This window comes from Sabethes cyaneus, chromosome 2, assembly GCF_943734655.1.
Source record: "Sabethes cyaneus chromosome 2, idSabCyanKW18_F2, whole genome shotgun sequence".
NCBI classification, from domain to species: domain Eukaryota; kingdom Metazoa; phylum Arthropoda; class Insecta; order Diptera; family Culicidae; genus Sabethes; species Sabethes cyaneus.
The window spans coordinates 237,807,620-238,030,275 of NC_071354.1; the positions used below are offsets into that span (position 1 = coordinate 237,807,620).

Sequence of the window (222,656 nt, forward strand, 5' to 3'; positions counted from 1 at the left end):
CACCATAATAACACCGGGTGGATGTTTTCGTAAGCGCAGTCAAAACTCATCTGTTTTCTCCCGGTTTGGAACGGCGACATGAAAAACTGGGCAACGCGGATTCCTCGCGCCTACCCCTGGAGTTAGGTTTGTTATGTTGTTGTTGTGGGGTCGTTGTTGGTGGGGGAGGAGGAGGTGAACGAGAGAAAATTCGCACACGCGAGAGTGCAGCACACGGTGTTGGGTGAAATGGAGTAAAATTGGATAACACTGTAAAAGTTTTCCGACGCTCCAAAACACACACCCATTTTACCTCAGCAGTCCCTTTTCCTAACCGGAGACTGCACCTACACAACCGCGCACGTGTTGCTGCGACTATAGGGAGCAGGAAATATACCGCCTGCCAGCCAGCTTTTGAGCCTGCTCCGTACCGCGTCGTTATTATCGGGAAAATGGTTTGTTTGTTTACATTACCTCCCGTGTGGTGGTGCGATGCGAAAAGCAGCGCTCACTAAATATTTGGGAAATTTATGTTCTCTTCAACATCGTTGAGTTGAGAGGCCGAGACCGAGCGAGAGAAAACAAGGACGCCGTTCACATGGCGACCACAGTGTGGGTGTGTTTGGTATAAATGTCAAAGCCGGGGGTGCCAGAGCTGCTGAATTTGATACTGTGTTCTTGTTTATGAAGTAGGTCTTTACGAGGAGTCGATTTTTTATATAGGTTACGGCAGGGGGAGAAATTTGTCATCACAAGGTTATAACATTGAATCATGTAACAGAAAAGATTGCAGATTGGAAGCCGCCAATCAAAAGCAAACTTTTCGTGTTGTATGAAATTTTAAATATACTAAGTAAATCTCAAGATTTTTGATCAAAAATGCAGATTCCGTAAAACATCAAGCAGCAAAGTACAAGACAATCGAAACAAGAGTTTTAAACATTAAAGGCCATCATCGCCTATAGAAGTTGCTGCTTTGAATTATTTATAACCTTCATTACTTGGGTTGAATTGATATGGGTATGTCCAAATTATCACCACACATTTTGTTGATCGTGTACCCGCGAGAATCGGATTGGTTTCCGCGTGCATATGGTGGCTGATGATTCGGAGTTGATTCGATTTTAAAAACTACGGTGCGCTTCCTTCTTATTTGAATTCGATGGAGGCGCTTTGTTTGTTACGGTTACAGCGGTGAGTGTAACTGTGTCCTCAGATATGAACTATTTCGAGAGGCCCATTGATCTAAATTCAATTAAACATGACAATGATTACCTTGCTTATACTCACTTTATTCTTGGTTATGGTTGAATCCATAGTTGATCAAACGATCAAGTGGTTTGAATGCTCGAAATCGTGAACTTCTTCAAAAACTCTTTTCATTGTGATTTTATTGATATAGTATATTTGGAGAGGTTTTGTATATCAATAGACGTACCGTATCAAACGTCATTAGTTTTAGCTAGGAACTCAACCACTCTTTTATTTTATGATACAGAGCTTTGGCTTCTTCGGATAAGTTGTAGATAATCTTATTGCAAAAATATTTAGAGAAGATACTATTTTTCTAATTATCATACTTTTTGTGATATAATTCATCATTTATGACAGACCCCTACAAATCAATTTTATCAGTATATATTTAATAGAGATGGCAAAACGTCTTAAAATGTAGCAGAAAAACGGTGTTTTTTCTCTTCTACCAACGTTTCGAATAATATATATTCTTTTGGTAAAGAAATAGTCCATTCGTGAGCCTTGATAAAGAATATATATTTTCGAAACGTTGGTAGAAGAGAAAAAACATCCTTTTTTCAGCGATAACCAGTAAGTGAATTACCAGTCGATAAAAGATTTTAGTGTACATATTTAAAACTATGCAATTAAGACAACAACGATGTTTTATAGATATGTCAATATCATAAGAATGGGCTGGTACCGAACGGCCGAATCATGAATGGCCGAAATCCAAATGGCCGAATTCCAACAGCAGTCACAGAAGGCCGAATCACGTCCCCCGCAGAAACCACTACTATTTGGATGCATGCATTTTGCATGCATGCTCTTAAATGATTCTACCCGTAAATAAGTCAGATTAAATTAAAGCTAGGTTGAAACTACTCAAAATGCCCTTGAAGTGTACAGAAAAACCCGATTTAATCCACCTAGTGGTGAAAGGAACCTTTGTTATACGGTCTTACTTGCTATTTGAGATACACGGAGCGAAAAAGCTCCAGTTTGTTTCAAACAAAACGATTGTTGTTTTAAGCCTCAATAAAATATTTTTATAACAACCTGAAAATATTGTTGTTTCCAAACGAGATTCTGTTTGAATCAAGTAAATAACAATTTTGAATTAAAAGTAAAGTATTTTCAAATTTGAAGTTGACATTGATGTAACAATAAATATTTTCATTTCAATCATACATTTCAGTTTGAAACAAAACGAAATTTTTGTTTGTGCGTAAAACAACCATAAATATGGTTGAAACTACATTTTTATTCTCCGTGTAGAAACCGACACGTCTTCGGAGTATAATCCATCTATTGGTTAACGTTGCGTAGTGCGTTGGTTTACATAAAATTTTTGAAAATTGAATACGTTTACAAAATTTGAACAAAATATGACCACTTATAAATTTTGATAGATCCTTTTTTCATGAAATTGCTGAATAAGGATAAGTACGCTGTTAATAATTTGAGTAAGTGCAAGTAAAAGTAGGTTGTAAGAGCAAATATTATTCTTTAACATATACATTGCGTAGTAAAGGTCTAATTTATAGATTTTTGAACTATGCATAATTTCCTGTAATGCCTATTTGATTCACACCAATAAAGTTTTCTAGAATAAATTTCATCAATTTTTATTAACCTTTGGTTACTCACGCTGTTGTATTTTGTACAACACGTGTAGGTTTTTGAACGCCATATTGTTATAAAGTTACAAATTGTTGTGTAACTAACGTATATTCTTCGATAAACTTGTTATGAGCAAAATGTCATAATTATTCAATGCATTAATACTTTAAATTGTTGGGAAAATTGATCAGCATAAACTGACATCACAGAAATTAAGCAATCAGTATATGAGGTGTACCGGAATTGGCCTGGGATTTTCTCTCGTTTCTTCATATGGAAAAATGGTGTCTGTATGCATCAAAACAATCAGCAATAATGTAAAATGTTTAAAATGTATCCGTCTGTTGGTAGTCGAGTAATTCGGGGTCAAAATTAGGGTATTTTTTATAATCAAAGTTCTACAGTTCCTAAACAAGCAAACATAGAGGTATACTATATTCAGCAAAGTTGTGTATTTTTACTATTTGTGCAACTTTGTAATACATGAAAAAGTCATACAATAATTACGAAAAGAGCTAAAATAAAAAACTGATTTCACTAATTCATATACAATAAATAATATTTTTCTAGCTTCGCTGAAGAGATAGGGGGTTACTGTCTTCAGCAAAATTTCTTGTAATAATATACTCTAAAACTTTGCAGAATACATCAATGTGTTATATTGAAACTGAAGAAAAATAATTTTTTTATTCCACTTTTAGGGAATCAAAATTTAAATTGCACCAGACGATAGGACTTTCAATTTCAAGAAATTCTTCCAAAGGTTCCATAAACCTAAAACCAAGTTTTCCCAGTCTCTAGTGCGCATGTCTTTTTGGCTTTGGGCCATTGTGCGCGCGAATAACCCGTATTACAAAAGTTGGCGCGAGTGTTGGAGGGTTAATATCTTTTATTTAATCTACTGAAATTTTGCAGATATATTTGCAGCATTAAAATCTCTAATTTGATGTCAAAATAATTCAAACTAGATAAATCATCTTAGATGAAATGGTTATAAATTATTATAAATTTTAATGTGTTGTATTCAATTGCTCGTAACTTTCAAATTGAACGTCCAATCAAAAAACAAATCAATAGTGATATATTAGGCTATGTTACCTTTCAAATGAGACTAATAGCGCCTAAGTCGGTTTTGCCATGTCTAAGAAACAGGCGATAATTATTACCTTCTTAAAACAGGTTTTTTTAGGATAACTTTTAAACTACTTGTTTGTTTTCAATAAAATTTACTTGAAAAATTTAGCGTTAACAAGAGCTTTCATTCGATACCAAGATCGTTGAAATCGGTCACTTGGTTCCGGAGAAAATCGTGTCACGTAATTTTCACGTTTTTACTTATAACTTTTAAACGAAATGTCGGACCTCGAACTAATTCAATAGTAATATACTAGGCAATAATACCTTTCAAACAAAAGTAATAGCGAACAAATCGGTTCAGCCATCTCCGAGAAACAGGCGATAGAAAAGTTGCGCCCCGCACACACACACACACACACACACACACACACACACACACACACACACACACACACACACACACACACACACACACACACACACACACACACACACACACACACACACACACACACACACACACACACACACACACACACACACACACACACACACACACACACACACACACACACACACACACACACACACACACACACACACACACACACACACACACACACACACACACACACACACACACACACACACACACACACACACACACACACACACACACACACACACACACACACACACACACACACACACACACACACACACACACACACACACACACACACACACACACACACACACACACACACACACACACACACACACACACACACACACACACACACACACACACACACACACACACACACACACACACACACACACACACACACACACACACACACACACACACACACACACACACACACACACACACACACACACACACACACACACACACACACACACACACACACACACACACACACACACACACACACACACACACACACACACACACACACACACACACACACACACACACACACACACACACACACACACACACACACACACACACACACACACACACACACACACACACACACACACACACACACACACACACACACACACACACACACACAGACATTGCTCAAATCGTCGAACCCTATCGATTGGTATATGTGACTTGGATCAATTTCGTGTTTTTCGACCAATTTTTAAACCTTTGTTATAGTATAACAAAGGTAAAAACATACAAAACTGGACGGTCACGCACAAAGTGGATGTGGTCGTGGAAAATGATCGGCAGAATCTACAACAAAGTAATGGCCTCGAGAATGCAATGGATTGTTCTTGGTTTAGCTTCAATCTTCGCGGAAGCGATCATTACCTTATTGTTCTATCTCCTCCGGAATTTTCACCCTTGTCAAAAATATGGCTCAGTTGGAAATTCGTTATCTTCTAGGTTGGAAATTCTTTAGAAAGCAATTTCAAGAATCGATTCGAAAAGGTTAACTCTCCCGAAAGTTTCAAGGTAAGAGAAGCTGCGAGAAACAACCTTCCACGAACAAATGATACCAGGCACTCCTATCTTGTTCCTCGATGAAATGATGATGTAGAAAAGACTTGAAAACCAGAAGAAAAGCATTGTGAAAACTGCGCGAATAAAACAAGGATGACACAATGAAATTTATCTTGCTTCAATCTTACCTTCGGACAAATGCTGAATCGAAGAAAATAATTCATTCCGTAAAACAGTCATCAACCAATCAATCAACCAATGATGGAGAAAAATGGAATAGTCTGAGTGACGATCCAGAAATAGTTGCTGAATCGTGCATCACCCTAGGCGACAAAACTAGGACGACGAGAGAATACTCGGTACTTGCAACTGCAAATCGCAAAATTCCGCAGCTGGCGACCGGCTGCTGCTCGAACAGCTTAAGCCCCAGAAATTCGGCACCGTATCTTTGGAGAAGATCTAGGGTATGTTGCTGCTTTGTCGTAATTGCTTATTCCCGTCCTATCCAACACAAATTATTAAAAATATCAGCATTTTTATGATACACAGAGCAAAACTAGTTATTCCCTAATATTTTAGTTTGTTGTCTATCATACGCGATCAATCAAAGTAAGCTGAGATCTGTTTAAATGCTTTTTATCATTAAAGATGTCCTACCAGTCAAATTTCCTACGTTTTTTCGTGCGACGAAGAAGAAAATGTCGACGTTTTAATTTACGTCATCCATAAATGAATTCTACAGCTAGAAAAACTTGCCTGACCTGCAGAAATTTTGCAGAATAACATTTGTCATGCCGTCCTACACAAATCCACGCGCGTTGGCTTCGTAAACATTGTTGTGATTTTAGTTCGAACGATGAAAAATTTTGATGGACGGATTTTAAAACGGTATGACGAATTTAAGAAATAAAGTCAGTTGCGTAATTTCACCTGAGCAGGAGCCAATACCTCAGCCATACCAAATGAATATCAAATTCAGCTATTACATCTAAATTTGATATTCATTAGATATCGCATTTTTTAAAGAATAACTTATGAATATCTCGATAAGATATGATACCTCGATATGCTATTAATAAGTTATTCTACATTTTTGTACTACACCAAATGAATTACTGAATTAGCTATGAAGCTACAAAGAATGATTTGTAAATGCTTCATTGAGGTATTATTTAGATATTGGTATAACAAAACCAGTTATTATTTAAGTGTTTGTAGAACATTTTAAGCTATTATTTTAGCTATTTTACCTCTGTTGTGACAAACTTCGACAAACTTTATTTGAATATTAAAGAGAACTTATGAAGATAACTTTATTATTACGTCTGCTCGAGTTAGCAATCAGTAATGGAATGACTTACATGCTACAACTTATCTAAATCTAACCGCACCTAACCACTCAGTCACACTGAGTGTGAACCTGCCTCATCGACCAAAATTATATTGTAGCAAAATTATCATATTCACCACTGTTACAACGTAACATCACCGCCTCCTTGAAATGTCAATTTCAACCAAAACTAGCAAAACATATTCAGCAGTTATTTTCAGCAACTGGATACAGCGATGCAGTAGGGATTTACTCGTCTTCATCTTCTTCAGCAGTAGCAGCAGGTCTGTCAGCAGCAGCAATATCGGGAAGCAGGCATATTTTGGTGATTGGACGTGTAATAATTCCTCTGGCAGTGCGAAGAGAAACCACTCTAGTGATCCCATCTGGACCCGGCCATGTGGTTAAAATACGTGCTAGCGGCCAGCGCAGCGACGGGAGTAGTTCATCGACGACGATTACCATTTGTCCCGGTAAGAAATTCCGATTCCGTGGATTTAGTGTTGTGTCTCTTTGCATCTCCTGGAGATATTCAGTACGCCAATGACGCCATATTTGTTGTACATATAATTGCAGCTTTTGGTAGTGATCTAGCCGGTTTACAGGAATGTTGCGATGATCTGGGTCGGGTAAGGACAGCATACTGGTTCCGATGAGAAAATGTCCGGGCGTGAGTGCCGCCAAATCGTTTGGGTCTTCTGACATCGGCAGCAGCGGGCGTGAATTCATCAGTGATTCGACTTGAGTTAAGATTGTGCATAAGTCTTCAAATGACATACGAGACGGTCCGAGCTGGCGGAAGATGTGTTTCTTAGCAACCTTTATGGCCGCCTCCCAGAGGCCCCCGAAGTGAGGCGCTTTCGGTGGTGTTAGGTGCCAAAGGATTTCTTCTTCAGTACATGTGATAGCGATTTCATTTTCCTGGCTGCTCTGCAACATGGCAAATAATTCGGACAACACATTTTTGGCCCCTTCAAAGTTTTTGCCGTTATCGGAGTGGATATGAGCTGGTCGACCTCGTCTGGAAATAAATCTACGTAGTGCCGAAAGAAATCCCTGGGTGGATAAATCGCTAACGAGTTCCAGGTGGACGGCTTTCGTCGAGAAGCAAACGAATAGACAAAGATACGCCTTTGCGGGGGGTGCTCGTTTGTGTATAGGTTTTAGGTAGAACGGGCCAGCATAATCAATACCCGTGACAGTGAACGGGCGGCTGGGAATGATTCGATTGGCGGGCAGTTGTCCAAGTTGCTGTTGCGCAGGTACCGGATTAAGGCGGGTGCATCGAAAGCATTTGCGAACTATGCTGCGTGCTAGTCGGCGGCCGTGTAACGGCCAATATTGTTCACGAATGGCGTTTAATAACAGTCTTCCTCCGGCATGCATCATTTTACGATGATAATGTTCGGCAATTAGTAAAGATAGTGGGTGAGAGCTAGGAATTAGGGCGGGATGCTTCGCTTGGTATGGTAACTGTGCCAGCTTCAGTCGACCTCCGACCCTCAAAATCCCCTCTCTATCTAAGAATGGACTCATTTGACGTAATTTCGAATGTTTGGATACTGGCTTTCCTTTCGCTAGTTCGTTTATTTCTGGGGCAAAGGCATCGCTTTGAGCAAGGCGTATGAGTTTACTTTTGGCTTGAAGGAGTTGATCCACGGTAAGTGTTCCCAAGGTTGATTTGAATTCGGGGGAGGGCTGTGTTCTGGCCTTGGCTCGAATATTGGTAATAAATCGAAAGCAGTACGCAATCACGTGTAGCAAGCGGGTGAATGATGACCAACGAAGAAAGATAGGGTTGACCGTGGGGGACATCTGCGCGGCTACTACTACATGTCGCAGTTCTAATGATTCCTCTGAAATTCCAGGTAGCTTGGTAATTGACCATTCTAAGGGAGAGGAAGCTAGCCAGGTTGGACCATTCCTCCAGAGTGTGCTGGCCAAAAAATCTTCTACGGACATTCCGCGGGACACTAGGTCAGCTGGATTTTCAGTTCCTTTTATATGCCTCCATTGGCAGCCGTGGGTGAAATGCTGCACTTCAGAGACCCGATTACCAACATAAGTCTGCTAAGTGTGCGGTGGTGATTGCAGCCAATGTAGTGTCACAGCAGAATCGGACCAAAAGTAGGACGCAGCGACGTCAATTTGCAAGGCCTGTTTTACTTTGTAGTGCAAATGCGAAGCCAGGACTGCGGCACATAGCTCCAGACGAGCGAGAGTCAGCCGCTTAAGCGGAGCCACACGTGATTTAGAGGCCATAAGCTGGACTTGGACGGTTCCTTCCGGATCTTCACAACGGATGTACACGCAGGCGCCATACGCAGACTCGGAGGCGTCAGAAAAAGTATGGAGCTGTACTGTAGAGTGTCGAAGCAGAGCGTACCGAGCAACTCGATAGGCTGAAATTTTCGGTAAACTTTGATGGTATTTTTCCCATTTGGAGCGAACATTGTCGGGGACCGGCTCATCCCAATCGCAGGACAGCAACCAAAGTTCTTGCATTATTATTTTCACCCTAACTATAACCGGAGCTATGAGACCTAACGGGTCAAAAAGTTTTGCGATGTCAGACAAAATAGATCTTTTTGTAGGGGGCGAATCGCTTAACTTTACATTTGAGTCAAAGCGCAAAAGATCTTGCTCTGGTTCCCAATTAATCCCGAGAGCTTTCACTGTTTCATGCGGGCTGAACTCTATTGTCGATAGCGTGCCAATTTGATCATCTGCCAAACCTTGCAGTACTTCGAGACGATTTGATGACCACTTTCGTAAAACGAGTCCTCCTTTTGTCAGTAGTTCACTTAACTCGGTGCGAAGTTCGATTGCTTCTTGAACTGTCTGCGCGCCACCGATGAAATCGTCTACATAAAAATTGTTTGTCAATGCATGTTTTCCGAGCGGATGTGAGTCACCTTCGTCATCTGCTAATTGTTTCAAAGTGCGTGTTGCTAGAAAGGACGACGGTGCCAATCCATACGTTACGGTAAGTAATTCGTAAGTCTGAACAGGTTCATCTGAGGAAAATCGCCAAAAAATACGTTGTAAAGGTGTATCGTCCGGGTGTACCAAAACTTGGCGATACATTTTCGCAATATCACCGACCAGGGCAACAGGGTAAGTACGAAACCGTAAAATTATTGATATTAGTTCATCTTGAACTACTGGGCCAACACAGAGAGCTTCGTTAAGTGAGAGTCCAGTAGACGTTTTAGCCGAACCGTCAAATACTACACGCACCTTCGTCGTTGTACTTGAATCTTTGATGACAGGATGATGCGGAAGATAATAGGCGCGTGATTCACTTTCACCTTTCGATTGAGCCAGTCGCATGTGACCGAGTTCCAGGTATTCGGTCATAAATTTGTGGTATTCAGCCTTGAGTTTTGAATCGCGTTGAAGACGTCGCTCGAGAAGATCAAATCGCCGTCGTGCCATAGCTTTTGACTCACCCAACATTATGTCGAAATCTGCTTTACGCGGTAGCCGAACCATATATCGTCCTTCCGAGTTTCTTGTTATTGTATTTTGGTACAACGTTTCGCATTGTCGTTCTTCTATGGAGTAATTGTCGCTAGTAGTTAACTCCTCCGTTTTCCAAAAACGCTCTACGCTTTCCTCAAGAGTCATCATTGAAACGATGTTGAAATGGCGTGAATCGGATGCGGGCTGCGACATCTCAGCCTTCGAGTTTGGATCCGCCGAGCCCGCTACAATCCACCCGAAGACGCTGTCCACCAGTAGCGGTAAGTCACTACGGAGCTGTATGCGCGCAGCCGTTGGAAAAAGACTGTAAAAGTGTTTTACTCCAATGACCAAATCAACCGGCTGGCTTTTATTGAAGAATGGGTCAGCGAGGAAAATATCTTTCGGGATCTTCCATTCCACCGTTGAAACGTTTCGTGCTGGGAGATCGGCGGTTACTTTATCCATCACAAGGAAATTCATGCCACACGAAAAGTTTTCACTTCGCGAAGCAATTGTAGCAAACAGGGACTCATGAATAACTTTTGATAACTGCCCTGCTCCTTGAACAGTTACATTGACGGGGTTTCGTTTCAAACCGAGAGATCGTGCCATTCGTTCTGTTATTAAATTCGGTTGCGACGCGCTGTCCAAAAGTGCGCGTGCCGGATGCGCATGCCCAAACGCATCAATGAGGTTGACGACGGCGGTCAGAAGGAATACGTTTTCAGTAGTTTGATGGAGTGAAGCACTGGTTTCGACAGTTGAAATAATTTCGGTAGCATGAGCAGACGCTTGTTCTACAACATTACATGATGTAGGCCGAGAATCCGGCGAAGCAGAAACTGTAGTATGGCATGCAAAATCGTTGTTGGGTGTTCGGTAGTTATGAGATTGCTCCAAATGCAAGAGAGTATGGTGACGCTGGTTGCACCTTCTGCAATTGTCTTCGTCAGTACAGTCGCGGGCAAAATGACCACCCCTTAAACACTTATTGCACAGTCGCTTACTGGTCACAAATTGTAAGCGTTCATAAGCGGAACGTTGCAGAAATTTAGCGCATCTAGTTATAGAATGGGAATTACCGCAAACTAGACACTTGTACGACGAAGTAGCAGTAGATGCATTGGATAAGAGCCGAAAATCGGAATGTCTTCTGTACCCGTTGGCAGCCGAATGGTTGTTCGATGCGGACTGGTTTGGTCCCTGATGATTATTTACTGAAATGGATTCAAGCACTCTCGTTCGCCGCTGAAGAAACTCTACTAGGCAAGTAACATTCGGGTCCTCCACAGTGGAAGCGTGTTCCTCCCAAGCTCTTAAGGTGTCCCCATGTAAACGTGTGCAAAGCAAATGCTCGAGAATGCTGCTCCATTTATCCGTTGGCTCCCCAAGATGTTGCAAAATCTTCGTATGCCGCTCAAATTCATCAACCAATGTGTGCAAAGCGGCGGCCGAATCCTTCTGCATGCGCGGAATATCGAAGAGTGCTTGCAAATGTCGCTTTTTTATCAAATAGTCGTTTGAGTACCTGCTTTCTAATGTCCGCCAAGCCAATTGGTAGTTAGCGGAACTAATCGGAATAGATTCGATCAGCTGAGCAGCCTCCCCCTTGACAGCTGCCCTTAAATAGTGAAACTTCTGAATAGGCGGAACGTCAACATTATCGTGAATCAAAGCCAAAAAAGTATCATGGAAAGTCAGCCATTGCTGATAATCCCCGTCGAACTCAGGAAGCGAAATAGTTGGCAGTTTTATACCAGATAGAGCAGAAGCATGCGGGGTTTGAGGGAGTGCAGCGTTATCAGGAAGAGGAGATAGTTTGGTTACCAGCGAAGCTTTTATTGCAAAGAGGCGCGATTCAAAGTTAGCGCGTACCGTTTCATGCACAGCTTTACCTTCTTCTGTCGTTTCACTGTCCTCTAGTTCCCCTTGAATTTGGTCCAAATTCTGCCACATGTTAGTCAGGTACTCGAGCCTCACCGGTACCTGCGAAGCGTCTCGTTGTTGATCGTAGTCCGAAAGAAATGCCTCCACCCGACCCAGAGCTGCGATCATCGACGATCTCCGGGACGTCAGCTGGCTAATGCGTTGCTCCTCAGCCATTTCGATTGGCAGCAGGCAGAATACAATTCAGTAGTACAATTAGCTGTGGAGACAAAGGAGACCACGGTAGACCCGGAGGCAAGAGAGTGAGCGGCTTGGAAAGGTACTCACCTTTTCCAAGGCAAGCAATGCCTTGAATCAATCAAAAAATCCCAGGAACAGGAGGTACACTCGATGCCGGTTGAGTTGTTCGAATTACAGCGTAGGCCCGAATTCGTCGAAGCAGTTGACTCGAATAGGTCGCGTGGCAGCAAAAACGTAGCGATGACACCACCGGAAAACAAAATGGAGCGAGTAGCCGGATCGTTGCACTTGGACCCTACGTCCCTTCAAATGGCGCACTGGTTGCAGATCAGTTAGACGACCAACTGGATTACCGTCGCTGTACAAAATCGTCGAAAAGAACTCGAAGCCAAACCGAAAAAAAATGCAATTCACAAAAATCTAGAGCGCACCAGGCGACACGCGAAACAGTTTTGGACAGAATCTCACCTTCTGCCCAAAGGTATCAGGCCTTGTATAATTTATAATCAAAAAGCCCAGCTGGCTTTGTCTTCCGAATAGCGATGGCGATTTCCATCCACTAAAGCCACTAACTATGATGGCGGTCTTCAGGAACAATAAAGTGTCGATGGCGCGTCACCGATAATAGCTTCCGAAACAATGACCAAGATCCTGGTCACGGCACCAGTTTATGTTGTGACAAACTTCGACAAACTTTATTTGAATATTAAAGAGAACTTATGAAGATAACTTTATTATTACGTCTGCTCGAGTTAGCAATCAGTAATGGAATGACTTACATGCTACAACTTATCTAAATCTAACCGCACCTAACCACTCAGTCACACTGAGTGTGAACCTGCCTCATCGACCAAAATTATATTGTAGCAAAATTATCATATTCACCACTGTTACAACGTAACAACCTCTTATGTCAAGCTCGTCAATACCAAATCCAGATATGCAGTTATTCACCAAACAAATATCTGGATCAGGTATTTTCATGTAAAAGTTCATGGATCGGAAGGTAAGTGTGTTTTAGTCAAATCAGCGCAAGAACTTTTGAAGTATTCATTAAATCCATCCAAGAACTGATGAAAATTAGAATGGCTTTACTTACTACGACGGGAATTAGAAATAAACCCTATTTTGAAGGAGAGAAGGTTTGGCAGATTCGCACTATCAACGAATTGGGAAAGGACTTTGTAGTGTTGGGTAGAATACAGGATCGTGTAATATACTGGAAGGCGACGAATCTATTGAGGATGAAGCACCGTTTCTTCAATTACAGCATCATCAATGTACACTGCTCGCATGAAGGTAGTCCCGACGATGAGAAGGAAGCATTCTGCACGAGCCTGGAGGCAACGTACCGTAACGGGATATAACTGCCCAGGTCGGTAGGGAAGAAATTATAATCCGATGATAGGACCCCATGGCCTGCGCACCGACACGAACGATAACCTGAGGCCTGGTGATCCGAAGCACTTTTCTGCAAGCACAGATATACACAAAGCCATGAGATAATCTGACTAACGTCCAATAAACCAAATTGACCACGTTCTTATAGAAGCTCTAATCTTCTATAACATTGCGAATATGCGTTGTCTACGGGGTGCGGATGTCTCTAACTCTAACCATCACGCAGTATATGTGCGCTCAAAATTGACAAATCTTATTGGCAGCTAGATAAGCCGCAATTTGCCGAGAATTACGCGCGAATATTGGATGAGGCACTGCCTTCTTCCGAGGAGTTCGGTACTTCAAACCTCGAAGATGGTTGGAGCTGAATACCGATAAAAGGGGATTTTTTGGCCTAATCAGTCAACGAAATGATCATGAATGGAACTCTATTCAGCTTAATTTTTAAGTAATTAACCGTACTTTTAAGTTCGTATTTGAGGATTAAACTTCGAAGGGAATACAAATACAAATCGGCTAGTTACAGGTAAAGCTGCTTAGCAAGCTATAGATCCAAAGACAGAAAGCTTATTAACCTTCCTTAGACACCATTATCCGAACTCTTAGTTACTTTCAAGTGTATGTTGAACTTTCAAGTTGTTACAGATATTAACGATACTTTATTGAGAATGAAGTTTGGTTTACAAACATAGTGTCTGGTTGTTCAGCAAGAAAGTTCTGTGGAGCTAAATTTGAACCAAATATGCACTTCCAAGTTCGTTCCTTAACCTTCTGTCTGTACAAAAAAATACTTACGTTGTCTGTATATTGGGGTCAATTTGACCCCAAAATTCAAACCGCTATATCTCAGCGAAAAATAGACGGATTTCCGAATTTTCAAATGTTTTAGAAAAGTAATTTAATGCACTAAATAATAAAATTATGAATTGTGACTTGCGGAGTGGTCCTTTAACAAGGAGGGGTTTTAGTAAAGAAAAGTCGGAAAAATCGGATTTTTTTCAGATTTCTGACGTTTATATCACGAAATCCTTACCACCTAGAACGATGCTTTTTCCTACAAAAATATACGCGAACACGAGATCTTCAAAGTTGTTTGTGGCATTTTACAAGATTTGCTCGCTAGGTGGTGTTTATCTAGAAAAATAGATCTTTTTGGACGCAAATTTTTTGGGTTCTACTAGTGTGAATCGTTCTTGTTCTCGCTAATGTTGATTATATAGACAAGATATGAAGTGAACATAGTCCGGTGGTAGATAAAACCATGGTGATCAGTTCAGAATTCGTCCCCCAGGTGGTGTACGTGTACAATTTTGAAGTAGGACTACTTCTTTGATTTCTATATTGGGGTGCACTTTAGAAAAACGAAAAGGGAACATGTAACGAAAAGTGGTTATGGTTTGCACGCTTATAACTCAGTCATCCGTCAACAGATTCTAGAGATATTGGTATCAATCGATTGGAAATTTTATAAATATTGGTCGCAGTTAAACAAGTTGATTACATGCAAGTTTCTTGCCTTCGGCAAGATTGGTTAAATGGAATAGAGTCATTCTATGATAGACAGTTTAGCACAGTATTTAATCACCAGGTAATACTAGTGTGCTTTTTGTTTTGTTTTATTTATTCTATATGAACATATTGTTTCGTCAAAAGTCATCGTCTTTGACATTAATTCGCAAAATAAAATTAGTAACAATTATTCGCAATACTATATAGCCACCGATTCAGCCAGGATGCATGTTAAAACGATCGGCAAAAATTGAACATAATACTGGAAAAAAATGAATACATCACTAGCGTCATCTGGTGACTGAATTTTGAACCAAAAATTTTCAGAATAGAGTGGTCTCGAATATTTGAATAATTATGCCGTAGACACAAATTTTACATCTAGTCAGTATCCTAAGCTGTGATAAAAAAGAAATGGACCTAGCGATCAAATTCTTAGCCATAGGTTTTATCTGTCACAAGACCATGTTTACTGCAAAGCTTGTTTTTCTGTCCAAATTTTCCGCGAGCAAGAACGATTTACACGAGTAGAATTCATAAATTTAAGACAAAAAAGTTGATTATTCTCACATTAACGCCACCTAGCGAGTAAATTCTGTAAAATGCCATATGTAACTTTGAAGATCTCGTGTACTCGCATATTTTTGTAGAAGGAACTGTCACTCTAGGTGGTAAGGATTTCGCGATCTGAAAAAATCCGATTTTTCCGACTTTTCTTCACTAAAACCCCTACTTGTGAAAAGTCCCCAAAAAAGGGCCAAGTCGTCATTTAAAATTTTATCATTTAGTCCATTAAATTACCTTCCTGAAACATCTAAAAATTCGAAAATCTGTCAAGTTTTCGCTGAGATATAGCAGTTTGAATTTTGGGGTCAATAACTGTCAGAGCAAAGTCTTTTATCATATCAACTTGAGCAAATACTTTTCGCGACTACTCGACTGCTCGAATTTAACAAATTTGAGTAAATACTCATTTTTATTCATACGGCTTAATGACACGGGCAAGTTATACGAGAAGTTGTACCAATCTCGTAAGCGCTATACACTGAAACCTGACATGTGTAGGGACGAGGGAGCGAAACTAATCACAAACGAGCGCGAGGTAATCGATATGTGGAAGCAGCACTTCGATGATCACCGCAATGGCGAAGTTGCACAAGACGGCAAAACGGAAGACGTAGCAGTGCCCATGAAAGATACTATCTTCAAGATAGTAATGTCCCAGCACTTGATCTCCAAAAAGTCAAACGAAAAATCGAGTTACTGAAGACCAACAAAGCCGCTGGTAAGGATCGTCTACCGACAGAGCTTCATAAACATGGCCTGGCAACGGCTCTACACTGGGTAATTTCCAAGATTTGAGAGGTGACGCTACTAGAGGAATAGATGGAAGGAGTGGTTTGGCCCATCTACAAAAAGTAGATACAACTATGGCGGCATAACACTGGTAACAGCCGCCTAAAAGGTACTCTCCCAGATCCTGTTATGCCAGCTGTCACCGATAGCACAAGGTTTCGTGGGGAATTATCAGGCTGGCTCGTTCCATCACAGATCAAATTTTACCCATCCGACAGATCTAGCAGAAATGTCGGGAGTGTGACGTGCCAACGCATCACACCTTTATTGACTTCAAAGCAGTGTACGATATAGTCGATCGAGACCAGCTATGGCAGATAATGCACAACACGGTTTTCCGAATAAACTGACGCGACTGATCAGTGCGACATTGGGTCGAGTGAGGTGTTTCGTGCGCATCTCGGGGACACTTTCGAGTCCCTTTGAGACACAGCGAGGTTTGAGACAAGGTGATGGCTAATGCAGGATGCTGTTCAACATCACTATTGAGGCGAGAGGCACGGTTTTCATCAGGGGTTGGCAACTCCTAGGCTAGGTAGATTACGTTGATAGCATTGCCATGAACTTTGCTTCGGCGGAAGGGATCTATGCCAGACTGAAAGTCTGGAGTCTAGGAGGATTGGGCTAAAAAAATGCTTCTAAAGAACAAATAGATGAAAGCAAGAGGCTCAAAGGTAACAAACGCGTGCCTCCCATGGACGGTAACCGTTCGTTGATGGCTACGAACTAGAAGTGGTGGATGAGTTCGTGTGTTTAGGATCGCTTTTACTGCGGACAACAACACTAGTAAGGAGATCATCTGGCGAAAATCGATAGGCTACAGTGCAAGATGGCCAAGTCGAAAGTGATTTGCGACTTCTGAGACGACTGGGAAATTGGCGACGAGTGGTCCAAGATTGAATTGAATGGAGAAGAGTCCTTGAAACAGGCAGCAAGAGCAATCCCGTTGCCGTTCCGTATAAAAAACTAGTGACACGGCTGTTGAATGTGAGCAATTTAGGTCTTTCCGATGGCGGTTCGACGGTTAGAAACGTTAGGAAAAGAAAACTCCAAATGAACTCTAGCTTAGCTCTAAGGACCTAACTCTTCTGTCTCACGCCGCAAGTGGATATCCCGACTGAAACTTCCTGGTGGACGAAACTTCAGCGAACGGTTGCACTCATGTTCCGTTACCTGGGCAGAAAAATCTAGTTAGAAGCTGGGAGTCCTGGTTTAAGGCGAGCTGCAGAGAGCCGAAAAACTTCTATGGAGGGTCACTTGAAAGGAGCCATTCGTATAGAAGAAGTAGCACTCCTCAATGAATTGCAGAAACCATTCGAAAAACATCTGCCCCGTCTACAAGACATGGCAGGACAGGATACGCAGCATATTCGGTGCCGTTCTTTTCTGAGCTTTGGCTTTGTTGGCTGTCAGCTGACAACTGTAGAACAATCGAAAATAAATACGGAAAGTTTAGCGTACGATTTAATCCTTAGAGCTTAATTTCTCAATAGGTTTTCTTTTCGCAGGAAGCTTTGAATTTGATTTGATGCAATCCTGTAGTTTCAGTATAAATGTGGTTCAACGAAATTAGGGAGTGTAATCAACGCAAGAGGAAGCAATTCGGATAAATAGACAGCTGCGACTTTTGTTTTAAGTGTTTGTGTGTGGTACATTCTTAACAATTCATAAATATATATATTTGCTCTTTCAGGTGATGATGCTTTTTGATACGTTCAACATGTACTTAACCTAGATACATACTACCGGATGACAGAGTTCCACTTGAATCAGTTTGCAATTCTTTTTTGGCATCTTAATTTCAATCAATTGTAGTAAGTATAGATACTAAGTTGTAATCTGTTTTTCGTTCAATGTTATTTCGATGATGGTGTTTGATAGTCGAAGACAGGAATCGACTACTACCGCAGTGATAAAAACGAAGGTTTGCCTTTCGATAGTTTTTTTTGCTATTGTTTGTCGTTTTGAAGGAGGGATAACAGTAAATAGTATCTCATCATTCGTATACAATCATCAGATCATTTCGTTTTAACTTTCGTTTTGATTCCCTTATTTTTTGTACCGTTACTGCATAATCTCACTTTTTTTGTCGTTAAACCTCACATTCTTGCCTCACATTTTTCTGTGTTAATTATTATTTGTTTTGTTCTAGTTGGGAAGTTTAATGTGGTTTAATGTTGTTAAGCTCGTTTGGTTGGTTTGTATCTAAAGAACTGGAAAATGGAATGCGAACTAGGTAGTTGATTAGTTTTGTTGTTTTGTTGCTTTTTAACATCTCTTCTGTCGTTGAAAACGTTATCGCATCAAAGCTTCTTGTAGTATCCGGGGAAGGAATCTGTTTTCAACGAGAGAAGAGATTCCCTAGATGTGAAATAAACTTCCAACGTGTGTGACAGCCAATGTTAGAACTAATTCATCTAGGCAATTGGCGTAAATTGAATGAAATTTCTAAAAATGCTATCCATGTCGAAGTGCAAATTCAAAAGAGTTGTTCATACCAGGTGGGTTTGTGTCCTAGCTAGTTTGGGGCTGGATGCAGTTGATGTGGTGAATATACCTAGCGCGGTATGGTGTGGTGGCTAACTATTTCGCCCGATTGCTCTTGGACACAAGTTTATGTGTTGTTGTTGTTGTTGCCGTTGTTGTTCTTGTTTTCGGTGTGACTTTTGGGGGTTAATCTTATTTTGAATTTCGTTACGCTTTACCATTTATTGTTACGGTTTAAATCAGAACAAGTTTTTTTTTATGGCTGCATTTAGTGGTATACACTGGTGTACGGTCAATCTAGATTATTTTAATCTAGTTTTTATTTTAACAGCTATACGTACGCCTAGATTCAATGGAGAATGTTTTCGGTTTGTTGAGCTTCGCGCTCAGGCTAGATTTTTGTCATTGATTTGAACATTTTTCATTGTTCTGAACAATTCCTGTCAAATGAATCTGCTTTTGAAACCGATTTTCTCTCACAATTCTTAATATAAATATTTTCTAACAAAATAAATTTCTGTGATAGTTGTTTTGCAGTTTTGAAATTACAATTACGGTAACAAACTAACAACAAATATGTTATGTTATGCTTTAGTAGTGAGAAGGCGCATATTGTTTACTATAACAAAAAGTGTTAAATTTCTATCTTAACTATTGCATTTGAGTTTGCATAAGAAGAGAATAGAATTACAGAAAATAGAGAAGGTGCATGGTGTTTTGTAGAGTGAAATGTTAAAGTAGATAAAATTTCGCAAAACAGCACTCGAAAGTCACAAAAAAGTCACGGTAGGCCATGATCGCAGTGCTTTTTTCTGCATGCATCATGACGTTTCCTTTTGCTAATCATGTTTTAGTGTCATGTAAATGAAACAAAGAAATTCAGATCGGCTTTAGTTTCACCTGTTTTGTGAACCGTGTAAATGAATATTGTCCGGAAAAACGTTCCATGGTTTCTTCTTCGAGCGATCCAACAACCGGGTGAGTAAACAATTGATAATGTCCTTCTTTATTTAAGACAATTTTCATTGATTTCTAACCTAACCTGAAACTGAACTGTAACGCATTTTAATTAATGAAATTTAATGTGTCATTCCATACAAATTGGGGCACATTGTGGAAATTTCTCTAAACGGGCGGAAGGAAAAGAGAATCTCACCATCTGATGGTGTACTCAATTTTCCAGCCCTGCTTCTATAATCAAGCTAATCGTTTGTTCTGAAATTATCGGACAAGCTAAAACATTCCAATTGCTAATGTCATTGTTTAAATTGGCAATTTAAAATCATTATTTCAAATTCATTCGGGAGCTCGTGCTACAGTTGAATTAATCGGCGATGAAGTGTTCCTGCCACGGCCACGAACGGAACGGGGGAGGAGCATTAGATTAAAGTTTCCATTTTGTTTGATGTTCCTGCGCTTCGCTTGTGGGTTGTTCGACCACAGGATCAACTGGTCAGCTCGATTTAGTTTCGTTTCTGTTGGCAAACAATCGCGCAGAAGAGAAAGTTTTGGCTGAAAATGTTCAACTGGTGTGTTGAAAACGAGAGCAGTAAAGTTATCTTCCTTTAGTTCGATTCACGCTGACTGCTTGCTGCTGGTATTGATAGATGAATAATTGAATTGGCAAAAATTATGCATTCTGGATGGGTAAATTCCTTTCGAGTGACTTTGTAATGCGATTCAAACTAATGGATGGTGACTGTCAACTGTTGGTGACGGTGCGGCTCAGTTGATATGAATAAATTGTGTTTTTTGACCATTTCATTCGAACAGAATACCACCGCAGCCAGTTGGTCAATATATTTCTTTAAAAATATCATTTATAGATATGTTAGTTTTATATAATATTAAATATAAGTAACTTTGGTTAAGCTTCACTGGATGTAAAACTAGTAAAGCTAGATACTCACTCACTGGGTGGTTGAGCATTAATGCTGGTACGGGAAGAGGTTTTTGGGATAAATTGAACACTAGGACGTCCTCGTGGGAGTAAAACCGTTCGGAAGTGCTTAAACACTATTAGAAAAAAGAAAATCTTACTGTCCCTAACCTAAGCAGTAATAGTTCGACATCTTCGAAATGGATTGTTTGTCTCTCTTTGTCTCTCACCCCATTCCCTGGAGGTGAAATATTCACCTCCCGGTAGTCGGTAGTAGAGTATATTATCACAAGAAGGCACTGGTGCACTGACGAGTATTCTCCCCCACTGTTCGCTCACAACTCGAAAGTTTCGTCGTCGTCGTCGTCGTCGCCGCCGTTCCCGGACGTCCTGCCGTCGTGGTTCGCCGCCAGCCGTGGCTACCGGGAGTGGCGTCGACCCTAGTGGGCCCCGTTGTTCGGCCGGCTTTCGGTCAGATCGACCGAGACGGACAGCGTGGTTTCGTCGGCTGCTGAAATGGAAGATTGAGCCCGTTGAAGAGCACCCCTACGAGTGGCAACACCGCCGGCAGCCGGTTCTTCGTCGACCTTACCTGCTTGCGGCCCGAGCGTAACGCGTTCGTCGGGAGCAGCTTCCGAATTGCCACCACGGGTGTACCGGGACGTTTGATACTGTGAGTTGGCAACATCCTGCTGGCCTTTGCCGAACATGCGTCGCAGTTCCTGTCGGTAACGGGGATGGTTCATGGCGTAGAAGTAGGGATCGATGCAGCAGGCAATTTTAGCGAATATTGCCGGTACCATCGACCCGAGCGGTGTCAACAAACGCTCATAACCAAACACACCCATCATAGAAATCACCGCATAAGGCGTCCACGCCAAGAACCACAAACCGATGATTCCAAACACGACGGCAGCGAGCTTGATTTCGGTTTTATTCTTATTCTTACTCGACTGTATGCTGCCAGCTCCGATAACCACTCGCAGGATCGACACGTAACAGTAGGAGATCGTCAGGAAGGGAACGCACCAGGCGAAGAAAAAGTACAAAAACATGTAAACTCGTGCATAATAGTCCTTGTCCAGATAGTCGAAACTGCAAGCCGTCAGGAATCCCTCGGGGGTGTATCGGCTCAGACCGATTCCCAGTATCGGGATGACGGCGAAAATGGCGGAGAAGATCCAGCAGAAGATGATCATCAGCATCACCTTTAGCCGGGTGGTCGATCGGTTCGGGTTCAGTGGATACACGACCACGTTATACCGATCGATGGAGATCATCGTCAGCGTTAGGATGGCACAGTTGCCGCCGATTCCTCCCAGCATGGCGTACACCGTGCACACTGTTGGTGGGTGGAAAAAACAGGGATTTAATTCAGTGAGGTTCTACGCAGTGTCAATGTTTCTACTTACTTAGATTACCACTAGCCGGCCCTAGGTAGTAGCTGTTGTAGACAAAGATCGGACACTCCAGCATGATTATGAAATCCGAAACCGCTAGGTTGATGATCAGATAATTGGCTGGCGTTCGTAGAGTTTTGAACCTGGAATGAGATTTCAATAGTAGATGAATACACTACTGAATACTTGTGTTTTTTCCCTATTGTTTTTAATTTTTTTATTGGTTACAAACACGCATAGAGAGGTTTCCTGCCCAGAAGTCCAGGATGTTGAAGAGAAGATCTCTTCTTCTAGGATTCGATCGACACGTTACGGACTACCAACCCAACATTACCCAGGATTAAAGGACAACCCAAAATACACTCAAACCAGGAACTAAAATGCGAGAAATCATCACGACAAATGAATTACTCATGAATGTTCCGAAATAACGAAATAACATTGCGTTTGGAGACACTGATTTTTTTTGTTAACAAGTTTATTAGCACACTACGCCTCAAATAGCTCAACCAGCTGCTGCAATCTTAAGCAGTCAAGTGTGGTTTTTATGGAAAAGGATGTCTGAGCATCGTCCGCGTAAAACAGACGACATCCAGCTGGTAGCATTATGGAGAGCTCGTTGATGAATAGTGTGAATAGCGAAGGGTCTACATTGCTTCCTTGAGGAACTAACTCCCGTTAGATTACAAAACAGTTCCGATTTTTCAGGATCGATCTTGACACATAAACTGCGGCCAGTAAGGGAACACTTTTTCTATCTGGTGAAAGCGACAGAAATTCCCAGTTTCACCATCCGACTCAACAATATTTTGTGGTCAACAAGATCTAAGGCAGCTTTGTATGTATACATCACGTCTGTCTGCGCATTCTTCTCCATGTGGTTTAAACAAAATGAAACAAACTTTTTAACATGATATAGGAGTTACATTCTGCCGGAGAGAAGTTTCGAATAATATTGCCAGAGGGCGACCAATGGCTGTAGCGGACGGACGAAACTGGGTAATTTCGATATCAGGCCAACCCACACTTTCTCGGCCAGCGCCCGAGTGCTTTAGCAATTAAACTATTGCCACACAAGCCATACAATTAGATAGTCTCATGTCTAATTTTCGCCCTCCAATTTAACCATTCCATATACGCACACATACGCTTCCCCGCCGATGGTAATTATTTGTTCTACGATTACCCTTTTGCTTCTATCGCCGAGAAGATACTGCGGCTGGGGCAGATTGTCCGCATAGACGAGAAACCCAAAATTTAGACGCCATTTTTAAATAATTCCTAGCATTTTTATTCTACAATATTAAAGGAAGTAAATAGTTGCAATTAAATGTCTGCCTAAAAACTAACATATATTCGTAGTTGTAACGTTAATCTTGAGAAGCCCGTTTGAGATATATTCATTTGTTCTTAAGTACCTTACCTTAATATTTTTCTTTTTCAAAAGCTCATAACTCATGAACCAAACAGCGCAGAGCGAACAGTTTCTTATAAAAATGTAAGTAATTTTTTCATAGATGAATAACTGTTGGATCTGGAGGTGGTCCGTCTCCTGCAGTTCGGGAGAAAAAAAATGAAAAGGAGCAAACAAACAGGACAGAAAAAGAGGAAAAACGCGAGAGAAAAAAAAAACCACATGAAAAAAAAAGAAAAACGAAATAAAAATCGTGACAGAATGTGGGAAAAAACGGGACGTACCGAGAGAAAAATGTGAAAAAGAAGAAAATGAGTGTGAAAAAAGGGTAAACGAGGGAGAAAATGCGGAGATTGGACAGAAAAATCGGGAGAACGGAAGAGAAAAGTAGTGAAGGCAAAACGATAAAGAAAACGAGGAAAGTAAAACAGAAAATGACGACGCTCCTCAATTTTTTTCCTCTTTCGATCTTTTACACTCCTGTTTTTCCGTTTTTTGTTCTGTTTTTATTCTATTCTGTACTGTTGGTTTAGTTCCACTCTTCTTTTCATTTTGTTTTTCTTCGTTTCTTGTTTCATTTTACTGGGAATTTCATTTTGTTTTTCATTCATTTTTTGTAATTTTCTTTGGTGTTTTGCGTCTTTTCTGTTCCCTTTTTCCTATTTTTGTTTCTAGTTTTCTTCTCTTTCTTGCCTGTATCATTTTTTCTCTCTTAGATATTTTTCCGTTTTTTCTTTTTTTTTCTGTTTAGTTTATTCTGACATTGGCTATTTTTTTGGTTTTCCATTTTTATTTCTCGTTTTCACTCTTCAGTCGGTCAGTCGCTTCTGTTTTACCTTCTAGTTTGATTCGTCTTCCTGGTTCTTCTGCCTTTTTTTTTTTTTTTTATTTTTCGCTTTTTTATGTCCGGTCTTCCCAGTTTTTGTCCCATTTTTCTCCTTTTACATCCCGTTTGACTTTTTTTCCTATTTTCCTCGATACCGCTATAAGTTTTCTTCTTAGTCTATCGCTATTCTTCTTTTCCTTTTCAGTTTCTTTTTCGCTTAACTGTTTCGTATGCCCTTAATTGTTTCTTTTTCCCTTTTTTTCTCTCTCGCTTTAACTTTTTTCAGGTGTTTCGCTCTTTCCTCTTTCTACATTATTTTTTTCATACTCTGTTCCAGAGGTGGGCACCGCTAACCGAAATTTTAGCTTCGCTAACAGCTAATTCGCTAAATCAAAACGTTAGCTTCGATAACCGCTAACCGCTAAATCAATCAACAATTTAGCGGAAGCTAACGTTAACCGCTAACAGCTAAATTTGTTAGCACTGTAGAATCAACATTACTTAAGCGAAAAGCGCTGATTTCGGCAATAAAAGATAATTTTTGTTTCAAAGGTAGTAATAAAATTTCAAGTTTTTAGTAAAAATACAATGAAATCAGAATAAAGGGAATTAGGGGGCATCCATAAAGTACGTCACGCTTATAGGGGGGAGGGGGGGTTGACCTAATCGTGACGATTTGTGATGTAGGGGGGAGGGGGGGTATGAAGTTATGTGACGTCACATGAAAAAAAAATCAAATGGAAAATTTATTCGGGAAATTATAATTTAGCCTTCATTTGAAGATACAACTATTGAAGGCTTCTATAAAATTAACGTACTGATAGATTTTAAAACAAATAGTTAAATTTTTTGAATGAACACTTTTTTGAACATATATGTGTGAACAGGACTCATTTATTCTATGTAGTATGAACTCTCCATTAAGGCTTTACAGAATATGCAGTACACCGCTGAAGAGCTGCTTGAGTACCGTCCTGCCTAAAAGATTTTTGCAACCGCAAATAGCAGTCGCACAAACTCCTGAAGGGTTACGGGATGCTACCAGAGACCCACGGCAATGTTTTCCCTTGATATTCGTGCTGAACTCAATCGATGAACAAAAACTCATACTGACGTTCCACGGCTGCTTTTAAGGTTTTTCGGTATAATTTATACTGCCCCTCACTCAAAAGCTCTCTGAAGGATAGGATTTAAGCCACTTGCGGATTAAATTTCGCATCTAAGGTAGTGTTGAATGATTACACGATTGAAGAAATACACTAAATGACAAAGTCCCTCAGAAAAGTTCTTCCACACGCCTTGCTGCAAGACGTCAGCTGGAAGTGCTGATTCTTTCAACTAGATCAGACGAATTTGAGTGGATGAATGAAAAGGGCGTAGATATGCGCTAAACATTAATCGACGGCACATCAGCGACTTCTGAAGCATATCCGATTGCAGCAATTGTAGATCATCTTCAAAATCCGTGAATCGATGACTTATAAGCTCGAAAATTTTCCTTTTTTTTATTTGCTGAAATTCATTCGATAGCTTTAAATAAAAAGGTTGGAATGAATATTTAATTTTTTTGTTGTGAAGGGGGGGGGGGGGGGGTTGCCGTGACGTGACGTACTTTCTCAGGGGGGGGTCACGAATGCGTGACGAAATGTGACAAGGGGGGGAGGGGGGTTTGATTTTGGTCAAAATTTGCGTGACGTACTAAATGGATGTCGCCTTAGCAGGTAGAAAATTTGTAAAAACATATTTTGTTGATAATAATTGTCCTTGGTTGTTGTGAAAACTTTATTGCGTTGATGCTTGGCCCAACACTTATGAATTTATTAAACTAGTGATGTCCGAGAAAATTGAAAAATCTCCCTTGATGTTTTCAGTGAATGTAGGAGGCCTCGAATTTTTTTAAATATCGATTTATTTGAGCCCGCGTACAAAAGTAGTCCTCTACGGACTTGAGACAGCAACTTTGTTCACGGAAGTGCACTTGCCGTATTTGAACGAAAGGTATTGCGAACTATTTTTGGCGGAGTACAAACGGATAGCGGAGAGTGGCATAGGCGTATGCACCATGAGTTGTAGTCACTATTTGGAAAAAGTTGGGAGACTACTGTGGGCCGGCCACATCGCAAGGATACCGAACGATTGTGCAGTAAAATCTGTTCTCTACAAGAGCCCCACCGGCACCAGGAATAGAGGGGCCAAACGAGTTAGATGGCTTGACCAGGTTGAAGCCGACTTGCATGTGCCGAGACGCGTAACGATTTGGAAACGAGTAGCCCAGGACCCAGGAGTGACATTGCGATTCTCGTTTCGAGTGATTTTGGTTCGTTTCGACCACGTTAAACGAATGGGCGAAACGAACCAAAATCACTCGAAACGAGAATCGCAATGTCACCCCAGAAGTACAATGGAGAGGAATTCTTGATACAGTAAGAGCCACCCCGGCTCTTGGCTGGTAAAGTACGTACAAAAGTTTGGAATTTGGAACCCTTCAACCGAAGCCTGTGTGATATTTCTCACAAATTTTCCTTCTGCCAAAAAAAAGTTAGCGGTTTATTTAGCGGTACATAAATTTAGCGGAAGCTAACAAAAACGCTAACGGTTATAAAAATTAGCGAAAACGCTAACCGCTTACCAAAATGTTAGCTGAGCTAATTAGCTGTTAGCGGATTAGCGGAATTGTGCCCACCTCTGCTCTGTTCCATTTTTTCTACCGTTTTACCTCGGTTTTAGGCCAATTTTTCCTCTTTTCTTGTCGGGTTTTGGTTGGTTTTCCTTCACTATCCCGTTTCAGGCCAGTTTTCCATTTTCTATTTCGTTTTCTTAGTTTGCTTTATCGTTTTTCCTTCTTTTTTATTCCATTTTAGCAGTCCGTTTTTCTCTTCTTCTTTTTTGTCCCATTTTTCACCTTACTCTATCATTTTTCTCTTCATTTCAGGCCCGTTTTTCCTCGTTTCCTGACAGGTCGTTTGTTAGTTTTTGTTCTGTTTCGACTTTTTTAGTTCCGGTTCCGGTCTCTTTTCGCTTTTTAACTCATTTTCTTTCTATTCTATTCTTCATTTGGGTCTCTTCCGTTCCTTTATTACTTCCCGCTTTTCATCCTTTCTGTCATGTTCTGTTTTTCTTTTCCATTTTATTAATAATTAAGTTTTTCTTCGTTTTTTTCTCCTTTTCTGTCCAGTTTGTCCTCATTTTTTTTAGTTGCTTCCAATTTATCTTTTTTTTTCTTTTTCTGTCCCAATTTCTCAATTTTTGTCCCATTTTTTCTTTTTATAGCCTCGTTTTATTTTTTATATTCTTCTTTCCCCATATGGTTTTTATCTTATTTTTGGTTCCGCATTCCCTTTCTTGTCTCGTTAGCTCCGGGGTACGATGCTAACAAGCCAGTCGTCGTATGTTCGAATCTCGACTGGGCTGTGCCGCTACAGAGTTACAGAGTCGAAGTCAGTCGATAAAGGAGGTTCTTGAGGAAGTTCTTGAGAACGTTTACTCCTATGGCCTTGCATTGCTTCTTAATTTTCTCCTTTTCTTCTTCTTTTTTTCTATCCCGTTTTTTCTACTTTTTTGTGCCGTTTTTTCTCCTTCTCTGTCGTCCTAACATTTTAGGAAGATTAAGAGGAAACAAGAGCGAAAAAGAGGGAATAGAAGAAATACGGGACAGAAAAAGAAAAAAGAGGGAAAACGAGACAAGAAAAGCAAAGCCATGGGTATAAACGTCCTTCAGAACTTGACCCTTCAGACTTCGCAGTCGGTTGTTAGAGTACCGGACAATTACGGGGCTAGTGCAACGATTCTACTGACTCATAGCAGCATCGCCCAGTCGAGATTCGAGTAGAAAAATTAAGAAACGATAACAAAAAAGATGCAGAGAAAAAATGAAAACGGAAGACAAATGGGATGAAACGAAAAAGAAAAATAGAACATGATAAAAAGGGACGAAAAGTAGGACATATTAATTATGTCCTACTCTTATTATGTCCTACTTTGCCTCCCTTTTTATCATGTTCTATTTTTCTTTTGGCCATTTTCATCAGTCCGTTTTTCTCTTCTTATTTTTTTGTCCCATTTTTTCACCTTTCTCTGTTTTTTCTCTTCATTTTGTGTCCCGTTTTCGCACCTTTTCTCTGCGTCATGATTATCCTTCCGTTTTTTCAAACCCGGTTTTCCTCTTTTTTTGTCGGGTTTTTGCTATTTTAAGGCCCGTGTTTGCTCTTTTCCTGTCAGGTTGTTTGTCATTTTTTGTTCGTCTTTTTTCGCTTTTTAACTCATTTCTAATTTTCGATTGCGTCTGTTCCGTTCCACCCTTTATTATTTTCTGCTTTTCATCATTTCTGTCGTGTTCTGTTCTTCTTTTCAATTTTATTACTTATTAAGTTTTTCTTCGTTTTTTTTCTCCTTTTCTGCCCGGTTTGTTCTCAATTTCTTCGTTGTCTTTATCGTTTCGTTTTCTTTCTATTCTCTAGATTTTCTTATTTTTGCTTCCGATTTACCCATATCTTTGCTCTGTTTATCTTCTTTTCTTTTTCTATCCCAATTCTCACTCCATTTTGTTCTTTTCATTTGTTTGTCTAGATATATGTTTTTGGGAGATAATCATAGCAGCACGATGCTAGAAAAATGTGTTCTTTTCGCTCAACATTTTCAGCACAATTTCCGTGATTGCTACAGCCGCGCAAATCAATACAGCATTATGCAACACTCCTGGGGACGTGTTGAAATTTTAGTCTACCAGTGATTACTGATCGTCACGTTGAAGCTGCCATTAACAAACTTAAATGCTCGTTTGCCGACGGACCCGATGTAGTAGTTGAAAAAGTTGTAGTGTAGTTTGAAAAAATGTGCTGCTGTGTTTATCCTTCCTACAACTTGGAAGCTTTCAGCTATGTTTCCAGTGCATGACAAACGAAATCTAAAAATCTACAGAGGCTTCACATCTCTTTGCGCATGTTCAAAAGTATTTGAAATAATAATACATGATGTCCTCTTCGCCAACTGTAGGCATTACGTCTCATTGGATCAACATGGGTTTTATCCAAAACGTTCCACTGCTACAAACCATGGGCAATTTGCAGCAAAATGTTTACAAAATATGAGCGTAGGTGCCCAGATTGACGCTGTCTACACCGACCTAAAAGCTGCATTTGACCGTATTGACCACAGCATATTACTGGTTAAACTGGATAAACTTAGTGTCGGCTCCAGACTTGTACGATGGTTTCGATCCTTTCTGTTAGATCGAATGCTCTACATGAAGTTGGGTAAAGTGCAATCCGAGTATTTCTCCAACCTCTCCGGCATTCCATAGGGCAGCAATTGAGGACCGCTGCTCTTTATGCTGTTTATCAACGACATATCGCTCCTGCTTCCAGAAGATTGCCGACGGCTTCTCGGAATACAAACACTAGAGCGAAGAAGATTCGAAGCACAAGCCGTATTTGTCAAGAAAATTTTGTCCTGTGAAATCGATGCCCCGATCATTTTGCAGCAACTTAACTTATATGCACCAAAAAGATCATTACGGGCCAGGAATCTATTATTCTTACCGCAGCGTAATGTGTCATATGGACAACATGACCCCATCCGTTTTATGTCGGCAAGCTTCGACGCGGTGGCGACATTATTTGACTTCCACATAACAGCAACAATATTTAGACAGCGACTAGGTGGATAATCTAATGTATCTTTATGTGTTTTATGTTATACGTAGTATCTTTTATCATTAAGACCACAAGATGTCCGATGATTTTTATACCAACAAATAAACAAATATCCGTTCAGCCTTGTTTCTTTTTTTCTCTCGCGCTATTCGTCTTTCCTTATATGGTTTTTATCTAATTTTCGGTTCCGTATTTCCTTTCTTGTGTCGTTTTCTCTTTGCGTTTTTTTTTCTTTTACTGTCCCGTATTTTTCCTATTCCCTCTTTTTCGATCTTGTTTCCTGCTAATCTGCTTAAATTGTAGGATGACAGAAAAGGAGAAAAAACGAAATAAAAAACGGGATAGAAAAGGAGAAAATTGAGAAGCAAACCCTTAGGAGTAAATGTCCTTAAGAACTTGACTCTTCTTCATCGACTGACCTCGCAGCCGGTTATTAGAGCACAGGACAATTACGTGGCTAGTGCAATGATCCTACTGACTATACCAGCACCGCCCAGTCAAGACTCGAACAGAAAAATTAAGAAACGAGAACAAAAAAGATAAAAATGAAGAGAAAAAAATAAGCGGAAGACAAATGGGATAAAACAAAAAAGAAAAATGGAACATGGCAGAAAAAAAGGAAAAAGTAGGACAACAAGAGGAAGAACGGACCAGACGAAAACGTATATATTTACAAGACAGGAAAAGAGAAAAAACGTGTTTGAAGATGAGAAAACATAGATGGAAAAAGACGATGAATGGAAGAGAGGAAGTGGAGAATCAGGACTGAAAACGGGACACACAGAGAAACAGGAAATAGTGGCGAAGAAACGAGACAAGTGTAAATAGAACAGAAAAAGAAAAAAAAACAGAAAACAAGACAAATTCAAAAGGAAAAGCAGACTAGCGAGAGAGCAAAAAGAGAACCAGTAAAGGAAATGAGGAAAACGGAAAAAGGAGGTCAAACAGGACATAAAAGGAGAAAGATGCGACAAAATAGGATGGCAAAATGGGACAGAAAAAGGAATAAAAAAAAGCTGAAAAAACGGACCAAAGAAAAGGTAAAACGGGAAAGAGAAAGACGGAAAACGGGAGATGAAAAAGGAAAACCGGGAAGCAAAGGAAAATATGAAAGTCAAAAACCAAATAAAGAAAGTTAAGTATAGAGTTAAAATAAGACGAAAACGGGAAACAAAATGAGAAAAGACGGAAAAGAAAAGAGAAAATGCAACAAACGAGTGACTTATTTTTCGTTTTCTGGAAACAACAGGAAAAAGGGGTAAAAGTAAAGTAAAAAGTAAAGGAAGTAGAACGGAACAATGAAACAGAAAACATGGCACAAAAAACGAAAACGAGAGAAAAAGAGGAAAATTGACGGAAAAAGAAGAAAAGCAAGAACAAAAACCAACAAAAAGGCACCGAAAAGAAGAAAAAACGTGGAAAAATTGAACTGAACAGTAAAGAAGTAAAACGTATGGGAGTGTAAGACGAAAAATATAGATCATGATTTCAAGTAAAGATTCGTGTCTTATTTCGCTAAACAGGCACAACATCCCAGAAAATTTTGTTGCGTTTTTACTATCCATTGGAAATTTAGCCAATCTGGAGTAAAACACTTCAAAACTCAGAGGGGGCCTAGCCACAAAGACAGTAGTGGTAAAGAGACAGAACGTATTATGCAGAAATCTTTTTTAAAATAAGTAGAATCGTAAGATGACTCAAAAAGAAATGTCTGAAAAATAAGGCAGGTTTTGAACATAAAACGCTTAATGGTCACGAGTTTGAACTCTGTCATATGGTCCAAACGGAGCATAAAAAACAAAAAAGCACTTACTTTTCGAAAACTTTCGAAATCCAAACTGGTATGTTGTATTATTCTTTCGCATCAAAACATTATGAGTTTACGTGGCCTTTAGAAGACATATAATTACGAGTAAGAACGCTACTTTTTGCTGTTCTTACGATTTAGAAAAAGAGTTTAACTCAAGGTGGACGAAATAAGTAAGTAAGGACGAGTTATTGCGCGTCGACAGAACGTGATAGTCGGGTTATACCTGCAATAAACGAGGTAGTTGAAGGATGGGAAGGCGTCACGCGTACAAATCGTAGATGTATGGGAATTTACATAATTATATGTTAAAAATGGTTAACATTTTGCTCTATTATTGGAAGGAGACTTTTGCCAGAGATAGAATCGGGGAATGCCAAATTCGGAATCACAGACAATAAGATTTCTAAATAAAGCAAACATCTGAATATGAGGACCACCCTAGGCTCTTCAACTGCACATACCAATTCAAATCAACTCAATCCTACTTAAACCAAACAAGAAAATTCTAATGATATTGAAATGTCACCACCACATAGAACATTTTCTATAGGTGGTTGCAAACAATTTCACCCTTGAAGAAATAAATTCACATTACAGACTGAATCAGATAAAGCATTCCTTTGAAGAGCGAAGTTTTTGACCAAGAAAACACGAGCAGAAAATAATGACGAACCAAACAACACGGTACCAATTTTCGGACAAATAACCTGAAAGAGAATAAATAGAAGAAAAAGACACTTTCCACATTTGGTATTCACTGCCGAATATATTTTCCGATTGTATAATGGTTTTACTGTTTTTTTTGGTTCCCACGGAGCAAGCGGCTCAAACGTGGGCTTTTTTTGCCTGTTATAATCTAAACACTCGACGTGGCCGGCCGGCCGGCAGAAGCCGCTTCCAAGCTCCCGGCTCGACTTCCGAGGAAGGAGGAGAAAATGGTTACGGTTGTTCGTGCGTGGCGGGGTCACACGGTCGGAGTGGGTCGCATCCTTCGTGCCGGATCCGAACGAACTTCTGGTCTCTAACTTCGGTCCTGGTCTCGACCCGGTTCCGTGCGAACAGCTTGCTTCCTTTAAAGTTCAATAGGTCGTTCGAAATCGCCGCTTCCACTCGACGCAAGCTCACGGAAAATTCCGCACCAATCAATCGTTGCGTTAATTTTAACAATGTAGAGGCTTGCGACTTTATATTGTTAAAACTAGTGATTCGTCGTGAAAATTTTAACAGTATGGAGGCCTGCGCCTACATATCGTTAGAATTTTTGAAGTACCAAACAAGACGAAAATGGAAGCTAGCCGCCATCGTTCTTTTAGCCATTGGTGCCTCATTTGTCCGGAGCGCGGATTTGGCGGCAATTTCGGGGGCGTCATGTTGTCGTTAATTCTCAGCTGGAGGTCACCGGGGAGTGTTGGCGAAGGATATCCATTAGCAGCTACAGATCAGTCCCAAAGGGTGCTAGTTTGTGAGGAGCGGAGCTCGACTCGGGTTTTGCGTTGTGTTTGCGACCTAAAAGGTCAAGTTTGTGGTCAAGAATAAAATTCCTGAAGTTGGGTTTCCAGCGGGGCACGCTGAGGTGAATTCGCTGCGCTGAATTCGATTCAATGATGGCCGAGAAAAGGCATTCATACGTCGCGATGATGGTCACTTGTGCGGATGCGGTCGGTTCCGATTCCCAGTTCCACATTCAACAGTTCGCTTCATTCGACGACTCATCGATTGCCGACGGTTTCTATCGAAGAGGATCCCAGTTGTATATTCCGTGGTCACTTGGTTCTCGTATCGTGGCTCGTCCCGGCAGAAGTGCGCTTCAATCGCTCCTCGCAGATGATGCAGCATTACACTCGGACGGCATCCCAGCAAACGGAGACAAAATGTCTGCTACGGTTGTGGTCGATGACGATTTTGGTTTCGGAGGTGACGGATCCACCGGAGTACTCTAGTCCTGGACTGCTTGGTGTAGACACGGGTTACGTTTTTCCCTCAGCTGGACACTGACCAGCGGTCAGGTCGCTAGCTTGGGTCTTCACTTTCACACACAATGTTTAACCTACCATCTTGAACGAGACTGAAGTAGCACCGGACCGTCGGCCGGTATTTATACCGAACATGATGACGTCAACTTCTCACACTACCCGCAAGCGGTAGCGCATTTCACTGCAATGCAGTGCGTGTGTATTGGCGGTAAACATACCAATACAGCCATCGCAGCGGCAATGTGCGACAGTGTGCGAAAGATCTTCTCAACATGGAATTTCATGAATCGGGAACGGCGGTTCGATCGAAAGTGGTGTGGCTGACTCACATCACACTGACTGTCGCGACGGAAAAAGTGTTTCGCAATATGTTGCCCGCCGGTTGAAGATAATAATTTGCCGGTTTGTTTTTTGGCTTTGTGCGAATTCCTGCCGCTAGGATTGGCCGCAGCTTGATAAAAATTTGCTAATTTCGAAACAAGATTAGTGATATCTAATCCTAGCAGTTTAATCCTTCACTCCCGGACTTTCTAAAACCCCCAATCCCGTGTGATTTTTGTTTGGGGCTCGCTGGTTTTTTTTTCTGTCGAAGATCATTCATGTTATTCGATTCGTACTTCTTGCAGAGCAAGTTTAATCAGAAACTTTTTGTAAAAAAGGCTGACATTAAATCAGCCATCGACTAGGCAAAAACGAATTCCACACTGAGCTGAGAGATAAGCATTGAATAGCAGGCTTTTTGGAAAAAAATTGATTAACAATGTAAATTTGTATTCATGCCCGTTTTAACATAAATAAAGAGGCGATCCAGCCGCAGGCTGAAAGCCGCTGAAATAAAAAATTAAATCAAAAAATTATTTCTGAAATTAAAGAAAAGACGAATACTGTTTTTCCAAATTAAATTAAACATTTATTTCCGATAGACACGCATTTCACCTACGACTTGCAGGCTTCATCAGTGTCTGTTTCGTAGGCGAAATACGTATCTGTCGGGAATAAATATAAATACATAGTGGAATTCGGAAAAAAGTTTTCTTCTTTTTTTAATTTCGGGTTTCGTATTCTACTAAGATGATCCATAAAGTTAAAAAATTCAAAAAATTATTGTAAATATATTATTTATTAACTAATGTTTATTTGAGCGTCTTAGTAGAATATCTGAAACGATAAAAAAGAAGAATAACAAAAGTTCTTTATATCCTTTAATTCTACTACTGTGTTTTATTAATAAATACGTATTTCGGTCTCAACAAGAGACCTTCATCAGTATCTAACTAACTTAGACTGTTTGTGGTATAGCAGCTTGGTTCCCTATTTAAACCGAATAGGGATTGTGAACCAGTTGACCACGATCCTGAGGAGGAAAAAGCGCCAAAAGCAGGACAAAGATCGTGAAGAATTAGAACAACTATTCCGAGCTAATGACACGCGCAAGTTTTATGGGAAGGTGAACCAAACTCGAGAGGGCTACACACCGAAACCTGACATGTGTAAGGACGAGGGATGGAATCTAATCACAAACGAGCGCGTGGTGGTCGACAGATGGAAGCGGTTCTTCGATGAACACCTCAATGGAGAAGTCGCAGAAGGAGGTGGAACGGAAATTAACCTAGGAGCGCCCATAGAAGATAGTAATATCCTAGCACCTGATCTCCAAGAAGTCAAACGAGAAATCGGGCTGTTGGAGACCAATAAAGCCGCTGGGAAGGACCGCCTACCAGCAGAACTTTAGAAACATGGCGGAGAAACGCTAGCAAAGGCTCTACACTGGGTTATTTCGAGGATTTGGGAGGAGGAAAAGCTACCGGAGGAAAGGATGGAAGGAATGGTTTGTCCCATCTACAAAAAGGGTGATCGACTAGACTGCTGCAACTATCGCGGTATTAAGCTGGTAAACGCCGCCTACAAGGTACTCTAGGGTAGGGAATTATCAGGCGGGTTTCATTGGGCCTCGCGCAACTACGGACCAAAATTTTACTACCCGACAGAACTTGCAGAAATATCGGGAGTACAACGTGCCCACGCACCACATCTTTATTGATTTTCTTACGCATCTGTGGGACACTCTCGAGTCCCTTCGAGACGCGGAGTGGATTGAGACAAGGTGACGGTTTATCCTGCATGCTGCTCAGCATCGCTCTTGAGGGGGTGATTTGACGAGCGGGCATCGAAACGAGAGGCACGATTTTTACCAAGGGTAGCCAACTTCTAGGCTTTGCAGATGACTTCGATATCATTACCAGGAACTTTGCGCCGGCGGAGGCAATCTACGCCAGACTGAAAGCGGAGTCTAGGAGAATTGGGCTAAAAATAAATGCGTCGAAGACAAAATACATGAAAGGAAGAGGCTGAAAGGAAACAAACGCGCGTCTCCCACGGACGGTAACCGTTGACGGCGACGAGCTAGAAATGGTAGAAAAGTTCGTGTATTTGGGATCGCTGGTGACCGCGGACAACAACACTAGTATGGAGATCCAGCGGCGCATCCAAGCGGGAAATCGGGTCTACTTTGCCCTTTGTAAAATGCTACGATCAGGAAGCATACGCCGCCGCACAAAGCTAACAATGTACAAAACCCTTATTAGACCGGTAGTTCTTTATGGACTTGAAGCCGTGACGCTGCTCACGGAGGACATACGCGCCCTTGCCGTGTTCGAGCGGAAAGTGCTGCAGACGATATTTGGCGGAGTACAAATTGAAAGCGGAGAGTGACGGAGGCGTATGAATCACGAGCTACAGGCATTGCTTGGGGAGACTCCCATCGAACATCTAACGAAAGTTAGCAGGCTACGGTGGGCCGGACCTGTCGTAAGGATGCCGGACGGCAGTGGGACGAAAATAGTCCTCTTCAACAACTCCACCGGCACCAGGAACAGGAGGACCCAACGTGCACGAAGGCTCGACCAGGTCGAAAGCGATTGGAGACTTCTGAGACGACTAGGAAATTGGCGACGAGTGGCCCAAAACCGAGTTGAATGGCGGCGAGTGCTTGAAACAGCACGAGCCACCCCGGCTCTATGCTGAAGAAGAAGAAGAAGAAGCTTCCCTTAGCAGATATGTGGTGAGGAACAACAAAATCTACACACTTCGAAAAAAGCTTGTAATTTTACGTCTACTGACATGCACATAAACGGTAGGGGAGTGTCGTCATGGTTGGGCCACGTTTTGGAATTCGCCCATAACTTTCGTTTCAAAAGGAATTTTGGAAATCTAAATACATCGTAGCAAAGGTCTAAGAATAAAGTATATTTCCGGAAAGTTTTGAACTGATTGCTTGAAAAATTAAAAAGTTATAGGCATTTACGTGAAGACAAAAAATGTTGTCATAGTCGGGCCATGTTGTACAGGTTGGGCCATCGCAGAAAATCTAAGACATATGTATTGAAATTCTATATGGTGGCATGAAAAGATTGAATTTCGTGAACAACGGCTCATATAGGTACAGATACTCTATTATTAATTGCATTTTTGCGAAATTTTGGCGATCTTTTAAAATCAATATTGCTACAATCGCTTTTTCCGAAGTGTACAACTACAATGAAAAAACAACAAAAATCTAGGGTTTTATCGTATTAATTTTGCTTTATTTCATCACATTTTACGTGACTGACATTCTCTAGCGATTATTGCGCTTCTGCGCTCTAATTATGGTGGCCCAACCTTGACTTCTCAAGTGGCCCGACGTTTACAAATAGCGCTTTTCTAGTATTTCACCATAGCTTTCCCAAACACCTTACTGGAGGGGATTTTTCTATAGTCTTCGTGTGCAGCACAACACACTTCATACATTTTCGAAATTTATCTCGATAATTGCATTTCATGAATCATGTCTTGAAGAAAAGTTCACTGCACCTGGAAAACTTTTTTTGTAAGATTTAGTTACTGAATTCAGTACGGATGTTTTGAATACACGATTGAACCTCACAATATTGTAAAAAGTTAGCTATCACAGTAAGAAATTTTACAATGGTTGTATCATAGATATCATAAGTTACTAAAACTGTAAAATCGTGATGGCCCGACCATAACGGTGGCCCGACGATAACGACAATACCCTACATCGCAAATCATATAAAATTACGTGTTATTTCACTTAAAGCAGTGATGGCCAAACTGTGGCTCTTCAGGTTGTTTTGTGCGGCCCGCGGACTGGTTTGAGAGATGGTGGACTTATGAGTAACTTTTTCGATGATACAGGGGTCACTCAAATCAGCCGTAATGCCTCGTGCATTTTGTAGTTCCGAATGCTTTCCGGTTTAAATCTTGTGGTAATTCCCAGAAAATGGTTTTTATTGCCCCATATTTTGCATTTTGTTATGCGCAGGAATGGCCAGAGGAATTTGCGGCCCGCGACATCATGGGGCGATCTTATTTGGCCCGCACCATGCCTATGCCTGGGCACCCCTGACTTAAAGGCTTATTTATTACGTTTGGATTGATGTAAAAATACTTTTTTAAAAACGGTTTAGGCTGTTTACGCTTTATTAAATGGAAATAAATATCGGATTTCAGTTTACGTTGAATGTGAGATTCATTTTTTCGTTCTGTGTATTTTATAGTGACGCAGTAACTCAATGTCTTCACATATAACTATAAATCATCTGGAATAATAGTGTTATGCAAAAAATTCTTCATTCTTCTGATCAAGTGCCGATTGGCACTTTTACCCCAGTAGCGGGGCAAAAATGCAAATACCGCGGGGCAAAAGTGCGTAGCTCGAATCCATGAAACACAGCAGTATTGCACTTGGCAGCAATTTTACGAGTCCTACGCAAATTCGTTTTTTAATAATAATTATCCTGTACTTACTAAATACATTAAAAATATGTTTGCCAAGCCAGGAAGGGTGCAGTGGGGAGGCAATAACGAAAAACTAATGGTTCAAATGGCTGGCAAACATGTGTGGTAAACAGGGCCTGAAATTATCACTGAATTTCAAACAAAACAGAAAATCTTTTTTCCTAGCATAGGGCCTTTTGGGGTAATTTGGACACCTGGGGTAAAATGGACAGGAGCTTTATCTCGGAAAGTAGCAGTTTCGCTGCATTCACATTATTCTCAACTTCTTCCTTAGCTTTTTACACCATTATTAACGTAAAAAAAATTGGGCTTAACTTTGACAGGTGTTGCAAAATGTAAATGTAAACAAAAGAACTGCCTAAAACGACTCCAAATGTAAATTTAATGCCCTAAGTTTTAAGATTTTTCCACTGATTTAACAACCTTTTCAAATTATTGTGCAGTGCAGTTCTGCTTGGCTACATAAGAGAAACTGTTTGATAGAAAATTATAGCTAGATTGTATAAAAATAAATCCAATTTTATAAACTCTTATTGTTGTATGCTGTGTGGGGTGAAATGGACAGTTTTTTTTCGGATGAAATGGTCCAGTTGATTTTAAACCATTTCTTCGGTCTCATTAATTCTAGATACCGTAAAAGTACAAAAAAGATGTGCATGTGACGTTAAAACAAGAATCCACCGAAAAGATCATAATAGACAATCAAGAATGGATTTTGAGCATTTGAGAGTATTTGCAATCCCGCCAATAACGTACGATCGCCAAAGGGAACATTCGCAACAAAAAATTCAGGGATTTTAATAATCGGGTTTCGATGTGTTTGAGAACAAACTAAATGAAATGTTTCTCTAATTATTTTCCCTCATACTCAGATTCATATTGAAACTTGTGATTTTTGAGGCACTCGTCGCTAATCCCTGAATGTTTATGGTTGTGCAAAATGCAATGTCACATTCATTTTGTTATCGTAACTATTTTATCTCAATCGATATGTCGAATTGTCATTATATCTTTAGCTTTAGGTTTGACCACCCTCTCTGAGCTGCCAGGAACTAATGCAGGAGCACTTGCATGTGACAAATGTCGAATAAGACTTAAGATCTAGATTCATCGAAGTACGGTTTTGTTTACTTGCGAAAAAACTAAAATGATAATGGTATAACTTATGAACTGGCTCTTCCACTTAGATAGACGGAATTGAGCTCGAAACACTATTACTAGTTAATATATCTTCCTAAGTTATCTGCTATGAGCCTCAGCTATTTCGTTAAAAACAACCGATTTTTTACACATTGTCCATTTCACCCCAGAGGGTGTCCACTCAAAATTTTGATGCCAAAAAAATCTTTTTTTTTTAACCTATTGTTAAACAGAAAACAAGTAAATCTCAGTATACGATTCAAATTTTTCGAGTTTTGATGCATAGATTTTGGGATAATAGGTGATTTGCTTAGGGTGTCCAAATTCCCCCAAATTACCCTACAGTGTTTTTTATGCCTCTGAGTTTTGTAAGTACAACTGCACCGTGATTTTCATCATAGTATACAAGTTTAATCTATCGTGAAAATAGAACAGGAGGCTGTGATTTTCAATTCCAGAAGGTGATATTCACTTCAGGTAAAAAACAATTTTAAATGCAATTAATGAAAAGAAAAATCTTATGTCCAACAGCTGAACGCAATAGATGCTAAACCACAACATAAATTTTTTATATTGATTTTCACTGCTCAAACGTGAATATCAGTTTGTTACAATATCACAGGGCGCTGATATTCTATATTCTCGTGCATGAAGTTCATGCTTGTTGCATTTAGTTATTATGTACGTTTGATCAAAGCAAGCAGATTTTCAATGCAAGGAAGACTGATAATCCAGCAGTTTGAACGTTATGCTGATGAATATTAACAGCACTGGTGGTAAACGCAGAAAATAACCTCGTTCATAATTTTCGCGTGGGACTCTAAATAGGTGGAAACTCCGCAATAACTAACAAAACCATGTTATCTTCAATCTTTGGCATGTTTCGGTAAGGAATATTCTCAATTTGCACCTTTCCTATTTTGCGCTGGTGTATTGCAGCCTCCGTCACATCGAAACTTTTCCAAACGTTTGTTTTTTGTTTCATCAGCGGAAACACATTGTTTTCTTTCGGCCAACATCTGTAGAGCACACAGTTTTCTGTTGGTCTTCCATTTCTAGTATATGTAATATAGTGCCTAAAGCTGTATATAATAAGCTATACATTTTTGCCTCATCCATGAATCGTACTTTTGCCCCGTCCGTGAATCACACTTTTACCCCGCTAGGTGCTTGACGGTGTTTGATTAAATTATGGAGAAGCGAAATATATTTTGTAAATTCTTTTCACCATATCTTCAAAACAGATATGTGAGTGATGTAAAATGCTGCTAGGGTAGATGATCCATTAGTTGCGCTACTAAGCACAATATAACTTCATTTTGCTTGTTTATTGAGGTATATGCTTCAATTAATGCTTGTGGGATATAAATTTATCAAATACAAGGTATTTGTCACGAGGCAAGAAAATTGCTTTCGTTGTACGAGAAGCTTTATAAAGAAAAAATGAATTTTCCGATTCAATTATATTGTACCAACAGTTGCGCTAATGTTTCCTTAATTAAGTTTTATGTTCCTTTAATTGTGGTATTCCATATACATTGCTAGGTTGCTAAGTGAAAAAACATCGTAGCAAAACTATAGATGAGCGCCTATAGTTGTGCGCTCCAACTGCGCGTTGGATTTTGGAAAATTGGCATTTTAGCAAATAATGCTTTAATTTTAAATGGTGTAGTCTAACTACCAATACTTCTAAAAACCTTTTTTAAATAATGAATGTAATTGTTTTATCTAAAATGCTACGGTGACGAAAATATGCATTAATAATGAATAGTAGCGCAACTATTGGTACTACCACAACTATTGGATCAAGTACCCTACAAATTTTCAACAAGTAATAGCTTCCTGTTGATATCGTACTTGCCGTGTAACGACAAATTACATCAAAACCGCCCTAAAATAACATTTGCACATAACTCAGCAACTATGCTTCGTAAGCAACCAAAATTTTCGTTAGATTCAAGCTGTCATAGTAGTCGCCCATCCATGCCAATGTAGTCAATTTACTCGAAATCTGTACCGATACATCATTGAATCGCACATTTACCCCTCCTTACTCTATAGAAATTGTTGTACAGTCAGTCCACAATCATGGATCACACACAATTATGGGTCATTTTATCATTAACTGGTGATTAATGCATGATTGTTATGTTAATTGATTGACAAAATGATTATTCACGAGTAGCACCAATAATTTGATCAATTATCTATGTCTGTACCGGAAACCTGGTCTCTGACAGGACATCATAAGAGGCTTATCGGTAACTAAAAACAGGTCCCTGACAGGATGTTATGCTTTCGTAGCAATGGGTTGTATTCTCAGTCACCTCACTGATCGACTGCTGTGTAAAAGTAAAAAGTAAAAAGTCAAAAGTAAAAAGTAAAAAGTAAAAAGTAAAAAGTAAAAAGTAAAAAGTAAAAAGTAAAAAGTAAAAAGTAAAAAGTAAAAAGTAACAAGTAACAAGTAACAAGTAACAAGTAACAAGTAACAAGTAACAAGTAACAAGTAACAAGTAACAAGTAACAAGTAACAAGTAACAAGTAACAAGTAACAAGTAACAAGTAACAAGTAACAAGTAACAAGTAACAAGTAACAAGTAACAAGTAACAAGTAACAAGTAACAAGTAACAAGTAACAAGTAACAAGTAACAAGTAACAAGTAACAAGTAACAAGTAACAAGTAACAAGTAACAAGTAACAAGTAACAAGTAACAAGTAACAAGTAACAAGTAACAAGTAACAAGTAACAAGTAACAAGTAACAAGTAACAAGTAACAAGTAACAAGTAACAAGTAACAAGTAACAAGTAACAAGTAACAAGTAACAAGTAACAAGTAACAAGTAACAAGTAACAAGTAACAAGTAACAAGTAACAAGTAACAAGTAACAAGTAACAAGTAACAAGTAACAAGTAACAAGTAACAAGTAACAAGTAACAAGTAACAAGTAACAAGTAACAAGTAACAAGTAACAAGTAACAAGTAACAAGTAACAAGTAACAAGTAACAAGTAACAAGTAACAAGTAACAAGTAACAAGTAACAAGTAACAAGTAACAAGTAACAAGTAACAAGTAACAAGTAACAAGTAACAAGTAACAAGTAACAAGTAACAAGTAACAAGTAACAAGTAACAAGTAACAAGTAACAAGTAACAAGTAACAAGTAACAAGTAACAAGTAACAAGTAACAAGTAACAAGTAACAAGTAACAAGTAACAAGTAACAAGTAACAAGTAACAAGTAACAAGTAACAAGTAACAAGTAACAAGTAACAAGTAACAAGTAACAAGTAACAAGTAACAAGTAACAAGTAACAAGTAACAAGTAACAAGTAACAAGTAACAAGTAACAAGTAACAAGTAACAAGTTTCGCCGGGCCGACTACATCGAACTCTGTGCAGCCTTCTCTGAGGTTGACTGGAATGCTCTTTTGGATACCTCTAGTATCGACGATGCGGTTTGTTCTTTTAGCAGTGCCATTCAAAATGTCACCAATCGGGTAGTTCCAGTATGTGGACCATTACGCAAGCCAGCATGGTCCAATGCACGCCTACGTTCGCTTAAGCGTCTGCGATCGGCCGCTTTGCGAAAATATTGCTGCCATCGCTCACCGTATTACAAACATCAGTTCAACACTGCAAGCAACCGGTATCGTAGTTACAATCGTTATCTTTACAATTGCTATGTGAATCGCATTCAAGATCGTCTTCGCATGCAGCCTAAACAATTTTGGTCGTTTGTGAACGCGAAACGAAAAGAATGTGGATTACCCTCTTCTATGTTTATGGGCAACTGCATCGCTAATAGTGAAGGAGAGAAATGTGACCTTTTTGCCGAGCATTTCAAACATGTATTCACCGATTCCATCGCATCTGCTACAGAAATTGAAGAAGCCAGTAATGCAGTGCCATGTGATGTTTTTTCGTTTGAGTTACCGGATATTAACAGTGATATTGTAAATGCCGCGCTGGGTAAACTGAAGACTTCATATGCAGCTGGTCCGGATGGTATCCCCTCTGCTCTTTTAAAACGATGCAGTAACGTGCTTAGCCCACAAATCGCGAAACTTTTTAATATGTCGATACAGCAGCGCAAATTTCCTGACCAATGGAAGTTTTCTTATCTGTTTCCAATACACAAAAAAGGTGACAAACGAGACATCACTAAATACCGCGGAATCACGTCATTGTGCGCTTGCTCAAAATTATTCGAAATTATCATAAATGACGCTTTGTTTGCTTGCTGTAAATTCTATATTGACGTTGACCAGCACGGATTTTTTCCGAAAAGATCAGTGACCACAAACCTGATGCAATTTGTTTCCCGTTGTCTACAAAGTTTGGATTCTCGCTCTCAAACTGACGCTATTTACCTAGACCTGAAAGCGGCTTTCGATCGAGTCGACCACGGAATATTGCTTAGCAAAATGGAAAAATTAGGTGTATCTGTAAACGCCGTATGCTGGTTCAGATCTTACTTGACTAATAGAAGTTTGTGTGTCAAAATAGGCTCTGCTGTCTCCAACTGTTTCTCTAATCAATCAGGTGTCCCACAAGGCAGCAACCTGGGTCCACTGCTATTTTCAATTTTTATAAACGATGTCTCACTTTTGCTCTCACATGGCTGCCGATTATTTTATGCCGACGACACTAAAATTTTTAAAGTCATTACGTGCCTGAGTGACTGCGCGGAGCTGCAAGAATACTTGAATATATTTGTGGATTGGTGTGCTAGAAACCGCCTGACGTTAAGCATAGAGAAGTGCAATGTGATTTCGTTTCACCGAAAACGTACGCCCGTTGAATATAGCTACACTATTGCCGACCATCGTCTTCTTCGTGTACAGTGCATAAAGGATCTGGGAGTGCTACTAGACAATGAACTTACGTTCAAGACCCACTACGAAAACATAATCTCGAGGGCCAACCGACAGCTGGGATTCATTTTCAAGATTGCGGATGAGTTTCGTGACCCACTGTGCTTGAAATCGCTGTACTGTTCGCTTGTGAGATCAATCCTCGAAACTAGTTCTGTTGTGTGGTGCCCATTTCACGCAAATTGGTCACACAGGATTGAAATGGTACAGAAAAAATTCGTCCGCTATGCTCTTCGCCATCTCCCATGGAGCGATCCGTCCAATTTGCCGCCGTACGAAAGCCGCTGCCGACTTCTCGGTATTCAGCCATTGGAACTGAGACGACGAATCGCACAAGCAGTTTTTGCTGCTAAACTTCTGACCGACCACATCGACTGCCCGGCGTTGTTAGAGCAGCTGAACATATATGCTCCCATACGACCACTACGACAACGAAACTTTTTGTACCTGGAGCCGCGGGCCCATTTGTTTGGTGCTAATGAACCGATACGTGTTATATGTCATCGTTTTAATGAAGTATTCGAAATGTTCGACTTTAACGTGTCCATCAATGTCTTTCGTGACCGTCTTCTTGATGTTTTTCGTAGAAATTAGTTACTAGTTTATTCATTAAGACACAAATGTCAGATGAATTTTATACATAAACAATAAACAATAAACAATAAACAAGTAACAAGTAACAAGTAACAAGTAACAAGTAACAAGTAACAAGTAACAAGTAACAAGTAACAAGTAACAAGTAACAAGTAACAAGTAACAAGTAACAAGTAACAAGTAACAAGTAACAAGTAACAAGTAACAAGTAACAAGTAACAAGTAACAAGTAACAAGTAACAAGTAACAAGTAACAAGTAACAAGTAACAAGTAACAAGTAACAAGTAACAAGTAACAAGTAACAAGTAACAAGTAACAAGTAACAAGTAACAAGTAACAAGTAACAAGTAACAAGTAACAAGTAACAAGTAACAAGTAACAAGTAACAAGTAACAAGTAACAAGTAACAAGTAACAAGTAACAAGTAACAAGTAACAAGTAACAAGTAACAAGTAACAAGTAACAAGTAACAAGTAACAAGTAACAAGTAACAAGTAACAAGTAACAAGTAACAAGTAACAAGTAACAAGTAACAAGTAACAAGTAACAAGTAACAAGTAACAAGTAACAAGTAACAAGTAACAAGTAACAAGTAACAAGTAACAAGTAACAAGTAACAAGTAACAAGTAACAAGTAACAAGTAACAAGTAACAAGTAACAAGTAACAAGTAACAAGTAACAAGTAACAAGTAACAAGTAACAAGTAACAAGTAACAAGTAACAAGTAACAAGTAACAAGTAACAAGTAACAAGTAACAAGTAACAAGTAACAAGTAACAAGTAACAAGTAACAAGTAACAAGTAACAAGTAACAAGTTTCGCCGGGCCGACTACATCGAACTCTGTGCAGCCTTCTCTGAGGTTGACTGGAATGCTCTTTTGGATACCTCTAGTATCGACGATGCGGTTTGTTCTTTTAGCAGTGCCATTCAAAATGTCACCAATCGGGTAGTTCCAGTATGTGGACCATTACGCAAGCCAGCATGGTCCAATGCACGCCTACGTTCGCTTAAGCGTCTGCGATCGGCCGCTTTGCGAAAATATTGCTGCCATCGCTCACCGTATTACAAACATCAGTTCAACACTGCAAGCAACCGGTATCGTAGTTACAATCGTTATCTTTACAATTGCTATGTGAATCGCATTCAAGATCGTCTTCGCATGCAGCCTAAACAATTTTGGTCGTTTGTGAACGCGAAACGAAAAGAATGTGGATTACCCTCTTCTATGTTTATGGGCAACTGCATCGCTAATAGTGAAGGAGAGAAATGTGACCTTTTTGCCGAGCATTTCAAACATGTATTCACCGATTCCATCGCATCTGCTACAGAAATTGAAGAAGCCAGTAATGCAGTGCCATGTGATGTTTTTTCGTTTGAGTTACCGGATATTAACAGTGATATTGTAAATGCCGCGCTGGGTAAACTGAAGACTTCATATGCAGCTGGTCCGGATGGTATCCCCTCTGCTCTTTTAAAACGATGCAGTAACGTGCTTAGCCCACAAATCGCGAAACTTTTTAATATGTCGATACAGCAGCGCAAATTTCCTGACCAATGGAAGTTTTCTTATCTGTTTCCAATACACAAAAAAGGTGACAAACGAGACATCACTAAATACCGCGGAATCACGTCATTGTGCGCTTGCTCAAAATTATTCGAAATTATCATAAATGACGCTTTGTTTGCTTGCTGTAAATTCTATATTGACGTTGACCAGCACGGATTTTTTCCGAAAAGATCAGTGACCACAAACCTGATGCAATTTGTTTCCCGTTGTCTACAAAGTTTGGATTCTCGCTCTCAAACTGACGCTATTTACCTAGACCTGAAAGCGGCTTTCGATCGAGTCGACCACGGAATATTGCTTAGCAAAATGGAAAAATTAGGTGTATCTGTAAACGCCGTATGCTGGTTCAGATCTTACTTGACTAATAGAAGTTTGTGTGTCAAAATAGGCTCTGCTGTCTCCAACTGTTTCTCTAATCAATCAGGTGTCCCACAAGGCAGCAACCTGGGTCCACTGCTATTTTCAATTTTTATAAACGATGTCTCACTTTTGCTCTCACATGGCTGCCGATTATTTTATGCCGACGACACTAAAATTTTTAAAGTCATTACGTGCCTGAGTGACTGCGCGGAGCTGCAAGAATACTTGAATATATTTGTGGATTGGTGTGCTAGAAACCGCCTGACGTTAAGCATAGAGAAGTGCAATGTGATTTCGTTTCACCGAAAACGTACGCCCGTTGAATATAGCTACACTATTGCCGACCATCGTCTTCTTCGTGTACAGTGCATAAAGGATCTGGGAGTGCTACTAGACAATGAACTTACGTTCAAGACCCACTACGAAAACATAATCTCGAGGGCCAACCGACAGCTGGGATTCATTTTCAAGATTGCGGATGAGTTTCGTGACCCACTGTGCTTGAAATCGCTGTACTGTTCGCTTGTGAGATCAATCCTCGAAACTAGTTCTGTTGTGTGGTGCCCATTTCACGCAAATTGGTCACACAGGATTGAAATGGTACAGAAAAAATTCGTCCGCTATGCTCTTCGCCATCTCCCATGGAGCGATCCGTCCAATTTGCCGCCGTACGAAAGCCGCTGCCGACTTCTCGGTATTCAGCCATTGGAACTGAGACGACGAATCGCACAAGCAGTTTTTGCTGCTAAACTTCTGACCGACCACATCGACTGCCCGGCGTTGTTAGAGCAGCTGAACATATATGCTCCCATACGACCACTACGACAACGAAACTTTTTGTACCTGGAGCCGCGGGCCCATTTGTTTGGTGCTAATGAACCGATACGTGTTATATGTCATCGTTTTAATGAAGTATTCGAAATGTTCGACTTTAACGTGTCCATCAATGTCTTTCGTGACCGTCTTCTTGATGTTTTTCGTAGAAATTAGTTACTAGTTTATTCATTAAGACACAAATGTCAGATGAATTTTATACATAAACAATAAACAATAAACAATAAACAAGTAACAAGTAACAAGTAACAAGTAACAAGTAACAAGTAACAAGTAACAAGTAACAAGTAACAAGTAACAAGTAACAAGTAACAAGTAACAAGTAACAAGTAACAAGTAACAAGTAACAAGTAACAAGTAACAAGTAACAAGTAACAAGTAACAAGTAACAAGTAACAAGTAACAAGTAACAAGTAACAAGTAACAAGTAACAAGTAACAAGTAACAAGTAACAAGTAACAAGTAACAAGTAACAAGTAACAAGTAACAAGTAACAAGTAACAAGTAACAAGTAACAAGTAACAAGTAACAAGTAACAAGTAACAAGTAACAAGTAACAAGTAACAAGTAACAAGTAACAAGTAACAAGTAACAAGTAACAAGTAACAAGTAACAAGTAACAAGTAACAAGTAACAAGTAACAAGTAACAAGTAACAAGTAACAAGTAACAAGTAACAAGTAACAAGTAACAAGTAACAAGTAACAAGTAACAAGTAACAAGTAACAAGTAACAAGTAACAAGTAACAAGTAACAAGTAACAAGTAACAAGTAACAAGTAACAAGTAACAAGTAACAAGTAACAAGTAACAAGTAACAAGTAACAAGTAACAAGTAACAAGTAACAAGTAACAAGTAACAAGTAACAAGTAACAAGTAACAAGTAACAAGTAACAAGTAACAAGTAACAAGTAACAAGTAACAAGTAACAAGTAACAAGTAACAAGTAACAAGTAACAAGTAACAAGTAACAAGTAACAAGTAACAAGTAACAAGTAACAAGTAACAAGTAACAAGTAACAAGTAACAAGTAACAAGTAACAAGTAACAAGTAACAAGTAACAAGTAACAAGTAACAAGTAACAAGTAACAAGTAACAAGTAACAAGTAACAAGTAAAAAGTAAAAAGTAAAAAGTAACAAGTAACAAGTAACAAGTAAAAAGTAAAAAGTAAAAAGTAAAAAGTAAAAAGTAAAAAGTAAAAAGTAAAAAGTAAAAAGTAAAAAGTAAAAAGTAAAAAGTAAAAAGTAAAAAGTAAAAAGTAAAAAGTAAAAAGTAAAAAGTAAAAAGTAAAAAGTAAAAAGTAAAAAGTAAAAAGTAAAAAGTAAAAAGTAAAAAGTAAAAAGTAAAAAGTAAAAAGTAAAAAGTAAAAAGTAAAAAGTAAAAAGTAAAAAGTAAAAAGTAAAAAGTAAAAAGTAAAAAGTAAAAAGTAAAAAGTAAAAAGTAAAAAGTAAAAAGTAAAAAGTAAAAAGTAAAAAGTAAAAAGTAAAAAGTAAAAAGTAAAAAGTAAAAAGTAAAAAGTAAAAAGTAAAAAGTTAAAAGATGGACTTTCGACCATTTTGACCATTAACGTGCATTTCAAAATGGTGAATTAATGGTGTAAAGTGACATATTAGGATGAGTAAAGTTTTATTGGATCGATTCGATTTCCGAATCTAGCATCTAGCATTTTTGTCATTTATCGCGAAATGAATGACATTTTCTCGTGGTTCAATTTATTGGCAACGCTTACGGTCTGTGGAAAATTTTACCCACAAAACATTCCCCGTGGAACTATTTATCAGTTGCTGACATCACTATTTTGGTGGTTTTTCCTGAATGGTTCCCTCGTGGCAGAGAAAATTAAATTTATTTTCTCAGAATCCATTAGCACTGCGTCAAAATTTGACCGGAATGTTTTTCTGCAACTGGTGCGTACAGGCAGTTTTGCCATTTCACCGAACATTGCTAATGGCACGACCAGGAAAAAACAAACGCACCGTTTGTTTGCTTTGTGCTCATTATCGATCCCTGCTCCCTGCTGCTGCGTGTCACGTTAGCAATAATTATAGCATCATTCCGAAAATTTTTCCCGTCTGATGAATTAGTTAAAGTAATTAGCGAAATTTGGGATCCGTGGTAATTTTCCGCTGAAATGCTAATGTTGAACACACGCAGAAATATTAGCTTTTATTGTCCTATGCTATCACGAAGGTAAAATTGAGTGAGAACAATCATTGAACAATTCAATTGTTTGCAACATTAATATTGTACAACACCTCGGCGTCGAACGAATTAAACCGTCCGTCGCCATGAACTTGAATTATCTTGCATCAGCATCGGCAGATGGTGATTGTACTCATATTTTCACGATTGCACTAGTTTCTGTTGGAAACAGTTTACTACCACCGCGACCCGCGAGTGGTATTGGTGGAGCACCAACACCAACCATTCCGAATTTGCAACCTCACCTCAAGTGGTGTGTGCGCTGGCAGCCGGTGCTTGAAAATTCTATAAAGCGTACTGCCGGCAGCCTGTCGCGCGACAGTCCAATCAAAAATTTCAGTACGCCGGAACACGTTGTCGCCCGTTGCCGCTAGTGAAATGAATCGATCGCAGATGATTGGTACGATTTCGGAGTTTAATAGTTCCGCTGATGATTGGGATGTCTACTACGAACGGTTGGAGCAGTTTTTCGACGTGAATGACGTACCCGATGCGAAGCGAAGTGCCTTTTTGATCAGTGTCATCGGTGCCGATGCGTACAAAAGTTTGCGTGATTTGTGCCACCCTGCAGCACCCCGGGATAAATCATTTGCCGATCTCTGTGAGTTGCTGCGGAAACAGTTCAGTCCACAGATTTCGATTTTTCGCGAAAGAGCTAGCTTCTACAATGTCCGCCAGGAGTACCAGGAAAATGCCACCCAATGGTATGGAAGGCTAAAACGCTTGTCAGTTAATTGTAAATTTGGTGAAAGTTTGCAAGCGATTCTGATGGATAAATTCATTACGGGTTTGAAACCAGGCCAAGTACTGGATCGATTGTGCGAAGAAAATGAAACGTTAAAACTAGAGCAAGCTTTGGACATTGCCGTAAACAAGGAGTGTGCTGCTAAAGAAAATGCCTACATTACGCAAAAGTCCCCATTTTACAAACCACAAATTTGTCCAGCCCCCAGACTTCAAACGTGCTTCTTTGGAGGACAACCGGCACGTGCAGAAAATCTCCTTTATTCAGCTCCAAAACCGCTGGAACAAAGATTCGGCAGACTAGCTGATAATTTTGGAGGATTCTCTCAACCCCAAGCGCTTGGTGCAGCTGCACCTTCTTCGTTATTTGGAAAATCTGCAGAAAACTTTGCCTTTAAATCACAACCTTTTGCATCAGCTCCAAGTGGTACGCTGTTCGGCGCGGCTAGCGGCGGCGGTGGCGGTGGTGGCATTAGCGGTGGCTTCGGAGCCCCAGCTCCCCCCTGTTTGGACTCAGCACCGGTTGAGCTAGAGTGCGCGGAAGTGTGCGCTGCTCCACCGGCACTGGAAGCCTGCTTGAAGGAAAGTGCGGTGGAATCGGCACCAATTCCGGCCCTCGGCGATGGCCTACCGGAGGGAGCTAATAGAGCTGGTGGCGCTCAGAAAAAGGGACGCGTCCGCACTCGACGACGTGGTGGAGCTCGTCGCGGCGCTGCTGGCGATACTGCTGATCGAGCTTCTGTTGACGGTGACCAAGAACTGTGAGTTTTCGGACGAGTTCGGATGAGCGAGTGAAGTGTGATATATTATTAGTTAGTCTTTCGATGTTAATTTAGTTGATAAGCTATTTAAGAGGAAAATTATAATTACAAAGTTATACAATCAAGCACAAATTTGTTTGTAATTTATGAATCCGAAATCAATTGATAGTGTCTGTATATTAATATAAATTGATGGGTAAGTAAAATGTTTCACCTCTCGTTGTGAAGCTGAACAAATTTATTTTGTTGGGTTGATTGCCAAAATGACATCCATTTCATTTTTACTGCCGACTTAAGTAAACAATAACAAGTAGCAAAATGATGTAATATATTCCGGTCACGCTCTGACATCATCGTTCAAACATAGTGGTCAAGGTCAAGAACATTATGTTTTGCAAATGATGTGATTTAATTTAAACGCGTTTGAGCTAAGTCGAATTTCGGACTGATATGACAAGACTATTTTGCTCTAGCAAAAAGGTAAAGTTTTATCACTCCCGCCACATTCACTAGACATTGATCCATCTGATTTCTTTGTAATTGTTCAGATGCATGAGGCATAGCTTGTTAGTATAGCAATTCTACCACTATGCTTCAAGATATTCAGTATCAAGAATTGGATCGATTCCTAAACACGCAGAATTCTTTCAACGAGGGTTGCGTGCTTTGCAAAAAAGCATTAGAAAACGGTGGACAAAATTTTGAAAAAAGACTCACAATAAACTATCAAATGAAAAACGCTAAATTGCTGTTAATTTCAACTCCTGTTAAATTTCGTATGTATACATTCACATGTGACTATTCTATTCCCAGAATCCTATTGTAATCTGAGTTGGTTGTGAAAAAAAATCTGATCTGAAAGTTTATTTCCAAATTACTTCTTGAATAGCTCATTAAACCTTTCATTTGAAACCAATTTGATTAAAACGGTTCTGTGGTTCAAAAGTTATAAATATTTAAGAAAAAACTTTACGCCAAATGAAAAAATACAGGTTTTAAGGTTCTCGAAAAGAAATAAATATACAAGTTTTCAACAAAATCTGAGCATTTTTAAATTTCAATGATCCTGCTTTTCGTGGAATTGTGATTTTTCTTACTTTCGTTGTCGAGAACTAAATAGTCTCTCTTCTGTAATACGCGCGCAGCCTTTAGTTCATAAAATGGCCGCCTAACTTTTCATGCTCCTGTAGGATACAGGTTTGTTCCCGGGAGTTTCGTGACTAAAGTCACAAGTAACCCAAGTAACATTGAAGGTTTTATTGCATTTTATGATAGTTTTTCTGATCAAAATTGGTCAAAAATAGCGGTATAAGAGTGCAATAAATTGTTAATTGGGAAGTTCCGACCAAACGCGACGCGCATTGGTTTTGAATATGCTTGAATTTCTTTAAAGAAGATTGTAGCTCAAAGTAGTAACACGCCTCTGATATTCCAGTTCCAGTTTCCAAAACCAGCCGGAATATCAAATCTCCAATCAAAAGCCGTCGCTTGATTCCTTCTTATTTTACGAATATTTGTTCGTATTGGCAATAATCAAAAAGCAAGCCTGTTGTTTTGATTCGGTTCAATCCTGTTTTATCCCGTCCGAAAGGGTTCTGTCCTGTTTGTTCCTTATTTCCTAGCTGGAATCTTCAACAAGCCATGAGAACTGATTCACAACAGCCAGTCCGCTTATTATGGCGTCTGCGTTTGGGAAAATTAAGAAATAATGGAGAAAACGACTCCAATCCGAAGACGCCATGGTTCTTGATTTTTCAACATTATTCAGAGTTTTTTTTGTGTGCTTTCTGATGCACTGGTAACCCCTTCTGTTTTCTTGGATTTGGGAAAAATCCCCATTTCTACTCTTATGAATCAAAACTAAATTTCTAGAAATATGTAAACTGCACAGAAAAATGTTTATTTTTCTCCAGCATTTAGCTCTAGGGCTCTTCAGTCCTTTGAAACTATCGCTCTCTGTATTCTATATTCTGTATTCTTAAATTTGGTTTATCTGATTCGCAGCACCATACAAAAACGACAAGGACAATTGTTTTAACTAAATAATGAAAAAAAGAACCATTAAGTTTTCACGGAAAATTCAATGCGATAATGGCGGCTATTGAGCACAAGGGGGCACAATCTTTTGACATTTATTGCAGGAGCGTCGAGTTCGCCCTGACGGAGTTACTATGGAAACATCAATGATTGTTTGTTGTGTGAGAGTAAAACTGTAAACATTGTTTAATTTTGCAGATCAGCTGAAGTGGAACATAACGGAACGGATTCAAACTTTTGCAGTGGTCATAATTTCTCGAAAGCACCGGCTCAGAATACTTTTTACAGTCGTGCATTCGACGTTAAACATTCGACTGCACTCAGAGGCAAACATTAACTTCATATTGGTCAGACCGTTGCCAAGTTTGCTCTCGAACAGCGTCAGCAACTTGATAAGTAACTTTCCGTTGCGTATTTGGACATTCTCCCTGAAGTTTGCGAAAACTGTAAAGCCACAATTCATAAAACTTCTTTTCCATTCAATTATGTTCCACTTCAGCTGATCTGCAAAATTGAATAATGTTTACCTTTTTACACTCGAACAACAAACAATCATGGATGTTTCCATAGTAACTCCGTCAGAGTGAACTCGACGCTCCTGCAATGAATGTCAAAAGAATGTGCCCACTTGTGCTCAATAGCCGCCATTACCGTTCGTGGAAAGCTGGATTGAAATATCACTGCGATCAATATTTAGGTCTATTGGATATAATTCTAGTGTATTTGTCTGTGGTCCATACCTCGTTATTTTTGCAGAATCGTTTCAGTTTATAACGGAGGTATTTCCAATAGACGGCGGGAACGGTAGAAGACAGTAATAAAATCAATGGTGTTTATAGTACCCAAAAAGCGTAGGATAAGGCGTAAAGGGGAAACAGCAGAAAATTAGGCTCATTGAAGCAATGCTTATTAAGTTTGTATAACGTGTCTCTTTACAAAAGCTGGAGGCTCCGCGGATCGAACCAACCTGTAATGGGAACCAATTACTACCGGATTCGAATCCAATTTTTCCTCCAGGTGATGAATTTTTGAACCGCAGCGGAATGCTAAAAATGGAATCTCTGTAACCCCCTAATAATAAGCGTGCGACGTGTTTCCCTCTCTTCCAGCACTGGAGGTTATTTTTAGTCAATAATTGTGCTTCTTTTCCCATTTTTCCTTGAAAATTTACCAGCAAGTTTGTTTGCTTACAGGGAGTGTTTCTATGATATCAGCTCTGCTCTACCTCAGTTGAACAGTTAAGACGGGAGGGTATTTTTTACGTTACTGATTGTGGAAAAAATGGCAATTTGTATAGCTTTCTCATGGGAACGTTATGAGTGGATTGAAACGAGGGTCGTTTGCTACTTTGCGGAACCACAATATTGAACATTTGAATGTAAATGGTTCAGAGGAAGTTTACTGAGTGTTGAAAACGTCTAAATTGGTATGTTAAAATGATTGTAAAAATGGGTAGTGATGCTGTGCGAACAATTTTGCTTAGTGGCGTGGGTAATGTTGGAGGAACAGTCGTTTTGTACCTTTTGAAGGGCGTTTTTGAAAAATCATACAAAATGAGCTAATTACATGAAACTTTGTACGCGGACATAGTTACTGAACTTATAAATAACAGTAATATTTAAAAAATTCGAGAAATTTATAAAAAAATTCGATTTTTTCGAATAGCGTCTTTTCAAAAATTTATATTTCTTCATCCAAGAATCGTAGAACATTGTGAAAATGCAACCAAATTTTCTCAGCGCTTCGGATATTGTCTTAAAGCTGACTTAACGCCGAAAAAGTAACGATTAGGACCGGCACATGATCTGTTATTAGTTTCTTTTGCATGATACAGAATTTCTTTATGCTCCGGCAAAAAGTTTATAGATACACTTTCGCTCTAAACATGGGCAGTCAGCTGTCACCCCCAAGTAACAATTTGGGTGTGTTAGGTATGATTGTAGCCACTTGCAAAACGGTGCGGAAACTTCCAGCTTCTCAAGTCTTGCAAGGAGGATACCGTATTGCTGTCAGGTCGGTGTACACTGCGTCAATTTGCACTCCTTTATTCATATTTGCGCAGGTAAAACGAGGCAAAATCAACGAGATTCGTAGAGATTGAACGTTGTGGAAAAAAGCCATGGTATTTTTGAGAAATGTATTTTTGACACTGGACAAACGGGATAGAAACAGAAGAAACACGAGTGAGAGAAAGAATAAATACTGGCATGAAAAACAGAAAAACGAAAGAAAAACCGTGACACAAGGAGACGGAAAACGAGAAGACTAAAAAGATAGCATAATAGAAATGAAGAGAAATGAGAGAAAAGAAGGAAAAACCGCAAAGAAAACGAGTAAAAAAAGTATGAAAATGAGGATAAATTGGATAGAAAAGCACAAAAATGGGCCATAACGGGACAGATAAGCAATAAAAACAACGAGAATATACGGGAGCAGGAAAATGAATAAACGGAAACAGAGAAAAAGGAAAAACGGAACAGAACAAGCAAAAAAATGTGGATGAAAATATGAAAACGACAGACGAAAGGGATAAAATGGGAAATAAAAACAGAATAATGCAGAAAAGGAGGAAAAGCTGAACGAAACGTAAAATGGAATAGCAGTTAGGCCATTGCAAATAATTTCAAAAGTTTTTGTCAACCCCCCCCCCCTTTGAAATTGACTTGAAGAATCGGGGAGCAAAAAAATAATTTGTAGGGTATGAGTTAATTTTTTTCATAAAATCAATTGTCTGTAGGTTCTACAGCCTAAAAAAACTCGAAAAATGAGTGTACGAGTTGAGTTAGTGCTTCTAGCACGGAACAAAAATGGAAATTCGAACAACGAAATTTCCGAAAATGGGTCGAAAATTTTTTCTTGGCCCAACACCGGAAGGGCAAAAACGTTATAAAATATTTGTAGTGGCCTTATAAAGCGAAAAAATACGAAAGCCGAAAAAAAGTTGAAACGGGACAAATGAAGAGACAGGAAAAACAGGTCAGAAAACGGGGAAAATCGAGGAAAAAAGACAAAAAATGGAATAGATGAAACTCGGAACACAAGATATAGAGAAAAGGATCAGAGAAAGATGAAATAGCGAGCAACGAAAAGAAAAACAGAGAAAACGAAAAAGACTAAAAACGAAACAAGCAAATGTGTAACAGAAAATAAGAGACACTAAAGAGGAAAGAAAAAATAGCGAGAGAGAGAAAGAATAAATAAGGAAAACGGGGAAATTTTCCCTCATTTAATGAGGTCAAACAGAATTTGGGACAAAAAATGGGAAAATGGAACAGAAAAGTAGAAAAAAAAATAAAACAAACAGACTAATAAATCAGAACAGAAAAAGACAAAAGGCGGGAGATGAAATAGAAAAAACCGTAAAGGAAAGAAAAAATAGAGTAGAGAAGAAAAAGAGGAAAGAGAAAAGGAAAGGAAGAGCAAAAACCAAGAAAACGGTACAAAAAAGAAGAAAAAACGAAACAAAAAACGGAAAATGGAATTTTTAAAGAGCCAAAACGTGTGAGAGGAAAATACGAAAAGTGTCAACTTTAATTTCAAGTAAAACTTCATGTCTAATTTCGTACCGATTTCCGGTGTGAAGTAAAACTTAGTCCGATTTTAAGTCAAATTGCAAGTCGGATTTAATTCCAATTTTAGGTTCAATTTAAGTTAAATTTAGTCTCTGATTTCGAGTTCAATTTGCTGTACAATTTACAATTTACAGTACAATTCCAATATCATGTCCAAAGTACCTTACATTTAAGTCTAATTTCAAAACCAATTCTAAGTCCAATTTTCAGTTCAATACGAAGTAAAGCCTCAAGCCAAGATTAGTCTAAATTCGAGTCTAATTTAATCTGGGTTCAAGTTCAATTCGAACGCTAATTTCTAGTCCAGTTCCAAGTCTATTTTCTAGTCCAATTTTAACTTTGATTTTAAGTCCAATTGCACCTGAAGGTCCGGAGTTTTCCACTCGATCGGCCGGAATTTTTGTGCCACTTTTCGTTAATGTTAATGGAGTCAGACATTGTTATTTTTTTATGACGATGGTCTTTCCAATAGACGGTGGGAATGGTAGAAAAAAGTAATGAAACGAAGGTGTTTTATGGTATCTGTATCTGGACGAGATATGAAGTGGAAAGACTGGAAAATTAGATATACGGGGATCGGTTGAATGCGCAGTTACTAGCTACTAGACATCCTGTCAGTTAGAAGTCAGAAAAAGCAATGTAAAAAATTTCACGAAATAACAAAATGACTGCCAACTCCTATCTGCTTCATCTCGGGTTTGTATTGAAGGACATTTCCCACACTTCCATATACACGTGCATAGAGTTATGGACTCATGAACAAAATTAATATTCAAAACATTCAAGGTCTCCCAATCAGCCAGAAATTTTCAAGGGAAAGTTTGTAATTTTCTCGGACATTGATTATTTTAAAAATGCATGACTCTTGAACCAAGCATCCAACAAATATTTTTTTAAGAAAGTTTAAACAAATTCAAATCCAATCCACACATTTTTAGACTGCGGTAGAAGAATTCCACTGAACGGTCGGAAAAGTTGGATGGAAAATTTTCAAGATATTTTTATTTTATTTATGAATATTTTTTGGTCGAAAAACTCGATTTTCCTTAACACTTTACTATTTCAAAAATTTATTTCCCAGGAACCAAGCATCGTAGGACATTTACTTTTTCATTGAAAATAATCCATGAGGAAGAACATAGTTGTTATGAATTTTGTTTAAAATTTTGCACCGCAATGGACAAAAAACTAGGTTAAAACCTGTTTCCAGGTAATATGTTTTTAAAAAGTTCTTTTGCTGAGAAAATTCAATTGCATTGTCATAAAAAAATTAGTTTTCACATAGGACTGCTTCAAGTTATAAACGTTTCAAATAAGCGATGACCAAGCAAAACAGAAAACTTCTAATGCAAAAAGTTCCTAGGTCGTGTAAAGTAACAGTAACACTGCAATTCAGTTTAATTATTACTGTAATTTAAAATCCTAACCGCATTGCATCGTCAACACAATTGTCAGGGCGTGCATTTTGATGTGAGTTAGCAGTGGTCTACCGTCGCCATTGCAGTAGGTACTGATAAATGTGGAATTTAATCAGAATTCACTCTTGCCATATCGATTTCAAGTTGTGTGCATCAAGAGTGGTCTCATTTTGTTTGCTTCTGTATTTTAAAAGACAAACATGTTCTATTATTTGATTGTTCTGATAAGATATCGATAAAGTGAAGGAAAATTATACAACTAAGGTAGAAGGATTTTCAAACTTTTTCCATACCGACATTGATTTACTTAATATAAATCTGTAAGCCAACATGATGAAATTCAACATTGATTAGTAACGTGTTGATATCATTTTCTCCATTCATTTTCAAACAAGTAGAACTGTTTTCGAATTCAGCCGGCAAAGCCGGCGACTGACTGACTCATCGCTATTTCAACCAAATCGGTGAATGTACCAAGCAGAAGAAAAAACAAACCCCCTCCCCGAGTGGGACGATGGTAGGGAAATCCCCGGCACCACTACCGATCCATGTGCCTTGTAACGATACTGTAGAGACACTGTAGCATCTATAATCGCGTAGCGAATGAAAATAATCGACTAACTAACACACTTACTGGTGCGCGTAAGCATATAAGCGCCTGCCACGACACCGGCAGCTACTCAGTCCGCTAGGCAAAGTTCCCAAAGTTGGGTCGTAATTTCGTTCAGAAACCGTAACGTAAACCGTAACGCATTCAGTATGGTTCTCCAAAATATGATCGGTTCTATTCCGGAGTTCAACGGTTCGGTCGACGACTGGAACGTGTACCAGGAACGGTTGGAGCAATTTTTCGAAGTCAATGAAATCGCGGACAACAAACGGGTCGCCCTGCTAATCAGTGTCATCGGAGGTGATTCGTACAAAACCCTGCGCGATCTGTGCAATCCCGTCCTGCCGAAGAACAAAACCTTCGACGAACTGTGCACCCTACTGCGGAAGCAGTACACCCCCCAGGTGGCCATTTTCCGCGAACGAACCAACTTCTACAATGCCCGCCAGGAAGACTACGAAAACGTGACGCAGTGGTTTGGGCGGCTGAAAAAACTATCCGTCGACTGTAAGTTCGGCGAAAACCTGGAGGCGATTCTGCTGGACAAATTTGTGACCGGGCTGCGAACCGGCCAGATTATGGACCGACTGTGCGAGGAGAACGAATCCCTCACGCTCGAACATGCCCTCGAACTGGCGGTGAACAAAGAGTGTGCCATCTCCGGGCAGAGCCACTAAGGGTGGGGGGACGGCACGTTGTGATAAATGCACCATGTGTGAGATTGAATGCAGATTTGAGTGTTTTTTTTCGTTTTCCTTTTTTTAAGTTTTATTGAATGATGAGAGGACGTTATGTGTGAGATGAGAGAGATTTTGTAATTTATTTGATTAAGTAACTAAAGCTAAGTTGTAAAAATATACGTCTAGTTAAGTAAATCTTTTTATCTCTTTAAGTGAAACAAAAAGAAAATCCTCTCATTCGCTTTGTTCATACCTCGTTCGGGTTATAAAAATTGTCCTCTTTGAAATTGCCTAAAACAGCGTTGGTTTTCTCGTGACTTTTCCAGACAAAAATCGGGTCATGTTATCATGTCAGTGCAGTGTTAAGTCAACATGTGTGACATTTCGAAGAAAATTTTGAGACTGTGAAGAAAAACTGCGACTGTGAAAATCAAGAAACCAGGAAAACTCGTTGCTTCCGGAAACAATGCAGCCAGAAAAAAATTATCCGACGAGATGAAAGAATGTGATAAGTGAGTGTGACCGTGTGATGGAAGGCTGTGATAAACGCTGTGCCGTGCGCTGGAAGGCAAGTTTCCACTATACATGGTATGTTCAAGCAAGCAGGCAGGGCAGGCAGGACTTGACTTTTGCAGAGCAAACTCCGTCTGAGGGTACTAGCCGTTAACCTCTGTTGACACAAGGTTGTTTGAACGAGTCGAGTGATATGTATATTAGCAGAGGCTTCATAATTTTCGAGGCAAAAAAAGAATGAAAGTGTGCCAAGTAACTTTTCTGTGAACCCCACAAAAGCATCTTTTCACTGAATCTTTTAGCCAGGACGAACCTGCCTACTGGTAGTTCTTGTGGGTGGGTGGTGTCCTGCAATTCAGTTACTGGAAAATCTTTGTTCGGTCTTGCACGAGGCAAACGACTTTGTTTGCAGACTATTTGAGGAAATTGCTAAGTCTGCCTCACATTGAGCACACTTGCTATGGTTATATGGAAATACTTGAAAAAGTATACGCTTTATTCTTGCACGGACTTGCCCAGCTCTTGTAGGAAGTTGAGTCGTCGAACCAGATGACTCGTTTTGTCTGTTGTATCATATCGTCTGGAGGCGAATTGGATTACGATTTAATGCAATTTATTTTTTATTTTATTTGAAAGTGTGGGCCATGATAGTTTATTTCTCGAAAGCTAAGTTTTTTTTTTAATTTTATGTCGAATTTGCTCAATATATTTTGTTTACGTGTTAATTTTATTTATATCTCATTGATTTGCAATTAAGAATTAGAATTGTTTCTTTTTTCAATTTTGTTTAAAACTATTATTATAAATGTTGGACATAATTAAGTTAGTTTTCAAATGTTGAATTGCAAAAATAAATGATTTTACATAACAATTTCTATGATTTTTTCTATAAACGTTGATTGAAAATAGAGTTGAAAATTGCGTACACCGCTTAAGCGAGCTATCGAATGATTGCGGTTACGGATGGCGTAGTTACAAGCAGAGAACTGTATGCTAATGGAACTGAGAAACCAAAAATTGCTTTTAAAGCCCCAGAGCCACATTTGAAATTTGTTTTGTGTGACAATATGGAGACTGTATTCAGAACAGGTCATACGACCATGCGTTCAAACGTTATTTTGTGAAAAAACTTTTCCAGATCCGAGAGAAAAATCTTCTAACCCGTGTACAATAGTCATTTCGAAAAAATGAATACTTTTACATTCAAACCTATTGATATGATTGTTATTTGGAAGAATAACGAAAACGAAGGTCATATAGCTGTATTCTAGTATTTTGAAGCAGCTATATTCTAGTGTAAGTTAAAGAAAGTAAGTTATTATCAATCGATTTTCATGTCACAGAAAGCATCTTACATGATTTTACTAGAAATTGAGATTAACTAGTAACAAATAACAACGACGGAAATTGCAGAAATTTATTTATTTCTTCTCTTATGATGGATGTTTTATTATGGTCGCCATAACCCAAATCGATCAGGATGATCTGACAGTAAAACTTAAACTTTTCTTCTCACGGCATTATATTTACAAGTTAACGAAGCTGACTGACTGATTTAGCTTCTTTGCTACTGTTGCTTGGCTGTATGGCTGTAGAGCATTGTCGAACAAAGCGAAAAGCTTCATTAATTTTTGGCGGTGGCTGTTGAGCAGCGACAAGCATAATCGGTTTTATTGCTACTGTCAGCAGATCGTGATAAGACTACTTGAGCTAATTGCTTGATTCTTAAAGAGTAGGCCACTTGGGCGGGAGGCAGTTTTAAAGCGGTCATCAGAAAGTGCCGGTGGAGCTCACAGTTTTGCAAGCGGTTTTTAGAAGTTGGTCATGAAAACCACTACAGGAACGTAATAAAACTTAAATTGCCGCTTGGGAATTGACCTTTTCAAGGTTGATGGTGATGCGATTTTTCGTTCAACAACGATGGACGCTCTCTAGACGATGTGTTCGGAGAGTGTGGTAAATTCTAATATCGCCAGAACCGGCCGATAAGAGAAAAGGCATGATTTGTAACTCCTAATTTCGACCTGAACGTTCCGGGTAAACTTTAGATTGACGCAACCTAAAACTAATACAAGGTATGGTTCGTGAATCGTAATTAACCGCCATCCATTGTACCTTTCCAGCTTTAGTAAATTTCTGCAAACTGGATTCTTCGAAGGGCTGCGCCAGCTCATGGTTCACCCTTCTCCTCCACATACCGTTCTTACATACCCCGCGTAAGATGATCCTAAGCACAAGACGTTCAAAAACGATTAGTGCTTTCAGGTACCTGTCGAGAATTGTCCACGTTTCGTGCCCTTATAGGACTACCGGTCTTATAAACGGAGCTTATAGTTAAAGAATATTTTTATGGCGATCTCAGAAATTGTAAACTTTGCCAATTCAGCGGTCAAAAGACAGACGGATGGATCAATCCCGCGATAGGTGACCGTCGAACAACGAGATTGCCTGTGCAGTAGCTTCTTCATATTATTCTCGTCTCGCTAGGAGATGTTCTTTTGCGCTTTACCAGGCTACTCTGCCGAGTAGTTGTTCCTGTTTTATTCCGACAAAGTATATATTCGAAGTCCGTCCCATTTTTTAGGTTCTAGCACTCCAACATAGCTGAGCCTCCTCGTTTAAAGAATAGGACGAGAACAGAAAGAATAATTTGCAACTGGCTGTCCCCATCGAGCAGGGAGATACTATTGCCCAATTCTGTTGCCCGAAAAAAAACTCAGTAAAATGCTTAAATTTCTAACAGTTTTATCAATTGTAAGAAACTGTCCTTTTAAGGACGAACACATTCTTATATGTAGATAGAAAAGGTTTTCTTTCCTCTGCTGGTGGTAATCAAACCTTGTAAACTAGCAGGGTTTGTTAACACATAAAACATTCGATGTAGTCTTTAGTGTATTTTTCTTGTCAATTTGTTCTTGTTCATCTTGTTCATGGCAGATAATTTTTCATCCTTGAAATAAACATGAACCTGCGGCACTGTTCGTTTTGCCCTTGGTGGTATCAACGTAAAAGTTAACGACTCCATTTAATTCTGCTTTAATTTTGTCATAGTAATTTCTTTTGACTTTCTCGTTGATGCTTGAATTATACTAGCAGACGTACGAAAATAATGAACGGAACCAACCACGGAGTCTAGTGAAGATTGCTAGTTAGACGTTGCATCATTATTTTCAATTCTTCAATAATGCGCACTTGAGAGTCGATAGTTTTCTATATTGGAGTCGTAGAGAGAGCAAAGTTCGTGAAATAGTTCTTCGTTTGGTGAGCAATCTGTAGCCGCGGACTAAAAAGTGACCAACTAGCCAGATTTGGCAGGTTGCCACTATTCAAATTGCACCAAACAGCGGTACAATGACAATGGCGTCATCGTGGTTTGCATGAAGTAGAATGTGGCCAATATTCTGGTGCTAAGGGAAATTAAGGAATACTAAGGTACATTTTGTGGAGAAAACAACTGAAAATGGAATTTGGCTGCTAAACAAGCGGCAAAATAGCTGGGGAAATTAATGATAAGTTGCAGAATTATCAGCTACGCGCAAAGTTGGAGTTTTATTAATTTATGATACGCGATTTATATAATTTTTCTATCGTATTTCGTATACGAAATATACAAAAATATTTTAAATTAAACTAAAGTACTAAACAAGGCACCTCCGTTCTTTTCAGTGAAAAAGGAGACGCGAGGTTTTTTATAATCTGTACCTATAAAAAAGGATTTCTGTCTGTCTGTCCCTATGTTCCTTATAGAATCGAAAACTACTGAACCGATCGGAGTGAAAATTCGTATGTAGGGGTTTTTGGGGCCAGGGAAGGTTCTCTCGATGGCAAAAGACCCGTCCCTCCACTAAGAGGGGGGGCTCCCATACAAATCTATGCCTATAAAAATGGATTTCTGTCTGCCCTATGATTAAGCCGAGTAAAAATTCGAGAAGTTATTTATAAGTTTAGAAATCGTTGGGTCCAATCCATTTTCTAATAGCGTTTAGGTTTTTGCGTTTAGGTTCAACCTAGGTTCACCCTAGTTCCAAGCGAACGGTCATCAAAACGTTTGTTTTTTCACTCAAGTTGAATCTGGTTTCGCTCTGGGTTGAACTTTTTAGACGACGGATTCACTCTGGGTATTATTACAGTTTCAACTCCGCTAATGGCATTGACAATAGTGACAACCCGAAAACGTTTGTTTATTCTCTCTAAAATGTTTTTGACGTAGGACTATGTTTTACCGCAGGGTGTCGTTCCATAATTTAGATTCTAGTTGCCGTTACGTAGATATGAAAGATTTTGAATGCTAATAGCTCTACTAATTATGAATGGATTTTGATGGTTGAGATACCGGCCGTTTCATAATAGATGTAGCAGTTATGTGGTTTTTATTAAAAATTTCTTTAAAAATCAGTAAATAGTGAAAATTAACGAAAATTTTCTTTATCACGATTAAACGCCAGAAAAAGTGACAAAATCTCCTCGTCCCAGCAGGTCGAAGATTCTTTAGGACGATTAAACGTAGGCGAATTCGATAAGCTATTGAGAAAAAGGGATCGAATTGGTAAAATGTTTTCAACATGGGAGAAGGGTTGGTAATTAAAACAATTGTTGATTTCTGTCAAGTAAATACACATTTCCTTTCCGAAGGTTTGAAAATATGTAGTATAGGAAACTTATACAGTGAAAACTACAACCTTTTATATAATCTGTTACTCCTGTTATTTCATGATTGTTGTAGCATATTATGCCTGTAAGTTTTTCAATATAAAAATGCTCAATAGCCTCCCAATGTTGGCTTCAAGGTACAATTTTGATCAAACAAGCTAGTTGTCAAATGTTTTAATCTCGGCTGGGAGAGGCTGTTAGTCAATAGGATCGCACAGTAGTCCAAAAGGGCGAAAAGTGGAACTTTTTTCCTAGTTTCTTATGTTTTCATTTTATCATTTATGGTGTGCAGCACTTTTGTTTGTATGAATATCCCCCTTAATCTAAAATTGTCAAAATTTAGTCATTGCTTACTGTAATGAAAACATAAAAATAACTTTTTTGTGTTAGGAAATATAGACATGGTTTCTTTGACAAAGTTGTAAATAATGTAAAAACAAGCAACTTTGCTGAAGAAATAAAATTTCTATCTTTATCGAGTGCTGAACTATAGGGCATATTCTTTAAAACTTCTTTAAAAATTGGTTTTTCATACTTAGCTTTTCTTAGTTGTGTTTTACAAGAATATAATGTTCTAGGCAATTATCAAAATATTCAAAATATACGTCATTTCTATCTCTATCGAGTGCAGAGCTATACAGCATTTTCTTTGGAAACTCTTTGAAAATAAATTGTTCATACTTGGCGTATGTTGGTTGCATTTTACAGGAGTATATGGTTCTAGGCATTTATTGAAGGACTCAAAACACATGTTTTGCAGAAGATTGCAAATCTCTAGGACCTTTTCTCATAAAGTTATCGCTTATTTAAGCTTCATTTTTCTTTAACTTTGCAAGCCAAAAACGATAACTTTGTAAGGAAAGGTCCTAGAGATTTGCAATCTTCTGCAAAAACGTGTATTTTGAGTCCTTCATTAATCTATATATTCTAGTAAAATGCAACCAACATATGCTAAGAATGGAAAACTAATTTATAAAGAATTTCCAAAGAAAATGCTCTGTAACACAACACTCGATTGAGATAGAAATGTCATTTCTTTACCAATGTTGTTTGCCTTTATATTTTCCATAACTTTTCTGAAGAAACCAGATGTCTATCTACTAACACAAAAGAATGGACGTGTATTGCGAAATATAGCGAAAGCAAAACATGTAAAACGTATGCTTGCCTTTCTCTAACTTGGGTGGTTGGGGACAAGCGGAACCCATACAAGTTTATAGTACTCGACTTAAGCTTCAAGATGAAGTATTTATTTCATAAATCTACTTGCCCCATTTTAATCGACCAGTTTTCCTCGATTCGTCACAGCTTCGTTGTTTTATCTTAATTCTACTTCTTGCGGAACCATAGTGACGCCATTGTCGTTGTACCATTATTTGGTCGTATTTAAACAGTCATAGTCTTCCGATTCGGGTCAGAAAAGGGCCAGAAATTCATATGCTATTCCAGTAACAGCAGCTATCTTTTCTTCCGGCACTCATTTTGATAAATTTTATGGTCCCAGATTTGCAAAAACATCACTTTTCAGTATTTAGCATTTCTATAAAAGCAAAGCAAAACCTAGGTAGTACATTGCGTTATCGAAACTTGACCTTCTGTTTTCATACGAAGGACTTCACAGCCAACTGTTTGAGTACAGGACAATTGGGTCCTAAAATTTGTGATAAAAAGATAATTTTTTTAGAAGGAACGATAAAGCTTCCCATTATGACTACCAGAGTATAGTTTTTTCTTTTTTAAAAAGATGCAGAGCACTAAAAAATTAAAAAACAAAAATATTGTAATTTATTCTCCCTTGACATTAGAGATCTTCCTTGACATAACGAAAATAACACGTTTCTGGCAACAATGATAACTATTTCTCACTGGCAACTCTGGTTTGACATTAGAGCAGCTGATCGTTTTGACAGCTACAGCTTCGCAGTTGTCTCTTGTGCTTGTCTGCGTTTTGCTGGTCGTGAGGAAGTGGAACATCAAATTTGTACTATATCGGATAAAAGTTTTGATTTGGGCAATGTATTCCAATCCATCGATTCACGGTGCTAGACTTTGTCCAAATCTAGTTTGCGCTAAGAATGACTAAACGATGTCAAACTGATGGCCAACAGTATAATCTCGGTACAATCGACCCCGTAGAACAGTATGAAAAAAAAAAAAAAAAAAACGTCAATTATATGTGTTCTTAACCCTAACCTTATCGATTCAAGCTAAAAACGACATAGGGCTTTAGGACCCAATTGTGGGGCTAGTGCTACGATCCACAGTGGTCCAAACGGGCGAAAAGTGGAACTTTTTTCCTAGTGTCTTTTGCTTTCATTTTATCATTTATGGTCTTCAGCATTTTTGTTCGTATGAATATCCCCCTTAATCTAAAATGGTCAAAAGTTAGTCGTTGCTTGCTATAACGAAAATTAAAAAAATAACTGGCTGTGAAGTCCTTCGTATGAAAACAGAAGGTCAAGTTTCGATAACGGAATGTACTTCCTAGGTTTTGCTTTGCTTTTATAGAAATGCTACTGAAAAGTGATGTTTTTGTAAATCTGGGACCATGAAATTTATCAAAAGGAGTGCCGGTAGAAAAGATAGCTGCTGTTACTGGAATAACATTTGGATTTCTGGCCCGAATTGGAAGACTATGGCTGTTTAAATTCGACCAAATAAGGCCATTACAAATATTGTAGAAAGTTTTTATCCTTCTGGTGTTCGGCCACTGAAGGGGGGGTGAAAAAAAACAAAGTAAATTTTTTAATCGAGCAAAAAAACATGGGTTTTAAGCATGTTTATTTAAAGTTGCTTATAATATATACGTTATTATTTTCTATGCAAAAATCTACGAAAAAGACAAAAACGAAGGAAATTTTTTTTGGACGATTTTCGGAAACTCCATTGTTTGAATTTCCATTTCTGTAACGCGCTAGAAGCGTTAACTCAACTCGTAAACTCATTTTTCGAGTTTTTTTTAGACTGTAGAGCCCACAGCACTATGGGCCAGAAATTAAAATTTCGGGACAAAAATATTTGCGGTTAAACGGCATGTCTCAGCTCAATGTGGTCCTCGACAACTTTTTCAATAAAAAATTGATGCATATTTTGAAGGGGTCGTCCAATATTTAAGCGTTACTTAAACAACAATTTACGTAATAACTTTTTGAGTTTACTTTTTTTCACCTTTTTGGTTCCAAAATATTAAAGATAAACCAATTTCAAGTAATTTTTCTGAAGATATGAAACTTCTAGCTTTTACCCATTTCCAACAATAGATCTTTCCTAAAAATGAAAAATAAAAAAACTTATCCAATTTAAGTCTACTATGTGTATTTTATTCAATGACAGATACGTATTTCGCCTACGCCTTTCGAACTTCGAAAACAGACACTGAGGAAGCCTGCAAGTCGTAGGCGAAATACGTATCTGTCATTGAATAAAATACACATAGTAGAATTAAATTGGATAAGTTTTCTTATTTTTTATTTTTAGGTTTCGTATTCTACTAAGACGCTCCAAAAACTTCAGTCAATAGATCTTTGTTTATAAGCGACCCTTCAAATCACATTTCTTCTTGTAACATGTTTATTTCAACAGACAGTTCAATATGATGTTCTAGAAAATATTTTGCACATAAAAGAGGAATATATATGCTGAAGACTGTTTTGCTTTATATGCATTAATTAATAAGATATAACTGATTATAGGTTAAAAACCGTCTGATGAAAAATCGGAATATCTTAGCCATCTGCAAGTATCTGCAATTAGATTGCATACCAATTTGTAGGGAATTAATAAAGCTATCTGCCCAAATGTGTATTTCAGAGAAAATATGTATTTCAATATACTGAATAACATTATAGAACATTTGAAAGCAATAAAATAATCGTGTGCAAAGTTATTGAGTGTAATTGATTTTTAAGTGCTCTTTTTTAACTCATCATTATATTTTGCAACCGGTAAGAGATAGATAGTTACTACATTCAGCAAAGTTGCTTATTTTAGTATGTTGTGTAACTTTTGGAGAAAAAAAAAACTTTTTTTTGAAATTATTTAAGAAAACAAAAGTTTGCATCATCCTAATAGGTGAATTCATGGTCACCCTAATAGTGCAGGAAGCTGCGCTATATTTTATTATTTTACTTCTCCGAAGACACTACCATTGAAAAAATACACATTTTTTATCAGACGGTTTTTAACCTAAAATCAGTTATATCTTATTAATTAATGCAGAAAAAGCAAGACAGTCTTCTGTAAAAATATTCCTCTTTTATGTGCAAAATGTTGTCTAGAACATCACATTGAGCTGTCTGTTGAAATAAAGATATTACAAGAAGAAATGTGATTTGAGGGGTCGTTTATAAACAAAGGTCTATTGCTGAAAATGGGTAAAAGGTAGAAGTTTGATATCTTCACAAAAAATACTTGAAATTGGTTTATATTTAATATTTTGAAACCAAAAAGGTGAAAAAAAATTTACTCAAAAAGTTATTACTTAAATTGTTGTTGAAGTAACACCTAAATATTGGACGACCTCTTCAAAAGATGCATCATTTTTTCATTCAAAAAGTTGCCGAAAACCACATTGAGCTGAGACATGCCGTTTAACCGCAAATATATTTGTCCCGAAATTTTAATTTCTGTCCCATAGTGCACAGACAATCGATTTTATAAAAAAAAAATTGACTCAAATCCTACAAAATATTTTTTGTCCCCCAATTTTTCAAGCCAAGGTGACAAAAACTTTAAAAATGATTTGCAATGACCTAATGGTACAACGACAATGGCGTCACAAAGCTGTGACAAACTGAGAAAACTCGATTTTACAGGGAAACCTGAAGAAGAAGGGTTGCTAAACATTCAGTGGCAAGACTTGCTGGACAAGTGGCTTCGTGGGTTAAGATGCCACTCAGAGTTGGAGTATTGAAATTTTTCTCTTCTATTTCAAAATTTATTGGAAACAGATCTATTAAGGTTTATGAGGTAAAGGAACCATCTAAATTTAATTTAACAATTTAATCTTAAAAATTCCAACCCCATTGTGTTTTCCAATTTTTTACATGAGAATTAGGCCATTACAAATATTTTTTAAAGTTTTTGTCCTTCCAATAGTAGATAACTGAAGGGAGGTTCAAAAAAATTAAGATTTTTAAGAATTTTTGCTTGAAGTTTAATCGTAAAACCCGAATTTATTCTTGCTTTTGATATATAAGTTGTTATTTCCTATGCAAAAACCTTCCAAAATAAAGTCAAATTTAAAAAAAAAATATTTTTGCCGGTTTTCAGAAGCTACAATATTTGTACTTCCATTTTTGTTTCATGCTAGAAGCGTTAACACTCCGTAAACTCTTTTTTCGAGTTCTTTAGGCTGTAAAACCCACAGATAATTGATTTTATACAAAAAAGTATTACTTAAGTTTAACAAAAAAATTTTTTACCCCCCGATTTTTAGAGCCAATTTTGAAGGGCGGGGGGACAAAAACTTTAAAAATAATTTTCATCGCCTCCTACTGTCCTATGCCGAACCCGAGGTACAGCGTTTTGAAGCAAGCTCCTAAACTGAAATGCTAAACAAGGCACCTCCATTAATTCCGGTGTTAAAGGAGACGCGAGGTTATTTGTAACCTGTCAAATCGATTTTGTTCCAATCTATTTTCTAGTAAGTGAAGTTGGAGTCATAGTTGCCAACAGTATTAAAAAACTTTGATGTGGTCCACCAAAATCTGTTATACAGTATCCGAAGGTATTTCCCGTTCCAACAATTCCAATTGCTTTACTAAGGAAATATTTGTACACTTTTTGGCTTTTCGGATCCTGCGAACATTGACCAAAGACCAAAAAAATAGTTGTTATCTTTCGAAACCCATAACCATTCTATATTATAGCAGTAAAGAGAAACACGTTGATGGCATAGTTTTGAATCAGTTTGATTGGTTCTAAGAATCGGTTAGTTTGTTGAAAAAGTCGGTCCAAATGTGTTAATGTCGTATGATAGAATGAGTTGAAGATAAAAATTAAAATGAATCGACCGCATCATGCTAGGCTGAATATTTAACAGAGGAAATAAATTGTAATTTGTTTAGCCTTCTTTAAGTCGATTTTGGATTAAAATTCGGATTGGAATACCTACGTTTCTAAAAAATGTTTCTGTAATAACACTCCAAGTGAGACAGAACACAGTTTCAATTCAGTGATTGCCATACGGCTGTAATCAAATCAGTATTTTTCAACATTGTGAAATCGCGGTTAGTCATACTCTTATTACATGCCACCAAGTGAAAAACATTCGATTCAAACATGAACATGAACAATCATGCTCTATCATCAAGCCGGCCGGCTATGTGGAACAAATTGTTTCCTGCAACATCATTCGAACATTAGCCGACATTGCGTAATACCGAGTTGTGTTTACCAACAAAAAACCTCCCACCCAGTTCTGCTACCGACAAAACGTTTCGAATCGTTTCATTCAAAAACCAAAACAAAAAACAACAACAGAGAGTGAGTCACGTTGATGTCGCGCCACCAACATCACCACCACCGTTACGTGCGGCGGTGCAACGTGACAAAAATCGTTTCATGTGTGCTGTACGTACTTAGCAAATTTACACTCAACTGGACCTACACTGATGCAATTCCGACACGTCGATGGTGAAATTCGAGAATGTGTGTCGGTCACCCCAACCACCCAGTACCACCCAGCAGCAGCGCCTTCCACCCAATCAACCCCACTTCGCTGGTGGCAGACAGATGAGTCATAAGCCGGTTGGAGGATCACGTTGAAACATGAAAAAACCTGATACTCTCTGTTGTTTACAAACGATAAGAGACGCGGTGACCGGCGTCAGGTTTACTTTGCCTGGCTGGCATATAAATTGCTCGGCGAGAGCCATCGGCAGCAGCATAACGCAATCATGGCTTCGAACAACAGTAACATTGCCACTGCCACTGGAGTGGCTCCGATCGGCATCATTCCGGAGTTCAACGGTCAAACGGATGATTGGAGTGTCTATCGGGAGATACTGGAGGAGTTCCTGAAGGCTAACGGAGTACCGGAAGCTAACCGGGCGTCGGTTTTGATAAGCGTGATTGGAAGCGAAACCTACCGGACGCTGCGCAATTTGTGTCATCCCGATTCACCGAAGGATAAAACTTACGAAGAATTGTGCACTTTGCTGGCGAAGCAGTACCTGCCGGAGATTGCCGTTTTTCGTGAGAGATCGAAATTTTATCGGGCGGAGCAGCACTACGGTGAGGATGTTAAATCATGGTTTGCACGTTTGAAACGGTTGTCGGTGGATTGTAAGTTTGGCGAGCAGCTGGAACCGCTGTTGTTGGACAAATTTGTGGTTGGATTGATTCCCGGACCGATCCAGGATAGGCTGTGCGAGGAAAATGAAGCTCTAACTTTGAAGGATGCAGTGGATTTGGCGGCTAACCGAGAGTCTGCTCTGCAGGACGAGGGCATGGCTCAGGGCCTCGAAGATATGCATTTGGGAGAACGACGACGTGGTCGCAAGCGACATGGTCATCGTCATCACGGAGGGCGTGATGGTTTTGATCCTAGAATGGCATTTGACTTCGGTTTCGGTGGACACGGTCCACATCATCACCATCATCGTCGCCACCATCACGGCCCACCTCCGCCGCCGCATCATATGCGTGGCTTCTTCGGAATGGGCTTCGGCCCAATGGATCGTCGTGATCCTCCGCCGCCGGCGGAATTTTTCCATCAACATGCTTTCCGTGGATTCGGACCTATGGAGCGTGCTGGGTTTCCCTTCGGACCAGTTGCGGTGTCGCGTGGACGCGAAATGAAACGTTGGGCTAAGAAATGGCGCAAGCACGGTCGTCGGGCTCGTTCTAGTTCGAGCTCGAGCAGCTCTAGTTCCAGCAGCTCGAGTAGCAGCAGCAGCAGCAGTAGCTCGAGCAGCAGCAGCTCCGGAGGCAAGCGGTGCGAAAAGAAACGTAAACATCACAAGAAACACGGCAAAGGCCATCGTCACGGCAAGTTTGATCACGGACGGGGCGTCAAGTGTGCCCGAGGAGGGGAACGCGGCGGACGAAACTGTGGTCGCTCCAAGGATAAATCCAACACTGATCCGGTAGTGACGGAAAACACTGAACCAGAGCTGATTGAGTGAATCTATTCTTGAAATATTGCATTTATTATCGTAGTCGTGATGTATTAGACAATTTTAACCAAATATTTATATAACTATTTAATGGCAAATATATGTTAAATAAAAAATCAAAAATCATGTTTTTTATTTGCACTGTATCACAGCATCCTTTTTATTATGGCATGTTCGTGGGGAAGTATGTTTTCCAAAGCAAATGGAAAATGTTTTTCTATAAGATATCACATCCCTTTCAGAAATTTTGATTTGTTTTCTTTAGAATGATTTTCTGGGTTGAAAATATACTAAATGTGGAATGCATTTTGTATTTAAAATCTGAGAGTGCAACCTGCAGCAAGTTTTCAAGACTTCGACCAATTCTTAAAAGTCAGCTAATCAGGTAAGGTGAAATCAACCAAAAAACCCAAAAATAAAAAATAAGAAAACTTATCCAATTTAATTCTACTATGTGTAGAAACTTCAGGAAATCAACCAGCCAGAGAGGTAAGTTGATATCAAAAACTATAAGCATAGATAAATCTGCAGCTATGTAGGAGTATACATAGCTACATCATTGAAGAATAAAATAAAAGGCACAAGGTCTCATATTGCTTCCTTGAGGAACACGAAACTCATTATTCGACACAAATGAGAGAGTGGTAAATCATGTGCTGCATTCACTCTCCAGAATTAAGCCCTCCGCCTGGGTGAATTGGTTGAAATTGCATTTTATAATGAATTCTCTGATGAAGTTTTGCATTCCATTGGCATGCAGTTTCGGACCGCACTTTCGGATGATTATTCCCAGACTTCCCCATGCCCCCAGAATTGCGCACCAAACCCTATCTCAACGCCCAAATACTAAGATGCAACTAGAAAGAGTTTTTAATCTTTTGACTTTAGAATTTTTCACTTTGGCCTTTCAACTTTTGCTTTTGACTTGACTTTTGACATTTTACTTTCGATTTTTGCCTTTTCACTTTTGTTGTTTGGCTCAAACTTTGATTCTATCTGTAGATTTTAAATTTTCAATTTTTAAAATTGGCTTTCGATTTGACGCTCTCCTATTCTTAACTATTGGTTCTTTGATATTGGTAAAAGAATCAGATTTTTGCCTTTTAGTTTTAGACATTTGTGTTTTAGATTTGATTTTGGGGTTCTGGCGTTCGACTTCTGAATTTTAACTGTTTATTTTCATTGACATTTGACTTATTTTTAATTTTGATTTGTAACCTTTGGCTGTAATCGTTTGATTATTTTTACTTTTGATATTTAGCCTTTGACTATTGGTTAACTTTTGAGTTTTAATTTTTTACTTTTGATTTTATTTATAACGTTTTGTTTTAACTTCATAATGTTTGCTCTCGACCTAACCGTCCTGTTGCCTTTTAACTTTTATCTTTCAAATTTGACTTCACTTTAATTGTAAATTTTTGATTTTTGGCGTTTTGACGTCAATTTTTGTCTTTTCAACTTTTTCTTAGAATTATTGACATTTTGGTATTGACATTAACTTATAATTTGGGCGCATGGTTTTTGACATTTCGATTTTAATTTTCATTTCTGAATTTTATGCCAATTTCAACTTTGATTTTAGGTTCAGTTTGAATTTTAATTTCAGTTCAATCTAAGGTCCTATTTCAAGTCAACAATTTATTAAGTCGACATCAACAGACCATAGTCCCAGTGATCGTTGAGTGACTAACACTTTTGTTGACGAATTGTTTCACATATTTGTCACGTGAAACAAACGCGGAAGGAACTCGATTAAAAACTTGCGACTTTTATAACTCGGTAACTGAAACGGGTTTCGCCGCGGCAAACGATGGACAGCAAAGCGTAATAAGCAAAGTTGAACCGATTCAACACTTTCTATTCCATTTTGGTAAAATAGATGCCAGTTAACGAGACCGTATTCAACAGTCAAACGGACGAGTGAACAATATAATGTGAACAATATAATATAATATAATATTGAGGCAATATACGTCAGTGAAGCCCTTGGCAATGCGGAGGGTGGGTCCCAAAGTTCTCGATCCCTTGTCCACAATGTAGAGCTGATCAAATGAAAATAAAAAATTTATAACAGGATGAGTTTTAAATAACAAGTTTTTTATAACATAATCTCCTTTGCGGTTTGTTATAAATTTGGTCTCGTTAGTAGTTAAAATAACAACAATTATATCAAGATGTATCACAAAACCATAATTCTGCTCTGCTTTATAACTAAAATGTAACAAAACATGTTATAAGTAACAGAACGAGATCGAGTCTTTGTACAACATTATGCGTTTCGCAACTTTTTCTATGCCATTTATAACAAATTTTATTCCCAAATGACTACCTTGTGGGATTTCGGACGAGACCGGAAACCCATTTGATTGAAAACCTGCTATTGTCACAATCGCTTTGACATACAATGCTGTATGTACAAATCTCGACCGGGCAGTGCTGATAGAGTTAGTAGGATCGTTGCATTAGCAGTGTAATTGTCCTGTACTCTAATAACTGGCGGCGAAGTCTGTCGATAAAGAAGGGTCAAGTCTTGAAGACGTTTACAACCAAAGGATTTGTATTTTTAAATCAATCGCTTAATAATGGATTGGACAGAACTGCAGCAGAAGCTACAGTTCATTTGCTAGTTGCCACGACTGTGGCACTGGGGTTTTTGTTACAGTCTGAATAAGGCACTTTTAGGGATGGGAACTATCATTAAAAATCGTTCCTGAGAACTATCAGTAGTTTCCAGTATGTTACTGATAACTATCAGTCAACATCAGCAATTTTACCCCATCACAGCATTGAAGCAAAATAATAGGAAATTGTAATATTATAACTGTGTTATTGACTGTAATTTTACATTGTAATTTATCAGGGGGGGCCAGATTTTTACCATCCGACAGATATTGTAGAAAAGTCGAGAATACATCGTGTCCACGGATCACATCTTTATTGGTTTCAAAGCAACATACGATACAGTCAATCGAGACCAGCTATGGCACATAATACACGAAACCGGTTTTCCGGATAAACTGACGTGATTGATCAGATCTACATTTGAACGAGTGATGTGTTTCGCACATATCGGGGACACACTCGAGTTCCTTCGAGACGCGGCGACGGTTGAGACAAGGTGACGGCTTATCCAGCATGTTGTTCTAAATCACTCATGAGGCGGTGATCCGACCAGCGGATTTCGAAACGAGAGGCATGATTTTCATCAAGGATAGAAGTATATGAATCACGAGAAACGTGATACTTTCGCTGCTTGAGATTCCCAGAGATTCCCGTCTACATCTCACGAAAGTCGGTAGGCTACGGTGGGCCGGACACGTCGTAAGGATGCCGGGCGACAGCGCGACGAGAACAGTTCTTTTCAACAACCCCACTGGCGCCGGGAACGCGAGGCTTAACGTGCAAGATGGCTTGACAAAGTCGAAAGCACTTTATGACTTCTGAGACGACTGGGAAATTGGCGACAAATGGCCCAAGGTTGAATGGAGATGACTTCTTGAAACAGCACGAGCTACTCCGGCTCTAGGTTGCTGACGACAACGACGACATATTGTGTCATCCTCATCTATCGTACGAAACAACCGACAAATAACTTTAGTCTAACTGATTTTTCTAACGAGACGACTTATCAGTAAACATCAATAGCAGCGAGACCTTACACCTTACTGATACTTAGTTATGCCGGCCACGTCGCAAGGATGCCGGACGACTGTGTAGTGAAATCCATTCTCTTCAAGAACCCCACCGGCACCAGGAATAGAGGGGCTCAACGTGCTAGATGGCTCGACCAGGTTGAAGCCGACTTGCGTGTGTCGAGACGCGCAACGAATTGGCGACGAGTAGCCCAAGACCGAGTACAATGGAGAGGAATTCTTGATACGGCAAGAGCCACCCCGGCTCTCGGCTGAATAAGAAGAAGATACTTAGTGATATTATTGCTTACTGTTAACTATCAGTAGTTAATGATAGTTTTCCTATCCCTAACTGTTAATTAACCCGCTCAGTTAGCTTCGAGGTACGATGCTGGTCTAACAAGCCAGTCGTCGTATGTTCGAATCTCGGCTAGGCGGTGCTTGCTAGTTAGAGTCAATAGGATCGTTGCACTGGCCCCGTAATTTTCCTGTACTCTAACAGCCGGCTGCGAAGTCTGTCGATAAAGAAGGGTAATGTCTAAAGACGGTATAAACCCATGGCTTTGCTTTTTAACTGTTAATATTCGGCGGGGCAGTCTTTATCAAAACTGAAGTTTGATGTTTTCCCGATGTTTCGACACTTTGTTGGTGTCTTTTTCAAGGGGGACTGTAGTAAAATACATTTATAATGTTCTTTTTAAGTTGCTTACATAAATTTCCATTTGCTTACATATCATTTAGTCTTTAGTTCTGTTCTTAGGATCCTTGTTATAGAATAGGCTTGTTATAGAATAGACACATTCTGCGGGCCGGTATACCAACCAGACATTTTATAAAAGTTGCTTTTAGCATTATTGAACATTTTTTCATAATTGGGCAATGTTTGAACCTTTCAAAACTGCCATGACTGATGTTCTAGCATTTTCGGAAGTTATATAAAACGTGTATCGAAAATAAATGAAATTTACAAGAAATAAATGATTTTTCGTGATATTTTTAAAAATACTGCTACAGTGCGCTAGAACATTCCATAATATCATTTGTTTTCGACCAACTTACAAAGGAATATATGCTGAATCCATTCCAAAAATAGTTTGGATGTAATTTTGCAGTTATTTTGTATTTCAAGTGGATGAAATAGGGCCATTTTTTGCGTTGTAACGTCACGAAAAAGGTGTACTTTTTCGCTTTCGCAGAAAAGTACAAATTCGAACAATCTAATAATCCGTATTCTCTTTGTACTCAAAAATACCTTTAAAACGGTGCCTAAAGAATGATGATAAGTTAAGTAGAACCTAAGTTACAACTGATTGAAGCTCGCGTTGTAACGTCACGGCGGGCAGCCGGACGGATTCAAAACAAGTGAGACATGAGTAATAGCATCGAAACCTTAAGACATAGCATTATAGTTGCTTCAAGAAAGTTTCTTCATTTAAAAAGCACTTTCTAGTGGTGAAAAAATATTCGGACATTAGGGTGTCCTCAAGCAGATACAAAAAATATTTTCTCTATTTTAATTCAGAAATGATTGCTGTCTACAGAAAGTTTGTAAAAAAAACTAATTTCAAGAAACTTCGTTGAATACTGAAGATTTATATTTCTTACATGAAAAAAGTTATAGAGCAAAACTCTTAGAGACACCCTTAAAAAATTTTTTTTTTTCGAACTAGTTCTCCAATAACGCTTCGTACGCCTTTTAGATGTTCTAAGAAATTGGTAATCGAGTTAAATTGCACATATTCGTCGAAGATAGTAGAAATCTATCTTTTTTCCTTAAGTAGCTATCCCTTGTTTCTTTTATTTATACATGTTCACCTACGGTTGCCTTCATAATATTTTTTTTTAGATTTTCCACAGTCTTCTACCCTAAGATGTACATGGTGGAATACAGCATAAATTACCTCAAAAAAAAAAAAATACAAGTGAGATTAGCTGCTCATAGCTGCTCTCCCTCGAGATAAACCCTCTTAAAGAGTACATATAAAAATAAAAAAGTCAGTGATAGTTTCTAAAGGGAAAAAGATAGTGCTCTACTATTTTCAAAAATGTGCAATTTAATTAGATTATCAATTTCTTAGAACATTTGTAAGCCATACAAAGGGTTATTAAAGAGCTAGATCGAAAAAAAATTTTTAAGGGTGTCCCTAAGAGTTTGGCTCTATAACTTTTTTTATGTAAGAAATATAAATCTTAAGTATTCAACAAAGTTTCTTAAAATTAGTTTTTCTACAAATTTTCTGTAGACAGAAACCATTTCTGACTTAAAATAGAGAAAATATTTTTTGTATCTGCTTGAGGATACCCTAATGTCCGAATATTTTTTCACCACTAGAAAGTGCTTTTTAAATGAAGAAACTTTTCTGAAGCAATTATTATGCTATAACTTAAGGTTTCGTTGCTATTACTTATGTCTCACTTTCTTAGCATCCCTCCCACAGCGCGACGTAATTTGTGAACAACCCCACAATTACGTAGGCGAAATAGTGAAAGACAAATTAACAACGCATTTTTGGATAATCCCTTATGTACAGAGGGCAGCAACAGCGATAATTAATGAATATTAAATGAACAGATTTTTCGTGACGTTACAACGGAGCTACGACCCTCTCTGTGCAAAGCAGAGCGTTGTAACGTCACGAAAAGTAAAAGCTGTTTAAAAATTAACTTCACTAACTATCGGAATTCTGAAAACGGCAAGTTGTTCAGTATTCATCTCTTATCAAATCATAGAAGAAAATCTTTAGATAAAATTTGAAAGAGAGCAGAATTTTCATGTTTTTTAACAGAAGAACCAAAAGACGTATTTCTGGCGCGTTGTAACGTCACGCTACATATTTGCTTTTCAAAACAATCTGGGCAAAGCAAATGCTATTAATTTGTCCACTTTTAATAGGAAATTTTATGCTCTTTCCAAATATATAATAATATTTGGGGGTTTCTCAACGATTTTCCCAGCTAAAACATAAATACTGTGCAAAGAAAAGTCAAAACGTTGTAACGTCACGGCGGAATGTGTCAATAGTATAACATTACATACATCAGAACTTCTCTATTACCAGAAAAGCGCAAAAAATTGAAGTCTAATCAAACAACAATTGAAAGAAGTATGTATCAGGTTATTTCATTCCATTTTAAAACGTTATTATAGCATAACCTACAACTTGTTCTTCCAGTAGTTGAGATTTAGTAATGGAGATATAATAAAAACTTTGTGTTGACATGTTGACAAAAACAAACATTATTCATTTGATATGAGCTGTCAAATAAATTCATGTTATCACAAAACATTTCAAAACCTTAATAATAACGACACATGTTTTCAAATTACGTTAATAGTACCCTTAAACGACTACTTTCTTTGAAGAACTTGTTTTGTGTGTTACTTGGGATTGTACATACTATGGTCATGGAGGGTAGTAGTTGGTACTTGAGCTTTAACCGAAGGGAAATATTTATTTTAATAGTGCACTGTATTTTAGATATTGCCCTGTTTCTCTTACTTGGAATATTTAAAAAAAATTCAAAAAGTTTTTCCTGCTTTGAACTGTACTGAGGAACACTAAGCGCTTCTTTACAAAGGGTTTCTATTGATTGAACTATACTTATTCCTTAGTGTATGTAAGATTGCTGCGTAGGTGGTGTTCAGACCTTCTACCTCTACACGCTTGTCACGCATCTACGCGCATCTACGGTGTTTGGTGTGTTTATGATGTGACACTTTTCTAGAAATGGTACTTTGTGTGATCGGTAGATGTGACCTACTATGGACGTTTGGCTTAGATTGAATCTATAGTTGTGTGTGATGCGATGTTCTAATAGGGCTGTCTTTTCTCCTAGTGACCTGATTTCAGAACTAGTATTTGTGTGACTCATTAGTGTAGCTTCCAATTTGTTTACATTCGACCGATGGCCATAAATTCTAGTTTTTAGCTTGTTTTTCGTCATCCCAATGTAGCAACTATCACAGTTGTTGCTGGGGATTTTGTAAACGACATTGATTTTATCTAATCTGTCTACCGGATCCTTCACGTTGCTGTGGAAGTGTCTTATTGTCCTGTATTGCCTGCTAGCTATTACTAGTGTAGGATGATCTTTCGTAAGGATTTTTTGTTATTCGGTTAGTCAGCTTTGGGACGTGTGGAATGGATCTGTAGATTTTTGTTACGGTGGATGCTGTTTCTGGTGTGTCATGATTTGTTTTCACACAACCTATCCCTAACTGCGAGCGTGTGAAGTGGTAGAGACAGGGTGGGTGTTCATTAGATCTATATTGCCTCATTTTGGCGGATTATGGGAGGCAGAAGTTGCGAACGTCAAATCTTGTTTGCATCGAACTTCGAAAAAATCGAGGAATCGTAGGATGCGAATCTATTTTTACTGTGCAAAAAAAATGACGACTAATTAGGTTAAAAACTCCAATGCAAAAGAAATTAAAATCAAGGTGGCCTCATTTGGCCTTACATCATATTATACGATATTATACGGTTTATACGATTAGCTCTACGGAATCTGCCTTGGCGTGATCCAGATAACTTACCCCCATATCCTGAGCGCTGTCGTTTGCTTGGTCTCGATACACTTGAGTGTCGGCGTAAGGTGCAACAGGCGTTGTTCGTGGCCAAACTGCTGAATGGAGAGATTGACTGTCCAAAGTTGCTGTCGCTCCTAAACTTTCGAGCATCTCAAAGGACTCTGAGACCGACGTCACTGCTGACTAACAGATTTCACCGTACTGAATTTGGCCGCAATGAACCAGTGGCATCGTGTATAAAACCCGAATTAATCCACCTAGCGGCGTGACCTAGCCTTTCTACTGCCACAATAATCACTATTTAATTTCTCAGGAACATCTCTAATTAACTTGACTATATTTTGAAATATCCGTTCTGTATTCCTCAAAATTCTTATTTGCCAGTCAAATTCACAACGTATTGCGTACAATAATTATATTTTCTTTCCTTGGGTGCAGAAATACTTGTAAGCGTCATTTATGTCACTTGATGAACATATTATTTAGTTTTATAACATTTACGTGATTTATAGAAACATAATGTAAACACAAAAGATAATTTTTGCAGACTTGAATGAATATATATATAGACAGCCTTAACATTTAGGCCTTAGAGCCACATACGAAACTTGTTTTGAATTGACAATATGAAATATGTGTTCATAGCAGATTTTTTGATATTTTGATATTAATACCATGCGTTCAAAAGTTAGCATCTTTGGAAAACAAGAGTTCAGAAAAATTATTATTATATTTCGATTTTGAAGAAAAAGGATATCTACAACAAAATGGTTGATCTCAAAATTTTACTATTAGTTTGCTTGGCTTCAATTTTGCAATATATCTGAATTAGAAAAAATAACTGAATAGAGCATTAGATATAAAAAAAGAGAAATGGAAATATTTCTTAGCTGACGCTCCATCAGATAATTATTTTTGCATGAAAATCAAAACTTAAGCTTCTTTTGAATGTACTTTCATGAAAAGATAGTCATTAGCTTGATCGCATCGTTTGTACAATGTATCCCGTTAGAGGGTTAGGAAAACAAGATGAGGTCGAATAGTGCAAAAGCTGTGCCATAAACATGCTTGAGAATGGGAAATATGATCGATGTGATTTCCAGTGCTTGTCAATTCGATTTATTTATTGAAATATGATGCATGACATAAGATTTCTGTCTTTTAAAGTGTCACTAACGAAAACAAATCGTACAAAATTACTACCGTACAATGTTTTGCTCCTATTTTTATATAAAATTTCTAAGCTCTAGTATTTATTGATTGGAAACAGCATCTATTGATGCGCAAAAATTGTTTGCAATTTATATAAGTTTATCTGGAAAAATCAATCCATTAGTATATTAAATCCTATACACATCTAAATGCTTAAATTAATGCTTTTCTTCGCTTTTTGCTTTTCTTGTCTAATTGCGAGTTACAGCAAGTGAAGAAAATTTATTTATTTATTATTTATTTATTAAAATGACAATCGAAATCTTAAATTAAAGAAAAGAAAAAACTTTTTCCGATTGAATCCCACTACAGTGGGATTTCGAATTTGGCAATTTTCGATTTTGGCAACAAAAGTATCCGTTTTTGGCAACACAAAATATTTTACTTCCAAAAGTATGCTTAAATATCGAAACGTGCCGCTCGAGCCAAAAATGCTGATGCTTAAATATCAGTCAGTTTCCGCATTACTTTAAATGACGAAAAAATATTGCCCTAAGTGTGTTCATGAAAAAAAGTTTACGATCATAGAATGTTTCGAACAATAATATTTTTATTGCCGTAGGATTATGTCTTACCGTAGGTCACCAAAAACTTACTTACACCGCATGGATAGGTCTTGGCGGATTTTGTGAAAAAGGTTGCAATCGTTGATTAATAACATTTAGTTAATTTCCAATGCATTTACATTCAATTTTGTCATATCAAAAAGGGTCTCGATTTTGGCACGGTTTCGATTTTAGCAACATAGGCGACACGCATTTGTTGCCAAATTCGAAATCCTACTGTACACTAGAATCTCGTTTTACGTCCGTTCATTTTACGTGATTTCGTTTTACGTCACTTTTTTTACGTCCAAATTTTGAATTAACGTCCTCTCGTTTTACGTCCAAAATTTGAATTAACGTCCACTTTTTTTACGTCCAAAACTTGAATTAACGTCCTCTCGTTTTACGTCCGAAATTTGAATTAACGTCCTCTCGTTTTACTTCCGAAATTTGAATTAACGTCTTCGGGAAAGTCACTTAAATGACTGCCGCCTTCAAGATGCTATGGAAAATAACGCAGAATTGACTCACTACGTGGCGCTAGCGTATATGTAGCATTCTTATACAAGCTCTATCTTGCGCTGCTGGCTATCTAGAAAGTTACGGTCTTCGGGAAGGTTACTCAAATGACTGCCGCTTTCAAGATGGTATGGAAAATAGCGCAGAATTGACTCACTACGTGGCGCTAGCGTATATACAGTACTATTATACAAGCTTTATCTTGCGCTGCTGACTATTTAGAAAGTTGCGGTCTTCGGGAAAGTTACTCAAATGACTGCCGCCTTTAAGATGGTATGGAAAACAGCGCAGAATTGACTCACTACGTGGCGCTAGCGTATATGTAGCATTCTTATACAAGCTGTATCTTGCGCTGCTGGCTATCTAGAAAGTTGCAGTCTTCGGGAAGGTTACTTAAATAACTGCCGCCTTCAAGATAGTATGGAAAATTCAAGGTGGTATGGAACCGGCTGCACTAGTGTATGTTTTTTTGTATTTGCCATAACTCATGATCTTGGTTGTACAAGAAGTTCCTTTCTTCGGAAAGGTAGTTTAAGTTACCGAACCGTCCATTCATTTTACGTGATTTCATTTTATGTCCGATATTTGAATTAACGTCCTATCGATTTACGTCCAAAATTTGAATTAACGTGCAAGTTTTTGGGGCCGGGGAAGTTTCTTAGGATGATTGTGTATTTTTTATCCCTCGCTTTCCGGCTTGGTCAACCGTCCATAAAAATTCTACAAAATTTACACCCGTATTTTTTCAATTGGCACTTAGGGAGCCCCGTTTTGAGAAAGAGTGGTCCCAAATCCTAACTTTTGCCAAGCTTTCCTTCTTTAATAATTTATCACTTTTGAACCACTGAATTGATTTTTATTATTTTGGTACCAAATATGGAGTTAAAGCTCAAGGTTTTCATTGACTGCTCAAACATTTAAAATATTTTGACGTAGGACTACGTCTTTGTTTACTATACTGGGACTGGGTACCACTTTGTGAAAACGAAAATAGAAGTGTAACGTTTGAATGAAAGATTTCAAATGCGAATAACTACTAAACTACTGAACGAAACTGAACAATTTATATGTCGTTGGATAGATAAAATGACCAGCAATTTTAAGGGTGGAGCAATTTTAAGAAGGGCGTAAGAGGGGGAGCTCCTATACAAATGCAACACAAATTTTCTCAAAACTCGAGAACTAATCAAGCAAATGGAATTAAATTTGGCATATAAAGGTTTCAGAAGCCAAGAATTTTTTCTATTATAAATTGAGACCCCTTCCCTCTTTTGGAGGGGGGCTCCCATACAAATGAAATTCAAATTTACTCATAACTCTAGAACTAATCAAGCAAAAGGAACCAAATTTGGCATGTAAGGGGTTTTGGAGGCAAGATTTTTTTCTATAGTGAATTTAGGCCTTTGCCTTCTTTAAGAAGGGGGATCCCATACAAATGAAATATAAGTATCCTCATAACTCGAGAACTTATCAAGCAAATGGAACCAAATTTGGCTTGTGGGTGTTTTTGGAGACATGAATTTATTTTACGATGCTTTGAGACCCCTTACCCCTGTGGTACGAGGATAAGGACTCTCATACAAATAAAACAGAAATTTTTCCGAAACTTCCTGAAGACCGTAACTTTCTAGATAGCCAGCAGCGCAAGACACAGCTTGTATAAGAATGCTACATATACGCTAGCGCCACGTAGTGAGTCAATTCTGCGCTATTTTCCATGCCATATTGAAGGCGGCAGTTATTTAAGTAACCTTCCCGAAGACCGTAACTTTCTAGATAGCCAGAAGAGCAAGGTATAGCTTGTATAAGAATGCTACATATACGCTAGCGCTACGTAGTAAGTCAATTCTGCGTTATTTTCCATACCATCTTGAAGGCGGCAGTCATTTGAGTAACCTTCCCGAAGACCGCATCTTTCTAAATAGTCAGCAACGCCAGGTAGAGCTTGTATAAGAATGTTACATATACACTAGCGCCACGTAGTGAGTCAATTCTGCGTTATTTTCCATACCATTTTGAAGGCGGCAGTTATTTAAGTAACCTTCCCGAAGACCGTAACTTTCTAGATAGCCAGCAGCGCCAGATAGAGGTTGTATAAGAATGCTACATATACGCTAGCGCCACGTAGTGAGTCAATTCTGCGCTATTTTCCATACTATCTTGAAGGTGGCAGTCATTTGAGTAACCTTCCCGAAGACCGCATCTTTCTAAATAGTCAGCAGCGCAAGATACAGCTTGTATAAGAATGCTGCATATACTCTAGCGCCACGTAATGAGCGAATTCTGCATTATTTTCCACGCCATCTTGAAGGTGGCAGTCATTTGAGTAACCTCCCGAAGACCGCAACTCTCTAGATAGTCAGCAACGCAAGATACAGCTATTATAAGAATGCTACATATACGCTAGCGCCACGTAGTGAGTCAATTCTGCGCTATTTTTCATACCAACTTGAAGGCGGCAGTCATTTGAGTAACGTTCCCGGAGACCGCAACTTTCTAGATAGTCAGCAACGCCAGATAGAGCTTGTATAAGAATGTTACATATACGCTAGCGCCACGTAGTGAGTCAATTCAGCGCTATTTTCCATACCATCTTGAAGGCGGCAGTCATTTGAGTAACCTTCCCGAAGACCGCAACTTTCTAAACAGTCAGCAGCGCAAGATAGAGCTTGTATAAGAATGCTACATATACGCTAGCGCCACGTAATGAGCGAATTCTGCATTATTTTCCATACCATCTTGAAGGTGTCAGTCATTTGAGTAAACTTCCCGAAGACCGCAACATTCTAGATAGTCAGCAGCGCAAGATATGGCCTGCATAAGAGTACTACATATACACTAGCGCCACGTAGTGAGACAATTCTATAATCCATACAATCCGACGAAAAGCCCTTGATCTGCTAAATAACTTTGTCGAAGACACCAACGTGCTATACGGTCAGGATCACGAGTTATTCCATGTTGGAACCAATTATGTCAATTCGTCCACTTTTTTTACGTCCAAAACTTGAATTAACGTCCTCTTGTTTTACGTCCAAAATTTGAATTAACGTCCTCTCGTTTTACGTCCGAAATTTGAATTAACGTCCACTTTTTTTACGACCGATTTGATTTACGTCCCCCCAATAGTGGACGTAAAACGAGATTTGAGTGTATTTAATATTTAGTTGCGACAGATGCATAGTTCGCCTACAACGTGCAGGCTTCATCAGTGTCTTATTTCGAAGTGTATACGTATCTGTCGCGAATAAATTTTAAATATTGGAATTCAGTCGGAAAAAGTTTTTTCTTTTCTTTAATTTCAGAGTTCGTATTCCACATTCCACTAAGAGGCTTCGAAAACTTCAGACAATTGACATGTTTCACACTCTCCTTGAATTTCAATGCAAATTTCAAAATTGCAAATCGTCATCACAAACACACATATACATACATACACACATACATACACACATACAGACATACATACATACATACATACATACATACATACATACATACATACATACATACATACATACATACATACATACACACATACATCACACACATTGAATACAATCAACATTTGATTGAAATGTTTTGGTTTTACACGTTTTAACGGTTTAATATACGGTGCTTAAGTGTTAAAGTTTGAATAACTTTTGAATGAACCGTCCGATTTTCAATAACTCGGTTTCGTTTGATAGATCTCAACAGTAATTTTCAAATGATTATAAATCTGGTGATGCTTTACATTGAATTAATGCTTATATGTTACAAAAATATGTTTTAAATACAATTTTTTCACATTTCTTTATGTAACTTTCAAACTACAAGTCCAATCGTCATGAAATTCTGAAGTTAAGGGTTTGCAAGGCTCCTCTTTCATATGCAATCAATTTGGTTCAAATCTGTTGAAGGACTTATGAGATAATGAAGCCCCATATTTTTCGTATTTTTATACATAACTTTTGAACTAAAAGTCCGATCAGTATGAAATTCAATAGCGACCTATGGGACACCTAGACCTTTCATTTGACACTAAGATCATAAAAATCGGTACAGCCATCTCCGAGAAAAGTGAGTGAGATTGAAAAGCGTCACATACACACACACACATACACACACACACACACATACATACACACACACAGAAAATGCTCAGTTTTCGAAACGAAGTCGAATGGTATATGACATTCGGCCCGCAGGACCTTCTTTCCATTTCCGGTTTTTCGAGTGATTTCTATACCTTTATACTATATATTTATATAGTAGAAAGGCAAAACGTTCAACCAAGTAGAGGAGTATTTTGAATTCGGTGAACCGTTGAATAAGTTCAAGCGTTTGGTGACAATGCAATTGTCGTAGATTATTATTAGTGTTAATAGTACTTCATTTAGACTTTAAGTCAGATGGGTTGTAAAACAATAAATAAATAAATAAATAAATTGAACTGGAAACTGGACTTAAAATTAAATTTGAATTTGCACTTAAACTTAAAGTAGTTTGAACAAAGAGTGTTCTGTTTTTCCTCTTTTTCAAATGTTTTCGTTTTTTTTCTATCCTTTGTTTCCTGTTTCATTGTTCCATTTTTCTCCGTTTTCTGTCCCATTTTTCCTTATGTTCAGTCTTGTTTTTTTTCTTCGTGTTATTCACTTGGTTTTTGGGGGTGGGAGGAGAGTGGAAAGGTGAGAGGGGGAGGGGGTTATTAGTAACTACGCTTAACAAGCAGCTGTTGTGACTCCTACCTTTTGTCCAAAGCTGGAAGGTACATGGGTCGAACCAAGCTGTAATCTAAGATTATAACCGGATTCGAACCCACAACACCCGCCCCCCTCAGCTTTCCGCTCTTCCCCTCTCCATTCCGAGAAATTTTCATTGCTTTCTCCTATTGTCCCTTCATCAATTGTAGAACCATCGTTCCAAAAAATATTAATATATAAAGAGTAGGGCGGGGCATAAGTGCGATGTTTGAAGTTGTCATCAATTTTCGCGAGATATAAAGAAGGACAACAACAAAATATATTTTATAGTGATGCAGCTACTCAATGTCTTTACATTCAATTATAAATCATGTGGAACAATAGTGTTATGGGAAATAAATTTTTCATTCTTCTAATCAAGTGTCGATTCGCACTTATACCCCACTAGCGGGGCAAAAATGTGAATACCGCGGGGCAAAAGTGCGAAGCTTGAATCCATGAAATTAGCACAGCAGTAGCTAACAAAATCATATTATCTTCAATCTGCGGTATGTTTCGGTAAGGAATATTCTCAATTTACACCTTTCCTATCTTGCGCTGGTGTATTGCAGCCTCCGACAGATCGAAACTTTCCCAAACGTTTGTTTTTTGTTTCATCAGCGGAAACACATTGGTTTCCTTCGGTCAACATCTGTAAAGCACACAGTTTTCTGTAGTTCTTCCATTTCTAGTATCTGTTATATAGTGTCAAAAGCTGTATATAATTAGCTATACATTTTTACCTCGTCCATGAATCGCACTTTTACCCCGCTAGGCGCTTGACGTGGTTTGATTAAAATATGGAAAAGTGAAATATATTTTGTAAACTCTTTTCACCGTATTTTCAAAACAGATATGCGAGTGATGTAAAACATTGCTACAAATTTTCAACAAGTAATATCCTCCTGTTGATATTGTATTACCTGTATAACAAAAAATTACATCAAAATCGCCCTTAAATGACATTTGCACATAACTCAGCAACTATGCTTCGTAAACAACAAATGTTTATGATAGATTTAAGCTGTCAAAGTACTCACCCATCCATGCCAATGTAGTCAATTTACTCGGAATCCGCACCGATAAATCGTTGAATCGCACTTTTACCCTCATCGCACTTTTACCACTCCTTACTCTATATATATATATATGCCTGACCGCATTTCAAGGCCAAACTAAAAACCCGATTTAATCCACCTAGTGGTGAAAGGAACCTTTGTTATACCATCTTATATGTCATTTGACATTGGCATTTTCAGTTAAAATATTATTTTTGATTTGTATTTGAATTTGTAATTTTCATAAAACTGACAGAGTCAAATTATATACGCATCACTTTGAACTAAATTCTTATATAAACTGTTTCTTAGGCCCAGCCGTTCTCAAGTTATTCAGTTGTGAAATCTCAAAATTATCTATTGGAATCAACACATACAAAGTATCCGATAACCGTGTAATCGACTTTCACGGATTTGAACCAAATTTTGTCAGATTGTTCATTTTAGGTCAGAAAGCAAAAATCTTAAATTTGGTGCCGATTGATACCTTCATTAGTGGTTGTACCTCCTTTTTAAAAAAAGACCCGTTTTGTCAAACCTTTTTATGTTTTACTTACAGATAAACCTGGAAATCTCGACCAACATGTCAAAAGGTCCAATGAGCAAATGAGAGATTCTCTTTGCGTTTCTTCTCTTATGCTTATTACGGCGGCATAAATAGATTTCAACCCAATTATTCTAAAGGATAAGCTTTCCAATAACACCAGTAACCGTTTCATGCAAAATAGACGCATTCAAGTGCATTTATGCCGCCTTAATAACCGTAAGAGACGAGTCGCAAAGAGACCTTTTGGAATGCTGCTCGTCAAATATTAGGTTTAGAAAGAAACTATTTTCACATTCAAATTCCAATTCCAATCGAAAATAGTCGAGTAAAAACTGGCTTTTTGCGCTTAGCGTTTTGAGCTGGAAATGATCATTAAGAAATCGACACGTCTTCGGAATTTAATTCAACTGTTTGTTAACGCTGTGCTAGTTATCATCTATATGCATCCTAGCGATAAACAATTTTCAGAGTGTATTTTAAGCTATAAATTACTTTATAGAATATAGGAAAGCAATGAAAACATCGTATACCGAATTTTTGAGCAGATCTGATTTTAAAGTGGCTGTTAGCTTCGGGTTACAATGCTAGCCTAACAAGCCAGTCATTGTATGTTCGAATCTCGACTGATCGGTATCGCTACAGAGTTAACAGGATCTTTGCCCTAGCCCCGTAATTTTCCTGTACTCTAATAACCGGCTGCGAAGTCTGTCGATAAAGGAGGGTCAAGTTCTGAAGGACGTTTACAACCATGGCTTTGCTTTGCTTGCTTTAAAAGTGGTTTCTTCAAACAAATCATTAAATTTCGCAACCAGTAAGAGACAGATAGTTACTATATGCAGCAAAGTTGCTTATTTTAGTGTTCTAGAATTTTTGTGAAGACGCTTTTTTTTTGGACGCATGTAAAACAAAAATTTGTGTCACCCTATTAGGTGGATTCACGGTCACCCTAAAAGTGTAAGAAAATGTGCTATATTTTATTAATTAACTGCTGCAAAGAAACATCCGTTGAAAAATTACAAATTTTTACTATATTATTCTGTTTTAAATGTTTAGTCCAATTAAAGGTTTGGTCATTAAGGTTTTCTTGAATAAATTTCATCAATCATTTTTAAATATCTTTTGACCAGTAGAACCAATCCTTATGAAATTTGGTAAATACATTTGCGGTGTTAAGACCTCTCATTTAATACTAAAACAATTGAAACTAGATAAATTATCTTGGTTAAAAGCGCTATAAAGTATTGTAAATTTTAACGTGTAATTTCAATTACTCTTAACTTTCAAACTAAAAGTCCAATCAAAAAACCATTCAATAGTGATCTCTCTGGCTATATTACCTTTCAAATGAGACTAATAGCGCATAAATCGGCTTGGCCATCTCTGAGAAACAGGCGATAATTATTACCTTGTAAAAACACGTTTTTAAGCATAACTTTTAAACTACTTATTTGTTTTCAATAAAACTTCCTGAAAATTTTTATAATTTAGCAAGAGCTTTCATTTGGTACTAAGATCATTGAAATCGGTTGTGTGGTTCCGGAGAAAACCGTGTCACGTAGTTTTCACATTTTTGCTTATAACTTTTAAACGAAACATTGGACCACGAAGCAATTCAATAGTGATATACTAGGCAATAATACCTTTCAAATGAGACTGATAACGCATAAATCGGTTCATCCATATCCGAGAAACAGGCGATAGAAAATGAGCTGCACACACACACATACACACACACAGACATTGCTCAGTTCGTCGAGCTCTATCGATTGGTATATGTGATTCGGCCCTCCGGGCCTCGGATCAGTTTCGTGTTTTTCGACCAATTTCTAAACCTTTGTTATATACTATAACAAAGGTAAAACACGAGGTTGGTCGCTTGATTTTTGTTTTTTTCCCTTCCCGTTTCCTTTCTCTTCTCTTTTTCCCTTTTTTAGTGTCCATTTTTTGTTTCTCTTTTTTATCTCGTTTTTGGTCCTGGTCATATCCCGTTCTCTGTTTTTAATGTCATGTTTTTTCTATTATTGACTCTCTTTTTCTTCGTTTTTCCTTTTTCATCTCCCGTTTTTCGTCTTTTTTCGTTTTTCGTTTCTTCCGTTTTCTATTTTTTTTGGTCCGTTATTCCTGTCTCTCGTTTCTTCTTTTTCTGTCCCATTTGTTCTTATTCTATGTCTTATATTTCTTCTTGTGCATACCGTTTGTCGTTTTTTTCGTTTTTATCACTTGTTGTTTCTCTCACTATTCTTATTTTTCTTTCTTCTCTCATTTTTTCTTTCATTCTTCTTCTTTTTTCTGCCCACTGTATTCTATTTCTCTGTTCTTTTTTCTCTTCTTTTCCTGTTCCGTTTTTCGTGCTATTCCCGGAATCTGATTTTTCCTTGTTCGTTGTTTGTATTTTCCTGTCCCGTTATTTATCATTGTCTACTCCGTTTCAACTTTTTTTCTGGTTTTAGCTTTTCGTATTTTTCCGTTTTTGACTTCTTTTCTCTTCCATTTTTCGTTTTCGTCGGTTCCGTTCTTTCTCTTATTTTGTCCTGCTAGTTAGATAGTTAGATAGAAGAACGACTAGTTAGATTAAACTTCTCGTTCGGTGGTAATCTGCAATTGATGTAGGAAGCGGCACAATATATGTCGATAATCCAACCAAACGGAATATACGGAAATTGAATTTTTATGGTTTAAAACGAACTGTTTTTTTACTCGGTCTAATCTTGTTTGTACGGGTGCTTAGCGTCGTTCGCTTAAGTTTCCCGTTTGTAGCAATCTATTAATCACGAAATAGTTTTTCGTAGCCGTTCGTATTTAGTTTAAAAGTTTCGGACTGTTTTTAAAGTTCGTCTTTTTTTAAACGGTATATGTAATCCTTCTTGTTGATCGGAAACGAAACTGAAAACCGAAAAATGATATCATAAGTTGATAATCCATGATCATTCATCTCAAGCCTCTTTTGAGTGAATGTTGGACTAATGTTCCTTTTCCATACTTAAAAACTGCAAGGACGTGACCGAAACGGTGGCAATGCTTTGAAGGTATTTGACTATTGTTTAATAGCATGAATTTAGCTTCAAATTTCATGTTACTGGTAACAAACACAAGCTAGTTGTTCTTTTGAACATAGCATAGTTGCTGTGCATCTGTTTATGCTATGCTAGTTGATAATCCATCTTCAAGCCTTTTGGCCTAATTATGGATTTTAATATTTTTGTCTTAAGTTTGCAAGTTGTTTTGAAAACTCATTTATATTTAATTTGTTGGTTTTAAGATCATTAAAGCAATGATTCTCACACGTTATATGGGCAAATGTATAACTAAATTGGACGCGTCTCACTAGAACAATGTTTGCAAGGTTTGTAGACATTCTAAAGCCATGAAACATTACATCAAGTCGTCAAGTCAGTCAGTCCAGTCACCGAGTGTACATCCACTCATATTAAGTAATCATCAAGTAAGATCAACACGCCAATCTTCACCGGTAAAATCTCCTACATGTAGGCTGAACTATTCGAGTTGCTTGAAGATCGTCCAACTCACCACGGCTGAGTCAAATGGTCTCGTAGCGTACCGATTCAAGCTAATATGAGCAAATTGATGAAGAACATCACAGTGCATAATAAATCAGCAATTATTTTATGATTGTGAAATGTGTATTGCAACATAACGAACTAAAGCATTTCCATCCTATCCTATTCACGTAGTCCTACCACAATAACGCATCTTTATGTGAATCTGATTGAAGCAGATAGGGAACCACTTTTTATTGTTCAGGACCAATAAATTCATTGTATAAGATTCAATAAATGTGACTACGTGGGTGAAGGATTATACGGTCCATACTGCGTACTTGGTACACTTGAACGGAATAACCGTTCTTGTTGAGGATCTAAGAGTTTAGGATAAAAAGAAATCCTGTTTCTGATCAAACGAATCGTCAACATCCAATCAGATGATGATGGGTGCGAGCCAGCAGCGCAGGGCAGCCAGCCTGTGTATGTTCAATTCAATATCCAATGCGCTGGCTTGTTTTCTCATGATGCTCTGCTTTGTACCATCAAAGACTATTTTGCATATTGTGCCATTATCTTTCCTGCTTTGGGGGGGGGAGGGATGAGGGGAAGTACAATATTTGTCAAACACGATATTGTTCGTACAGAACTGGAGCTTGGAAAATTTGCATTTCCCAACTATGCGTCTTTTGTTTGAGGATCATATGCATATTCTTGCTTTTAAAGTGCTTGAAGAAAAGTATGTTCCCAACAGAGACATACCTAGATAGGAAAAAAAACTTAATTGCAAAATCTAGTCAATTACATCCCATCAATCCAATTTATCGGCGTATCACGTTAATAGAGTTGCGAAGGGTTGAACGAAAATGAAAATTTTCAGATCAGATTCTCAGTTGAGACTAATCGAATGCTACACAGCGTAAGCATCGATCGATTCACATGTGGCATTGAATTTTCCGGGTGATTAGTGCCGTCTCAGCTAATAGAGCCAATAATGATACGATACGAATTACGATACGAATACGAATACGAATACGAATACGAGTTGCAGTTCTGGCTCCGGTTGTGGGAGTGCTTTTTCGCGCGAAAATGCCTACCAATTTGCAGGGCTGGCTACCGAGGGATTCTCTCGGTATGTTGCATTGCAATGTACCTGCATAGGTTACATACTGGTGTGGTGATGACGGCTAGGAAAACGATTCTAAGTGCTGGAAATATGCTAGTCAGCAAGCATACCAGCATGTTACCAACCATTGCAGCCGGAATAATTGCGTATTCTGACAGCAACTCGAGAGCACACAAATATATTTCCAGCAATTAGGACATGGCACTGTTGAAATGTTTTTAATTGCCGTCAAAACAAGGGCGTGTGTCTCTTTTTAATTACAACAATGTGTTTCCTGACAAATTGTATTGGATATTGTTTAAATTATTTTGGCTGAAACTTCGTGTGAATAGCTACTACATTTGTAGGAATAATCATGGGCTTCCTATGAATGACAAAACTTTACCAATAGTGATCGTTAAATTACCGTGCAACTATTTTCAAGCAAGTTTGATGGAGTTTTACATAATAACAATGCTCTGTCTTCAGTCCATTCGCGAAGAGCAGAAATCGCGATAGAAAATCCGGTTGAAAACAGCCCGTAAAACTTTCGGTGAGAACAAATCGGTTTTCCACTTCATGAATTGCTGTAATCAGTCGTTCAATCCCTAGGGCGAAAGTATCTACAGGGAAAATAGCGAGTTTGTACGAAATGATTTGATTTTTCCTCATCAGTACCCCACAGGGAACAACTTTTTTGCGTTAAATTTCCATTTGCTCCAAAGAAAGTTTTCACAAATAACCGGGCTAGGTACTTACTTGCAAAACATGACAATAACCAGCAGATTACCGGTCAGCCCAACCAGCGCCATAATGACGAAGATGACGCCGACGGTGCGGTGGGCGGTCGGCGACGGCGGATCGAACTGCAACCAGAAGGGAGCGATGCGTTCCCTCAGGGTGTCCTCGATCGGTGGGCCGAAGTAACCGGAAAGCGTTAGGTATTTGCTGTGAAAGTTAGTTAGAAAGCGGAAAATTAAATTAGTTTAAAATGCAAGTTGGGAAAATAGATGGAATTGTACGGCATGAAATTTTATCATCGATCAAGGATTATCATAATGAATTATGAAATGCAGTTTATTGATTAAGATAATTGAATAGGTTGATTTCGATTCGAGAGTGTAGTTAATTGGAATAATACCCCGTAGTATTTATATGTAGTCTCAGAGACTACTTTCTTCCTTTGTTTCGTTCAACGAAAATCAAAGTTAGAAGCTTATTAAGTTGGCCGAAAATCAGTGATGCAACAGAATGGAAGTGAATTTAACGAGAATTCCTGGGTCTTATTTCGTTTTATTTGTGCAACACTTTGCTACTGTCGACATGCATTGCATTTTTCGGTGCTTCCTCGAGTGGTATGAAAGAACACGTGGGTTTTGTGGCATTCAGTATACATTTTATCCGGTGTGATAACGGTATGGTGAAGCAGGTATCTGTCTCGCAATGTGTATTCAAAGTTTGAAATTGGTTTATTTGATTGAATTAGCCATATTTTTCCTAGTAGTGCTTGCATCAGAACACCAGTTTATTACATACCCGTGATCCACATTTCACAATAGTTTACTAAGAGCACCGAGAATACTGAACGTGCTCTGTCCTATGATAGTAGTATTGTCTACCCGTAAGAGTATATTCAAAAACACATTTTTCACAATTCTGAGAGAAGTTGATACAAACTTTTTTGAAGACGTGAAAGCCATACATTATAATTAAACCAGGATTGAGCATTGTTCGAGAACGGATCCATAAAACGTGATACTCATCGAAACTTCGTTTAGTAAATTTATCCGATAAAGGCGGATAAATCTTTGCATTAACAAGTGAATAATCTCCGCTGTAGATATTATTGATTAATTGTTGTGTAAGACATAACTTTTACAAAATGCGGCCTTTGGTGTCACCACCGTACATAAGGCATATCGCGTCGTCTTTTAGGAATTTTAAATAGATTTCCAAGATATTTACACCAATTGATCGGACAATCGAAGTGGAAAATATAGAAAACTACTGATTTTTAATGCGCATCATTGAAAAATTGAAAATAACTCTAACTCGGTCGTACTAGAAATTGTCGGTTTGTGATTGGTTGGAATAATTTCCAATTATTATCGAACAAGTCTTGGTACAATTCAAGAATCAACGAAAAAGTCAATGGAAAATTCCATTTAATTCTACTGTAACAGAACTAAATGAAACCCTACACGGGTAGAAATTTGATCTCCAAAACGAGCAAAATGACTCATGATTCCCGGTTTCTAGCTCATGATTTATGAAAATACACCATGAATAAAAATCATGATCTCATGAGCTTCTCGCAGTACAACATAACGCAAAATCATGAACTATTATTCATGATTTTGTGCTGTCTGATATGGCAGTTCAGTCATGATTTGACATGAACTCACATTTCATGATTTTATGATTTCATTCATGGCATCGGAATCAAATTTCTTTCCGTGTACCAGTTCTGCTTGATTGCTATTTGCCTTGATAATTCCTTATTGTGCTGTACCAGCAACGGCAACACGAGCGGTCCCGCAGTTAGTTTAATTTCAATAATCGTCACATAGAAGAATTGTGTGCCGTGAACAAGCGATAGCAATTAAAACCAAGCTAACACCAAATTGCGCAGGAAAACGCATTGAAACTAAACCGAATGTTTTGTTTTAACAAATATTGCTGGCCCAATAAACTTTATTGTGATCAGCGGAGAACAATAATCTTTTATATCTTCATATAAGCAGTATTAGTATTAGCAGTTTTAGTGACATATTTTGCATCTTCAGGGCTTTTCACTAGGTTTTCTTTAGTAACACAAATTTATCCATCACCAACGCTACAGTAATAATACGTAGCGTAATTTTTCTATGGCAGCAAAAGGCGAACGGCTCACTGGTAACTTTGCTCTTTTGTACAGACTGAAATTGAAATGCTCCAGTTTGTTCAACGTAGATGATGGAATGACGGACCATGAAAAATAGGAAGGACCGATTTTTGTCGCTTGCTCTGGTACATATAACAAGAGGTAAGCCAACGAAAAGCACAATTTAAACGCTAGCTGCCTTACTGCCAACATCTCATCGGCATGTCTGGACGCGGCAAAGGATGAAACATCAAGTGCAGCGAAAGTCACGCTCGATTCGTGCACGTGTGCAGTTCCCGGTCGGTCGTATCCATCGGCTACTGAAGAAAGGAAACTATTGAAGCTGGAGCTGGCTGCCGTGATGGAACAATTAGCTGCGGAAGTGCTTGAGTTGGCAGGAAATGCTACTCGCGAAATAAAAAAACAAGAATTATCCCACGTCACTTGCAGCTGGCCACCTGGACTGGTATTTCGTCGTGATTCATGACAATACATGAACGGCTTCGTAGATCGCATAGCTGCTGAGGGTTTCCGGTTGGTCCGTAGCAACAAGCCGTGCCTGGTTTGCGGTTATCAGTACTCCAATTTACAAAAAAGAAAATTACGTTAAGTGAGTTAGTGCAAGTTTATTGCAAGCTGGAGTTATGATAATCAAACAATCGGTGCTTTTAAGAGCCATACAACAATTGAAGGGTTTACTATATTGCCTTGGTCAGTTAATACCATACTAACAGAGGCAACGAGGGAAAAGCTGAATTTTTCGCCGTTGCAGATGACCAACAAATGACGGAAATAAGTTTTCAGGTCACGAGTGACAGTTTCTGCCACTTCCAAAACATCTGCAGCTTGTAAATGTTTTGTTATCAGTGTTCTTTTGCAAGCCGCAGAAAATTTTCATTTTCATTTAAAGCATAAAGTTCAATTTTAGTTCATCACTATCAATGACGCTTTCTTGACAATCTGATCGTCTATCGCCTACTCCTGAAATGAGCTCGTAATCATCGCATGCTAGTTGCCTAAAGGTACTCGACGTCACATTCCTCCGCTTGTAAACCATTTAGTTGGTCCACTTCCAGTTTACCCATTTCGGCGACTTTTAGTAACACCAACTTTACGATATGTCTGTGGATTAGTTGTCTATACCCAGGTTTGTCGAGTGTGAATGTCCTTGGGCACTCTTCCTCTACTCCACTGATTTCGCATTGTATTCTACCTGACAAATATTTAGCGAACTTCCATCCAGTATTCAACGTTGTACGGTAATCCGTAGGTAGTAATGGAACTTGTTTAACACCATCCTAGCAACCCAAGATGTAATGGTCACAAGAAATGGTCTTGTTTTCACTATCGCCTCTACTCAGAAAATTACCATCTACAGAACCTCGCCATCTGCTTCTAAGATTGTCCAAATTACTGTCTTCACAGGGCGGACCATTCGTTCCCAAGTACCGCCCATGGGTGGAGCACCCAGGGGCATTAAAGACCAACGAGTTGTAGTGTTCGTAAAGGTAGAGGTTAATAGTCATAGATAGTCAAGCGAATAAACAAAGCTATCCACGTCTTGCCATTCCTTTGACCAACTTTCACTATCACTGAACTAAAATCAGTGTTGCGAAGCCCGCACTCGGGTGGTCTAGTTTTCTCACACACGCGTACTCATTCTAACGAACATACTGGTATGAGCATCCCCTTAAAACTCTCGCTTTTATTTCAACATGCAGCGCAACGAGTTTTTGCGCGTATGTGTTTAGCTAAAAGCTATAGTTGCCGCTCGTCGTTCGTCGTTGCAGCCCGATCTGCTGATGCTGATTACACGCGAGGGCTCGCACTCCCGCCCGTGAGTAGAATCGAGGGCGAAGATGAAGAAGAAGAAGAAAAAGTAATGCAAAATGTGTATCACAGTGCGCCACCAGCCTCACGAGCATTTGATTCCCCTCGAGTTTTTTGCCTCGAGAATAAGCCATGCAGGAAGACGATGTAAGGATGAGCGTGCGCGAGTGTGTGGGTAACAAAATATCTCACACAGCACCGGCGGCTGTTTCTTTTACGCCTGCGTGTGCGGCGTAAGTGTTGAATGCTATTTTTCTCATACTCTTTCGCATGTGAGTAGGCATGGTTGACTTCTCGCTCGATTGGCAACATTGACTAAAATAGTCAACACCCACCAACGTGGGCCGTAATATAAAAGCCGTGGAGTCAGCCGGATCTACGACTGCGGAGCCATAGGGGGCCAATATGGACAAGCATGACGAACTCCGTATCAGTCGCAGCTTTCCGATATCTTTGTAATCAATGATCTTAACTTAGAAAGTGAGTGACGAAAACGACGATGAAAAAATCAACTAGCAGAAAAGTAATTCGATGGGTAAAATTACCGGATACTTGGTTCGGTACGGCATCCCCTTTGCGTTCGATTCCATTTACGGGCTAATCGATTTTTGTTCATGAAAGGCCACAATTTGTAAATTACGTTGGCCTTAGGAAGAGTTGTACTACGGTCTTCCGGCTCTCCCCTTATCGCTTCAAGGATGACTATTTCCTACAAACTCCTCCTTTTGGATTGTTTTCAGAGGGTAGTCCGCTCATTACCAATTCGTCCTGTGTCTGAATACTATGAACCGACCATGATCATGCATGTAGTGGTGTTGGTCGAAATCCGCTTCAAACTCGTTCGTATTTAAGTTTTTAATATATTAAGCACAACTCGGTGAGTACGAAGTCCCGAAGATGGCAACATCCATGACGGTTTTTGATCTGGACGGTCCCTGAAGAGAAAGCGCAGTATGAAGAATCGGTGGAACATTTCCTTGATATCGCCTTTCAGAGCGAAACGGTACAGCCGAAAATTGCCAAACGACTGGAGACTTTTTAGCAAATCGGGTCACTTCCCATAGTTAAGCAAAACGCCGTTGACCGTGGCTGCTGCATCCCAAATCAGTTTCCCTTTGTCCGACTTCTTTGGACACAAGACAGTCCCCAAACCCCAATGGGAATTACCAACAATGATTATTGTCCGTAGTCGACAATTTCTTTGGATCACCAGGCCTCAGGAAGCTGCGAAGTTGATACATCGTTTTCGTTATCGTTCGTGTCGGTGATCTTGATGTCCCGTGGCGAACATCTGTTGTACTTTTTCATCGTCGGGGAAGAGACGACCCTTTATTCTCAATTGATACATCCTTTCGTTGATCGCCTTCCAGTCACCAGTGATCACCTGCATTCTGACCAACACTACAAAGCCCGTTCCTATAGAGCCGCGGACCTTTCAAACCTTCTCTCCTTAGCGACAAATTTCTTGCAGGACCACGTTTGTTTGTTCGAAGGATGTGTTGAAACCCTATCGGGCCTTCAGGAAGAAACAGGTCTCACCAATCAGCTGTGGTTCAAAGGTCTACAGGCTCTGGGGAAAAGTAGGGATCGAGTTTGGTTATAATTGTCTCCCATCATATCTTAATTCGATCCGTTGATCCCGCAGCTTGGATAAAGAGGAACGTTATACAAACTTAATAAGTGTTGCTTCAATGACTATCGCCACTGTAGTAGAGGAGGTACTTGAGCTGCCTGCAATAGAGTCCACTGTATAAAACTCACTATCTCCGGAATTTGGCCACCGAACATTCCGAAAAGCAGCGATCTCCTCTCTTGCTCTGAGACAGACGCTGTTTTAGCCGCCCTTCAACTGAGGAAGAGGCGCTTAAGTTCGCACCTCCTAGCTTGAGTGCTTCTCCATTCCATACCCTCCGTGACCTTCCGTTTAATCGTTTTACCCAATAACGACGGAGCTCAGCACATATACGTGAACAACCTTGCCTATAGGTTATTATTCATCAAGTGATTGATTGCATTTTGTTCTAAAGAGTAGGATACAATCTTTAAAACATGTCGCCTCTGGCTTGTCAAAGCTAATATAATTCTTGAAAAGTTACTAAAGTTTTTTTATTGTTATTTAATGTGGTTTTAACCAATAGGTCATTCACCACGCACAATTACTAAAGTTATATTTTTATTAAGTTTGGTTAAGTAAGTAAGTTATTTTTATTAAGTTAGCTAGTGGAGCTTATATTTATCGCCCTTTTTCACACCCCTCGTCCAGGAAGTTCTCAATGAAAAAGAATCCATATTGCGCGTGTAGTGTGGCTTGTCGCACCGTCTCGTAGGAACCACTAACTAGGTAAGCTCAAAGTGTCTGTAACCAGGTCAGGGGCGGTTTGCAATGGCGTTGGGTATAATTTTGCAGGTGTGCATCGTACAACAGCGACTGATCTTTTGTGTTTCTAATTTTACCGACTGAACATGCACATAAACTGACTGAAGAGTTCGAAAACAGACACTGAGGAAGCCTGCAAGTCGTAGGCGAAATACGTATCTGTCGTGAATAAAATACACATAGTAGAATTAAATTGGATAAGTTTTCTTCTTTTTTAATTTTAGACACATAAACTGGACAAAAGCAAGACATTCTTATGATTATATGAAACTAGCTGACCCGACAAACTTCGTATTGCCACAATTTAACCTGTGTTATACATAAATCATGAATCTCGGATGATCTTTGTCACAATCTCGAGTTTTGCAAGTTTCTGAGGAGTTCAATCTTAGATGATTCATTTTGGATGATTCAGTTACGTAACTATGAAAGCATCCCAGGTAATCAATAAGCATCACCAATGCTATTCAAATATAGACCAATTAGCATTTAAGTCGCCTTAAATGCTACTTAAATGCTATTTTGGCAAAATATACAGCTACTTTACTGATAACCTTCTTATAGTGCTGACAATGCATAATTTACAGCTAATTACCGACACGAAGAATTTGAATACAATTTTGGATGCCAATTTACAACACCTATGCAGTCAAAAAGCTAACATACAATAACGCGCAGTATAAAATGCCAGATAAGCTGATTTGCTGCTTACGTTAAGGCTTATTAGTTACCTGGAATAGGTAGTTTAATATACAAATTTGCAATTTTTCCTCACAGTAAAGTAGAAAACAACTTCCCTGTCCCCTCATTGCATAGCCAGAAAACGGATAGTAATATTCGCCATGATTGTACAACATTGCGCCGAATATCATTTTGCGAAAAACCTTAAGCGGAATGTATCATTTCACGGAAAACTTTTTTGTGGAAAGTACCATTTCGCGATCCTCTCCTTACTCGCTGTCGCTCGTTCCAGGAAACCCAGATAGACCTTAGAAAACAAATGAACCTAGACAGTAGTGATTTCTGCGGGGAGTTGCCTCCCTCCAGTGGGCGGCGCTTCCGACGGCGGGTCGCCGGCAACACTCGCGACCGCTCGTCCTGAATGATCTAATGTTACTATAGATAGTTTGACTAATGTTTTATGGAAGAGTCTCGAATTGCTCGAGTTCAATTAGTTTTTGAGTTTCGCAAAAATTTCTGTTTTATTTGTATTAGAGTCCATATTCCCCTACCACAGGGGTGAGAGGTCTCTAACTATCATAAAATAAATTCAAGACTCAAAAATCTCCCACATGCTAAATTTGATTCCATTGGCTTGATTAGTACTCAAATTATAAAGAAATTTGCATTTCATTTGTATGGAAGCCCACCCTCTTAAAGGAGAGATGGGTCATAACTCGCTTTCTAGGAGGATAGGGGTCTCAATTCACCATAGAAAAAAACTTGCCTCCAAAACCACTTACAAGTCAAATTTGGTTCCATTTGCTTGATTAATTCTAGAGTTATGAGGAAATTTGTATTTCGTTTGTATGCGAGCCCCCCTCCTAAAAAGGTAAGAAGTCCTAATTTATCATGGAAAAAACGGTTGCCTCAAAAACACCCACATGCCAAATATGGGTCCATTTGCTTGATTAGTTCTCGAATTATGAGGAAATTTGTATTTCATTTGTGTAGTAGCCCCCCCCCCTCTTAAAGTGGGGAGGGGTCCTAATTCACCATAGAAAATATTTTTGCCTCCAAAAACCTCCACATGCCAAATTTGGCTCTATTTGCTTGATTAGGTCTCGAATTATGAGGAAATTTGTATTTCATTTGTATAGGAGCCTCCCCCCTCCTAAAGTGGGGAGAGGTCCTAATTCATCATAGAAAAAATTCTTGCTTACAAAAGCACCTACATGCCAAATTTGGTTCCATTTGCTTGATTAGTTCTCGAGTTATGAGGAAGTTTGTATTTCGTGTGTATAGGAACCCCCCTCCTAAAGTGGGAGGGGTCCCAATTCATCATAGAAAAAAAATTTGGTCTCCAAAAACACACACATGTCAAATTTGGTTCCATTTGCTTGATTAGTTCTCGATTTATGAGGAAATTTGTATTTCATTTGTACAGGAGCCCCCCCTCTTAAAGTGGGGAGGGGTCCTAATTCACCATAGAAAATTTTCTTGCCCTCGAAAACCTTCACATGCCAAATTTGGTTTCATTTGCTTGATTAGTTCTCGAGTTATGAAGAAATTTGTATGGAAGCCCCGCCCCCCCTCTTAAAGGGAAGAGGAGGTATAATTCCCCTTATAAAGAGGGTAGGCGTCTCAATTTACCATAGAATAAATTCTTGTCACCGAAAACACCCGTATGCCAAATTTTGTTCTATTTACTTGATTAGTTCTCGAGTTATGCAGAAATTTGTGTTTCATTTGTATGGGAGCCACCCCTCTTAGTGGGGGGAGGGGTCTCTAACCATCACTAACCTTTCCTGGCTCCAAATACCTCTGCATGCAAATTTTCACGCCGATGGGTTCAGTAGTTTTCAATTCTATAAAGAACATACAGACAGACAGACAGACAGACAGACAGAATTATTTTTCTATAGGTATAGATAGGGTAAATTCTGACGATACCACTCTTTTGTTGCTTTTGACTGATATGAAGCAGCGGAATTTTATTGAATGAAATAGTTTCCAATTGCGAATTATTTTGAGGCACGAATTAGCAAGTGATTCATCAAGACATGTATAACGTAGTATTAATGTTGACTTGTACGCTCTACACTTGTTAGGCACTTACATTGGACCACCAATGTTTTTGATAAAATCTAACATGGCGGTCAAATCCTAGATGGCCGCCAATTTTTTTCACTTCGTTTATAAGCCCTATTTCTCCTCTTTACTAAACTGTGTCGTTTGTAGTTTGTTTCATAGCAAATTTTGGAAATATCACAATAATTATGTGAAAGTTATGAACCTTGCTACAAATAACTAATTTTTTTATTCAGTTAATGCCATTGCACTCCTAATTTTATAAATGTTTCTTATAGCATTTTTTCTCAGCTTTCCAATGATGGTCTGAAAATGAAAATCGGTTGGGAGACTCATGGCGAAAACGGTCAGTTTTTGATAAAATCCAATATGGCGACCAAATTCAAATCCAAGATGGCCGTCAAAATTGTTTTACTTCATTTGAAAGCCCTGTTCGGGCCATTTGTTAGTTGTTTCATGGCAAATTTATGAAATATCACATGATATAGATCTCAACGTTTGCTCAAAATTCAACTTTTTTTGAAACTGTTAGGCCCCTTGGCGAACGAGTGGTCCACTATTTCGAGGTATCAAAAGTATAATTCTTATTTTTTAACCATTTTCAACCAATTAAGCGCAAAAGTTTTAATATTTGAAGACCTCGTGTCAATAGTGGCCCCGTTTCAGCGAGAATTACTTATTATGATTATGCAACATTCCGTGGCACTAAGTAAAGCCTTGAGCATATCCGTCTTTAGACTTTACCTTTCTTTATCGACTTACTAGGCAGCCGGCTGTTACAGTACAGGACAGTACTACATTCCTTCTGACTCTACCTAGTAGCACCGCCTGAGCCCAGTTTCGAACATACGACGACTGGCTAATTAGACCGGTATCGTACCTCGAAGCTAACTGGGCGGTCCGTGGCACTCAGAGTGTTTTAAACCAACGATGCCAACCATCTATTTCTAAGATACTAGTAATGGGAAGCAAGAAATAAAGTTTTCCTGTACAGTTTATGAACAATGTAAACAACTTGGAAACTTATCCCAACATTACCCTCTCCCCATATGGGAGGAACATGGGAGAGGACTATCCACTTGGTGAAAAACGTCGATTGGAGTAGGCCCAAAAACTCCGCGTATCACCTGATGTCGAAACACAAGAGACTATGGTCTTAAGAGCTGAGAAACTTTAAAACGCATAAAATTATATTTCGTCGATTGAAGGGCTTTAAGGGATTGATAGTTGACGGAAAGGCGAAGAACCAGTGGCTGCAGGAAAGGATTTAGAGCAATCAGAACAAGAGTGCAGGGTGAGGCATGCGTTAACTGTTGGGGATACTTATTAGAGTATCGATGGTTTTTCTGACTCTCACCAAGGTTTACATAAGTGCGAATGCGTAGCAATGCTGGGTAGAAGATCCTAATAATCGTTATTTCACTATCAATCTACATTTAGTGAACGGGACACAACTATCTCTTCACTATCTTCAATATCAAACTCTCATAAAATTACCTTTACTATACATGTCAAGTCATATCCGGTCGTGATGTAAACAAATGAATTTATGTTGACATCAAATCACTATCTATTCTATTTCTACACTTTTAACGTATTTCAAGCAAATTTTCAATATTGTGGCGCTTGAAATTAATAATGGCACTGTTTCATATGTGTCTGGATTTTCATGTTCAGCTCAGCCAGTACGATAATAAAATCCATCGATGCAGGACACTTCGTTATGAGAGACAAGTTACCAAACAACTATGTTGTTTCGCAAAATCCGGGACGTCTGGTCAGCATAATTTGAACAATTTTGATGAATTTTGAATTATGAATAAAAATACAAGAGGACGATGTATGTAAACTCGCCAAGACTTTTGTGAGATACGTATTTTAGACACTGAGAAAAACGTATAAATTTTAGCGGTTCAATGAATGCGGATACGAGAGTTTCGTATGTTTGTATCATAAATCAAATTTAAGAAAATACTTCCATTTTATCCTATCTTGGCGATTATTGCAACCGAGACTAACTGGCATGAAAGTGTTCCCAGTCAAGAGGTTGTTGGTCTAATAGATATCATGTTTGGAGAAATGATTGAAACTATTGTATTCACTGTCTGCTGAAATTAAATCACGAGACAGAGTATTGATTGCTCTTGCAGCTGCACTGAATGTTGATATTGTAATCGTCTCTCAAACCAAAGTATCCAAGAACGTACAGGGGGCTCTTTCATATATGATGGATATTTCATTCAATGCAATTCGATATTATTCCAGACATTAAAGATGATAACATCCTTCGCTCGGCAGCTGGTGGTAATGCAATGCTACCAGTAAATTTGGATAAATCTAACAGCTTTCACTAAACAAACCATATAAATAACAATAAAAGGTGCGGTTTGCGATCAATTAATCCTCTTATCAATTCATCGCCTTCGAATAGAACGCTAAGCTAAAAGTTGAGCTTCGTGCAGTAAAACAATAATCCCCACCTATTTTTTATAGGAACTAAATAAAGTACGCACAAATTTTCTGAATATAGTTCCACTAAATTAACCACATGACGAAGACCGTGTTTCAACTTTCTATTTGGCGAAAGTTCTCAAAAGAACCAAAACTGCTGCGGAGAGCAGAAACTACAGCGAGCTGCGGCGTATCCTTCCTCGTTAGAACTGTAGCAGTTGGAGAAACAACCATCAGGAACTAGTTGTTTGCTAGTAGTTTGCGACACGCTAAAGTATGTTTTCTTTTCAGCACATTTTAAACGAAAGGGAAGTAAACCAGCCAGTGCAACCCTTTTAAAATTCCTCAAGTATGGAAATAATCTTGGAGAAAATTCAGAATAGCTGTTACATATAGGTTGAGCGGAACTTTAATCCGAGCTTTCGCCTCCAGTGTTCAGTAGAAGTTATTTTATTCCAAGCGAAGAAAAATAGCTCATTTCAAATAAATTGTTATTTTTTCATCGAAACTGAATCCAAAAAAAAAATGCAGAAGCGAATTAATCAAATTGACGACGGAGTCGGTAAAAAAAGTTTTGCCGGTTCAAACAGCTATTTTATTCTCCCGAAAGCTAAGCGGAAGAGGGAAATGAGGTAATTTTTATATTAATTGAGTCTTTTTTTTCTCATTCAGTTTATTTGACACGTTTAAATGAGTCGCATTCATCACCTCTTTATTGAATTTTAATAAAAAATCATTCTTGTTATGCCTTGGAGGAGACGCCCTACCCAAGGTAGTCACTGAACGCACAGAGCGGAACCGAGAATAATAAAGCTAGTTCGCTTCATTGCAGATAATGAAAAGTTTCCTAATTGCAATTTAATTTCGATACTGACTGAAAGTTTTCAACCCGTCTCTGGAAGTTTTTGAACCCTGATTTTGGCGCTGCTGATTTATGAGGGGTGATGAAGATCACAATTCGACTTCAATAAAATTTTTGCTATATGAATGCATATGTGGAAGAAGCCACCATCACAGTTCAAAGTCTTACATTAGACTCCAAGTTGACACCTTCCAGCACTAGGATCTTTCCAAAGTGAATCGAAATTTTTGCCATCTGAACATTCACTATTTAAAATGTAGAATGTAACCAATCAAATTTGTCCAACATGGAACAGAAACGATTTCCCAACATCATCTGTCAGCCCGTCCATCAAATCATCTATCAATTGTACTAATGAAACCACTTCATGGTACGATTCCCTACAGATACTAACCTCCACAGGGCGCTGACGTTCAGCAGGGTGGTCGTTCCGGCATCGCCGGCACTCGAAAACGCCGGTTGCGGACTGCCACTATCGGCTTCCTCTGGCGATAGTTGCCCGTTCACGTTGGCACTGATGGAACCGACCGATTGTAGGGAGGTTGTCATTTTTGCCGTCCGCCACAGATCTATTCGAGAGGAAAAGGATGGTAAACAGTGGCAGAAAAGGATTCAATTATTAATGCAGTTCGCAACGCTATGTGCTCGTTCACCAAGTGGTGTTCTTTTACCTTCGGCCGGCGCCGGCGGAGGAAGCTGGTTCGAACGTGCAACCGGTAATGAACTTGTCAACTCAAAATTGGCACTGATATTTGCGATAATTTCGCACAGTACGAACAGAATTGCTACGGTTTGTTTCAACATGATGTTACTCTATTTTTGCGCACGGCGTCAGTTGCCGGTTCCGATACTCCCGCGGGAACGACGTGTTCTGCTAATGAACGAGAAATGGCAGCCAGATTGGCTGCGGTGACGCGATTAGATCTTCAGATCACAACTGATCCCGGTGGGCCATTCACGGTGTCTCCCTTCGGTGCAGGATGCAGCAGCGGCGTCTGAAATCAGTGGATAAAAATAGAATACTTTCACTCTAATTGAAAATGACGGCAGTAACGAGCAGGGGAAGAAATGCTGTCGCCAGCTAATAAGTTTATTTTATTTTGTGTTTCGCTAGAATCGTTATATGCGGATCTACCGCGTAGAGTAAACGCCACAAACACTTTTAACCTCATTCAAGACTAAAGCTGCGAGAGCAGTGTAATATAACTGAATAATGAAATAGTTCTACAATGGATTATGCATTGCAATAATTATTTTTACTAACATTAATATTTTGTAATTGAATATGAATGAAGCAATACAAAAATATATTTATGTATAGATTATGCACACAGTTTGCAATATTGCACACTTTTATGCAAGTAAAGACAGAAATAAATCGAATTGAAATAGTATGCATAAGAATACCGAATGGATTTATATTCATAAATTAATATTTCTAATGGGCAGTTATATCAAAATTTCGTTAATAAAAGTGTCTAAATAGTGTTGTTAATGTTAATGTCCTTTTTTCAATTTATCAAGGAGCGCTATGAAGATTTTTTCGTCTAGAACCATTTTTTTCCTCTATCATGTAATTAGGCTGAAAAAAACACACAATTATGATCACGTTTACTTATTCTAGAAACTAAACAATAAACAGCTGTGAATATGGTATCACAGAACAATTCTACTTCTTTTTATCACGGAAGAACACAAAAATTCCCCTCTGATATGAAAATATACATCCATTTTCATTCACTAGCAATTCGCAGCATTTTGCTTTAAATTTCAGCATATCATGCTCTATCTACACTACTACCAATATGTGAGGCAGTTGCGCCGGAAACTCTTCTATCGTGTTGACATAGCTAGTATTTGAGTGACACCCACTTGCTTCTGGTGCTAGTGTATATGAACGATTCAATGATACACTAGCGCCAGGAGCAAGATGTTGTCACTGGCAAAACTAGTTAAGAGCCGGTATGCAGATAATACCGATACGTTACCCTTTATCCGTTATCACGTTAACCAACTTCTTTTGATCTGTTTTTGAAAAACAGTTATCCACCGAATTGGGCCTTGAATGGTGCATGAGCAAATATTTTCTCATTGCAATTTCTACGGCTTCTTCAAATTGATACAGCTGATTTTTGGTAGACGATAAGCCATTGATAAGCCCCAACAATATGCCTAAAATAAGCTTTATTGTTATTTGTGCAACTAAGAAAGTATGGTGGGCGCACGTGCAGTAGTTATTCGGTGGGTTGCTTATAACTGTTATGGTTTGCATGGTATGGCATGTATGTATGGCAGACGAAAATTTAAACAATACAGACACCATTATAGAAAATGGGCCCAAATTAGCCGCAGCAACTTCATCATTTCTCGCGACTATAACTCAAATTCAGTAGCGTTTCATTAAGACCAAAATGCACTCCGATGTTCAGTAAATGTTGTTCTATCAATTAAAATCTAAAAATAAGCAACTAGTAGAAAAATGAGGCAATCGGCTCTACATTAGCATGGCTGATTATTCTGCTGAAAAGTAAGAATGATAAAAAGGATAGTTAGCAAATTTTTGCACCGTAACTGTGTTTTTTTTGTAAACATAGCTGTATATATATGTAAATATACGATTTACGTATATAATCTTCACTTATCTAGTAAAACTGATTCTTCAATTCTCAAGTTCAATTCTCCTCATATACCGGAGCTTAACTGTCTCTTTGAATGTGTAGTTGCATTTCGCTATGTAAGCATAAACCGTTCTCTCCCACAAATAGAACAAACTTTCGTAGGGAAAAGATTATAAAATCAATATCTGAAATAAAAGAATAATGATTGTTACAACAAATTTTAGTCGTTTATGTCCCCTTAACATATTTTGGAACGTTCAGGCCCCTTGGCGAACGAAGAGTCCACTGTGTCGAGGTACTAAAAGTGTAATTCTCGTTATTTAACCATTTTCAACCAATCAAGTACAAAAGTTCCAATGTTTGAAGACCTCGTGTTAGTAGTAGCCCCATTTCAACGAGAACTACTCACATTCAGACGAACTTTCACTTTTATATATTTAGATTTGGACCTTCCTTTTGTCAGTGGCCGAAAATTGTTGTAATGTAAGAAACAGCTTTTTTCCTCATTTGAACGTTTTGTTAGATCCCCCGCTTAGACCCACAGTCACTTTTTTCATCTGTCTCCTCTCCGGAAATCCCGACAATAAATGAGAAAAAAAAAGCTCTATCTTATGCCCACCATTTCAGACAGCCCTCCATCCTCTGAAGTCATACAGAACAAGTACAATTGGTGCGAAAGGAAGAGAAAGGTAGCCCCTTTTACTTTAGATTTAGACTGCCTTCATATTGTGAAGGCCGCGCCTATTTTTGACGATCTTTCTGTGCTGATTCCTCTCTGCCAGGTAGGCTTGATTTTGTTCATCTTAAGGGGACATAAATAACAAATCTTACTAAATAAACCAACTTTTCACTGAACTATTCCTTATCTAATACATGTTTTATTAAATTCACTGTTTTATTAAATACACTTGAACTGTAGGACTAATGGAAACGCAAATGATGGCATCGTTATGATGCAACTAAATCTGATTTAAAGGACTGCTGGTGAGCTCATTCTGTTTTTATCCATATTAATTTCATTTCATTATATATCATGTGATAATTTCATTATATGAATTTTATGATAAATTCATGAATACAGAGGCATCATATGAGTGGAAGACACTAGGAGGAAACTCCTGAAGGTCTGTAACAATATTTATATTGCACTCCTCGAACAAACAAACGTGAGTTAAAGCGAATATAATATATTAACAATATACTTCACTTCGCAAAATCGTATATATATCCGAAGAGACGCAAAGGTGACACCCTCTTGCGGATAAAAAGGTGACTAAAAACTTTTTGTAATAGATATTTTTAAGCGTGCAACCATCTGTCAACAACACTTGTTTTTTTTTATTAAATCAGGCGTCCATTTGCCACGCGAAGTATGTTGTCATGTCTTTCTTCGCGTAATTTTGTTCAATCGATCAGCACTAGCGTGCCCAGCTGAGACATAAACAGAAGGTGCGGCACTCGACCTTTGCACTATGGGTCAGAAATTAAAATTTCGGAACTAATATATTTGCGGTTAAACGGCATGTTTCAGCTCAATATGGTCTTCGGTAACTTTTTGAATGAGAAAATGATGCATCTTTTGAAGGGGTCGTCCAATATTTAGATGTTACTTTAACAATAATTTAAGTAATAACTTTTTGAGTAAATTTTTTTTTCACCTTTTTGGTTTTAAAATATGAAAGACAAACCAATTTCAAGTATTTTTTCTGAAGATACCAAACTTCTACCTTTTACCCATTTTCAGCAATAGACCTTGTTTATAAACGACCCATCAAATTACATTTCTTCTTGTAACATGTTTATTTCGACAGACAGCTAAATGTGATGTTCTAGAAAACATTTTGCACATAAAAGAGGAATATTTTGCTGAAGACTGTTTTGCTTTTTCTGCATTAATTAATAAGATATAACTGTTTTTAGGCTAAAAACCGTCTGATAAAAAATGTGTATTTTCCAAAGGTGGTGTCTTCGGAGAAGTGTAATAATAAAATATAGCGCATCTTCCTGCACTATTAGGATGACCATGAATTCACCTATTAGGGTGATACAAACTTTTGTTTTCTTAAATAAGGCCATTACAAATATTTTATAAAGTTTTTGTCCTTCCAGTGTTCGGTCACTGAAGGGGGGGGGGGGCGAAAAAAAAACAAAGTGAGCAAAAAAAACATGGATTTTAAGAACTGTTATTTAAGGTTTAAACGTGAAAACCGAATCTATTCTTGCTTATAATATATACGTTATTATTTTGTATGCAAAAATATACGAAAAGAGACAAAAACGAAGGAAAATTTTTTTGGACGATTTTCGGAAATTCCTTTGTTAGAATTTCCATTTCTGTTTCGTGCTAGAAGCGTTAATTAAACTCGGAGACTCATTTTTCGAGTTTTTCAGACTGTAGAGCCCAAAGACAATTGATTTTATAAAAAGAAATTTGACTCATATCCTACAAATTATTTTGTTGGCCCCCGATTTTTCAAGTCAATTTCCGGGGGGGGGGGGGGGGGGGACAAAAACTTTAAATATGATTTGCAATGGCCTAATAAAAAAAGTTTTTTTTCTCCAAAAGTGGCAAAATATACCAAAATAAGCAACTTTACCGAATAAAGTAACTATCTACCTCTTACCGGTTGCGAAATATAATGATGTGTTGACAAAGAGCACTTAAAAATCAATTACACTCAATAACTTTGCACACAATTATTTTATTGCTTTAAAATGTTTTACAAAGTTATTCAGTATGTTGAAATACATATTTTCTGTGAAGACTGTTTGACGCTATGACGCATATTTATTAAGTTATAAAAAGTATGAAAAAAAACCGCGCTATTCCCAGCCATGGTATTCCCAGGTATTCTCTGAAATACACATTTGGGCAGAACGCTTTAATAGTTCCCTACGAATTGGTATGCAAACTAATTGCACATACTTGCAGATGGCTAAAATATTCGGATTTTTCATCAGACGGTTTTTACTCAAAAAATTATTACTTAAATTGTTGCTTAAATAACGCTCAAATATTGGATGACCCCTTCAAAATATGCATCAATTTTTTATTCAAAAAGTTGCCGAAGACCACATTGAGCTGGGACATGCCGTTTAACGGCAAATATGTTTCTCCTTTGTGCTTTGAGAAGCGTGTTTTGCCTTGAAAAAATTATTAACTGATAAATACCGGCCAATTAGGTTGAAAACTTCAAACTTCCGCATTCGAAATCGGTTATGACATCCGATCGAAATGGATTGAAAATTAAGCTTGAAATTTGACGTAAAATCGGAACTGTAATTGGATTTAAATTGGGCTTGAAATATAACCTAGAACTGAATTTGAAATTAAACTTAAATTGGGCTTCAAATTGTACTTCTGATTGGATTTTAAATTGCAATCGAACTGCATTTTTTCTTTGCGTATTCTGATTTCTAATCTTATTAGAGGCTTATGTCTGTACCGAAAACCAGGTCTCCGACAGGACGTCGTAAGAGGTACCTAAAAACAAGTTCCTGACAGGATGTAATGCTTTCGTAACAATGGGTTGTATTCTCAGTCACGACTCAACTGCTCGAATGTACTGCTTAAAACTTAACTCAACTACTCGATTGGACTATTCGAATCGGCTGCTCGATCCAACTGCTCAACCCGATTGCTCGATTCTACTGCTCGACTAGACTACTCGATTTGATTGCTCGACTCAACTGACAGCTTGATTCAATAGCTCGACTAGACTGCTCGACTTCGCCATGCATAACTACACTGTTTGACACGACAGCTCGACTTAACTGCTCGATTAAACTGCTCGACTGGAATACTCGACTGAACTGCTCGACTCAACTGTTTGACCCGACTGCTTGACTAAACTAGTCGATTCGAGGGCTCGACACAACTGCTCGACAAGACTACTCGATTCTACTGCTCGACTGGACTACTCGACTTAACTGCTCGATTTGACTGCTTGACTTGACTGCTCGATTAAATTGCTCGACTCGACTGTTCGACTCAACTGCTTGACATCTGTTTGATTCGACAGCTTGAATTAACAGCTCGATTCAACTGCTCGACTGGACTACTCGACTCAACTGCTTGGCTGGACAACTCGACTCGACTGCTCCACGACTCAACTGCTCAATTGGACTACTCGACTCAACTGCTCGAATAAACTTTTCGACTAGACTACTCGACTCAACTGCTCGACTCAACTGCTAGACTCAACTGCTCGACTCGACTGCTCGACTAAACCGCTTGACCCGACTGCTTGACTAAATCATTCGATTCGACTGCTCGACTCAAGTGCTCGACAAGACTACTCGATTCAACTGCTTGACTGTACTACTCGGCTTAACTACTCGATTAAACTGCTCGACTGGACTGCTCGATTTAACTGCTCGTTTTGACTACTCGACTTTCCTGCTCGACTCGGCCACTCGATTCAACTGCTCGACTCGACTTCTCGACTCAACTGCTCGAGCGGACTGCATGGCTGAAAAGCTTGATTTAGCTGCTCGACTAGACTGCTCGATTCGACTGCTCGACTTCGCTGTTCGACTCGACTGCTCGACCCAACTGCTTGACTCGATTGTTTGATTCGACTGCACGATATCATATGGTCGATGTTAAATCAGACCGGACCAAGTCGCAAAATTTTAAAAAATGAGTTAATGACAGCAAACGATCGAGAATTTTCTAAGCAACATTTTACTCTAATCAGACTACATAAATGTTGCAAACAGCCAGAGTTAGAAGACGATTTCGCATGCAGCAAACTTTGAATGCGTTTTTCTCGAAGTCAGAATGTTGCCACTCGGTTCTGTCTGACTTAACACCGACCATATAAATCGGTTTGCGACCATATTGCCCGCCTATAGAATCAGCACAGTGGAGATAATGTTTTTATTCAGTTAAATAAAATCCAATACGACCATAATAATTATTTGTTTCAGTTTCTGGCTATGACTCTTTTCCGTACAATATCTTAGAGCTATATTATGCAATATAAGAACTCAAAGAAGTAATACACTTACTTACTTACTTAGGTGGCTTGCCGTCCTAAGACAAAGCCTGTTGAACAAAATTTCTCCATGTAACTCGGTTGAGGGCTACCGCTCTCCAATTCCTCGGACACCGAGTACTCTCCGCCAGATCTCGCTCCACCTGGTCTAACCATCTTGCTCGCTGCGCTCCTGGTCGTCTTGTTCCTACCGGATTTGAGGCGAACACCATCTTTGCAGGGCAGTTGTCCGGCATTCTTGCAACATGCCCTGCCCATCGCATCCGTCCAGCTTTAGCCACCTTCTGGATACTGGGTTCGCCATAGAGCTGTGCGAGTTCATGGTTCATCCTCCGCCTCCATACTCCGTTCTCCTGTACGCCGCCGAAGATCGTTCTTAGCACTCTTCGTTCGAAAACTCCGAGCACTCGCAGGTCCTCCTCGAGCATTGTCCATGTTTCATGCCCGTAGAGAACAACCGGTCTAATAAGCGTCTTGTACAGGGTGCACTTTGTACGGGGACTTAGTCTGCTCGACCGCAATTGCTTGTGGAGCCCATAGTAAGCACGACTTCCGCTGATAATACGCCTCCGAATCTCACGGCTGGTATCATTGTCCGCCGTTACCAGTGAGCCAAGGTAGACAAATTCATCGACTACCTCAAACTCATCGCCGTCGATCAATATACTACTGCCCAAGCGGTGTCGTTCGGCCTCGGTTCCGCTGGCCAGCATGTACTTTGCTTTAGACGTATTTACCTTTAACCCAATCTTTTCTGCTTCGCGCTTTAGTCTGGTGTACTGTTCAGCCACCGCCACAGATGTTCTGCCGATAATATCCATGTCATCGGCAAAGCAGACGAATTGACTAGATTTGTTGAATATCGTGCCCCGCGTGTTGATATCCGCTCGGTTCATAACACCTTGTAGCGCTATGTTGAACAGCAGGCATGAAAGACCATCACCTTGACGAAGCCCTCTGTGTGATTCGAATGAACTTGACAATCCACCCGAAATCCGAACACAGCACTGCGTACCATCCATCGTAGATTTAATCAGTTTGATGAGCTTCCTGGGGAAGCTGTTCTCGTCCATGATTTTCCATAGCTCTTTCCGGTCGATGGTATCATATGCGGCTTTGAAGTCAACGAATAAATGATGCGTGGGAACTCTGTATTCACGGCCCTTTTGGAGGATTTGCCGCAGTGTAAATATTTGATCCGTTGTAGACCGACCTTCGACGAAGCCGGCTTGATAAGTTCCCACAAATCTATTCGCAATTGGTGATAGACGGCGGAAAATGATTTGGGACAGCACTTTATAAGCGGCATTGAGAACGGTGATCGCTCGATAGTTCTCACAGTCCAACTTGTCGCCCTTTTTGTAGATCGGGCAGATAACCCCATCTTTCCACTCCTCCGGTAGCTGTTCCGTATCCCAAATTCTAACAATTAGTCGGTGTAGACAAACGGCCAGCTTTTCTGGTCCCATTTTAATAAGCTCCGCTCCGATGCCATCTTTTCCAGCTGACTTGTTGTTCTTTAGCTGCATGATGGCCTCCTTAACTTCGCCTATCGTTGGGGCTGGCACCTCTTCCCCGTTTGCTGCACCGTCGAAATCGCTTTCCCCGCCGCCATGGTTTTCCGCCTGGGCGCCATTCAGGTGTTCGTCGAAGTGCTGCTTCCACCTATCCGTCACCTCACGATCGTCCGTCAGAATACTGCCAGTCTTATCCCGACACATTTCGGCTCGCGGCACAAAGCCTTTGCGGGATCCGTTCAGTTTCTGGTAGAACTTCCGCGTTTCCTGAGAACGATGCAGCCGCTCCAACTCCGCATATTCCTGCTCTTCCAGGTTGCGCTTTTTCTCCCGAAAGATTTGGTTTCGCTGCATCTTCTTCTGTTTGTGTCTTTCCACGTTCTGACGTGTGGCACTGCGCATCTTGGCCGCCCGCGCAGCGTTCTCCTTATCCATCACCCTCCTACATTCATCGTCAAACCAATCGTTCCGCTGATTCCGGGCCACATGCCCGATGGAGCTCTCCGCTACACTGCTGATGGCTGTTTTGATAGTGTTCCAACAGTCCTCGAGAGGGGCTTCGTCCAGCTCGTCCTCTTCCGGCAGTGCAGCTTCGAGTGAATGCGCGTAGTTTGCGGCGACGTCTGGCTGCTTCAGCCGCGCGAGATCTAACCGAGGCTGGCGTCGGTACCGAATATTGTTCACAACGGAGAGTCTTGGGCGCATCTTAACCATCACTAGGTAGTGGTCCGAGTCAACGTTAGCGCTTCGATAGGATCTGACGTCGATAATGTCTGAGAAGTGCCGACTGTCGATCAAAACGTGGTCGATCTGTGATTCTGTCTGATTTGGTGACCTCCAGGTGTACTTATGGTGGATTCTGTGCTGGAAAAAGGTACTACGTACGGCCATATTCTTGGAGGCGGCAAAGTCGATAAGTCTTAGGCCCATTTCATTGGTTCGCTGGTGTGCACTGAACCTTCCAATCACCGGTTTGTATTCCTCCTCCTGGCCGACCTGAGCATTGAAATCCCCGATGACGATCTTGATATCATGTTTTGGGCAGCGGTCGTATTCACTCTCCAACTGCGCGTAGAATTCATCCTTGTCGTCATCGGTACTTCTGAGGTGAGGGCTGTGCACGTTGATGATGCTTATGTTGAAGAATCGGCCCTTGATTCTCAACCTGCACATTCGAGGATTGATTGGCCACCACCCAATCACCCGTTTCCGCATCTCGCCCATCACTATGAAAGCTGTACCCAGCTCGTGTGTGTTGCCGCAGCTCTGGTAGATGGTATGTCCATCTCTGAACGTACGTACCGTTGAGCTCTTCCAGCACACCTCCTGCAGCGCTACGACGTCGAACTTGCGGCTCTTCAATACGTCGGAGAGCACTCGAGTGCTCCCTTGGAAGTTGAGAGACCGGCAGTTCCACGTCCCGAGTTTCCAATCCATAGTCCTTTTTCGTCGCGTGGGTCTATTCCGATTGTTCCAGTAAGAATATATTTGTTCTTCGTTCCATGCTTTAATATTTTTCGTGGTGACGGCTTGCAAAGCCTGCTACACCAACCCCCTGTTTCGCCGGAGGGCCAACGAAGCTCGAAAGAGCCCTCCTTTCCTGTCAGCATACGACCTTGGCTTCCACCGGGGTTGGTTACCCGATCTCCACCAAAGTTGCTCGTATCCCGGCTGGTACCACGAGGCGGTAGGAATAGGAGTTGCTGAATAAGAGGCTATGAACCACTGTAGGGTCTATTTTATGCCTACACGTGCACAAGGCACCGACGGTACGCATTATTCAGCCGTTTACCAGCCAAAGAAGTAATACAAAGAGATTATTTGCGCATACCTTAAATAAGTTAAACCCCCTAAAAAGGTGTTTGAAAATGTGTGTCACTGTTATCTCGTTTGGGGCTTGCGGTGAACGGGGAAACAGGGACTGTACGAAGCGGCTGCCGGTAGTTACCACCTTCATCAAGAGGTATCACACGTGGGAGGATGAGATCTTTTCTCCGCAAATATTTATGTTTGCTGATTTTTGAATCCGCCCAACTGAGGGGTGTTTTCTGTATTCCGCACTGCATTTCGTTTTGCGATATTGTTGAGTGATTGTTTTGAGCTGATAAGAGGCTTCAACGGTTTGAGGCAAAATTCAGCATGAAGGAATGGGTAATAAGGGCCCTCAGGAACAGTCTAGCTTAAGTCACTTAACTTCGAATGGCTCTGGCTAATCTTGGCTATTGCATAGATCTACGAAAGGATGCAGAGTACTTACCAATATGAATTTAAAGCTTAAGGCTATAGAGTAAAGTAAGGCTATAGAAACTAGCCACTAAATTTAGTGAAATATGCAGATAATTGTTTAATTCTTTTATATTATGAATCCAATTCTGCCCCAATAATTTCTATAATCCCATGCCAATGACAGGTTAACCTGACCTGACTCACAACTAAAGCCTGAAGCATGTGTTCGGCTATAGAAAATAGTCACAGAGTACGTCGGTGCCATGATGATTCAAATTTTAGCAAGAGATTTGGCCGAGTAAGCTTACATGACATCGAAATTCCCAAATGTTTTATGCGATTGTTAAAATAAATGCATCTACCGCCAAAAATAATTCTCAGTAAACATATGTATTTACATGTCATGCAACAAGCCTTCATCAGAAAAAAATCTGCAAAAAAATCATGCATTCGACAGTCGTAAATCACCGTCCCAGATTAAAGCAGAGCACGCAGGCTTGGAGGACCACTCCCAAAGAACTATAATTTACGGTGCCGATTTTGGCGTTGACCTGCAGGCAGACCGGCACCGGCCGGTGAGATGTGGCACGGATGCTGCGGGTTTTATGCAACAAATTGAACAGCAGACTGGACAGACTGCATCGTGCCCCGAGGGGCTAGGTTTTTTTTCTTTGGTCGAACGCGATCAGGTGTTATACCTGGACGGGACGGACAGCGAACGAGTGTCCCACATTTTAAAACCGGCCATTCTCTGCGCGGTACCGATTTATCGGTGAACGCTTCCGATCGCGGTTCAGTGAGCTCTCAAAATTTCGATTCGATTGTGAATGAAAATGAAAGGGATCGGCTTGATTATGTCATCTTTTATCGGATTAATATGTGCTCTTTTTGGTTTTTCTGAATTCTGAATCCAAATTACACTAAAACCAACAGTTTTTCGGTTTTCGAATAGCACATTGATTGACAGAGAGAGGTAATCCAAACAGTGATAAATTATTTATTTGCTCTACCATCAGCAGGGTATAATAAAATTGTCATGTCAATCACGGCGGTTACACCGGCTGACGTAATGGCAAATGGCTGAGCTTACTGATAAGCGAAGCGTACTGGAGCCCAACGAGATGATTGTTTGATTCGGTTCGAATTTCCTGCCAGCAGCTATGATATTGCGAAAGGATATTTATTGCACCCTGGAGGTCGCATTTTTTTTCGGTACACTGATGGCGACTAACAGGACTAAAACGAAAGCAGAGTTTTTTTATCCGTTGCTGAAAATTATTGTGCAGCTTCAAATGCATCGTAAAATATTACCATCTTTATTGTTTGAGATATGAGAAAAAAAAACCAGACGGGTTGTTCCACTTGAACGCCCGTGGTTCTGCTAAAGAATAGCTTTTCTGTTCCGGAATTGCTCATAATGGGAGCACAATCCGTATCCAATACAATCGGACATAAATCTTGTTTCGCGTGTGTCCTTTTTCGATGTTGAACGCACAGGTGGAAACGGAAATTACAATGAATGGTCCTATCCGTGTTGTTGTTTTTTTTTCGCTATAGAAGTCGATTGTTGAAAAGCAAAAACATGTTCTAAAAAATTCAAAAGAATTTAACCTACTTGTTCGATCTCAATGTTGGGTTAACCTCCAGGCAGACTTTAGATTCTAGTTTTTTTTAGTAGGCAATCTGGCTTCACGGTGTGGTGAGCTTTCCGAAGCTTCCTCACCAACCACACGCAACGAATTGCGAGTAAATACGATCGTATCGAATTTAGTACGATCGTGTTGCCCAGCTCACCTCAAGCACTGGTAAGTAACTTCATACCGACCGGCTCGGTGGCTAGAGTTTTAGCGTGCGTAAATTCTTGAACACTGAGTCGATCTCCGATCGATGCGATCGTTTACGTACCATGCTGCTACGGGACGGCAACGGAGACCGGTTGGTCTTCCGCCTGCCGCCTTCGGCTAGCGCGTTAGTAAAAAAGCCCAAAACGAACCGTTCGGCAACGATTCGCGATCAGTTCACTTTCAGACTCGTTGCGTTGTGGTGATCGTCGTGCGCAGGATCGCTCGGTTGGAGGCTTTTGATTGGTGTCTACATTGCGTTTGGCCGATAATTGATTCGGCGGACAATGAAATAACATATCGGTGTGGAGTGGAATCTATTGTTTATTCAATTAAGGCTTGTAAAACGTCGCGTAGCGATTAAATTGTTGGCAGTTGATTAAACGGTCAGTTAAGATAAGGTGAGTAACATGATGGAAGTGTTCAGTAGTGGAAATTCATGTGTTGACACTGTGGTTAAATGTGAAGAAATGCAACACTTGTTAGAAACGGTTGCATGTAACGTGCGAGTTTGCAAGTCCATTTGTAAAATGAAGGCATGGATGCTTTGGCAAAGTATTGCGAGGAAGTTGCTTTGGCAAGAGCTTGTTATCGTAATGAGAGGCTATATTGTACCAATGATGTGAGGAAGAAAGTTCAGATCCAATTTTGAAAACTTTTAATTTGCTGTTGTGGAATATGAATAAATAGTTGTGCTGTTGAAGTCGTAATCGTAATCGTAAGTCTGCGACAAGGACAGCGGCAATGACACTACATCATAGGAGTGTAGTTGCAAGTTGTTTGTCGGTGGTTTTTTTTATTTATTTGGAACTGGATTTCGCAGAATCTTGTTTATGCTGCAGGGGTCGGTTACGTTCGTTGAATAACTCGCGAAAAGAGCGATAAGTGATTTTAAATTAATACTATGATGAATGGAGCGTGCAAATTTCGAAAGCGAAATTACTTGTTTTATGACGAGTCATTTGATGCTGAATAAGTTGCTTGGGTTCGTAAATCTTATTCAAATCTAAGATATTTCTACAAAATGACCAAATTACTCATTTGTAGATACATTTCAATGTTATAACAGAATTAGATATATTGTTTGAAAACGGCTTGAAAACTTCAATTATTATTTTATGAATGAGCAAAATAATCAAAATCGTTTAGATAACTGGCGCATTTATAGCAAAAAATAAACTATTATTGTGTAAAATATTAAAACACAGTCTGCATCAAATAGTGCCATTGTTCAATCTGCAGTTGCAAATTGCATGCCAAACGAGAAACTTTTTCGGAAACTTCGAGCTCTTCTTTAATTTAATTTGCAGTCTTTCGGACATCATTCTGCTGACCAAACAATGTAAAAAATTCTTGTTTAAAAATTTGTGCCAAAAAGGGCGTGTGATTTTTGTCGCTTTTCGGCGCAACGACAACTCTGAATTCCGTTGATCTCTCAACTTGGCAATCTTTCGTTCGAAAAATTGATCATCACCTGGTTTCCTTGTTTGTTTTCTTCTCATATTTAAGATAACCGGTCCGGTATAAATGATGTTTTATTTATACTCAATCTTGTTTTTTTTTTTTGCAAAATCTTGATTTCATTCAAGAATTTGACTGAACCAAACAAAGCATTTTGCTGTCCGGTATTGGAGGACGGCTCGGTGTCCGGTACATAACATAACACAACAATTCGATCGGCGGTAGATAAAAACAAACAAATCACTGTTTTCATGAATGATTCTGACCTATAAAAGCACACATGTTAATTTTTGGTCCTTTTTATTGATTTTATCGTATTAGCTATTAAGGTGCTCCGTTTGAACTATGAAAGTCAGAAATGTCCGGTATTGGGCGCTGTCCGGCGCTGGGGGACTTCCCTCTATTTCTTGGTTTTTGCTTTTTCCTTCCATTTTTCTGTTTTTCTCCTTTTTTCTTATTTCCTTCCCTGTTTTCTGTTTCATTGTTCCGTTTTTTTCGTTTCTTATACCATTCTTTCTTATATAAAGTCCAGTTTTTTTTTGGGGGCTCCGTAGCCGCAAGGTTACCGAGTCTGCTTTGACAAGCGAGTGGTCGTGGGTTCGAATCTTAGTAGAATCAAGCCATTCGATGTCAAGTGACTTTAGCATGGGTTTATTCTCAGGCCCCTCCATTTACCCTTCCTTCGTGTTGAATTCTATATTTAACCCTCTGAAGCCTCTTGACAGTGCAAATGTCCCTCCTATAGTTAAGTGTACTGGGTCAGAGGTACGAATGAGTCCTCGCCAGGGACGGCTATAATATGGGATAGTGCTGGCAGCGAGGAATAAGTGGGTAAAGTAGATCAAGCATTGAAGGAAGGGTAAACCCCAATACACGCAAGCACGCATAAAAAAATTTAATAAGCATATCGCTCACTCAATAGCGATTATAGCAAAAAGAAATGCAGTGCAGGTCATACAACAAACACCCGGGCGATATTACCATAGATCAACTATACTGGTCGCAGTAATGAGTCCACACATGGAAAAAAAAAATCTTTTCTCTTCCCTTTTTTTCCTTTTCTTGGTTTCCAGTTTTTATCTTTTTCTAATCCTCCTTCTTCTCGTTTTTCGTCGTCGTCTGTCCCGTTTTTTCTATTTTTGTGGCACTGTTTTTTCTTTTCTTCTTTCACGTTCATTCCGTTTTTAGCTCCCTTTCTCCGATTTTTGCTCTCCGGTTTTCCGTTTTCATCACCCGTTGTTCGTCTTTTTCTCTCTTTTCTTTTCTTCTTTTTCTTCTTTTCTTTTTCGATCCAATTTTTCCGTGTTTTGACTCATCTTTCTCATTTCATATCCTTTTTCCTGTTTTGGTTTTCTTTTTTTTCGCTAACCTTTCCCTCCTCTGTCTGCTGTTTCGTCTTTCTCTGTTTTGTTTCTATTCTTTTCCTGTCTCGTTTATTGGCGCTAATCAAGCTCTACCTTATTTTTATTTTTCACTTCTCTGTTTAGCTCTTCCACGTTTTCTTGTTTTCTTTACCTTTTTCTGACCATGGCTTTCTGTTCTTTTTCTCTTCTATTCTTTTTCCGCATTTTGTAATTTTCCTTTGTTCCGTTTGTCATAGTTTTTCTTACATTTCCTCTTTATCTGTCTGTTTTGTCATTTTCGGTCCCATTTTGACTCTTTCCCTTTCGCTTTTTAACTTTTTTTCTATTCCGTTTTTCGTTTTCGTCAATACCGTTCTTTCTCTTATTATGTATTGCTTTTCTTCTTATCTCTATTTTCTTCGTTTTTGGTGGCTTTTCCCTTTTTTCTCTCATTTTTTTTATTTTTCTTCCGTTCTCCTGCTTTTGATGAAAAATTTCCTCGTTTTCCCTCATTTTCTTTCCCGTTTTTTTCTTTTTTACTTTTTTCTCTTTTTGTGTTCTGTTTTCCCTCCCATTTTATTATGTTTTAGTTTTCGTCTATTTTTTATTTTCGTGTCTGTTTTTATTCGCGTTTTTCCTCTTTTTCTATTAATTTCGTTACGTTTTCCTTTGAGCTATTTTTCGTTTTTTCTCCCTCTGTCTTATTTTTTCTTCATTGCCTCTTTTTCTGGAGAACAGCAACAAACCTCTAGATTCATCGGTAATCCATCTGGGACTATGTTTAGAATATTTATCTGGGACTATGTTTAGAATATTTAAAATACTCTCTCTCTCGCGCTATTCTTCTCTTCCCTTATATATTATAATTTTTCTTATATTCTGTTCCATTTTCTCTTTCTTGTCTCGTTTTCATTGCTTTTTCACTTTTTCTGTTACGTTTTTCTTCAGTCCCATCTGCCCTCTATTTACTACGTTTTTCTTTCCTTGTTTATTCCTTGTTAATTTCTGACCACTGTTTCCTTTTTCTCTACTTTTCTTGTCCTGTTTTTCAGCGCCATTACAGTCATGATCATAATAAATTCGGACTTAAAAGAAAATTTGAAGTTTTTACTTGAACTTAGATTTGAAATTTTAGTTTAAATTGGAATTAAATTGGACTTGGAATTGAACTTGAAATTAAGTTTGAAATTAAGCTCGAACTAAACATTGAAATTTGAATTGGGCGTAAATTGGATTTAAATTGGATTCGAGATTAGACTGGGAATAACGTTTGAAATTAGACCACAAATTGGAATTGAAATTTTAGTAGAAATTGGACTTAAATGAGAGCTTAAATCTGACTTCAATTTGGAACTAAATTGGAAATGAGATTGGGGCTCAACGTGACTTGAAATGGAGCTTAACATTAGACAACAAAATAGACTTGAATTTGGACATAGACACAAAATTAGACACGAAGCTTTGCTTGAATTGATTGATTTTTTGTAATTTTCCTCTATTCCGTTTGTCATATTTTTTCTTATATGTTTCCTCGTTTTCAGGCCAGTTTTTCTTTTTTCTGTCCCGGTTTTTCTGTCCTTTTTTTGTCATTTTCTGTCCCGGTTCAACTTTTCCGCTTTTGTTTTTAATTCTTTTTCTATTCCGTTTTTCGTTTTCACCTGTACCGTTCTTCCTCTTATTGTGTCCTGCTTTTCTGCTTATTTTTATTTCTTTCCAGTTTGCAGTTTTCAGCTCTTTCTAATTCTGATTGTTCTCGTTTTCGTCGTCGTCGTCATGTGTTCCGTTTTACACCTTTCAGCTGCTCTGATTTTTTCTTAATTTCAGTCACGTTTGCTCTGGGTTTGGCTCCCTTTTCTCTTTTGCTGTCCGGTTTTGCACTTTTTCCTCCCGTAGTTCGACTTTTTCTCGCCGATATACCTTTTTTCTTAGTCAGTTTTTCCTATTTTTCTTTTTCTGTCCCATTTGTCCATGTTTTGATTCATCTTACTCCTTTCATATCTCTTTTTACCGTATTGGTCTTCTTTTTTTCTTTCTCGCTAACCTTCCTTTCCCTTTTGATTTAATTTGTTTTCCTCCTTTTCTGTTCACTGTTTCGTCTTTCTCTGTCCCGTTATACGCTCTATTCAGTCTTGATCTTTCTCTTGTTTTTCTTCGTTTTGTTTAGCTCTTCGATTTTTTCTCCCTCTTTTTCTTGTTTTCTTTGCCTTTTTTCTGTCCATTGTCTCTTATATTACTTTCCCGTTTTTTGTAATTTGTTTTTGTGCCGTTTGTCATATTTTTCTTTCATTTTTCCTCGTTTGCAGGCCAGTTTGTTCTCTTTTCCTGTCTCTTTTGTCATTCTCTGTTCCGTTTCGACTTTTTCGATCCTAGTTTTTGCCTTTTTTGCTTTTTATTTTTTTTTCAATCCCGTTTTTCGTTGTCGTCTGTTCCGTTCTTCCGCTTATTATATCCTGCTTTTCTTCTTTTCTTTCTTCCTTTACTGTCACGTTCTTTTTCCGTTGTCAGTTAACCAGCATTTTTCCTTTTTTTTGGTATGCTTTTAACACCGTTCCTCTTTTTCTGTTCTCATTTCTCCATTTTCATGCTACCATATTTTCTCCTCCTTGTCTAATTCGGGGTTTTCTTTGCAGTCCGAGAACTTTCGCTTTCGCTATTTTCTTCTTTTTTCTTTTCTGGCCACTGTTTCCTTTTTCTCTTCTTTTCTAGTTCTGTTTTTCAGCGCCATTTCAGTCATGATTTTTCTCTTTTCTGTTTCATTTTTCATCTTCTTTCATTTACAGGTTTTAATTTTTCATCTTTTTCTGTCTCGTTGTTTGTGTTCTATCCCGTATTAGCTCCTTTGCTAATTTCTTGTTTTCGTCTGTACCGTTCTTCCTTTCATGTGTAGTTTTTCCTTCTTTTCTGTCACGTTTTATTTTCCGTTTATTTTCTGTTTTAATTTTTTTCTCTATTTTTCTCGTTTTCAGGTCCGTTTCTTTTCCCCTTTTGCGTCCAGTTTTCCTCGTTCTCTTTCTTATTCTTTTTGGTTTTATTTAGGCCATTGCAAATATTTTCTAAAGTTTTTGTTCCCCCTCCATTTCTTTAAAATTGGCTTGAAAAATTGAGGGGCAAAAAAATAATTTGTGAGATATAAGTTAAGATTTTCTTATAAAATCAATTGTCTGTGGGCTTTACAGCCTAAGGAACTCGAAAAAGCGTTAACTACGCTCGTATGCTCATACGAGCGTAGTTAACGCTTCTAGCACGGTACAAAATGGAAATTTTAACAATGGAATTTCCGTAACGCGGGAAAAAAATTTTCATTTTTAACGTTCTTTTTGTAGGTTTTTGCATGGGAAACAATAAACGCGAATATAAAAAGCAAGAATAGATTCGGTTTTCACATTTAAACTTTAAATAAAAATGCTTAAAACGCATATTTTTTTGCTCGATTAAAAAAATCTCTTTGTTTTTTTTCGCCCCTCCCTTTCAGTTGCCCAACACCGGAAAGACAAAAACTTTTAAAAATATTTGTAATGGCCTTATTAGTTTTCTTTTTTCTCTTCCGTTCGCCCTTTTTTTTCGATTTTTCGTCAATTTTTCTTATTTTTTCATGCTTTTTCTTTCATTCCTTCCTTTTTTTTCTCTCTCTCTTGTCTGTTTTGTCCAGTTCCTGTCAGATTTTGCTCTTTGCTCTTTTCTGCGTTTTTCACCAGAAGCAGCTAGATACGCACAACCTCTAGATCCATCGATAACCCGTTTGTGAATATGCTAAGAAAATTTTACTTACATTTTCATAAGAAACTGTTTGCTGTTCAGTGTAAAGTGAACTGATTTGTTCATGATATGCATACGATTTTTTGTATTGGGTAACTATTCAGGAAAACTGAGTTTTTCGGCCAAAACTGATGTCATTACAGGGTAAGTAGTAATAACTGTCAGTTTTAAGTATATTTCGTGTAAAGTTTTATCCATAACATTTGTCTTTAATTAGTCCTATTCAAATTTTTCTGTCTTCGCTTTTATTGCCAGTCGCAATCGAAAAGCGTTTCAGCTGGCACGCACGATACCCTGAAGCATTTGATCCCAAAGCGTGGTTTGAAAGTATCCACAGTCAAATCTTTGGTACTCCCTAGTTTGCCTAGCATCGAAGACCCCATAACAAGAAGACTGGCAGCTCTGGCAATATTCAGGAGACACTGATGGTAGCTCGCTGGGTGCTGACGCATGGCGTTTGTATGGAAAAATACCAGAAAGGCCAGTCTTGTTTTTTTTTCCATGTTGGGTATTTTTATCACTGCGACCATTTGTTTGATCTATTGTGATATATCCCCATTTTACTATAGCTATGTTGTCAAGATGACGCACCACTATTAGAAGCGACCGTCATTGTTTGACTAATAGCATTTGTCCAGTCCGGTGATACATTTCGGATAAAGTGCACTACCGTACTGGGAATTGTTCTCCAAATATCAAAGGGTTCTAATAGCCCTCTGTCGAAGAACCTTAATCTTTTATTAGCCAGTCTTGTTAATAATGGGGTCTTCGCTAGCATGTAACCCAATGCATAGAAGTCGAGAGGATTCAAATCAGGCGAAGAGGCTGGACACTCTTTCGAAGAAATAGAATCCGGAAAATTGTTCTCACATCAAGTTTGTGTAACTTTCGCCTGGTGAGACGGTGCAGAATCTTTTTGGAAACAGTATGGTGCATTCTAGTAGTGTTTTTGACGATGAGAAGCAAATGGTTCTTTGCAAAAATATCGATGTAATATGTAGTATTGATTTTAACACCAGTTTTAATGAACTGGTTTGATGGCTTCCGGTGTTTCGGTGGTTCCGGTGTTTGTGAAGTATTTTGCAAGAATAAACTCTAAACGAAAATATGCAGATACATCTATGATTAACCTATTTTTAATTAAACACGTCCAAAAACTACCGACGGTTATTACTACTCTACCTGCAAGGATCGTTTTGATTTCTTTTATTGGATTTTACCTGACAGTCTTTACTAGTAAACTATTGCCTTCAGTAACCTATCCATCACGTGTCAATTAACTGTAATGCCATAAATGAGTCTCTTTAAGTTATTATTTTCGCTGGTCACGTTATACGAAATACACTTCGACTTGATTTCACCCCGGAGGGGTGCCAAAACTATTGACCTGTGTAACTCATGAACTGTGACCGCAGCGGCACTTAGCCTTCCGACCGGTGCGCTGCTGCTAAACAGCGTTGCTGACATGAACGAAGCGAAGTTTTTCCGCCTCAGTAAATCACCGTTACCAGTGCAGTGCTGATGATGACTGATGGGCATTGCGCTGCAGCCGCGACAGGTGCACTATTTTGCGCCGCACCATCATAGCCCTGTTCAATGTTGCCCCCAAGAAAGGAGCCACACGTACAGTACATAATTGCAACTTCAGTTCCCACGCGTTTGCAAGTACCAATCTGCTATAGCACCTGACGAACGGATGGCAGAGGCCGAGTTGAATGATAACAAAATGGTACTATTGCAGTGTATTTTGCGACACTGTCTACCTGTTCGACCGTGTGACAGCATAAAACATAGTTGAGTGATAACCGAAGTGGCTGCTTGTGTGGAGGCAGTTGGTCACACTTTTGGTTGGGTGCTTTTCCATTCATGATGAAAATTGTCAGACAGTTGATTTACACGGTGACTGGAACTGAACTTGAAATTATTTTTCAATTTACAATTTAATCACAAATGGTAAGTGCGAACGATTGGTTGGTCGAACCTACGCATGTGAATTTACGGTCCACTACTCAATAAATCCCCTTTGAACTGGCTCTGAGAGCCAATGATAACAACGAACCGGTCAGGCAGACCGACTGGGTTTCACGATTTTAATCCCACACATCAATCAAGAGCCATTAGCTGCTGCTGCAACGCAACTGAGTCGACTCGACTGTGTGGACTGCGGAAAGAATGCTAAACGAGACCATCATCGGAGGGTTTCGCACGTGCTAGACTTGATTGCCCTGTTCCAGACGTTAATTAACTGTGGGCACTTTTTTATGGTCAAAAGAATCCGATCTGCCGCGCCGCCGGCGGCGTGCATTGGTTTAAACACGGGGGTGGTTCCAAGCTTCACAGAAGTGAGCTTACCATAGGTACTATGGCTGCTTGGAACTAAATGGTTTGGTGTGTAGCAAAAAAAAAAAAAAAGAAACTATGACAAGGTCGAATCGTACAAGTTTACGTAGATTTTACATATGTACTATAAACATACCGAGGCATGAAAGCAAGCTTTAAATTATATACATTCCTAGGGTAGCCGATAGTCTGGGTGAATGCTAAACAACAAGTAGAAGGTTTAGTGCCAATAAAATGAGGGTAAAAATTGAAAAGGTTTCAAGTTCAAACTTGTTTCTAGACCTTATGTTTGGGTATGGATTGCTTCCATGTTACGATGATATTCTTCTCTATGGTAGGTACATGGTTGTACAGGAAACATTCCAATTTTGACAGCAATTTTTAAGTTCAATAACTTTCCCATCTTTTGAACATACTTTAGCGGGCGGTAATTGATTTTTAAACTTACTATCTCTCCAGGCGGTGCCTGCAATTCGTGGTTGATACTCATATGCCACTCTTCGTCTTTCGTTCAAATACGGCAAGTGCACGTATGTGTTCCGTAAGTTGTAGTCTGAATTCCGTAGAAAACTACTGGTCTGATTAGTGTTTTGTACATTGTCAGCGTCATGCAGAGGGAAAATCAGGCTCAATTACCAGCTTGAATGCGTCATTGAATATCCTTACTCGTATTATTGTCGGCGGTGACCAAAGATCCCAAATATACGAACTGATCAACAATTTCCAGCTTATCGCCGTCAATAGTCACTGTCCGTGGGAGGCAAACGTTGTTTTCGACGCATTGATTTGTAACCGAATTCTCCTGGGCTCCGTTTTTAGTCTTGCGTAGATTGTCTACGCCGTCCCAAGGTTTCTAGTAATGATGTCGAGGTCATCTGTGAAGGCTAGGAGCTGGCTACTCTTGCTGAAGATCGTACCTTTCGCTTCGATGGCTGCTCGCCGGATCTCACCTTCATTAGCGATATTGAATAACATACAGGACAGTCCATCCCCTTGCCGCAACCCTCTGCACGATTCAATAGAACTCAAGAGAGCTCCCGAAACGTGCACGTAGCATATCACTCGCTCCAGGGTAGCTTTGATCAGCCGCGTCAGTTTGTTCGGAAGACCACTCTCAGGTCATTATCTGCCATAGCTGTTCGCGCTCGACTGTATCGTATGCTACCCTGAAATCCACGAAAATATGGTGCGTTGGGTCGTTGTACTTCCAAAATTTCTGGAGGATTTGTTGGAGAATAACAATTTTATCCGTAGTAGCAGCTGACCGATTTCTCGAAGAATTGCTTCCATTTCGCGTTCGTTTTGTTTTTAGATTCCCTCCCTCGTCCCTACACATGTCAGGTTTAGGTTTGTAGCTCTTTCGAGTTTGGTTCACCTTCTCGTAATAAATTCAATTGTCATTAGGTCGGAATAGCTGTTCGAGCTCTTCGCGGTTGACGCCCGAGCGTATTCTATTCCATCCGTCTTCGAGGGTCGAAGACCTATGTTGAATAATAATTTTGAAAAATGCCCACGGGAAAAATGGTTCCACATGGGCACTCCTTTGGTTTGCTTATAAAATGCACCTATGATTCGAGCGAATCACTTGCGTTCATGTTCATGTTGTTCTCTACATTCATTCATTCAGTGAATGAAATAAAATGTAAATTATTCATTCATCACCATCTTTATTTTTCCTTAGTTTCACAAGCCTATAGGATAAAATGAGACAAGTGGATATATGAAATCAGTACTTCACCTTAAAGCTTAGGTCATGTACTACAAACTTATCTCAACCCACCTATATGAGAGTAGGACAAGCATATGTTTCGTGTTCGCAATGGGCTCAACACACGTCCACTTATTTGTGTTAGTAGAAAATGGCATGGTTTCTTTGCAAAATTTAAAGATAATGTAAAGGTAAAATTTTTCAAAAGAAATGGCCATTCTATCTCTAACGTGTACAGAGCTATAGAACATTTTCTAAGAAAATGTTCTTCTTTCTCATGCTTACAAACATGAAGTGTAGGAAGCATTGTACCAAAATATCTTTTTTGTGTTGGGAAAAACAGACATAGTTTCTTTGGCAAAGTTGTAGCAAATATAAAGGCTAACAAATTTACTGAAGAAACAACATTTCTATCTCTATCGGGTACGGAGTTATAGAGCATTTTCTGTGGAATCTATTTAAAAATTAGTTTTTCATACTTAGCTCTTGTTAGTTGCATTCACCACGGATACGTTGTTCTAGACAGTTATCGAAGAACTCAAAACACACGTTTTTATAGAAATCCGGTAATCTCTAGGATCTGTATAAAAAAAGTTATCACTTATTTAGGCTGTATTCAACCTGGGTGCCTGGGTGCGAATTTTAATTAAGAAGCTAAGTGAGCACTGAGCACAAATCATTTGAGGATAGATCGAAAACGGGACAGAAAAAATGGTTCTGCCAGCCGTCGCGACGGGTCGTTAGGATAATCGTATAATAAAAGCATTCGAGCAAAAAGCCAGATATGCTATGGAAATCTCTACAAACAGTGTCTGTCGCTTCAAGCGTTACAACTTAAAGTCCATAAAGAACTACCGTTCTAATGAGGGTTTTGGACATTGTTAGCTTCGTACGACAGCGTATGCTTTTTGATCGCAACGTTTTGCGAAAGGCAAAGCAAGCTTGATTTTCTGCTTCAATGCTCCGCTGGATCTCCCTACCAGAGTTGTTTCCCGCGGTCGCCAGTGATCCCAAATACATGAACTCTACCACATCTAATTCGTCGCCGTCAACGGTTACAGTCTATGGGAGGCACACGTTTCCTTTTTTTGGGCTTCTTACTCTGATGTATTTGGCCTTCGACGCATTTAGTTTTAGTCCAATCCTTCTAGTCCGCTTTGAGTCTGACGTAGATTGGCTCCACTGTTGCAAAGTTTCTGGCTATGAAATCAAAGTCTTCTGCCAAGCCTAGGAGTTGGCAACTTTTAGTGAATATCATACCTCTCGTTTCGATGCTCGCTCGTCGGATCACTTGCTCAAGAGCGATGTTGAATAGCTTGCAGAATAAGCCGTCACCTTGTCTCAGCCCTCCACGCGTCTTGAGGGTGTTCCCTCGGACGAGGCACATCACTCGATTAAATGTAGCTCTGATCAATCGCGTCAATTTGTCCGGAACACCATGTTCGTGAATAATCTGTCATAGCTAGTCTTGATCGACTGTATCGTATGCTGCTTTGAAATTAATAAAGATCTGTAAGATCTGTCGGATGGCAAAAATTTAGTCCGTAGTGGACAATTCTAGCAATCATTCAGCACTGAAATTCATAAATTGCATCATTCAACACAAAGACAAACACTGTCAGCAGTTCAGTAGTCATGTCCATGGGCTGACTGATAAAAGAATACTACCTGGGGATAAACTATATACACAGAATGCGTTTTATATTCTCCTTCTCGAAGGGCTGTAAATTTTTTCGAGCGCTGAAATTTACTCAAATTCGTTGAATTAACGAATTCAGGAGCTTTTAGATATTAAATTTAAACCTAAGAAATGAAAGGGGTACAGGGTTAAAAATAAACAAGATGATAAAATAACTTAATTAGATGGCGCTTAAAAATATTTGCGCATACCAGAAAGGAAAATATATTAATAGCACCCAGTGCATTCTTGGGTTTTACTTTTGTCAAAAAAAGGCTCTGATAACTGATGTTTAAAATTTAGTTCATTGAATTATAGATATTCATATACTAAGAAATTAAATGAATAATAATTGTAGCCGAAACGTTACTAAGAGATTTTGTTCTTTCAAGTAAGAGTAATATCTATGTTGGGTACTGCTTTTGTTTGTTCATAAATGCACCCCAACAAAGCAAAAAAATCAAAAGGGTTGGATACAAGACACGACCGCATGTTCAACGTAGGACTACGCAAAGTTATTGTAAAGGTGCGTTTAGAATGGGCAATTTTGGCTACATTTGAAATGCGATATGTTGCTAGTTTTTGCTCAATGTTGCTTCTGTCGCCACCTGTATGTTTGTGACACGTCGCCATAGTTACTTGGAAACATTAAAACAGTTTGGAACAACTTGCATGCCACTAGTTGCCAATCTAGACGCACCTTAATAAAAACACTTGTGAGAAAATTGATTGCTAGTGGAAATCATAATACTCTTCATTGACGGTTATGATGATTCAGAAAAGAACCATTTGAAAGTTTAATTTTGACTGGAACGATTGGATTGGCTAATTTGTACTGAAGAGAAAAAGCATAGTGTTATCATATATAAAGTTATAATTTTTACATCATTCTGAAAGCTACTATCCAGTGTCTCCACTACGTAAAAGACGTTTGATCAAATTGTTTGTCTTAATATTTGAAAGAGTAACCGTAACTGCGTATTACAATGGTCAACTGCGGCGACAACTGAACGAATACTGTAGAGAATTTGGAAAAATTGTTCAAATTTACGTGGAAATTCCAAAAGTTACTTGCAAAATACAATCTTCTTATAAAAACTATACAAAAGGCACATATTTTGTGATTCGAATGGTATGCGAGCCATAAAAATATATTCAGAATTGGCTGAGCTATAAACGTTCAAAATCTATCCCTTTTTCGTGTCACGGTCATCTTTCTTTTCTAGCATGCCACCCTATTAAAATAAGACGTAGTCCTACGTCAAAAAATTTAAAAGTTTAGTTGGTAGCAAATATTTATTTGCATTTATTTCTCCAATTGTTTGTCAATTTGTTATAAAATTACAGGTCTTTCAAGTGCTTTTGACTGATCGATACGATTTTTTTTGCATAACACGGCATTCACCACCCGAGCAGTAATTTTATTTAAGTTTTATTACGTTCCTTTAGTAATTTTGATGACCAATATCATACAACCGCTAATAAAACTATGAGGTCCACTAGAACCTTCTGATGACCGCCATAAATCTTCCTTCCGACCAAGAGGGTCACTCTTCAGAAGGTTTTTGACGAGTCAGGCCATAAGCACAGTGGGTTTATTACGCTCCGCTGAAAGTAGTAATAAAACCGATTATGCTTTTCGTTGTTTGACGGTAACCGCCATAATATAATGAAGCTTTTCGCTTTGTTCGACTGTATAGAATACTAAATCACCCAGACAGCTTTATTAACTTGAAAATAATCAGGGTGTTAGGTAGCTTGGTGCATGTATTTCAGGGGGTGATAGAGGACCACATTCCTTCTGCGCATATGGTCGAATCTCAATCATTACAGAGTTAATAAACATGTTTAGTTTTTGTTCTATTCTGTGTGTCTCGAAGCGTTTTTGTCATTTTTTCCTAAAAAAGTGTAATACAGTTGATTGCTTATATCTACCAATTTGAAGCTCTGGTATCATTCTACAATTCGTGCTTTGGCATTTAATGGCTATCTCTTCTATTTGCAATTTAATTTTAAACGTATCGTGTTGAGTGTTTAATTAGTATCTGAATTAGTAACTGAACGAATTCGTACATCACGCATAGCACGCTAGATCATCGCGTGCGCCGGACACGGTTTAACACGTATGGAAAAACAGCAATCCTGCAAACCTCAAGCCGCTTTGGTTTCTCCGCAGGCAGCAGCTCTTGAGCCTGTGGTGTGGAAAGGATGCATTTTTACTCGGTCCTGCACGCTCCACACCTTCCAGTGTGGTACGGGGATGAGGCGTAACTTGGCTTATGCCTGTCTCGAAATCATTTCCTACAATCCGCAAATTTTCATGGTCAACCGGTGATGCGACCTGCTGATGCTACTCTCCACGAGACCTCGTTGAAAATGGCTTCTGTCGGTCGCACGCGGTGATGTAGTGGGCTATGCGTAATGTATGAATTCGTGCAGTTTTCAGATAATAATTAATTAAAAATTAATTAAAAATTAATTAAAAATAGGTAATTAAAAATAGGTCCCTGACAGGACGTCATGTTTTCGTAGCAATGAGTTCTATTCTCAGTCACCTCACTGGTCGACTGCTGAACTGCTCGATTGCTCAACTTGATTGCGATTTGATTGCTCGACTGGACTACTCAACTGAACTGTTCGATTCGACCGCTTGACTCAACTGCTTGATTAGACAGCTCGACTTAACTGCTCGATTTGACTTCTTGACACATTTGTTCGACTTACTATTCGACTCTACTACTCGATTTGATTACTCGACTCAACTGCACGATTGAACTGCTCGACTGGACTGTTAGATTCGTCTGCTCAACTTGACAGCTCGACTCAAGTGCTCAACTGGATTGCTTAACTGAATAACTTGATTTCACTGCACGACTCAACTGTTCGACTTAAAAACTCGACCTGACTGCTCGATTCATCTGCTTGACTTAACTACTCGATTTAACTGCTCGACCTGACAGCTCAATTCAACTGACGACTGGAACTGCTTGATTTTACTGCGAAACTTAACTGCGCGACTGAACCATTTGACTCGACAGCTTGACTGAACTGTGTTTCGACTGCCCGACTGAACTGCATGGCAAAACTTCTCGATTCAACTGCTCGACTCGACTCAACTGCCCGACTAAACCACTCGAATCAACTGCTTGACTCAACTACTCGATTGGACTATTCGAATCGGCTGCTCGACTCAACTGCTGTACTCGATTGCTCGATTCAACTGATCGACTAGACTTTTCGATTCAACCGGTCGACTGGACTACTCGACTGAACTGATCGATGCTACTGCTCGACTCAAATGCTTGACTTAACTGCTCGATTTTACCGCGAAACTTAACTGCTCGACTGAACCACTTGACCCGACTGCTCGACTAGACTGGTTGACTAAACTGCTTCATTCGACTGCTCGACTCAACTGCTCAATTAAACTATTCTATTGGACTACTGGATTAAACTGCTCGATTTGACTGCTCGAATCAACTGCGCGACTTAGCAGCTCGATTCGACTGCTCAACTCAACTGCTTGACTCGACTGCTTGACCCAACTGATTGACTCGACTGTTTGATTCGACTGCTCGACTCGCCTGCTCAACTCGATTGCTTGTCGCGATATCATATGGTCGGTGTTAAATCAGACCGGACCAAGTCGCAAAATTTTAAAAAATGAGTTATTGACAACAAACGATTAAGAATTTTCTAAGCAAAATTTTACTCTAATCCTAATTTGCTACTCTAATACTCTAATTTTATCTCTAATCATAATTTTACTACATAAATGTTGCAAAGCCAGAGCATGATTTCGACGATTGATAGCTATAAACCAGAGCAGCAAACTTTAAATGCGTTTTTCTCGAAGTCATAATTTTGTCACTTGGTTCTGCCTGACTTAACACCGATCATATGAATCGGTTCGCGGCAAAAAATGGACGGTTTAAAGCCGCTCACACAAAAGAGCCATTTTGCCCACCTATAGAATCAGCACAATGGAGATAATGTTTTTATTCAGTTAAATAAAAAAAATCCAATGCAGGCATAATAACTATTTGTTTTAGTTTCCGGCTAAGACACTTATGTACAATATTTCAGAGCTGTATTATGCAATACTCGAGAACTCGAAGAACTAATACAAAGATTAAACATCTTCGCAAACACTGACCAATGGAATGTATTCGCAGTTTTCTGAACAGACATTTATCAATCAAATTAAATTCTACTATGTATATTTATTCGCGACAGATACGTATTTCGTCTACGGCTTGCAGGCTTCGTCAGTATCTGTTTTCGAACTAATAATTTTGTTCGTCCTGAAATATTTGCACCGAGTTGCCTAACAATACAGAGCTGTGTGTAGAAAAAGTAAAGTTTACTGTCAGATCGGATCATCCTGATCGATTTGATGTATATCGAATAAAATATCCGAAAGAATATACAATCAGCAGTTTTCGTAGTTATACAGGATATGCGCAATAAATTTTATCGTGCATATTGGAATAAAAAGAGGCTAAAATTAACGCGCCATCATAATTATGCAATTTTTGGAGACCAGTTGCTTAAACAAAATAAATATATTCGATTACTCAATCTTAATTTTTAGCCAAGTTACATGCAAACCGATTAATAATATTTTACTTTCTGCAACTCACGGCTTGTTTTGGTACATTGTTGTTTGGCGCTAGAACAATGCTAGAAAATGGCAATAATGGTCTTGTATAAAAAAAGGATTTCGATGTTGAACTCTAATATTCTTCATAATAACGGCACTAAATTTGTTTGGTCTGGATGTTATCACAATAATAGCACCATTAGCCTAACAGTTTTATTGCGGCTTGACTAGCAACCGCAATAAGATCATCTTTGATTGGTGCGCCATATTGTATTGCTACACGCCATTTGTACTAAGTTTGTAAGCGATGTGTAGCACCCAACCAGCTTTATCGTGACAACATAAGCAAACACAATAAATTTAATATTTTTTTTGAAACGATGGTTCTGCAATTGATGAAGGGACGGTAGGGGAAAGAAATGAAAATTTTTTTTTGGAGAAGGAGGGGAAGAGCGGAAAGGAAGGGGGGGGGTATTGGTAGCTATGCTTGACAAGTAGTCATTTTGACTCCTACCTTTTGTCCAATACTGGAAGGTGCATGAGTCGAACCAAGCTGTAATCTAAGATTATAACCGGGCACCTTCCAGTATTGGACAAAAGCTACTTGTCAAGCATAGCTACCAATACCCCCCCCCCCCCTTCCTTTCCGCTCTTCCCTTCCTTCTCCAAAAAAAATTTTCATTTCTTTCCCCTACCGTCCCTTCATCAATTGCAGAACCATCGTTTCAAAAAAAATATTAATATAAATGTATGACTGCATTTCAAGGTCAAGACTAAAAAACTTGAGATTAGTCTACAATAAATTTGCTGTACAGTTTTATTGTGGTTTTATAGCTAGCCATAAGTAGTTTTTCATCCTTACCGCAATAAAACCTTTATAAAATTCAAATAAAACCAAGCGGCTTCAGAATTGCTACTTGAAATTTGGACAGCTCGATTGGAACGGCGTACTGCAATGTTTCCTTTGCGTGGACTAATACCTAAAATTGTGAGATGCACTTTTTACATCTGGCCATCTTTATAAATATTCGTACCAAATGGGTAAATGCCAACCAAATGGGGTTTCCAAAGAATATTTTTTTCCAGGATTGCTGACAAAAATTTAGGAAAAATGTTGAAATACTAGATATTCGCGATTACGTTCACAACCATAAGCGATTTCCACATTAAAAATACCAATTTAGCCATTTTTATCACTCGTAAACTGATCGAATTGATGCCGGAATCCATCGATAAGATAAACAGCAAGATTTCTCTTGGTCTTTCGTCTCTCAAGATTTCCCCCTAATCGAATCAATTGAAATAGTATATTTACTTGCTGCATTCAATCAGTATAATTTTCGAGTTGGAGTGCATATTGAGTGCATAACAAATGATTTTCCCGCTTGACATCGCTACGGAGTTGAGTGTCTTCATGGCGGGGATTTACCAGCATTATCATTGAATTTGCAGCTAGTTTACCCAGGTTGCTTCCATCAATCACAAACTGGAATCATTAGTGTGAAAGGTTTCTTTTTCCGTGTGTCTCGCTCGCCATCTATTTTCGTTCTAGCGGAATTCCCTCAACCCGCAGAAATTTCGTCGTTTGTCTTAATATTCAAATTTATTCCTTTCACTTGAGAGAATTCTCAGTTGCAATTTGCGTTTAGCTTGCTTCCGCTTGGTTTCGCTCTCGGGTCTGCTTTGGAAGTTGTATAATATTACATCATTTTTATTTTTTACATTTTTCAGAAAACCGGAATTCACGATGCAGAAATGGAATCTGCCAGCCACGGCTGGCCTGTGGTTGCTGCTGGCGGCCTTGGCCTTTGCAGAGGGTTACTCCCCGTTTATGCGAGTCCGTCATGGAACGACAATTGATATATCCGGTAACGAGGAAAACACGACGACGGTTTTGGCTAATCCTTACATTGTACCGTCGCTACCGCTGAAGAGTAAGAATGAAAACGAATTCACCACCAGCCTTGGTAAAGATGCGTTTGAAGTCATCTACCAGTGGAAGATAATAGATTTCCTCTACCCGAGTCTGCAGGCGCGGAACAATGCCATCCGGACTAAGTGAGTTTTAAACTTTATCTTTTTGGTGCTCAAACAACTAATTTAAATTATTTTTTTAGATCATTCATCCCGGAAAATAATCTTCCTCTCGGAGTGGATCGCTTCCGCAATCGTGTCTTCATTACTACCCCTCGGTGGAATCCTGGTGTTCCGGCCACTTTGTCCTATATGCCACTGCCGGTGGAAAACCCAAGTGCCCCACTGAATCCCTATCCGGACTGGAGCTTCCATACAACCCCGCAGAATCCGGACTGCAGCAAGCTGGTTTCGGTGTACCGAATCTTCGTCGACGAGTGTGATCGATTGTGGGTTTTGGACGCTGGAGTTATCGATACACTAACGAACTTGCAGCAAATCTGTCCTCCCAAGGTGCTCGCCTTCGACTTGCACACCGACAAGTTACTGTTTACGTACGTTCTTCCGCCGGAGCAAGTTAAGCAGGACTCGTTGCACACGAATCTGGTGGTGGACATCCGGGACGGACAGTGCGATGATGCCTTTGCCTACGTGGCCGATGTGTGGCGTTTCGGAATCACCGTTTTCAGCTTGCGTGAATTTAAGAGCTGGCGCACTACAAACTATCTGTACAACCCGAATCCGTTCGCCAGCGATTACAACTATCAGGAGCTGAACTTCCAGTGGTCGGATGGGGTGTTTGGAATGTCCCTTTCGCCCGTTCATCGCGATGGCGATCGTATGGTTTTCTACCATCCGATGTCTAGTTTTACGGTGAGTGCCCACCAACTTGTTTAAAACGAATGAAAGTTGATTCACTTTTTTAATTTTGTAGGAATTTGAAGTCCCAGCATCGGTGCTACAGAATGAAACCATCTGGCAAAACTTTGGCCTGGCGAAGGCGTTCCAACCGATCGGAAGCCGCGGCAAGGGAGGTCAATCGTCCACTTCCGGAGTGGCCAAGAACGACGTTCAGTTCTTCACCTTGGTGCAGCAGAGCGGCGTCGGTTGTTGGGATCTGGCGAAGCCGTACAATCGCAACAATCTGGGGATTGTCGAGAAGAACCCGGACAAGCTGACGTTCCCGAACGATTTGAAGGTGGACCGGGAACCGAAGCAATCGATTTGGGTTATCAGCAATAAGCTGCCGATTTTCCTGTACTCACGGTTGGACTACAGTCAGATCAATTTCCGTGTGCTGCGGGCCGATGTTCATAGTTCTGTGTTGGACTCGATTTGCGATCCCCGAATGGCACCGAATTTGGCCTACAAACAGGACCCGGAGTGTGACCCGTAGTTTGGTGGTTGTTTTTTGATTTAAGTTGCAGTCGACTCCCTTTTGTTAGTATTGTTTTAAATTGTTGAGTAAACTTGTTTTAATATGTAGTTGTGATTGGCATAAATCAGTGGAATTAACTAACATAGTGTCAATAAATCTCGCATTCAGTTAATTGGTTCGGCCATATAAATGATTCCTATTAAAATTTTGGTTTTTTTCAATTGACCAATACGAGTTTAAGTGATTATTTATAATATGTTACTTTCATAAATTTATCTCGTCTTCCGAAAATATAATTATAAGACGTGCGGTTTTAGGTAAGAATATTTAATCGAATTCACAGTGAAATTGCTTATCCTCTCTAACAAACTAAGCTAGAATTTTTCAACACCCTTTTTGGGCCCAAATTTAAGGAAGAAATACAATAAATTTGATAGCAAGAAGGAACAGGTTTGGATAAAAAAAAAATAAAATTCAAAATAAATATAAAAGTAACTAATTGTGCCTAACTTAAACAAATCTGTGGAATCGTCCAGCACAGTCACAGCACAGTCGACACTTAACAATGAAATATTAACATTGTTTGTAGAACTGCACTCTACTTCGCATTATTCTCCCGACCCTCGTCGTCGTCAGCCCATAACGAAAAATCCGCGAGCTCAGGCACGGAAAGCAACCAGTAAATCTCATCTACAAAGATTAGTGTCCGGTACGTGCCGCAGCGAAAACCCACAATAGCCTATAGGTAACGCGTGCCACAAACGGCGAACCATCCTGTCGGTGAAAAAGCATTTTATATTTTCACAAATCTGCATCCCTAGATAAGACTGGTACTCAGGCAGGTACACAGGCTGCTTCTCGTTAGCTTTCACGTGGTTGCGTGGAAGCTAAAGATTAGCACGAGTTTACAGGGATGATGGTTTTCATTCTGGTTGGATAAACAAGGTGTTTCTCCGTAATACCTGTCAATCGAATTTTTGAAAAATCTCATATCGAGCGATGCAAAACTCCACTGTAAGTGTTTTGGTCCTATTATAAACATTAAGCATCTTATAATGGAAACTTAACAGCATGCTTCGGATAGCACGTTGGCCAATTTAGTCTGTGACTCACAGTATTCAGAGTACTTCTTAGGACATTTTCTGTAAATCTTCACCAACTGATTTAACTTAACCTAATAAATTACAATTCATTTTTAAACAGACCATTTATTAGCAAAATCATATAGTATAGTCTGATTATCAAATATTTATGTTAATAATTCGTACTGTACCAATTATGAGTCAATCTGGTACCTATTGTTAGTCACACACAAATAAGATATCCAGAACGATGAAAGAACATGCGGTTTAGGGTTATTATTATTTTTTTATTCTATGCTAGTTGTGCCCGAATCATACGATCCGGAAAATATAAATGTCTGTTCAGAATTCCGAAAACTGCGGATACATTCCATTGGCCAGTGTTTGCGAAGATGTTTAATCTTTGTATTAGTTCTTTGAATTCTTATATTGTTATTGTTATTTATTGATTATTTCATTCGACCTAGGTTATCTTAATGAATATTCAAATATGGCAGGGAAAAGGCACCTTGAAATGCACAAATGACAGTTTTAGGCCGGCCCAAAAACCCTGCATATTTTCACAGAAGGTTATAAAGTAATAAAACTTATCAACTTATCTCAACTTTACATTAACTTAAATGGATAAGAATAACAATTACAATAATTTAAAATAAACAAAATCAGCAGTATACAAATATTAAAAGTTAAATTAATATCACTTTGATTGTAAGCCACTGCCAGACGATGGATGGGTTCATGTTGGCCGTAATTCGAACGATAAACGTTTAAGAGTAGAAGATGTTGATGACGTTGCGGGCGCAAAGGACAATGCATTTGTAACATAGCGGGGATATTAGGACAGTCGTAGCCACCGGTTAGAATTTTGTGGACCATTTGAAACATTCGAGCTTTCGTCGCTGTTTGAGGCGTTTGATTCCAATTAGCAAGCAGAGGTCTTCATATGATGGCAAGCTCTCAGGGTTTCTCCATGGCAGTGCACGACAGATACGTCTGATGAAATGTTTTTGTACACGCTCAATACGCTGCACCCAAATGTTATAGTACGGGTCCCATACAACACAGGCAGACTCTAGAATGGAGCGTACCAGCGAGTCCCAGGACCATCAAACTCCTTACCGATTCTGAAAATTAAACCTAGCTGACGATTTGCCTTGCTAATGATCATGGAGTAATGCTGCCTAAATGTCAGTTGAGTGGCCAAAATTACTCCAAGATCAGTTATGACTTCCTTGCGTTGAAGAGATATCCCATCAATACGGTAGTCAAATAACAAAGGCTGTTTTTTGCGGTGAAAGCTCATCGCAGTGCATTTTGAAACGCTTAATGTCATGTAGTTACGTCGACACCAGTCAGCGAACAGATTAGTTAAAGCTTGAAGTCTGGAGCAATCATCACGAGTTTGAATAACCTGATAGAGTTTAGTGACGTCCGCATACAATAATCGTGTTCCGCGAAGTAACAGCTTTGTGATATCATTGATGAATAACGGAAACAGTAGAGGTCCCAGAATGCTGCCATGTGGAACCCCGGAATTGTTATTAAACCAACTAGATTGTGACGTACCCAATTTCCCAGCAATTTTGAGATTCCGCAGGTACGATTCCAACCATTCTACCATCGCGACAGATACTCCGAGTTTGTTGCACTTAGCACACAATATTCCATGATCAACACGATCAAATAAGTTAGTAGCTACGGACCTGTCAGGGTAAAATCCGTGCTGAGCCGTAGAAATGTAGTTTTTTATGCTGAACATTAGACGATCGTAGACAATTGCTTCAAAAACTTTTGAGCAAGCGCACAAACAGGAAATCCCTCGATACTGTTCTACCTTGCGTTTATCGCCCTTCTTGAACACCGGAAACATAAAAGCCTCCTTCCAGCTACAAGGAAATTAATGACTTTGCAACGAAAGATTGAAGATAGAAGTTAGCGGTAACTTCAAAGCATCGTAACAATTCTTTAGCAAAGTAGCACGAATGCCATCGGGGCCTGGGCGCTAGGACTGCTTCATTTTACGAACAGCCTTAGCGTCGTCTAACGAAGCACGTCTGGTATTAAAGACGTTAGATAAATGAATCGTTTGTTTGAGAAACCTCACAAACGCCATTTTTAAGAAAATTGGCTTTTTAACAGTTTTCGAATCCTTGAGGAGATCCACACCTTCCCTCAAAATTCCCGAAAAAGTTAGGTCCACGAACCCCTTTTAATTGGGGTTGCAAATATCCGTTTGTGTGAGAAACCCCAAATATCCATGTTTCCGATAATCACCTAGAGCGGCGCTGCGATCGGTACAAAATTATCATTCAATATTTACGTGCAGCGTTGTAAGCAGCATTCGCAAAACAATTCAATAGTATAAAAACGTCTTCGGAATCGAAAAATTACGAGTTGGACACAGTCAAAAAGAAGAAATATAGTGTTCGGCGGACTACAGAATACAAGGCGGAAGCTATTAAAAGTAAAAGAAACTCTTCGGGATCTGAGAGAACAAAAGAGATTGCAACCAGAGTCGCAGGGATGGCTTTCACTAGGGCTAGGATGGAAAACGCAGTGAGATCCTTTCAACCTTTTAAATCGGCAGGTGCAGATGGGATTTTCCCAGCGCAGATTCAAAATGGAGAATCAGCGCTAATTCCATCTCTAATCGAGATTTTTAAGGCAAGTCTGATACTAAATCATATTCCGTCTACATGGAGATTGGTAAAAGTTGTATTTATACCAAAACCAGGAAAACGTGACAAATCACATCCAAAAGCCTTCAGTTTATCATCAATATTGTTGAAAATTATGGAGAAGGTATTATATGAATACATTAAGTCTGAATACATGATCAGATATCCATTATCGAAACACCAGTTTGCTTACCAAGCTGGGAAATCTACAATCACAGCACTACACACGCTCGTGACAAAAATTGAAAAGTCTCTTTCAACGAAAGAAACAGCATTAGGCGCGTTTCTCGACATCGAAGGGGCGTTTGATAATGCTTCTCATTTATCAATGGTAAATGCGATGAAGAAAAGACAGTTTGATAACTGTATAGTCGAATGGATCCACAGTATGCTCACACATAGGCAAATCACCTCGGAGCTAGGAGGGCTCTCAACAACGGTGACTGCAACCAAAGGTTGCCCACAAGGAGGGGTTCTTTCACCCCTTCTTTGGTCATTAGTAGTTGATGATCTTCTGAGAAGCTTAGAGGCAAAAGGTTTCGAAGTTGTGGGCTTTGCTGATGATTTAGTCATCATGGTTCGTGGAAAATTCGACGACGTGATATCGGATAGAATGCAAAGGGCCTTAAACCTTACACTATCTTGGTGTAGTAAAGAAGGCCTGGGCATTAATCCTTCAAAAACAACCATTGTTCCTTTCACTAGGAAGAGAAAACTGGAGTTACAGTCTCTGCACCTTGGGAAAGAAGAAATTAAATGCAGCGTCTCAGTTAAATATCTGGGAGTAATCCTAGACGCTAAATTATCTTGGAACGCACACTTAGATTCAATAATCAGCAAGGCAAACACTGCCCTATGGGTATGTTCAAAAATGGTGGGAAAAACATGGGGCCTCAAACCAAAAATGGTGTTGTGGGTCTACACCGCCATTGTGAGACCTAGGATAGCTTATGCTTCGTTGGTATGGTGGCCAAAAACTTCAGAAGCCACGGCTATTAAAAAGTTAAACAAACTTCAACGATTAGCATGTATGGCCATAACCGGAGCAATGAAAAGCACACCTTCGAAGGCTCTAGAAGCTATTCTCCACCTGCTACCTCTGAATCAACACGTTCAGTTAGAGGCTAAGAAAAGCGCCCTAACACTTAAACGATGGAAAACAATACTCGACGGGGATAAAATCGGACACTTGAGTATCCTGAAACTTCTACCTGTTGGCCCAGTTGCGGAAATGAACAGTGATTGGATGGAAGCTAGAACCAACTACGACATCCCATACACGGTGAACGAACCATCACGTTCGGTCTGGGACGAGGGGGGACCTAGCGTCCGCAGTGGTTCAATCAAGTTCTATACCGACGGATCAAAGGTGGGAGTCAAAACGGGTGCTGGAGTGTACGGCCCCAGAACTAGAATATCTATAGCAATGGGAGATTGGCCAACAGTTTTCCAGGCTGAGATAGCAGCTATAATAGAATGTGCAAACGTCTGTCTCAAAAGGAAATACAGACATGCCAATATCTGCATTTTCTCTGACAGTCAAGCGGCACTAAAAGCGCTTAAAGCTTTTAAGTGTTTCTCAAAACTTGTTTGGGATTGCATTTGTCTCTTACGGCAACTGAGCCAGGTAAACTCGGTAAACCTGTACTGGGTCCCTGGTCATTGCGGAATAGACGGAAATGAAGTCGCAGACGAACTAGCCAAATGTGGTTCTAACTCTCCATTCACAGGTCCGGATCCATTCTGCGGTATCTCGGACTGTGTGATGAAAAGTGGGTTGAAACAATGGGAGAGCCGAATGATTATGGCCAATTGGATGGCTGTACAGTCGCTCAAACAATCAAAGAAATTTATAATGCCTAGTATTAAGGTTACTCAGAAGCTGCTGAGTCTCAATAAGAGAGACCTCAGCACGTTTACCGGTCTGGTGACAGGACATTGCCCGAGTAAATATCATCTTCGGAATCTTGGTTTCGTGCAAGATGATATTTGTCGCCTGTGTAATACCGAGAGCGAAACCTCGGAACACTTACTCTGCAATTGTGGAGCACTAATAGGACGCAGACTGCAGTATCTCAAAAAGGCCCTACTAGAGCCTAGGGAGATCTGGTTTGCGTCGCCGATCAGGACTATAAGGTTTATAAACCAAGTCATCCCTGATTGGCACCTGTCTCGCTCCAGCTTCCAGCCTACCACTTCTTCAATAAGTGATAGGTAAGCCTGAAGCGTACAGCAAAAGAGACAATGGGGCATACCACAATAGTTCAAAATAATGGACGCAGTGGTGAGAGTACCCAACAGAAGAAGAGAAGAGAAGAGAATCCGTCGTGCTCTCCCGAATAACTGTAAAATCAATAGTTTATCATTTCGAAGTATTTAAGGTGCTGTTTACGTATCTCCATTTCCTTTTGGTATAACGTAATTTGAGAACAGGCCCTTATTCTCAGATTCTGTTCCATAATCAAAGTACGGTTGTTATCCAAGATTTAAAATGTTTATTTTCTGGTAATAAATATCTTTAATTACTACTAGCAAAGTATCAAGGTATTCTATTCGATGTGAATTCGTGTTACTGTGGTCCATTTTTGCAATTCAAAAACCGCCGTTATTCCATTTATGTACCTTTTATTTTTTTAATAGGTAAATGCAAACCATGATAAAAATTTGCATTAAAAAAAGTACAAAACTTTTTCTAAAACTTGTATTATTCTACTTCAAAGTTTTTAATAAATAATATTTAGCGCCCCTCCCCTCTTCTTCTTCTTAGCGGTACGTACTTTTTTAACATCCTCAGTGATATATGGTAGCAAATTACATACTATGAGCATGGAAAGATCACAAGTTTGAATAGAAACAGCCTAAAACTACTTAAGTGCACTGTCAATTTCTCGTTTGTTTGAGAAACCCCACATATCCATCAACTTTAAAGCCTTGTAATTTCAGCTATAATCATTATTTTGATCAAAAGATAAGTCTAAATAATGTATTTTAGATATTATCATAGAACCTCATACCACAAAATATAAGGATTGGTTCAAAATATTGAGAAAATCAGTTTTTTGTTGTTTTCCAACAATAGTGTCGAGTGGACTTGTGGGGTTTCTCAAACAAACGATTCAAATGCTCAGCAAACAATTCGCATTTGCTGCTATCTGTCGACGCCTCGCTGTGAGACAAAAACATGCTAGAGGGAAGCCCGTCATCTTTTCGTTTTGAATTAATAAACCTCCAAAAACTTTCGGATTCAACCGTAAGTTGCGTTCAGTTATACGTACATAACTTTTATAAAGATTTCAGTTCAGTGCTTTATGTGATCTGCTTGCCGAGGTAAAACGATATCGATTAACAGGGTTTCGAAGAGCGGTTTTCCGTAAGCGATTAAGCCTAGTAAGAAGCCTGCTTCCCCAGATAGGCTTAGGACGCGGACGAACTCTGGGAACATGCTGCAGAATAAGACCTTGTATTTTTACGGTAAACCTAGAGACTGCTTCATCCGGATCATTGCAACTGCTGATTAAATTCCAGTCAACTCCTCTTAAGGCGGAATTGATTGCAACATAGTTTCCTCGCCGAAAGTCAAAACAATTGGGATCGAATTCGTCAATGAATTGTGTTTTTAACATACAGTTAAACGTAACCATCAGTGGTGGGTGGTGAAAATCAACATTGCAAAGGATATCAGGAGCTGTCATAACGGAACAAGCAGATAAAGCTTGCTGATTTACAGAAATTAAATCCAGAAACCTTCCGTTCGGATTACATACAGGATTAATCTGGTACATGTTATGCAGAGCCATGCCATCTAATAATTGGGAGCTACCAATATTCACCGTTGATCGAAAAGCGTCAATGAAAAGGTAATCATCTTGCGGGTGCACCGACCAAGATAAAGTTAAAGATATATTGCACAATATAGCTCTAAGATGTTGTACATACAAGAGTCAAAGCCGGAAACTGAAACAAATAGTTTTTATGGTCATATTGGATTTTAATTCATTATACCCTTTATGTAGTCTGATTAGAGTAAAATGATGCTTAGAAAATACTTGATCGTTTGGTATCATTAACTCATTTTGTAAAATTTTGCGACTTCGTCCGGTCTGATTTAACACCGACCACGTGATATCGTGATAAGCAATAGAATTGTGCAGGCGAGTCGAGCAGTCGAGTCAAGTAATTGAATCAAGCGGTCGAGTCGAGCAGTCAAGTTGAGTAGTTAAATCGAGCAGTCCAGTCGAGCAGTTTAATCGAGTAGTCTAGTCGAGCAGTTAAATCAAACAGTCCAGCCGAGCAGTTGAGACGAGCAGTCGAGTTGGGCAGTTGAACCGAGCAATCGAATCGAGCAGTTCAGTTGAGTAGTCCAGTCGAGCAGTCTAGTCGAGCAGTTGAGTCGTGCAGTTGAGTTGACCAGTTAAGTCGAGCATTCGAATCGAGCACACGAATCGAACAGTTTAGTCAAGCAGTCGGGTCATGCGGTTCAATCGAGCAGTTAAGTCGAACAGTTGAGTCGATCAGTTGAGTCGAGTAGTCCAGCCGAGCAGTTCAATCATGCAGTTAAGTCGAGCAGTCGGGTCGAGTAGTTGAGTCGAGCAGTCGAGTTGAGTAGCCCAGTCGAACTGTCGAATCAAAAAGAAGTCAAGCAGTTGAGTCTTGCAGTCTAGTCGAGCAGTTAAATCAAACAGTCCAGCCGAGCAGTTGAGTCGAGCAGTCGAGTTGGGCAGTTGAACCGAGCAATCGAATCGAGCAGTCCAGTCGAGTAGTCCAGTCGAGCAGTCTAGTCGAGCAGTTGAGTCGTGCAGTTGAGTTGACCAGTTAAGTCGAGCATTCGAATCGAGCACTCCAATCGAACAGTTTATCTAGCAGTCGGGTCGAGCAGTAAGTCAAGCAAATGTGTCAAGCAGTTGAATCGAGTAGTTAAGTCGAATAGTCCACTCGAGCAGTTAAATCGAGCTGTTCAGTCAAGCAGTCAAGTCGGTCTGTCCAATTAAGCAGTTGATTCGAGCAGTGTAATCGACCAGTTGAGCAATCGAGCAGTCCAGCAGCCGGTGGTGGTGAGGTGACTGAGAATACAGCACATTGCTACGAAAGCGTTAGTTACCGATAAGCCTCTTATGACGTCCTGTCAGAGGCATGGTGTTAGGTACAGACATAAGCCTCTTATATAAATATATTCTGATTGAGATATGGGTCAAAATTCGTACTGTATCAATTATGAGTCAATCTGGTACCTATTATTAGTCACACACACAAATAAGATACGATGCACAGTGGGCAGAACCGACCGAAAAAACGAAACTTTTTGTTGCCGTTGTTTTTGAGGAGTAAAAAGTGACTTTTCTTATGTAAAAAATCACGAGAAATCGTGATGGTCACTACGCACGGAAATGACGGGAAGTAGCTACAAGTCACTTTTACCCTTTAAAAACAACGGCAACAAAAAGTTCCGTTTTTCGGTCGGTTCTGCCACTGTGGCGATGAAAGAACATGCGGTTTAGGGCTATTCTGAATTTTTCCTTTACAATTGCCATTTCTAATTTGATTCCGGCGTGTTTATGGGCAGGATTCTGCTAAAATTTGTTTTGCAAGCTTGCTATTAACGCCATATTTTTCTTTATTTTAGAAACTTAAAATTCACCTCATGTGCGCAAAAATATGGTGCATTAGTCGAAACTAGTGATGACCTGGGTCTTTTTTACAATTTAACCTTTCACAAGGTGCGTATTTCGCCTACGACTTGCGTGAAATAGCTAAACTGATACAAAGAAACAAAGATACAAAGAAACGACAATCCAGAACATGATTTCCAAAAAAAAAAAAAAAAGAAGAGACGAATACAAAAAATCACTAACAACACTTACACCAATCACACCAGAACTCAAGAGAGTGGCAGTAGAATACGACGGAAACATTACACGCCCTCTCCGTCAGAAAATGAGGAAATTTGGAATCGATCTAGTCTACACGACTAATGGAAGTAATGAAAAAACATTTTTTATATTTGAAAAAAAAAAAATTTGGAATAAGACGATAGCTTATAAGTAAACCACTTTTCTATTTAGCTCGCTTTAGACAACACAGTGAATAGATACACTATGGTCATCGAACGATACAGGTTTCATGAAGTAATTTGCGGTTTCGTCACCAACGAGAATGACATTTGCTGAGGATCGCTTATGTAGGAGTGAGAGGGGAGCAAAGAGTGGAGGAGAAGATCCGGGAGTTTGGAATTTGATGTTGTTGATATTGTCAGTTCAGAGAAAAATTCTCATCGAGCGATTTTGAATGAAAAAGAAGAAGCAACCCCGCAGTTGTCAAACTTCTTAAACACTGAAACAAAAACGCCGTTATGAATAACACGTGATACACTCATAATTGGAAATGCACAAAAATAAAATTTTGCGCAAATCGTCACAAAAAAATTTTATTCCGAAGAACTAACGTCTGTTTTTTTTAATTTAAATATAGAAAAATGTTTATCTAGTCACATATTGCCATATTTTACTTACTCACATATTGAAAAAAACGTCACGTCGAAATTTATTTGTTTATAACATTCAAACAACCGAACCGATTTTAATGATTTTGGTTCCAAATGAAAAGTTTTCCGATGAAGTTTTTAGGGAAAGTATCAAGTTGAAGCAATAAAACGAAATACACTTCTAATTAAAAATACGCTGAATAATAATCTTTTAATTATGTTGGATTTGGTGTAGGCCAAAAATAAATTACCCATAATCCGTACCTATTCAGCTATTTACGAGCCATACTGGTAGACGTGTTCGTAATATTTGAACAACATTTTTGACATTTCCCTAATACATCGCACGTTTTCTTACCTAGGTCTATAGAACAAGACAAATTTTAATATTTAACTTTTGTCATACAAGTAAGATACTAAGTTGAATTTATATTTTATTAACATTATGTACTTCTTTAGATTTGGATTTAAGAAAGAATTATCTGATAAACAGTGTAGAAAAAAGGCAGGATATAATTTATTAGGTAGAAATATCTACGCTTTCTGGAAAAGAATATGAAGGAATGGGAAAACCCGGTTTTAGTTTAGGAAATCAGGATTCATGGGAAGTCCAGGCGTAGAAATTGTATGTCTCGAAGCGCACGTGACGTGGCATTGAAATTGATTTGAGCGAGGATGTTTGGAGAGTCCAGTTCGCCCACTAAAACTTTCCTGATTAACAGAACTCTTTCAGTTTTTCTCCTATTGTCGAGAGTTTCAATGTTGAGTAGGTTGCAGCGGTCTTGATACGGCGGAAGCACTAAAGGGTTTCACCAGGGTAGAAATCTCAAAGCATACCGTAAGAATTTTGTTCGTACTGCTTCCAACCTGGAGGACCAAATTCCAGTGAGGGGCTCCAAACTTCAGCAGCATACTCTAGGATAGAACACACAATAGAGAAGTACAGCGAACGTACGCAAGGTGGATATCTGATGGATAGTCTTTGGATACCTTAAATATGAAGCCCAAATTTTGATTGCCTTTAGATATTACATATGAGTAATGTTTCCGAAAACAGAGCCTCGTATCAAGAAGACTTGGGAGTTCTTTGATTACATTTACCCTTTCTAGTATTTCGTTGCTGATGCGGTAGTTTCATATAATAGGTTCTTTCATGCGACTAAAAGAGATGATCGAACACTTGCGCAAGCTAGTGGAAAGCTCATTCTTTAGACACCAGTCTGCAAAAATGTCGATTAGTTTTTGTAGTTCACAGCAGTCTTCAATTGATTTGACCGGCACAAACATTTTAAGATCATCAGCGTACAGCAATCTGGATCCTCGTGGAAGTACAGCACAAACGTCGTTAAAGAATAAGGAAAACAATAGCGGTATGAGGTTACTTCTTTGTGGAACGATATTGAAAAACATACAGGACAGTCCATCCGCTTGCCGCAACCATCTGCGTGATTCAAAAGGACACGAGGGTGTCCCCGAAACGCGCATGTAGCACATCACTTACTCCAGAGTAGCATTGATCAGCCGCGTCAGTTTATCCGGAAAACCGTACTCAATGTATAAAACGCTTACTAAATAATAGTCCGCCATCTTGGATTTCAAAATGGTATCAAACATCTATTTTCGACTACTGGCAGTTAGCTCCGATCTAAAAAAGTCTGTATTGCAAGGTTTTTCATGAAAAATGCTAAATAATAGTCCGCCATCTTGGATTTCAAAATAATGTCAAACATCTACTTTCGACTACTGGCAGTTAGACCCGTTCTAAAAAAGTCTAATTGCAAGGGTTTTCATCTAAAATGCTAAACAATAGTCCATCATCTGGAATTTCAAAATGACGAGACTTACAAAAAAAGCATGAGACTATTTTGCAAGATGACATTTAGTATCAGTGATGAAACTGACCGTCACCAGCCCCGATAGGGGTAGCAAGTACATGTAGTTCACTACGAGTTGAGTAGGTTTTTAAACTACTGCACGATTTAGTTAGATACCCTGTCTAGCTCACAGCAGCTCTATGTTTGATTCTAATGGGATGCTTTTTATAACCTTTTCCATGTCAATAATTCGTATTTACATTGCTAACTCTAAAAAAAATATGTTTCTGCGTCGTTGAAATGTATATTTTAAATGTGCTTTTTAAATTTTTGAATTTTTGTGCGATTAAATGTATATTTTTGCAGGTTAAGACTAAAATAATTCAGCGTGTACACATAATGTTTACGTGTTTCTTAAGATGAATTTGTATCAGTGTTTTATCAGAACTGTCAGTTTCGGTTGTCAGAATGAGCGCAAAACGCTAATTTTTCTCTGAACGGACAATATTACTCCTACTGCAAACAGCCTCAGTGATGGCCTCAGCTAATGTCAAAAAATCTTTATATGTGTGCGTGGTGGAATAGGGTGTTTGCAGAGTGCATATGTATTGGAGAGCTGTTGGGCAGGCAAAAGTGACAGCTCCATATAAACTATATGGGCTGGGAAGGGCGAGACTTTTTAAATCATTTAATTTCTTCATTTAAAACAGAAATTACTATTTGCGTTCTATGTATAGCAAGGTAATATATATGTTTATTAAATAACAAATCTATTTTCAACAAACAAGCTAAAACGCGGTAGAAATGATCAAAAATATAACTATTAACTATGTTAGCGAGATAAAACTGAACAAAGATCGACAACCAGCGATTGCTTTCGGCCAAGAAAACAATAAATTATACTAAAATGAATGCTACATTCAGCTATTTCGAACTTGGCCTATGCGGCATGCTGCATCCGAAAGCCGTACTTTTGATTTACCGATTTAACGAGAAATTAGCCCTCATCATGTATTCATGACTACCCTGATTGCTTTGAGTGTGTTGGTAAATAGGTCTTAATGGCTCTTTAGTTGCAATTTTTTAAATGTAGTACAGTAGATTCGCTAGGATAAATGTTTATTTGTCTCACATTATCGATAATCTTTAATATGCAACTCAGTTCCATCGACAAAAATGCTTTTCTGATGAAAAAACTGCTTATGAGCACATGCCCTTCAACATCATCTCAGCATAAAACATAAAGCATAAAACACACACACAACACTAGCCTCATCGCGTATCGCATTTTCCTTGCATATTTTAAACAAAACCGGCCCTTCACTTCACTTGAAAAGCAGTAGTTGGAAACATTTAATTGTAGCACATCAATATCTGGCTCACTTTCTGTCAATATATCTCCGCAGCTGGCAAAAATTTACAAAATATAAAAGCACACGAGCAGCTAATCTACATTTGCGCATGCAAAAGACACTCTGCATGCACTATGAAAAATATGTATGTACAACTGGCATAAAAACTTGCGCAGTTTTCATCCACCGAACTTTTCACCAAAAATTTGCATTTTGACGACTTTTACTCATATAAGCCATTCCATATAAAAATCTGGCAGGTTTTATTTACTTTATTCTTAAACATAAGACGAAATGCATGCCGACTGCAAACCAGATGATTCCAAAATCATTCCGGTAAATGAGCGTATCGATTTTTCAGCGTGCATCAATTTCATGCGGCAGGGGGATTCTTGTATTCTTTCTTTTGTCTCTTGCTCGTAGTAACACAGTGGTGCCATACAAAATACTAAGATTGTGGCTTTTTCGACATGTAGTAAAGAAATCTAACGGAAGATATGGCAACATTACGTTGGGTAAAGAATACAGGCGAATTTTATGTTAAGCTCTCGCGTGACTTTAGCTGAAATGTTCATCATATGTTATACAATACTCCCGTTTTTTAATAACATTTCTCGTCAAACTGCATGTACACACACAATGCGTTTGGTTATTTGTCGCTTACAGTTTCTATTCTATTCGCAAAACAATACAAATATAAAATGATGATATCTTAATGATCACTAATTTCACCTTAATGCTAATTCACTGAAATATTACTTGCTAAATGTAAACATATATATCAGGGCACATTTCTTGGTTGATTCAAACATTAATTGTTTCAAATGGATAAATAGTTTTCGAAAAAATGATTATTTAATCCAATAACCCATTGGATTAAATTGGGAAACCCTTTGCTGCATCGAATAGGAAAAGATGCAATGTGTGCCTAACAGACGTCTTGCATGTGTGTGTAGCAAAAGCCCTATACTTCATATGAGAGCTTTAAAAGCTCGGTTAAAATGAAGAGCTCTATCAGAGAGATAGAAGAGAGGGAGAGAACTTCTGAAATCAAGTCAATCAATCGGCTTGGTTGATATCTGTCAAACAGCAAATCATTCTAGTTTTGATTTTTATTCATTTTTTCATCGAATTGACTTAATTGAAATAAAAAAAGAACTGCTAGATTCAGGAAACGACGGGCTATCAAATAAGATAGGAAAATAAACTTTTTTGGGAAAATTAAAATACCCAATTGCATATCCAATTTCAATTCTAATATCTAATTCAATTTCAACTTTGGTTTTAAATCCAATTTCACCCGAAAGTCCGGAATTTTCAATCTAAACTAGAATTATTACGATGAGCTTAATAATTACATTTTAATTTATCTTCAAGTTCCTAGAAGATATAGAAAATAAGTTAGCAGATCAAATTAACGGCCAGAATACTGTCATATTTTGCAAATATTGTTTATCTGGCTTTGTATCATCCACAATTCATATGAAACACGTGCATTAAATCTTATATGAATTTAATGTTTTTTTTCATATTTAGTAAGCAACAGATAAAATTTGTCGAAATTAAGCCAACAAACCTTCCCATTACTGTTTTAAAATATTTGAACGACAAAATGAAAAACTGAAATTAAATGCAAAGTGAACGAAGTTCTGTTGATTTTTCTGTCGTTTACTCGTAACCAAACCGCAATTTTCAGCAACCGGTTCCGGTATTAAATTATGGGACCAATTTTGTTGGCAATTTTGACTTGTGCCGCCACTTGTGTTGTGACGTTTCGTCGAAAGGCAACATCAAAGTTTTGGTTGGAAAATTCAATTAAAATCTGTTGTTTATCCCGATTGAAAGCAGCTAACAACCACAAACCGATGATGTGCTAATATCTAGATATCTGAAGCTCATCAAATCAGATTATAGCCTAATGAACAACTGAACCGTTAAATAACGAAGTTAGCTATTTCCATTGGGATGTGAACTTCTTTATCTTACAGAAGGTACGAAATCAGCCTAGAACAGAATTTTTGTTGAACTCACCACCAGGGATAGAATGGGATAAAAAGCGGTAGCAAAATGTGCAAATTTTTTTGGCGTTCCTCTTCGGTTTGAGATATTTCTGCTGCGCTTTAATAAAACCAAAACCATCTTCGGCACGCATGCACAATCTAAGCAAGGAAGTTTTACCTTTCCTCTCTGCTCAGTGCTTAGTGTGTTGCAGCGTAAAATAAGCTCTTTGTGCCCAAATTTGAAACTAGCGCGTTTAATTAAGAATTCGCAATAAAGTCTGTTACCGCACATTCTACCACATCCCGCACACCGGTAAGTAATAAATATCCAGACTACACTGTTTTCCCACTCTGAAGGATGATGGAAGCTAGCGAAAAATTAATATTCTGCAGACTAGCTAGCTGAAGGGCCCTTTCAAGCTGGGATTGGCGAGTGAAAAGTAGAGCCGAAGGCAATAGCATAAGTTGGCTTCATCCACCTACTTCGAAAAACCGCACACATGTTGGTTTATTTCAGTGGAGATGCACAACCATCTATTGAAACGGAAAGAGTTTATTAACGTTGCGGTGACGAGGCAGGAGTAAACTTTCTGCTAGTACTAATAGCATATAGTCTAGTAGTTTTATTTTAAAAATAAAACAGCTGAAATAAAATTAATAGAATGGAATAGAAAAAAACAGAACCTTCATTTCTGTTGTATGATCGCGAGTTCCGAAAGTGTGAGCGCATGGGATCAAACCGCAGTTGTTCTTGCGCGCCGTCAGAATAGTTTGAATAGTTTTCTGATAAAAAAATAGAATAAAATGAACTTTCTCTCTATTCAATGTCGATAAAAATGGTTCCAATTTAATGAGTAATAGTGACGCAGGCGGTACAGCATTCCTAGGCTATTTTGGGATGAATTACCACCTGACACTTGAATGTAAACAGCTGGCAGGAGCAGAAGTCATAATGATAATAGCGCTTTGCAACCGGAATTCGTTCACGTTCCGGTAACTGATAGCCAGGTACCAGGTACCTACCGAATATGCAGCCCATCAAGCAAACAAACGCAATTATACTGACGACGAATGGTTGTCGTCTGTGTTTTTCGACGAAGAGCCATTATCCTGGTACCGGTATCAGGGTATGGTATTCGGAATAGTCGGACAGAAAGGATTTCCACTTCCGTTTCATTCCATTTTCAGCATTGTTCTCTTTCAGGAGGCAAATCTGGCGAGTCGAGCGAAATCAACGACGAGTTGTCGCATCGCTTTTAATTGAAAAGTTGAGTATGATCCCCGTCCGCGTTTGTTAGACGTCACTATTATTTGCTTGTAGACGAACAGACATTTGGAATTCCTTTAATATTACTGGGAAAACGGCCACGAGGTACAATAACATTTTTACAAGTAATGTTACTTTTGAGTTAGGGAATTTGTCTAATTTCTGTTTGGATCCATTCTGGCTATTTATCTGACGTTGATTTAGCAACAAAGTGTAACATTTTTAAACTTAATTCAACATTCTTTTTGTTCCATTTTTGCCGTTCGACTGAGACTGTGGATGGTAATAATCCGTGGATGACACTGCACTCACTGGTTGTTGGAGCTGAACTGTGCTTTCGTTCAATTAAGCCCCGACCGGCTTTTAGAATGGGCTTTTGTTTGTCTTTCCCAATACCTACCATCAGCCGCCGTTGCATGCCGTTCCGACTTTTGTATGCTTTTGTGGAGGATATTGTTTTATCTCTGGTAACGGAAGTGATGGCTTTTTCCGATTCCTGCCTTGTTCTAGCCCGCTGGAATGGGGTTGACTTTCACATTTTTTATGGCTTCTTATCATCAACCATAAAAAAAGGATTGGGCTTTTTGCTCAATTTAAATATCAAAGGTCATTGTCTATATTTATACCTCTGAGGAAGAATTCTCGGAAGTCGAATCGTTGGACGTTTTAAACGAATAAAACTGCAATCAACTGGGCAAAAACTGGGAAATCGGTCGGGATTTATTTCTGAATCTGATCATTGAATTTTCATTTTAATCTTCATTCATTAAGGCTCACCGTCAGCTAGCCAAAATACGGTGAAAATTAATTGAAATGATGAACAATCAATCAGTTTTAATTGGCTTCGGCATTATTGCCGATTTCTTTCTTTGTTTTTTGGCTTTAAATGAACTTCAATCAATTATTAATTATTAATTATTTATAACCGGTAAGCTTCGGAACAACCGTCATTTCATTAGGTATTCATTATTGATGTTCAATGGAGTCAACTGACAAATTGAGTTGGTTGCTGAAAGCGAACTGCTCACTGTTATAAACTTGAATTAAGAAACACATCCTGATCACACTCTATTTCCTGATTGAAGCTGAGTACCAATGTTTATTTTAAAATTGCTTCGTTAGGTGTAAAATAACAAAACAAAAACGAATCACATTTGTTTTGTCTCGACGAGAGATCCGCTTCGAATTCGCCATAGATATCACGCCATCAAGGAAGATGAACGGGGAAAGAAAAAGTGAAACCTGTTAGTAAAACAATAAAAAGGTTGGAACATTTCGCTGTGTGTTCCACTCGGAAAAGGATCACAAAAAATGTAAAGATAGCTTGCTACAATTGGTAATTGGTTTTCACGTTATCAATATATTGCCTTTTTCTCAGTTGAGGAAATTTAATTATCAGCTGATGTCGATTCACATTGACAGGCCGACAGTACAGGGTGTTCAATAAGTTTGAATACACTTTTATTTTTATTGAAGCAGTGTTTATTGAGAACCTTTACGAAATATTTGGTGGAAGCACCCCCCCTTTGTGCTTTATGACGAGCTTGAGACGTTTCTCAAAAGAATCACACGTGGCATGCACCTGGTCCTGGGCATCTAGTCCCAGATATTGGAAATGAGCAACTAAAATTGGTCCATAGTGCTCACTTTATGTTCGCTCTGCTTGATCAGCATGTACGACCATGTATAAAAGTCCAGGGGATTAAGATTCGGGGAGCTGTGAGACCACAAAGTCTTATCGAGAAAATCAGTCAAATTCTTCCGACACCACGCTTATATGATATTCGCCGTGTGGGCCGGTGGGCCGGCCTGTTGAAAGACGTAATGATCTTTCCCGTAGAGGTCACGAAGTGCCGGGGCCACAACCTTCTCTAGAATCTCGGTCTTATAGTACGCGGCGTTGGCTTTCACGTTTTTCTCGATAAACACCAGTGGAAGCTTCCCATATGCTTGGATACGGCCCCCCAAACCATCACCGACGTGGCGTTTGGACATTGTGCGGCAGTTGCAAGATGAAGAGTTTCTCATCAGAAAACATGAACTCTTGACCAGCGTGCCGCGAAAGTATCAGTTTTGCTCTGTCCAGCCTCTTCTTCGTTGTAGCCTCCGTTACCCCTTGAACCTTGCGTTTCTTGTACGGCTTGCATCCCAGGTCCTCCGCCATGATGGTGTGGGCAGTTCAGCGATCTTCCAGATCGAGCGGTTCATTTTTCGACGAACCCTCTCCCTCACCACTAGAGATGCCAATACCGGGGGGTATTTCAAAAACCGGTTTTTCGGTATTGATAAATGCAATACCGGTAAAACCGGTAAAAAAACGGTAAAAGTTAATACTTAAAAACAACATTTACAAATTATATGATTTGAAGAAGATCTCTCCATAACCAATGGTACTCAATTTCTTTTGACATAACAAATTGAATAGTTCATTAATAAAATAATATTTAAGAACGCGAAGAGAATTTATCGTGTCATCAGTTCGGATCGAATACTCGTCGCGTGCGGTTCATTGTTCTTTAGACTCCGTAAGCGATCGTATCGAAATTCAAGTGCTATTGTTCTTTGCATTAACTGCCTTTGTTCTCATTTCGATCGAAAAAGCATCGGCTTTCAATCGCGAATTTTGACTTATTGCGGGAGTTTCGAGTGGTCTTTAAACAGTGGGTGGAGTAAAAGGTAATACGAAGTTTGATAGCTTCACATTGCCGGTGAAAGTGACATCAGAAAAAAAAAATCGCGGAAAAGTGTGGCAATAACACGTGGTATCAATAGTGAATAGTGGTAGAAGATATATATATGTATATATATTTTACGCGTAAGCGTGAAAATCGCATTCGATATAGTGCTAATAAAATCAATCCAGTGCCAACGCAAAGGGGCTTAACTCCAATTCCTGACGGGGTGAAACGAAGACTAGTTTTTTCTGACGGGACGTCGGTCCCCAAGTAGTCAAGTGAAGAATCTGTATCAAGTGTTAAATTTTTGGGAGATTATCTCATACCTAAGTTGGGGATAAGGGAGTGCTTGTTTTTCCAACGGGACGACGACCTCCAGGTAACCAATATAGTCTTAGAATACATTAACCTCCTCGGCCATTCGGCCGCTGGACATCATGTCCACGTACGATCCCCCTCCTGGAGGCATGGGCCCCAGGGTATCCACGGGTAAAATAGACGGATCAGAGAGGGGAAGAAAATTGCCGGAATGGATGTACCCCAGCAATAGCAATGGAGAGCTGAGCATTCTACGTCTGCAAGCTAAAGACGGGCAAGTTCTTAAAAACCTCTTCATCATACGTACGTCAGTAGAAATATGTGCAGGAGGAAAAATCGATGGAGCTTTCCCTGAAAATAGAGGAATTTATTATTCCCTCAAGGTGAGGAATGGCGATCAGGTCAAGAAGCTGCTTAAGATGGATAAGCTTACAGATGGTACCCACGTGGAGGTTACAACCCACCCTAGCCTCAACACTGTTCGCTGCGTTGTTTCATGTTCAGATGTACGGGATATTCCCGAAGCGGAATTGAAAAACCACCTCAAAGACCAAAAGGTTATCGACGTTCGAAAAATTACGAGACGAGTGGGTGAAACCAAAGTAAACACGGCTTCCATGATTCTAACTTTTAATGGAACAACAGCACCCGAATATGTCGAATTCGGATTTCTCCGTGCTCGTACCAGGCCATACTACCCTGCACCTATGCAGTGCTACAAATGTTGGCAATTTGGCCATACCAAGCTCCGTTGCCAATAGGAAAAGTCAATTTGCGGACGGTGCGCTAAAGTTCACGAAATAACAGAAGGTAATACCTGCTCTGAGGAGAAATATTGCAGTCGTTGTAACGATAGTAGCCACGCCATTTCGGAGAAAATATGCCCACAATATATAAAAGAGAATGAAATTCAACATACCCGGATCGACCAAGGCGTGTCCTACCCAAATGCAAAACGGTTATATGAGGCTAGCCATAACCCTCGAACGTTCGCTGGAATAACAAATACCGGAAAAGACGAACAGATAAACATGTTAATGAAAAAATTAGACGAAATCACAAAGAAGATGGCAGAAAAAGACGAACGGATTAATGCACTGGAACTAAAGCTTTCAGCGTCCCACCGAATGGGGGCAGTACAGAAATACGGTACAATGGAGGATATGGTAGAACGTATAAAAATATTGGAAAAATGTGCCGCGAAAAAAGAGCTGGAAGTTTCACAACTGAAAACCAAGCTAAGGAAACTCTGCCCATCCCCCGTGCAACCCCCCCAGAACCCATCAAAACACTCCAACACTGACAAAGAAGAGTTCCTTAGACCCAGAGATATCAGTCCAATGAGCACACGCTCATCATTAAGCAGCATCTTTAACCCACCAGAACAGAGCACTCCAAAACGACCGCTATTCGACATCAAACAGGAAAAACGCAGCAGCAAGATACCAAAACAAAACGCCAATGAACAATTTGAAGAATATCAAGACGTCCCGATGGTAGGTGAAACCATCGATATTGAGTGACCAACGCAGTGCAATATCCTATGGCCTCAAAATCCTTACCAAATTACTTCCTACACGAAACAAATCCCTACGCAGAATAAAATTCCCACCAAATAAATCCTCCAAACAAGACAACACAGAAGAGGCCCAACCAATTTCCACAATCCCTTCCCACGCGCCTGCAAGAGTACCACTCATCACAACGACAAACAACCAACAAAGAACGGTTCAAGCCCACACCCAGCATGATGGTGAAAGTAGCAGAGAAGGATGCACGGCCACAACCAATCTCCTGGGAACAATGCTCGGTGGAACAGATTGTTACCAACCAGAAAGCTCTACAACTATCACCGCAAAAGGAGCGGAAGAGGTCGAGGAAACATCCGCCAGGAACCCTGCATTTGAGACTCGGCGGACTAGTACTCCCGCACAGCCCCTGGGGATGGACCAGCGGGTCTGTGTTAAAAGAAACGAGGTCGAAAAACCACTCACCGATAATTTTTCGTCGCACGCCGAAGAAGGCAGCAATGCCCGCGATGTTTGCAGCCCCACCGTACCGGAAGTTACAAGAAGAGCGGAATCGGTGGACAAGCCGCAACCATCCGGGTTCGGGACGCACAAGGGCCTAACAACCCGTTCCCCGATAAAGGAAGGCTATAGAGGAGCCAGGACGGAAAAGGGTATTTTTACCTATCCCCTGGAGGATAATACAGGAAGCTCGGGGCACCAAGGGCGTCGCAGCCCCACCGTACCGGAAGTTACAAGAACAGCGGAATCGGAGGACAAGCTGCGGCTCTCTGGGCCCCCGGCGAGCGGGATGCACAAGGGCGTAAAAGCCTGTTCCCCGCATAAAAGAGAAAGCAAGGAAGGAAAATGCTCGAACAGGACGGACAAGGGTCATATGACCCATCCCCTGGGAGCGGACATTGAAATAGGTCGTCACCAGTCAGGCAGGCCCACAGATAACGCTGCAAACACGGCGGATGAAGTCGATGAAATTTTCGCCTGGAACAACTCATCTGAGATTCGGCAGAGTAGCACCCCCCCACAGTCCCTAGCGAAAGCGAACTGTGGAATTGCAAGTGATCCACCAAGGGATCAAATTATAAGACACAGCCCGATATGTGCCGACAGACCGCTAGACCCACATGCACCCGTATTTCACTTGGCAAACAGTCATCGATCATCAGATTCGGAAAACTCCGAGCACTCTACGAGTACTCAGCAATTAGCCAACTCCACTCACCCACCCTTAGCAATCCAGTGGAATATCAACGGGTATTTCCACAACCTGAATGATTTGGAGATGCTAATCCATGACAAAGCCCCACTAGTACTCGCACTGCAGGAAATTCACCGAGCTCCGCCAAGTACTATGGACAGAACGCTCGGAGGAAGATACAGCTGGCTGCAGAACCAAGCTAGTAACGTGTACCACACAGTCGCTCTGGGTATCAAAACCGGCACCCCACACACATCAATTCATCTGGATACTGATTTGCCGATCGTGGCAACAAAGGTAATGTCCCCTTTTGAAATATCCATCGCTAGCGTGTACCTGCCATGCCAGGAAATCCCGAATCTTAAATCGAAACTGAGGGAGGCGATCCTACAAATCCCAGAACCCCGTCTCCTGCTAGGAGATTTCAACAGCCACCATCCAGCTTGGGGAAGCAGAAAAGCGAATAAGCGAGGATCCATCGTTGTAGACGTTATTGAGGAAGCCCAGCTCACGATACTAAATGACGGATCTCCCACCTTCTTCCGAGGAAGCACTCAGTCTGCAATCGACATATCTCTGGCCAGTCAAAAAGTGCTACCAAAACTGGGTTGGAATATCAATGTCGATATGATGGGAAGTGACCACACACCCATCATTATCAACTCCTACAGCGAACCAATCAACATTACCAAACGACCACGGTGGTTGTTCGAGCAGGCAGATTGGGCCCTTTTCGGCAGTCACTTGTCAACCACGATCCAAGAACATCGCCCCAACAATATCCTGGGGTTTACGAACATGATTGTAAAAGCTGCTAAGGTCGCCATTCCCAAAACAAGTTCAAAATTAGGCAGGAAGGCCATACACTGGTGGTCGCCGGAGGTAAAAAAAGTGGTGAAAGCTAGGCGAAAGGCTCTCCGGGCCGCAAAACGAATGGCAGACCAAGACCCTTCCAAGGAGGCAGTCATGGAGCGATATCGTACCCTACGAAATGAATGCAGGCAAGTCATCCGGAATGCAAAGCGGGAATCATGGGAAAGTTTTCTGGATGGCATAAGTGAGGAGCAGACTCCAGCTGAGGTTTGGGGTCGAGTCAATTCCATGAATGGCAAGCGGCGATCCACGGGAATTACTCTACAAATCGAAGGCCAGTTCACGCGCGACACAAACACGGTGGCAAATGCACTCGCTAATCATTTCGCGGACATGTCATCGATCGTCAACTACTCTCTAGCTTTTGTCAAAAAAAAAACGGCGTATCGAACCAGTCAATCCATAATACCGTCATCCCTGAATCAGGGCAGAATGAGTATATTAACTCCCCCTTCTCCATGACCGAGCTCAGCTTCGCCCTCTGTAAAGCCAAGGGAAAATCTGCAGGAAGCGACGAGGTGGGATATCCGATGCTAAAAAACCTTCCCCCATCTGGCAAAAAATGCTTGCTACAATTAATCAACCGCGAATGGACTGGAAGAACATTCCCGGAAGGTTGGAAGCACAGCCTTGTAATACCACTCCCCAAACCGAACAACAGCAACACGGATCCCGCAGGATATCGACCTATCTCACTGACAAGCTGCATCTGCAAAACCATGGAAAGGATGGTCAACAGAAGACTAACACACTTTTTAAAGACCGGAAACCTCCTTGACCACCGTCAACATGCATTTAGATCGGGACATGGAACTGGTACATACTTCGCTGCACTAGGTGATATTCTGGGCAAGACGAAGGAGGCTAATCTGCATACGAATCTTGTCTCTATAGACCTCGCGAAGGCGTATAATAGGGCTTGGACGCCAAAAGCAATCGAACAACTGATAACATGGGGACTATCTGGCAACATCCTTTATTTCATTCGAGACTTTCTCACCGATAGAACGTTCCAGGTCACCGTCGGCAACACACGATCGAGAATACTGAAGGAGGAAACTGGAGTTCCTCAAGGCTCCGTTCTAGCAGTCACTCTCTTCCTCGTCATAATGGACACCGTTTTCCGCAACCTACCAAAAACCATCGACGCAATAGCCTATGCCGATGACATCCTTTTGATTGGCAGTGGCAAAACAATGCCAGCTCTCTTCCGGCGAACACAAGCAGCGGTCAGAGCTGTGGAAAAATGGGCGACAACATCCGGATTCCAGCTCGCTCCAGACAAAAGCGCACTACTCCACTGCTGCTCTAGTAATCACCAAACCAGTTCACGACAGATCCTTCTAAACGGCCTGCCAATTAAGCATCAAAAAACGATGCGAGTCTTGGGCGTCTTATTGGACAAGAAGCTATCGTTTCAACAACATTTTGCACAGGTGAAGCAACGCTGCAAAACCACCATAAATCTCCTCAGAGCGATATCGGGGCGCAGAACGAACAGCAGTAGGCAAACGAGACTGAAAGTAGCAAAAGCAATACTGGACTCCAGGCTACTATACGGTATTGAACTGACCTGCAGCGCTGATACCGAACTTGTCCGCAAACTTGGTCCTACCTATAATCATTCTAGGAGGATCATATCCAACTTACTCCCCTCCACTCCAACATTGTCAACCCACGCCGAGCTGGGAACACTACCTTTCGATTTTCTGGTAAGCCTTACCATCGCAAAACGAGCCGCAGGACACGCTGAGAAAACCAAACCAAAAGACCGAAGGATACACCTCCTTACCCATGCAAACCAATCATTACGACAGACAATGGGGCAAAAGCTTCCATCCGTGACCCAAATACACTGGACCGGTGACAGGGGCTGGGCTCTTCACCCATTACGCACTGACCGTAGTCTACAGCATGAAATGCGCCGGAATCGCAACCCTGAAAGCATCAAAATGGCTGCAGCGGAACTTTTACGTGAGAAGTATCCCAATCATACACACCGATATACTGACGGCTCAAAGGCATACGAACGTGTCGGTTTCGGCGTCCACGAAGATCTAATAGACCAATTCCACCGTCTCCCGAACATCACCTCGGTCTTCTCAGCTGAGGCAGCAGGAATATACAGAGCAGCAACATCACCGTCTGATCAACCAATCGCAGTTATTAGCGACTCCCTCAGCGCAATTCAGGCACTCGAATCACAAACAGCCCGCCACCCGTGGATTCAGGCAACACAGAAAGACACCAGAACAGACACAATTTTCATCTGGGTTCCAGGGCACTGTGGCATCCCTGGCAACGAAACTGCTGATAGACTCGCCGGACTCGGACGAAAAGGAACTTTGTACACCAAAAAAGTGGCCTACATAGACGTCAAAAAGTGGTTGGAAAGCGAAATGAGACGAGCATGGGAAGAAAGATGGCACGGCTGTGAAGATATTTTCTTACGAATAATAAAAAACGCAACTATCGCCTGGACTGAAAGAAAGAACTGGAAAGAAAGAAAAGTATTATCAAGGCTAAGAACTGGACACACAGGAATAACGCACAATCTAACAGGCACTGGAGAATTCAGGAAAACCTGCTCGATATGCAATGTCACATTAACTGTGGCAGGCTTGTTATTTCCTCACTCATTGTGCAAAAAGTGCAACTTTTTTTGTTCAACACAATGAGCAGAACTGCTTTCAGAAATGAGAAATAAATCCACACAATGAGAAACAGACTAAACATGAGAAAAACTGACGCGCAGAAAAACTTCTTAACGCGCTCTTTAAATGAGCAACTTTCGGTTTTGCTCCCGCTCCTCTCGGTAGCTACAGCAGTAAACATGAAAACAAAACAACCGGAGCGTACAGCAACTATAGACTCAGAGGCGTCAAGACAATCAAAAGTCGTTAAATTTTGAATCTTAGCGGAGGATTACCTTTGTTTATAATGGGACTTTCCTGTTGGTGCGTGTCAAGAAGCAAATGCATGGGAATTCAAATGTTGTCATATTGCCCGTTTCTTTGGTAACAAAACGCGCTGCTCACTTTTTTGATAGCTTGAAATCGTCAGCTTAGCTTAGCTGTATGTAAGTTATAAGTATACATTATGCTTGTCTAGCGCGTAAGCTATTGATTTACTTGACAAAATAAACGATATTTACCGCCGCGACGATTCTGGCAACGGTTTGCCCCGCGACGATTATAATTCATCGCGTACGAAAGGGTGGGAAATTGATAATATCTAAATAACATTTTTCGCACTGTTGCCGTTGTGATATGACTAACCATATGATGCAGTTGCGTTCACGGGCAGCCAAACTAAACTGAATATACTAAATGTAAGAATCATGATTCAACTGCATTAATGGATTAATATTTTTCTGATGGCAATGACCGCTACTGACAATCGTCGTTTTTTCTCAACGCACTACCCATGTTAAAACTACCCGTATTTGTCATACGTCAGCGCATCGCATCAACGTATTCAAAGTGTATTAACATTCTCCTCAATGAGTAGCACAGTGTGTGGTTGCTCATACAACTGCGTTCAGCAAGAAAGAGAAAAGTTAAAATGAAACGAAGCAGAATAAATCGCGTTGAAGACTGAGCACAGTTTGAATTTTTCTCTTCTCTTTTTTTCTTCTGAAGAGGAACCATTCGTGAACTGTGGAGCACATAATTACGTTCTGCCCGGAGTTCGAGGGACCACGACGCACCTACAACATCTCATCAAGCGTAAGGGAGGCACTGAGCGACGATCCTGTAGCAGAAACGACGATAATATTGTTCCTGAAAGACTGCAGCTTATTCGACCAAATTTAAATATTCCCAGTATTCAGTCTAACATTTTTCACATCAAACGCTCCTCTGCTTTAATCAAAATAGAATTTACGTTTGACCGAGAAAAAGTCAGTAACAGTAAAACGAAAAATATTCTAACTAAGCAAATTTTTATTCCAGTTTTTACTAGCAACCGAAAAAATTCCTCTTCCGTGGTGTGTGTTCTGGCATTTCTCTAGAGTAATCCGTTAATTTTCACTGAAGATTTTCTGAAAAGCTTCACTGTATATCGCACATTTCTTGTATTGCGCAATATTCTTCATCAATACTCTGCCGTACGAAGCTGACAATGTACAAAGCCCTTCTTTAACCGATAGCTCTTTATGGGCTTGAAGCTGTAATGTCGTGTAAAGTGATTGTTACGTATTGAAACACTTGTGTTATTTTCGGTTGACTGTCACGTCAAGAATGATAATGATTTTTATTGAACTGCTTCCAAACAGTTTTTATTTGATGGAAATACATAAATTGGTTGACTTATTTACATAATACGATGGGCGGTGCCTATCGTGGATTGATTTTGGGTCGGTGTGTGTGTGTGGAAGGAAAGAGACAAAGCGGACTAAACTGACTACACGTGACGCGCATTGTCACGTTGTCGTAGGTCGGCTTCGTTCTGTTATATATAGGTCAGAGATGCCATATTTTCTAAAAAAATGTCTGCAACTGCTCGAAAACCGGAAAAATTGAGCAGTTTTCCGGCTACTCGAATTTTCTGGTTTGAAAATAATCTGCGAAAATCTGCACACTTTTTAAGGAAGTTTGTGAAAGTTTAAAGAGCTTCGAACAAAAATCTGCAACAAAACAATAAAAGTCATAAAAACTGCAAATATCTGCAAATTTGTAATGATCTGCAAGACCGTTCCAAAAATCTGGAATTTGCAGACAAATCTGCAAATCTGGTATCCCTGATATAGGTTAAAGTGGACTGTCCTGAGTTTCGTAAAGGAAAGAACAAAATAAGGTGTCAGATTGCGCGTTGCGCAATCCGCTTGGATTGCTTATGGTTATTTATGATGTGTGGACGATTGTGGGTTCTATTAAGCGATGTTGCAATGGATTTATTTAGGTTGGCAGGTGGTTAGCCTTTCGGTGATGCCACCCGGCTTGGCTTGGTATTGCTCAAGACTTATGGTGCTGAATCGGGTTGTGTGAACTGATATAGGATGATCTAGGTTTTGGAAAAGGTTGTTATTTGAGTATGCCAGATGAGTGGATGGGATTTTAGTTATCTGGGATTGTTTAGCTAGCATCTGTGTAAAATCACATCACAGTCGCTAACGGTGGAAATATGCGCCCTTGTCGTGTTTGACCAGAAGATGCTGCGTACTGGCGGAGTACAAACTGAAAGCAGAGAGTGGCGGAAACGTTTTATGAATCACGAGCTGCATATACTTCTTGGAGAGATTGCCATCATACTGCTGGCCAAAGTCAGTAGGCTCCAGGAGGTCGACAATAGCGGTTCTTATCAACCCCTCCGGCACCCGGTGGGATCGACGTGCAAGATGGCTCGACCAGATCAAAAGCGACTTGTGACTTCTGAGACGCCTGGGAAATTGGCAACGAGTGGCCCATGGAGTGGACCGAGTTGAATGGAGACGGCTGCTTAAAAAGCGCATGGCACTCCGGCTCTATGCTGACAGCGGTGGAGTATTTCGGGGTTCTCCCTTTGGAAGAATTATATAATTGTGTTATTATTTGTAGAACCTTCAAGTAGAAGGCTTAAATCATGAAATTTAGTACGCCCTATAATTTAAAAGTTTTACCATCGATTCAAGTTTCTTGAGTTGTTATTTGATCATGCAAGAAATACCGAAAATAGCGGTTTTCGATCGTGCAAAAACGTGCAATTCGGTATTGGAAAATACCGGTAAAACAGGTTTCGGTAAAACATCCCTAATTGCATGAAAGTTAGGACAAAGACAAGTTATCGTAGCTGTTTATCATGGATACAGATGTTTCATGACAACTATGTTGTTGGTTGTGAAAAAGGCACACTGCTGTATGTAATACGTATTGTACGCAACAAAAGCAATCCTAATCATGTCGCACTGTGTCGGCAGCGGGAGTGTTTGGTAGTTACCAAGGTTGCGTTGGTAAGCTTTATACACCAGACTTTAGGTCAAAGCACACCATTTTTTACTTAAGGTTTTTGCTGTTTGTCCCTTTAGTTCAAGTTGCTGATAAAGTGTTGTCTTTAACCAGCCGACTGGCGACAAAGGCATATTTTATTGTATATTGTCAATTTCCCACCCTTTCGTACGCGATGAATTATAACCGTTGCGGGCGAAGCCGTCGCCAGAATCATGGCGGGAGCAAGTATCGTTTATTTTGTCAAGTGAATCAATAGCTCACGTGCTAGACAAGCAAAATATATACTTATAACTTTCATACAGCCATGCAGATTCTTTCTGCGACGATTTCAAGCTATCAAAAAAGTGAGCGGTGTGTATTGTTATCAAAGAAACGAGCATCACCAACAACAAGCGCTTGCGAGAGCGAGTGTGTATCAAAATATGTTCTCATCGAAAGTTGTCCTGCTTGGCCCTGGTGGTCCTGGTGTGAATGGATATTCATTTGTCCCAATATTTTGTTATCGTGGCACATTCTGGTTGCTACGTTTATTTGTTTTATAGGCAGAGAATAACTGGTTTGTCGCTCTTCGTTTTTGTCGGTTATTTCTGCGTATGAACAATGATATTTTGATTCCCTGCCTTTCAGTAATATCACTACAATGCGTATTAAAGAGAATGCTGTCGTGCAATAGCTTACTATGTTGCAAAATCCGTATGCAGTAAGTGCGGGATAATGTGAGCTCTATAAGCATTAGATGAACGATGATAGGGTAGAAGTGCCAAACATCGTTATAGCACCAATCATGGTAATACGAGAGGGTTTTTTAATCTTTTAACATGTATGACATGCTATTTCAAATTCAAAAGTATATATTTAAAAAAGAACTAACTCTCCTGTGCCGACTTGTTGAATTAGTTTTAGAATTAACTTGCTCTTTTTGTGAAAAAATATAATTTGAAAATTTTGTGTCACTGTGAGACTTGTTTCTTAGCAATTCGCTAAGGTATACGTAATCGTAATTAAGAAATTTTTGATGTGTAAACTACATTTTTCGAAAAGAAAACCACCTGGGGGAATTAGGTACAACCTTCTTAACATTGTAAATTAATAAAAAACACAACTTTTATCAAGAATGGATGCTATTCTGTATTAGCAAAATTGGTAAGATTTCACAACGGTGCGCCAAACATCGTAGTAGCCGATGCCCTATCATCGTAGCACACGAATGTGCCATTTCTCATCGCTGTCAGTTTTGGTCATAGCGCGTTGTTTTCCGGGTGTGATCGAAAATTAATTTAACTTTATTAGCTTTTGCTGTTACTAAACTATCAGGAATGTACAGAAATTAGTCGCATATTACTTACACATAATTACAATATTTTATTTATGTTCTACAGAATGGCTACACAGCGAATGCAAATTTCCCGTAATTATTGTTCTTTGGAGCTTTGGATGTTTCACGTTATACCGAGGCCGTCAATACCGGTGCAACGGTTTACGTAAGCTGTAAACAGTTCTGGATTTCGATATTCACTATTGTCTACAGGAGAAGTTGAAGAAAAGACATAATCCAGACTACAATCGGGCTATCTAAAAAGAGGAGCAGCAAATTATCGACTGGTTGAAAGGTATGCAGTATCTGGGTTTTCTTGTTTCCCGATATGCACTTCTACTTAAAGTTAGTGAGTACCTGACATCAAATGAGTGGATCACGCCGTTCCGGAATAGTCAGTCAGGTAAAAACACTTGTAAGTAACGAATTTTATTTGGGACTAGCAGGGATCACGAGAGAACACGTTGCAAAATTGCGGTCGTACTTCTGATTAATCAACATTCTTTCATGTTCATTCTTCTGATCCCAAAAAATTCTTTAACATTATCCGAGCATAATAAGTATGTTATTCATTTTCAGGACGTTTCATGGTTTTATGCTTCGCAATCCCGGATTTTCTACCACACCAGAGGTCATGGTCATTGGAATCCCATATGAAGCAGCGTGCATTAATTACGTACTTGATACACTTTCCTCGGCAATCAAGAACCAACTATGGATGACACGAACCAGTGCTTAGTATGTGCCTGGTTTTTAATAGCTACCATAACGTGTTTGATTTTAATGTGTCTCGTGAAAATAATAAGCATTTTTTTAAAAGATATTTGTGTTAGTTCAGTTGTCATTAGGATTACATCTTATTTGTCATAATAATTAAATAAATAAAAAAAAATACAATTTTAATATCTCTGACTTCTTCCTGTCCTTGGAAATGCTACCTCCGGGAGATTTTCTCATGCTGCAATGTTAATAGGTACCTTTACTTCCTTCTTAGACGCATTATGCAATATACTAACTGTTTCTAATTATTTTTAACAATAAAATTTAAATAAATAAACCTCGTGATGTATATTTCGTAGCTCATTTTGAATATATTTTAAATTATGATTTGATTTTTACAAATTAGTCTTTGGTGTTCCAGTATACATCTATAATTGGTACACATATAACGAAATGCCAGAAACTCTACTGCTATGTTTGGTACATTGCAATGATATTTTAAAATCAGATTTTAGAGACTTTTAAGCGAAAAATCTATAAAACTGAAGCCTAATTCCTTTTTTACTAAGCTCAGTTTCATAGAAAACTTATAGGTATTATACATTTTGAGTCATAATTGGATATTTATATGTAAATTTGTCGTAATAGATGACATATCTCCACCATATTTGGTACATCTACCCTATTTCGATAATCAAAATGCACGCATGACATTGACAAAAAGCAACTTTTAATATTCAGAAAAGAGTGTCGAATTTTCCGAGCCCTTCCATTCTGTGTATTGGTATTGGTGTCAGCTTTAGCCTTATATATAGGCTAACCGACGCGCAAGGTGTCGATTTGATGTCATTTGTTATTTGTTTACTACGCGCGATGAATGAGTACCGCAATGTCGTAGTAAAGTTGTTTATTTCAAACACGTTGAACTTTTCGAGATAACACCAGATCTCGACGTTTCATGCATTGCGAAGTAATTTGGCATAAATTTTTTTTTTTCGAAAACCTCGATTACACGTACTCCCCTTGGGTGATTTCCAACTTGCATACAAGTCAAACTTTGAAGGCTGGACGACACCAATTAATCAAGTCCGATTTAGCTGAAATTTTGCATACACACTTAACAAAAAGCACCGAATTCGGTAAAATCTTACCGAAATCTAAACAGCTGAACGTTCGGTAAAAATTTCGATGGTGCCAATCGACGTTTACAGATCATTAGTAATGTTTGGTGCAATAAAAAATTTTACCGAACGTTCAGCTGTTTAGATTTCGGTAAATTTTACCGAATCGTTTAAGTGTGTAGGGTGTTTTTCATGGTAATGAATATTTTACAAGTTGTTCCGTTTGAAAATTCGGAGATCATTCTTTTCCCATACATTCCATTGACACCCTAACATATGTTTACTCTACTATCTATAATAAGATCTTTCAAGGTTTAACAAGCAACTGCCGAATATTTGTTCGCAAAATTTTAAAAATTAATACAATATCTAAACTGAACGACATTCTATTAATTCTTTGTCATATACAACTAATGATACCACAGAATTCAGCAGCCAGCGTAGAGTTATGCACCAGTAGTAGCTATATTATAGCATAGGTACCAATATGTAGTCAATTTGTGTCATCACGAAAACCACACCACCTTCGGTATGCCGCAACATATTCCGATTCTGACATTGACTTGACCCTAAACCAACATCAAAGTTGACAGGAAAATTTAATTAAAATCTAACCACAAGCCGATAAACCGATGTATTGCTAAGCAAGATACATTAGGACTCACGAGATCAGATTAAATCAGAGATTCGTGGGTTCTAAATTTTATTTGGCGCTGTGTACATTCCTCCCGACAAAAGCCAGGATCCTGTTGTTATTAAATCGCACGTTTCTTCTATTCGTGAGTTGTGCGAAAAAAAAATCCCTCAACTGATGCTATACTCATTTGCGGTGATGATAATCAACCATGCATTGTTTGGGAATACAATGACGACATGATAAATCACACTAATACATCGCAGCTTCCCATTGCGAGTGCGGTTTTAGTTGACGGAATGGATTCCCTCAACCACCAACAAGCCAACTTGAATCGTAATCATCTCGGAAGAGTGATTGATTTAGTTTTGGTGACAAAAAGTTTAAAAATAATTTGCAACGGCCTAAATAAGAAAGAAGAATAACAGTTTTAACCGTATCGTATTGTAACATTGTGTCGTATTTAGCTTAAGATATAATTTTTAATAAATGTTATCACTGAACACTAACATTGAATGTTTGCCAAAAAATACAACTTTAAACCAGGTGCCAAAGCTCATCTCGAACATAAAAACATTCCCTCTAAACTAGTTACATATAATCAAAACCTTCTTCCGTATATGTTTACACAACCTGAACGAAACGAGGATGTTCTTCTCAATTACGACTTACTGTTCTGGCATATGTATGTGGATGGAAAAATTCTACTTCAGTTTCCAATTTCGCGTCAATCCCTAAGTATGGTTCCCGAAGAAAAAAAGAATTTGCCCACGAGGAGATAACAGCGTGCAGCGCAAAACTGAAGTCCCAAGCACAAAGCAAAGTAGTCAAATTTCCGCTGCCTAGGAACCGGTAGAACAGATCATCAAGCTTCGAAAATGGAATGCAGCTTCTGGGCCTTGGTTTACTTCCAACGACCGAAGTAGGTATTTTTTTATTCAATTTTTTTCTGAATTTCGATCCAACGTTTACTGGGAAGCATCTATTTGCAAGATGCGAGTTGAGGCTTCCCAAAAAAAAACTAGTTTTACCACGCATTCGACTTGCCAGTTCCTGGTAAACATCGGTTCCCGCATGTTAAAGGATGGTGGTTGGGAGCTAGCAGAAAATTAATATTCTGCTTTCTGCAGAATAGTTCAAGGGCCCTTCCACGATGGACTTGGATTGGCAATTGAAAAGCAGAACCCGAAGGCAAAGGTATATTGGTTTCCTGGTGTAGGGCCACTTGGTAAGTAGAACCGCATATGTGTTGATTTTTAGTTTGATGCACAATCATCTACTGAAGTGTAAATAATTTGCCGATGAGCCACAGTAACGGTGGGTATTTTCTTTTTAGAAATAATAATAAAAATGTTACTGCGAAATTTATCCGGGATTTGCTTACAGAAGATGCAGGAAAATATTTTTTCGTTTAATAAATAAGATGCTTGAAGAAGTTCGTAATTTTTAAAGGTTTCAGGTATAACGGCTATAGTTTTGGGTCAAAAGCAACACTCGGATGGACGGACAACGTAAAGCAATAGAAATTTATTTTACCTTTGACTTTATTAAAATAGCGCCCTCCCTCAGGAAAGGAATTAAATTTTCCCTACGGAGGAACTGTTCGAAAAGGATTCCTGTGGGTAACTTTCAACTATGATTTCTTGTCGGAAATAATGTTATCATCTCGTTCAAAACCCGCATGTTATAAGTTTCATACCATGGAGATGGAAAAACGTCAGTTCAACTTCTGAACGGCTAACATGCGTAGGTTTAATGGAATGTTGGTTCAATATTGGTTATGGAATAAGAAGTGCATTCAATCTAGGCACGTTGGTAAAGAACCAACGCAATGATAGTACAATGCTGTTGCATCTAGCGTTTAGCTGGGTAAACGTAAGATAGACTCTCCAATAATGGGCCATTGAACGGTAATGGAGATTTTGATATATTCTCATAATAACATGTCTGTTAATGTCAAATAATTTTAGCCTCCTCTTGGTTAGCATTTTACAAATGTAGGTATCAAATTCATTTCTGTAAAAAAGGTCATATTGTTGTGGCTCCGAGGTCCATCTATTTATGTATGCGAAACACATATTCCATAAACGAATATCGTTATTAAATTAAACATTTATAGTTTTAAATGTTATCCCTCAGTACTGTTTTCATAAATAATAATTCGATGAAAATTCATAAAGGGGAAAAACAGATCCTGATACAGGATCTCCTACCTCATGTTCCCAAAAAATGGAACATCCTTCAATCTGCTTTCGCAAGCAGATGGACCGCTGCTCGTGTTCGCTGGAAAAACAAGAAAAAGTGTCCCATCGCTGTTGGAAATGCACTCATGCCAGTGAAAGCGTGCTTTCACAGTGTCGTATCGACATAAATTAACTACTAATACGACGGATCTATGTGTACCTACTAGCTACTACTATATCCTGATTGCACGCCACTGTTATCCCTGTGGATGGAAATGCAAGTAAACGCGCAGAAACCAATTTTCCATTGCATGAAAGCACACATACCGACTAAGCAACGCAACGCAATGGCGGGGTAGTGATTGCTACTGTCCTATTGCATAAAATATAAGCCGGCATGAGAGGTTTACTCGGTTGCCATGATGATTGTTGATCATGATGATGATGCTGGTGAAAACGATTTTGTTATCCACTGAATGCTCCAGTCGGGAATAGTCGGATTAACTAACGGCAAGAAGATGCTGCGTTCGGGGACTAGCAAAACCACGAAACCAGGGAGCCTGGTGATTCGGTAATATGGTTTTACCGCTCTATCTTGAAATTCCTAGAGCGTATATTAAACGTAATTCGTTTATTGTTGCTTGAACAATGGAACTGAAATTCTCTCTCTGTATGAACACAATTTATTGAATGACTCGTTCAGAGATTATAAATCAGGTAAGGAATTTCTAAAGTAATAAATATCTATCAAGCTTTCAACAGCTTCGGCTAGATATTTCAATTTATTCACTGCAGCCTTGAGATAAGTGCAAATAGTTTCTAACCGGATGGTTGGCAGACTGAACAACACTGAAAATTCCAGTAGTAGGTAGATATTACACACGGATCACCAAACACCAGCCATCGATCGCAAAAACCAATGGCCCCAAGCGCTTTCGAGTTGTCCCATTGAGAAGTGATTAAACGATAATGTTTCGCTTTGTGTTTGTCTTCCTTTTTAATTACTAAAATCATGAAAGAGAAACATTCCTTCCGAGATCATTTTGAGCATGATGCGGTGTTTGAAGAACAAATAACTTCTCATCAGAATAGATTACTTCTGAAACATCGTGCCGACAGAGTAGCAGTTTGCATCTTTCCTGCCGTTTTTTGTTTCGTTGCTCCCGTTAATCCATGGATTTTACCTTTTTTGAATGCTTTCATATCCAGATCCATTTTCAAAATTTAAGGAAGAGTTTTCCTTTTGATATTCAGCTGAACTGCTATTTCCCGAGCGGACCGGTCGCAACTGCGACGAATTCATTCTCGAACAACCTTTTTGACCTCTGCAGCTGCGGTTTTCAGCAGATCCCGTCTCGACAAATCTTTTTAGTGTATAGTATACAAATCCTCTTCTTATGCCGTGATGTTTGAGGTCACGAAAAAAAGTGCCGCTTGTAGCACCGTTTAACAATTTATTTATTATCAACAACGTAGCTCAAACTCTGGTACGTGCACACCGAACGAGACACAATACGAACATGAAACTACTTCAAATAAGACTTAAGTCATGATGCCGAACACACACATGGTCTTAGTTTGATTGTATTAATTGTATATGCCGCTGCAAGCATAAAATTATTTTTGTTCGAATATATATGTGTCACACTGGAGACTAGAAATTATACTTGGACTGGACTAGAAAACTAGTTGAAACCGGACTAGGACATAGGACATTAAATTAGACTAGAATTTGAATTAATTTGGGCTTGCAGGTTTACTCTATATTGAACTGGAAATGAGAATTAAAATTAGATTTAAATTTAGAGTAATTTGGACGTCTTTAACTTGAAATTAGACATGAAATCGGGCTTAAAACAGAATCAGATTTGAATTTAAAGTTGAAATTTGAATTTAAAATTAGACACAAATTGGACTTGAGATTAGACTTAGAGCTACATTTGAAATAAAACTGAACTGAAACTGAAATCGGACTCAGGAAATTAGAGTTTGGCTTAATATTGAACCTAAAATAAGAATTAAACTAGATTTGAATTTTTTAAGTTTTACTTCAAACCACCGAAGCAGGCTAGGAAATTGAACACTAAAATATACTGGAAATTGGAATTGTCATTTTACGTTTTATTCTCTCACACGTTTTACTTTTTTTGATTCACAGAACTCTCTTTTTGTTGCATTTTTCCTCCTTTTCTGGGTCATTTTCTTGGTTTTACTCTCACTTTTCTTCCGTTGTTCCCTGTTTTTTGTTTCGTTTTTCTTCCGTTTTTCGTCTTTTTTCTGTATACGGCCCCGGTTCTTGTTTTATTTTTCGCTTTTTTCCTCCTTTTCAATCACATTTTTCTATTTCGTCTGTTCAGTTGTTTGTCTTATTATGCTCATGCTTTTCCTCCTCTTCTGACACGTGTGTCTTTCTCTTCCGTTTCATCAGTTTTGTCATCAGTTTTCATTTATTTCTCTCCTGTTTTATTTCCATTTCTGTGCCTTTTTTTCTCTTTTTTCTGTATTTCGTTTCCTTCTTCCTTCGTTCCATTTTCATCTTGTTTTGTTTGTCTTATGTTTTCCATTTCAATATTAATAATTTCTTTCATGCTTTTCGTTTTTCCCCTTCTCTTTCCCATTTTTTTTGTTCAAAGTTTTCCTATTTTGCTAACTCCTTGTATCTCCATTCCTTCTCGTATTTCGATTTCGTCTGTTCTGTTTTTCCTCTTTTTGATATCCCACTTTTCATCATTCATCACGTTTATTGAGTTTTTCTGTTTTTTTCTTTTTTCCGTTTCCTCTCCGGTTTTTTTACTTCCCGGTTTTCATCTTTTTCTCTCCCATTTGTCCCATGGCACAGTGGTCCAAACAGCGAAATACGTGATCGTGTGATATTGCGCCAAAACGTGAAGTTTTTCGCATATAGTGTCTTGAGGAACATTTCTTGGTATAACAAGCCTCTTCTTGTGAGAGAAATCTTTGGGTGATTAATTCCCTTGAAAGTGAGATACGAACTTTATTTTCTCGTATATTCAAGATACAGGTTTGGTACTCTCGGCAAAGTTGTAGTAAATATCAATACAAATAACTTTGTTAAAGACACCATACTTGTATCTCTTGATGGAAATTATCTATGAAGCGTTATTCGAGGACAAACCCTTTAAGAAAGTTTTTAAACCCTGCCTTATTCTGGTCAACTTTTACGTGTTCATAATGTTCTAGAAAGTTGTTCATCTTGCTAAAATCAACGTTTTTGTAGAACATTATTGTAGGTGATTTCTTTGAGCTTAAACATTTCCCAAGGTGGCAAATAGTGGCAGATCAAACAACTAATGATTAAGTAACCGGGATTTACCGGGATAGAAAAGCAGTTTACGATATCTGTAGCATGTACTCGATTGAAACAATTGAATATCAGAGTTAATCGGTGCTAAGAGACTTCGCGGACGTTTTAATGAAACGTAGCTTTTGACGGATTACATTATCCCTTAAGTTGGATTTTTATCTAGCTCTTCCCTTCTACTAACAACAATTCCTTTCCCGAAATACTTGCGAAGATGCAGAGGATTCGCTGGTCTTGAGTAGCAACAAGTATTGGTCTAACATTCCTTCCCATCCCACCAGGACCCGCATTCGGACGTGGCCGGCGTCGGTATTGATCACATTCAGAGACCTGATAAGGTTGCACAATGAGGAATAGTGTACTTTCCCAACCCAAGTAACAATTTGGGTTTTATTACACTCTTATGATGGCATTTAAGATCGAAATTGGTCATGACAACCGCAATAAGAGTACAATAAAACTCACCTTGTTGCTTGGGAAGTATGCGTTTTCCAGCCATCATTTTGCAATTTTCGTCGGTCCTGGTCAATAACGGAGTAACAGCACACGGGCGGTATCCTATGCTTATGATTTTCTCTGCCATTTGTCCCATTACCTGTTCTGCTTTTCTTCTCTTTCTGTCCCATTTTTCCGATTTTTGTCTCATCTATCGGATTACTCTCTCTCCCGCTGTTCTTCTTTCCCCTTTGGCTTTCTCTTGTTTATTGCCCCATACTTCCTTTCTTGTCACGTTTTCGCGCTTTTATTCTCTCGTTTTTTTTGTCCATTGTGCCCTTTTCTCTTTTTCTATCCCGTTTTTCGACCTCTTTCTCAACCCTGATTTTTCTCTGATCTGTTTTCCGTCTTCTTTCTTCCGCTTTTTGTCCCGTGACAATGGTCTCCGTTTCGATTTTTTTTTCTTTTTTTCGGTACCGGTTTCCGGTTTATTTTTCGCTTTCATCTGCGCCGTTTTCCCCCTTATTTTGTATTGCTTTTCCTCTTTTCTGTCACGTTTTGTTTTTCTTTCCATTTCGTTTGGCCATTTCCCTGCTCCAACATTTTCATATTTTCTCCTTTTCTTTCTTTTTGCCCCGTTTTTCCACCTTTTCTGTCTAGTTTATCCTCATTTTCTTTATAGTTTCTCCTTCTTATCTCGCATTTTTATTCTTTTCTCTTTCGTTTTTCATCTTTTTTTATCTCGTTTATCCAGTTTCTTTTTTCGAGTTTTCTCTCTTTTATTCTCCCGTTGTCTTCTTTCCCAATTTTTTTTACTTTTTATGCCCCATTTTTCCTTCCATTGTGTCATATATTTTCTTTTTTTCATCAGTTTTTTCTTTCTCATATATTTTTCCATTTTTCCATTCCATTTGTCCAGTTTTTACGTTACGTTTTCCTTTGTGCTCTTTCCTGTTTTTTCTCATTCTACTTTTTCTTCTCAACGTTGTTTGGTTCATATGATATGATTGTTTGCATTAGGTAAATGTTCAGGAAACCAGGTTTTTCAGCCATAATTCAGCCAGGAACAGCGAAAAATGCTGACATGAAAATTTTACCATTAAAAGATTAGAGATTGACAAACAAGAAAAAAAAATTGAATGTGACAGAACATAATTTTTCGACTTTTCTTTGGAGTTTTCCACCATCACTTAACATAAAATTGGACTTAATAATGGAAATGAATGGGTTTTAAATTGTAATGGAAACTAACTTGAATGAAATTGAGTTTGAAATCGGTTTTGAAATGGGATCATGAAATTTAAAATTGATTTTAAACTTGAAAACATCAAAACCTTGGGTACAGACGTCTTTAACACTTAACCCTTCTTAAACGACACAAAGTTTACAGCTGGTTATTAGAATAGACAATTGCGGGACTAATTCAACTAGTACAACTGCTGACTCCAGAAGCACCGCCCAGAACATACGAACATACGATGACTGGTTTGTTGGAACAGCATCGTCCCTCAATGCTAACTGGGTGCGGTGCTCGAAAAAATTGACAGCCCTGCATGAAGGCTAATATTAAACGCATTCAGTGCATACAATTTTACCCCTGGGAATATTCTTTTATCTGTCAGGCCAAGGACATGACAACTGAATTGCTGACAGTGTTTGTCTTTCTCATTATTCAGGCACTGCCGAATGATTGCTCGACTAACCTGTCAGCCAATTTTTTTGCTTCTGACTGATATTATAGATCTCAAAGTTTAGTTTACTAAACTGCATGCTTTTTAAAATCAACCATAACCTGAAACCATGGCTGAAGGAAATTAATTAAAACTTCGGAGCAATGCTTATGTTTATTGTAATTTCCATTGCCGTTGTCGGCAGTTCAGAATGAATAAAGGATTCACATTTGATTTCATTCACTATTGCCGACAATAAATGAATGTAGAGAATAACACGAATACGAACGCAAGTGGTTCGCTCGTATCGTAGGTTTCAGGTTGGCAATGCTGAGTTCATTTCATCTGTACTAGAAACAGCAAAGAATGAGCAGCATATTGCATCAATTCAAGCGCATTGCATAAATCAAATAATGAGATTTTTTGCACTGACTGGGAGCTTAAATTAGTCCCAAATAAATAAACTAGAAATATAATTTATAGCTGGACTTGAAAGTGGACTACGCAATTAATTAAATTTTACAGAGAAGGTGGGCCACGTGTCTCAGTACGCCCAAGCCTGGGCACGCCAGTAAAGACAGATATTTTACAGGGGAAAATCGGTTAATTTCTTTACGATAAATGTGCTGTACCGCCAACTGATACATGTCTTTAAATAATTTATAATATTAATTTATCACGGCGTTTTAAAATGGCGACAAACGTTAATTTTCGTCATCATCAGTGACATATCAACGCAATTGAACAGTTGAGCAATACCGTAAACCTCGAGTCCGTAAACCTCCGACGTTCTGATAGTACACAGAAAGCGATCATATGCTTAACAGGCATTCCTACAATGAGCACACCCAAATGCGTTGTGAGCTTGTTTGCTATCATATTTTTGGTCTTCAGTGAAAGGTGGCTCATAATTAGTGTTGCTCGTATCAGGCTAATGTGTCGAAATGCTAGGACATGAAGCATCAATTGAAAATTGGAAAGGACAAATATACTTGTCTGGCACTGCACTCCCGCTGAGCAGCAACGTTGTTATGAAACTAATGTTATCGATAAAACATCGATTTCCTCACACTAAATCAGAGAGAACGTTAACATCCAGCATAAAACTTTTACATTTCTGGCTCAAGCAAACGAGGAATCTGTTGAATGAGGTAAATCCAACAGTTTCAGTTTGAAATGAATCCGATTGGATTACATAAATTTATCGTCCGAAAGTGGCTTCGACGCAAGGCGACATAAGTACATCTAATATTGTCGAGCTATCATTGTATAGAGACACATCACCTGATCATTCGATTTCTTGTACTGAAGAGGCAATATACTGATAACGTTAAAATAAATTGCCAATTCGAGTTTTTTTTTCACACTTTCTGTAATCCTTTTCTCTTCGAAGCAGTGAGTGAGCGGTATATTCCAACCTTTTCGTTGTATTACATATAGACAGGCTTCGATTTTTCTTTATGCCTGGTTTCATCCCCGGCCATTTTTCTTGACGGGGGATATGGATAGCAAGATCGAAGCTATCGAGTTCGAGACAAACAACTGTGATTGTTTTTTGTTATTTCACACCTAACGAAGTAATTTCTCAGAATGTGTGTTATTTTTTCTCATAAACGTACTTTCAGATTCAATTAGTCAATGGACCGTGAACAGGATCGACTTTATATTTGCAGAGAAGTTCGTTTTCAGTAACCAACTCAATTTGTTTTATTGGGCATCATGTTGTATAAAAATTTGTCGATTACGACGAACAAACAAGCTAGTCAATTGGCATTGGTGAAATTTTTGTACCGTTAATTGAAGTTCAGATAATGCAAATAGCAATAAAATCCTCTACAGTGCCAAAAATAATTAAAATTGACTGTTTTTTCATCATGACAATGAAAATCACCGTATTTTGGCTGTCTGACAGTAAGCCAAGTAAGGATGGAGGTACTTTTCAACTTCAAAAATTTTCCCACCGAGATATAGAAATATAGACAATGACTTTTGACGTTTAAATTGAGCAAAAATTCCAAACCTTGCTTACCACCTACCACAAAAAAAATGCGAAACTAAAATCCATTCCAGCTAGCTAGACGAACCAGGAAGTAGAAAAGCTATTACTTTCACGTTTCCCGGGGCCGTACAATATCCAACACAAAAGCTAACAAAAGCTGTAATGGCATTGCTGCAACTGCGGTTGATGGGATGTTGGGATATTGGAAAAGAAAAACAAAAGCCCACGTTTTGAAAGTCGACCGCGTGGTGGCCTCATTGAACGAGAGCACAGTAAACTCCAGCCACCGGAGTTCAACATCTACTTCGACTTTTTATCCTGCAGCCTTAAATGAAACGCAGCGAAGGCAAAAAAGAAACATAAACAATGTTGAACTTAGTTGAAAAATTTAACTATTTGTTGCTAAATCAACGCTGGATCCACTACCAGTAGAAAAAATTGTTCAAATTCCGTGACTCAAAAGAAAAAGAATATAAGATATCAATGGCTGAATTTTTGTCCTTATCCATTAGTTATCCTACCCGGTGGCTGTTTTATCAGGAATACTAAAGGAATCCCAAATGTTTGTTCAACTAAAGGCGAATGATAATGACCTTCTCCTAAAACATTGTCCAAATTTTCAATTATCAGCGCTCCACCAAATTAGCCCAATTTGCTCGCATCATCGGATTTAACGCCTAACTAAAAGAACAATGCGATGGTGGAAATCCTTTCTGTTGTCCGATTATTACAATATCATGCCAGTATAATGACTCTTCACCGGAAACACCGACAACCGTTCGTCGGTAATTCCGGTTGCTTACTACAACTTTGGCTGCAAAACGATTGCATTCAGCTTAAAATAGCTTTCGTCATTATTTGTCATTCATCGTGCAATTTTCGAGCTAAATTTATCACTAGTTAAATTGAACTAACGAAGAGACCTACCTTCGTCAGACTCTGTCAGACGGTGACTATGGCAGAGCGAAAGTTCATTTTAATTTCCTCTTTTATTTTTTGTAACTCAGAAATCTGTTGGACTGAATAACTAATTACAGAATTCCATTAAACTCTTCGCTCTTTAAGCCGATTATAACGACCTTAAAATGAAGAGCATGACTCTAAAGGGCCGAAGTCCAACATGTAAACCGCAGACGAAACTCGATTACAAGCTACGGATGAACGGAAGTTATGGAATAACCAATTTCACCGTTGAGCACTTTGGCCACAAATAAGGCCTGTTGTAATTTGCGGCGTTGTTCGAAAATATCTAGTATAATTAAACGATAACAAATTGACTAAAGGGGAAGTATAACGGGATCACTCTGTACAGGCTTAGTTTTCAAATTCCAGTCAAGCCGAACGACGCAAACATTTTCAAGCTTGTATGTTGTACAAGGCTTTCAGACAATGAGGATCCTTGAAATCTTGTCCTATTTTAGTCAAGAATCCAAGTTGTTTATTTGCTTTAGACACGATCACCGTACGACGCTTGTTAAACGTCAGCTTTCGGTTGAAAATATCGCCATGATTATTAACACCGCTGATTTACATTTGGCGTTTCGCTTAAATTTAGTTGTAGGTTATACCACGTCATAAATTTATCCAATAAAGATTGCAATCCTAGGTGCTACGAAGTGTCAGATAGATTTTAAAACCATTGGCGTTAACTAGTTAGCATGCAACTAGTTAACATCATTGAAATCATATATGTAATTAAAAGAAGCGAACCAAGAATACAACCCTGCGGTTCACTTGATTTGTTTGTAACAGATGATGAGTCCGATCACTGGTCCACCTTCTGTAGCAAATTTAAGGTATAACCAAATAACCGCGAAGCCCGGATCTGTCAATTCAATAGCCCGGTATTGAATAATAAGCGTTAAGAAAATGAATTGCGTTAAAATAGATTCTGCTTTAAGTCAAATTTAAACTTTAATTTCTAGTCCAATATAGAGTAAGGAGGGGTAAAAGTGCGATTCAATGATTTATCGGTGCAGACTATATTGACTACATTGGAATGGACGGCTGACTACTTTGACAGCTTGAATCTAACGTAAACTTTGGTTGCTTACGAAGCATAGTTGCTGAGTTATGTGCAAATGTTATTTTAAGGCGGTTTTGATATAATTTTTCGTTATACGGCAAACACGATTTTAACAGGAGGATATTACTTGTTGAAAATTCGTAGCAGCGTTTTACATCACTCACATATCTGTTTTGAAAATAGGATGAAAAGAATTTTCAAAATATATTTCGCTTTTCCGTAATTTAATCTAACCCCGTCAAGCACCTAGCGGGGCAAAAGTGCGATGCATGGACGAGGCAAAAATGTATAGCTAATTATATACAGCTTTAGGCACTATATTACAAATACTAGAAATGGAAGAGCTGCAATAAACTGGGTGCTCTACAGATGTTGGCCGAAGGAAAATAATGTTTTTCCGCTGATGAAACAAAAAACAAACGTTTGGAAAAGTTTCGATCTAACGGAGGCTGCAATACACCAGTGCAAAATAGGAAAGGTTCAAATTGAGAATATTCCTTACCGGAACATAACGCAGATTAAAGATAATATGGTTTTGTTAGCTACTGTTGTGCTAATTTCATGGATTCGAGCTTCGTACTTTTGCCCCGCGGTATTCGCACTTTTACCCCGCTAGTGGGGTAAAAGTGCGAATCGGCACTTGATCAGAAGCAAGAAGAATTTATTTTGCAAAACGCTATTACCGCAGATGATTTATAGTTGAATGTGAAGACTTTATATCTCACGAAAATTGATGATTACTTCAAACATCGCACTTATACCCGCCCTACTCTAAGCCAATTTTCAAATACGATTTGGAGTTTCTATTCAAGTCAATTTTCATATCAATTTCTAGTCAAATTCCAGTAAGCGTGTAGGGCGCTATATCTCTGCATATTAGCGTTGATAGGAGGAAATGCTTATCAACTTAGGAACTATATTGGCTTGTTTCATTATGCCTGATTTTTGTTTTCAGGTATAATAAATTCAAATTTGTCACGAGGTTTTCGAGTCATTTTAAATCTCGCATGTGCATAATATTTTTAGATATAAATTATCAAATTATGGTTGTATATGAGCACCAATGGCATTATATTAAATTTATTAAAAGGTATTTTTTAAAGGTATCTTAATTTTCGTAATTACTGGCTTTACCAGAAAATTTTTGAATAGTCAGGTTAGTCTTATATAACTCCCCCCATCTACTAACAACAATTCCTTTCCCGAAATACTTGTGAAGATGCAGAGGATTCCCTGGTCTTTGGTAGCAACAAGTATTGGACTAACATTCCTTCCCATCCCACCAGGACCCGCATTCGGACGTGGCCGGCGTCGGTATTGATCAGCATGCAGGGACCTGATAAGGTTGCACAATGAGGAATAGCGTGCTGTCCCAAGTATGCTCTTTCCAGCCATCATTTTGCAATTTTCATCGGTCCTGGTCAATAACGGAGTAGCAGCACACGGGCGGTATCCTATGCTTATGCTTATGCTTATGCTTAATTTCTAGTCAAATTCCAGTCTAATTTCAAATCAAATTTCAAGTTCAATTTTAAAGTCCAATTTAGGTCTGATTGTCTGATGTCCCATTCGAAGTCCAAATCAGAGTCTCATTTAATTCCATTTTCACCTCCGATTTCAGATCCAATTTCAAGTGCAATGACCGATTTTAAGGCCAAATATACTTTATTCTAATTCCAACCGCAATTTGAAATTCAATTGAGCTCCAATTCCAATGCCCTATTTTAAAGCCAATTTCTAGTCGATTGAATTTTATATTTCATCATCGATTCAACTATAATTTCAAGCGCAGTTTCAAGTCCCATTGAAGTCCAATTTCATATCCAATTGTAAGCCTTATTTAAAATCAAATATCAAGTGCAATTTCAAAGGCCAATTTAAGTACGGTTTCATGCCCAATAATCCATTTTAAATCCAATTCCGGGCCTCATTTAAATCCAGTTTCACCTCCGATTTCAAGTTCAACTTAAGTGAAATGTGCAGTCATTAACTCTTCGTTGGATAGCCTAATTCAGGAAGCAGTTTTATTTATTTGTTTATTTATTGGTTCATATCCATCCGACCTGTTAGGTCTCCATGGAAGATTGGTTTAGACGGGGAAAAGCCAAATAGAAGCCATCCTCTTGTCGGCATAAATCCCCCGTCATCTTCTAACTATTCATCTTCTAACTATTCTAACAAATTCAAACTACAAACAACACATTACATATCACATGTCACATATCAAATAAACATTTTCATGGTCAAATAATAATAATAATAATAATTGCATATTAACTAGATATAGCAAATTGCAGTCATTAATAAAATTCTACTATTAACTATCTTATTATAAAAAGTTTTTGAGGATTCATCGAATTCAAACAAGTGTTCCACCAAGGAAAACGCATGGATAGAAGCAGCAACAGGTTCGTTGAATCCAAATACAGTACGGAGCGACTGAGATTGCAGTAATCCCGCGGAACGGAGAGAACGTTGAGGAGCACGAAAGCCAAGCATCGAAAGAATGTTCGGAGAATCGATTTCTTCGTTGAGCACTTTTGCGACAAATACAGCCTGCTGGACTTTCCTGCGTCGTTCTAAGGTATCAAGACCGATGAGACGACACCGATCAGGAAACGACAGAAGGTTCACAGGATCACGACAAGGAAGATCACGTAGTGCTAAGCGAATGAATCTCTTCTGCATTCGTTTTAAGGATAAGGAGACCAAACCAGGCATGCATTTTCCAGTTGCGGTCTCACCAGAGAGCAATACAGAGTTTTCAAACAGTGCGGATCCTTAAAATCCCGTTCGATTTTGGATATAAAACTGAGCTGCCGGGTTGCTTTAGAAATGACAGTCGAGCGATTAACGTTAAAACTGAGCTTAGGGTAAGAAAAACGCCCAGGTCGTTGACCTTATCAGCTCTCTTGAGTACATGACCATCAATGTTGTACTCGAACAATATTAGGCTGACAGTTCGGTGGAATGTCATAACCTGACACTTTGCAGTACTTACGATGAGCCGGTTCTTACGACACTAGTTAACGAAAATATCCAGCAGCTTTTGTAAATTACAGCAGTCTTCGATAATTTTAAATCGTCCGGGTACCGGGAATGCTATCAATGGCAAGTATGAATCGGATCCAATTAATTCTGGCGCTGATTCGTTTCCCGCTTCCAGTCTTACGGTTCCCCGATTCGATCGCCTCATGATTTCCTACCACAATGCTGGCGGTATAAATACTTGTATTGACGAGTACCTCTTGGCCTGCTCTGATGATAGCTACGACCTGATTGCCATCACGGAAACATGGCTGAACGCAGAAACCTTGTCGTTGCAAGTTTTTGGGCCCAACTACGAAGTTTTTCGCACCGATCGAAGCTCACGCAACAGCTCTAAGTCTTCCGGCGGTGGTGTGTTACTTGCAGTTCATCGCAGTTTAAAAGCGCATCTGATTGAGAATAGTGTAAGCGAGTGTGTTGAGCAGGTTTGGGTACGAATCTCTCTAGACGGATACTCGCTCTACTTCTGTGTTATATACATACCGCCCGATCGAACACGTGATTTGACACTGCTTGGTGCGCACAACGATTCGCTGAAGGCGATATCCGCTCGGGCCCTTCCTGTCGATGAAATCGTTATTGTCGGTGATTACAATTTTCCCGGTTTGAAATGGTGTTCTGCTGAAAACGGCTTTTTGTATCCTGATTCAGAACGTTCATCTTTTCATGCTGGCACTAACAGCTTAATTGACTGCTACAGCTTTAATCTATTGCGTCAAATCAATCCAGTAGTGAACGAAAATGGTAGAATCCTGGATCTCTGCTTTGTTAGCTGTTCTGATTATGCACCGAAAATTTGTGAATCGCCTTCCCCTCTTGTCAAGAGTGTTAGATTCCATCCTCCTCTGCATATGGCCCTCGACGTTAAACGTGCTACTCTCGGCTGTCTAGTTTCCGACATCGTCAGTTACAATTTTAAGAGAGCTGACTACGATAGTATTATTGACATCCTGTTGAACATAAATTGGTTTGAAATTCTTGACAATGACGATGTCAACCAAGCTGTGGTGGTATGGATGGTAAATGGCTGAATAATGCGCTCCAGAACCACCGAGAGGTTCCACAGCCTCTTATTCAGCAACTCCTATCTCGACCTCCTCGTGGTACCATCCGGGTTACGTTCCTTAGTGGAAATCGGACAACCGGTGGAAACTAGGGTCGTATGCGGACAGAGAAGGGGGCACTAATGCGAAAGCTGAAGTGTAAACTCTCCGCCTGCAGGACGGTTCTCTTGACTCCCAGGAACCAAAGCAGAGGGTCCAAAGCCTCTAAAGGAGATGGTTGTAATAGCTGTTATCTATGGCTATTACGTAAAAATTTGAATGGATAAACCCCTAATCCAAGGTGTGACGTGACCCGTGCCGAGGGATGAATGGTGGAGGGGGTTCTATAAATTCTCTCGCCGCAACGGAGCCTGTGGAGTACCAGGGCGCCCTCCACAGCAATTTGCCCTTGCTGCATCAAGCCGGTCACTGATGCAGTGGACGATTTCTTACCGTGTAAGCTCTCTCTGCCGAAAAACAAAGAAACGAATGAGGCGGAGAGGAGAGTAGTGGAGGAGCAGGACTTGAACGATGCGCTAGCAGAGGTTCAGTCCTGATCCTCGTCTATCCTCAACACGTCGACTCGTTGTGAGTCGACAAACGAATATGTGGCTCCAACTCTCTACTCACGGGTCGAGATTCACTCTGCCTGATCTTAGACTGTGTGCTGGAGGGTGGGCTGAAACAAAAGGAGAGCCGAACAGTTATGGCCAGTAGGATGGCTGTACAATCGCTCAAACAATCTATAAAAGAATATATAACGTCTAGTATCCACCCCTAGGTTACTCAAAAGTTGCTGAGTCTCAATAAGAGAGATCTCAGCAAGCTTACCGGTCTTGTGACAGGACATTTTCCGAGTAAATATCATTTTCGGAATCTCAGTTTCATACAAGATGATATTTAACTTCGGAACACTTGCTCTGCTATCGTGGAGCACAAATAGTACGCAGACTGCAGTATCTCAAAACGGGGAGATCTGATTGGCGTCGCCGATCAGGATACTAGGTTCATAAACCTAGTCATCCCTGATTGGCACATGTCTCGCTCCAGTTACCAGCCTGTCACTTCCTCAATAAGTGATAGGTAAGCTTGAAGCGTATAGTATAATAATAAAACGGGGCATACCACAATAGTTCAAAATAATGGACGCAGTGGTAAGAGTACCCAACAGAGGAGAGAAAAGCTGTAAATACTTTTACCAATATTTTGAATTACGCCATTGATCGCCATGTACCCAAAAAGGTTACCACTCGGCATTCTAGACTACCGTTGTGGCATACTGTGGAGTTAAGACGTTTAAAAACAAGTAAAAGGGCTGCACTGAGGCAAAACACAAAGCATGGTGGTTACATACTGTGCCAGCGTTACGTACTAATCAACAGAGTCTACAAGAGGACAGCTAGACGCTCTCATACACATTATTTGCAGAACGTCCAACGCAGGCTTAAGTCAGCCCCAAAATCATTTTGGAAAAACGTAAATGAGCAGAGGAAGGAACCTGGACTACCCTCAACGATGCACTATGAAGCGCAGACTGGCTCGCGCCCACAGGAAATTTGCCAGCTGTTCGCTAGAAAGTTCGCCCGCATTTTTTCAAGTGAGACGTTGTCAATGTCTGATATATTGCTTGCGGCGCGTAACGTTCCCACATCAAGCCAGTCGTTAGATTGTATCGATATCAATGAATGCATGATACATTCGGCTATAAGCCGAATGAAGACATCGACGTCTGCGGGTCCGGATGGGATACCATCAGTCCTTCTGAAACATTGCTGCGCTGCCTTAGTAGCTCCTTTGAAACATCTGTTTGGCATGTCGCTCACATCCGGAATTTTTCCAACTCTCTGGAAATCTTCATTTATGTTCCCAGTTTACAAAAAAGGAGATAAAAAGCAAGTTGATAATTACCGCGGGATTACGACGCTGTGTGCCGTTGCCAAACTTTTTGAAATGGTCATCTTGGAACCTGTCTTCAATCATAGCAAGCTGTATATTGCCGAAACTCAGCATGGATTTTTACCAAAACGTTCTACCGTTACGAACCTCTTAGCATTCACAACATATGCTACAGACGCAATGTCTAATGGCTTTCAGACTGACGCCATTTACACGGACTTATCGGCTGCTTTCGATAAAATTAATCATGCCATCGCGATAGCAAAGTTAGACAGACTGGGTTTTGGTCCTAACGTTCCACGTTGGTTCCAGTCGTACCTAAGAGATAGGCGTTTGTCAGTCAAGATAGGTGACTGTATATCCAAAGAGTTCTCTGCCTCTTCCGGAATTCCGCAGGGTAGCCATCTCGGACCCCTGATATTCTTACTTTATTTCAACGATGTAAACTTCTCTCTTGAATGCCTGCGGTTATCTTTTGCCGATGACCTTAAAATATTTAGTGTAATTCGGACCACCGAGGATGCTCTCTTTCTTCAACGTCAACTAACCGTTTTTGCTGAGTGGTGCCAAACTAATCGTATGAGCTTAAACAACAATAAGTGCTCAGTCATCACTTTCACACGAAGGAAAATGCCAATTCGATTCGATTATCATCTAGCAGGTAACGCAATCAATAGAGAAACATGTGTTAAGGATCTCGGTATACACCTCGACGAGCAATTATCTTTTAAACAGCATACTTCCTATGTAGTAGCCAAAGCATCTCGTTGCTTGGGATTCATAATGAGAGTGTCTAGGAATTTTACAGACATTTACTGCCTGAAATCTCTCTACTGTTCACTCGCGCGTTCAGTTCTTGAATATTGCTCGGTAGTTTGGAATCCTCATTACCTCAACGGAGTACACAGGATCGAATCTGTCCAACGAAGGTTTGTTCGATATGCTCTTCGGCGGTTACCCTGGAATAATCCACACCAGCTGCCAAGTTACGAAAGTCGTGCACAGCTTATGGGACTTGACTCACTGCAAGTGAGGCGAGAGCTTTCCCGTGCTATGCTGATTGCGGATCTGCTAACCAATCACATCGATTGCCCTTCGCTTTTCGGCGAATTAAACATCAACGTCCGCTCTCGAGCTCTTCGCGATACTGCCTTCTTCAGGTTGCCTGTTCGACGTACTAATTACGGAACCCACGGTGCTGTCATCGGTCTGCAGCGAACCTTCAATAGGGTTTCTTCTGGATTCGACTTCCACATTCCACGTTCTAGAATCAAAGTAAATATTTTAAGTATACTTAAGCATCATTAGGACCATCTGGGTCTGTTGATTGGTAACAAATAAACTGACCCATAATACATTAATTTACATCCATCGCCCACAAGTAAGGTTACGTCGTTGAAGTACAACGAGAAGAGCAAAGGGCCCATGTTACTGCCCTGAGGTATACCCGATTTGTTGACGACTGTAAGAATGTAGTAAGAACTTAACCACTCGACGAAATGTTCCGGTGCACCGAGCCGGGAGAGTTTCCGTAAAAGTATTCGATGATCTATGTGGTCAAACGCAGCCTTCAGATCGATGTAAACTACGTCGATTTTAGATTTCTGCTCCATATGCGAGATGCAAGTCGACGTAAAATGCAAAAGATTAGTGCAAACGGATCGTCCTGCCATAAATCCATGCTGATCGAAGGAAATGTAGCTTTTCGTATGAGCAAGAACAACAGCGCTTACAATTATTTCAAAAACCTTACACGATGCGGAGAGGCTAGTTATGCCACGATAATTTCTTATATTTTGCCGGTCACCGCTTTTGAATACGGGGAACATGTAAGATTGCTTCCAAATCGCCGGAAATTTTCTTTGTTCGAACGACTTGTTAAATATACGACATGCCGGTTCTGCCAAAACATATGCGCAGCGGTGGTAAACAATTGCTGGGATCCTATCTGGTCCAGCAGAAAACGAGGATATTAGTTTTTTTGCGGCGAGTACAATCATATCCGTTGTGATTTTAAATGTGCTCAGATCAGCCAAATTAAGCGGTACAGATTCTGAGGCAATCTCAGTTTCTAACTCAGAGGCAGCACTATCGGCAAAAACTGAAGCGAAAAACTTTGCAAATAGTTCACACGAGTCCAATGTCAATGTTGCCTCAACACCATCGAAGCAAACATTCGAAAGAATAACACAATTATTTCGCGTAGAATTCACCAAACTCAAAAACTGCTTCGGATTCCGGTGGATGTCAGTTTGCACATGCAAGACATAGCTTTTGTATAATCTGGGATTCAGTCGTCAAAAATCTGCACTTGTCCGTTTAAAATTACGTCTAGTCTCGTCAGTTCGAAGGTATCGATGTCTACGTTACCAAATGTTGCGCATTCGCTTAAATGCACGTAGGCGAGGGGTATTCCACGGAGGGGAAGTAGGCTTTTTTACAAGCGGTAAGTTTGACCTGGGCCATTGATATATTGTGTCATTAAATATCCTAGCAAGATCATCGACATCATTCTCCACAAAAAAAGTCTCCCATTCAATATTTCGTAAGTCGATTAAAGCGACAAAGTAATTCAAACCGCCCATGCTATTTACAGGCAAAACGTAAGCGGTGTTGTTTCTGCCTTCAACTGACATAGAAATAGCAAGCGGGGGATGATACGCATCGACAGGAACAAAAGGGTTGGCACAAGTATCAACCACGCAGTTTTGCTCAGAAGAACAAAAAACTAAATCATGTGACAGAAAAGATGGGAAACGGGAGAGAAAAAGGGTGATAACGAGACAAGCAAGGGGAGAGGGAACAGAAAACCATAAAAGCAAAGAAAAATAACGAGCGAAGAGAAAGAAATACAATACAGGAAACAAAGAAAACAGTCAAACGGTATGGAAAACCAGGTAAAACGGACCAAAGAAAAGGTAACCTGGGAGAGAAATATACGAAAAAAAACGGGAAACAAAAAAGGAAACCTGAAGTGTAATGGCAAAAAGGGAGCTAAAAACAGAACCCAAGTAACAATTCTAAGTTTTATTACGTTCCCCAAGTGGTTTTTCAATTTGATCAAAAGGTAACCATTTCATAAAACCACTAATAAAACTATGAGCTCCACCAGAACTTCCTGATGACCGCTATAAAACTGCCTTCCGACCAGGTTTTTATAATCTCTTTAAAAGTTATGGTCTTATCATGCTCCGCAGAAAGCAGCTATAAAACCGGTTATGCTTTTTGTTGCAACCGCAATAATTGCAATAATGCGCAATGAAGTTTTTCGCCATAAAGCAAACAGCTCTGCTGTGGTATAAAACTTGATCAATCCGCCAGAATTGCTAACTTGAAAATACATCCGTAAGCAGAAATGTTAAGGTTTTACTGTCAAATCATCCTGATCGATTTGGTTTATAGCGACCATAATAAAATATCCTATGAAATAATTAATAAATTTTCAACAGTCTGCGTTGGTTTGCAGCATATGCGCATTAAATTTTTATCGTGCGTATTGATATGACGAGTGGATAAAATCAACGCACCGTCGAAATTTTGCGATTCTTGAAAACTAGTTGTTTTACCAAATGTATTTAGTTAGTCAATCTCAATTTCTAGCAAAATCATTTTAGTTGTTTCCTGTGACAGATAAACCGTTTGATACTTACTTTCTTTCTGCAAAACACTTTGCTTTGATGAGTTTTTGTTTGCGAGCTAAAACGAAATACTAGAATATGACCATATGGCTTGGAATAAAAAATGATTTCGGTGTTGAACTCTAATATTCTTCATAATAGCAGCAATAAATCTGATCTGGATTGGTTCTATAAAACTAACAGATTTATTGCGGTTTGATAAGCAAACGTAAAAAGATCAATTTTGCTTAGTGTGCTATATTGTATTGCTATGACACACGTATGGTAAGTTTGTAAGAGATAACAAAAGCAAACACAACACATTTGCTTTATTAGCAGTTTTATTATGCTTTTATAGCTACTTGTAAGTGTATTTTGACTCATATCCTCTTGGTATTGCGTGACTCCATAATAAGGTGACTCCAGAGGTAATGATTAATACCGCAATAAAACTTTTATAAAATTCAAATAAACCAAAGAATTGTTACTTGGGAAGACACGACACGACCTATTACAAATTTAATACTACTTTTCTCCCATAAAGCGTGGACGTCATTAATGAATGTTCTCACGACTGTTAATGGTTCCAAAAGTGGTGCGAAAGTGTCACTTTTCAATTCCTAACGGCCGATTACTTGCCAAACGAGGAACTTTTTTGGAGAGCTTCGATCTCTTTGTAGTTTCGCAGTCTTACAGTGCAGTTTACCGTTCGATCGAGGTATGAAATTTCCGTCCAGGAGCTCAAAAACGGCCTTGTATTACGGTCCATCATCCATAACGAGTAACGACACAATCGTATTTCGTTTAGTCAAGTTATTTAATTCAAGTCGAGTTTTTCGTAGCTTTTCTTTGCGGCCTGATTGTGCTTTACGGTTACGGTTCGGTACAACTTGTACCTTGAAACTACACAAATCAATCTTGTGTCAGTCTCTGTCTTTCAGGGCAAAAAATTGCAGAACTGGATTTGGAATAATTAAACAGTTCAGTTAACTTACGAGCGGGTTGTCCGCGATTTTCATATTCCGGTGACGTCAAGATGATGTAAGCAAATAAACTCAGCAATAATAAATGCCTACTGTGATTTGTGATGCCAGATCTACCGATTTAGCTGTGGTTCGCCGGACTTGGGAGTTTTCTACGGACTTAGCTTAACTTAAACTTAACGGAAAATGTTAAAAATTTCTTTCAGTTACAAAAATCACAACTATGCTACAAGCAATGAATAATATCCCGAAAAGATTAACTTTATTCTTTTTGAGCTGCTACGATTTGCAATAAGCATGAAATAAAGAAACCCATGAAATAAAGAAAACATGGAAAAACATGACAGAGCTGAAATTAAGAAGAGAAAAAGCCGAAAGAAAAAAAATGGGAGAGGAAAGGAAGGAAATAGAAGCTAAAAATATGAGACTGGACAGATGAAATAATAGAACAGAAGAAAAACGAGAGAAAAGAATGGAAAACGATAAAGAAAACGAGGAGAACGAGAATGAAAATGAAGATAAACTGGACAGAATTGGGAGTAGATAGAAGAGATAAAAAAGAGAAAAGGCGAGACAGAAGGAAAAGAAAAAGTGAAAATATGGGAGCAAGAAAATGAAGGAACAGAGGAAAAAGAAAATGGCATAGAAAAATAAAAAAATGGAATAAGAAAAATTAAAACAGAAGACAAAAGTAATAATAAGAGTAAGAACGGAACTGACGAAAATGAAAAATGAAATAGACTAGGAGTTAAAAAGAGAAAATTATGAAAACCAGGACCGGAAAAAGACGCTACAGGACAGAACACAATAACGAGACAAGACATTTTGGACCCCATTTGCGGCTGTACACAATTTGGTCTCCTACAGCGAGACCCAATGGAAGTTTTTTTCAGAGCACGATCATACGTCCCCTGCTGATGCAACACAACATTTCACACATTTTAAAATTGTGAACTCGAAGCATGATGCCAGCAGTTTTCTCCAACAAATTATAGCATAGCACTAGATTAGAGCTCATGGATCGCATCTCGCTCGGAATAGTTCGAAGAACAACGTTCTCACTACGTAGAAATCGTTACGTTGCGATGGAAAGAAGCAGTTGATTGACTGCATCGCACTTGAAACACGAAACAACTCGTCATCACAGAAAATGTGACGACGGAGATGTGTTGTTAGCTGCTATCACCAGCATAATGTGTTTCAGAGATATATATTTTCTACTTGGAACTTCCTTCCCGTTGCAGATGCAGGACAGAATGATTTATTTCATTGCTTTAGCATCCTAGAAAACTTGTACTATTTTTTCGGCAATAACAGGATTGTTGTCAGAGGAGGAACCAGAATCAACAAATCTATTTTTAAACAATGGAAGCTCAGATGAAAGCTTTTTTGTTGCCTATAAATAACTGATTTTTGAGTGCCATTTGTGCTGTTGCTAATATTTTAATAATTTTAATACTTTATAGTGAGCAGTTTTTTGTGTTACACACTCTATTTTCAAACAAAAAAAAAGATACCTTACTAGGTAAAAATAACCATCACGAAATGACCATCATTTCATTGCAACGTGTCTGTGGGAAAGCATTCAGATGTTCATTCCAGCTTTGCTACGCCGGCGAATGTACAGCATAAACAGCACATTATGTCTGGCTGTTTGTGCCTGATGATGTGCGAGAATTGTCGAAAGAAAAATTTCTCTCATTCAGCACAATAATACCTACCAAGGAATGATTGTCGTTGTCGTTTATTCGTAGCTACGCTACCGCTTCGCCGTAATCGGTGAGGTGGGGAAGTACTTATACATTAAGTTTGCAATATGCAAAGTTGTGGCTTGATAAGACTTAACTTTAATGGCATGAAAAGTTTCTGCAATCTTTAGAGTTGACAGATTTTGATTTTTGAAGTACGGTTAACTCGCATTCCTAATAAAATCACGATTCTATCAGCAGGTCTACTTTAATTATAGACTTACTATCTCATTCTATTCTGTTTTGCTTTTGCAAACTTAAGGAAGATGATACGGTAGGTGGGTAATTAGTAAACGGTCTGAAATCTTGCTAGTCTTGCTCTTGACTATAGCAAGAGCTCAGACAAATTAATGTTCAGCAATATTTAATTTCCTTCGGAAGTGTAAGTACCATTAAGGAAAATAGATTTGACTTTCTCGCCACGGTTGATTGGACTACCGTTCAGCCGGCACGTATTCTACGCGACAGCTTGACTGAACGCAGCGCTTGCTATTGACAGGTAATTCCGCTTCTTCAGAGTCAAAAGATTAGTGTATTTGCTTCGGGTGAAATCAGTAGCACAGGTTCCATAGTAATGACGATGATGGTACTAGCGTACTAGCGTACCTAGATATAGAGTAGGGCGGGGCATAAGTGCGATGTTTGAAGTTGTCATCAATTTCCGTGAGATATAAAGAAGGACTACAACATAATATATTTTATAGTGATGCAGTAACTCAATGTCTTCACATTCAACTATAAATTATCTGCGGTAATAGTGTTTTGCAAAATAAATTCCTCTTTCTTCTGATCAAGTGCCGATTCGCACTTTTACCTCACTAGCGGGCAAAAGTGCGAAGCTCGAATCCATGAAATTAGCACAACAGTAGCTAACAAAACCATATTATCTTCAATCTGCGTTATGTTTCGGTAAGGAATATTCTCAATTTGCACCTTTCCTATTTTGCGCTGGTGTATTGCAACCTCCGTTAGATCGAAACTTTTCCTTTTTGTTTCATAAGCTTCATAACTTTTTGTTTTTTTTTCATAAGCGGAAAAACATTGTTTTCCTTCGGCCAACATCTGTAGAGCACACAGTTTTCTGCAGACCTTCCATTTCTAGTATCTGTAATATAGTGCCTAAAGCTGTATATAATTTGCTATACATTTTTGCCTCGTCCATGAACCGTACTTTTGCCCCGTCCGTGAATCGCACTTTTACCCCGCTAGGCGCTGATGGGGTTAGATTAAATTACGGAAAAGCGAAATATATTTTGTAAATTCTTTTCACCGTAGTTTCAAAACAGATATGTAAGTGATGTAAAACACTGCTACACTGCTATTACCACTTCCAGCAAGTAATATCCTCCTGTTGATATCGTATTTGACGTATAACGAAAAACTACACCAAATCCGCTCTAAAATAACATTTGCGCATAACTCAGTAACTATGCTTCGTAAGCAACCAAAGTTTACGTTAGATTCAAGTTGTCAAAATAGTCACCCATCCATGTCAATGTAGTCAATTTACTCGGAATCTGCACCGATAAATCATTGAATTACACTTTTACCCGCATCGCACTTTTACGCCTTACGCCTAGGTTTTGGCCAGAAAATATACCGGCTGATTAGATTCAAAACTCCAGACCTTCGGGTGCAATTGGATCTAAAAGGTTGATTTTGGACTAGAAATTAGTCTTGGTACTGTGGACTGAAATTAGAGTAGAAGTTGGAATCGAAATCGGATTTGACATTGGACATTAAAATAAATTTGAATTTGGACTATAAATTGAACTTGAAGTTTTACTTCAGACCATAACATAAGCATAAACAGGAATTTAAACACGAAGTTTTACTTAAAATTAGGATTCTTCGTCTTATTCTCTCACACATTTTTTATCTCTTTTCTGTTCAGTTTTTGCTCTTTTCCAGTCCCTTTTTTCCACCTTTGATCAGATTTTTCTGGACCGTTTTCATAGTTTTCACGACACTTTTCATTGTTTTCTTTCCGCTATTTCCTCCTTTTTCATATAGACTAATCTCAAGTTTTTTAGTCTTGACCTTGGAATGAGGTCATACATATATTAATATTTTTTTGAAACGATGGTTCTACAATTGATGAAGGGACGGTAGGGGAAAGAAATGAAAATTTTTGGTGAAGGAGGGGAAGAGCGGAAAGCAAGGGGGGGGGGGGTATTGGTAGCTATGCTTGACAAGTAGTTATTTTGACTCCTACCTTTTGTCCAATGCTGGAAGGTGCATGAGTCGTACCAAGCTGTAATCTGAGATTATAACCGGATTCGAACCCACAACCCTATTTCACCAAAAATTTTCATTTCTTTCCCCTACCGTCCCTTCATCAATTGTAGAACCATCGTTTCAAAAAAATATCCTTTTTCATAGTTTTTTTTTCAGTTCCGTGTTTCGTATTTCATTGTTCCGTGTTCAATTTTTTCAATCCTAGTTTTTATTCTTTTATTTTTCACTCATTTCGTTGTTTTTGTTCTCTACACTTTTTTCTATTTTTTGTTTCCAGTTTTCGTTTTTTCCAACTTTCCATTTCCTTTCCTTCTCGTTTGTCTGGATTTTTTCTGTTACATTTTTCCTTTTTTTGATGCCTCGTTTTTCTCTCTTTCGATGCCTAATTTTTCCATATTTTCTGTCACGTTTATCCTTTTTTTAACTCCTTTTTGTCCCCTTGCCTTCCATGTTTGCTTCTATTGTTTCCCGTTTGTTCATTTCCTTTTCTTCTTTTTCTGTTTCATTTTCCCGGTTTTGTTCCATCTTCTCCTTTTATATAATTTTTGACCTCTTGCACGTTTCCCACGTTTCCTCTGTCAGTTTACATTTTTCTCTCTCGCTGTTCTTCCTTTTGATTAATCTTGTTTTCTGCTCCATATTTCCTTTCCTATCTCGTTTTCCTGTTTTTCCTCTCTCATTATCCCATATTTCCTGTTATGTTTGTCCAGTTTTTCTTCAGTCCCTTCCATTTTTCCTTTTTTCTTGCCGTTGCTTTTTTTGTCGACTGTGCAGTGAAATCCGTTCTCTTCAAGAACCCCACCGGGACCAGTAATAGAGGCGCCCAACGTTCAAACGCCGTTTACTGCCTCGCGTTTTAGGTTTTGCTGTTCCGTTTTTCTTCGCTTACTGTCCCATTTTTTCTTATTTTCAGCGCTTTTTTTCTTTTTTTAACACTTCTCTTTTGTTCTTTTATATTTTTCGTGTTTCGTCTTTTTGTTTTTTTCCGTTTGTAATCTAGTCTTTTCTTAGCTCTTTTACATACTTTTCTTCTCGTTTTTCATATTTGTCTGTTAAGTTTCCCTGTTTTGATGCCTCGTATTTTCTTCTTTTCTGTCGCGTTATATTTTGTTTATGGCTCCTTTTCGTTTTCAGGTTTTCTTTTCTGTTTCCCGTTTTTCGTCTTTTTCTCTTCCGTTTTTCCTCTCTTGGTTCGTTTTGCCAGTTTTTGTTAAGGCCATTGCTAATTATTTTTAAAGTTTTTGACACTCAGGGGGGCCGTTGTTACGAGTTGAGTTAACGCTTCTAGCACGAAACAGAAATGGAAATTCGAACAATGGAATTTCTGAAAAACGGCAAAAAAAATTCTTTCGTTTTTGTCTTTTTTCTCTTAGATTTTTGCACGGAAAATACTAACGTATATATTAAAAGCACGAATAGATTTGGCTTTCACGTTTAAGCTATAAATAAAAATGCCTTAAATCCATATTTTTTTTGCTGGATTAAAAAAATTTTCTTTGTTTTTTTTGCCCCCCTTCAGTGGCTCAAAACCGGAAGGACAAAAACTTTATAAAATACTTGTAATAGCCTAATTACCTTTTTTCACTACTATTTTCTCGTTTTTGTCTCAACTTCTTTCATATCCTGTTTGACTACTTTCTTCAATGGACGTGCATCGAGCCTTTAGTGAACGCGAAACACATAAAACGTATGCTTGCCGTACTCTCATTTGGGTGGTTAGGGACAAGCGGAACCCATACAAGTTTATGGTACTCGACTTAAGCTTTAAGATGAAGCGCTGGTTTCATAAATGCGCTTGCCCCATTTTACCTCATGGGCTCGTGAAGCTATGGAAATTTAAAGCTTGAATATGCGATAACTCAGCAAGTAAAAGTCCAAGAGATTTGCGGTCTTCTGCAAAAATGTGTATTTTAAGAGCTTTGATAATTGCCTAGAACATTGTAACTAAATAAACTAAACTGTCTGTATTTTCTAACACAAAAAAATATTTTTTTTATTTTCATTATAGTAAGCAATGACTAACTTTTGCCAGTTTTAGATTAAGGGGGATATTCATGCGAACAAAACTGCTGAAGACCATAAATGATAAAATGAAAATAAGAGACACTAGGAAAAAAGTTCCACTTTTCGCCCTTTTGGACTACTGTGTTCCGTTTGCCTTCGGTTTTTATGTTTTTTTTCTTCAGTTTTTTTTTGTTTCCTCGTTTTTCAACATTCCCTGTCTCGTTTTATTCCCTTTTTCATTTCTTTCGTAGCTCGTTTTTTGTTTTTATTTGTTTCGTTTTTCGTATTACTACTAATTCTTCTTTTCTATCGCATTCGGTTTTTCTTTCTTGGTTTATCCCGTCTGTTTTCCATTTTAAATTGTTTTCTCTGCATTCTTTTATTTTTTTTGTCTCCTGTTTCCTCTTTTTCTGTTTTCGTATGTCCATTTTCTTGCTCCCGTATTTTTCCTTTTCCTCCTCTACTCTTCGTTAACTCTACTTTTTTGTCCCGGTTTTTCTGCTTTGCTGTTCGTTTTTCCTTACACGTTATTCTTCTTTTCTTTTCCGTTCTGCTTTTTTATCCAGTATTTCCCTTAGTTACTTCTATTTTGTAATGAAACTGTTTGCTCTACGCTGTTTAGCACTAGCGAGCCCAGACCTAAACAGAAGGTGAGGCACCGACCTTTCAAAAGCATGGTTTATGCTGAACATTGTCGAACAATCGTAGGATGGCGAATCTTTTTTATGCAATTAATTATAGAAAGCAAACGCCTTGGGTATTGGGACGTCCTTAAGGCTTAACCCATCTTTAGCGACAGACTTTGCAATCGGTTATTACGGTACAGGACAATTACGGGCCTAGTGCCACGATGCCACGATGACTCTTGCTACCAAACCGAGATTCCAATATACGACGACTAACTTGGTAGACCAACATCGCTCAAATTCTAACCGCTTAGGTTGAAAACTTCAAAATTCGAAGCTCCAAAGATCTTTTTGAGTGTGTTCCAGTCTAGGCCCACTCGGGAAATTTGAATTGGATTTGAAATTAATTAAAAATTGAACTTTAGATTCGACATTTGTTTACCCATATGCATGTAAATTTGAATTCGAAATTGAACTTAAGCTTGCCATTTTGTTTAAAATTGGACTCATAATTAAACTTATAATTAGACTTCGAACTGGACCTGAATTGAAAGTTAATTAAACTTGTAATTGGACCTTGAGTGGAACTAAAATTGGAATTAAATTAGACTAGAAATTGGACTCAATGTTGAAGCCGTTAACTTCAAATCGGATTCCAAAATGGAATTAAATTCGGCTTGTATTGACTTTAAAATGGGACATTAAATTGCACTTGAAATTGAACTTGTGATTGGAAAAACATTTTCAGTCGAATTATTTGGGTTCTATTTTCAGATATTTAAAACTAATTTAGAATTGATAGTCTACACACACTTTCCCACTAGCACAGACATAGAACTGATGAGAATTTTAGTTAGTTTTTCGAACCAATTAGGGGTAGATTCTAATCGCATGTTCCAACGCCAACGGTTACGTAAAATTCCACACTGAAGTTTTTTTAATAACAGGATCAGTCCAACAGACGATCAATTACTTTCCAACGGGGGACGTTAATATGAGAGGTAATTATTTTCGGAAATGAAAATACATTCACAATTCGAAACCCAATTGAAAAATACGAATAATTCTCAATTTGTAAACCACCATTCTGCCATGCTCAAATGCATGTATATGAACACATAAAATCGTACCGTACAGTGGAAACATATTGTTTCCATTCATTATGCTGTCTCAAAGTGGCAAGGCAAGCGCAATTCCGATCTCGGAACTGCTGTTTCATTATGATGCTCAACGAACGCAAAAACAACATCCAATGAATCGAATTGAATCCGCTCTTAAATTAGTTGTGATTGGATTTTCCACACCAATTAGCGGGTTCCACCTACCGTATGTATTCGACGAACCGGCAGGTCGGCAGGTAATAAATTGTAATCCAACAAACCACCGAAGGGCTCAGCTTCTGGTCTAAATCCTTACACCCACTCTTAGATTCTGGATCTGGAAAAAGCACACTCGTTTCGTTGCACACTTTTTGAACTGCCGCTGCACTTTAGCAGCAAAAAAAGCTTCGGAATCCAATTCTTCCTTTCACCCTTTTTCACACACCGGATCCTGTCAGCTGCTTAAGCCGAAACTCACTGCACCCAATGATACTGGTACGGGAACCCCACTTTCGAAAGCCACCCCGGCGGCGCGATGTGTGGTGAGCACACTTCAACGTTCCACTTAGTTAACTTTACGAGTCCTTGATAGCGTGGTGTGGCTATTGCACCGTCGCCGTCGTCGTCGTTGTCGGAACGATTTTGTTTCACCAGAACCGTCGCGTCACTTTCGGTCCGCACAGGACGACAGATTGTAATGAACTGAGCTGATCCTGTCGGTTGGCAGTGCTATCTATAGGAAAGGAAGCTGGCGCGCACTGACTGGTTGCTGCTGTTGCTGCTGCTGACTTTGGTCGGTCATGGAGAAGCATGGAGTTCCGCCGAAGGTTGCGTGACGGGATGTGGGCCGGTTTCGTCTGCCCATCAACATCAGGAGGGAAAGTTCCCGCTCTGATTCGGCGGAGAGACAGACAGCGTGCGAGAGAGCGGAAGCAGCTAGGAAAAGGTATGAAAACATGCATAACATGACGATTCCCGCTGCGGTTGGTAATGGATCTAACAGGGATGAATTGGTTGTGATGTAACCGGAGTTGCGTTTGGGAGGTAATTTCAATTAGTTTCATTAATATACCTCCTAAAATCTAAAAACCTATGACAAGAAAAACAATCTATAGTTCCATTTTCTTGCAGTTAAAAACAAAACACCATGCGTCTACATTGATTATTAAACTATTAACAATGGAGATTTTTCAAAACTACACGAACTGTACAAGTGAAATTTTATACTCGAACATAGTTTATGGACTTATGAACAAAAGAAAACATAAAAATTTCCAGGTCTCCTTATTGGAGTGTGCAGACATTAATGGAAGGTTCAGAGGGTTCAGAGCTTTCAGAAGCATGTCTTGGCGAGAAAAAATCCAATAATCGCAGGATTGCCAATCTAGTTTTACGCAATTAACCAGCCAATTAGGTGAAAAACTCCATTGAAAAATTTAACATCGGGTTTCATCATTCTATTTCATACAATTGGACATGAAGTCGGGTTTCAATTTGGGGTAATTTAGATATGAAGCGTGCCCTCAAATTGAACTTGAAATTAGACTTTGAATTAAACTCGAAACTGGAATTGAATTTCGAATTTCTACTTTAGCTTTGAATTGAAGTTCTACATTTGATAGCACATGAAATGGAACGTGGGATTTTTGGTCACTTTTTAATCAATTCTTTGTCATTTTGCTGTCATTTTTTGGACGTTTGGGGTCTCTTATTGTCAATTAGATATTTCTTTTATCTTGATGATCTCTTTTTAGTGTCTTTTAGTATCTTTTTAGTCTGCCGTTAGTCACTTTAACTTACTCTTAATCGCCTTTTGATCACTTGATGTTGATCACGTTAGTCACCTTTAGATTGTTACATTTCAAGTCACTTTTTAGTAATTTTTTGATCTCCATTTTGTCACTTTCTAGTCACTTTTTGGTCATTTTCGACACTAGTCATAATTTATCACTTAAAAAGTTACTTTTCAAGTCACTTTCGGCAATTTGTGGCAACTTTTTGACTCTTTTTTTATTTTTTAAGTAAAACTTTCAGTAATTTATGGTAACTTTTTGTTCATTTGGTAAACTAATTTCAATTTTTTTTTTATTATTTGTCGATTGCTTTTTAGTCACGTTTTGGTCGCTTTTTGATCACTTTCTGATCACTTTTTAATCATTTTTCAATAGATTTTTGGTGGTTTTAGTCACTTTTTTATCATTCTTAGGTCATTATTTGACCGATTTTTGATAAGTTTTTGATTGCTTATCGCGTCTTTTAGTAATTTTTTGAAAACATTTTGCTCATTCTTAAGTTACCTTTTCACCACAATTTCTTAATTTTGTAGTTACTTTTCAAACTTATATAGTTTATGTCGATTGTACAGTTCCCAGCTAGCACCAACTCGTATATCAATGTACGAAAATTATCGTAAATATCTCTTAACAAATTCGAAATCGTAACTAAAGCTAGATAAAGTGGGACCAAGTTGATTTTCTATCGTATATAATGATAATAACTAACATACATACGATTTTCAGCACAAAATCGTATTGTAGTACAGAGCAAGTTGTGCTTAATCGGATATTATTGTATATAAATACTTCGTAATCACGTATATCGCCTCCAAAATAGTACGGATACGCCAATTTTGCGCATCAAATACGATTTATTAGCATGAATATCTGTACGTAATGCTGAGTTTTATCTTTTTTTTATACATATGCAAATGCTAGCTGGGTAATATTCGTTCTCTTCAAGACCCCACCGGTGCCAGCAATAGAGAGGTGCAACGTGCTAGAAGGTTCGACCAGGTTGAAGCCGACTTGCGGGTGTTGAAACGACGATCAACGAATTGGTGACGAGTAACCCAGGACCGAGTACAGTGGAGAGAAATTCTTTATACGGCAAGAGTCACCCCGGCTCTCGGCTGGTAGAAGTAAGAAGTGAGTTGCCTTTTGTGTTTCGTTTTCTCTCTTTTTGTTTCATTTTCCCTCCGGTTCTCTCTAGGTTTCTCGTTTTTCCTTTTTCTGTCCCTGTTCTCTTTCTCTTTTCAGCTCTACTTTTTCTGTTCTGTTTTTCACGCTTTTCAGTCGTTGATGTGCTCTTTTCTGTCCCATTTTTCATCTCTTTTCCTCCGTTTTCCTTGTTTTCAAGCACGTTTTTATCAACTTTTTCTGTCCTGTTTCGTCTTTTTTTTGTGGTTCCGGTTTTATATTTTTTACTTTTCTATCTCGTTTTTTTGTATTCGCCTGTTTAGTTGTCTCTCTTATTACTGCTTTTCCGCCTTTTTTACAAGTATGTTTTTTCTGTTTTATTCCGTTGGTCTTTCGTTTTCGTTTTTTCTATCTTCCTGTTCCGTTTTCTTCCTCTTTTCTGTTCTCGTTTGTCCACTATTTTGCTCACGTATTTCCTCTTTGTCTTTTGCTCCTATTCATTTTTTTCTCCTTTTCTGTCCCGTTTTTTCCAGTTTTCTGTCCAGTTGCTGTTTGTTTTCTTTCTCGTTTCTCCTTCTTTACCTTCGTTTTTCTGTTTTTCTCTTTCTCTCTTCCTGTTTTTGTCCAGACTCCACTTTTTTGCCTCGTTTTACCTCTTTTTCGCTTTTGTTTTCTCCGTTTCACCTATTTTATGTTCCCCTCGTATCCCTAATTTACTTACATTTTCGTAACAAATTGCTTGCTTTACAAATGCGGTTTTTTAATGTATTTCTAATATCTCTTTGTGTCTTTTTGCTGTCTTTTTTTTGTATTTCTGACCTGCTTTTGGTCGCTTTTTGGTCTCTTCTGCGGTCACCTTTTAATCACTTTTTTTTAGTTACAAGTTTTATTATTTGATCATTTGTTGACAAACCTTCTGGTCATTTTTTAATTATTTTTTGATCACTTTTCGATCTTATATCGTGTTGTCGTTTGACTACATCGTCATTTTTTTTGGTTACTTTATGGTCACTTTCTGAACTTGTTTGGTCAATTTTTAATATTTTTTGTGCTTTGTCGCTTTTTAGTCATACTTTGGTTACTTTTTGTTCACAGTTTGGGCTCTATTTGGTGTTTGTACTCTATTTTTAATTTTTTCTTATGTCTGTAATTTCCTTGGGTCACTTTTTAGTCTCATTTTGATCACATCTTCTTCTTTTGTTACTTTTAGTCAGTTTTTGGTCTTCTTTAAATCATTTTATTGTAAGTTTTGATCATGTATTTAGTCACATTTTAGTAAAATTTGGTCACTTCGTCGGTTACTTTTCCTTTCGGCCACCTTCAGTTACTGTTTGGGCACTTTTTGATTATCTTTTGAACATTTTATGGTCAGTTTTTTGTGACCTTCTGAGCATTTGGTAACTTGGACATAGAAATTAAGCTCATAATTGGACTCGAAACCGAACTTAAAATTGAGCTCAACGCTAGAATTAAAGAGAACTTGAAATTGGACCTAAAATTGAACTTGAAATTGCACTTGAAATTAGATGCTAAATTTTACTTAGGATTGAGCTGCAAATTAACATTGAATTGCGCATGAATTTGGACAAAAGTTTGAAACAATTTGGACTAGAAGCTTTAGTTGAAATTCAACTGGAAGTTAGACATTAACTTAAGAGAAAGATAGAGGGAGGAGGTGGGGGGGTGTTGGGGAAAGAGAGATAGAGAGGAAGGGAAAGAAAGAGGAGTAAATAGATAGATAGATAGATAGTCAATGATCAGCAACAAAACTTTTAACCAAAATTTAACCAACATTTATGCTTCATTTCCAGGTTTGCTAGTATCGTTTGTTAGTTTTGCTGAAAAGTGTTAATTAATTTCGATATGTACTGCCTGTTTTCTAATATACTAAAGATTTTTTTAACATGGTTGGTCTTCACATCGTCTATTTATTTCTTTCCAACGATTTGTTATTATTTTTTATTGTCTTTTGTTACGTTTTTGATTGCTCTTGATGGCGCCTATTCGTCCTCATTTTTAGTCTGTGTTGGCATTTCTTGTCGCTGTCGTTTAATCATTTCTTCATCGCATTTTCTGCATATATTTTAGGTCCTTTCGTCAGCTTTATTCTCTCTCTCTCTCACACACACAACCAACCAACCAGCCACCCACCAACCCACCCACACACACACACACACACACACACACACCCACACACACCCACACACCCACACACACAAACACACACACACACACACACACACACACACACACACACACACACACACACACACACACACACACACACACACACACACACACACACACACACACACACACACACACACACACACACACACACACACACACACACACACACACACACACACACACACACACACACACACACACACACACACACACACACACACACACACACACACACACACACACACACACACACACACACACACACACACACACACACACACACACACACACACACACACACACACACACACACTTTCGTCGTCTGTTCGTCATCTGTTGACTACCGTTTTGCATTTTTCGGTGCTTTTTTCGACGGTCTCTTACAGTTTTTGTCATCTTTTATGTTGTTTGCCATTTTAGTTATCTTTTCATTGCCTTTTTGGCACTTTTTCTCGTTTTCCTGTTTGCTGACAAGCCAACTAAACCTGCCACAAAAGACGATCTCTAAGACGTATGTTCTACAGTGAAGGAGCGTTTGGTGATAAGAATGATAAACTGGATGAAACTGGGAAATTTTGATATGAGGCTAACACCCGAGTACCCGAGTTTCAACTACCGTCACACCCTTCTATTAGATAGTCGCATATCTAATTTTGTCCTTCAAGTCAGTAAAACAGAAAAAAACAACATGTTGTTTTTTCATTGTCATTTCGTCATTCTTTTCGTCGTCTTTTTGACGTAGGACTACGTCTTACGGCAAGTTTTGAGATGGGGTGTCATTCCAAAAAATCAAAAAATGCGAGCGTCACGAAAAATGAAAGGATTTGAGCGCTAACAGCTCAGCGGTTTTCCGATCGATTTTCAATATTCTTATACCAATCGATCGGAAAATCTTCTAAGAATTACCCAAATGAAAAAAAGTATGGATTCTTGATGTTGAACTATTGAAAAATTGAAAATAATGATCCTATGTTTTACCAGAATTCACGCTTCGTGATTGGTTGGAAGATTCTTTACGATGATCTAACCTATACCAATTTGATACCTGTGCTTGGGAAGTAAGCCAAAACAAGTGATAAAGTTTCTTCATTTCAACAAGATTTCTTAACACCGCGGTTAAACCTAGACCATTTTGATGTCCTTGATTGGGAAGTACGCCAGAGAGAGTGACAAAGCCCCCTCGTGCCAACAGATTTCTTACGAACGCGAATAAACTTAGTCCAATCTGATGTCTGTGTTAGGGAAGTGTGATCGCAAATTCTTTACTGCCTGACGATTAAACCTCGGCGAATTTGATATCTGTGTTGGAAAAATGTGCTACAGCTGTAGTGTTCGGTTATAATACAGCTCTGTATGAATACGCATGCTTGCCGTTTCATCAAAAGTGTAGTGAAAAGATGTGCTGTTGATAAAATAGGATTGAATTGGTAAAATACTTTCAACGTGGGAAACCATGGATAATAAAAACAATCTTTAATTTCAGTAAGGTAGCAAGAAAGTAATAGTTTGTGTTCTTGATTTTGTTAAATTGTTTTCAAATGCACAATCTTTTGAGAATTGCACGTATGTTACTACTTTGACAAATGTTACATACAACGCATATAGCATATATGTTGCATATAGCATATATGTTGCATATAGCATGTATACATGAAGATTCGAATGATTACAAGCATGAATACATGCCACTATCACTACAAAGAGACTTACGTAGTCCTGCGCCACCTATATATGCGCTCTCTCACAACCTTTCTGATTTTTTTTCATATTTTATCGCCTTTTTGACGCATTTCAAATGATTTTTGGTTGTGGTGGTTTTTGTTTGGTTTTTTGCCATTTTTATCGTTGTTTTGGCGGGTTTTTGTCCTATTCACCGTACTTTCATATTATTACCGTCGTACTTTTTAACGACTCTGTGTGTTATGTTTTTTTCTTTATTGGTTTTTGTCGCTGGTTTTGGCATTTTATCATTACCTTATTGCTATCTTTTTGACACCTTTTCGTCGTTATTTTTATCTATTTGTAGTCTTTTCTTCGTATTTTTCGTCTCTCTGTAGTATGTGTCAGTTGTTTTGTTGTTGCTTTGGATCCATTCATCGCCTTTTCGTCTATTTGTCATGTTTCCGTCGTCTTTTTGCTGTCTTTTTACTGTTCTTACGTTGTTTTTTTGTCCGCTATTTGCTGTCTTTTAGTCGAATTCATTATCTTATTATTATTTCCTTTTCGTATTTTTTTAGGCTAGCGTCGTACTTTCGTCATCTGTTCATATTATTTTGCGTCCATTTTCGTTGTTATGTTGTTTATTGGTGTTTTTGTCGTATTGTTTGCTGCTGTTTCGGCATTGTCTTTTTTTCGTTTTTTTTTGTCATCTTTCTGTCATCGTCATCTGTCGTCGTTTCGTCATTTTTTCATTGTCGTCTCCGTCATTTTTTGCCATTTTTTCGTCATCTTGTTTATTGTCAATTTATTTTTTTATTGCCTATGTGTTCTTCTTCCGTGGAATAATCGACAGTTTTTCATGGCTTTTTAAACGTTTTTTCATTTTTTGCTGTTTTGTTGCTGTTTCTTTTCATCGTGTTTTCGTCAACTTTTGTTGTCGTTTTTCTTAACTCTTTCGTCATTATTCGCAATCGCAATCTTTTGCCGCGTCTTTGTGGTCTTTTTGTCTTTTCATTCTTCTTTTTTGTCATAATGTTTTCTCATCGACGCCTTTTTGTTATTTTTAGTCTTTTTTTTTTCGTATTTCTGATATCTTTTTAAGGATTTTCTGCCATCTTTTTATCGCATTTTCGTCAATTTTTGACGCCTGCTTACGGCGATTTTTTTTCGTTTTTGTAGTCTGTTTTCTTACTGTTTTGGCGTATTTTCGTCGTTATCTTTTCATCGCGTTTTGGATGTGTTTTCTGAATTTTTTGCTTTCCCTTTTTTTAAAATAATTGCTACGTTCACAGAGAATAGTATTTTAATTTTTGTTGTGTAAAAACGTGGAAATTAATTTCATCAATTCTACTGATTAATACAACGGAGAACTTTCCAACAAACTGAAAGAATGTTACCATTGAAATACCTACAACTCGCACTCATTGAATAAAACTTTCCCTTTACTGCATTCCCAACGTGATAACACATAGGAAAACAGTCGAGACAAATTGTGCAATTCACACGGGCAGTCACGTTTTTCCCAGGAGGGCTGGGCGAACACAAACCACTAGATTGACTGGTCTGCTCTTGTCCTGCCACAAGACAAGGTAAAGCTTTTCACCGTTATATAATGGTCAATGAATTGAAATGCTTCCTACGAAGCAGCGACTTTACGTTCTACTATGGAGCAACTTCTTACGCCACACGCTTACGAAAGGGAGCGCATGGTCCCCAACCAATACTTAATGGGGCTCACGTAATTGAGGTTTACGTATCATAAACCAGTAGCATGTGAGAGGCAGACGACCTCGTGTCACGTGCAGTACCATACGACTTCCGAACCTGCTTCATTCAACTCGAAGCTCCGAAAAATTAATGAAAAAATTTTCATATTGCACCTGAAAAATGAAAAAAATTGTTTAAAAGCAAATAAATTCCGTTGGAATTTATAAGGGTACCCGGTTATTTTCTGATCCCCGGTAGCGGTTGTTAGTCCCCGCCTTCAACGATACTGTTTAGCACTGCAAACAGGATGCTGTAGTGCCTCTTGTCATTGACGCGACGCTCGTAAGCGTGAAGAGGCCGTTAATAACTGATAACGACATGTATTGTAGCAGAGTTGATAGGTAATTTTCGCTCCATTATCGTTATTCAATTTTCTACGTCGCACAGGTTTGCTGGGCGCTCGTTCGATGTTATCGTTGAAGCAAAAAGCTATCGCTCCTACCGACTTGTGCTTTAAATTCTCGCTTGAAAACACTTCCAGTTGGAAACGACTGGCTTGAGAACAGTCAGTACCGACTAGCTGACAAGTCCTTTAAAATTCCAGACAGCCACTATTGCTTGAAAATTATTGTTTACGGTCCACAAGCGCCTACCAAACATTTCTGGGTTTACGTAATGGTATGTGAAGCACAATTCACAGTTCCGTCCAAACGTGTAAGTTTCACGAATGGTCAGTTCCGCAGTAGCACTTCTGTCCCTCTGACTGACAGACCGTGTCGGATCGGGAATTGATGCCATTACTCATGTTGCTGTCTGGTATCTCTCAGCCTGCGGCTGAAAATTCTGCAGAGGGATTGCTTCTCTGCAGGAATAGTAGTACTCCAGCAGCATAAGGTTTTTTTCACACCTGGCACCCGCCTGCCTGGTGCATATTTATAACAACAATACAAGCAAAGTTTGCTCTTGAGTGTGTCTTCCACTTCACGGTTTTTATGTAGTTTTTATCCTCTCTTTAACCCGTGACTTCCGTCACCCTAGAGGTGGCGATGTGTAGACTCTTTTGTTGTATACTTTCACAACAAGTCGTTCTAAAAAAATGAATCGATAAATCATGCAAGGTTTATCAAATGAAAGTTTTAAATCGAAGTTCCTGTCTCCAACATCCAGTGAAACTTTGAAAAAGGAGGGACGATTTATCTCTTGGAAATTTGAAGTGAATTACTTCAACATCTTTCCTCAGCTGCTATACTATGTATGTCCGTTACTGTGCTATTAATTTCCGATATTCAAAATTGCTATACTCATGACAAAGTGAAGGATAAGATTATCGTCAGATACCTATTATTTCACCTCTAGCCCCTTCGGAAGCAACAAGAAGCAGCTCTGATTTCAGAACGGGCTTCTGTCTAAGTAGACTACATAAGTAACATAAATAACCTTTGCGATACGACAAATACCTAAGCATCTATTGTCACTGATGTAAAACTGGATTTTTAGTGAAAACCGAAATGTCCTATCTTTTTGACAGCGATATATAGGATATTCTATGTATATTGAAAAAAAACAAATGAAGGAGAGCTCTAATTTTCAAAATGTCTCGAGAATGGATAATTTTAGGAAGATTGTTACTTTTTAGTAAGATTTTGGTTCAAAATGAACTGAAGATGTTCCAACCAAATATGGTAATAACACCAGTACCATTGCAATGGTGGTAATATATATTTGGGTACAGGAGGGTATTTCCAGCCCATTAAGCGATAGCCTGAACAATATTCAGGAATTACGCTGAAACTATATTTATTCGAGACAAGATTTTTATACCAGTTGATAGAATAATATTTACTGAGTATCGGCGTGTATTTTGGTCTTAATAAAACGCTACTGAATTTGAGTTATAGAGGCGAGAAATGATGAAGTCGCAGCGGCTAAATTGAGCCAATTTTCTATAGTGGTGTCTGTGTTTTTTAAATCCGATCGGCCGAAATAGCCAGCACAGGGTGCTTTTCAAAAACAAATCAAAAGAGAGACCGATTGATAACGTGTCGCTAACATTTCGGGCTCATTGAAGATAATTAGTTTTGCAGTGACAACAGCATGCTGCTGGCGCTAGTGTATCGTTGAATCGTACATATACATTAGCGCCGGTTGTCACTCAAATACTAGCTATGCCAACACGATAGAAGCATTTCCGGCGTTTTAGGCGTCATATATTGGTGATAACGCACCACATGCTGGAATTAAAAACAAACTTCTGCTAATGGCTAGTGAATGAAAATTGATTTATATTTTCATATCAGAGGGGAATTTTCGTGTTCTTCCGTGATAAAAAGAAGTAGAATTGTTCTGTGATAGCATATTCACAGCTGGTTAGTTTCTAGAATAAGTAAACGTGATCATAATTGTGCGTTTTCCAAACCATCATCAAGAGCGGATACGCGTAAGCGATTGCTGTTGGTTTTTTCAGTCTGGTTACGTGCTAGTGGAAAAACAAGGGTTTTGATGTTTATTGAATAAAATTTAGCAAATTACTTACATTTGAATGAAAATAATTATAACGCATTAAAGCCTATGAGTGCTACATTCGTTTCAGTATTGTTATATAGCGGCAAAGGTTTTATTTGGGAAAGTGTAGCCAAAAAAGGTAATGTATGCCGAAATTAGTAGCGTGCTGGGAATACTCTCCCGTACCCTAAGTGGATTTTCGTTACTGAGCAATGTATTAAGTTTTGGTTTGCATCAAACGTCAGCGACAAAAAGACTTAACTATAATTCACGTCTGACTTGTTGTTTTCACAATTATAAATAAAAATATTTATTCTGAAAATATTTTATTAGTTTCGTTTTATATTAAATATAGAATTTAAATTAAGTATAAATTCTTAATTTACATTTTATATTCGCGTCAATTTTTTTTTGGTTTTAGTTTTTGTTCTTCATTTCCCTTTCAAATGTTTACTAATGGAGTAAAAATTTAGCTTACCAACGAGTGAGGCAAAATATGTTTTGGCTTGTTTTCACTCTCTTGTTATTCATTATAAAATTTCCACTTCACACATTCAAATTGCGTAATGGTTTTACTTCTGTCAAATAAAAGGTAACCAGCCTATGGTTTAATAAATTCGATTATAATTATAATTATACATTCATTAGTCAATGCTTCCTCCTCCAAACATCCTTAAGAGCGACTAAATCGCCATCCTTGCATGTTGCATGCATCAGACCAATATGTAACACGTATAACGCCGTGAAAGCTGTCCTTTACTTATGCGAACTCACCACCTCTGCCCGTATTCACCACACCGACGAGCTTTCGTTCGCGCTGTGCTTTTCGCTATCTTTTATGGGCTGTACATTGTGAGAATTGAAAGTCAAATCAGACTCAATTGGGAAATTCGGGAAAGCATAATGAACAGCAGAGGCGTCAGCTGTTTTGCTGAAAGAATAGTCTGTAGTGAGACACGCTTTTCTGAGAAATTTAAATTTTTTTGATTTTTTTGATGATAGCTACCGTGCTGCATTAATATCCGGACAGTTTAGCAAGTCCTATTTTAAATATTTACCACGTAAAAAATAATTTTGCGACATAACGATAACTGCTTACAGTACACTGTTATCAAATTTGAAGGTTAAACTTGCAGTAACATATCAATTTTATGGTAGAAATATACCTATATCACAGAGTTAGACACCTCACATCTCGCCGAATCAAAATCCGGACCCTTTTGAATTGGGTATGTTTATTCAATCTAAGATATGCTTGAAATGTTATCTATATATTTGCTCCTCATAAATTATTATTATTATTCTTTAAAGAAGATAAATTAGTTAAGGGGGCGGTTATTGGTTATTGGTATATACAAATCTTTTGATATTTTCACTGATTTGTCTATTGAATAGATGAATTGATTTCAAGGAAAATTATTTATGTATGTGTCATTTTCAGCCTGTAATAAAGCTCAATTATTTTTAATATCAGCACTGATGTTAATATCACAATGCGTTGCATATTGGTTTTGAATTTTTTTACTGGAAAATTTCAGGTGAAATTGAACAATCTTTTTTTTATGATTTTTAGTATTATAACCCTAGCTGAGTGACCGATTCTATTCAGGGCCTTTGTTATCCTCCAGCCAGTTGTAAATCTATCTTTTTCGGAAGCCCCTATGAAGCGAGACGAAGCCTATTTTGCTTTTTTGAACCTCCCCCTTGTCAATGGGTACCCTATCTTTTTAACGTCCTTTTTAATTTCCCCTCTTGTCTGTTAGCCATTTGTACATCTGTTATTGATCCGGTAATTCGTAAGTTAGGGTCCACCTCCTTATTTATCAGCCGCATAGCTCTGATTTTCTTATGTCAAGGAACAAGTATGCCAAGTTCTATGGAGAACCGTTCAAGCGTTCCGAAATTTGGCAGTGTTTACAAACATACATTCACTTTTATATATTACTAGCTGACCCAACAAACTTCGTATTGTCACAAATTAAACTGTGTTGTACATAAATCGTGAATCTCGGATCGCCTTTGTCACAATCCCGAGTTTTGCGAGTTTCTGAAGAGCTCAACCTTAGATGATTTATTTTGACAAATACGAAAGGAAGGGTAGTTCAATATACAAATTTGGAATTTTTTCTCATCCTCACAGTAAAGTAGCAACAACACCCCCGCCTCCGTTGTTTAACCAAGTAAAATAAAGTGGATAGCACTTAAATATTCGCCGTGATTGTATAACATTTCGCCGAATACCATTTCGCGAAAAACCTTACGCGGAATGTACCATTTCCCAGGGGTGATCCTCTCCTTACTCGCTATCGCTCGTTCGGACCCAACTGAAAGAAAGTAATAGAGGCCTAGGAGCCCCCCCTCTTAAAGGAAGAGGAGTCATAATTCACCTCCGAAAACCCCCATTTGCCAAATTTGGTTCCATTTGCTTGGTTAGCTCTCGAGATATGAAGAAGTCTGTATTTCATTTGAAAGGGAGCCCCCCCCCCCCCCTCTTAAAGAGGGGAGGAGTCATAATTCATCATAGAAAGAATTCTTGCCTCCAAAAACCACCACATGCGAAATTTGGTTCCATTTGCTTAATTAGTTCTTGAGATATGAGGAAATTCGTATTTCATTTGTATAGGAGCACCCCGTTTTAAAGGGGTGAGGGGTCCTAATTCGCTATAGAAAAAAATCCTGCCTCTTAAGAACCCCACATGTCAAATTTGGTTCCATTTGCTTGATCAGTTCTCCAGTTATGCAGAAATTTATGTTTTATTTGTATGGGGGGCTTTTAGGGTTTAGATCGAAGCAACCCGCGGCCGTAAATGGACGTCTAAAATTTTCACGTCCGATTTTTCTAGTTTATTTTTCGGGAGAAGTAGTATTCGCCTTAAATAGAAAAGTTCCGCTTTCGAAAATTGTATTGTATAAAGAGTGTAAATATAAATTGTGAAAGTTGTTGCTAACGGGAAAAGTAATTCAATGCTTGTCATTGCTGAAGACCCCAGAAGAATCGACAATTTTGCTGGCAAACAAACGAACAGCGCGGCGAGGTCCCAGGAAAAAATTTGTTTTTGTGAAAGGTTTTCAATTAAAAATGCGCTCTAGCAGCAACTAGTGGTGCTGGATGGGATGTTAAACCATCCGGATTGGACTGGAACCAGACAAGAAATGTGAATGGACGCTTATGCATGGATTTACATTGAAGGCCCTTGCTTAGGCGGCAACTCCGGTCCCCATTACCCCTGTTACCCATTAAGAAATGCCGGATGGATCAACAAGAACACAATACAATTTTTGTGTTACAACATTGAATATCTTTGGATGAAATAGTTGCTCGCTAAGCAAACAGAATCGCTTTTTAATCAGAGCTGAGAAATGAAGAAAATTGGGTGAGAAAGTTCCATTTGCTTATAATCAATTTCAAGTTCTACACACAATTTTGTAGGACAGTTGTTCATATATATTTTCGATAGCTTATAATTATATATGTTTGGGTAGCTGCTGTGTGTTATCTCTTTTCAGAGAGCGAGCTAAGGCGCAATAACCTTGACCAATAGCAGCCGGGCTTTTGGTCTAAATGCCATAAGTTCATCCCCGAGGGTCCGGAGTATCACTTAACCTTTATTAGCGAAGATACTACCAACGAAACAAATTTACAGTTAATCAGAAACGGTTGGTACGAGACGTCCCCGTTTCTTCTTCCCCTGTTGATTTTGAAATGCATCTATGTATGAATAACTTATTCACACAAGATTTATTTCTTATAATCGTCTTTGCGGCAATACTTCACAGTTGGCCTGGCCGATGAAACATTTGCAATATATCTCTGATATTTTGCAAATGTTAATACAGACAAGAAAATAATGTAAAATATTTCTATGATTAGAAATAATTAAAATTATTTCCAGGAATCCTTTATTGTGGCTGTGTTAGCATGGGAGGCTTTTAGGGTTTAGGGTTCATAAGAACTTTCCCCAGCTCCAAAAATCCTGCATGCAAATTTTCACACCGATCGGTTCAGTAGTTTCCGAGTCTATAAGGAACATACGGACAGACACACTGACAGAGAGACAGAAATTCTTTTTTATAGGTATAGATTTCTTGGTTTTTTCCTTCTGTTTCCGAACCGTGTTTTCTATTTCATTGTTCCGTTTTTCTTTGTTTGCTTCCCATTTTCTCTTATTTTCAGTCTCGTTTTCCCATGTTTTTCACTATTCTCTCCCAGTCTTCATGTTTTCTCTTACCTTTTTTAGTTTCGTCTCTCTCTAACTCTTTATCTTCTTTCCTTTTCGATTTTCGTCTTCACCTGTTTCGTTTTTTTCTTTTTTAGATGCCCGTTGTTTCTTTCCTGCAACGTTTATTCTGTTTTTGGTTCTCGTTTTTCCCTTTCCTCATCAGTTTTCCTTTTTTATCTCCCGTTTTTTCTCTCCTGATTTACCTTTTTTTGATCCGGTTTTCCTGTTTTTCTTTTACTGTCCCATTTTGTTCCATCTTTCTTCTTTTGTATCATGTTTGGTCTTTGTTTTCTGTTTTCCTCGTTTCCTCTATCGGTTTTATTTTTTCTTTCTCGCTAGTCTTGTTTTCCCTTTTTGTTTTCTCTTGTTTACGTTCCAGTTTTCCTCCTTTGCTTTCCCGTCTTTCTTCTATTTGTCTCGTTTTCTCTCCTTTGCTCTCTAGCTTTTCATTTTTTCTGTCCGCTGTTGCTAATTTCTCGTGTTTCTCTTTTCAGTCTTAATTTTTTTTTGTTTTTTCTCTATTCCGTTCCGGTTTTAGGTTTTTCTTCTTCCAATTTTCCTCATTTTTAGGCCCGTTGTTCTTTTTTTGCCTCGCTTTTTGTTTTGTGTCCCGTTGACTACTACAGTAATGTTCCGATTTTGTCAGCCCCATGTTGAATTTTGGGCTGACAATATAGGGAAACTGACAAAATCGGGAATTTTTTTTCGAAAATTTTATCAAAATTTAAGACCAAAGAAAAACCCTGCAATATCGAAGATTTCTAGTAAAAATTAAATTTTAATCCTCAATTGGTCAACCGAAAGCTTAATGAACCGGGCATAGCACGATGCCCTAGCTTTGAGCGGGAAAACTTGGTTTTTGGTTTATGGAACCTTTGGAAGAGTTTCTAAAACTTTAAAGTTTTATCGTCCAGCGGAGTTCAAATTTTGATTTATCCCACTAAAAGTGCAATAAAAAATTTATTTTTCTTCAATTTCAATATAACACATTGATGTGTTCAGCAAAATTTTATAGTACCGTGAACGTACCATATTCTGCGCAGTTAAGCCATTTTTATGATTCTTCCGCTATTCTAAGTATTCTAGATTTAAATTAAAAACGTAGATAGCAGCAACGTGTAGTGCTACGATCTATGATATCTGCTAAAAAATATAAGAATTATAAGTCGACTAACAATTGAGTATATTTTTCGATTTGTAAACTTATCCACGGTGCCTAATTCTGCGCACTTTCTTGTCCATGTTCCTAATTCTGCGTATGTTTGCTCCTAATTCTGCGCACCCAAAAGGCGAAAATAAATACTCCTGCCATACTGTTTATGTCTTTATACGCTGAAATCACACCAAAAAATCCGGCATTAGCTATTACCATAAATAAATCCATGATCCGGCCTTCTTGTGCTGTCCGGGTAGCAAAGGAATATTGTTATCATTTTGATTGCCTCATTTTAAATATTTTATTCTCGATAATGTTAAGGGCCAATTGATTCGGGTTTTCTGCATACTTAACATTACACTTTAGATTCTTTCTAATTATGTTGGCTAATTTGATCATTGCAAAGAATTTCGATCATAAATTTGTTAATTTTCTAGAAGGATAATCTTAGCGTTGCTGCTAACGACGATGTTTTCTGCCATAAAAAATACTTTATGTTTCACGTTAAATTATTTCGCTCTCAAATATTATATAATTATATAAATATATAATTACATTTATAAAAAAATAACGCAATGATCATAGTTATGCACAATGCTAAAAAATATTTATATAACGAAAAATGCGCAGAATTAGGTACGGTCACGGTATGCTATTACAAGAAATTTTGCAAAAGACAGTAACCTTCTATCTCTTCAGCGAAGATAGAAAATCCTACTTCTCATACTTGAAAAATCGTCAAAATCAGTTTTTCTGTTCAAGCTGTTTTTGTAGTTGTTGTATGACTTTTTCCTGTTTTATTTTCTGTCATTTTCCTTCTTTTCTCTTTCATTCTTTCCGGTTTTTCTGTCCAGACTCCTCGTTTTTGCCTCTTGAACCAAGCATAGTAGAAAAAAATAGAATGAAAACACAATAAAATTTTCTGAATTTCTGAATTTTTAGAGTAAAGAGAATCCACGACATGATAAAAATGTCGCTGTTGGTACGCTGTTTGGGTCGCAGCTATGGTTTCAACAAGACGCCGTAATATGCCCCAGCGCACGTGCTGCAATTGATTTATTAAAAGAAACGTTCTGGTCAACTGCTCGTAAACTGCAGACGAATGACGCAGTCAAACTGTGCACCTTAGCAGTCGCCAAGTAGTGCTTTGAAATAACTGGTTTGCAACCACCCTCATCGAAATGAAAATAGGACACCTAACGAACCGTTCCTTTTCAAGAGATGGCGCTTTTCTAGTGGTAGTAAAATTAAAATTGCTCACTTATCTATGTTTACCTACTTGAAAACAATCACTAATCACATTTTATTTGTGGTACAGTTATTCTATTTTGCTTAATTTTCATAACTTCTGCTCAATTTTGATAAAAATCAAACTTTTCCTTTACCTCTCCACAGCATCTTACTACCATTCTTCCGTGAGTCCGGAAAAGTGATTTTGTTACCGTACGAGAGCCAGGAGCCGAAATGTTTCGACATTTTAATTCGAAGAAATTAAATTTCGCATTATGAACGCGATAAATAAAAACAATGTTTACCAACTATTTATTGGTTTAGGTGTCAAACGTTATGTTGCGATTAGCGATAAACACAAAAGAAAATTGAGCATGAGAGAGTACTGTTGCTGCGCTGAGTAAATTTGTTGTCGCACAAAGTTGGGCTATTTCCATATGTACATTATGCGTGATCACCATTATTTTCATACTTTGTTTTGAATTATGTGATTTGCAACCCCACATCACTCGGGATACAAAACAAATCTCTCGTTTCACCAGCTGTGCTGAGAGTAGATCCCAGCGCAACCGTTTGCATCGCATCGCTCCGTGCCGCTTGCAATTAGGCCGGTCACGAAAGAGACGGCAAACAAACAGATAAATTTCCTTCGAGAGGTGGTCGGTGGGTGGCATACCAGTGCAATGCAATCGGGACGTCACTGCTTTGGCTGCACTGGCAGTTTGCGCGCGATGTCCACCGAGAGTACCGAAGT

General features: G+C 38.9%; 5 protein-coding genes across 5 annotated transcripts; 4 read left to right on the forward strand and 1 right to left on the reverse strand.

The window, feature by feature from the left end:
* Positions 1 to 21,398: 21,398 nt before the first annotated feature.
* LOC128736811 (opsin, ultraviolet-sensitive) lies at positions 21,399 to 108,828 on the reverse strand. Its single transcript, XM_053831301.1, has 5 exons — positions 108,696 to 108,828; positions 108,419 to 108,593; positions 95,650 to 95,838; positions 22,371 to 22,501; positions 21,399 to 22,300 (listed from the first exon to the last, which is right to left on the reverse strand). The coding sequence occupies exons 1-5, from the start codon at positions 108,826 to 108,828 to the stop codon at positions 21,399 to 21,401; spliced, it is 1,530 nt and encodes a 509-aa protein (XP_053687276.1).
* On the forward strand, positions 50,756 to 52,037 carry LOC128737800 (uncharacterized). The gene has a single exon (XM_053832506.1). The coding sequence runs from the start codon at positions 50,791 to 50,793 to the stop codon at positions 51,919 to 51,921; it is 1,131 nt and encodes a 376-aa protein (XP_053688481.1). The 5' UTR covers positions 50,756 to 50,790; the 3' UTR covers positions 51,922 to 52,037.
* On the forward strand, positions 59,642 to 60,419 carry LOC128737803 (uncharacterized). The gene has a single exon (XM_053832522.1). It carries the CDS (start codon positions 59,704 to 59,706, stop codon positions 60,229 to 60,231), a length of 528 nt encoding a protein of 175 aa, XP_053688497.1. The 5' UTR covers positions 59,642 to 59,703; the 3' UTR covers positions 60,232 to 60,419.
* On the forward strand, positions 72,295 to 73,628 carry LOC128737798 (uncharacterized). The gene has a single exon (XM_053832504.1). The coding sequence runs from the start codon at positions 72,297 to 72,299 to the stop codon at positions 73,524 to 73,526; it is 1,230 nt and encodes a 409-aa protein (XP_053688479.1). The 5' UTR covers positions 72,295 to 72,296; the 3' UTR covers positions 73,527 to 73,628.
* Positions 108,829 to 110,528: 1,700 nt separating the features above from the next.
* On the forward strand, positions 110,529 to 141,562 carry LOC128736812 (protein yellow-like). The gene is made up of 4 exons (XM_053831302.1): positions 110,529 to 110,551; positions 139,847 to 140,173; positions 140,233 to 140,902; positions 140,964 to 141,562. The coding sequence occupies exons 1-4, from the start codon at positions 110,529 to 110,531 to the stop codon at positions 141,423 to 141,425; spliced, it is 1,482 nt and encodes a 493-aa protein (XP_053687277.1). The 3' UTR covers positions 141,426 to 141,562.
* Positions 141,563 to 222,656: the final 81,094 nt, after the last annotated feature.

Excerpts from the sequence above, each read along its gene's own strand:
- LOC128737800 (XM_053832506.1), top strand. The coding sequence starts at position 50,791 with ATGAATCGATCGCAGATGATTGGTACGATTTCGGAGTTTAATAGTTCC.
- LOC128737803 (XM_053832522.1), top strand. The coding sequence starts at position 59,704 with ATGGTTCTCCAAAATATGATCGGTTCTATTCCGGAGTTCAACGGTTCG.
- LOC128737798 (XM_053832504.1), top strand. The coding sequence starts at position 72,297 with ATGGCTTCGAACAACAGTAACATTGCCACTGCCACTGGAGTGGCTCCG.
- LOC128736811 (XM_053831301.1), bottom strand. The coding sequence starts at position 108,828 with ATGTTGAAACAAACCGTAGCAATTCTGTTCGTACTGTGCGAAATTATC. Across the intron at positions 95,839-108,418 it reads AACGTCAGCGCCCTGTGGAG|CAAATACCTAACGCTTTCCG; the intron begins GTTAGTATCTGT and ends TAACTTTCACAG. Across the intron at positions 22,301-22,370 it reads GCCGGCTAGTGGTAATCTAA|TGTGCACGGTGTACGCCATG; the intron begins GTAAGTAGAAAC and ends ACCCACCAACAG.
- LOC128736812 (XM_053831302.1), top strand. The coding sequence starts at position 110,529 with ATGGCTGATTATTCTGCTGAAAA. Across the intron at positions 140,174-140,232 it reads AACAATGCCATCCGGACTAA|ATCATTCATCCCGGAAAATA; the intron begins GTGAGTTTTAAA and ends TTATTTTTTTAG. Across the intron at positions 140,903-140,963 it reads ATCCGATGTCTAGTTTTACG|GAATTTGAAGTCCCAGCATC; the intron begins GTGAGTGCCCAC and ends TTAATTTTGTAG.